The following is a 240,645-nucleotide window of genomic DNA, read 5'->3' as shown; positions in this document are numbered from 1 at the left end:
TCAAAGAACATGTTTTTGGTTTTTGCCAGTGTGGTAAACTGGTGATTCCAAAAACAAATGAAAACAAAAACATTCATGTTGTAGAACACCCTTAAAATGATTTGTTGCATTCGAATGCCCCTTTTGCCATTACCATTCATTAATTTGTGCTTCAAAAGTAGAAGTGATTCCATTGGTTCCTTGCATGACTGAAATTTCAATTGCACCACAAGAGAAACTTGCAATATAATCTCAGTTCTCATCACCTTTGTGGTCTATTGTGGTTTCAGAAAAATATCAACACAATAAATTGAGTGACTACAGATTCTTTACTTTTCTTAAACCCACAATCTATTGATGGTCCTACTATTTCAACTTCTTCAGCATGCTCACTGTTGAGCCACTACCCATACATGTCCATTTCTACTACCTTTGAAAACTATTATTGGTGATTTATCATTTGCAAGAGCACCCATTTAAGGAGATTGTTGCATGTGTGCAATTTCTGCATTAATAAGCAAGGAGGGAAACATCTTTTATTTCTTCTTGTTTCGGATCATCATGTCTTAGTTCTTCTAAGTTTATCATCACGGCACTTGGTATGATCTTCTTAATCATGAGTTGCTTTAGAAAATATCAATTCGATAGACCATGCAACTCTAATTGCAATTGAAGATTCTTCAAGTTTTCCCAATACAAAATCTATTACACATCTTGCCAATGTAACTTCTTCCACCTCCTCCTTGTTGAACTTTGAAATGGTCAAGTTCATACAATATTCTCCATACAACACCCTCAGCATAAAATCTTGGATTGTTGATGATTTAATCGTAGAAAGAACCGATTTCTAGGGTTTGTTCAGCCTTTCACCAATTCTCACTAGCAAAACTTTTATTTATTTATTTATTTATTACAACATAAAATAGTGGCACTATCACAACTCTCCACGTCGGATAAATCTTTGATGCTAGAAAGACATGGTACTGGAAGAATTTTGACCAATCAAAACCTACCCATAAATTTTGATAAATACCATTTAATTGGTTAACATGATTATGATAACAGTTGATTGGTCAAAAGTTTTTCGGATATGATTTATTTTCAGTATCATAATCGAACCCCTCCACATCTTATTTTGACCTGAGCTGACTTCCAAAAATAAAAACCTTATAGATTGAATAGGCTCACTTTCATTTCTAGATTATTCAAACCTCCTCAATTCAAATTTTGGCTTTCTCCCTGATAGAACATCAACATCCACAATGAACTTTGAATCCATGTTGTTCATACAAGATGCTTCATCAACAACTCATGAAGCACGATCATGGATTGTTGGAGAGTTAGCAACTGGAAGAGCACCTACATGATTAACAATAGGGTAATCTGTTGCAGCCTTTTTAGGGGTTCATTCATTTGTTTGAGTAAGAAAAACATCCATTATTTGTTTGCATTCACAATTGAAGGAGTCCTAATTTTTCGTCTAGTTCCTAATTGTTTCAAGAAATATTGATTGAATCATTCACCCTATCTTTATTCTTCCCTTCGCTACTACATCTTCATTGTCTCTACTCGACCTTCATGTTATCATCATTATATTCCATATGTTTTTTCATTATGTTTTTTATGATTTTTCACCCATCATCCATGTACTTCAGGCTGTGTTTGGTTGCAATGCAAATAAATTTGTATTAATGCAAAATTATGGCAGTACAAATGATATGAATGTAAATTTTGACCTATTTTTGTTTCAAATTTTAGCTTATTTTGTTTGATTGCAGTACAAATGAAGTAAATTAAGACATGGAGCATAATAAAGTAAAAACCAAAATAATGTTAAATGAGAATTTGCATTTTTTTTATTTGCACTCCCATGCATTTGTATTAGTGCAAATAAAATTGCACTGCAACCAAACGCAGCCTCAAGCTCAATTTGGAAGGAGTACAAATACAAATGTCTAGAGTGCAAAACCTTGTTTTTTGTATTATTTTGTGTGTATTTGCACTATACATATTTGTATTTGGTCACATAAAAAAAATAAAAACATGAGATACTCTTGTTGCAATTTTTTTCAAAACACATTTGATTTTATCAAATGACTAAACTTGGTCATTTTCCTGCAAAAAGCCCAACAAGAAAAGGGTAATTTGAGGAATTAAAAATTTTTGAACAGCTGAATTAGAAGTTTTTTTCTTGTAATTAATTGCTGTAATTTTAATGGAGGGGAATATTATCGCAAAGTGAAAGTTTAGGGAGTTTTTGTTGCAAATGAAAGTTTAAGGGGTAATTATCACTAACCCTATAGTAAAGGGATTATTATCACAAATAAAAGTCATAGGACGGGGGCACTTTGTAATTTATCATATTTAAAAAAATAATAATAAATAAAGACAAACACAATTGAAGAAAATATAAATACAAACGACGAGAGTGGAGAGACGAAACCAGCGAGCGATGAGATACTGCCATGCACTATTATAGTATTGTAGGATGGACGAGTTTCACATACACCGTGGACCACTGTAGTCCAAACCGTCCGATTGTGTGGATCAATCTCTATGTTGAGTTATGGCCGTAGATAGGGCATGCATGCAATTCTAAGCAATGAAGCAGACATAAATCAGCGATACTCGCTCTTACACGTCCTTTTCCTTTTCTTATCATTCATTTCTTTAAGCCTTTAACGTCTCTTGGTTCTGGTGCTCTGGGGCTATACGTGGGCCGCGTAAATGGTTTTGATTTGCCACGTTTCTTATCATTCATTAAGTGGGGTCCAACACCTGTCACCATCTTGTTTGAACACGTAAGGAGCATTTAAGAAAAGAAGCCTTTCCCAAGGAAAATTGTCGGAAACTAAGAAGAGGGCGCTGTCGTCGAGGAGGCCGTGAGCGCTGCATTATCATTTGTCTGTGTAACGCTAATTGGCTCTGAAGTTTAAACAACCAATGAATGACAACCACATAGAGGGTACAAAATGTGAGCTAGCGCATTCGTTGAATCACTGGGTGTTGACAACACGTGCAGAAAGGAGAGCAAATGCACATCCTTGTCATGAGTGTTGAAAAGGGTGCGATTGGTTCGTGACCGAAATCGGAATCGGAATCGGAATCGGAATCGGAATCGGAATCGGAATCGGAATTAGAATGGTCTATTCCGATATTCTCCCTATCTGTTTGGTTCAGATAGGAATCGGAATCGGAATCGGATTTGATTGGTGCTGTTTGGTTTATGAAGAGGCTGGAATTAAAATCAATCATGATTTTCAATTTTGCTCCTAATAAAAAACATATAAAAAAATAAAAAATCTATAAAATCCTTTGTTCGTTTACTCATTTTGGCTGATGTGGTTTATGAAGGACCTATTAGATTTTTTTTATATGAGGCTATGAGGCTAGATGTGGTTACTTCTTGTCATATCTACCTGAATAATATGAGTACTTGTCTCATAAATCCTTTCACTAGAGAAATGCCATTAATAACAAATATATCAAATAAATGCGAGACGAATTGAACCAGAAACGGGTGGTGGAGCAGGAAGGCCCTTGCAGAACATAGACGAAAAGAATAACAGTGCACTTTTCATTATAATCCTCGAAACTAGATCAACAAGCTTCGACAGGAAGTTGTGATTCTCCGAAAGCTGGATCGAAAAGAATAACCTCGCCGGTCTATCTTAAGGCATTCGATGTGATTCTCCGAAGTGGCTTATTTCAAAAACTTCCACCTGCTCCTCCTCCGTACCCTCCTGCCGTCATCACCATGAAAGCTCAATTCCAAGCTTGACTCAGAGACATGGAAATAGAAGCAATGCCCACCTTTTTCATTTCCCAGAAGAAGAGTAGGAGAGAGAGAGAAAGAGAGGGAGGGAGGGAGATCGATGATCACTTACCCAGCAAGAGTAGTTCAGGTTGGATTTGGAATTCAGTCACCGAAATGTAGAAGGGTTTGAAGGAGGGAGTGATGAGAGATGAAAAAGAGGGTTGGAAACTTGGAATCGGGGGTTTGAGGGTTTTTTTTGTTATTTTCATTTTTCTTTGTTTAATTGGCTGGAATGGGAATCCGATTCCGAGGGGGTGGACCGGGAATGGCCATTCCCTCAAATGGGGGAATGCCATTCCGCCCAGAGTGGGAATCCAATCCCGATTACACTCAACCAAATAGTTGGACCATTCTGATTCTGATTTTGTGTCTCTATTCCTGCAAACCAAACATACCCTGATAAGTGATTTTGCTTTTAATGGTATGGGTCCTTTCTATAATTGAATAAACGCTCCCATAGGTACTTTTAGAATGACGTTATCGGCCAAGACAACAAGTGTTTATTTTCAGGAATAAGCATTTAAAAATAAGTCCAAAAAGTGCTTATTTTCAGGAATAAACACTTATTTGGGCTTATTTTCCAAGTGCAAATAAACACTTAGTAGTGTGGTTTCGGTCCAAAATAAGTGTTTATTTTTAAGCATTCTCAAACTTAACCTAAACATTTGGTGAAAAGTACTTATTTTAAACAAGGGTAGTATATGTATTTTCAATGACATATGGGCCAAGAATAAGATAGACAAAAAAAGCACACGTTGAATAAACACTTAAAAATAAGCCTAACATAAGCATTTATTTTAGTCTTATTTTCCAAATGCAAATAAGTGCTTATTGATATAGTCCCAACCCAAAATAAATACTTATTCTAATATGCATTTATTTTTAAGTAATCCTAAACTTAAACTTAAATGGTTTTGATATGATTATATAAGAAGAAGACTTTTAAGCAAAAACACCAAGCTTGTATAATTGCCATCTTTGATAAGCTCTCTTTGTGGCAACAAGCAGAGGCGGAGCCAGGGGGACCCAGGGGAGCCATAGCCCTCCCTATGGTTCAGAAAATCTTCATAGTAATACAGTTTTTTATGTAAAATTTTCCCTCCCCACTGTCCACCTCAATGATTGACCCCCCTATGGGTCCATCTATATTTCATTTAGGTTTTAGCCCTCCTTATAAAAATTTCTTGGCTCCGCCTGGCAACAAGCATAGTCAATATATTTGGCTATTACCTTCAAGGTCAACAATCCCCAACGATGGTTTTTCATCAATACCTCTAATCATTTTGCATATGTTATCATTGCACTGGTGATGCTCGTATCAATTTAAGTTTTAGGCACGTGTACAGGGAACACAACAAGTATAGTGTTTAAAAAACCGGACTGGACCTACCAGTTGGACTGATTGAGCCGTGACCCGTGCCTTTGACCGGTTCGGTTGCACCCCAAAACCGCATTTGGTAAAAAATCATCCAAAACCATTGACCATTTTTTTGAATTTTTTTTATCACATAAATGCAAACTATTTCCACTTAATTGTGTAGAAATGCTCAAAGGGTGCACCATACAAGTATTGAGTATGAAGTTGTAGTTATTAAAAAGAGAGAATTTGAGAGATCAAAAGGTGTTTTGCATTTGACTATGTTAACCACTATTTATACAACAGTTGTCGTAGCTACAAGAGCAAATAAAAGAATAAAAGGATAAGAAGTACAACAGAAATAGATAAGAATGTACAAAGGTTGAGATAAACACAATCCCTTTGTATATAGTTAGTGATCCACGTGTATATACACCCCCATCAAGTTGACGGTGGTGAGCCAACATTCAACTTAGACCAAAGCATAGAGAACCTTGGGCCAGGTTGTGGTTTGGTAAATATATCATAGACAGATCAACTATGTTCTTCTACAAAATGGAAGTCTATCTCTATGTATTTCGTATGAGCATCAAAAACAGGGTTGGCATTGAGATAAGTTGCACTTGTGTTGTCGCACCAGAGTGTAGGAGGACCAGACAAGGTTATGTGCAAACAAGTAGAAAGCGAAGTCAAATGAGCTCTAAAGTGGTAATGATAATGTTCTTATACACAAAATTTGTGTTGGAGCGAGAAACAATGGACTGCTTCTTGGATGCCTAGGAGATGAGACTATTAGACAGTGTATGCCCTTAGCTCCAATCAGAATGATGTACCTTATGACATTTAATGTAAATGAACAAAGTGCATATTTGATTCATGTTATTATGGTGTGTTTCTGTGTAATACCCTTAAACTCGACACATATGAGACTCGTGTTAGTTTAGAATCTTCACAACCATTGGATAGATCTGGGGAGATTTATCATGCCAAGCCTGACACTAATGTGCCGCCAAGTTGGTTGGAGTACCTTGTCTCAGCTGCTAGGGTGAGACCTGAGGTACATGCAGTGTGGGTTTTCTTAAAACCCTGAACCAGACCAGAATTCCCGTATTGCCCTAGACATTGGAGATAGATGGGCAAAACTGGAATATTACACCTGACCCCTAGACTCAATTATGATACTGCACTAGGTGTCGGATTAGGCTATCTTTGATATGACAATCAGTGATATCCTTAGAGAGGGTCAAAACCTGAGTATGTTGGGACAGTTTGAGAATTCATCTGAGTGGGTGATCATAGTGACAGGATCAGCCCCTTTGTCGGACAAAGTGAATGATCAGGGATGCACTCTCTCTGATGGAAAGCAAAGCTGCCGACAGCCGATTTCAATCGTTGAAATTTGTTTTTGCAAAATATATATATATATATATATATAATGTTTGCAAAAGATTTTAATTCCCGGGATCCATGTGAGTAGAGAGTGCAACACTGTTCCTTGCAACCGAGGGAGAGGTCATCTCTTGTCGGGCAGTGTTTGATCATTATGGGTTGAGAGGTTAAGTGTAAGACCATTAAGGGTAATACCTGATGGGCTAATCTTGCATCTGCCCACAGTCCTTGGGTTTTTATAAGGTAGCTTGACCTAATGACCATTTAGTGTAAATGTTGGGCCCATTAAGAGCCCATGGTGATGGAATCATGGGTTCACTGTTTCCTATAGTGAATTCGACCAGGCCTTGTAACAGAGGCTGGGCTGAACCCATGTGGCTGATGTGTAGATCAATGTTTGGGTCCCACGCTATACAAGGATACCCAACTGGGCAGCAGTTTGGAGGAGATGTGAGCACGTGGACTTAATGGGCCTAAAGCCCAATTCGAACTGGTTTAATATGATTAATAAAAGATGGGCAGTTCTGGGATTTAGATCAGCAGATAGGATAGGGAGTTATCCCTATCCACTCAAAGAGTCCAGATCCAAATAAAGATTTGGATTAGGAAACTCTTAATAAGATTAGGAGGGCTGATCTTTATCTGTAGATAAGATAAGGGATTATCCTTATCTCTTAAAGAGAGTCCAGATCCAAATACAAGATTTGGATTAGGAAACTCCTAATGGGATTAGGAGAAGCTCTCTTTAAGGCTATAAATAGAGGAGGAGGGTGAACCCCAATCCACCCCAATCAGATTACTGATGCAAGAGAGAAGACATCTACAGTTGGACTAACGCCATCTTCTGCTCTTGCCTTCTCCTATTGCTGCCGCCATTGCCAGTTCGATCTCCACCTGTAGAAGCGATCAAGAAAGGTTCTTGATATCAGTTTTTGGAGAAAAACTGATCTGAAGTCATGCTCACTCGCCCTCCATCAGATTCTTGGTGAAGAATTAGGTTCTTGATGAAGAACCACCCTGCTGATTCTGCTCCACCCTACGCTGTGTCATCTTCAGTGGGAGCAGTCTTTGGTGATCTCCTTGGGCGTGAACACCTTCATTGGGCGTGATCTCCTTTTGGTTTCAGATCTGGTATGGTTTAGGGTTCAAAATTGATCCTTGAAAATGCAATTTTCTAAAATAGGGAATGTGATTCCCACATGGGAGAGAGAGAAATTTTTGAAATTTTGCTCAACCTACTTGCAGGGTTCGGCCATCCATATGAGGGATCTTTCATCTCTTCAAAGATTGGGTCCAAGAAAAATGTAGAAACCACCATGAGACCTCATATATTTGAACACCCAACCCAGATAGCATCTAAGAATGCTAAAAGATGGAATGAGGAAGAAGAGGTGAAAGTAAGACCAAGATCAATTGTACCCTTCAGATATCGAAGTAAGAACTGGCATGACTTATTAGCTACTTTCTCATCAAAAGGGGAATGCATCATAACATTATTCCACGTACCTGCAGAGTTTAATAGGTTGGAAGCTCTCATATCAAATTGCTCTTGATGAACTCCTCTAAATGATGGTATATATGTGGGAACAGAGTCACGGACTATGGATATAGCAGATCCCGAGTGGCTACAACTGTTGGATTTTAATCTCATAAGAGATTAAATCCAATGGGTTTGATTGGTCAATTACATGAGAAATTGCACCTGCACACTTGATTGAAAAATTAGCTTTTCTCTTACAAAACCCAGTAGAGGAGAGTACGGGGGTTTGATACCGCGCAACACGCGTGCGCGAGTGTGCGCAGCACAATGAGGCGCACTTTGCTTGCACCCGCGTGGCTCGTGAAGGGCAGCTTTGGTTTTGGTGCGATGCTGACCGTTGATCATCAACTGATTTGATCGGGTGTGATCAAGAGGCACAATTCAAAGTTAACAGTCATTAACTGTTAACTACTTTTTAAACAGTCACAATGTTTGAAACTGTGACTGTTCAAGGTGCCTTCTCTAAACCAGCACCTACCTTTTCTTCATACCTCTTCATAAACTATTTAAGGAGCATGAATCAGACTTCAAAAACACACATTTTTGAAATCCACTTTCTTTCTCTCTCTCTCTCTCAGTCCGGTCTGCTACAGTCTCACAGGAGGTTTTTTCGAAGATTCTTCAACTTTGCTAGTTGCAGATTCTCGCCCAAGGCTCTGTTGTATCCTGGGAACAGATTTTCCTATAACCCAACAGCAAACTCGGTGAAACTGAGTGGGAGCAAATAACGTTCTAAAGACAGTGTCTTCAGACGCGCCTTAGAGCTTCTCCTTCAAAGTTACAGTGACCCCATTTTCCAACAATTTTAGAACGTTATTCTGCTATGGAGGTGGAATTGCCGATGAGTGTTGGTGTTGCAGAAGTAAAGACTCGACAGAGAAGAAGAAGAAGAAGGTTTCAGAGTTACCTCATGCCAGTGAGCCGGTGAAGAGGAAGAACTAAACTGGCGAACTGTCTGTACTTTGTAACTGTAAGTGCCGAAATCCCGAGTCTAAACTACAGAACTACCGATTGTCGAAGGCCCGAAGTGGCGAAGCCGATGGACTCTGTGTCACTGTGTGGACCGAGATCGACTGTGGATGTCAGGAGAGACTGGAGAGTAGGAGACTGAGTCACTGAGAGAGTGAGGAAGAAGACGAAGAATCCTGATTTGTTTTGCACTATTTTCGTGAGTAATAAGAAAGTATGAGTCTTTCACGTTATTGCTTAATAAGGAATAGTTGTCTCGGATCTTCGAATTCGAAATTCGATGTATACTTATATTTATTATTTATTAATTTATTAAATATAAATATAAAATAATACATTATAATATAAATAATATATAATTATAAAACTAATTCGGTTAACCGATTTAGCAAACATGATAACCGAAACAAAAAATATAAAAACTGAATAAAAAATCAAACCCGACCGAACAACCAAATAAGCCGAACCGATTCAACCGAAGCCGAAATATCGGTTCGGCTTTTCGGTTTTAACCAAATTGTACTCACCCTTAAAGTAAAGTGAATGTCTGGTGCAAAACACCTCAATTCCAGGAAAATAATGAAGAAAGCTCAAATCCTTGATAGGGAAAACACAACCTAAAAAGGAGGCGAAAGCAGAGACAACAACGGAATTGGACCCCATGATGATTAAATCATCAATGTAGACAAGAGCAAGTTTGGTCTCAAGCAAAGAATAACGTACAAATAAAGAGGAATCAACAACAGAGGCAAGAAATCCAAAATCTCAAATGAAGCCACTAAGTTTTTGATACCAGGCCCAAGGTGCCTGTTTGAGCCTATATAGTGCTTTTCGTGATTGACATACAAAGTAGGATGAGCATTGTCAATGAAGCCTAGGGTCTAAGACATGTAGACAGCTTCTTGTACCCACCCTTTTAGAGAGAATAGTATGAAGAACTACGTATAATAATGAGTTTAATAATTGGGCTAAAAGTGTTTGTATAGTCGAGGCCTTCATGTTGGGTGAATCCCCTTGCCACCATATGGGCTTTTGATCGATAAATGGAGCCATCAGGTTTTCGTTTAACACACAACATTGGCATCAGGAAGAGGAGAACAAAGAAACTAGGTGCTATTTTCATGAAGTGCATTTAATTCTTTTAACATAGTCGTACGCCAATGTTGATGAGAGAAAGCTTGGTGGACAATTTTGGGTTCAGTGGTGTCAAGGGACAAGGGGTACTTAGTGGAGAGGTAGAGTCTTGGTTTGAGATTACTTGTAAGGGAACGGGTGAGAAGAGGAGGTGGAGCAGGTGGAGTGGGTGCAAGTGAAGTAGACGATGGTTGTTCATGTTTGGTGATGGTTTAGACGGGAGTGTAATGTCTGGTAGTGGTTCAGTGTTGGATGGTTGTTCATGTGATGTGGGATCTAGTGATGGATGATGGGGGTTAAGAGGGAGAAGGAGATTGGTGTGAAAGAGAATATCATGGATAGTTTGCAAGCGAGGTGGTAGTGAGACAAAGTGATAAGGTGGTGAAGGGTGATGTTGCTCGATCCGAGGTGTTCCGAACTGAGGACACAATCAGATAGTCCGGCCAACTGGATGAGGCCTAGGTGGAAGGACGAAGCCATGAACTGGGAGGAGCAGGTTGAAATAGTGTCGGTCTGGGCTAAAGAGATAGTGCAAAGAGGTATTCAAAGAGTGCAGTCACAAAAAAGGTCATTTACCTCGAGCGGGGAATACCTATTTATATTTGGGTTCTATGTCCCAGATGGATAGGGCTTCTAGAGTTGTCGAGATGAGGGCGTCCGCCGAAGTCTTCAGGAGGTTTCCTCTTCCCCGGCAGAGTCCTCCCCAACAGAGTCCGCTTCCTTGTCTATGCAAGACACTCCTTCTTAGTCGTGCTCTTCCGTTACGTGTGGTGCCGATGTGGCTTAAGAGGGGGGCGGCCATAGAGAGGGCCACGTGGTATCCTTGTCCAGCTCAACCATCACCCGAATACCACTCCTCCAATTCTGAAGTTGAAGAATGTAGTGCTCGGTCATAGCTAGACATGGAAGAGTTATGCAGTCTTTGGCTAAGGAACTTTAGTTTTTTCGAGTTGGCTGAGTTGAAGCGCGACATCGAGGAGATGGACGACACTATCCGCAAGATGAAGGGCTGCGCCCATGATCTCAAAGAGGCACGAGATGTGCTGAGAAGGGAGCTCGATGAGGCCGAGGCGAAGATAGGTTGGGTGGAGGAAGGCGTCTCCGAATATAGAGCTTTAGAGGCTCATCAGAACGAGTTGGATGACTATGCTACTGACTCTTGGTAGGAGGGATTTGCTTTCTATCAGTGGCGGGTGATGTGTCAGTTTCCGAAGGTGGCCGATGTCATACAGGGGTTTGGCCCATTTGATAATGAAGGGCCTAACAATGGAGATGTCGTCGCCGATGTCCAGGAGCGTGTCGAGGACCCCCCCCAATAGGCAGTTGATGTGTTGTATCTCCCTTTTTTTGTGGTACACAGCTCGATATGCTAAGCTTGTAATCATTGCATCAACTTTTTCATTAATGGAAGTTTGGTCTTTTTGCTGTATATGTTTTGTGTTGTAGGGACCATAGGATGTGCTTTTGTACTTGCTCTTAGGCTAGTCAGGGTATCGGTCTCATGTTGGCCAAGGTCCTTAGCCTTCGCTGGCCGAGGTCTTCGGCTTTGCGGCCTTGGTCTTACACTAGCCAAGGTCTTCAGCTTTGTGGCCTCGATCTTACACTGACTAAGGTCTTCAACTCTAGTCCTCATCGGCCGAGGTCTTTGGCTTAGTGACCTCAGTCTTACATTGGCCGAAGTCTTCGACCCTGATTCTCGCCAGCTAAGGCCTTTGGCTTAGTAGCCTCGGTCTTATGCTGGTCGAGATGCTTCCAAGATCTCAACGTTTCCGAGGAGCTCGGTGGCACTTGGTCTTGGAGAGCTTCATGCTCTTTGACTAGGCTAGCTGTGGTCCTTGATTAGCTTTGCTTTGACTGCGAGTCGAGAGGGTACGTGGAGTTCGATGACCGTCCTCTTGCCAATATGTGGTGGGGACGTCGTTAACGCAATGCCCATTGGGGGTTTGTTTTGGCCTTAACCGTATGTGGTCGATCAGGTCTTTCATGAGGTTGTCGTCGTGCTACGACTGTTGGTTAGCATGGAGTTCGGTCGGGCTGTATGCGGGTGTTTGGGTGTTTGTGCTTGAAGAAAATTTTTTACTTACTGAATTTGTATGGCTCGGTCATCGTCAGTGCTCGGTGCTGATCGTCGTTAGTACATCTTAGTCCTGGCACTCAGCTCCTCAAAGTATGTCTTCCTAGGGTTGTCAATGGTCTGGGTCTGGTTCAGGACATGGTGGAATCATTTTGAACCAAATTCAAAAACCGAAAATATCAAAACCAAACTGAAATCGATCAGTTCTATTATTTCATAACCGGTACCGAATCGACAGGCCAATCAGAACAATCGGGTCTAACCCGATTGGACCCGATTAAATAAAAACCCATACTTAAGATGGTAAACTTGTAGTTTTTGATAAACTACTCTATATTAATAAAAATATATATTAATTAATTAATATTACTAATGAATACAACAACAAAAAAGGACTTACTTGATGCTAGTTTGATAAGAAAATAACATTTTGTTCAATAACTTGTTATCGGAATATCAATTGGATATTTGTCAAAAAAAACCTTTTTATACTTATATAGTCTTGCTAAAAATCAATCTGTAAACATCCTACAATCCTATATAATTTCAGTTTAACCTTACTAAAAACAAAATAAAAGCAATTAAATTGAATCTAATGGGAAAAAAACTAAGCAAACCTGCATATATCGAGTGATTTTGAAATCAGATTGCCTCCTTTTTCAAGAATTAAATATCTAGCAATTAAACTAGAGCCCACTTACTAGCCGTCCATTTATCCAGTACTCCCAATCCTAGATTCACATGGGTGGCATTTAAACTGTGATAAGCTTTTTTTCTTCTACCCCATCTTCTCTTTTACTTTGTCTATGGTAGAGGTTGGTGTGTAGGAGACAGTGGTGACTGAGAATTGATGAGGTCTGATAATCGGTGAGACGCAGAGACGGTGATGAGAAACTTTCTCAGAGAAAGAGAAAGTGATCAGTAGAACTTTAGAAGCTAAAGCCTTAAGCGGCAAAAGCAAAACAAAAGGGTAAAGGCCAAAAAGTTTTGAGCTCAAGGGTTTTAGGTGTTAAAAGTAAAATTACAATTTTAGGCATACCTATAACTCTAAAACATGTATATATAATTGGTTCAGGTCTAGTTGGTTTGGAACAGTCAAAACTAGTCCAGAATTGATATTAATTAGGACACATAAAATAAAACTAGAACCAACCCATCAAAATCAATCATAGAACTAGAATCGATAAATACGATTCAGACGTTCAGGTCTATCGAGTAGACCTGGCCCATTGACATCCCTAGGTCTTCTGCGCCTAGTTTCCCCTTTTAAGGGTTGTCCCACTTGAGATGATGGTGATGACCCCGACCAGGGGAGCACGGGATGGGGGATCGTTGGTGCGGTGCAGTTATTTTTTGGGTTTATGCTCTTTGATGTCGACGAATCCGCGTTGGACGAGGTCTTCCAGGTGGTGGCGAAGGTTGTTGCAACTTTCGGCGTCGTGGTCGTGGTCTTGGTGGAAACCACAATACTTGTCTCGATTTCTCTTGTTTCCCTAGGTTTTCATCTTCTTTGGCCACTTGACAAAGCTGCGATCGCGGATTTGCATTAGTATGTAGACTTGCAGAGAATTGAGTGGAGTGAAGTTGTGATATGTCAGCGGTGGGGTCCTCAGTCTACGATCAGGTTGGCGATCCTACCTTCTAGCGTCTTAGTCTGGTTTTCGACCGTCGTGGTCTTGGCTCTTCTGGTCGTACTGGTCTTCATCCTCCCTACGCAACACTTGGGCCTCTTCGGTGTTCATATACTTCTGTGTATGCTTCATGAGTGCAGTTAGGTTGGGCAGAGGGTTCTTTTGCAATGAGAAGTTGAACATTGAGGAGAGCAACCCAGTCATGATGGTGGTCACAACTACTGACTGGTCTACAGTCCGGACTTGAAGGGCCTCGGCGTTGAACCTCGCCAAGTATTCCCTCAGGGTCTCTCCTTCCCTCTGTCATACTTGCATGAGGCTGGTTGACATCTTCCAGTGCCTTTGGCTGGTGGTGAACTATGCCAAGAACTGTGTCTCTAGCTATTCCTAGGAGGATATGGACCATGACGAATGGGAGGCATACCAGGTTCTGGGGACTCTGTGGAGGGTGGCGACAAAGGCCTTGCACATGAGGCCCTCATAGGAGCCGTGCAACATCATTATCACCTTGAACCCTTCAATATGATTGTTTAGGTCCGAGGCCCCATCATACTTCTCGAACTAAGGAGGTCGCCATCTAGCTAGGGGAATTTCGTCGACAATCTCTTGGACGAAGATGAGCACTTTGGCGGACTGCTGATTGTGACGTTGCTTTGTTGGTCGAGCTATTGGGGGGGTTGTGCTTCTATCCACTTGGTTGTGCTCTAGTTCGATCAGCCACTCTCTCAGTTATCTGATCGCAACGTCTCTATCGGCTAGGGCCACGTTTATGAACTTTTCCTCTTTCGGGATCGCAGGCCGATCTCTAATTGAGTTGGATTCTGCTGTCGAGATCGGTGGTTGTTGCTAAGGGTGTCAATGGACTGGTATTGGACTGGACCCCATCCAATCCAAAATCAATTTGAACAGATTGGACAGACCAAAAAGACAGTGGATTGGACCAATCCAATCCAAAATATTTATTAGATTGGACTGGACTAGGTTCGTCCATAATAAATTTTTATTGGATTTGGTTGGGTTAAGCCAATATTCGGTCCATTGATATAAGATAAGAAAATAGGTGCCAATGGACTAAGTTTGAGTTGAAACCAATCTAAATTATTCATTGGATTGGAATAGACTTGGTCCATTTGTAATGGACTCACATTGGATTGGATCGGATTGGACCAAATCTAGTCCAATCGGCACCCCTAGTTGCTGCTGACGTTGGTCAAGTTGTTCTTTAACCGACACTCGAGCGGAGTGATGGGATCTACTGTAGGCGTCGTGCGTGCGAGGCCGGGCTAAGGAGTCAGATATTCTAAATGACTATGGTCGCTCACAGTCAAATTGAGCCTTATGCTTGTCTGCACGGCACCTTTTAGAGTCCTTGATGCGAGGATCGACCGTGGTAGGCGCTTACGCGGTAGGGCGAGTGACTTGGGGGGTATGTGCTAGTTGTCCCAGCATCTTCATCATGGTGATCCAAACCCAAGAGCGTGTTAGGTAGGACCCACACCTACCACATAGAGGATTGAATATTGAGACAAACCCCACCATTCATGGCAATTAGAAAGATCTTCTTAAACTCTCAAATCAATTAGAGAGATTTTCTCTAGTCAATTTTAGTGGGGCCCAATTGATTGGCAACCATGCCTAATTAACAATTTGGTTAAAAGGAAAATTTGATTGGCTGATTCAAGGAGGATTAGCTTAATTCAATTAATGGATTTCCTTTCTTACGTGGGCCCTAATTTCTTAACAAGTGGCACATTTACAAACCTCTTTCAGTCAATCTTATTTATACAAAGATCACCAATCTGTCAATTGGAGATCTCAAATCAGCCAATTTTCCCAAATAATACAAAATTATAATTAAGAGAATCCCTTTCAAATCAATTTGTGGGTTCCATGTCAATTAGCATTGAATTGCAACAATGATTGGTGGATTCAAATCAATTTAAATCTTTTGGACCAGTTCATCGACTAAGGGTGAACCTCTATAAATAGAGGAGAAAACAAGAGGAAGCTCTAGCCCTCCTTCGGCTCTCTCCCTTGGAGCTCCCTTTCGGCTATCCAATTCCTCTCATTTATTTTCGTTGCTTTTGACAAAGAAGAAGAAGAGACGGGCTGCACCAAGATCAAGGGAAGAAGAATCAGAATTTCGGCTCCTCAACCATTGAAGCTTTGAAACCGTTACAGCTCCGTGCAATGTCAGTTAAAGGATTCTAGCCTTTGAGTTGCTGCAATCAAAAGCTTCATCAAATTACTACAACCAATAAAAGAAAAAAAATTCTCCTATCTTGTGTGCATACAATTGATCACTACAAGATTTTTCTACAACTACAAGTTGTCAAGTTTTTCAGATTGTGTCCGTGACAAGCTACACGTACAAGTTTGGGTTGTGTTCATGACAAGAGAATCAGAGGGTTTTCTTTGCCAAAAAAAAAGAGTTTGTATCCCACTTACATTTCTACGAAAAAAAAAAATTTCTTTGAATTTGTCCACATTTTTTTGTGCTCCAAACTTAGCACAAAATTTGTGTTAACAGTTGCCATGCTACTTTAGTAAGGCAATGTTGAACGCCTAGAGTATCAACCCATTTAAGGGGCATTCTTCTTTTGGATTTTGAGTAGGGGGAAAGTTGGAGTTGGTCAATGGGATTTTGGTTCCTATTGACCATGAAACCCATGTTCTTTTTTTCTTTCTTTTTTTTTTCAGATTTATGTGGGGACCAAGGATAAGTGATACCCATCTCTTAGGTGGGTAAATAACTTTCTCACTTGGGGGGAGGAGTTGCCAACACTAGAATGAAACAAAAATGCCCATTTTAATAATGGTTTTTTATGGCTAAAACTGTCATTGCTTTATTTACTTGGGAAATAAAAGAAAATGGGTAAATGCACTTACCCATAGTGCATTTACTCGGATAAGTAACTTACCGAAAAGCGAATGGGGCCTTAAGGTGAAGCCCTTAAAAAACCTATTGCTTTTGGTAATTCGGAGATCCTTTTCATACTAATTAAGCTATCATTTACAAAAAAAATAAGATATTGTTGGGTTAGTCCTATTGATTTTTCTTCATAAATGAATGATTTATGGTATATTCTATGGAAATTGTTGCAATATAACTCAAAGTGTTGTGTCACAATATTACCCTTAATTTTATTAATGATAAATATTGTTTGGGTTATGGTTGAGCTGGCCCCAGGTGCCACATGTCAGTTTTGCAATCGCCTTATCACTTCGGCAATGTCGGCACCACAACATTGGATAAGCGTGACCAAGATAGGAGAGCGTCGTACAAATAAGGAGGATAACTTCACCGGGGATTAGGTCTTAACCTGAAGGCCTCGACGGACAACCTCATCCCAACAACCCCAGAAGCCTCATCCGAATCGGACATAGATCTTCGGTTATAAGTAGGTAATCCCCACTCGAGTAAAGAACTTTGACTTTCTAGCATCCATACTGTTACTTTGCTCGAACTAGCATTGTTCTCTCAATTGCTCGGCCCGATTACCCATTCTTCTCATTGACTTGAGCATCAGAGTGCTACCCGGGGAATAACTCCTCAGGCCTCTAACTCTGTTCTAGGTTTCAGATCTTGTTGCGTGACTTCATACTTCCACCTTGACTCCGTCCAATTGGCAGGATTATCTGATTGTGACCTCGGTTTAGAATACTAGGGCTGTTCACAGGTCGGGTTGCCTGAAAATGAAATCGAAACCGATCCTATGTTAGGCAAAACCGACCTGGTCGGTTTGAGTCGGTTTGGATCGGTTTGAGTGATTGAGTTGAGGGGATAAAGGAGTAAGGGCGGACCAAGTTAGAAGTTACCAAGACAAAAGAAAGTCAAATTGTGTTAGAAAAAGAAGACTGAAATTTGGAATTTTTAAGAAGGCTTCTAATCTAAGTAAAAAACACACCTAATTGTAATTATCTATTTGGTGTAAAGGACCTCAGAGAATAGGATCCTTTCTTTAAACCTTCCAAAAAATGTAAGAAGTTATTAATGGCATTAATGGCAGTCCTTGTCTTGCGATGCTTGCCATTAATGACATTCCTAAAGAGAAGACTAGAAAGTAGAAACTATAAGTAACTAGAAAATAGAAACTATAAGTAACTAGAAAGTAGAAACTAAGTTAGGTACTAACTACTAAGTGCTAACTAGGAACTAAGTCAGTTCAGTTTCGGTTTTCATGTGTGGAAACCGAAACTGAACCGACCCACCGGTTTATGCTTTTTAGTAACCTGAAACAGACCGACTCAAGTTAGGTCGGACCGGGTTGGTTGGTTTAGTTAGTTTGGGTCTTCTTATAAACAGCCCTACAGAACACCTCGGATCGAACATCATCAAATAGATCTTATAAAAGATAAACCAATGATTTTGAAATACGCCATAATTTAACACAATTAATTAAATTTCTGAATGTAATGTACAAATTTCGGAATACACCATAATTTGGAATCATGATTTAATCACCAAAGCAATTGTTGGTCATGAGCCCAGATCAGCTCCATTAAATGCCCTAGTAAATACTCAATCTTAATAAAAAAAAAAGCTTGGGTTGGGGACGAAAGAACCCAAATTGGTATTGGCATTGATATATTTCTTGGCCATTGCCTTTAAACAATTTGTCACATGTAGAAAGAAGTGCAATTTGGGCAGGTTGGGCCGCGTTTAAGGTCAACCTATATCCAAACCCGACTTGGGCATAAGGCTAAGGCCCAAGCCCTTAAATCAGATCTGCCCAACCCAAACCCAGCTCGAACTAAAACTTAACTCTTGTGAGATTCGGGCCGGAAGTGTAGGAATTGTTGCAGGTTGCAGCCCATTTGCGTTTGAAAAAAGCAACTTTCCCAAAAAGAAGCGAGTTAAACGAAATAGCCGTTGTATACGTTCTTTGTAGATGTCTTATGTGACCGTTGAAATTAAAGAAACGTTACCCTTGGTTTCCGTTGTTGTGAGTCTTGTGACTCATGTTTGACATTTCAGCTCGGAGATAGATTATCTGTGTGTGTGTGAGAGAGAGAGAGAGAGCAGATTCCTGAGAAGAACCCTTCTTCTGGTTTCTGAACAAAATGGTGGCGAAAACCCCCACGAAGCAGACAAAAATGGCAGCTCCTCTGAATCCAAAACCCTTGAGAGAAATAGTAAGAAAGGTAAGACGACCCGGGATAAGTTTTTGGTTAGTCGTTCGTAACGGCATTTGATTTCACTCTTCTGTCTCTGATCCTCTAACCATGATTCATTTCTTTGTTGCTCTCTTTCTGAAGGTGGATCAATGCATGGCCCGACTTCAGGAACTCCAATACACGGTTTCAGGCGGAACTAAAGTGATCTCTGGGGTAAGCCTCAGTCCTCGCAGTACAAGGGGGTACCTGAAGACCAGTCTTAGATGCAAGCAAGAGTCTCTGAGGTATGAGAGGAATATTCTGTTTTTGAAAGCTTCTTAGCTAGAGATGAGTTTTACTTCTTAGGTGGGGGAAATTTGCAGATTTTCAGTCCCCCTTCCTCCTCTTGTGCGTCTCCAATCTCTGTTTCTCTAATGGTGATTTTTATTTTCTTCTCCCATTTGCGTCTCTGTGAAGGTTAAAGAACGGTGCTGCTCGAAAATCTCCGGTGGGAAAATTTCAAGGAAGTACTATAGGTACGACCCAGATAAGATCTGCCCGTGTTTTAGCTGATATAGTTGTTGCAGAGAAATCTTTCATTTTCCTGTTCCATTTGTATGCATCTTCTCCTGTTGTACTGACTGCAATAGGGTTCTACTAGAAAGCCTGCATCTTCTATTAGAACATCATTAGACTCGTGTTTGTTTAAAATGATTTCATTAATTTTCTCCTTGCATGGATGTGAGTAGTGTTCCATGGATTTCTGTTCCTCTGGAAAATGGGGTTTTTCTTTATTTCACTGGGACGTTTTCCATTGTTAAATGATTGGAAGCTCTGTAACAGGGGAATGGCGCCGGATGTCATTGCCCGCAATGCTGGTCCAAGAGACAGTCGGGGAGATCCTGCAGGCAAGTCGATTTGCAAGGGAAGTAGTCTCAGCTGTTGCTACTCATAACAAGCAAACTGCCTCTGATGATCCCAAAACTCCTGTAACCGACCGAAGAAACCCCCAGAGATCACATCCTGAAAGCATGGAGCTCCGGACTCGGAGGAAGAAAGAGAAGCAAACCGCTCTACAGTCAATCCGGTCAGAAGTGAATACCCCAGGCCCTCGGAGGGCTCGATCACGTATCAATTTCAAAGTTTCTTCACCTCCAAGCAGAAGAGAAGTGGGGAAAGAAAATTGGCACATTGCCCACCGGCTATCTCCCAAGAACAGACCTTGGGCCAAAAAGACTGTTCTCTTTCCAAACCCACTATTTCTATCTTCTCCGACGTCCAAACAGCGCAAATTCTGCAAAACAAGGTCTCCTGTGATAGCTAGAACCCGGCAAACTCCACATAAATTCTTGATCAAATCTCCTGTCAAGGTAAAGAATATGCCCATTTCTCTGTCTCCTGTAAGATCCACCAGTCTTGGCAAGATGTCATCACCAAAGGTCTCGACGGTGTCTAAGCTGCGAAGGTCATTCTCACCATCGAGGCTGGCCAACAGATTCGTGTCTCCATTGAAGAGCAGGATGTCAGCACAAAAGAATGGTGTACTAATGAGCGGATTAAAACAACGACCACCTTCTACACCAATGAGATTCTGAGTGGAGAATTTGATTGGAACCCCCCGTTAAATCATTCCACATTTGATTGTTAAATGATTTCAAGCAAGATATTTCCTCGATGTCCATATTTGATTTGTTCCATTTTGATGTAAAAGTTTGAGGTATAGCATCATTAATTAATTATTTAATAATTATTACAAGTTTGCCCTTCTAACAATGGAATTAATTAATAATTGGTTTCATTGTATTAAGAGCAAAATGCTCTTTTTAAATTTCTTCTACTTCCAGAGTTCTCTTGTTGCCCTGCTATGGCCAATGTCAGGAACTATTCTTTGGAATTACAGAGATCAATCCAATCCTTGCTCCCCTGTTTACGTACAGTTATTCAACCAAACGTTGTACCATAATCTCTCAGGTAAAATAGCCACAATCTCGAAGAGCTGCTGACTTTCAAATTGGCCTCGTATAATTTTCATGTCCACTTAATGTCAATCTCATTCACAAGTTTTAACTGAGAGTTGGCCTCACATTAACAAGTTCTAATTGATGGATTTTGTGACGTGGATCTCAACCCTCCACAATCGATATGCTAACTGGACCATCCATTGCAAAAGGTTCTACATTACAGGATCAAATTTGACAGTGGCAGTTGGAGGCAGCTGACCATTTTGAATTCAGACTTTTCAGTGATCCACCATTGTGGTTTTCTCAGGTTGGACTGGCCATTCCGACCTGATTGAAACATGTCAAGCCAAGCTGTTTAACCTTTAGGACCATGCTTCTGCAGCCAACATCTTTGTGCTTCACACTGGGCAGCTCTCACTCTAGCGGCAGTGGCTTCCCATCTCACTCTATTTCAGGCTGTTTTAAACTTTAGGACAGTTATACCACCACACTTCCACAGCCGATTTCTCAACTGCCTCACACTGGGCAGTCTCACTTTAGCAGCAGGTAGCCCTCTCCACGACAGTTCACACTCTAGAGGGATGTTTCCCACCTCCCAAATAACCATTTCCTTGATTCATCTTAATATGTGATCTAATGCCAATTCTGCGCAAACCATTTATACTATATGCAACAAATAAAAGAACACTAGATGAACCTCCAAATTCCAACATACGAAGGCAGAATTTAACGAGCAAATAAGGATTTGCTGACTTAATTGAATTGGAGGATAAAGAAAAACACTTCATTAAAAACAGAGACTTTGGTGTTACTAAAAACTATTGCTACTATACTATACACAAATTCACACTGTTGGTGATCCTTTATTTGCTTGGTAGGTACAGTTTTTCTTCAAATGATACAAAAGATTACTTACTCATGTAATTGATACTCAACATTCTCATATTTCCCTTGCATTGCAGATGGAGGGGGGTCTTTTTTTTTGATAATTGATGGGGGGGGGTCTTCTTTGCTGATGCTGCTTGTCAACTAGATGAGATATTATTTCAATTGTGTGTTGACATTCAAAACTCTGGTTGAAGGGATGCATATTGGTACTAGCTCATTATTAAAAACAAGTTTATTTTACTAATTCTTTTGTACAAATTAGAAAAATAGTGGATTTTGTACTGGAAAGAAATTTCCATTTATTTGTTACTGTTGGTCTGACATTTTTTTTATGCAACTTACTAATCAGTTCAATGCCTTTGATCTTTCTGTCTGATAATTCAAGCAACCTCTCATACTTTCAGTTCTTCCAAAATTCCATTAAGTGAGTAATAATTTTCCAGTGCATCTTGCATAAATTTTAGGTAGCATAGCTGTCTTTCCTAAATCAACTTTTAATCATGGTGAGCCTGGAACTAGATCTTAGAAGCTAAAACCGGAACCTTGGCTGTAAAAACATAGTATGCCATAATCATTTTCCATATAACAATCCTATATACAGTTGTAATTTGACTACAGTCATATCCCAAATTATATGCCATATTTTTCAGCCACCAACCTCCTCACAAAATCTCTTCTTCTACCCAAATGCCACATTCATTTCCTTCGTAATGTTTTGTTCATTTACCTTATGGTTCAGAAGCTTTTGGTTTACATATCAATTCCCATTTCACTAAATGAAAATTCTTCTTCTCTCCCCTCCCCCTTCTCACAAAAAAAAAAAAAAGAAGAAAAAAAAACTCATTCTATCATCTCCACCTATTTTTCTGCAATTGCTGGCACTGAACAGAACACTCTTGATAAGTGTATTCCTTCCTCCACAGTCATCTCCTCTCCTTTTTGGCCCATTAAAAGCTCTTGGTCCATTCTTTCTATTGTTGGGTTATTATGTTCTATATATGTGTCTTCCTATGAATGATGTTTAAACTTAGAACACCAATTGGAATTAAAGAGTGGCTACTATCTTCTTGCAACATGCTTTTTAGATAAGATTGCAAATCCACCAATAAGGGTTTAACGCCAACTACTGAAATAGTTAATAGTGTAAAGGAGTATGCATTTGAGATAGAAAGTGAAAGTGTCTTAGAGGAGACAGACGTTATCACTGGTAAGCTGCTAGGTAACAGCAACTTTCATTAAGAAAAACAAATCTGCACAAATATGATACAACTTATACAATGATTAGGCTAGCAACTGATACCAAAATTTCTGTATTTACTCCTTGCAAGTGAGTCAGCTACATTGTTGGCTGCTTTGATAGTCCAGCTCCTATCAACTGTCTACTATTAAATTCAGATTTCATAAATTTTATTTCCATCATTTCCATAGTATTCTCTTACATCTCCTTCACAATATATATTTTCTTTGATAAAGGTAAAGTATAATATTAAAGAAAGAACCACAAGCAACTCTCCCCACCACAGCAAGGAGCTGTGATGCACTATACAATCATGCTGTATATCTTGCCATTGTATACTAATTAAAAAAAAAAAAAAACTCAAAATAAGCACTATGGAAACATCTCCCTACCACAGCAAGGAGCTGTGATGCGTTATACAATCATGCTGTACATCTTGCTATTTTATACTAATTACAAAAACAAAAAAGAAACCATCTCGAGATAAACACTATGTGAAACAACCTAAAAGCCCTGTGCACTGCCACCCATGAATATATTCTGCTCCAATGAACCTATGAACCTTGGCAATAGAATCCTCCACCATGGTGATATTATTGAATACCTGAGCACTTATTTCTGTCCAAATGGTCTACACTGATGCCAATGGTATTGGCCCCCAGACAACTTTCCCTTATCCTCAGAGATATTCTCATTAATATACTCATTTGGTGTATTTGAAATGGATTTTTCGTACATCTGGTTGGTCTGAATTTTTATGTATTAGTTTTGCTTATATATTGTTTTGGAATCTAGGAAACACTTATGGAATATTTGACATGGCTGCACACTTGCACTTGAATAATGCTCACAAAGGTAGGCTATACAAGGAATCTATTTAGAAAATATGGCCTTCATTTGTCTACCCACACAACCAAGCGCAGTTGGAGTCTTGGAGACTTATGAATATATGAAGAAAAGATAGAAAAAAAAAAGATAGGAGTTCAGATTGAAAGTAATAAAGAACTTCAATGCTAGTGCTGCAATAGAGCTTTTTGAGCAAGAAATTTATGAAGTAATAAATAACTTCAATGAAGATGAACAATCAATGTGTAAGTTACTAAAACTGTTAATCAGTTGTAGAATCTATAATTCGCTCTAGAGAGAAAAATTGAATATAACAAATTAACAATTTATGGATCCACATTGATTGTTTTATATCCTAGGATGCTAAAAAATTGGAACCATTGACATTAAGAACAATGTACCTTCCTTCTCGGCATGCAACTATGTGAGACAACTATTTCTGGGAGAAATGTGGATCTAACCAGTTGATTTGATTTTCCTATCAGTTTGAGTTTTTCCCTCCTACCTCCCAATCCATGCCCCAACACTAACCTATATTCTGTCATTTTTGCTTTAAGTAATGGTTGCATAAGTTTTCTTTTCTTTTCTTTCTTTTTTTTTTTTTTTTGAAATATCTAGTTTTGGGAATCTTTGGAGGATTTAGAGAAGTTGGTCTATCTGCTTCCCTTCTAACACCTATGATACCAACCACATTGGAGGAACTTCTTGCTCTAGGTCTTTGTTCTGCTGGTGAGCAGTACATTGTTTATGCCAAATATTTTGTATGTTCTCACTTTACTGAATGTTGTTTCTTGATCAAAGTTTTTGGGTCATAATTTCTACTTCACCTATTTAAAACCGTTATTCTCACTGAAGTCTGGCTTTGTTTACAACTATGAACTCCAGTGGTGAAATAAATTGTATTTAGTTTTTGTAGCCATTCCTCTCCCAATGTTTCTTTTTGAGAGGTGCCTGTGCCAAAAGGTTTGAGGTTCTGTGATTAAGTACATGGAAATGATGAAATGGATATTCACTTAGATCTTAACATTATTACATATTTTAACTTCAAACTGTGATAATTCAGTCTATGTGCTGATAAAAAAATCAACATATTTCTCCATCTTAGGTTACAAGAAAGTAATCAATGCATAATTGCAGTTTTTCTCCCTTGTTGTTTAGCTTTTTTATGACTCATTTTTCTCAATAAAAATTTCCTTTTTTTGCATGCTCTTTCCCCTTTTCTTTAATGATGTTTTTCCATAACTATCAGAAGAAAAGATAGTAAGCATTTTTATTCATACTGCACTGGCTTCATCAGCCTAAGTTTTGTTCCTTGTCTTTTTATTATTGTTCTCCAATTATTATGATTTATGTTTATTCCATAGAGCTCCTACCAGAAATGTGCAACTTATAGATAAATAGTTGGTTATGCATCGTATCATTTATGATTGAGATCATCTACTGTCTACTTCATCTTTTGTGCTTCTTGAGTCTGCTTTATTATCATGGAATAGCCAGTTAAAGATGGGAAAAAAATGCTGCCACATCAGTCACTTCAGATGTTATCTGGACTGGGGGTCTGGATATGAGGAAGTGCAATAGTGACCACATAGTAGTAAATTTTAATAAACATAAGATGCATTTAAACTGGACTGCCTGTTCATCAAAAACAACTAAGCTGGTGTTACAATGATCAAAATCCTTTTATTGTGCACAATTCCACTATAAAGATTGGGTTGTTTGACCTTTTCTGTCACGTGTCTATATTTAGGAGGTCACTCATGAATAACATTATACTAATATTCTTGCTCATATTGATATTAATTAAAGCCTTCTTGGAACATGAACCAAATTTATTCCTCCAAGTTTTTTGTATTTTCTGTCCTGGATAATGGAATAGTATGTTACAATATTAAGTGAATGGGCATGCAAAGCCTAGGTTAATGACTATTTCTTTTGGTTAAGAACTAAGTTTATGAATTATTAGCATGAGAACAATTGAGAGTTGAAAGCATTAGAAGTTTCTATGGTTGTTGGATGTAGAAGACTTAAGATCCTTTGGTTTACATATATCAGCTTTGAGGTGTCTAGATTGCATGATCACAATTTTGAGGACTGATCAAACCTTCCTATGACTCTATTAGCAATTTTAAATTTCTCATTCTGTCAAAAAGGAAATTGCAGATAGGGCAAAAAGGGCACCAGATGTGCTGGGACATGGAGTCAAAGGAACCATGCAGAAGGATCTCTTGAAGATTGAAGATCCTGAGCACTTTGTCAAACTAATCAGCAAAGCCTTACCAAGATGCAGCACAATGTAAGACTACCACCAGAATTACAAACATACAGAAAAAAAACTGCAGAAGTTACAAATTGAAATTCAAAAGCTTTATGTCTCTTGAAATTTCTATGCCATTCATCTCTCTCTCTCTGGTAATAAAAGGAAGTGTTATTTACCTCTCCTTCCTTTGGTAAGCAAGCAGCTCACTGTATCGTAGTTAGAAGTTAAAGGATCACAAATCTATGTCTATGGTAGGATTTATGAATCCCTACGTACTTAGCCATTCTCAAGATCATCTTTTCCTTGATGATATGACCAGAAGAATCCATGTTGATTTCAATTTGCAATTTTGTTTATGCAAAAATGGTATATTAAATGGCATGCTGTGCTTGAGGAGCATGATGATTCTGGGCCCATAATAATTCCCTTGACAAGCTCTGTGTACCTAGACCAATTATGCAAGCATTGCGTAACTAGACCAGTTCTTATGCAAGTGACAAGCTATGTGTATCTAGACCAGTTGCTATGCAATTGATTTATGTGCTTATTAAAATTTAAAAGCTCATTTTATCAGAAACTTAATCAGCACACCTTATTAGTTAATTGCCATGCTTAGATTATTCCTTATCCTTTTCATATATAAATTGATGAATCTTTTTTTTTTTTTATTCCTTAAAGGTCTTAAGATGAAAACTAATATCTGCTGATTTTTCCTTCAGGGTCGAACAGTTACTGGAGCAAGGAAGAGACAGATAGCTCCATGAGAACACAGTAATCATTCTTGCAAGTTGAGATTCCTACCAAAATGCCTACATGCTGTCCTTAAAGTGGAGCTTTTGAGATTGTCTGCCTTGTGTCTGATAAGGCTTTTGATAGGCTCAATGAAGCATTTTGTGTTTATGTTGAGATTAGCAAAGAAACAACCATTAGCTGAGTGCCATGTTTGCATGGTTTACGTAGGCTTTTCGATTTGTTCTTGGACTAAACAAGTATGACGAATGGGAGGAAAAGGTGGCACTAAAAATGGTCAAAAGGTAGGAGAGTGCGCTTGTTTAAACATTCTTGTGTAAGCCATGAAGTTGATTCCCTCAACTTTGTTAATGAGTCTCATCATAAAATAAAGTGAAAGATCAGAGCAAACTTTGAGGCCAGGGGACATGACAAAACAGTGAATCTGATGACTTTTCTTAGTTTAAGAGTCTCCTTTCGGATGGCTAAACTATAACAAACGCAAAGGTGGATTTTGAGAAAAAAAAAAGCACATATTCTCATCATCCTCTCACCAGCAAAGGTGCTTTTGCAGTTAGGAGGAGAGAGGGAGAGCTGGAAAAGCATGTGTTTCTAGGACCACCAAGAGTCACTGAGCTACTCTGTTTTGTTTCATGCCGCATGCTTTAGGACCACAAAATTGAACTTTGAAAGATACCCCTGATTGGGTTTCATGGTAATCAGAGTTCCATCCGGACAAAAGGACGGAAAGGATCAATCAAGTAGTCTCCTAGCTGATATAAGCCATGATAAAGCAGAGGAGGTTTGGGCCCATATTTAAGAGCTTCTCAACAGCTAAGTGGCAGCTGTTAAAACTTGAAATACAGTATTGTGTGCACAGTAATGGAATATTATTTAATGGGAAATGACTCCTTCAATATTGCAAATAACAAGATCTAACAAGATCTAATGGGTATTTAGCACTGTAGCATTTCACAAGCGTCCCGTTTCATGAACTTGCCACATCAGCAAAAAAAGGGAAACACTTAGAAAAAATCATGTATGACACACTGTTTTTTAAAAGAAATATTGCTGCAATAATTAGCTTTGGGATTTGGAAAAGGAGGATTTTCTTTTATTGTCAAAATTTGACGATTCTTAAATCGCCTTTGTGATGTGGCACATTTTCATTTGAAAAAGCTGACACTTTTTTGAAATATCACATACTTGTCATTATAAATATATTATAATAACAAGTCAAAACACTTTAAATACCCAGTCGGCCTACATTTGCACTAAAAATATACTTTCTTTTTGTTCTTTTCAAAAAAAGGTAAAACAAAACGCTTATGAAATGAAACGTTTGTGAAATGTTACGATGCCAAACACCCTCCTACAACCCAAGCTGGACAATCAAAAAGATAAATCTCTTAGGCCTTGTTCACTTTTCGGTAAGTTACTTATCCGGGCAAATGCAATTACTTGGGTAAGTTTTTCTTGGGAAACACTTACCTGGGTAAGTGCATTTACCCATATTCTTTTATTTCTCAGGTAAATAAGGTATTGACAATTTTAGTCATAAAAATCTATTATTAAAAGGGATATTTTTGTCTCATTCAAGTGTTAGCAACTTTTCTCCTAGGTGGGAAAGTTATTTACCCACCTAGGACAGGAAAATAAAGTTTCCCTGTCCCCACATTAATCTTAAAAATGATGGTCAATGGGAACCAAAATCCCATTGACCAACTTTCCCCCTCTCAAAATCCAAAAAAAGAACGCCCCCCTAATCCCATATTCCTCTTTGTAATTATGAGTGAGATCATCACAAAGGAGTATATGTTATTTGTCAATTAAATGCCTATTTGTTTATATATATGTATATATGTATGCACAAGATTAGATCTTCTATCCACAAGATGACACAACCAAACATTGCACAAATGACCCACCAATGACAACATGTAAGTATGAAACATGTTTGAGATGTGCAACTGTAGCACCCTCAAGAAAGGCTAGAAGGGCTAGGGACAGATCAAAAAGGCTATGAATCAAAGCAATAAGAAATGATAACTTAACAACGGGCATGACACTAAACAAAATGAAATGGCGAAACAGGATTGATGCAACCGATCCCGTATAGTTGGGATAAGGCTTAGATGATGACAATGATGATGATACATAGCAACCAGTGTTAAAAACAAACCACCAAAATTCAAAAAGAAAAAAGAAGCATAGCATTCTTTTGGATTGTCAAAAGGGGAAAAATATCTTCCATCCATGTGTGTCATCCCATTAGATGGTTATGATCATTGAATGGGCCCGTGCCTGATTTAAAAGATCTCCTTGCGGATTGGAATCAACCCACTTGACTGTTTTTTTTTTTCTCCTTTTCTTTCTTTGAAAACCATTTTGGTATTATCTATATATTTGGCATATATACTTCAGTCCACCAATGGGGTTTCGGAATGGTTCAAGGGTTTGATGGTTTCAGTTGAATTGGATGGTTGTCTGCTATTTGAATGGCTTAAGATATACAGAAGTTGATGAATATTATATTAAAAGAAGAAACTGGTGCAGGTTTTCTGCAGGTTCATTTCAATGGAGGACAACAAAAACAAGAGAGTTGTTCGTTCAGTGGTCTTGTTTACATCTTGGGCTTCTCTTTCTTTCATTTCTTTACTTAATTTAGTAGGGTTTAGATAGAAAGGAAGCTTCAAATATAGAATCTGGGTTGGAACAGACTAATAACAGCAATCAACCTTGTTAGGGCTGTGAGCATGGGGCCTTTCTTTTTGACATTGTAGGGAAGGACACAAGTTGTGTACTCCACATGGTTTACAGGATGAGGGTTAATTTGTATGAGCATTGTACTAGTGTTTGTCAGCTTAGTAGCTGTGGAGGTTGTCTTCCATGTTCACTCAACCTTTGCCTTTTGAGGAAAATTAACAGTGATCACAAGTGGGCTGTGGACCTATCTCTGCTGCACCTCCTCTTCAGGCTCACTTGGCAACAGAGAATATGTTTCATCACTTGGACACTTAGCTCAACTAGTAAATAATAACCCAAGAGAGAGAGAGAGAGAGGGAGAGGGGTTAAGGGTTGATAGATTGCTAATCTTAAATGCTTATAGAGCGCGTAGCCCTTACAGCACTTCCTAAATTAGACACATGTCCTCTCTGGCCTCAGAACACCTATTCCCTCTTCTGGCGGGTGTCAAGTTTTAATTGGTAGAAGATGGTTTATATTCTCTCCTTTCCATGTGCTGACTGCTGTGTAACGCGTCTCTCTGTCCCTTCTGTTTACGCGTCCTTAACAAAACAGTGTTGTTTTCAAGGGGCCCACGTCATCAGAATAATGAGCTGCAGATCCCACCACAGAATGCAATCATACCTTCAAGATCAACAAGATCTGATTAATTGCTTATCATGTATTTTTCATGCATTCTGCTGGGACGAATAGAAATATTTACTAAAGCTCCGAAATCACCTATCTATATACCTACAAATTGCGCTGACTTTTGCTGCACGGATTTCATTGGTGGGACCTCTTCAATGGAACATGGCAGTGTACATCTCACCGTGCATTGATAACATCTCCTATACTTTGATTCATGGGAGATGCTCTCGTTATACGGTTGAGATGTGTTGTGGGTAAGACATTTATCTGGACAAGTGTTTTCTGGATAAAATCTGTACAGATAAGTAATATTAAGGAGAGGTAGGACGGAGAGAGCGTTATCAGTGCACTGATAAATTGTTTACCCACCTTCTAGGAGAGCTCTCCAGTATTTCGATTTACCGTGAGAGAATGAAAGCGAGGGTTATGATCAATTTACTGATTGTCCAACTTATCACCCACTAAATACCAGCAAAAGAATAGAGTCTTAAAGGGTCTCTACGCCTCCGGCTTATTATAAGGAGGCCCAATAATGCCAGGGCTATTATTCCTTGCCCTTACCAATGAGAATAACCCAATAACATTATCACCATCATCTATCTAAGCCTTGTCCCAACTATATGGAGTTGTTTATATAAATCAAGTTTTATCGTTTGGTTGTGTTAATAATACAAAAAGATAAATTAGGATCTATTACTACGAGAATTTAGCAAAAGTTTTAGTATCCCCAGCCAATCTAATGCAACCCTCCTTTATCTAGATTCTGAACCAGTCAGTGTAAAGCAAACTCACACTAGCTAGTTGAGAACAACTCAATTACATTGATCAAAATTGACCTTTATTTCTGAAATCTTACTGTTGAGAGAGAGAGAAAGAGAGAGACAGAGATGGTGCCTTGAGAAAATAAATAATCAAATCAAAAGAGGGGTTGGCCGGTTTGTCTGAGTAATGTTTTCACTATTTAAAGATGGGTTCTTATCCTTTGGTCGGTAGCACTAGGAGGGGATCGAACTCCATGAAAATAAAATTCACTTAACCATATCTGTTTGACACAAATGACTCTTAACCCCTCCTTTATCATAATAAAGTAGAAAATATAGTACCCAACCTAACCCTTTTACAGTTTTAGTATGTCATCATGCTGCCTTCTGTATTATTTTACAGGTCACCCAGAGTCAGTTAGGGTGCCCATCCTTCACTCTATCTCCCTATCTACCCTATCTGCTGGAACTCTCTTCCCTTTTTCTAATCCCATTGATAAAACAGCTCACATTCAAATTGTCACTTTATATACTTAGAGTCTGGCTATGGCTAGACCTACCCTGACAGCCTGACTCCATGCATCCTAATTCAGTATATATCTTCTTCTATAAATAAGCCGGTTCAAGTGTTCCCTGAACCAACCCAAACCCAAATAGACCTGGGGCTTGATCAACCAAGAGTGAAGAACCAACCCATTTCCATTAACATTTGAATGACATGAGTTAATGGGTGCTTGAGTAATTCGAAGAGAGAGGTTTTCAATGGGTGTTTGATGTCTCTTAATTCCCTTGGAACACAAAAATCAACCAGACTAGACATTCACGGATAAAATGTATGAACGGAAGTTTGCTTTAAGGAAGGAAAAATGTGGAGGGAGAAGCAAAGCAATCGCTTTCAAGAAATATTCGGAGAATCCTTGGTTTTCTGTTGGTTTTGTTGGCTTTCTTTTGGAAGGGAAGGAGAAACAGAATAGAAAAGCTGTTTGTTTTTTGATCAAACTTAAATCCTTCTGCCTCCTCTCTCTCTCTCTCTCTCTAACACCCCAACAAATCCATTTTCTCTTCACATGAGATAATGAGCAGAGAAGAGACTGATGAAAAGTCATTTTAGTTTTTACCAACAAACATCAAAATGGAAAATCAGTTTTTCTTTCTGCTCAACTTTTGTTGATTTTCCTTTTCTTTTTCTCTTTTTAATGTGTGGTAGAGTAGAAGTCGTATATTTCTAGTGGCGTCAAAAGATGCCCCCCCCCCCCCCCCTCCCCTTTCCCCTCTACGTTCTATACCCACCCTATGGGTCACTTTTCTGGACTACAAATTTACATCCACCCCTCGCTTATCTCTCATGTTCTCTCAATTTTCTTTCTCTCCTTCTCCTCCTCTTACTCCTCTCTTCCTCCAAACCTTCTCTTTCTCTCTCTCTTTGTAATTTGTACTCATCTCCTCAAACCACAACCTCTCTTTCTCTCTTCACTCAAAGCCCAACTCCTCTGCTTTTTTTTTTGCTCTGTTTCAACCCACTTTTGTGGGTTTGCTTTCTTGTAAAAATTTTGTATTCTTCTCTCGGCGACCATCCTAGTTATGTCGTCGACCGTGTGCCAAGGGCTGCAGTCATGTCTCGAACACTGGCTCGTCGAGCCACGAGCCAAGGGGCTCAAACTGGCACCACCCAGAGCATACTTCACCCAAGCCGCCCGGACTCGGAGGCCTTCTGTGTCAGCTTTAGACACCGAGGACCATGACGAACAATGTAATAATAAGAAAAGCAACAACGACAACACCAGCATTTACGACGATCAGCGTGACAACAACAGCCACGACAAGGACAACGTCAGCGGCACCCATCCCATCAGCTCAAATTGTGACTTGGGCAACTGGAGCTTCATCCAAGCTCTCGCCCATACCTCTGAAACTACTCTGGAAGCAAAGGAGAAGGAAACCCACTACGTCCATCCTCTCATTAAGCGTTCTTCGTCCACGCTCAGTGAGAAGAGCCTGGAGTTGTGCACTGAGAGTCTGGGTTCCGAGACTGGTACCGACATTACCGAATACAACAGTTTCTTGTCATCCTCATCGGACACTGAAGGTGCTAAGCCCCCGCCGACGGAGGAGCCGAGATCAAGGCAGCTTTTTGAGGTTAGGAAACAGAGTTGCCACAATTTTCCACCACCATTGACGTCCATTAGCGGCACCAATTGTGTTCACTTCAAGCCTCACAGAGAAGGTGGCAGGTTGGTGATCAAAGCCATCACTGTCCCTTCCCCACGCACTTGTTTTCAAGCCGAACGGAGTGATGGCCGCCTCAGGCTCCATTTTGTGAAGAATTGTCGTCCCACTTTTGACGCCAGAGCCGCCGAGGAAGAATTCCAAGGAAACAATGAAGAAGAAGATGCAGAAGAAGAAGAAGAAGAAGAAGAAGAAGAAGAAGAAGAAGTAGATGTTGAAGAAGAAGAAGAAGAAGAAGAGGAAGAAGAAGAAGAAGAAGAAGAATGTGATTTGAATCTGAGTGAGGAGTTATATGGTAATAATGGAAATGTTGGGAGTGAAATGGGAATTGGAAACTTTCAAAGGCCGAGCAGGTGCAAAGAAGGTGGGAGAGGCAACAAACTATTATTGATTCGAGAGGCTTGCTGGGTTGCTACGTCCTAAACCTCTCTCTCTCCTCTCTCCTCTCTCCTCCCTCCTCTCTCTCTCTGTCTCTCTCTCTCAAAATATAAAGATTTACTATATTCTTATTTGTTTTCTTTTATTTTCCTTCCCACTGTTATATTTTGAATCTACCCTATCATGGTCATGTGAAGAATATGCTAATGGTAGTTATTATCGTTATTGGACATTTCCTTCTTTTTCTTCTCCTCCGTGCATGTTAGCATGCTTGCTTGGCTTTTGTCACGATTCCTAAAATGCCCTTCAAGGACAGAAATAAGTACAAATACATACTAATTAAATGGACATACGGACTTTTGTACCTAATAAGAAATCACATGGGAAAATAACAGAAAATCTAAACTCTTTCCACCATTTGTAGCTTTGTTTGGACGATTTGTGAAATGAAATCGTTTCCTTTTGATAATGGAATCATTCATGGCTGTTTATAAGATGTTTGGACTGATATCGTTTCAGGGTTTCAACAAGTAAACTCATTTCCTTTTTTTTTTTTATGTAAAAAAAAAAACTAGGAATCTAAAGTGAAATTGTCCCACTTTTTGTGGTGCCCACGAGAGCTTCAGGAAATGATGAGAAGCTTGGCCTAAGTCACTAGCTCATAGTTGGGAATTCGACCTTGAAAAGATTGAATTAGAAGAAGTTCAGAGAATCAACTAAAGAAAAAAGGTTGAAATAGTAAAATAAACAGTAGTTATAATAGAAATAATAATGATAATGCAAATTCTTTGGTACAGATAAAGCTTTCTTGTTTATAGTTCAAAGATGATGACTTAGACGTGTAACAGTACAAAATGAGCACATGTGTTCTTTTTCTACTTTTTCTTTTCAACATGGCAACCTGAGTCAAGTAGCTCTCTGCCACATCAGAAATGGGCCATTTTGCCTTTACATTGGTTTGAACGAAAAAGGGAGTGATTTGGGCACACCCCATTTTTGATAAATCAGGTACACCCGTAGTTCAAAAAAACAGATAAAAAACCATTGATATTTATGAAAAAAAAGGCAAATTATGAGAGTTGGGTTGTTTATTTTATGTACTTTTCCACACTGAATGATGATGGCAGTTGACAGGTGTGTCCACTTATCAAAATGGGATGTGCCCAAATCAGTTCTAGCTAGCTGAAAAGGAAGAAAGATACCCAGGAAAATCTAAAGCTATCTATCCCCTGTCCGTGAAAACAGAGAGGAATAGACGGGGGATAGAGCTTAGGAAGAAAAGGACATCTAAAATGCGGTTGATTCAGAGGATCCCCCATTGGATGGTTGGGTTTGCAGTTTGGATCTGGAATGTCAGTGCTCCATGTGACAGAAAACCCCTGTCCAACACTTCAGAGCCCACAATGACAGAACCCTTTTTTTTTTTTTTTTGAAGAAATTTTATTCAACTGAATTGTCATTTGTCATGTATGTTAATAAGGCTGCATTTGGCATTTTTTGTTATAAGAACTTATCCTCTTGCAGTTAAAATCTCAGTTTTCATACTGTAAAAAGGAGATAAGTCTTTAAAATCAGAAATACCAAAGGCAGCCTAAGCAATTTTTTTACTATTATTAGGTTAATCGTTTAACGGGCCATTGCTTAGGCCTTGTTATTTTGCCGGGGACAAGAAAAGCATTTTAGTCCCACAACAGTTTAGGTCGTTCCATAGCAAAGTGATTTATTCTCCTCAGAGAAAGGTAATCCATTAATATTATAAAAAACCCCCTAATATTATATACTAGAGAAAGTGGCCCAAAAATTTATCAAAGGAAAAATGCATTTTTAGTGAGCCCTATAATTCTTTGGACGTGGGAAAATTGGTCAACTTCCTTTTTGATCTCCTCTTGCTCTAGACAAAAGAACAAGGCTTTGATGATAAAAACTTAGATTGTCAAGTGTAAGAGACCGGATTCGAAATGTATCAAATTCACTCCCCGACCCCAATCCCTGCCAGAAAAAAAAAAAAGAATGTCCTCCATCCCCGGATTTCCTATGGAGATGTGTTTCCAACGAGGACTTGAATCTCCTGAATATTAATTAACGGTATTTTCTGAAAAATAAATTTACTTAAAATAAAGAAAAACTTTAAAATATAAATAATATAAGTCAAGGCGGGGCATGGATTTCATCCCCATCCCCGACCTTGACTTCATCAGATCGAGGAGGTCGGATACCCAATGGGAATAGAGAAAATTGCCATCCATATCTTTTAGTAGATTAATCAATTAAGGGACACTTAATAATAGCTTAAGTTGCTAAATTGATAAAGTTGTGAGCTCCTTAATGGCTAAATTGATGAAGTTCCATGAATATTTTACCATTTGGTTGTTTTAGGGAAATTTTAGTATCATAAACTTTGGGGGAAGTGTCAAGTCAGTACCAAAACTTAAAAAATGTGTCACTGCATTACCCAAACTTTCGAAAACTGTCAAATTGGTCCAAAATCATTAACTGACGTTAACGAACAAGTGTAATGACACAAATAGCCCTTTGCAGTTCGAAGAAGAGAGATAATCACTGTTCGTGCTTAAACCCTTATATCGAGAATCACACTATTCATTCCAAGCATCTATTCGAAGTTGTAGCATTCGCCGCTGGCGGGTTTGCTTGGGAAATCGATGTCGGAGATGACTTATATGATGATTGAAGTCACCGACGACGATCAGAAAATGATATTTATACCGTGTACATTTAGGGTTTTTGCTTGAGTCCATGTCCTTTCGCGCATCTCCTCATCAGAAAAACCTAGATCTCATGATTCTGATGGCTTTCAAATTTGCACATTCTGGCATCCACCCTGGGGGACACTTGTTTCGCCCATGGACGCTTTTAGCCTTCATTCAATGTTGTATCAACATCTCCCCCTTTTTTTATCATTCAACCCTTCCTTTACTTACTCTTCCTCTGTAATTTCTTCTCCTTCCCTCCTCGTTTACTCTTACCCTTTGTCATCGTCTTTCCAAGTACCCTTTTAGGGGGCATTCTTTTTCTGGATTTTGAGAGGGGGAAAGTTGGTCAATGGGATTTTGATTCCCATTGACCAAGAATCCCATGTTCTTTTTTCAGATTTATGTGGGGAACAGAGAAAGTTTATTTTCCTAGGTATCACTTACTCGTGATACCCATCTCCTAGGTGGATAAATAACTTTCCCACCTGGGGGAAATTGCCAACACTTGAATGAGACAAAAATGTCCCTTTTAATAATGAATTTTTATAGCTAAAGTGGCCATTGCCTTATTTACATGAAAAATAAAAGAACATGGGTAAATACACTTATCCGGATAAATATTTTCTTGAAAACACTTATCTAAGTAAATACATTACCCGAATAAGTAACTTACCAAAAAGCAAATGGGGCCTTAATTGAATTAAGGAAGAATAACTTGTAAGTATATTATTTGAAATTGTTCCAAGCTGAACTTTATTTCTTCTGGGTTTTATTGGCTTATAGGTAAAACCAGAAATGGAATGTGTTGTGTTGGAGCGAGGGTGTTGAAAATCAGTTTATTGCCGCAGATGGCTTTGAAATTGAACCAACAAGTGTCTATGACGAGTGGTATGTTAATGGCACAAATGGTGTTGCATTGTAGACGACCTTTTTGACTTCTCTAATGGGATGGAGCAACAGAAACAATTGAATTCAGAGCTCAATAGCTGGCATAGGAGAGCATAAGAACCCTATAAAAGAAAAAAAAAAAACTATACATCCTATACTTGATCGCTCCATATGCATCTTAGATGACACTAAAAGAATACAACTATATATTAAGAATCAGACCCTATATACTATATAATCAATTAAATATGCTGGTAGAAGGACGAAAGCCTCAAAGACGAATTCAAGAGGGAAAGAAGTTGGTAAGGTTGGCAAGCTCCTCCTTGAACAGATGACGCCCGCGCTAACACAATCTCTCCCTCTCTTGTGTGTATCCTCCTCCCTCCTCTCTGAAATGCCGGATCTGAAAACCGATATAATAATGATCATCGTTAATCTAAAAACGGACATAACACATAAAGGGTAATTTTGACATTTGAAAATTTTTAACCGTCACATATTATCATGTGACGAGATAACGGATATAATATTAATGGCAGGGATCAACTTGACAGTTTTCGAAAATTTAAATTCATAATAATTTAACATTACCCCTAAACTTTAGGGTATTAAATTAAAATTTTCTTATTATTGTATTTATCCAAATTCCAAAATACAAAGCAATAAAGCATTCACTTCAACCGCTTCTGTTAACATAACAAAAAATATCACTTAATTTGGGCTGTTGAAAGTGGATTAAGAATTAATAACGAAGACAAACGAACCGTTGATTGTGATTTTAGGGAAAGAAAAGTTGGCAGTTGGGAAATTTTCAGGATATCTTTTTGGGCGAGCAAAAAGGAACGCAAGTTGGGATGTACCTAGGCGTACGTTTGAGCGGGCAGTAGCTTTCAAGGGTGGGCCCCCCCCCACACACACACTCAACAACAAGCACTGACCCAATCGCAGGCCATCGACCGTGCGCTCCATGTGCGCGCTTTCCACTTGTAGCATATTATCATCAACCCGTCATATTTATGGACAAGCCAGTGCCAGCGCCCATGTTCCCATCCACCCATTTACGCACACTTCTCCCTTTTTTTTTTTCTTGTTTATGAAAGACATCTTCTGTGTTTGCCTTGTAAATTTTCTAATTTTCATACTCTCTCCAAGCATCAAGACAACTTGTCTTATTGATTGCTGTGTTTTGGAAGCCATTTGGTGATTTCAATTAGTAGGAAGAGAATTACAGTTCTTCTGCACTGTGGGGACATTTTTGGCATTACAAGTCTTGAAAGGTTTGGTGGTTCAGTCATGGATGAAGAGGCAGTATTACTTCAAAATAAGGAAGGAGTGTTAATCATGGAGTTAGGGCTTACATTCATTTATACTTTGTTTGGTTTGAAGGAAAATGTAAGGAAAGGAAGGGAAAGGTAAAAAATTCTTTACAAACCTTGTATAGATTTTCCTGTCTTTCCCTTCCTTTCCTTACCTTTTCCTTCAAACCAAATATAGCCCTAGGATTTAGGTGGTGTAAGTGTGTGTGATGGTGGGGGTTCACTTTTGTTACAATAATATCCTGTCTTTCCCACCAAGACATCACTTCATCTAATTTAAGGTTGAATCATGATGATACATCAAAGGTTTTGATTTCTTTGTTTCAATGGGTTAGGGGGTTATTGGCAGCTAAGTGGATTAGATCCCACAGAGAGCCTACAGTTCTGTGAATTCGATCTCATGCCTTTACATTTGGAGGGATGCAAAGTGACCATCTCAGTTATTGGGTCATCCACACCTTTTATAAAACTATAATCCGTTTGATTTGTGAGAAGATTTGGGTGGGATGGGAAAAGATGGGATGGGATGGGATGGGAAAGTGTAAAAATTTACACTTCCATTGTCTGGTTTTATATATGAGAAAACAATGGAAAATCACTGTTCATCATTTCCTACATTTGGACAGTGCCACCAGAGACAGTAGTTCAGACTAACAGGTAACACTGTTCATCATCTCCCTCCATCCTCTTCTCCTTTTGTTAGTCCTCTGTCAAACGTCTTTGTCGGCGGCGAGGGAAGTACATAGAGTACCAGAGCCGTTGGTGAAACAGTGAGAGAGAGGCTTGAACTAGCTGTAGCAATTCGTTAGTCCTCTATCGAACGTCTTTGCCACTACAACTAGCTGTAGCAGTGAGAGAGAGGCTTGAAGTGCGGTCTGGGAAATCCGATCTCACCACCCTCCATTGGACTCTGTGTTTGCTGCTAGGTTGAAGACAATAAGACCTTCCTTTAGCACAATCCCTCTTTCTCTCTCTAACCATCTCTTCTCTCGCCTAAACAGAGAGACCCTAGCCTCTACCTGAGAGTCTCTCTCTGCTCCTAGCACAACCTTTCAAAGGGAAACCACCGGAGCCCTCCCCCTCTTATGCTCTCTCTCTAGACTTTCTCCCTTTCTATCTTAGTCTTTCAATACTCTCTCTCTCTCTCACACACACACACAGATTTTCTCCCTCTTTTTCTCAATTCTCTCTCTCTCCTCAGTTCGTTGGTAACAGTGATTTCTTAAGTTTTTCCACCAGAGTCGCATGGTTTTGGTGTGACCCCAAATCCACAATTTTGGGATCTAACATCCCACATTTTTCTCATCCCATCCCTCTGTTTCCCTCAAACCAAATAAGAGAAAAGGGAATATTTTTGAAATATTTCCTTTTTCTCATCCCCATCCCACAAACCAAATGGAGCCTAAACAGTTATACTCTATACACATGCACATATGCTCTCTCATCCTTTTTCTTTCTTTTGCTTTCCCCCTTATTTCTCTTCCCATTCATCTTTTCCTTTGCAGTCTACATCAATTCATTCCAAAACAAGAGAAATAAATAGGTATTGATATTGTTAAGTTTAGGTAGAACACCACAATGCCACATGAATTGAGTTCAAATCAGCCCCCCACAACGTCCCATAGCACATCCCCGTCGTGTATTAGGAATATGTCCCGATGATGACATCATATCATTTCTGGTATTATCATCGGGAGAGGTTCCCAATACACAGCGGGGATGTGCTGTGGATGTTGTGGGTAGGGGTGAATTCGAGCTGAGTCGAGCCGAATAGTATGAGGCTCGAGCTTGAACTCGGTTCGAGCCAGAACCTTGAGCTCGAGCTCGGCTTGAGTAAAAAATTCATAAGCTCGAGCTCGATTTTGAGAAAAAAATATTTTATAGAAAATTTTATATAAAAATAAAAAATTATATAAAAATATTTTTTATTTGATATTTAAAAATTTAAGAATTATAATAATTAATAATTATAATATTTTTATTATATATATATTAAATATCAAATATATATATATATATATATAATATATTCGAGCTGGCTCACGAGATGAGCTCTAATAGGCTCGAACTCAACTCGTTTAATAATCAAGCCAATGAATTGGGCTCGAGATCAAGCTCAGTTTCAACCGAGCTCGAACAACTCATAAAAAACTCAGGTCATTGCCACCCCTAATTGTGGGGGAATCTTGTGGGTGGCTGATTTGATCTCACATGAACAATGCCAAATTGCCATTCAATTAAGAGTTACTAGTTGGCCAAGTTTGTGTTGACATTATGGTTAATCAGTAGCATTAGGTTATCACCCTCTTTATTCTTCTTAAGGGTCTTTTGTGACCTTGGATATATGTTAGAATCTTTTTCTTTGTTTAATTCTATGTCGAGCGGCCAAGTTACATGCCTTCTTTAGGATTCAACTAATAAAAATGCTTCAAAATAAATAGTAATAATAATAATAATAATAATAATAATAATAATAATAATAATAATAATAATAATAATAATAATAATAATAAAACATTTCTTTCATTACAATGAAAGAAATGTACCAACCGCACATCAGAAACATCTCCCCTACTTATATATCATTATTCATGGGAGATGTTCCTAATAAATGATGGGATGTGGTTGTGTGGGTCGGTGTGAGGAGCAGATTCCAATTCTTTACTTGGTGCAGAGGCAAATGCCTTCATTTTGTTGTAGAGGTTGCAGATTCAAGCAACACAAATGGGGCAAAATGGAATCTGAGACTAAGGGATTGTCCACATGTACAGTCCTCAATATCAATGTTTCCAACCCATAGTTGATCCACCCAGTTGGACCAATTGATCCATCAACGAGCCAGAATTCTGGATCCATACCCACTTTTTGTGCAAAATTTATGTTTGTTTAATGTTTTAATACATTTTTTATGTTTTTATTATATGATTTATGATGTCACAGGATGACCCATTTCACTCAGATGGTTGAACTGCTGACCCTGCCAGGAAAAGCAATTCCATTTTCAAATTGCTTTTTAAAATATGGTTTTTCATTACATTATGATCTTCAGGAGAAAACCAAACCACAATCATTGATGGACTCAGGTAGATGGTTTAATTACCTAATAAATAACTAAGGGGCCAATCCTTTTTTTTTCTCTTCTTTCTTTTTTTTTTTTCCTTTTCTTCGTATAAGAAAAGAATGTAGTACCAATGATGAATGTCAAATGTTTATAAGTTATTGAACATTTAGAGCAGAGTCTAAGGCTCAGTTTAGAAATAGAAAGAGTATAAATACAAATATGTACAGTACAAATAAATGTATACAAAATATAAGGTTTTACACTTCACATATTTAGAAAGACAGCAAATGCAAATATGTTCAGTGCAAAACCTTCTATATGGTATTCAAACTTTGTATTTGCACTTTCTGCATCTACCATTGGCATATAATTCACTCTCTCCACATTTTCTTAATCCCAATCTCTTGTGTGATAGCTTACAAGAATTGAGTCAACATGGTAGGTTAATTTACCTAGTTTTCTAACAATAGAGTTTCTTAATTTTTGAGAGATGCTTCAGGTTCAGTTTGGAAGGAATACAAATACAAATATGTCAGTGCAAATACATATAAAATAATATAAAATACAAGATTTTACATTATACATATTTGTATTTATACTCTTTCCAAACTGAGCCTTTCTAACGACACAGTTTCTTAATTTTTGAGAGATGCTTCAGGTTCAGTTTGGAAGGAATACAAATACAAATATGTCAGTGCAAATACATATAAAATAATACATAATTCAAGGTTTTAAACTCTACATATTTGTATTTATACTCTTTCCAAACTGAGTTGGAAAGAGTATAAATACAAATATATACATTACAAATACATACAAAATAATATAAAATGCAAGGTTTTGTATTTGTACTCCTTCCAAACTGAACCTTAAGAGTAAAGAGTAGTGTTCTATTGTTGGTTCAAGGAGTTTTAGCTTGGTGAATTTTGGTATAATCTTGCCATCAATTCTCTATTGTGGGTTCAATGAGCTTTAACACATTTTTTTCTCTAAAGCTGTGTTTGGTTTGAAAGAAAAGGTAGGGAAAGATAGGGAAACCCATACAAGGTCTGCACAGGTTTCCCTGCCTTTGCTTTCCTTTCCCTACCTTTTCCTTCAAACCAAACATAGCCTAAACAAATTGAGTAGGGAGCTTCCCTACAAGATTTCCCATATCGCCAAGTGGAGGGATGACTAATGAGGTGGCCTATCCAATCTGTTCACCAACTAGAGGACCCCATGGATTGGCCACCTCAATCTTCAACATACCTAAAGAGAAGGCTTTATTCACCAATTAGAGGACCCTATGGATTGGGAGACCGGATCTGCTCCTCAAACCTGGTGCCTCACACACACATCCTATCATACATTAGAGGACCCCAATGCACGGTGGATGTGCATGTGAGGCGCCCATTTGTGAGGAACAGATCCCGACATGGATTGGCAAGGCTTTTGGGGATCAAATTTGCCCCATTAAGAGGGGATAGTGAGATGAACTTCTGGAGCAATTTTGGGTGGTACATGAACATTGCTTAGTGCTTTTTTTTTTTTTTACAATTTTTTTCCATGTGTATGTGTGAGAAGTGGAGAGTATTACATGTTGCACATTGTAGGGCGAATTAAGGGGTGGGGACAGAGTAGGGTGCACGTGAGGTCCATTAACCTTGCCACAGAAAGGGGTTTGATTTCATGACTCCATATTTGAAAGGATGCCATATAACAATCCTCGGTTATGGACTATTGCTTAGTTGTTCATAGGGCTGTCAATGGGTCGCAGGTCTAGGTTCAAACAGTGTGTCCCACTCCCAAACTGATTACTAATAAGGAAAAATCACAGACCAGAACTGTCCCAATTAATAATTAGGATAATCGGGTCTGACCAAATAGACCTGATAATACTAACACATATAATTATTTATATAAATAATTAAATTAAAACTTGTTTTTTCTTAATATCACCTTAATAAAAATGACAGTAAAATAGTATATTATTTATATGTTAATAAATTAAGTGTTTTTAACTAAAATTATCTATCAAGTTTGTCTTTTAAGATATAAAATATAATAAAAGTGATAAGAAAATTAAGAAACCTTTATATATTATTAACAAAATAATCAATTTTGGTCTAAATCAGTTCAAAACAAGGAAGAACTAGAACCAATCCATTTATTAATCAAGTCCCAGAATCAGAACTGACATAATCACTTCAATCAGTTCAATACCATTGGGTAGATGTAACCCATTAACAGCCCTAACATCATCATCATCATCATCATTATTATTATTATTATTATTATTATTATTATTATTATTATTATTATTATTATTATTATTATTATTATTAATCATGATAATATATCTCTTTAAGAAAATTCAGTAAAATGCTCAAATGGACCACATAAATCACTAAATAATAGTGATACTGTTGAAACATATAAAACAAAATGAGGGAAGAGAGCAGAGCTCCACATATTTATTACATTTTTCTTAGAATTTCTGTCCTTTTTGTGTGTTTGTTTGTTTGTTTGAGTGTGTGATGAGTAGGGATGTAGCGTCTCGGAATTGCCATGTATGTTTTTTTGGATCAAGTGACCGAAGGATGATTGGCCCAACCACTGGAGATGGCAGACAACAATAATTATCCTCATGTGTGATAGGATTTCCAAAATTTCAGAGCTCTTTTCTCTCTTTTCTTTTTCGCTTTTCCTGATGGACTCTAAGGCTCATGGATCTCATAGGCCTGGTCATGATTCATGAAGCCCATGATGAGAATTCAACGGTTATCCATCAGATCAGAGTACTCAAGATGCTTCTTGGTACATGACGTCACCAAATTAAGGGTGGGCCCATCAGTCACGGGTCAACTTATCCAAAGCGATGCCACTTGATCTGGAATTCCCTGCATCATATACTCAGAATCCGAGAGTCTTTGAAAGTTCTCAATCCATAGTCCAAACCCTAATATGTGGGGTCATGTGGGTCGAGTTGGAAAAAATCATTCATTAAAAAAAAATAAAAGAGAAAAATCCAACAACTCGTCCACCACAACCAAAAAAATTAAACAAGTAAAAAAAAAAAAAAACGTTGGCAACCTTTATAAATACATTTGGAAAAAAAAAAATCCCAATTCTGAAATGGACAGAATCGTAAAAATCCCTAAAATTTTTATTCATTTTATTATTAATAATTATTAATTTAAATTTCATACTCTTTCCAAATGATTTTCAATTATAATGGATACACTCGAATCCCAAAACCAGAATCCACTCATTTACATTGATTAATTTTGAATACAAATTTTGCTCATGTTTTAAATATAAATGTCATGAAATTCGTAATTACAATCATCTTCAATACATAAATTCATGCTCATTAAATGTCTACAAAACTGAACCAAAGTGCATATATGCATCCAACTGACACTTACACTATAGACTGAAGGGTAATTCAATTGGTATGTTAGCTTATGTGTTCCAAATATACATAGGAAATTGGACCCATTATCATCAACTTTGGGGAAAGGGTTATAAGTATTGTGGACTTGTCACCAAATACAAGAAAAAAAAAAGGCACTTACTATCTTCCAGAAAGGAACAATAATTTCATCGTCAACTATGCTCCAATGACCTAGTAAGTAGACATGTTCATGGGTCAGGCTGAGTTTTGTTTATGTATCAACAGAATACATTAAGGCTCAAGCATGAGTTTGGCCCAACTATCGGATTTAGATCTTGAGTCCGAGCCTGACCCTCATATAAAGCTCGAAACTTAGACCTGAGCCTGAGTCCGAATTCAATCAGAAATTTGAAAAAAAAATTATTTAATAAAAAAATATTTTGTTTATATTAAAAACCTTTAAAATTCAAAAATAATAAAAGATCACTATTACTTGAAAAGGCCTATCGATAAGTGTAACTGGGTCAACTGGTTCCACCACATGGTTCTAAAGGTCTAAGTCATTCATCAGATTATAAAACAAAACTATTGCTGACGGACATGATTTTCCAACTTCCTTGTAAGCACAATGATAACAGACAACTATGGCACTAGTAGTACTAAGTACTAACCACAATTTTTTTTTTTTTGAATATAATATAAAGTGACTTTATCTTGCCGACAAAAAAAGTACTAATGTACTATGACGTGGGATACATAGACACATGCAGGAAAATCTTTGACCAATCAAATTCTCTGGCGAATTTTGATAAATAGCATCTTATGCTTTTTTCATACTAGAAGTAAGGATACACCCGATATAGAATTCTGAATTCCAGCCCCCATCTACTAGTGGTCCTCTTCACGGTTAGGATGCATTCCCCTTGTATTATATAGTTATAAAATTCTCTGTTTTCATTGGTTATAACTTACAAGTTTTTTCATATCATTTTTTTCTTGGTTTAGATTTCGTGGTTGTCATTTTAAATAAAATTTTCACCGGTAAGAGATAAGTTTAGGCTGTGTTTTGTTCTGTGAGCGATTATTAAAAAACGTTGTCACATTAGCGCCACATAAGTGTTAGCGTTTATTGTAGATGAAGTAAAATAAAACAACTGTTTGTTTTCACCGTTTATCAAATAAATAATAGAAAATTGAAACACTTTAAGTTTTGTGCATGGGGCATTTGGGGAAACGTCAAATTCTTATTTCCCCTAATGCCCCAGTGTTTCTTGAAACCAAATGCTGATGTGGCACACTTTAATGGGTATTAATCTGATGTGGAGAATAAAAAATGTTTTGAGTGAAACCAACCAAACAACAAAAACAAGAAATGTTTAAAGTGAAAAATTACAAATAAACGGCCTATCCATAAATGCCCACGGAACCAAATACATACTTAATTAGCCAAAGGAATCAGCATTTCAACATGATGTAAATCAATAATAATGCTTCACACTAGTCATAAAATACATGTGAAAATCACAAACATTTAATTCTACAACTAAGGGGCATTCTACAACTTGAATTGTTTTTCCTGTTATTGATTCCAAAAAGAATCAAAACAATCTTGTTTGAAAACATATGTTTTCTTAAAACAAAAACACAAGAAACATGTTATTGGTTGTATACATTTTTCTTTTGTTTTCAAAACTGAAACAAAAGACATGTTCTTGAATCTGATTTCAAAAACATGTTTTCAACTGATTATTCAACATTAAGCTCTATAAATCAAATAATTTCTATGCTAGAAAATTTGTTTTTGTTTTAAAAATCAATATTTTGTTGGTTTCAAAAACATGTTTTTTTTTAAAACAAATCCAACTTGTTTTTCACTTTAAGCTCAGTTTTAAAGGAATATAAATACAAATATGTACAATACAAATATATACAAAATAATATAAAATACATGATTTTATACTCTATGTTTTTAAAACAAAAATAGAATTCAAAAATATGTTTTTATTTTTTTCTAATGTAACTATCCCAAAAACAAATGAAAGCAAAAATCATAGAAAAAATTTTCATGTTGTAAAACGCCCCCTTAAGCGTTCAGTTAATTCGGATTCAGCAATTGCACATTGTCGGAGCTAGATGATAACAGATCTCTTCTGCGCTTATCGTCTCTTTCATTCCACCCAGGTACAAGCAATAAGGTGGACCATACATGGGCCCCCGAAATACTTAAAACCTGTACCCGATGTTGAACTCACTTATAAGGTAACAACTATTTGTTTCAGAGATTGCGTAACAGTCATGCATGGACCATTTTCTCACGAGCCCGGATCTCCTGCCCACGTTTATTATGGTCATACATGTCAAACATTTCATCATCTGCATAGTATTATACAGGAGGAGATATTCCAAATTCACGGGAGTGGTGTATTGTGGGTAGGTGTGAGCAGGAGATCTGAAGTCTTTTCTCATTACCCTCGCACAATAAAATGACTGTTACAAGGACAGTTACAATGATTCCATCACATTACCCAGTTAGTCGAGCCCGAATCTCCTGCATGCCCACATCTACCCACAGTAACATCGTGTGACGGGATCTGCCCCTCACAGGTACATCTACCATGCATTGGGAACATCTCCCATGAATAATAATCAATAAGTACAGGAGATATTCCCAATGCATGATAGAATGTGCGTGTGAGGCATTTGTAAGGCATCAGGTGTGAGGAGAAGATCTGGTCTCTAATATCGCAGTCACATATGGGGAACATTTCATCCTCTTACATGGTATTCTGGAAGAGGAGATATTCCCAATTCACAGAAGTAGTGTGTTGTGAATAAAAGATCTGGGGTCCAATTAGTCAACCGAGGCCTAACCGTTGGTGAAAATTACCTAGTAAGAGTTGAACGGGGTTCAAGATTTGCAATCCAAAGGGCTACACCTTTTTTACAATGAGTTCAGATTGGCTGGAGACAAAGTTGTGTACAGTAGTAGGTTGGTAATCAATTACTAGAGTTCACATCTCCACCCCACAATGCCCCACAACACATCTTCGCCGTGTATTGAGAGCATCTCCCGATGATGATATCATCGACTCTGGTACATCATAGGAAAATGTTTCCAATACACGGTGAGGATGTGTTGTGGGGCATTGTGGGGCACAGATGTGGTCTCCAATTATTAAGCTCCACATGTATATGGTGTGAGCCCCATATAATCCCATGTATATATAGGGTTTGACTCTAATACCAAAAAGATATGATATTCAAAAAACTTCTGACCAATCAACTGTAATCATAAACATGATAGCCAATTAAGTGCTATTTATCAAAATTTATGGATGAATTTTGATTGGTCAAAACTCTTAAGATACCATATCTTTCTTGTATCATAGATTTTCCCATATATAAAAAACTGATATTTTCATTCATGGTAAATTGCCCAACCCGCATATTTTATCTCCTGTCCATCCTTTACAATAGAGTTGATGAACTAGTAATATGTGAGGCAAGGCTGGAGATTTATTTTTGACTTGTGGATGTAAGTGGCTAAATCATTTGAACGATATAAACAAATTCAATTAAGGATTAAAATTTTGCAACGTATCACAGTATGACCTGTTTCAAGGGTAGATACACCTTATACCGGCTCCCTGAACAGGTCTAGAGAAACAAAAAAAAAAAAACTAAAAAGAAGACAAAGAACCTACTGATACACTCATCAATGTATACCTGGACAGTCCAACTATTTGGCCTGGGAACCATCCAGGCAACCGGGTCCATTTTATCCCAAATCCGGTCCCTAGTTAAAAACCGTTGAATCAATCAAGAACCCGTTGGCTCGGGCGGTTGACCCGTCGATCCATTCAATGGTTTTTGACTGTTTTTTATTCTTAATTTTTTTTTATTTTTTTATTTTTATCAGAACGAACCATTCATTCGAACCATCGACCAAAAAACCGATGGCCAAAACGATTCTATTTCTAAGTTGTTTTTATTAAACTATGGATAATACCATTTTACTTCTTAATTAGAGGTATCTTGATTTAAGCTGTGAAATTTATAAAAATTATATTAATAATAAATTGAAAATTATCCCTTTAAAACGTGTGATACACATTTTTTTCCTGTATATTGAAATTTTGAACCTTGCTCTCATACCAGAGTTTTATCTAAAATAATATGGAGAGAGAAAGAGAGAGAGAGAGATAGGTGAAATTGTTAAAAGTTTGTGTTTGTTGGGGTCTACCCAACTGAAATTATGTCATCACCAACAACAAAAGCAGCTATCTTTGTCATCCAAATCCACCCATATTAAGACCCCACAACCACCCTGTCCACCCAACGTTGGACACAATCCAAAAGGACCATTCATAAGCATTGGCTTGTTTCCTTTATAGATGTGGATGACACATTGTCAGCTAGGTTCAATGGGCCCCCACCTCTTTCCTCTTCAAATCCATCCCTTATAGATAGGGTTGAGCCATCGTGTATGTGGGGACTCATACATGTGGATAGCGTCCCCCCTTCCCCCTGGCAGCTGAACGAATGTCTATGTGTTAAGGAGAAACGCACCCTTGGACCCATGTAATACTTGCAAACGTGTCCATCGTCAGCATCGGTTGTGCCAGCACAGCGAACAAATCTCGCAATTGCTTGCTCTCTACATGTAACTACTTGGCCCTCTTTCAATCCCTTCTTTTCTTGTCAATCCAATCCATGTCATCCACCCAATCACCTGTCTCTTTTCTTGAGTTCCCCTGATATATATCCATGTTTGTTTTTTCTTTTTCTTCCTTCTTTTATATATAACTAGTAAACGTATACGTGCGTTTGCACGTGACATTATCTCTAAAACAAAACTATTTATAATTTATGGTCATTTTTTATAATTCATTTATCCAAAATTTAATTAAGATATTAAGTGGACAATTTCTAAAAAGTTATAATTCATGGTTCCAATACCCAAACAGTTTTTGAACAGTTATAAATAGACATTTTCTGAAGTAAGAGTAAATGACACTCTTTATACTTCGACAACTAATTCAAGCCTTCAAGGAATATCCTTTTTGAATTTATAGATACCAAATCTAAAGAAGAAGAAGATATTGAATTATGAGCCATAAAAAGAGTCCATGGTCCATGGCCACGAGACTTATGTGCTTATCTTTTCAATTTGATGAATGAGTGGGTAGTTGTGATTTGTGGAAGGCATGGAACAAAATTGTTGCAAAATTGTGAAGGATATAGTTGGAAATGGTTTGGTCAATATTGGAGCTTGTGATAGGCCATATTAGATGGTTGAAGAGACAAGGTTGTGGAATAAAAATGGTTGGCCACTCATGAATTCATGTGTATTACATGTATATATATTGAAGAAAAAAAAAACACCCTAATAAACTAAGGAAATGGTGGTTCAACCATTCAAGAGACAGTTGAATAAAAGGGTCGGCCACTTATATTATGGCTATGAATATTAAATGCACATAAAGGCAAAAGATTAAATTAAAAACCCTAATAAACTTTGGATTCAAGAAAAGTTGGAGCAGAAAAAGGAAGTTGACCACTTATGTTCTATTATATTATATTATCATGTGTTTTACATGTAAACGTCAATAAAAGGAAAAAGTTAAGAGAACCCTGAATGAGAACCTAGGACTAAGACTAAGGAATTGGTGAGATATGGATAAAAGAATAGAATAAGTTTTGTTTTGTCTGAATGGCATTTTCGTGAATCTGTTGGATGAAAGTTCTAACATTTCAAGTAGGTAGGTAGGGCTGACTAACTGGGCCTAATCCTGTAAAATGGATGGTGGGGGAGGAATCAGAGGACCCATGTGGGTATCAAAGAGGGACCCACATCCCCAACTCCCCTATCACAAGGAGGATTCTGAAAATCCAGTCTATGGATTGGGGAATCATGAAATTTTTGTCCTGTTGCAATTATTAACATGTATTAGGGATGGTCAAATAGTGTTCTCTGATACAATTTTGTTTCTTTTTGTGCTTGTCTCTCATATCTTGAATATGGCCCATTTCTGGGTTTCATTAGTCTTAATACCAAAGATGACAACACTAAAAGGATGGAGCTGATGGGTTTAAGTAAGGTGCCTTCATTAATACTTGTCGGAAACTTCTGTAGGAAAAGGAAAACAACAACGATCAACACAGACTAAAGTCCCTATTGTGCTTGTCCATCTGTGTTATGTGCACGCTCTGAATTCAAAATTTCTTTCTGGATGTGACATTATTTATTTTGTAGAAAATCTCTCACTCTCTCTAGCCTCCCAACTTGCACCCAAGCTGGGTTGTTTCTTCGTTGCTTCAAGGGTTAATTGCTTGTCTTCTTCATTTAGTTTATGAGAGAGAGAGAGTTTGACTTGATTCTTGAGGAATCAGGAATTCAGGAGGTGCTTGGGAGTGGTGGATCCGTGGGTAGGCTCAGAATCGTCAGGTGAGATTTTTAACATCTTCCTTTTTCCTATCAGTTGATTTGATCTCCGAGAATCCTACCTTTTTTCATATCTACTGTATGCTCCTTTATATATAGTTTATTTAGTGTAAAGGAGAAAGAAAAAAATATATCAGCCATCTGCCACAAAGATCTCCTCTCATGCAGCTCAATCTATCTTCGTCATCACAAATTAAATTCAAAACCTCCCATCAACTGTTTCAGATTATTTGAGCTTTTTTATCACCTCCCCATCTACCTTACTGGGGTTTGTTTTGAAAAGCATTCTGACTTTTAGTGTAGGCCACAACAATAGTTAGGGTTTAATCATGGTTGGCTGGAAAATCTTTGACAGACATGTTCCATCATGCACGTCCATTAGGGGCCCTGTGGAAGGTTCATGCCCCATTGAGCTGCCCTTAAAAGCAACACCCAGACCCAGGTGACTTCAACTTGGGCCCCTGTTCCCTACCTGCCAGGCTCCATAGTCTCCAACCCATCTCGGCATCCTTTGACCTTAGTAGCAACCATGCATGTTTCTGCAGGCTCATCAACCCTCTGAGGCTCTGACCAAGAAATCTTGGACTAGTTCGGCTGGATACACAATGCATATATGCATGCATGATGCATCTGTTCTGTCTATAATATATGTGCGTACATGCTGTTCGACCAAATGCATGCGAGGCTGTCTGGCCGGCCGATTGATCCATGCAGGGCGCCACAGCCACTATCCGAACCTCCCCACAAGGGGAGCAGTTTCTGCAACTAGCTAATAAAGCAATACTGGTTTTGAGTAAGTGGAGTTTTGGCTACTGCCTACTAGCAAAAATAAGAAAGTGGAGAGTCTCACCCCCACAACCCCTCTGAGCATTAGAATTCAGTACTTCTTGTTTTGGAATCACTATCAATATTGGTGTATGGGCATAAGAATGGAAACATTATATTACTTATTTCCAAGCTTCTAACTGATCAAATACTGACATGAAGACATCTTTTCTCACTTTGAATGATTCTACAGAGGCGTCTCTGTGGAGGTTTTTCAAGAGTCTCCAAACTCATTCCACTATATGCTCAAAAAAATACTTTTAACTTTTTTTTTTCAATATTCAGCCCAATTAGCAAGACTTTGGACTTTAATTTGTTTGGTGGGTTAAGTAACCAGCTGCCATTTTTGTTTTCTGATCATTTGGATCAGAAAGAAGTTGGCTATAAATACCTATAAGGCTTAGTTTAGAAAAAGTATAAGTACAAATATGTACAGTACAAATAGGTATAAAATATAAGGTTTTGCACTCTACATATTTGTACTCCTTCTAAACTAGCCATAATAATTAAAAAAAAAAAACTTCATTTTCCAATATTTGTGAAGACACATTATATTTTTTTATTAGCTAGGTAAAGACATGCATGCATTGATCTTTAAATAAAAAATAAATAAATAGTTTTTGTGGTGAAAGTCACATGCCATTAGAAAAACAGCCTCCTTCCAATCTCAGAGAAAAGCTAATTAGTCTGGATTTTCTTTTGTTCAATGAATGAAAAATTAAAAAGAAAATCATTAGAATGAATGACCAATTACAGTCGATATTGATGGCAGGCAGAACAGAACCAGTATATTTGTCCTTCAGATTTTTTATTCATCCTTTTCTCTCCAATTACTCAAACATTTTCTCTTATTAATGGATTCTTGGTCTTTCACCAGTAAGGCAACAAAACCAATACGGGGTTGTGTGAGCCAGATAAAAGAACCAGAACCCAGAAAGGATGGGTAAGACAAGAGGTGGAGTTGGTAAGAACTCAATGTAAAATGGAAAACAAGTGACTCTTCCCTTTATTTTCCTCTTTGTCGACTCTTCTGAATGGGGAATTCGAAATGTATAGAACAGAGAAAGAATGAGCAATGAGCAGTTTATGTTTTGACATGATGTTAATTATAAACCATGGAACAAAGAATCTGGTTTCTCAAAATGCTATTGGATTGTAAGATCTATGAGGCTAGTTCAGTGGTTGATGAGAGAGAGAGAGAGAGGTTTGCTACCAAATGATAGTCTTTATGGAGACAAAATTTCTGGGCTGGGCCATAGGATTGTACATTGGCCGGACTGAACCAGGGCCCGACATCCTCAGTTGGAGGTTATTGCAATTCGTGAAGGGGCTAGCAATTTGGATTCTGTGGAATTGAGAAAGAAACAGAATTGGATTCCATTTTCCACTTTTCGAGTTTTTTTTTTTTTTTATAATTCCCATAAGCATATTCATTCAGACAGCTCGTAGAGTGGAACTACTATTGGAAATAAATAATTTACGAAGAAGGCTAAGCATATGGAACAAATATGTCAATCCAAACATTCTAAGCTATAAAAAGAAAAGGTGAAATATTAGTCCAAGACAAAGAGGAATGAATACATTAAGCCCTCTGATAAAGAGCAGCCCGGTGCATGTGCACTAGGCTCCCACTCCCATCAATGTGGGGTCTGGGGGACAGATTTACTTACATAGCCTTTACCTCCGCACATACAGAGAGTTTATTTTCAAGATTTGAATCCTGTCACCCAGTTTGCAATGGAGTAACCCAACCGTGACGCCAAGGCCCACCGTTACAGTAGGCCCTCTGATATTAATGATGATGCTAGTAAAGAGATCCTATTAGTTTACAGTTACAGAGACTGAGCAGCCATAATCCATGTCCAACGAGGGCTGTCACATGGTCGAGTCAAGGAGGGACACCTAGATTAGACGCAGGGGTAGAGCCAGAGGAGTCATGGCCCCCCTATGGTTCAGAAATCCTTACTTGTGATTGTAAATTCCCCTCTCCCTCTATTCCATACTCCAATAGTTGGTCTCCCTTATGGCCATCCATATTTATTTATCCCCCCCACTCCCAAATCCTTTTTAGGTTTTGCCCCCCTTATGAAAAATCTCTGGCTCCGCCCCTGCTTAGACGAGCTGAAGATCCATGACGTGTTGGCCCATGAGGCCGTTATGTGTGACCAACAAGGCGGTGCCAAAGAAACACTACATGTCTTGCAACAGGTGAGACATGTGGTGGACATCAGCGAGTGCAAGCTAACCACCCAAGTCGGTGCAACAGCTCAGGTTCTCTTCATCCCATCCTTGGTGAATTGTGCATGCCACGTTGACAAACAGTTCAGTCGAGGATTCCCACACTAGCGACATATCTCACAATTCAAGATGGCGATGTATGAGCAATTTATGGCGGATAGAGTGTGGGTGGGAATTACAGTTTGTATATAAAGGCACACCATCCAAGTTAAGACTATACTCTCCTGCTATCTAAGCTCTCTAGCACTCTTCAACTCATCTTACACCCACAAGTACAGCTAGCTCGGCCTGACAGACCCCCTCATTGTTCGTACTAACTTGCGATTCAAATCAGCCCCCCAAAAGGAGGCGCCCCACAACGTTCCACAGCATATTCCAGTCATGTATTGAAAATATATTGATGAAATGATGAGGCATCATCGAAAGAGATGTTCCCAATATATGGCTGAGATGTGCTGTGGGACTTTATAAGATACTCCCTTGTGGGGGCCTGATGTGAACTCACTAATTTGAGTGTTAGAGTATCTTTCCCCGAAGATTTACCTCAGGGCCCTTGACCTTTTGTGATCGCTGGTCGTTGGATCAAGTCATTTCGCCCTTGAACCACCTCAGCTCATCCAGCTCAAGACAACATCAGTGACTATTAGTTATAAGCAATTGCAACCAAAAAAAAAGTTTGATACCCTTCCAAAAGTCTCCATTTACTATAAAAAGAAAAAAGAATCTTCTTTCAATCTCTTTTGATTTCTAATTTCAAGTGCATCAAGTGGGAAATGTTTTTATATGAAGAACATATAAATTGTCTTCCTCAACGAATTTCTTTATTCTTTAATATTTTGGTGGTTATATACTTGATCAAGGTTCTCAAAACTGGACTGGACCAGACGGTCAAACCAAAAAACCCAAAAACCGGTCATCTGACCGGTTTCGATTTTCCCCAAAACCAGATATTTGCCCAAAACTGTTGATTTTGGTCAGTAAACTGCTGACCCGGGTGGTTAACCATTCAAACAGTTTTGACTGTTTTTTTTTTTGCCAAAACAGGCCAACAATTTGGTTCAAATGGTCAGACCGTTCGACCCAGTAACCAGACCCCTGACCGGTTCGGTCTCTGGGTCGTTTTTAAAAACCATGACTGTGATTATAATATTGTGTCATTGAAAATCAATAAGTATGCATCAATCCATAGATTTAAATCATTTCAAAGATCCATTTTTATCATTAGTTGACACATTTTCTTATGAAAAAAAAAAAGGCTTTGTGGTGGGAATGAAAATTTGAAAGTAGGTCTAAGAAGAAGCTTAAACAAAATAATATTTGAGAAGGAAAAAACTGCATTTAGTGTTTATGAGGGTACTTTTATCAATTGTAAAATATATTTTAGAGGCCTACTAACTGACTGTTAAGGACATTTTGCTAAAATACTTAATTTGCCTTAATTCTGTGTCTTTGTTACCAAACCCCTATAGTGTGGTGGTCAAAGGGTGTTTAAGTTATTGGGTAAATCAAATCTTAGAACCATGACAATATCATGTAAGGGAAAGAGATTCTAAGATACATTTTAGATCCACATCTTACCAAAAGCCTACATTATACCTAAAGCCAATTTTAGTTTCCATGGGCCGGGAGGTTGGGCCAGCCCAATCTTATACTAGATAGAATTTTTTAACCCATTTCGAAGGGCATCAGCTTGGATTGAGTGCTTTCACTCAGCTGCTTTTAAGCAACTACCAAGGGGCCATTTGATAATGGTTGAAGTCGCTGAACTGAAAGACTTGTTTATTTGTCTTTTAAATGTTAAAATAACGAAACAATAAAATTTTCAAACATATAGTGATTTAGCCACTTCAATTTTATCCATTATGGAGCCTTAAAATCTTATTCACTGAAAGATAAAGCAATAAGCTTTTCAATTTAGCATCTTTAACTGTTACAAAAACCCCTAAAACAGGCTTAACTAGAAAACTTTTTGCCTTAACGAAGCATATTTAAGCTTTCTGACCATGTGGGGCCCACCTCACAAAACCAGAAACTGCTACCTACGTGAAAGCCCTCACAAATGGACATTTTGGCTCCTGAGAGAGAGAGAGAGAGAGAGAGAGAGAAGTGCATTATTTTCATAATTCCAGGAAATTTTAAGTTTGTAATCCTACATTTTTGTTTCACAGTTATAACATTTCTATTTATGGATAAAAGCAGAGACCCTAATTCTATAAATCTTTGCCTTAAATGGACAAGAGATCTTTAAAAAGGTGATTTAAAAAGCCAAAGGCAATTGTAGATCTGCTACATATTATTGGACTAGTAAATATGTACATGCTTTGCATGTGGCAATCTTTGATGAAGATAATGATAACAAATAATATGTTTCCAAAATTTTTTACCATTTTTTTATATTTCTAAGTCTATAAAAATTATTTTTATTTGTTACAGTTATTTTTGTCTAATATGATGAATATACGATATTAGAGATGTACCCAAATGTTTTCTATAATTTTTTTATATTTTTTATACTTTGTGTGTTTTCACCTTTTAAATTCTTATTATTATTTAATTATGACATTAAGGGTTGACACATTTTGGCCTAAAAGGTAGAATTGTTGACTTACCACTAAACAAGAAAACAACTCCATTTTTTGGTTGGTTTTAAATTTAAATTTGTATTTTATTTTTATCATCAATAAAAACAATTATTCTTTTGTCACACTTTATGGTTAATTAATATAGGATTTAATGAAAGAATATGAGTTAATACCCGAAATATAAGACTTAATGAGAGTGATTTAAAGGAGAAAAGTAGTTATTCAAATTATATTTCTATCCTTACAATTGAAGAGGGACCAAACTCAACAATTAAGGTATTTTAGTCAATTCAAAGTTCTATACTTTCATTCACACTTTTAATAGTAGTATAGATTATGCAGCTTGTATCCAATTAATGATCAGACCAAATCCCATCTGATCTAATTAAAATTATATACAAAATATAGCTATGTATATATAAACATTATGTAAATAATGCAAAAGTTATAAATGTTTAATAATTTACCTTATATAAATTACTCATATATGTATAAGTTGAAATATAAATAATTTTCAAACTATTTATTTTTTCAGCATAACAAGGCAGAACCGGATTAGATCCAAATACAATGAGTCTTACATCGGATTTCAAATTATTGGACTTGGATTTATTGCCTTGGTAATTGGGTTAGGATTGGATGTAGTTGAGCCCAATCTAAATCTGGCCCAATAAGGTTCAACAATATCAGTATCTTGTGTCATATCACTAAGCTTTTATACAAACACTTTAGATACACATGAATACGGTGGAAAGATATGGATACAATTGGATATATGGTACGCTGGGAAAATTCTTACAAATCCCACAAATACATCAATAGCATTAAATCTAGGAAATGCACTCTTTAATAGTTTATATAAATAAATACATCATAATCAATAATAACAAGAGTTTAGAACATGTAAATATCACACAATAATTTTATTAATAAAATATCAAAGAATGTTTTAGCTTTAAATCTACTAAAAATTAATTGCACATTGAATTATTGTGTTGTTTCACTTCTTTGACCAATGAATTTGATAGATTATTGATACATCTTATAGTTCTTCTTTACCAAGCAAATCATTTAGGATATATAAAACAGTTTTTTATTTTTATATTTTCCCTAAAAAACCAACAAAACATTTCAATTTTGACATAAATTACTATTGTTAGATCAATGATTTTAAAAGATCATTGGTAGAACCATCTTTTGGTTCTATCATGCAATGAAAATCACTTAAAGCATATAAATTTTTTCTATAACTTTTAGATTTTTTTCAAATTTTTTTGAAAAAAAAAATACATAGATCTAACAAGTTTGACTACCAATTAGGGGTGGAAATGAATCGAGTTTTTCACAAGCTATTTGAGCTCTGCTCGTGAAAAGCTCGATTCGACTTGGTTTAACCGAACTTCAAGCCAAGTTCAAGCCCAATATATAGGCTCGTTTGCAAATCAAGCTGGGCTCAAGCCCAATAAAGCTCATTTCATCAAGCTCGCAAGCCTAATCGAGAGCAATGCGTGCATACATATATATAATATTTTTATATTTTATATATAATAATAAATAATTTTATATGTATATTTTTATTTTTTATATGTATAATAATAAATACTATATATAATAATTTTATTTTTGTATGTATAATAATAAATAATTTTTGTATGTAAAATAAAAAATCATTTTTATATGTATAATTTTTATTTTTTATAGGAAGCTTGGCTTACAGTCGAGCTCGAGCCAAGCCAAGCTTGAACTTGTAATCTTTTGAGCCGAATCGAATTCAAACTCAAATCTCTAACTCGAATCAAGTTTGAACTCAAAGATTAACACTATTTCGATGAGCCTAACACGAATAGCCAAATATTCGACTCAACTCAAATCCACCCTAATGTAATTAAATTTTCGTCAACAATACAAACTATTAAGACAAACTATGGCAACTGTCAACAAAAATTGGTTAACTATTGAATAACCATTCATTGACCTATATAAATAGTCATCAAAAACTTTTAACAACAACAATAACCGTTATTATAACTCAAAGTGATAAATCATCATACTCGTGTCTATTGACATTGGATCACTAAGCATGGTCACTATTCCACTATTGATTCGATTATGTTGCTCGTTGTACAATAATTCCCATCCCAGAAAAAAAAACTCAAAAAGGCACACTACAAGAACTTTCTCATCATGTTTTATATATCAATCAAGGTTCAAAAGATCATTACGTATCAGTCCATATTGGCCGATACGTATCACTCCAGGACCCTTCTGATACGCCCCTACAGTGGGTGTATCGGGGGTCTGACCTGTTCAGGGGGTGGAGGAGCCTTAAACCGGCCCCCCTAAACTGATTGTGAAAAAATTAAAAAAAAAAACAGCAATAAAAATGAGTATTGATTCGCCCGATATGGGCATACCGGGCGTATCAATATTTTAAACCCTGATATCAACATCTATCAAAAGAAATTAAAAACAATTAAATACGGACAAATTTATTGTTTTGATTTAGATACTACCAAGGTTACAAATATCCATGCTCTCGGTACGCAAAAGTCACCTCCTATCAAAGATTTCATTTGAGTTCAGATCTGCGCCCCACAATGCCCCACAACACATTCCGACCTTGTATAGGGAACATCTTTCAATGACAAGTATGGAAATGATGAGACATCATCGGGAGATGTTCTCAATAGAAGGTTGAGATGTGTTGTGGGGGAACTCATTTTGTTTGATCAAAACACATTTTTTGTTTATTTATTCGATATGTCAATCTGTATGGGGATATCAGATCACCTATTAATAACATTTAGGGTCTGTTTGGCTTATAGCAATAGGCATCATTCCAATTCTAACTGTTCGGTTGGTCGGAACTGTAGGAATGGTCATTCCGGCACCCTGGGAATATGATTCTCACTCCAAACTCCCTATTTTTTTATATTTTTTGATAAAAAAAAAGAGAGAAGTACCAATCAGCCCTGATCAGAGTTTACTAAGCCCAAAGTACAGGGGGAATGCATCATGACCGTGAATTGATGCCAAATTCACGGGCAGGATGTGGTTTATAGGGGGGAGAGGGCTAATTGTAGGGGGGGCTGGAATTCAGAATTCTGCATCGTGTATTTCCGTACTTTTCCCAAAAAATAAAATCCCACTTGTTCTAGTGCCCTACTTGACCTCAAGTCATCAAACCTTCATGGATTCATCCAAGATAGTCGCTGATGACCACCATCTCCAACAAGGTAAAACCAGTCACTTGTCAGTCGTTCTTTCCTGTCTCTTCTTCCTTTTCTCCCTCTTCCTCCCGTCTATCATCGCCGCCACTGATGCTACCGCCAACAATTGGTATTAGCAGACCCGTATTTTTCCTCTCCTCTCTTTTCTTCCTTCTTCCCCTCTTCTTTCTAATCTCTACCTAGTGGAATAGAGCAAATATGTCCTTTTTCTTCCCTTCTTCTTCTTCTTCTTCTTCATTTTTTATTTGAGTACACTAATTCTCTATTTTGCAAATCCACCCCCGCAAGAAGTAAGAACCTGCTATAGCTCAAAAAAAGTATGCTTGACAGCATCCTTACTCTTTTTTTTATTTCATAGCTATTTAGCTATTTAACCAACCGAATATCCAACTACCAATGAATATCAGGAATGATATTCCAATAGTACTTCAAAAAATCATTTTGCTTGTTTCAATAAAATCATTTGTTTGGTACTGGTTTTGCTAAAATCATTTTGTCCTATTGTTTTTTTGTTGGACTAGGATTAGAAAGGTATAGTTAGATATATGGTGGATTATGACTTTCTTTTTTATGGTTTTTGTTTTACTATGTGCTATTCTTTTCATTTTTTTTTTTTTTTATATTTTTACTTGTTAACAAGTTGCCAATGATTTTAGCAAACAACAATTGGAATCCAACTTCTCGTCGAACCAAACAACAATTGGAATCCGATTCTGATTCCAGTCTGAAGCAAGATGGGATCAAGAACAGGCTATTCCAGTTTCAATTCATGGGATTCCGATTCTGATTTTGATCTTGATCGCAAGCCAAACAAACCCTTAAAATAGGTAAAACTCACCAAACTTATTCTTAGAGCATCATAATATCGATAATTTGAACCTTAAATGTTGAATTTGGATTCACTCCTCGCAGAGCGCTCCACACACCACCCTCATAGCACATCCCACCATTTTGGGAATATCTCCCCATGAATAACAACACACAAATATGGGAGATGTCCCCAATGTGCAGACGGGAGCTATTATGATTTTGGTCAATTCAATTATTTTTACCCCTATAAATACCCAAACAGTTAACCATTTTCATCACAACAATCATTCAATTAAATACAATATACCATTCTCATTCTATCCTACTCTCGTGTAGCCATACTCACAATTTTTTTTATTTTTTTAATTTCAACAAAAAGAAGGCTTAATAAAGTGTTTCAAGTTGAAGTTGGCAATTTAAGATACTTAAAAAAAAATTCACATTCAAGTTGAGATATTGAATCAACATATCAGACTTCAATGACCAAAATACAATTATCGGCTTACTTGGATTTTGTATAAATTTTAGATTTTTAATATTTATTAAAATGGTTGTTTCCTCTCAAGACTCCTTTTCATTTAGCTTATTTTGATGAATCTCACTCATAGTACAATAGCACTACCAATGTTGGAACTAGTGCTACCCCTACAGAACAAGCCCAATCCAATGCTAGCCATAATAATTCTAAGGCACAAAAAAGGTAAAAACAGCTGGGTTTAGGAATATTTTATGATCAATGATATAAAGGGAAAAGGCATGAGAATAGTTTGCAGTAAACATAAAAATGATTTTAGTTATCAAAGTAGTGGTGGCACTAATCATTTGAGAAGACATGTATCAAGACAAATTAATAAAATTGAAAATTAACCAACCCAAACCTAAATTGGGATTGGATCTGGTTCATTTTCCTATTTTCATTATTCACAATAAAAAATGAAACAACCATTAACTAGATACAAGTACGTGTTGAACAAGCATTTTTATAAGCTAAAGATACTAAATAGTCTAAATTTGAAAATTTTGTACAAAACAGCACTTAATCCATCGTATAAAAATTTTCTAAAAATACAACTAGATTAGATGTTTTAAAAAATTTTGAAGCATATAAACAAAATTCAATTTCTACGTTGAAAAATCTATTTTTCTAAAATTTCTCTTACTTCAGATGCTTGGTTTTCTAAACGTAGTATTATTTATTTTTGTAAATGTTCATTTTACTAATAAAAATTGGATTTTACATAAAAGAATTATGAGTTCTACAAGATTAGAAAGGTCACATATCGGCCCATGTATTGCAACTAGTATTAAGTACTATACATAATATGGTATAGAAGATAAAATTTTTCATGTACTTTTGATAATGTTATTAATAATGGTTTAGCTATAGGTGTTTTAAAATCTCAACTAAAACCTATTTAAGAAGAAAGGTGATTTCACATTAGATGTCTTTGTCATATTTTAAATTTATGTGTACAAGATAGTAGTATTTAGAACATGTTTCAAAAATTAGAAATTTTGTTTTACATATTAGATCTTCAAGTGCAAGAAAATAAGATTTTAAAAATTTATGCCATCAATATAGGATAAAATATAAAAAATATTTATATTAGATGTCCAACGTAGGTGAAATTCCACTTATATTAGAAGGTAGTATACCATAAAAGAAGTAATATCAAACTTTTATAATCAAAAATTGTCAAAGATTATGATAACTGATTTTGATTCGGAGATGGAAAGTTGTATAAAAAATTTTTACAAATATTTAATGATTCTACAAACGTGTTTTCTAGTATTTATTATCCAACTTCCTCTATTTTACTTAATCAATTATTTATGATTAGTGATTGTTTTTCAAAACATAGAAATAAACAATATTTTGAAAATATTGTTGAGCAAATGAATATTAAATTTAAAAAATATTGTAAATATATCTCTCCTTTATATTGTTTAGCTGCGATATTAGATTCTATGATAAAATTAGAAATTGTAAATATAATACTTAATTTATATAATCAAAATATGCAAACAAATATAGGTAGACAAAAAAGAAATTAAAAAACACTAGTTAATATGTATAATTTATATGAATATAAAAGTATAAATAAATAAATAAAACTGGTTTAGTGCCACCTAGTTAGTACCAGATGAAGCAGTGCTAAAGTGTGGTGCTTAATAAGTAAAGGCATTGTTTCCTCATCTTCCTATATGTCAAATTCATCTTTCAATAAACTTAATTTTTATTTGCAAAATAATTTTTTAAGTTTCCTTACATTTGAGAAATAGAAAATTTGATATTTTATCCTGATGGAAAGCACAAGAAAATAATGATCTTGTGTTTGTCGCTATGGCACATGATCTACTAACCCCACCAATGTCTACAATAACATTCAAATCTTGTTTTAGTGTAAGATATAGGAAGCTAGATAAGAGGAGAAGTTGATTTACAAATGAAATATTGGAGATGTGTATTTGTATGAAAGATTGGTTTTTGCAAAAAATAGATTACAAGATAAAGGAGAGGACATAGCACATCATATAATATATATCACCAAAAGAAAAGGAAAGTGGCACTTGAAGTTGAAGTCTTGAAGAAAATCTTTTAGGTTATCATAAATGTTAATATTTTAAATTTTATTTGTACCTTGTAAGTTATTGTAACTTTTTTCAATCCCATTATAAATATTTACTAGTGGGGACCCGTGCAATGCACGAGATTTGTTAAGTTAAAGATAAACAATAAAAGCATGTAAGAGTATACAATTATTTTGTATAAGAATTAATAATCATCTATATTTTATATAATACATTTAATAATTTTTTTACAATACAAAAAATAACAATAATTAATTTTAGATAGGGTTGTTTATCAAAATTAGAGATGGCAATTTTTCCCATTTCCCCAATACCCGTGGGGATTTGCCCCGAATGGGGCAGGGATGGGAATGATTTCCCCTTGTGGGGATGGAGATGAGGAAACTTTCATCACCACGGTGACAGCATTCCCTACCCCATGTGGACCTTGATCCCCGCTAATATATATATATATATACATATACGTTTATATATGTATATTGGCATACGTCTATATGTCAATATTTTTAAAAATATGGTTGAATCTTTTCTGTTAGGACTCTAAATTTTATTTTATTTTTTAAATAAAATAAAAATCAAAAACATAATGGTTGACATTATAAAGAATCACGGGGAATGGGGATCCCCGTGGAGACAAAGATGGGGATAACTTTGTCCCCATTAGCGGGGATGGGGATGGGGACGTGGATAGAGAGAAGCTCCTTGTCCCTGCCCCACCCCATTGACATTCTGAATCAAACTAATGAAACTAATCAACCCAATTTCTAGTATTTCCATTTAGCTTTGGTTCAACAATTTCTCAACCTAACTTGGTTGGATCAGTTTCGCTTTAGCCATTTGTATAACTAAAATCAAATGACTCAACCATAGATATATATTAATATTTCTTTAATACAGGAAAGTGGGAAAATTCCAATATTTCTTAGGCTAAAATAGTTTATATCATAAATTTATTTTTTAAATAATGTCATTGTAATTTCTCAAAATTTAAACTTAATTTTTAAATTTAATTTTTTAAGTTTAAATTTTGGAACTGGCTGACCAAACTGAAAATTGACCCAAACCGATATAACCTAAGTGACAACCCACCAACCAACCTACAACAAAACCGAACCAACCCGTGAACAATAGTTTAATATCAAATAATTATTAAAAAATTATAGTGAAAATACAATAATTTAAATTTAAAAATCTAAATAATAGTATTTTAAACTCCAATAATTACTGAATATTTTCTATTAAATAATAAAATAAAAATTGATTTATACATAATTATTGAAAATAAATCTATCACAAAAAAAACAAATAATTACTAAAATACAATAAATAATAATTTTAGTATAGATATATATAATAAGTAAAGGCTAGTTTTTTATAATTATTATTAATAAATAGTATTTTTTTGAAAGTTATTTTCTAGAATTATTAATTGGTATAAATGAATTAATTATTTACAATATTATTTATTTATTGAAAAAATATCATTGTTTAAATTTTAAAATAATAATTACTTGTTGAATTTAATAATCCATAAATTATAGTAATATTAATACATAATTTTGTTATTTTAACTATTTAAAAACTAGTTATGTTAAATATTTCATTATTTAATCACTAAATATTAATTTATTTATTATAATCGAAAGTTATTTAGTAACTATTTAAAATATATTATTTAAGTGATTTAAAATATTAATCTTCATATTTTGTTATTTAATATATTTAGTTATTGAAACATTTAAGTAATATTTCATTTTTAACGTTAGATTTTTATTATTTGAATAACATTTAGATTGAATAATCTAGAAAGCCATAATTTATATTGTTTGTAAAAATATATAACTATTAATACTATGAATATTATTAAATCGATTATAATTATTTTTTTTTAAATAAATATTTTAAAATTATTGTATAATTTTGTTAGAATATTTAAATAATTTTTTAATTCAAACTTTCTTTATATAGATGTAGATAAAAAGTGGGGGAGAAGATAAATAAGAATTAGAGATAATTTAGGAGAGAAACTCTCTACTAAATTAGAGATAACTTGGGAGAAAGTTGGGGATAGTGGGGGAGTTTGTTTAGGAGAAATTTTAGGATATTAGATTATTTAGGTTGTTGGAATGTGTGGGGGAAAGAGAGAGATAGATAGATTGTATGAACTGATTATTCACATGTAATAAAATTTTAAAATGAGGTTTTTTTCAAATTGTTGTTGCAGTCACTGATTGTCATTTTTTTCCTTCAATTTTTAACTATTTTTAAAAATTTGAGTTTTTTATTTTTTTGTAATGAAAACAAAAAAATACATAAAGAAAATCCAAAAATGAAATAATAATAGTTGGGCCAAGGCCTATGAGTTCACATCAAGCCCCCACAAGGAGCCCCACAACGTCCCACGATACATTTCAGTGATGTATTGGGAACATATCCCAATGATGGTTCATCGTTTCATGTACTATCATTGGGAGATGTTCCCAATCAAGGTTCAAAGTATCGATATGTATCGGCCGATACGTATCATTCCGGTACCCTTTCAATACGCCCTTACAGTGGGTGTATCGGGGGTCTGACCGGTTCGGGGGATGGAAGGGTCCTAAACCGGCTCCCCTGAACTAGTTTTGAAAAAAATAAAAAATAAAAAAAAGTAAAAAAATAAGTATCGAAATGCCCAATACGCCCCTACCAGTATATCGAGCATATCAATATTTTAAATTTTATTTCCAATACACAGCTGGGATGTGTTGTAGGACGTTGTCGGGTGCCTCCTTGTGGGGGGCTGATGTGAACTCAAGGCCTGCAACGAGCCCAGGCTAATGCTGAGCCCCACATGCACAGGGCGTGCCAACATGGCTCAGTACAATAGTGTTGGATTGGCACGGTTCACATTACACCTCTAATGATGCTCGCACTTGTAACCAATTAACCAATATTATAAATGTGTTTACCAATCATGTGATATTTATTACAATTCACGGGTGGGTTTTGATTAATTAAAGCCCTTTAAATTAAGAAACACATTAAGCTCCATTTGGAAATAATACAAATACAAATATCTGATTCATAAAAACGCAAAGTTGATTTAGTTTTGTAATAATAATTTTGTATTGTTGTCAAATGATTCTTAGTTGTGATAGGAACAAACACAAATCATGAGACCGGAGCCCACCTTTTTTCACATTGAACAATTTGAGTGCAAAAATTTGTATCTGTTTTTTGAATGCAAACTTTTGATCTCATTTAAATGCAAACTTTTGTAATAAAAATTTTACATCCCGTTGACTTTGTTAACAAATAATATTTGATTGCACAAAGAAAAATGTCTGTAGCATGAGTATGAAAAAGGAATTTTAAGAAATACATTGGAATACTCTTTAGTTGTGTGATGTGTTTACAATTAGTCAAAGTATTCTAAGGCTCGGATGACAATGTTGAAATTGTCGGGTACTATAAGAGTATTCAAAGGGGCCCAAATGACGAACTAGGTATAATTAAAGACAAAGAAACATCAATTCTAATAGTTGTATGATGTGTTAGCAGTTGGTAAAAGCAAGGTTCAAAGTATCAACGACGATATGGGCGGGCAAAATGATAGTGTCTCAGGCCTTTTTTTTTTTTTTTTTTTTTTTGCAACCGGTTCTGTTTTAGGTCTTCTCTTCCCCCTGAACCGATCAGACCTCCTATACACCCACTGTAGGGGCATATCAGAGGAGTCCCGGAACAATATGTATCGGCCGATAATGTAGTAACCAATCAGCTGTTACATTACATTATGTATATATTACTACAAAACCAATACAAATAATGTAATAACCAATCAGCTGTTACCTGTTACTTGTCAGAATTTTGGGGGAGGTTTGATTGGTTACATTTCTTCTGGTGTCAATTACCTTTCGGGTATAATAGATATTAGATAATGTCAATTTAAGAGATTAATTTTCTTATTTTACCTTAATTTTTTGTTATCTTTGAAAAGAGTTGACTCATAAGAACATAGTTTTGACTATAATCATGCTTTTTTGCTGGTCAACATAATCATGTTTAAGCTCCACTTGGAGAAAAAAAAAATTAGAGAAGCAACATATGTAGTAAAGACACTTGTTTTCTTTCTGGAATGAGTCGTAGAACCATAGTACCATTGAACCACTTCTGCGAAGTAAACTCATCTATATTCAACAGCATAGTTTATACATATACCGGACCCAGATAATCAAACACGTTACTTCAACTACGACATTTAACGTGTTTGATATCTCAATAACATACTATCCATAAAAAAAAGAGGATATCTGAATAACATACAAGCTTAAAAAAAAAAAAGCATACAAGGGTATTAATTGGCTTCTCAGGCTATTCCACAAGAAACTAAACACAGTGGGGTGTGCGGTTGCCTTCCCTGGTGATATTCATATAGAGAATGGCTCAACTGTCATTTTTATTATTAGACCATATCACCAAAAATAGAACTACATACATTAATTCTCTCGTAGGAAAACAAACTTCTCTGTAACGAAGTCGTAGATACAAATACATACATTTATTTGCTTGGGGAAGCAAACCTCGATCTTTGCCTATGTAGAACTCGATCTTTTGGAGATGATGTCTTCCCACCAACACCTGCTTGGCGCATCATTTCTGCAGAGGCAGTTGTGAGATGGTCAATACTTCCAAAGATGAGACATTGTTGAAGTGGATGACCAATCGTCACATCTTGGTGCAAGAAACATTGGTAATCATGAAAACACAAATTCCATCGATACAACCTTTAGTTGAAACACCGTAAGGCAATTAGTTGGCCCTTGTATCTTGGACATGGCAGGCAGAAAGGCCCTTACATTAGTAAAAAACTTCAGAAAGAGAGAGAGAGAGAGAGAAAGCAATCCACTTCAAGACATACAGGTTTTCTAAGAGTTCAATGCATTCGAATGCTTAAGCTAATACTCTGCCTTATCCAATGTTTTAAAAACCCAACCCGGAACCAGAACCGCTTTGGCCACTCAACCTATCATTCCACTAAAAACCCTTTAACATACCAAGTTCAAAGTTCAGGTCAAGCACAGACTGATCAAGGTGCTGCCATGGTTACACTTCATTTTTGCCACTGCTAGTTCAAGCATTAGATTATCAATCCCTAGGTGATGATTAGTTGACCACAAAAAAAACGTACTAAATTCAAAGATGTACAAGCATCCAATAAAGCATAAAATAAAGGGTACGAACATTGCAAGTGCAAATAAAAATATTTTTTCATGTGCCAATATACTGAAATCTCAGTCAGTTGACAAGCCTATAGGAGTCCTAAATGTCCAATCAGTTGACTGGCCTGCAAGGATCCCAAATGTCTGATCAATGGAGGTCTATCTGGTTGAATAGTCAATGAATAATCAATGCTTTGACTACATCCATCAATGTACCCAAATGACCCATTCCAGTTGCACCTACCCCTTCCCAGATGTGCATTTTCTGTGACATGATTTTTGGTTTGCTTATTTCACATTGTTGTAAATGTACATTCAATTTATGGAATTTGGAATCAAACAAAGATGATATAGAGATTACCCCGTTTTCTTTCAAGCTCTTGGTCTAGCTCTTCTTTCCACTTCCTTTGTCTCTCTGAACAACTGACACTTCAAGGAAGACATTTTTCAGTGTTCCAAAGGGACAAAGCAATTAAGACAGCCTACCTATGCTAAAACAAGTAAAAACGTTTTACAGACCTTATACTTGTTGGTTCTTGCTGAGCATCAAAAATGAGACCTTTCAATTCATTAAGCTGAGGCGATGGAATTTCCCGTAAACTTTGATCCTTCACACCACCAATATTTGAAACACGTCTGCCAGAACTCCCAGGACTTGCAGTATTTGTAGCATCAGCTACTGGGGATTGTGATCCACTTGGAACCCGGCATGGTGACCTAATTTTAGGAGGCAACACTGGATGATTTGGAACATTTTCATCATGTACATTACCAGCACCGAACGGAGGACAAGAGTCATTCCAGGTGTTATGTTCTAACTCTGTTTGCAGCTTCTTCAGATCTAGAGCCTGACAGTAAGAAAAGAGCTTAAGATGATGCAACACATTTCGTGCTAAAATCAGAATATTTATAGTGACTGGCACACGTAAACACAAATTACAAAAAGCAAAAATTGGCCAGCTTATCTTATGGAGAGTCAGAGACAACTATACCTTCTCATCCAAGAATGCTCTAATTTTAGACTCAGTAACTTCATCATCATCTTCATACACTGATGGCCCACATGGAAACGTGAAGTCATTCTCATCCTTTTGAGACGCTCTAGGGCTGCTTGCAGTTCCACTAACTAGATTCCCAGAACCCAGCTTCATTTCACTTTGTTCCGGTTCTGGGCTTTCACCAAACTTGCATGTCCAATTATCAGTTGGCTCGCACATAGGGTTAAAGCTCTAATTACGAAGACAGACCAACCACTATTAGTCACTCAATTTCTGTTTTCCCGTAAAAGGAAATAGAAATAAAAATGAAATGGCTGATACCTTATTAAAGTCATCTGTCACTAAACCTGAATTAAATTTTACTGATCCAGCCATGAGAAAATCATCTCCATCATCTATCTGACACATGTCATCATCACCAGAGCCCATTCCCCAGACAGGTCCACTTTCTGTGAACTTTTCATCTATCTGACACATGTCATCATCCCTCAGACTACTGCAAGTTGTCCTAGGTCTGATAGAAGGGCTAATACTGCGTGATCAAGAACCACTGTCATCAACATTGCCGATGATTTCCAATTCTGAGAAGTACACACACTATCAAACAATAACACTTACGAGTTTTTCAGATTTGATCCACTGGCAGGAGAATTTTCCTGCTATCATAAAATTACAGAAATCAGAAGAAAACTTGTATTGAAAAAGCCTAGCACCCATATATAATAAAAATTTTAGTGGCAAGTACTGACCATTACAGAAGTTCGAAATATTGTATGAGCTTCATGATGTTCACCAGTAACAAATGGATGCTGCGTGTGGGCAGAACATGCACAAGATTAGCCATCTGTAGAACACACTAGCAGTAACCCATGTGATGCACAGGTTTGTGAATCTCTTTTTAAGTGCTTACTCTCTTTTGGTCTACATAGAAGCCTGCTACATGCCATTTGATTTCAAATTAATGACAAGAGTAATTGAATTGCACTCTTGCCATTACCCACTAATATTACCACCAAAATAGAATTTTTTTCTAGAATTTTTTATTTTCCTTTTTAATTTGTTTTTATTTTCTTTTTGCCTTCATTGCTAGGGATTTTTGCATTCTCTCTCTCATACTTATGTATCCATGCATGTATGTATATCATTCACTTTCTCATGTTTGTTTTTTCTAATTAAAAAGAGATACTTAGTAAAAGTAGGTCAATTGAAAGAGTTTGTAGAAGAAAAAAAATAGGCCTCACTTTTTTACTGCATAGCTTAGAGATTGAGAAAAACTAGAATAGTTGAACGGACATGTTCACAGTGGGAGTTTGTAGGGGTGAAATTTTTTATGGACAACATGAAAATTTTTATTAATTGTGATAAAAGAATGAATATACAAATAGAATTTAGAGGTGAGATTTCCCACTGTCATTTCTTCTATTTCTTTTTTTAATTCCAAAATAGATGTAGATGGCCTCAAGTTTGGTTCTAAAATAAGGGGCTTTGTGCTATTTCTAAAATAAGGGGGGAGGAAAATATTCCTTACCTGAAGCAATTCAGATGTAGATGGCCTCAAGTTTGGTTCCCTGCCATCATATTAAGTAGGCTTACATTAATGGGTATATCAGAAAAGAAACAAATACAATCGACTAAAAAAACAACAATAAATCTGTGGTTGACCTCTGCAACTAGAATTAAAAGAGAAATATAAATACGGATGTTCAACAGAAATTCTGAAAGTGTTGGAATTGCAGAAGGTAAAGCTCATAACTGCAAGTCTGCAACCTTGTTGTTTGCAGATTACAAATAAAAATTATCTAAAAATAAATATTATAAAATGAACTCAAGACCATTAGCAGATTCATGCCAAAGCCCAAACCGTCTAATGCAACCATGGAATATTTCTAGGCCAAAAGAAGAAAGAAACAAGAAAAAGGAAATCATGCGCATACTTCTGCAAACATTTCAACAGAAAGTCCTTTGCCTCTGGTGAGAGATGCTCAGGTATGGGTGGATGAGATTTTGTTGTACCAATGTGGAAGAGAGCAGCAACCTGGAAGAAACACTAATTAAGTTAGAATTGAATAGAAGAACCATTGAGAAATTCAAAAGATTCATAGAAAGGGAGAGAGAGCATTGATAACAGAAAGTGGTCATGTACCTCCTGGTACTGCTGGCTCCAAGGAGGTTTTCCAGTTGCCATTTCAATAACAGTGCATCCAACACTCCATATATCAGCCGAGCTAGAATGTTTATTTGGAAAATAATCAGAGCAATTATAAATAGGAGCATGAGACAGCAGATCAGAGAGAGAGAAAAGTAAAAAAAAAATGGAAACTGAGAAATACAGATACATCTGGACGTCAAAGTATAATCACCAAAAATCATTCCTGGTACAAAATATTTCTCTAGCAACAAACATAACCAAGGTTCAAAATATCGCAATGTATTGGTCCGTATCGGCCGATACGTATCGTTCCGGCAAGAATCTGATACGTGGAACATGTATAAATCATTCGTTCTGTTTCTTTTCGTACGTATCGAACGATACAAGCCCGTATCAGGCTGTATTGGATCTATATCGGCTGATACGGGCCCAAAACAGTCCGATACAGCCCGATACGGGCCGCAATAGTCTTATACCGTTCGGATGTGTATCGTTAATCCATATTTAATACCGAATCTGTCATTAAGTTTTAACAATCACAAGTTCGCCAATGAGCCACACATATTTGTTTGCTATGATTATATGTATTTTTAATTTTAAGTAAAGTTTCACTTTTCTTAATGAGTGACAAGTTTTTATTAATAAATGCTAGAATTAATTATTAAAATTTATATACTAATAAATATTAAGATTAATTATATTGGCTTTTTAAAATTGACGTTCACATTTCAGTTTTTTAGTTTTTTTACATTTTAGTTATTCCATCATTTTTTCAATCATTACTAATTGTGTCCCGATATGCCACACTTTAAATAAACCATTACATTGAAATAACTTATTTACAATCATATAAAATTTGTAAATATAATTAGTAATATATTTTTTAATATTTATTTGCACTTTTTACCATATGTATGCATATCTTGATTTTTTGTCCGTATCCACAACGTATCCCAATATGTCTCTTAAAATTGTCTTTCCGATACACCTTGCGTTTCCGATACTTTGAACCTTGACCATAACTAGTAACCTATTAGTCATCTCAAGCATTTGCATTCCAGTAATATTTCTATTTGTTGGTTAATCTAATCAAAAGTACATATGTAAAAATACCATCAAGGAGTTATGTTCCAAGAGTGCCTACTAATTATATATCAATGCATTAATCTTTGGTTGCTGATGAAATTCCATACGCAAAGAACAGTACAATATTTTTATCCAACACACCATTTTGATAGGACGACAATTTGGGGGGATGGCAAACGACCGTAGCCTAATCCATAGCTACCAAGGTTCAAAATGCCAGCATGCACAACAGCAAAAAATTGAGTGCCATGCATGTCAATTGGTCGAAACACATTTTTTTTAATATTTTCAGCATGATAATTGAGACATAGGCTGATGAGGATGAGCCCATCTCTATATCTCATGCATTAATGGCCTTCAAAACCAATATCAGGCATATCGTATCAATACTTTAACCTTGTTAGAAACAATAATATATTGGAGTTGTCATTCCCACCACTGTGATGTGTCGAGTTGAATTTTGATGATGCAGCTTGGGAAACCCAGGTGATTTAGCGATCAGAGTATACAGAAATGATAGGGGAAATTTTGTTGGCCGTATTCTCTGGGCCAATTTGTCATGAGGAATCACAGAATTATCAGCAATGTTGACCTTACAGGGTTTAAGAGTTCGGGAATCTATTAAATACAGAAATGTTGTGGTAAGAGACTCATAAGTGGTGGTGGGTTAAGTAGATGATGGGATGTGCAAGAATACAGAGTATTATGAACAGACAGCCCTTTCTATCACAAAAATTACTCACTTAAAGGCCTTCCACCATACAAAGAGGCACTCTAAATCCCTGATCTATACGAAGACCATCTTTGGTTTCATTTCCCTGGAAGTCCATCTGATATACATGTTCATATCTCCATTTGTTGAGGAAAAGAAATGTTTAAATAGTGTATACCACACTTATTCTTGTCAATCCAATTAGTAATCCTTATTATGACTTTCTAAATTGAACATGGCATTTGAAGAAACCTTGGAGAGGGTTCGAAGACCAAGAAAAGAGTAAAGCCAGAGATGAGAGAGGAGAGAAAGTTCAAGATGGCAGGGAAACGGCATTTGGAGCTGACCATTGAAGCCAAATACTTCCTGTTCGAGCTCAGAAGGACAATGGGGAAGTTTCACCAGAAAATCAGAGAAGGGAGCAAGGCAACGATTCTTCTTCCGGAGGAGGCGTGTTTGTGGTTGAAAGGTTTTGTGGATGGAACTGTTATTTCTTTACGGGAAGAAGGTCAGAGAAACTCGTTGACTTGTGGGAGGAAGAAATTCGAATCAGTGTTAAAGAGGAATGGAAACGGGTGGTTTATAATGGTTACAGAACTTTGGCAGTTTTGTGCAATCCGGAAGGCTAGAAGAGGAGAGAGTGGGCTTCCTTCGCTTTTAACCTTCAGGCTTTTCTATTGCAGGTCAAAGGGAGAGTGGAAGAAGTTCCCGGTAGGAGTTTGAAGAATTGTAATCCGTCCTCTCCCTGTGCTCAGGTGCCTTGCTTTAAGCAAAGAAATGAAGTTGTGGTGGCTATCTCGACTAACTTCGGCGAGTTTCTATTGAAGGGAGAGGGAGCTGGGAGCAGAGGTTGGTTCTATTGGCAGATAGGGCGGAAGATAATTGGACGAAGGTCTCAGAAGTAGTGGCCGAAAGATTGGGCTTAGAAGATGTTGTTTTATTGACCTTTGCTGAAAAGAAAGATCTATTAGATGTAGGCGATAAGAAATTGAATCTCGGCACATTCAGTGTAGAGGGAAGTTTGATACAGGTTCAGAGCTAGACTCCAGTTTGCAACGAAGTCGTACCAAGAGTTGGCAGCTTCTTGATCAAACTTCTTGGTCTTCCTTTCAACCTTTGGAATGAACAAATCCTAAAGAAAATTGTCAAAGCGTTGGGTGGAGATCTGTTGGAGGCTAACTTAAGAAACCTGCGAGCTGTGGAACTTAAGGTTGCAGGGATCTTGCCGGAAAACTTGCCTCGAGCCATCAAAGTTCTCTAAGATGATGCCTGGTATAAGGTCTGGCTAGCCTCAGAAAATGAAGCGTCACTCTAACAAGACGAACAAAGGTTGAAGGAGCTAAAGAGTCTACAGGGTGGTGTACACGTGGCCTTTAGGGGATGGCGGGTAAGCCTAGTGCGTGTGGGCGGGCTAAGGAGGAAGGGGAACAGTTGTAGGGGCGCCCCAATCCTCGAAGCTTTCCTTTCAAGGCTGTTAATTCAATTTTTTTTGAAGGTGGGTTATTTAAAACGGGTGGCCCGTCCTATGCTAACGTGGCTAGAAGGGGTAAGGCCCCGAGCGAGCTCTTTTAAAACCTCTCTGTCTGAGCCGGCCTTAAGGAAGTCTGAGATGACTGGTTCAGCAGGTGAGCCTCTCATTACGGGTAGCCTTTTAGCTTGTCCACGTGACAACTTAAGTCATCACATGGGGCAGGGCAGGCCTAGGGCGATGATAGATGAAAACTATCATCTCTCCCTAAAGTTCAGACAGGTGGATGATGGGTATGAATGGGTACTAACAAACGTGTATGGCCCCAATGACTATAGGCAGAGGGAGAAACTTTGGGAAGAATTGAGTGATATTAGAGGCCTTTGGGAAGGTCCTTGGTGTGTGGGTGGGGATTTTAATGTAGTGAGATTTACAGAGGAAACTAACAACCCCAAACAGAGAGTGACAACAAGTATGAGGAAGTTCAACCAATTTGTGGACTCCTTTGAACTTAAAGAAATTCCTCTCCTAAATAATAACTTCACTTGGTCCAACCTTCAATCTAGGCCAATTTGCTCTACGTTGAACAGATTTTTGTTCTCAACAGATTGGGAGGAACATTGGGGTAATCTAACTTCTAGAGCTCTTCCAAGACCTACTTCATACCACTGGCCTATAGTATTGGTTAAGGAGGAAATGAGAGTAGATGGTCCTACCCCATTCAGGTTTGAAAATATGTGGTTGACTCATCTGGGTTTTACTAAGAAGGTCAGAGAGTGGTGGGAGCAAGCTAATCCAGCTATTGAATGGGAGGAAATGAGGTTCCACAAGAAACTCCAATACTTAAAATCACAATTAAAGGAGTGGAATAGGCTAGAGTTTGGAAGAATAGAAAAGAAAAAACAAGTGTTGATGGAGCAGATTAAGGATTTGGACATGAAGGAAGAGAGAGGCTCCTTTGGAGAGGAAGAAAGGAAGTTGAGAAGGGTGCTGAGGAGGCAGATGGAGGACATCCTGGTTAAGGAGGAAATCAGTTGGAGGCAGAAATCCATGTGTAAGTGTCTCAAGGAGGGAGACAAAAACACTAGGTAATTCCGTTCAGTGGAAAATGAGAAGAGAAACAAGAATTTCATCTCTAATTTGGAAGTTGAAGGAGCAATGTTGTCCAACCAAGTAGAAATTGCAGAGGCTCTAGTTAACCACTTCAAATCTATTTTTAGAAGACCTCTAAATGGGAGAGTGTGGTTGGAGGGATTGGATTGGCCAACTCTAAGTGCGGAAAAGAGAGAGTGGTTAGAAAGAAGTTTTGATCTGGAGGAGATAAAGGAAGCAGTATTCTCAATGGATAGGACAAAAGCTCTGGGTCCAGATGGCTTCACAATGGCCATTTACCAGGATTGTTGGGATATATTGGAGAATGATCTTAGATCAGTTTTTAGGAGTTCCATAGAAGGGGAATAATAAATCTGGGTTTTAACTCAACTTTCATTGCTTTGGTCCCAAAGAAGAAGAAGGCTTCTCAACCAATGGATTTTAGACCTATCAGTTTGGTTACTAGCTTGTACAAAATTATTGCTAAAGTGTTGTCTCTTAGGATAAGGAAAGGTGCTTCCCTCTATTATTGCACCCAACCAAGGTGCTTTTGTGGAGGGAAGGCAGATCACCGATCAAATTCTCATTGCAAATGAGAGCTTGGAGAGTTTTAGGAAGTCAAAGAAGAATGGTGTGGTCTGTAAATTGGACTTGAAGAAGGCATATGACTTGGTTGATTGGTCTTTCTTGTTGGAGGTTTTGAGGAGCTTGGTTTTTGAGGTAGATGGTGTAAGTGGATTTGGGGCTGTGTCGGGACTTGGCATTACTCTATCCTGGTAAACGGCACTGTGGTTGACTTCTTTCCTGCGTTGAGAGGCCTAAGACAAGGAGATCCTCTTTCCCCTTTTCTTTTCACCCTGATTGCTGATGTTTTTGGGAGATTGATCCATAGATCAGACTCGAGGAATCTGATAAGAGGGTGGAGAATAGGAAGGGAGGAGGTTCCTTTAATTGGATCCGGAATCTAAAGTTGGCAATACATCTCTTTGAACAGATTTCTAACCTCAAGGTGAACTTTGATAAGAGCTATGTGGTGGGAGTGAATGTGGATGTAAGGGACCTAAGGGAATATGCAGGTGAAATAGGATGTGCAATCTCGGACTGGCCCTTGACATACTTGGGCCTCCCTTTAGAAGACAATCCTAAGAATGTAAGCTTCTGGAATCTTTCTCTAGGTGGGAGAGTCACTCTTATTAGGTCTACCCTAGCTAACCTACCTATCTACTATTTGTTAGTGTTTAAGATACTCTCAAAGGTTTCCAATCTTTTGGAAAAATTAATACGGAATTTTTTGTGGGAGCCTGGAGAGGAAAAGAGAGATCATAGGGTGAGTTGGGAGGTGGTTACTAGGTGTAAAAAACTAGGAGGTCTTAGGATTGGTAACTTCAAGAAAAGGAATATGGCTCTGTTACGGGGGTGATGTTTAGTTGGGAGGTGGTAACTTCAAGAAAACTAGGAGGTTTTAAAAAATGACAGTGTGGGGCCTTGGTAGTACCAACAGTCAGTGAGTGGGATTGCAGAAGTTATGAGGGTGATGTTTAATTGGCTGCAGAGATCGACAAACAGCCCAGCTAGTGAATTGACTAGATAAGGAGTTCTTACAAAACATCCGTTTTTGGGAAAACTACCCTCCCCTAGATTTTGGCCCAAAAAGGCCAAGTGACACCTTGACATTTTGGCCCAGAAAGGCAAGTGGTAGTGATTATTTTAGGCCTTTAAAGACCCATTCTATATGGAAGAAACTCAAGAAAGCCAATGAGCAAGTCCTGATTTAGCAGACTACAGAAAAATCTTGGGATTTACACTAATTTGGTGATTAAAAGGGAGTTAAAATACAAGAAACAAGAAACAAACAACTAAATCAAACCTATTGTTTTAGGCACATATATGATAGATATGGATTAAAAGTAGGAAAAATTACTTTTTCATATATATATTTAGATTTTTTAGTATATCTATTTTTATTTTCTGACAAGTTTGTAAAAAGAAAAAATAATTTTACAATTCACGATTCAATTCAATTAAACTTTCTCTACAATTACAATTTTCATAATATTGTCCTAGTTTTTAATCCCAATTGCAAGAAGTCTCATCCTTTTGTGCTTTACCATCTCAAAACCCCACCAAGTTCAACCTCCCTATTTAACCTACCAATCTCAAGTTGTTTATTTATTTTTTTGTTTCCCTCTCTAAAATCCATTCATCTTGTACAAATTTCAGCCATAACTTAGCTCTCTAATAAAGACTCTTAGCCCTATAGCCCAAGATAACCCTCATCCACTTTCCATAGACATGTCCTTGCCCCATAAACCCAACCTTAGGCATTAGGCATAAAACCAAAACACCAATCCCGTTTCAGCTTTTCCTTGAAACTACTACTAGCCCAGCCTTGGATCATATCATTTCAACATTAACATGTCAATGCTTGGGCAAAAACTAGGTGATGCCTAGGCTAAAAATAAATAAAAAACATGTATACATATTTTACAATATATAATCATACATACGTACTATGAATTACATGTTAATTATAAACTACGAAACAATAAATTAAATATGTGGAAGATCAAATGACAATCTATACCTGGCTTCCAAAAAATAACAAGAATATGTAATAACCTCCTAGATAAAAACTTCAAAGTAAAATACACAGGCACCAAAATTTAGAGGCCCAAATTTTTTGCTTTACACACACTCTAATGACCCAAAATGGGCCCCTTATTCATGTTAATATATACAGAGGACATTATAACCGGTTTCCTCAACTAAGATGTTTATATCTATACTGCCCACCTTGTTGGATGCCAAGGTGACAGGGCTCCTAAATGCCTAGGTGGTAGACTAGTCAATGTTTAGGCAACATCTTAAATACATTGAACTATGGCTAAAGGTGGAACTTGACAGAACTGTATACTACATTATAAGCCTGCTTTGGCATAATATAATTGTGATATTTGCTTTACATTGGCTGGACTAACTGTATCCCCTCATCATTTCCCTTCCAGTCTTCATATCTTTTTAATAAATCTAATGATTCTAATTACCATTACCAACCCAAAACTAAAAGTTAAGTGCATTTGTCCCTAAAAACCATATTGCTTCAATACCAATACATTCACAGAAAGAACATCCAGTAGAACTGACAACCTAAATACAGTGCACTAAAAGCAAGAAGTGGAACTAACGCACGAGTTCCTGGAAACTGGAGGAAGTGAGACACCACTTTTGAAAAAAAAATCAAAAGATATACTTTACATACCAGAATATGTAAATCTGAATTTACAAAGAAATGAAACATTTCAAAAAGCTTATTAGCTCAATTTGTTAGAGAATCACGTTGTCAATGTGGGGGTTTTCACCTTGTACTTAGAACCTAGGAGTGTAAATTGAAGGGACTAGAAGGGCTGGGAGTAGACCAGAAACAACATGGGTTGAAGTAGTGGGAAATGATCTAAGTGTTCAAAATTTAATAATTGATATGGCACTAAACAGAACGGAATGGTGAAACAGGATTTATGTAGCCAACCCCATATAGTTACGTCAAGGCTCAGATGATGATGGTGATAATCTCCTTGATTTATCTGTGTGAGCTCCTTTCTGTACGTATTCTCATGTACCCTTTTTCTTGTTTAATGAAATCGGTTATCTTTCATCTCAAGAAAAAAAATTCCCCTTGATCTACACCTCATAATTTTGTTTTAGTTATTGTAAATAAACATTTTGAAGGTTTTAATTGTAACTTCAATAACTAAAACATAAATATCCTATTATAGATCAAAATTTATTCAAAAATTGATTTCTCTCAAGTTGTAATCAGATACAGTAACAAAATCCAGTACGTTGAGGGTTGATCTAGAAATTCTCACGAATAAAAAGTTCTACCCCAAAAGATAATACAAAATGCTTGTTTCACGCATTGACTTAAGAATTCTACTACAACTCTTACTTTCTTAATTAACAAGAAAATAAAAAATAAAAAAAAACTATACATAAGAGAATATAGAACAAAAGGAATAGGTTCATACAGTAACATGATAATAGAACAATAAGTACATCATTATCAATTACAAAGACATAATAGCAGGACATACTGTATAACTCCGAATGAATATATGATTTGAAAATATTTACAATTATCCAGGTTAACTGTAAAAACACAAGTTATTTATCTTAGAGTATAAGTTTGAGTAGGATAGTAGTTGACCCTCCCGAGAAATCTGACTCTTTGCAGTTTACGCTGATATAGATTAGCAGTCAACAGAAAAAAACATTGACAAACATTCCAAACAAACACCAGTCAGTTAATATCAATATCTTGCTAAAGCATCTTATCATTTGACAGTAGAAGTGACCCTTGGCAGAATTGAATGGCATGAGAAGATATGTGAAGCAACCCTTAAATATAAAATAGAAAAGACAATGATGACAATGACAACAATGATAGTGATGATGATGTCAAATAAACAAGACAATGTATTTCAACAGGCAAATATTCAAACATGGTAGTTGCATCATACATTTTCTGGAAGTTTGATATAAAGCTTCAACAGCACAATAAACCACAGTCTTGAAGTAAGGATACTTGTTGAAAGTTTCAAAAATCTAGTCACTAATGCCCTAAACCACTCACTCAAAATTACCAATAAGGAAAAAAAAAAAGGAGAAACCTCATCAAGTTCTCAGTTCAGGTCCTTCAGGAAAAAGCAGTTTGTTTTCGAACCATGTTACTTGATAGAAAGTATGCAGAATTATAAGCACAAAAAAAAAACCGAAATAATACAACCATAGGGTGTAATGGTCTTACAAGCTATGCCCAGTCTGAAGAATGACCTCTGGAGCCATCCAATATGGAGTACCCTTCATTGACTTAGCACCTGATATTGTAGCCTATGGCAATCCATACTAATCAATTAGCATGAAGTACTTAAGAGAAGAAATGGTATATATAATGAATCAACAATAAGTAAGATTACAAATAAAAAGAGGGCGTAGTTTTTATACCAGCTCCACAACCTTCTTGGATGCTCCAAAATCAGCAAGCTTAATGCATCCTTTATTATCAACAAGGATATTTGCCCCCTGAAATTGAGTATAACACATTATATTCACTTCTGAAAAAAGTGCATGTGTTTCCAAATAACATATAGAAGACGAGAAACAGGTGCCTTGATGTCTCTATGCATAATTCCATTCTTATGGAGATACTCCAGCCCCAGTAGCAGTTGCTTTGTGTACATTCTAATAACCTGTTCAGTAATGATTACGAGATCAAACATGTGCACAGGGAAAGATCCAAAGACCCAAATGTGAAGTTCAAGTATGAAAAATGACTCACAGACTCAGGAAAAGATCCAAACTTCCCAAGAAGTGATGAGATGGATCCCCCAGGAACAAATTCCAGAAGAATATTTAAGGTGTCCTCCTCCCTAGCAGTTCCCAAATATCTCTGGAACAAAACAAGGAACGCAGTTGGGCAAGACACAATAGGACATCATTTCTTCTATAACAACAGAAGATAATACTCACAACAATGTTTGGATGAGTGAGGTTTTTAAGAAGCTTCACTTCTTCCTCGAGCTCCCGAATATGAGCCTATTTGGCAAATCATAGACTTAGCTCAAATTTAAACAAATGAAATTTGTGAACTGAAAATTAGAAATCAAGTAAAAAATTAAGATAACTGAGTACAATGAATACATCAATATGTTCAAATAACAACAATTAACAGAACCCAAGCCACAGACTTACAAATCCATACAGCAACAAACAAAATGCAAAATAGAGCTTCAAATAATTAAAGAAAATATAATTTTAAAAACCAAACTCTGGAAACTAATTCTCACTTGCGCCTTATCCTTGGTAGCATTGTTCGCAGCGACCAAAACCTGAAACAAGCAGCAAGATCAAAATCCAAGTTCTAGTCAAACCAAAAACCCGTAAATCAAATACAGAAAAAAATTTAAAAAAAAAAAAAAGAGAGAGAAATTTAAACATAACCTGCTTCACCGCGAGAAGCTCTCCAGAATCGAGATTCATTCCCATATACACTCGACCGAATGCCCCACAGCCGATCAATTCTCCTTTCCGCCATCGGATCTGAGGCGCCGTTTCTTTGACGATCGGCGGCAAAGCAGGGGGAGACGGTCTGGGGAGCCCAACCCTAGATTTCCGAATGCAAGAAGCGATCTTCTCACTGAGACTCCCGAGTCCGCCTTCACCATCTGAGTCTCGAAAGAAGAGTGATCGGCGAACTGATCCTAAGAAGTCTTGCATCACTTTTGTACTTTGCTTCGTTGTTCGGAGCAATCTAGGGTCTATCTCTGACTGTGCTTGCTGTTTGTAGTGAGTATTGATCAGAGAAATAAAACCAAAAGTAGGGTTCTTTCTCTGGGTTTCATTTCGAGACGAGACGAGAGAGAGAAAGATTTGAAGGAGGGAAAAGGCAGGGGATCCTTTTTTCAAAAACAAGAGATAAATTACTTGTACCTCCTTAGGGATGGTTTGGTCAAATACCAAGACCACTCGTCCGTTTGCTAGTTGCCACCGATTCAATTTTTCGAGAGATAAAAAAATTGGGTAAATTACAAATACCCCCTTGTAAAAGGAGGTGGCCACGAGCGAACTAACCGTTTTCCGTCTTATGATTAGACCTGTTTATGGGCCGGGCCGGGCCGGGCTTTCACTTGTCATTAAGGGAAATATGTTAGGCCCGAGCCCGAGCCCGGCCCTGATAAAAAGCCCGATCTAATAAAAAAAAAACAATTTTCCCTATTTAAAATAGAATTAAAAATTCAGATAGTTTTTTTTTCCTACTTAAATGAACAATGGGCCTACAATGTGGTTTTTTTCCCCTTTCTTTTATATTTTAAAACATAGTTTTACATTCTTAAATCAAAAAATTTATTCAAATGGACATAATCATATTACTCACTTTAAGTTTAATATTAGGTTGGGCCGGGCCGGGCTATTTTGACAAAACCCGAGCCCGGCTCGAATTTATTGCGGGCCGGGCTTTTTGGCCCAAATTTAAGCCCCCGGCCCATGAACAGGTCTACTTATGATTTTGGAAAAATTCTCAATTAGTAGTATCCTTTATTTTACTTTGGGCTTAATGCCATTTACTTTGGCCTAATGTCACTTTCATCCCCTAACTTTAAAATCTGATAATTCAATACCCAAACTTACGTGGGATTTGTGAATCCAGTATGTGTATGTTGTTAATGGACCATTACTCTGTTAGTTAAGTGCGACTTAACACTTTTAAAAATGTCACAATTACTCTTTAAAATAAAACACTATTCTTCCTCAAGAAGATGAAACAAAGGTGAAAAACAACGAGTCAGGGATCCTAATATGCTTGTGAGCATCAACGGGGCGGGGGTCATATTCTTCATCCCCATTCCCAATTATGAAATTACCCCTGTCCCCATCTCTGATCCCTATCGGGGATAAAATTTGTTCTCCATCCCCGATCCCCGATGGGGATGGATTCCCATGGGGACCCAAATCCCCCGATTTTTTTTTGGATAACAGTATTTATTTGAAAATAAATTTACTTAATCCCCATCCCCGACCCCGATATCGATTGGGGATTCCTATTAATCCCCGTTCCCATCCCGGGCCTGCCAAAACAATCCCCATCCCTGACCCATTGGGTTAGAGAAGTCGAGTCCCCATCAGGGATGGGGAAAATTGCCATGTCTAGCCTTGTGAGCATGAACAAAAAGGGTTCCTCCCCTCAGAGCATTTTTTGGTACTACCATGAAATAGCATATACATACAATATTGGATGATATTAGTTTGGTGGTGGCCTCACCTATGAATAGCATAATTCTTCCCAACTTCCTCTTGAAATTGGTAAAATGGTGATCAGCGTTAAAGAGAAGATCGTCTTTCATTGCCATATTTGGGCACTTGGATGGTTGAAAAAGAAAATTATATGATACCATAAGGGTCAGGTAACGATAAGTACTAGATTGGCATGTTCTGAAAGTTCTGATGCAGAATTATCGCATTTTAAAGTTTGGGGACCAAATTGGTACTAGGCTCAAGGTACAGGGTACTAATTGGGAATTTTCCCTATGATTTAACTTAACAGTCAAGGATATTTGTCATGAAGTGAAAATTTAAAGGGCCTTTATCACAAATTAAAGTATAATTATTTGTCACTAACCCCATATTACAGCCTCTCCTTCCTCTCCCCTTTTTCTTTCCTGCCTACATCTTCTACCCCCTCTCAACCGATCATCTTTAGTAGTCCTCACCAACACTCTCGATACCTCTTAAAGTCTTAATTATTGAATAATGACTTGTTTGCAAGCAACCTCTAATCCATTCACACCATCGTTCCCCAAAGCCAAACCTTCTCATAATATTAATCATGAACTCTCAATCCACCGGATCACATTATTTCTCCAAGTCAAGTTTGATTGTTATTCCCCTTTTACTTAGTCCCTTTTGAGCCTTCATACACTGCGAAGCAATTAGGATTTGGTTAATTATTTGTCTATCTAGAATGAAGGCCACTTCGTGTTGGGAGATAAGAGAAGGGAGCACCTATTAGATTCTTGGGGAGAGTCTCCATATTTCAAATTTCGTTTTCCATCACCATATAGCAATTGCTCTTAACTTAAGAGCAAACATTTAAGGTGGTGTTCAGTTTCATGGAACATCCACGATATATTGAGTTTTGGTCTGCACCACAATTGCTTAGGGCGTTCGGTTGGTTCGTGGTGTGGACCAATCCACACTATCTCATGGATTGGTCCATGCCACGGGCCAATTTATCATCCACGGGTTTATCTCGTGGATTAAACCACACTACTCTATTGTATGGGATGAGGAGTTATCCCATACTTCGCATCTAATATTTATCGTTTCATATATCATGTTATTTGATTTTGCATGAAAAAGTCAAGGTTTTTAAAACCAACCTGAAGAACGAACCGATATGGGTATGGTTCCCTAGTCGAACGGTTCGACCATTTGAACCGAATGATCAACCTGTTCTAATAGAAAAATAATAAAAATAATAAAAAATGGTCAAACCCGTTGAATCGTTGATTTGGTCAGCGGTTTACTGACCAAATCAACGTTTTTTGGCCAAAATCCGATTTTGGTGAAAAACTGAACTAGTCACCTAACCGATTCCCAGTTTTTTCCGGTCCGATTGTTCGACCTGGTCCAGTTTTGAAAACCATGGAAAAAGCACTAACATTTAATTGGATAAGTGTATATTTTATAAGGTTTCTAAAACCAACTCATAGAATGAACCGATCAGAGGTCCAATTCCCAGGTCGAACAGTCGGCCCGTTCTAACAGAAAAAATAAAAAAATAAAAAATGATCAAAACTGTTGAGCAGTTCAAATGATTTGAACAGCTCAACCGACCAGGTCAACGGTTTGTTGACCAAATCAATGTTTTTTTGGCCAAAATCCAGTCTTGGGGAAAAAATGGATATGACTGATTCCCAGTTTTTCCTGTCCAACCGTTTGATCTGGTCCGGTTTTGAAAACCATGGAAAAAGTAATAACATTTAATTGGATAAATGTATATTTTATTATTTATTATTTTACAAGGTTTTTAAAATCGACACAGAGAATGAATCGGTCAGGGTCTAGTTCCCGGGTCGAACGGTCGACCCGTTTTGACAAAAAATAAAAAATTATCAAAACCGTTGAAAGGTTCAAACGGTTCAACCGCCCAGGTCAACAGTTTGTTAACCAAATCAACGTTTATTGGCCAAAATCCAGTTTTAGCAAAAAACGAAACTGATCACCTAACCGGTTCTCGGTTTTTCTGGTCCGACTGTCCGGTCTGGTTTGGTTTTTGAAACCATGTTATTTTACATAATAAATATTAGTAATGTCAAATTGTCAATAACTTCATAAAACAATATTAGTAATATTATTAATAATATTTTTATTAATTAATAAGTTTTGAATATTATTTTTATTAATATTATCAATCATTGTTAATTATTAGTAATTAGTAATAATATTATTAATTATTATCAAATATTATAAATATTACTATTATTATTTTTAATTATTGTTAACATTATTTTATTGATCATTAATTATTAATATTAATAATTTTTTTAATTAGTATTATTACTACTAATTTTAGTTAATATTAATATCATTATTTGTTATTAAATATTATTAATATTATTGTTAGTATTATTAATTATTATTAATACTATTTTTATTAATTGTTATTTTTTTGTAATTTATTAATATTTTTTCTATTATATATATTACTAAAAAAATAAAGTATTGTATTTTAATGATTAACGACATAGATAATCTCACATGTTGTAGTTGAGATGCATGGAATCAAACACAATATGTGAGCAGAAATGTGCCACACCTTGCAGAACGCCCAATAAGGTGTGGTATGGATCGATACACACATTTTTGTTCATGATGCAGAACAACTATCCTAAATCTAACCTTTGATGCTAAATATCATTTCTAAGACTATGTCTTTCCAAACATGTGCATAATTTTTTTAGTGTAATATATATATATATATAGCATTTTTACATATTTTATAAATGTTAATGCTAAGTACATCTAAAGGTATCCATGCAGCATTGGTACAATATTTGATAAGTATGTATCCAACACTGGTACACTAAGCTTGTCTAGTTATGTAGGTATTATAATGAGTGGGATGTAATGTAATGGGGACCTGCTCTATCAAGAAAAAAAAAACAAAAAAAAAAACAAGGGGATATGATTTGGAAAGTGGGATCAGGACGATATGAGTCAAGGGGCTTAGAAATTTTGCTTTATTCCCCTGATGAATGACTTGGAAATTTTGTTTTTTGAGAAAATGTACTTTTCCATTATAATTTTTGATTAATTTTAATTTAGTATGTGAAAAGATAAAATTCGAATGACCTTCATATCATGGAAATAAGAGAAATTAGTGTTTTGAATTTGGATAAATCTGTAATGCTGAAAATATTTGATACCGAAAGAATATTGACCAATCAAAATCCCCATGATGAGTGGCACCCGATTGGTTAACACATTTATGACACCAGTCGATTGGTTATAAGTTGTTTTTAGAATCATAGTTGAACCCTTTGAATTATGAGATTTAGATTTGAAAGCGATAAGTAGAAGAAATATTGCAAATAAGGCTCCATTTGGAAGTAGTACAAAGGGAAAATCTATGATATGGGAAATGTATCATTTTCATATCATATCCGAGACTTCAACCAATCAACATTCGACTTGTCACGTTCGTTGAATGCAGGTTATCCCTAGTATCTGATTTCAAAACAACCATAATATAATCATATTTCAAAAAAGAAATACGTTAAAAGAATAAAAAAAGAAAGATATTAATGTTGTCATTCATTAAAACGTCACTCTCCCCTTTTCTTATTCTCTAAATTCCAAACCCATGCCCCGCATCACTGCGTCATTCTCCCATTTCAAAACCAACAACCCGAAGGTTCATATGTTCCTATTTCGATTCCATATTCCTATTCCCACAAATCAGAACGACTCTACAAATATTAGAGTACAAAAAAGGTTCTTTCTCCCTTGGTTTTCAAAAATGGACCAGACCAGAAAAAACTAGGAACCAATCAAGTAATCGGTTCCATTTTATCCCATAACTGTTATTTCGTCAAAAACCATTGATTAGGCCAGCAAATCGCTGACCTAGGTTGTCAAACCGCCCAAACAGATTGAACCATCCAACAGTTTTGCCCATTTTTTATTTTTTTAATTGTCATAATGAGCCATTCGTTCGGTTCGAACGGTCGGGTCGTTCGAAAAATGAATGATAGGAGTTGAATCGAAAAGTGAATTTATAAATTGGAAATTGATTATTTGCCTTTATCCGCGGGGAAATAATTATTGTTCCTTAAAAAGAGCTATTGTGAGCTTGGTGCAGACTTGGCCTTGATGTATTCTTATCACAAATTCCATGTTTGTTCTCATGATAATTATTAGAGATAGGCTATCTAGGTGTTTTTTTAGTCTTCTAAAGGGCTACACAACAGGGGTATCCCACCCCACAACCCATAACTAACCCCCTAATCTAGGAGACCTTACCAACCAATTGGTTGGCACCTTGTGGCTATCTGGGTGTTGTGCTGTTCTATATGCTTTGATTAATACAAAACACATCCTCTAGAAAAAGTGACTTTAACTTTTAAGATGACAATGGTCATTAACCATCTGATTATCATCTTTTATTTTGGTGGCCACTAAAATAAAATTGATTTTATTTTTTGCTCCCACATCTAGGAATTTTATTTTTCTTTGTGCCATTTGGTGTTCAGCTCCATGTCACTGATTTTCTAAGCTGTTATGCATTTTGGACATGTAGGGTGCCACCATGCAAGGTGTTGGTAGAGACAGGAAATGGTCAGTCAACAAACTCTATCAACCATCTTAGCATGCAACAATCATATGTTGAGTGTGGCATTTACATCCAATCTGCAAGGGTTACAAGCCCAATTTCTAGATGCGACAGGAACTGTTAGGAGATACTAATGTTGAAGTTGAATGTAATAATTTTTACATGGTAGATTTGTACAAAATCTCCACATCAAACTTGAACCATTATTGGCCATGTTTTTCACTGATGGTCAAATAATTAGCTTAATACATATGCTTCATTCATTATTCTGTTTTAACCATCCTGCTTGTAGTTGTTTCGTAACTATGTTACACATATTGATAGTCACCAACATTTCTGGTTCTTTTATAGGTTGAGAATCTTGAGATTTTATATCTTAAAGCATCATTTTAAAGTGAGGTTCTTCGAGGTAGTACCAAATTATCCGATTAAGACATTGTCACTATATACAAATTTCTTTAACTAAACAGTTTGTGTTCTTATAAAGTAACAGTTGCGACCTCATCTTCAGTTCCATAGAGTTAGGCTACTACTTCGTCATCTTCCTTTCTTGGTGTTCTTAATCCTCATTAGATCATCCCATCCAAAGTATATGTATTTTCTCATAGTTTAACCACGGTGATTAGCTTAGTAGCTTAAGTTTTTGTATTTGGACTATGGAAACCATATTAATTTTGTGGTCATTACACACTTTGGATTTTAATCCTGTAGCATTGGTCTGAATTATAATCATTTGTATTCCATTCACCCCAATATGAATATAGGGGTGTTAGCACTTGATTTTTGCTCGATCCTTCTCTAACCCACATCCTACATCCTGGATGCTTGATTAAACCACGCCAATCTCTTTAAAATGTGCCAAAACCTTGAGAAACATTCCAAATACCCTTAAATCCACCGTTAAATCTACATGATCCCCTTCTGATGGTCACGGTTGTGCCACATCACCATACTTCATCCCCAATTAGACTCCATAATGTGAAACAAAATCTATAAACAACCAATCACACTAATTTCAACTCTGAATTCCATGGTTTAACCATTCATCCATCAAAGATTCAATTTCAACGCATCTTACATTACAACATTTATTGAGCCTAAAACATGTGTTCTATATGTTCTTGACACAATCTAGCCCCTCAACAGCCTCGTAATCTCAATCCATGTCATTGTACCAAATTTCAACTAAAAAACCCCCTATTTGACTTATCATCAAGCCATTATTATGTATTAGCAAATCTCGTTGGTCAAGAGTGTACCAATGATGCATCTCTATCATTTAAGCCTTATTTGGCCGATCAGACCCCACCATTGTATTCAGAGACCCAAAAAATCCCTAGCACGTCAAATTCCACGTCATAATTCACTCGTTTGACCATTAAACTCGGAATAAGCCATTTTGATGCGCCAAACTGAATCACCGCATCAAAATCATATTTATAATTTAATCAAATTTATGTTTTTTGCCATTGACATCCCCGAATGAGGTGCTGCAATGTCTGGCACGCCCCAAGCTCTCATTGGACGCATGAAATACATAAAAAACCACCCAAACTCGAGGAAAATTGTTGCATAAAGAATTAATGGTCAATTGAAGGCCCTTTCCTTTCAAAAGCTTACCTATTTTGATGAAAAAACTTTGTTGAATCCTAAGCGTTGTAGATGGATAGGTTTCAAACCCATTCCCCCCCTTTTTTCTCTATAAATAGAGGCCTAGCTCGAGCTTGAGGGGGGAGAGAAAAAGAGCATTTTCCCTAGCTCTATAATATTTTCATTTTACTTGAAAACCGAAAAACTTTGAAGTTCAAGCCTTAAATCCGCCTCCCTTGTTTTCAGATTGAAGATCTCTAATTAGAAACATTCCCCTAGCTCAATCACTCATCCAAGCCTTACATTATGTTATTTGAACTAGAAGTCGTGATCTTGTTTTCTTTTAAGTCTTGAGATCATGGGAAATTTGCATTCCCAGTTTCTTCTAAATTGAGAAAAAATATGTTGAGAGGCGATAATCTTAGGGAAATCAGTACATAAGACCCGATAACATCACCTCAAATCAATTTTGGATGAAGTTGAGAGTGTTTTTGCCAGATTTCATGAGCTCTGAGCAATTATTTTCATTGGTGTTTTGTTAAAATTTGAGCACGAATTATTCCTACATGGAGCTGCTACAACAGCTTGGAGGATGGGGTCCAAATTCTTCTCCCAATCCTTATTATCCAAAACTTTGGTTCAGTGCTTTCCTTGGTGAAGGATGGGGTCACTATTGAAACAATAAAATCAAATTTTCTATGTTGAAAATGAAGGCCCATTTCCTTTGAAAAATGGGTGGCAATTCAATTTCTTTGTATCGGCCATGAACTTCATGGAGCTCACAATGGGTATTCACAGTCCAATTTGAAGATCTCAGACCAAATTAATAAATGACGATTTGAGAAATTTTCAAACCGTTTTGATGTGAAAACCAAACTAGATCAAACCATTTTACTATAATTTAATGGGATGATTCCTAGTACGGTTCACTGCAATTTGGAGATCTTAGATGGAACTAGTAAATAACGATCTGAGAAATTTCTATACCAAATTAAACCGCTTTGGTACAGATACCAAACTAGATCAAACCATTTTGTTTCTAATACCGTTTTGGCCATACTAAGATTCCATTGGGCATTGAACATATTTGTGTTTACACACTTTCCAAATGGAGTCTTGAGTTATAGTTAATTGTAATTCAGATTGGGTGTGTAATTGCACACTTTGATCTCCAAAAGAAATCTGACTTGGAAACAAAATTGTATTAGGGGCCCCGAGCATTAGGAAATTACCGTGAGGTTCCTTCAAATTCTCATAGCAATTTAGTTGAGATTACATTTCTTGTGAGTCTGTGACGAGTGTCGCAGGACAACCCAGGACCCCATTGAATTTTGAACACTCCAATGTATAAAATCACATTTTGTCTTTTTCACTAATCACTAGCATGTTTAAAAATCAATGGGGTCTCGGGGTTGTCTTGTGACACCCGTCGCAGGAAATGTGTTCTCCTCAGGGTTTTTACTGGTGGACCCACAACCCTTCACTACTCTTACCTAAACTATGCATTAAGCAAAAGCCTTATTGGTTAGTAACTCAAACTAAATGAATCGTCACCTTGTTAATTCAAATTTCTCAAGCTTATCTGCATATGGAACAGTGAGAATGATCAAAAAAAAAAAGTGAGAATGATAATGAGATTCACCCATGGTTTTGTTTTGTTTTGTTTATCGTGATAGACCCATATATAGCCCAGCCCCTCGATGAAGTAATTGGCTCAATCAATCACCTTGCTAGCCTTAAAAAAAATCAATCACCTTGTTATACGTTACATAATATGAAATGGGCCCAAAGCCTGGATTCGCTGGTATTAACTAGGGTTCAGGCAGGCTTGGGCCACCTTATAGTTAGGGATGTAAAGCATCGGCTTTTTGATTAGATCTTGCTGCTTCCGGTTTGATCCAAGTACTGGATTCAATTGAATTTGAATTAAATCCAACCGTGTTCTTTTGTCATAAAATAAGGCTGCATTTGGTTGCAGTGCAATTTTATTTGCACTAGTACAAATGCGTGAGAGTGCAAATGAAAATGAATGCAAATTTTGGTTTGACTTTGTTTTGGATTTTACTTTATTCTGCTTCATGTCTTAATTTACTTCATTTATATTGCAATCAAATAAAATAAGCTAAAATTTGAAAGAAAAATATATCAGAATTTATAGAGTCTATTGAATAAAGTATGGATACAATATACCTTGTATTGAAAATATATCATCTATCTATATTAAAGCGGGATGGGTACTCACCGTGGCCTGCTTTTAGTGCAAGAAATGGTATCCACACGTGAATTTCTTCGAGTCGTGTGAATATATGATGAAGGTTTGATTTCATATTCACATGTTTACTTTTTTTCTGTTTCTTTCATTTACCTCTCAATCACGTGTGAAGGTATGATGTTGTCTTTTTTTCATCTTTAACCAGTCATGCGAATATATCACAAAACCACGGTCTGATTTCAGCTTCAATCAGGGCAAGTCTGTGCTTAGTGATAGTAGCAACTTCCTCACTGGAGCATACTTGTCTCGATGAGTACCAACAGATACGAGTACCTACATCAAAACGGCGGATGACGACTGGATCTCATATCTGAGTATTTCTCTTATCTCATATTTGGGTTCTTTACAGATCTGAGAGATACTCAGATTTCGATTCCTTATGGGAGTTGGGCTTGCCAAATCTGAGAGATATTTAGATATGTGTTCATTCTGGGATCTAGGCTTGCCGAGGGAGTAGAGGAGATGTGTGAGTTGCCAAGAGTAGGCTTACGATGCACGACAAAGGTGCGAGATTTTCCCCATGCCAAAACCAATGGAGGACAAAGAAATAATTCCCTCCATAGAGAAATGGTGAGCGGTAGACCTGTTCATGGGCCGGGTGGCCTGACGCCGGACGGGCTTGAATATGTTTATAGGCCCGTGGGCTTAAATTTGGGCCAAAAATCCCAACCCACAATAAATTCGAGCTGGGCTCGGGTTTTGTCAAAATAGCCCGGCCTGGCCCGACCTAAAATTAGACTTAAAATGGATTATGTGATTTTGTTCATTTGAATACATTTTTTGATTTAAGAATGTAAAACTATGTTTTAAAACGTAAAATAAAGGGAAAAAAACCATCTTATAGGCCCATTGTTCATTTAAATAGGAAAAAAAACCATTTGAATTTTTAATTCTAATTTGAATAGGAAAAATTGTAATTTTTTTTATTAGGTCGGGCTTCGGGCTTTTTATCAGGGCCAAGCTCGGGCCCATTGATCGGGCCGGGCTCGGGCCTAACGTATTTCCATTAATGATGAGTAAAAGCCCAACCCGGCCCGACCCATGAATAAATCTAGTGAGCGGTTTACTTGTGGGTTCCAATGCGACCACATAGTAGTCAACATCAGCCGAGTCACCAAGATCAGCATCGACTAGGCTGGGTACACTAGTTCCCTCTCTCCCTCCGCCTGGAAATCCCTGTGGGTTTCGTTGTTGCAAATCATTGTTCTCCCTTGCATCCAAAACCTATAGTCTCGTGTCTCGTCTTGATGGTGTCAAGAGGCATTGTGATCAACATTGAGATGTGGAGTTCCATAGATGTGCTCACCCCCTAAATTGCCACCACTGTCTTCATATTCGATTGGAAGATGCCAACATTTGCTACTCTTCCACACCATGCCGTATATCGACATGAGAGTGAAGTATGTGCAGATGGTGGTGAGACAATTGGCAGTGACTACAATGGGCTAAGGTCATTTCAGCGTGGTGAGACAAACAGCGCCAAAAGGGGAGAGAGAATGAAGGGGCCGGAGGTGGATGGGGCAATCGCCGCCGCTAGTTAAGAACCAACTTAGTTTTGTCACTGTTGAAAGGAAGAAGACGATAAGGGTAAAATTGAATTTACATGTAAACAAATTTTGATAAGGGTAGTAGAGTTAGTCAATTGTCATATACGTTATTCGTTAGATAATATTCAAACAATATATTTATTCAATTAACTAAATCAGGGTAATTTAAGAAATTTATCAAAAAAATTCCTAACAATGTACTTAATGAAAATTTTGGAGGGCAAAATGGTCAAAGTATCAAAACCCTAGTTCTCGTCTCATTCCATCTGCTCGTATTTATTCCACTTCGCGCCGCTCAACTCCCTAATCGGGAGAGAAAAGAGAGACAGTAGTCTCGTCGCCGGATTATTTTCCAGTAGGGAGACAGAGCAGCCATGAAATACAACCCGCGTGTCTCGAGCTCCCGGCGCAAGTGCCGAAAGGCGCACTTCACCGCCCCGTCTAGCGTGCGGCGGGTTCTGATGAGCTCCCCATTATCGGCCGACCTGAGGAACAAGTACAGCGTGCGGTCCGTGCCGGTGAGGAAGGACGACGAAGTGCTGGTGGTTCGCGGAACCTACAAGGGCCGGGAAGGCAAGGTGGTTCAGGTGTACCGTCGCAAATGGGTCATCCACATCGAGCGCATCACGCGAGAGAAGGTTAATGGGTCCACCGTTAACGTTGGCATCAACCCCTCCAAGGTCGTCATCACCAAGCTCAAGCTCGACAAGGATCGGAAGTCCCTACTCGATCGTAAGGCTAAGGGCCGCGCTGCCGATAAAGCTAAGGGCAAGTTCACCGCCGAAGACGTCGCTGCTGCCGCTGCACCATCCCTTCAAGAAATCGACTAGGTTGATCTTGATTAATCTACACCACTTTTGCCTTTTGCCTTCTTTTTGTTTGTTTGATATTACTGGTATTAATTTAGCAAGTAAATTAGTAATTTTTAGCGTTGTCCGTCAATTTAGAGGTAAACTAGTACCTATACATTTTCCTTGTTTGCGCTTTAAATTGGCAAGTTTTGTGTCTTACTCTTTGATCAAGTGGATTACCTAATTACTAAATTTTTCCCATTGAATTTTATATGAATCGATGGAAAATTATAATAGGGTCTTTCTCAAAAAATGCCCATGGTTTGGACTTCGATTTCATTATTTGGATTAACTACTTGAATTGACAAGATTTGTACGTTGAATAGATCAGTAGTGCAGGGTAATCGTAATGTTTGTATTTCTTATTTTTTTTTTTATTGTAGTGAGGTTCTAACTTGAACTGGTTGAAGACTTGGTTTGTGAGTGCATTTTAGACTTTCAAAGCCGAATAGTATGAACAACTATGTATTTAACTATTTTTATAGCTTTTTGCTAGCTTCTTATTCTGGACAAAAAACATTGACTGAAAGTATTGAGAAGATAAAGAAATATGAGATATCACGACTTTATGAATCACAAGGAAAGAGGGGAGAATGAGGAGGAAAGGGAGGGCAGATCAATAAGTCTAGCTAAAGAGGGATTAAATAGGACTGAAGCTTGTTTCAGGAACATTTTCCCACTCTTATAAAGTTCTTGTTACTCGTCCAAGAATGAATACCAGTTAAAATGTCATTTCTGTCGGTATGTTGACATTTACTAGAATGTAGGTCACTTCTTGCATTTAACCAAACATGGGTTGTGTGTAGACATGGTATGTTCTTTGTGCAACTGATACTGGTGATTGAGTGGTTCGGTCAGACAGTATTTGGCACCTGGATATAGTGAGTCTGTATCCCTTACCCACAAGATGCCACCCACATTGTTTTCCGAATCCACGGTACAATCCCATAAACGGCAACATACAAGAATGAAGCGTATTTGAAATATGTGGCTATAGATGTGTTGGAGTCAATGTAGGTAGTGTCTTCTTGGTAGCAAATCCAGTATTGGACATAGGACTATTGCATGATTCTTCTTACACATTAGCCTACTGAGCATTCAAGGTTCAAACTCAGTTCTGCAAGTATTGCATATCCTGCTACTGTTGGTTATTTTTGATTTTCTGAAAACAGTAGTTATCAAATTTACAATGTGTTTTGGCTTGAGATCTGTTTTAATTTCAAACATTTGCAAGTGAGTCTGTGATAATTTTTACTGTGCAGACTCGCACATTTTTTTTTGGGGGGGGTACCCCATTGTGTAGCTCAACAAAGCAAAAAAAATATTAGCAAATGGAAGAAACTAGGAAACTATTAGTTAGGTAATCTTGAAAAACAATTAATAAATAGGATTTTGAAAGATGACTATATGGGGGGTTTCATTGATTAAAATTGAATTTGTATGCCAATTTTGATATTCAAAGCATTTTTTAAGTAAAACAAGTTGTTTCATGTAGTTGAAGAAATTTGACTAATTACTATCAAATTAAAGTGTATAAGAAAGTGGAACTAGTTGAATTGAATAAAAGTAAACAAGAATCAAAATTTTGGAACTAGTCTCAATCAATGGTGTTCCTCTAGTGTTGGGGATTTAATAACTATACCCATATTTAGACCAGTCAGCTAAATTGAGCAGGTACCTTGCTATAGAATAATTCATTTTGTTTTAATTGTCTTTTCAATTATTAGGGAAGAAGGGCATGTGCAAACTGGTTGGTTAGTAAGATCTCCTGCTGGTTGTAAGGGAGACCTGGGATAATTCAACTTGTACCTGGTTTTGGGGGATGGACTACCCTGTTGTGTACTCTCTGTGGATAATGTAGGGTCAAAGTCCTAATACCCTGAGTTTTTATAAATTGACTTAACACACCTTGAGTTTTATAAATGGACTTAAATACACCTTTATCCTTGATTTTATTTCAAATTTTAAAAAAGAAGGGTTTCACTTCAACAGATGACTTGTCTATTTCAAACAGACAATTCAATATTGTCTTTAATGTGCATGCTATGTTCGTTCCAATATTTAAGGTCATTGCCCATGTTAAGAGGCCAGTAACCTGGAATCTTGGGCAGATGACTGGGGATGCAAAGTGGGTATACTCCCTTCAAATACCTGGGTATGCCTTTAGGTGAAAGCTGTAAATCCAAAACCATTTGGGAACCCATAATTGAGAAAGTTAATAGGAAACTGGCCTCTTGAAAACCAAGTACTTGTCGAAAGGGGGGAAGTCACTTTAATTAAGAGTGTTTTATCTTCCCTTCCCTGTTTACTATTTGTCTTTATTTCCAATTCCAGCTAGATGGGTTGCAGCTGGAAAAAAGAGATGAGAGGTTTCCTGTGGAGGCTTTGGAATGAAGAATCTAAGGCTCCGTTTGGTTTGTGGGAAGATTTAGGTGGGATGGGATGGGAAAGTGTAAAAATCTACTCTTCCATTGTTTTGTTTTATACATGAGAAAATAATAAGAAAACATTGTTTCAAGGAGAAGAGAAGAGAAGGTGAGGGAGAAGAAGACACTGTGTCTGCGACTGTATCTACGAACCCAGAAGAAGAAAGAGAAGAAGAGAGAAGAGAGGGAGGAAGGGAGTGTCTGCAAACCCATGGCAGAACTTAGATCTGTGTCTATGAACCCAGATCTGTGTCTGTGACTGTGTCTGAACCCAGAAGAAGAAAGAGAAGAAGAGAGGAGAGAGGGAGGAAGGGGGAGTGTCTCCGATCTGTGTCTGCAAACCCAGATCTGAGTTCTACCATGGCAGAACTTAGATCTGTGTCTGCAAACCCAGAAGAAGAAAGAGACGAAGAGAGGAGAGAGGGAGGAAGGGAGTGGCTGAGAGGGGGTGCTTCCGCCACTGCTCTGTTTCTAGGTTCGAACGGGGAAGGGTGCCGTCGTCACTGGTTTTGCTGAAAGAGAGAATGAACAGTGGTTTCTTACATTTTTCCACTGGGGTCGCACGGTTTTGGTGCGACCCCAAATCCATGATTTTGGGATCTAATATCCCACACTTTTCTCACCCCATCCCCCTCTTTCCCTCAAACCAAATATGAGAAAAGGGAATATTCCCTTTTTCTCATCCCCATCCCACAAACCAAACAGAGCCTAAATGTCCCCTGGTAAACTGGAAGGGAATCTGCTCATCCAGGTCCACGGCAAAGGGAGGTTTAGGCATAAGATCAGTGAAAGATGTCAACTCAGCCCTGCTAGGAAATGGCTATGTATATTCAACGACTGCACTGACAGTTTGTGGAGAAGATTATGGCTCTAGTAGCTGGGAGCGGGGGGCAGAGGAGGTAAGATCCCCCTATGGATGTTCAGTTTGGAAGGTTATCCAAAAATTTCGGCCTCAGTTCTTGAAAGGCATAAAATATGAAGTGGGAAGTGGTCATAGGGTACTTTTTTGGAAGGATTACTGGTGTGGGGATGGCCTCCTAATTACCCTATTCCCTACTCTGTTCGAGATAGCTGTAAATAAGGAAGCTTCAATGGCCGATTATATGGATAGGCAAAACGGTCAAATTACCTGGAACCCTCTGTTCAGGAGGAATTTGAATGGCTGGGAGGAGGAGTCTTTGGTCAACTTGCTGCAGATTTTGTATCTTGCCAAGATTCCGGGAACAAGGGAGGACAAAAGGAAATGGTTGTAAGAGAATTCGGCTCCTTCTCAGTGAAGTCTTTTTTTTAACTTCCTATCAAGGGATACCTCTCACTTTCCGAGTAACAGGATCTGGATCAGGCTTGTACCATCGAAGTTAGCTTTGTTTGTTCTGTAGTGCTGGATAAGATTCTAACTAAGGAGAACTTGGCTAGAAGAGGCATAGAAGGGGCAGATCTGGAATGCACATAATGGAAGTGTAGAGAATATTATGTGACTTCACTTAGGGTTTGGACTAGACTTCTAGAGCTTTTTGGAGTTAATTTATGCTTCCCGGCGGATGTGAAGGGCTTCCCTAGAGGCTTGTTTGTCAGGGGAGGACTCAGCAAGGCTGGAAAAGTAGCTTGGGGTATCCTCCCCGTTGCTGTTTTCTCGGCAGTGTGGGGTGAAAGAAATCATAGAATTTTTTAAGGGAGGCAGAAATCAAAAGAAGAGGTGCTCAACAGGAATATGGAGATGGTGTTTTCGTGGCTGACAAATCATCCACTTTTTAAAGAGTCCGGATCTGCTCCTCATAGCACGCCTCACACTCACCTCACAGTGTCTTGGCTGCACATCGGGATATTCATGGAGAGATGTTCCCAATACAGCGTGGGATGTGGCTGTGAGGTCGGTGTGGCGTGCTCAGTGAGGAGCAGATCCCAATTCCTTTTTAAAAAGACACACTCGTTCTTTTTTTGAACATGATTTCCTTTTTGTAAGGTCAGTGTTTTTTTTGGGATGTTTTGGAGGCTGGCTTTTCTGAGTTTTTTAAGCTCAGTGTACACATATATTTCAACTAAAGGATATGAAAAAAGATAAAAAATTCAAAAATTTTTTCAAGTATAAAAATACATAAAAACACACAAAAATAAGATAAACATCAGAAATTGCAAAAAAATACAAGTAAATTGGAAAAGACAAATATCTCGGAAAAATATAAAATTTGGATGAAAACAGAAACTGCAAAATACATAAAATGATAGAATAATAAAAAATCTATATATTATAGCAAAAAAGTAAAAGAAATGTAGAAAAACAGGAAAATGATAAAAATTCAAAAAATATTTTGTAAAAAATCAGAAACTGCAAAAATTCATATTAGAAAAAATCAAAAGTTTTTTCATTGCATTTTATCATTGGATAATATTCATATTAGATTGTGCCAATGTAAAAAAATCAATTTTTTTTTTTTATGTAAAATGAATATTTTACATTGTTTCCGCTTCGATAGTTGATTTTTTATTATAATACCTTGAAACAATGACAATATCAAGCTGAAACACAATGTATTATTCCAAAAGTTGGGCTCCATTATTTGAACATCTGAGACAGAGAGGGGTGGTGCCTGATGTGGCGTCTACCTTCCATGGATCTGAGGAGTTGGTGTAGTAGCCATCTTTAAGATCTGAGAGAGAGCGAGGCTGCGACGTCCGCCTTCCATAGATTTGAGAAATCGGTGCGGCAATCGGCTTTAATTGAAGATCTGGGCGAATAGATCGGCTTTAATTGAAGATCTGGGCGAGAGAAGTAGAGAAGGGTGGTAAGCGGGGGGAGGGGGAGAGGGAGAGAGAGAGAGAGGACCTTAACCTTTTTTTCCTGACCTTGTGGGTCATTTGACCCATCTTGATCCACTATTCAAATGGGTGGGCCAAGTGGGTTGTGGTCAAAATTGTCAGCCCTAATTGTAAATTAAACGGTTTGAATCCTAGTCACTTTGTTTTAAAAATTAAGTAACTTACCATCTATCCACCATATTTAAGCAGATTAAAAATTGTAAAATATATTATATATAATATTTATATGATGCATAGTATATATATGTGTATGTCATGTCATCAAGGTTCGATTTTGGTCGAACTTATGACTCGTGAACCTCTCCCTTCTTTGGTTCTATGCCCGGTATGGTTCTCTTAACATTGATCTGACTTCATATCATTTCAAAATTTAAACCCAAGTTATTCATCCGAACCAAAAGCTTGTTCGTGGAGATTTCCCTTTGAGCTCTATGTAGACGTGTCCATGAAGGCACCATGACTAAGATCTTCGCTTTCTATATTTGTAGACTTGAAACCACCCTTTTTCCACTTATGCCACACAAGGTTTTAAAAGACAAAAGGTGTAGTCGAGGCATAGTAGCCCCAAAAGATGAGGCGTGAGCCAAATTAGAATGATAAAATAAAAGTTTATAAGCACAAAGTTTCATCAATTAAGCATTAAACAAAATAATAACAAACCAACTAACAATTATAATCACTTTACATTTCATGTTTAAAAATGCAAGGTTCTTAAATAATTCAAATGACCAATTTGAAAAAAAGGAAACAATGAAGAATCATCCATCTTATATGTGTGATCATTTAATAGTTTAGAAGAAAGAAAATAAATTAGTTAATTTGGTCTATGCAAAAAAATCAGTAAAAAGAAAATAAATCCATTAAAAATAGAATTATTATAATAAGAAAAATCACTTGATATATCCAATTGTTTTTTCATTTTTTTAGCTCATAATTGTTGAAGCACTTCTTCCATTTTTTAGTCTTTTTACTGATTTTTTTGCATAGACCAAATTAACTAATTTATTTTCTTTCTTCTAAACTATTAAATGACCACACATATAAGATGGATGATTCTTCATATGTTTCCTTTTTTCCAAATTGGTCATTTGAATTAGTTAATTTGGTCTATGCAAAAAAATCAGTAAAAAGAAAATAAATCCATTAAAAATAGAATTATTATAATAAGAAAAATCACTTGATATATCCAATTGTTTTTTCATTTTTTTAGCTCATAATTGTTGAAGCACTTCTTCCATTTTTAACTAAAAAAATGCATCAAATATGTTTTTTTTTTTGTATTAAATCGCTAAATAATCACAAATACTTGAAGCTTACACCTTTTTATGCCTCAAGCTATGCCTTGCACTGCCTTGAGGCAAAATCTGTGTGCCTAGCCTCAACGAGTAAGCCTCACCCCTCGAAGCAGCCTTTTAAAACAATGGCTGACATGACATATCATATTGGTCCAATGACCTCCAAAGGATTTAGAGTCGCCTAAACCCATCACAATCACGTCACAAGTCCATGGCACATGGCCCAGTTGATATATATCCCTTTCTCTGCGCTGAGGCCAATCACACAACTCAAGCACTCTCGAGTGCTCATAGTACTCGGTAGAAGTAGAACGCGAGAGCTCTGCTCAGTCACCCTCACCCAAAAATTGTCCAGACCCCAGAGCAAAGCAAGGCTCAAAGTATCGATACGGGCCGATACGCCGGTAGGCAGCCAATATCTCGACCCTTTTTTTAACTTTCACTTTTTTTTTTTTTTAGATTTTGGTTCAGAGGGGCCGGTTTAAGTCCCAGCTACCCTCTGAACCAGGCCCTGACCCAATACGGGCCGATAAGTAACGATTTTTTTAACCTTGCTCCAGAGGGATGCCTAGACAAATAGCCCTCTGTAGGTCAAACCACAACACCGACACAAGGCGACAATCTGTCGTAAATGTAAGCAAAAAGCCAAAAACCAATCAGATATGCAAGTATAAAAGTATAAAACCAACCAAATAGCATCAGGCATGAGTTTTAAGTCTCTGACTCGACCCCTGGTTGAAGTTGAATCAGCATTACGACGGCTAGTTCGCCCCGTATTGTCATATCCGTCGAGTAATAACGCATAATTTAGAAATAGGCTCTTTATTTAATAGAGAAAATTGAAAAAGCTTAAAACTTAAAACAGAGGAAGACTAGGGATGAATGGAAAATATTTGAAATATTGATAGGAAAACTACATCTCCTGCCGCAACGAAAACTGCAAGAGCCCTGACCTGTACACAAACTGCCACCCCAAGAGTATCTATTTTCTAACAAGACACAGCTCAGCAGGGAAACGAAAACTAGACAACACCAACCATATCAAGTAGTCGAGCTTGTGCAACGGAAGCAAGCAGCCCACAGGCTCAATTCTTAATTGGAGGCGTTTCTCCTTGCAGCATAAACACGATAGGCAGCCAGTCCAACAATAGCAACTGCAGCCCCAACTGTTTTCATGGAACAGAAAACTGTCAGGAAAAGAGACTGAATAAATGCCGAATAAAACAAAGTTGACAAACATGTTAAGGCAACTGCCACTATCTAACTTAAATTGATCATGCTAGCCAAATATAAATAATCCCATGGAAGAAACCATGTGAAGGCCACGAGATTAATGGGAAAACCAATGGGATAACATCTAAATATCTGATAATAAGTTCCATTATAGGGAAAGTAATAAACAAAAAGCAAAACCAAAAACAAAACAAACACTACAAGGACATTTCGAGTTTAAAACAACTAGGGCCCAAGAACCTAGTACATAAAATGGGTCAAAATAAACGTAAACGGTAAACATAATGGGGGTTATAGTATGTGTTTCAAATGGTTATGGCTCAAAAATGCAATATTAAAATTGAAAAATATATAATCTGGTATTTGGGTGTCAGTGTCACTATGGTATTCCTTGGTTTAACTCCCCAGCAGCAGCATGCTACAAATAAGGCCATTACCCAATGTTGGTCCCAGCCATCTGGGGTCTTGGGAGGAATGGACTGGATACAGACATGACAGTACGTTTCTTTTGCAAAAAGTGGCCACTCCCAGATCATGTTAATAAACAACTTATGAATTACTTCAAAAAGAAAATCTTAATAAACCTTCAAGTTTTATCATTTAAGATTGATACCAAATGTTTTGCACATAACAAGCTCTCTATTCAGAAAATACCTAAAAAGTGATTAATCTTTTTTTATTGGTTTATTCTACTTTATATTCTTAGCTTGACAAGTGTTTAATATTTTTTCTGATTAATGTTTACAAGTGTTTAATCTTCAACAGAGTGAATTTTCATTCTTTTGCTTATACTAAGTTTTAAACATAGTTATCAAGGCACCCTTTGAGGCTCACCTCGCCTAATCGCCATGCAGTTTTGTACTTTCTATTATAGATTACTTTTTATTCTTTATTTTTTTGAGATTATAATTATAAAATAGACATTATTAAACTAAAATATTCATTTTATGTGTTTATATACTAATGTCTTTATTATTTTCTTATTTGTTAGGGTTTAATCAACACAAACATTGCTAAATGCTGTACTTCTTTTTCTTTTCTTTTCTTCTTTTCCTATAACAAAAATAAGGGTTCAGCCCCAATATTTTTTGAATTTTCTTTTCCTTCTTTTTCTTCTCATGAATATGTTGATTTTCCATACTTTAACATGAACTTTATACTTTTCATATGAAAATTATGAATAACTATTAAGGAAATCTGGTTATGGTACCTAGGGGACTACCCTAGGATCTATGCTTTTTACATAAAAAAATCCATGCCTAGGAGACTAAGCGATAAGATGCCCCCCATCATCATAAAAACTCAAATTATTTTGTGGGATGGGGGGTGCAGTAAGGGAGTTCTAGATGGAGCTTTAGTAAGAAATAACAAAGAATAAGCTCTCTTTTCTTCTGTTAATAACAAGGCTTCAAAGAGCCTAAAGCTTCCAATATTGGGTAGACTCAAGTTCATTGCACAAAAGCATTACTGCAAAATCTCTCTCTCTATATATATAATGTTAAAAAAGTTACAAAATACTACAAATCCAAACAAATAATCTACCCTTCCAAAAAGCACCAAGATGATAAAAAGGGAAAAATTATGGCAAGGTGTATGAAACATTGCTGAAGCTCTTCAGAAAATTAGAAAAATGTGGAAATGAAACTATCTTTCTAAAACCCGAAAACAATCCAAATCATTTTGGATACGTTCTAAGATATCCAACTGATAAGATCCCAATGACAAGATTATTATTATTTTTCTTTAAACCATAAACCAACAAACCTGAGACAAACATGAGAGAGCGATTAACAAGCTGATGATAGTGCTTGCGGTTTCTGCCAGCTTCAGTCTCTGGAATGCTCAAATGTGGGTGCTCCGCCGCACTAATAATCCTGCGGAATATACTATTAAAATCTCCTAACTTCATGCTAACTGGGATGGGCGCTTCTATTCCCAAGTCTTGGCTAACCTATAATAACAGAATCACAATCAAAGAAAATTATTAGAGATTCTAGGTAACTATATCTTCCAAAACTAATTGTCATAGCAATGCGGCTTCGGCAATACCGATTTAATAAGCAAGGTAAATATTATAGATACAGAGACTTAATATTCAGTTCAAAACGAAGAGAACCAAAAAAGATGGAAAAGCAAAGGTAAAACCAAAAACAAATGACAAGGCATCAGAGGCTGGGAAACAAAGGGGATATAAAAATAATTAAATGAAAGAAAATCCAAAAATCAGTAATCTATCCTTATGACCACCTGCAACACCTGCATGAATGTATGCCAACAAGCTGGTGTAACTATTATTTGTTCTATAATGCTAAGATCTTGAAAATCAGGGTTCTTAACAAACTTGATAACCTTTTATCATATGGATGATAAAAGAATAACTATGGGAAAACATGATTTTTTTTTTTGCAAAGAACAATACATAGTCAAAATGTAAGCATGCTGAATAGGGGATCTCATTTTCTCATCATTACAGATCTGAATTCGGAAGAACAAAGACATCCATGACAAATTAAATACCCTTGTAGAATCTTGTATAGCCATTGGATATGGATCAAGGTCGTCTTTAGCTGCAACAATAAGGCAAGGCACCTCAAAGCCACTATCCTCTCCATGGCTAGCAACATCCACAAGTAATTCTGTAGCTCTCCTCCAAGAAGCTTCATCAGAACTAAAATTGCAGACAACATTGTAGGTTATTACTAACAAAATAAGAGGAAAATGTGATTAGAGGAAAAGAAACCGTTATCACCAAGGGAAATTAAAATAAAGGAAGCAAAATAAAGTTTGTCATCGAAACTAAGTCCAATTACACTATTGAGAAATATATCATTGGTGCAAATGTCTCAACTCTCAAGTGTCTTGTCAAGTCAGAAGAAGGATGCAAGCACGCAAAAAGGGTGGCACACACACATACACATACATATAATTAGCTTGCTTTAGCCACTCAATTTAGTAATTATTATTGAGGTGGCGTTTGATAAATCTGAAAAGTTAAAAAGATATTATTCAGGTCTGAAAACTGAAAAGAAGAAATGATTTTCAGATTTTCAGAGGTTCTGAAAAGATAAGATCATTTGAGTTGGAGCAATTCTCCAACATCTGAAATTGTGAAGTTTACTATTTTACCCTTAGAAATCGACTGGTTGATAATATTCTAAATAATAAAAAGAATACTAAATAAAAATAGTATTCTATTAATAAACAAATATTACATTTTTTGAAATAAATATTTATTTATTATTTAACTAAATAATATTTATTTATTATAACTAATAATAAATAAAAAATATTTAAATTATTACTACTACTACTACTACTATTATTATTATTATTGTTGTTGTTAAATAGATGACAATAATGAGGGCTATAATGTCATTTTATCACATCTGAAATGTGTCTGATTTTGGTAAGACATGAAACCAGGTCCTCTAATCAGACCTCTAATCGGACCTTAACCCAAATGCCACTGGCATCTGAAAAGCAAAATTTTCAGACTTCATACGTCTGAAAAGTGTAATCAAACACCGAGTCTCATCAATTTGCCCTTTAAGAAAACAGTACATTAAATTCCACATTATTTATTAGTAAAATAATTGATTCTTCATTTTTCTCAGCAATACAATTACACCTAACCTTTTCCTCCCAAAAAAGATTATTCTCATAATTTAACACTGCATATGGCATAAAACAGAACAGAATAGCGAAACAGGATTCATGCAGATGACTCCATATAGTTGGAACATGAGTCACATATTACAGTCAGCAGTAAAGAACAAATAAATCCAATAACCAGACCAGATAAGAGTCACCTATCATGGACAAATAATGCTATGTCACAAGCTGCCAACGACTCCTTTTTAGACAGCAAACCTTTTACTTCATCTTCTGGAATCTCCCGCAATACCAAGGTTTTTTTTACTCCCTTCAAAGGCAGGAACATATCCACCATGTTAGCCAAATGACTTCTGTAATATATATATGAGATAGATAACAGGAAATGTTTCATTAATGGAAAACACATGATTTTAGTAACATATAACAAGCCAACATAGAGAAAAAAAGGTGGAAACACTTAATTTGAATACAGAAATGAAAATGAAAAAAACAAAACTGACTTTCCATATCCTGCATAATTATGGACTATGGATTTAAAGAAAAAAACTTATGACTGCAATGACAGCTTCAACCATAAATAGTTCTTTCCATGTTTTGAATGTTACATAAATAGTTCTTTCCATAAAAAAAGCATCAGTCCGGCTCTCCAAAACCAGTAAAACCAATCAAATATTCAAATCTTCAAAATGGTATGGCACTAAATATGTTGCTATTACTCAGCAAAAAATAAATTTCCAATATAAAAAAAGAAAGAAAAATAGAAAACTGAGCCAATGATTTTAAGAACCAAAGTTCCATTTATTTGATCCCTAGAACCAACACAGCATAGGGGTGAAATTTCAGCATTGCAGGGGAAAAACAAATCATTTTTTTCTTTGAAATATGAAAAGTACTGTTAAAGACTTAATATATCAGAGCCCAAATATCTTTTTCTTTTGGCAAGAAAATAGGAAATACTTTTTTTAAATGGTAAATGTTAAGTTTATCAGATTGTGAAAAAATAATGATAAAATGTACAATACTGTATTTAGCAATGGACTAATCAACTTTCAAGCCTTGAATGAGGGCTGTGAGTGGAGCAGGCAACGAAGGTGGAGAAGTAAACTTCGTGACATCCTCAAGTTGGAGAAAATCTCTGAAAGTGGAGGCTAAGGACTTTCTGCTTGAGGAGATGAGAGTCAAGGGGAGCCTCAGTTTGAAGGTAAGAGAGATGAAGTTGGCAACAGTTTTGATAGAAGGTCCAGAGATGGTGGAATGGCTCAAGGACTTTATGGTCGAGGCTGCAGCAAAGGGAAAGAGACCAAGCTGGAAAGAAAATCTCACTTTGACAGCAGGAAGGTATGTACTGGAGTGCAAGAGAAATACAAGAGGATCCTTCATTGCCCTTTCTGAGTTTTTTGCCAAAGGGACAAAACAAATGGTGTGCTTTCCTGAAGGTAAAAAGAGTCAAGGATGGCAAAGGGTAGCACCAGAGTTGAATGCTATTCTTAACCACTGGAAGATAGGAAATCAGGAGGTTAAAGAAGTTGAAGCAGCAGACACCCCTCTGATTTTCTGGGCCTTATACAGGACATCCCAGCCATGGTGCACAGAACAACCAACCCTACTGTCACTATTATCAGGAGGAAAGATTATTGGGAAAGCATGCTAGTTGTTGAAGCCAAGAGACCAGTCTCCGATTGGAAGGAAGTTGCTAATCTTGTGCAGTGTAAGTTAAAACTTAGAAACACTTTCATACTAACCCCCTTTGATAGCATTAAAGCAGTGCTCGACCCTCTTAACAATGTGGTAGAAAGTACAACTCCGAGTTTTCAAGTGGACTCCATCCTCAAACTCTAAAATTTTTTCAGTTGAAGATGGGATGGTAGTTAGGGTAATTGGGCTGTCTTTCCATCTTTGGACCCATGAGGTTGCAGCCTCCATTGCAGTCTTATGTGGAGCTTGTCTTGATGGGGAATTTTGGGGGGACCTTTGATAAGGAGCACTTCTCTTGAGTGGACTTAAACCAGAAGAGATCCCCAGGAAGGTAACTTTCTATGTGGATGAATTGTTTATCTCAGTGTGGTTGGTTTCCTCCATTGAAGTGGCATTGTGGAAGGAGGGGAGAAAGGAAGAAGATGAGAGGGTGGAAATTTGGGATTAGAGAATCAGTGGTTGGACAGAGATTACACAAAAATGGATAAACAAGCCTTATAGGCTATTCGAAAGTTAATGGAAATATGGCAAATGAAAGACGTGTGGCTGAAGAAACTAGACTGGCACCTAGAAGGACCTATGCTCAAGTGACTATGGATGGTGCCAAAAGAGGGGTTTTGAATGGTTTAAACAGCTCAATGGTAAAAGAAGGGAGAAGGAAGAATAAAACGGATGGGTTGGTATTGAAAAGGAGTGAACCACGGGGTCAAACCAAAGGAGGGGTTAACTCAAGGATCACGTGCCGGCCCAAGATGAGACCTCTGGGTCTAATGTACTGCCGAGACCCATTGCTCCTGAGATTGGAGCTGGACCATTTAAAAAGATTTCTGGGTTGATTAATGGGCTGGGGGTAGAAGGCCCATCTGCACCGAAGGCACATGATATCTTAAAGCCTTACGTGAGGGAGAGACAGTCTTTACCAGATGGTATCAGCCATCCATCATCGTCCTCAAAAGTGCAAAGCCTCGATCGAGAGCCTTCTTAGAACGGCAGTTCTCTCCAGTGGATTCCAACCAAAAAACTCAAAGGACTCTCGGCAGATCGATGTAACCCACGCAGTATTAAGTGCAGTGAGTTTGAAAAGATTGAGCCGGATTTCTCAACGGAGGAAGAAGTAATATCTGACTCTGAAACTGAGAATACTGTTAGTCTGGGAAGTGTGGATTTGCAGCAGTCGAAGGATTTCTATGAAGAGGATAGTCTAAGCACAGAGCTGTTGTTCTTAGAGGATGCTGTGTGTGATCCCTTAGCAGAGGTTCAGGGGAACTTTTCTCAAGTTCATATGTCACCAAGAGATGCAGTGAAATTAGCAGAAGTTACAGAGGATTTGCAGGGAACACCCAACCCAACAACAAGTGATCCCTATCCAGAAGTGCAGACCTTTTGCACCAATGAATTAGAGGAACAGGATCACTCCGACTTTTGAACACAGTCAGCGGATAGGGGAAAACACTCTAAGGTGGACTCGGATGCCATGTTTAACACAGTATTAATAGATCCTGGTTCACTTCAACAGCTCCCTCAGGTAAAAGGATTGGGCCTAGACCCAATTCCAATCTCTGGAACCTCAGTTCCCCTATCCTTTCAGTCTTCACCCTTTGGGCCAGGTATGTTTATCAATTCAATTTTGGGTACACAACCACTGGAGGAATCTCTAAGATAGTGGGAAGTGGTTGTGTAGGGGGAGGGGGAGTTTTACCATTGGAAAAGAGGCAGGAGGAATTAGAGAGAATCTGGGGTCAAATCTACGATTTTCTTGAGGAGTATGAGAAGCAAGAGGAATTAATGGTGGAAAACTCTGAACCAATGTTTTAAAACGTGGAGGCGTCACGTAAGGCGTTCCACTACCTAGAGGCGTGAGGCGTACTTCAGAACGCAAGAGGCGTAAGCCTCCCCAACACAAGGAGGTGTAAGCCTCCCCAACACAAGGAGGTGTAAGCCTCCTTGAGAGGAGGAGGATGAAGAGGAAGGGGGGATCTCATTTTTTCTTTATTTTTAATAAAAATCTTTTATATTAAGAAGAATAAGAATGCATAACAATAGTTGAAAGGGGGGGGGGGGTTCTTGTCGAAGTAGAGGCGAGCGAGCGAAGGGGCAAACCACTTTCTTTCCCCTTATCTTTTCTTCTCTTCCCTTTTCTTTTCTTTCCTCTTCTCTTTTTTCTTCTCTTTCTTTTTCTTTCCCTTTCCTTTCCTTTCCTTTCTTTTTTTTTTTCTTTTTTTTCCTATCTTTTTATACAAGATGTGCATGAGGCACATGAGGTTTACGCCTCTAGCATGCCTCATGAAAAAAGCGCATGAGGCGTATGCTTCTTGCACCTGAAGGAAGGGGAAAGAGACAGTATGGTTAAAGGTTGTGAAAAGGAAGAGGACTTATCTTGCAAAAAGGAGAAAGAGGAGTAATTAGAGAGGATATGGGAACTAATATGTGCTCTCCTCGAGGAGTACAAGAAGAAAGAAGTTTCCTTGGAGGAAAATGCAAAAAAGGTCGGGAAAATAAAAGTGCCTAGGGGAGCATCAAGGAAAGCTTGGGGTAGAAAACAGCCAGAGGAAAAAGAAAAGAACTGAAGTGGAAAGATTGATCTCAGACATTGAAGAGAACATCGAGTTCAGTGGGAGAGGGGAGAGAAGGAAGATTTCCAAGTAATGGGTTGAAACTCTAGGTGGGCTCTCAAACAATTGCTCTTATGAAAACTATTAGCTGGAATTTGAGGGGTTTAGGCAGCGCAAGGAAGAGAAGGCTAATTAAGGACCTCTTTAGAAGAGAGAGGCCTGATATTGTGATGATACAAGAGACCAAATTAGCTGAAATTGATAGAAGGTGGGTGAGAAATGTTTGGAAGAGTAGAGGAGTAAGATGGGTTTCCACACCTTCTTGGGGGGCTTTAGGGGGTATAGTCACTTTTTGGAGAGAAGATTTTGTGGAGGCCGTGGAGTTAATAGGTACTTTTTCGGTGTCTTCGAAGTTTAGGATGGTGGAAGATGGTTTCACATGGGCGTTAACCAATATGTACAGGTCAAACAGCTATAGAGAGAGAAATGAGTTTTGGGGGGATTTCAATGTATTTCGATTTACTGATGAATCAAATAACTCACAACAGTCCATCACTACCAGCATGAGGAAGTTCAATGATCTCATTAATAGTTGTGAGTTGAAGGAGATTCCCCTTTTACAAGCTCAGTTCACTTGGTCCAACTTCCAGAATGTTCCAATTTGCTCAAAATTGGATAGATTTCTCTTTAATGAGAGTTGGGAAAGTCACTGGCAAGGTTTGTTGGTCAAAGCTTTGCCCAGAGTCACCTTCGATCATTGCCCTATTGAGATAGGGCAGGAACCTTTAAGTCATGGACCGAGACCTTTTAGATTTGAAAATATGTGGTCAACGCATCCAGATTTTGTGAACAAGGTTGAGTGGTGGAGAGAAGAGAGGGGGGGGGGGGGGTGAGATGGAAAGGGGTGAAATTCCACAAGAAGTTGAAAAGACTGAGAGCAAAATTAAAATAATGGAATAGGGATCAATTTGGGAAGGAAGTAAAAGCTAATATAGTGACCCAAATTGAGGAACTAGATTTAAAGGAATATCAAAATACCTTGAATGAACTAGTGTTTTAAAAGCGCAAGGTGAGGCGCACGCCTTTTTAAGCAAGACGTAAAAAATAAAAAAAAAGCTAAAAAATCAAAATATTATTAAACATAATCTTAATAAAAATATAAACTTAAGTTTTAAAATAAATGTTTTAAAAAACCTATTATCTAAAATTAAAATACATAAATATAACATGTAAAGCATATTCAAATGAGAATTTAAAAATAAAATCAAATATATAGAACATTATTTTTGATAGTTGAATGAAATTTATTAATCAGCAAAGGAGAATAGTACAATGTCCCAAGGAGAGGCACGAGATGCAACCTCTCCAGGTTGGTTAAGTACAACTTTCCAATATATTATAACAACTTACAAAGTAGAACAAAAAAGGACCTCCCTAGAAACCCCCTATTTAGCCAGAGAATCAGTTATAGTATTAGCTGACCTACTTACCCATTTTACCTCAAATCTAATATTCCTAGTTAACCACTTTACTTTTTTGATGAGGTCTTTGTAGCCCCGAATGGTAGCATCCGGGTTTAGAAGCCACCTTGTTACCACCTGAGAGTCCCCTTCAACTAGGAGATGCTCCACCCCAAGCTGGTTAGCGATCTGAATTCCTTGTACTGCAGCTAGTATTTCTGCCCTTGTAGAGTCCCGCACTCCCACCGGTCCTGAAAATAAGGAGATGATGTTGCTGTCCTTATTCCTCAAGACATCCCCTATACCTAACGGCCCAGGGTTACCTCAGCTACTTCCATCAAAATTTAACTTGATGACACCTTCTGACGGCGGATCCCATTCTGATAAACGTTTATTCTTCTTTGTAGAAGTATTAGCTATTACTAACCAATTCCTCCACAAGGCATCAAAAGAAAAATCATCAAATATCTCCAAGGTTTTCAGCCAATGTATTGCTCTTGTTAGGATGTAGTCCTTTTCAAGCATATAAAACCCACAATCTCTTTTCTTTTTTTTTTTCTTTCTAAATTGCATTACTTCAAGTAGCTAATGTGATGTAAAACATATTACTTCAAGTAGCTAATGAATGGACGACACACCCCTCGAGGCAAGCCCAACACCCCCTATTTGGGAGTGTTGTTCATTCATTCATCCTAATAAAATATCTTCTTAAAAAGCAAGTAAAACTATAAAATCATTATTTTCTATGTGAGAACTAAGGATTTAAGACCTAATGTGGACTTGTTTGGGCTTGCCTCAAGGGGCATGGCATGGGGGTCCGAGGGCTGAGCCCCCAACCTAGCTGCTAGACACAAAAAGCAAAAGATCGTCAAATTTTCAAAAGGCGCATGCTTTGGCTAAGGTGCAAGACACACCAAGCGCACACCTAGGTGCACCAAGCGTGTGCCTTTTGAAAGGGCTGCGCCTAGGACCTGGGCAAGGCACCTACCCTAAAATGTGCCTCGCTTGTGTGCCTAGGCGCGCCTTTTAAATCACTGAATGAACAGGAAAGGGGGTCAAGAAAAAGATTAAAGCAGGAACTAGAAGAGGTCCTATTGCGGGAAGAAATCTCTTGGAGGCAAAAATCCAGGGTCAAATGGATCAACGAAGCTGATGGGAACACTAAATTTTCCATGAAGTGGTTAACGGGAGGAGAAAAAACATGGTAAGCTAGAAGTGGATGGTGTGGAAGTTGAATCTCACGATTAGATAGCTAGATGTTTTGTAGATCACTTTAAATCCATCCTAAGGAGGCCAATAGGCCACTAGGAAGTAGAGAGGAGTTGGAAGGGTTGGATTGGCCAGGACTTTCTAAAATGAACAAGAGATAGTTGGAAAGGAATTTTGAGGAGGAAATTAAGAATGTGGTGTTTTCAATGGATAGATCTAAGTCACCAGTGCCAGATGGCTTTACTATGGCTTTTTATCAAGATTGTTGGATTATTGTGAAAAAGGATTTGCTTGAGGTTTTTAATGAATTCGAGGATAACTGTGTCACTAGCCCTGAAGTTAACGCTACTTTTATTGTTCTAATTCCAAAGAAGAAAGAGTCTACACACCCTAAAGACTTTAGACCAATTAGCCTGGTGACTAGCATCTACAAGATTTTGGCTAAACTAGTCTTTGAGGATTAAAAAGGTCCTCCCCTCCCATATCAGTTCAAGCTCAAGGTGCCTTTGTGCAAGGCCAACAAATAACTAATCAAATTCTAATAGCAAATGAATGTGTAGAAGAGATGAGAAGATCAGGCAATCAAGACTTTGTCTGCAAGCTGGACTCGGAGAAGGCTTATGATTTAATGGACTGGAGTTTCTTGTTAGAGTGTAATTGGATTATTGGTTGCCTTACTTCTTGTCATTACTTAATTTTGGTAAATGGAGTAGTAAATGACTTCTTCCCGACTTGCAGGGGCCTAAGACAAGGTGACCCACTCTGCCCTTTCTTGTTCACACTAGTTGTTGATGTCCTGAGTCGACTTTTATCGGAGGCAGATAAGACTGGGTCAATAAAGGGGAGGAGAATGGGAAGAGATCAAGTCCCAGTCACCCATCTCCAGTTTGTGGATGATACAATAATCTTTTGTGAGGGGAGTGACCTGACAAGAGTGAGGCATCTGAAGAGTCTTTTAACCCATTTCGGGAATGCCTCTAACCTGAAGATTAATTTTGAGAAGAGTTGTGTGGTGGGATTAAATTTGGAAGGTAGGGAGTTTGAAGCTATTGTGGAGTGCTTAGTGTTGAGTTGGGCCGATTTCTAGTTATTGGGCCCAGTTATTTAGCTCTTATATTTTTAAGTTGTTAAGTTAGGAAGTTGTTGGGCTTTAGGCCCATTAGCTTATGTTTTTAAGTTGTGACTATTTAGCTACTTTAGTAGCCACCCTACTAAGGGCATTCTTGTAATCTCTTATTCTTTTAAGTATAAAATATAATGAGGGGTTGGTGGCCAGAACTAATTCAATTCTGGTTGACATCCTACTCTTTCTTTCTTCTCTATTGCTGAAACTCTTCATCTTCTTCTTCTTCTTCTTCTTCTTCTTTTTCTTCACAAAGAATTCATCTAGATTTCCAAACAGTGATTTCTACTTGGTATCAGAGCAGGCCGAAGGTTCCTTGAGCTATTTTCTCATGCAGCCCTAGATCGGCCGACTGCATGGTGATTTAAGAGGCTGATCAAAGATCTCAGGTAAGCCCAGTTTTTTGATTTTTTGGTGGATCTGTTTTGCCCTGTAGCTGGTCTAGCATTTCCCATCAAATTAGGGAAAACTGGAGAAAGGGGGAGAGTCCTGTTTCTGTTGGACTCTTTAGTTTTGACTTAGGAAGTGGCGCCCTAATTTTTTAGGGTTCCTTGGAGTTTTCTATAGGGGGCGGTTCAAGTCCTGCCTGATTTGGAGGTCTCTGGAGAGAGCGACTGCCTCTTCTCTCTCTTTTCCCGTTCCGTAGAAAAGGGATCTTTTGTGGGCGAACCATCTAGGGCACCAGAAGGGTGTCATTGGTACCAAAAGTGATTTATTTGATATTCTTGCATATTACAGTAATCTTCTATCCCCTTTTTGAGAAGTATGGAGGGTAACGGAGTTGAAAACAAGCCCGGGAGTGAAATGGGACTAGCGGAAGGAGATGCTGGAGACCTTTTTAGGGCTGAGACCATTACTACAGTTAAGTTGGATGGTTCGAATTACTTAGAATGGTCACAATTTGCAAAAATGGCCATTGGTGCTCATGGGAAGTTTGGATAAATCACTGGTGAAGAAGTGAAACCCGAAACTAACAGCTCCCGGTGGGTGCAGGAGAACTATATGGTGATGACTTGGCTGTGTAATTCCATGCTGCCCCATTTAAGTAAAAATTTTTTGTGGGCAAATACAGCCAAAGAAATATGGGATGGGGTTGCAAAAACCTATTCACAGAGGGAGAATGTTGCTAGGACTTATCAATTGAGAAATCAGATTATTGCTACAAGGCAAGGAGATAGACCTATTGCTGTTTACTTTTTAGCCCTTAAAACCCTGTGGCAGGAGATTGACCATTTGGAGACAGTTGTTTGGGAAACCACTAAGGATGCAACTGCCTACCAGAAGCTCCTAGAGAAGTATAGGGTGTTCGAATTTCTTGCTGGCTTTAATCCCGAATATGATATTGCAAGACAACACATTCTTTCCAGGGACAGTGTTACTCTCTCCTAGACATATGCCTTTGTGTCAGGGGAAGAGAGCAGGAGAAATGTGATGATGAAGAATTCTGGGTTTGATCAATCAGCCATGGTTAGCACTGTGAGACCTAAACAAGGTGAAGACTGGGGTGGCAATGAAATCAAGAAGGAAGACAAAAATGATTTGATCTGTGACTACTGTAAGAAGCCTAAACACACAAGAAATACTTGTTGGAAGCTTCATCCCCATCTTGTGCCGAATAAACTCAAAAGTAAGAAGGGAAATGCTCACACGACGGTCACTGGTGATATTCCGGCCCCTCCTACTACAGCTACTCTGGAGTCTGTTGCAACATACTTGTTGGAAGCTTCATCCCCATCTTGTGCCGAATAGACTCAAAACTAAGAAGGGTAATGCTCACATGGCAGTCACTGGTGATATTTCGACCCCTCCTACTACAGTTACTCTGGAGTCTGTTGCAGCTGCTGCAGTAAGGGCCAAAGTTGAGAGGTATGGGCAGTTTCTGAACCAGCGGGATACAACCAGTTCTAATTCAGCAACAAGTGGACAGCCAGGTATAGGTGGTTCTGGTGGAGCACACTCTACTTCCTTTTCTCACACAGGTAGTTCACATGCCACTGCAAATTATGTTTCTCCTTGGGTTATAGATTCTGGAGCCTCAGAGCACATGACCCACAGCTGATGGATCTCATGTTCCCATTGCCAGAAAGGGGTCTGTCAAGATTAGTGATTCCATTTGCCTTCCCTCTATCCTTCATGTTCCCAGATTGAGTACTAATCTGTTATCTGTTAGTAGTTTTATTAAGAACCTGAATTGTTCAATAATTTTTCCTCCTGGTCATTGTATCTTGCAGGATCTAGATTCAAAGAGGACGATTGGGAGTGGTTGTGAAGTGAATGGAACCTACCTCCTGGATGTGCTTCCTCCTCATCAACCATCATGTCAGCAGGGGTAGTGAGTCAGGGTCTGTGAGTGAGATTATGCTTTGGCATAATTGTTTAGGTCATTTGCCTTTTTCTTCTTTGAGCCTTTTGTTTCCAAAGCTATTTGAGTCTGTTAGTTTTCAAGTCTGGAGTGTGGGGATCTTATCATGTTCCTTCTATGAGTGGTTATCGATATTTTCTCTTATTTGTGGATGATTTATCTCGATATTCTTGGATTTACTTGATGAGATCCCGAGATGAGGTACCATCCTTGGTAAGGCAATTTCATCAAATGGTGCTAACACAATTTGGAACACGAATAAAGGTGTTCAGATCAAACAATGCCAGGGAATATTTTGAAAAACACCTTGCTCCATATCTGTTAGAATATGGTGTTGTCCATCAGTGCAGTTGTTCCTACAGTCCAGTTCGGTTTTGGGGTGATGCAGTTCTCACAACAGTATTTTTGATTAACAAGGTGCCCTCATGTATACTTGGATTCAACACCCCATTCAGCCTCCTTTTTCCTGAGGGGGAGATGTTCCATATTCATCTCAGAGTGTTTGGGTGCGTTTGCTTTGCACATATTCTTGGTCCTCACCGTTCGAACCTTGACCCAAAGGAAAAGAAGTGTGTCTTCCTTGGATATGTAGAAAATCAGAAAGGGTACTGTTGCTATGATCCAGTCTCTGGGAGTCGGTATGTTACCATGGATGTCACTTTTTTTGAGTCCACATACTTCTTCTCAAAGAATCCTTCTCAGGGGTAGTGTTTTAGGGAAGTGAGTGAGCAGCCTATCCCTCTTCCAGTTCCAGTTCCTGTGTCCACTCCTGTGCCTGATCCTCCTATGTCACCTACCTTACCACCTCCCTTGCGTCCTGCTTCTCAGCGTTACTCACGACAGAGACTTCACAGGGTGTTTGATTCCACTGCAGCAGAACTCACATCACTTCCTATCAGTTCCTTGGAGACTCCAGATTCAGCTGATACGAATTCAGGTATTCCTCTTGATCCCTCTACTGTTTCAGTTCCCATTGATTCTACTAACCCCATTACAGAAAACCTGGACCTTCCTATTGTTCTTAGAAAAGGGAAGAGAAACTGTACTGCTCATTGTATTTCACAGTACCTATCATACAGTGGACTTTCTCCTTCCTACCGAGCTTTTCTTTCCTCTCTTGACTCCGTTTCTATACCCAAGGGTATCAGTGAAGCTCTCTCCAAACCTAAGTGGAAGACAACTATGCAGGAAGAGATGGAAGCTTTAATTAAGAATTAGACATGGGAGATTGTGGACCTACCAGAGGGCAAGGAGACTGTTGGATGTAGATGGGTTTACGCAATCAAATATAAGGCAGATGGAAGTATAGAAAGGTATAAGGCCAGACTTGTTGCAAAAGGGTATACACAGACCTATGGCATTGATTACTTAGAGACCTTTGCACCAGTTGCAAAGATGACCTCTGTTCAGATACTTCTTTCTCTTGCCGCCACATACTCTTGGCCTCTGTTTCAACTTGATATGAAGAATGCTTTCCTAAATGGAGATCTACAAGAAGTGTATATGGATCTTCCTACTGGTTTCTACAGTGATGCTGAAAAGGGAAAGGTATGCAGACTTAAGAAGTCACTTTATGGCTTAAAGCAGTCTCCTAAAGCATGGTTTGACAGGTTCAAGAAAGCCTTGGTTGCTTTTGGCTACACTCAGAATCAATCTGACCATACCTTGTTTGTGAAGCGGAGGGGATCCTTGGTGTCAATCCTAACTGTTTATGTGGATGATAATGTTGTCACAGGGAATGACCTAAGTGAAAGAAGAATCTACACAGAGAATTTGAAATTAAGGATCTTGGAGAACTCAAATATTTCTTAGGCATTGAAGTTGCAAGATCAAAACATAGAATTTTTATCTCTCAGAGGAAGTATGTCTTGGATCTTGTACAAGAAACAGGGAAGCTTGGAACAAAGGCAATCAGTACTCCTATTGATCAGAATCACAGAATTAATGCATCAGAAGGTGAGGCAGTAAAGGACATTGGGAGATATCAGAGACTTGTGGGGCGGCTGCTATACTTGTGTATGACAAGACCAGACATTTCCTATGCTCCACGAGTCCAGCATTGGGAGGCTGTTGACAGGATTCTTGCTTATCTGAAGGGACAACCGGGCAGAGGCATATTGTTTGTTGATCATGGACAGTTGAAACTAGAGGCTTATACAGATGCAAATTGGGCATGATGCGTTGATGACAGGAGATCTACTTTAGGAGTATGCCCTTGTTGGGAGTAACCTTGTCTCGTGGAAGAGTAAGAAATAGACAGTGGTAGCAAGATCAAGTGTCGAAGCTGAATACAGGGCCATGGCACATGGAGTTTCAGAACTTCACTAGATCCGTTCCCTGTTAGGAGAGATTGGTGTACAGGCAGAAGAACCTATGATGTTGTACTGTGATAACTAGGCAGCAATCAACATTGCCCATAACCCAGTTCAGCATGACTGGACAAAGCACATTGAAGTGGATAGACATTTCATCAGAGAAAGGGTGACTTCTGGGGAAGTTTGTCTCCCATACATTGCTTCTGATCTGTAGCTTGCTGATGTTGTCACAAAAGGTGTTGCAAGGAATAAGCTGGAGCATGATCTACGCAAGTTGGGAATGTGTGACATTTACTCCCAACTTGAGGGGGGAGTGTTGAGTTGGGCTAATTTCTAGTTATTGGGCCTAGTTATTTAGCTCTTATATTTTTAAGTTGTTGGGCTTTAGGCCCATTAGCTTATGTTTTTAAGTTGTGACTGTTCAGCTACTTTAGTAGCCGCCCTACTAAGGGCATTCTTGTAATCGCTTATTCTTTTAAGTATAAAATATAATGTGGGGTTGGCGGCCAGAACTAATTCAATTCTGGTTGACATCCTACTCTTTCTTTCTTCTCTTTTCTTCTCTACTGCTGAAACTCTTCATCTTCTTCTTTTTCTTCACAAAGAATTCATCTAGATTTCCAAAAAGTGATTTCTACTCTTAGAATGTCCTATCTCAGAGTAGCCCTTGACCTATTTAGGTATTCCCTAGGTGCTAACCCAAAGGAGAGTCGTTTTTGGAACCTTGTTGTAGAAAAGTTTGAAAAAAAATTGGCAACTTGGAAAAGAATTATGTTTCTCTAGGGGGTAGATTAACTTTAATTAGGACTACGCTTGCCAATCTATTGATTTATTTCTTCACTGTCATTAGGATTCCTTCTAGGGAAGCTAAGAAGATAGAAAAACTGACGAGGGATTTCCTGTGGGAGTCAGGGGAGGAGAAAAAGGATCACCTAATCAGGTGGGAGGTGGTTAGCTTAAGTAAGGATTAAGGAGGGGGACTAGGGTTGGGGAACCTAGCTTTATAAGAATGAAGCTCTACTAGGCAAATGGTTATGGAGATGGCCTTTAGAAAGAAAGATTGTGGCATGAGGTGGTGGCTAGTATCCATGGTTGTTCTGAAAGTGATTGGGACACTGGGGTATCTCGACGGGCTACTCTTACAACACCCAACAAGGCAATCTCTAGCATTCTCCCAAAGTTCCTCAGGTTTGTAATGTATGATGTTTGCTCTGGTAATTCTGTTCTTTTTTTGGGAAAATACTTGGTTGGGTAACCAACCTCTCAAAGACCAATTTTTTTTTTTTTTTTTTTATCAATAACAGAAATTTTATAAAAAGAGATATAGAAATTACAACCAGGAGGGAGGGGTAAAAAGACTTAACCCTCTCAAAGACCTATTTCCCTCCCCTTATTTCATATCCCTCTTTAAAAAGGAGCTGGTTTCCAGGTTCTTATCCTCCCCATCCCTCTCGTTGTCCTTAAACTGGGATTTTGGCTTCCGTAGAGGGTTGAGGGAAGAGGAGTCTGCTTGCATAGCTGAGATGCTACTTCTACTTGACTCTATTTGTTTAGACCCTCTTAATCCTGGTAGAAGAATTTGGACCTTAACTTCTCTAGTACCTCTTTCTTCAAGTCCCTCAGCTTCTCCCTAAAATAGTGGTTTTCTACTGGGAAGTTTACCATGGAAAGATGAATACTTTGGACAACTTGCAAAAAAAGAAACCTTTTATGTGCTTGTCCCCAAACTATTACCATCTAATGATATCTTGCTCCTTTGTTGCAGCTATTTGGAATTTGGATTTTCTTGTTGTTTGGGTGCAGGTGGAACTTGCCATCCGATGTGAACTCGCTCTTTGATCTATCTACCTTTGGTTGGCCCACGAAGAGGGGGAAATTAATGTGGAAATGTGCTAGAGCAGCTCTGTTATGGACTATTTGGGAGGAAAGAAATGCCAAAATATTTCAAGGAAAGCAAAGGAGTATTACTAAAGTAAAAGAGTGTATCTTGACAAGGGAAACCTTTTGGCTGAAAACTACAGCACTTCTTGAGAATTACTCCCATGATAATCTCAGGAGAAACTGGGCAGCAGTGGCTTTGACATCTTCTCAAAAGATTAGAATACAAGCTAGCTGGCTACCAGAGGGCGCTGTGAAATTGAACTTTGATGGATGGGAGTAATCAAGGGAACCCAGGACTGTCGGGCATAAGGATAGCAACATTCTTTCCTTATACAAAGGACCAGTGGGAGTTGGAGACTCTACAAGGGCTGAGATATTAGCAGCAATACAAGGAATACAGCTTGCCAACCGACTTGGAGTGGAGAATTTGGTAATTGAGGGAGATTCCAAGGTGGTTGTGGGTTTGTTGGTGAACCCAAATACTGTTAATTGGGATTATAGGCATCTCCTAAGAAGAGTCAATTGGCTTACAAGAAACATGTCAGTTAATTTTCAGTGGGTTAGCAGATCAGCAATGCTTTGGCTGATTCTCTTGCTAAACAAGGGGTCTCAAGGGTTTCTTTGTACTGGGCAACTTTGTAAACTGATTTCTGTCTAGTGTGAGTATTGTGCTTTCATCTTTAAAGAAGAGGTCGCATCTCGTGCCTCTTCTTAGGCTGTTTGTCTGCTCACTATTCCACTCTTAATATCAACTTCTTTCATTTATCAAAAAAAAAAATGCACAATACTGTATGTCTCCGGCAACCCATTATAAGTAGAGAGGGCAGCCCCAGGTGCCCACCTTGATTACATTAATATATCCCTGATGGAATGTTAACCCAAAACAAATGATCCCTTTGCACCCCTTGCCTAACTAATGCATCAGCTAGATTATTAGCTAATATCTGAAACCATGAGAAAGACCTAAGAAAGAGCAATTTTCTTTCTAAATTCTAAGTACTTTCCTCCTAGATCTTATGACTAAATATAGAGGCCTTTTTGCCATTATATATGACAATTATCTTCTTGGTTGGCAAAAACAATTACAATATTTGATTGCATTAGGTTTCCAAATACCTGGCATACAGCTTGGTACCTACTAAATATGGTTGTATTTAAAAATTTAATTACATTTTGCCTCTTAAACATTCAAATATTACACAATTAAATAATGAAACAACAAAGCAAGAAGAGTTCTAGTTTTACTATATTAGGCTTCTATACATGCATGAATAATTTGCTAATTTGCTTAAACTACAAAGTAATTAACATTGACTTACCAAATATTGAACAAATATCAAGTCTCCCCCTATGCATTTTATGTGTAAAGCAAGTTGTGAAACTACTTTCCATCTAATAATCTCATGATCATTTGTATCTAGTATATATTATTTCTTCTCTCTCTTTTTTTTTTATGAATATTTCTTCTCATTTTTTTTTTAGTTTGATTGGAATCCTCCTAGGGATGCATATAAACTATAAAGGCAGATATGGTTTGGAGTTTGGACTGTCTGGGAGGAAAGAAACGCCATATCTTCAAGGATAAGGTCCAAACCAGAGAAGCTGTGACAGAAAATATTACAGTGAAGATGGTAGACTAGGTTAAATCCATGAAGATTTTTCACCCTTTCCATATCTTCTTAATGCAGATATGGAAGCAAGGAAAAAATCCATGGGGAAAGAAATTAGTTTTCCGATTTCTACACCATTTGCAGAATTTTTGGATGATAGCATATAGTACAGTTTAAGTTTTCTTCAATTAATTCTCTACTTGCAACCATCTCAAGGATAGTCTTTTAGTTTCTCAGAAGTTCACTGTTGTTTCGAAACTACTACTTTTGGTAACATCAGGACTTACTATTTATAGTAATTCCAGTAATTACTATTTGTATAGTAAAATTGTTATATGCTATTTTGGCAATTTCCAGTGGCTTTACATTAAGTTAGTTTTAGTAGGATAAGTAATGAGTTATTTTGGGAGTTAAAAGAGTCCTAATTTGCTTGTCCGAATGGATTACTTACAGATTTGTCTTAGTTCCAAAGCAAATAAAAGTTAATTATGGACCGTTATATCTGATCAGCGCATGCATGTTACTTTCCATGTGTGTGTCCATGAGTGTAGGCATGTTCGTAAGAGAGTAAAGGCATATTGCATGCTTACCCCTGGCTGATCAACAATATTCACCGCAAAACGCTCACTAGTGGTTGGAGAATAATTTTCAGAGAATGGCCTGCATTATGAAAACAATTTGAGATGTCATTGAGTCAAGTCATAATAATCATTTGAGAGAAGCTCTCTGATGAAGTGCGTAGGGCTGAGATGATGTACATAAGGAAGCAGATAGACAAAAAGGCCATATGAGGTCTACACTAGCAGAGACCTATCACTATACAAGACATCCAATAGAGGACCATATTTAGCTAGACCAGCTGCTACATAATTTATTTCCCTTGGAATCCAGTACAGATTTGCATTCATTACACTCACAGTATCTTGGAAACAGCCTCTCTGTGTATCTGCGGTGGTAAGGCTGCATATATCTGTCTCTCCCCAGACCCCACATTGGCGGGGCCCTCATGCACTGGGCTACCCTTTTTTACACTCAGAATATCTCCAGCCTCAGCCAGGTAGTGATTAGTCTCCAAATACCACCCTCCTCTTCTACAAACCACTTAATAGTATTTGCAGAGTTTCCTTAAATGATTAGATTCCAAATGCCCAGGTCTCTACTGATACCGATACCAATAAGAGTGGCCAGGACATCTGACTTAGTGGAGTCAGCATACCCAATTGGTCCATTATAAGCCCAACAGATGTTACTGTTCCTCTAGTTATCATCCCTTCCTTTCTTGCACCTGGACCTCAAGGGATGGTAGGAAGCCTAGGGGAGGAGAACAAAAGATTAACCACACTATTGGGCTCACTAACAAAATACCTTTAGGCTAGACTTGTTCATGGGCCGGGTGGCCCGACGGGCCGGCCCGACTCCCGGACGGGCTTGAACAGGATTTTTGGCCCGCGGGCTTAACCTCGGGCTAAAAAGCCCGGCCCGCATAAAATTCGAGCCGGGCTCGGGCTTTGCTAAAATAGCCCGGCCCGAGCCCGGCCCGGCCCGACTTATAGTTAAACTTAAGTAAATCCGGCCCGACCTATAGTTAAACCTAAGTAAAAACCCTATGTGATGTCTATTTGAATAAATTTTTTGATTTGAGGTCATTGATTCACTTGTAGATCCATTGTTCATTTAAATAGGGGAAAAAACATTTAAATTAAAATAGAAAATGTCAAAAAATTTTAAATTTCTTTTATTAGATCGGGCTTCGGGCTCGGGCTCGGGCTTCGAGCTTTTCATCAGGGCCGGGCTCGGGCCCAAATTGTAGGCCCGTTGGTCGGGCCGGGCTCGGGCTCGGGCCTAACAGTTTTCTGTTAATAAAGAGTCAAAGCCCGGCCCGGCCCGGCCCGGCCCGGCCCGGCCCATGAACAGGTCTACTTTAGGCCTTGTTAACTTTTCAAAGGGTCACTTAACCGGGTAAGCACTTACCCAGGTAAATGTTTCCTGGGAAAGTTAGAATGGGCAAACTTGTCCCATTATGTTTTGTAAACTTTTCCCCAGGTGGGAAAGTTATTTGCCCACCTAGGAAACTGACTTTACCGTAGGGCCCAGAGCTTTCCAGAAAAAGAACACTGTAAAGTTGGTCAATGGGCGTCATTTTCCTATTCCAACTTCCCCCCTCCTATTTCCCGAAAAACGAACAGGGCCTCAAATAGATGCTATCGTTCCTCTCTTTAATCAGTCCTTCAATCCCTGCCATTCCCAGTCTTCTTGAAGCACTACCATCAGAATTAAAGTCCTCACCCCTTCCTTTCTTGCACCTGGGCCTTGAGGGATGGTTAGAGGCCTAGGGGAGGACAACAAAAATGTTAATCACGTTCCTATTGGGATCACTGACAGAAATACCTTTAAAGAACTCGGAACTAGTGACCCACAAGTTGCAAATTGCAATTGTGAGTAATGTGAGAGATTTAAGTCTTCCTAAGATCTGGTCTTGTTGTCAAATATGTGATTATTCATCTCTTCCTAAACACCCCACATCACCGCATGGATAACTATTTGCCAGTAGACCTTACTTCTCTGACTAAGACCTCTACCATTCCACTGTCAAAGGAAATCCAAAATACCCTCCAGAGCAACCGGGCAGTATCCCATAGTGTTGAGAAAATAGTGCCAAATATTTCTAGTTTCCTGGCAATTGAAGAGAAGATTATTAGCAGATTCCCCACCACAGATGCATAAAATGCAAGTACGAAGGGAGAGACATATTCAATCAATATTCTTCCATTGGAAATCACAAGTGTTTACTCTCTTCACACAGGCTTCCCGAACAAAAAAGCAAACTCTGGGAGGAATGTGAAGGGACCGGATCTTCTTGCAAAGAAAGGAAGTGTTCTGCTCACCTGCAATCAAGGCCTTGATGAAAGAGTTCGAAGATGATATCATTTTATTTGTGGAGGCTACCTTGAAGAATACTTCTTTTTTTTATCAGTAACAGGAACATTTCATTAATACAGAAAAAAAGGACATACAATGAAACACGACAGAGAGAGGAAAACTCTCTTAACTCTTTCTGAGATGACAGCTGATTACACTAATTACAACAGAGCCTTTAAAATTGATCCCTTCCCACCCCTTGCTTCAATGATCAGCCTCCTTATGTTCAGCTCCTTCACCTGTTGAATTCCTTCCAATCACAGCCGTGATTTCAGACCTCAATGAACCACCCATACCTATTGGGCCTAAGTAGAAAGCAATAATTCTTCTCTCCTCATTCCAGTACTACATCAAAGTTCAGCTTGATAAACCCGCAAGTAGAAAGGGACCAGGTTGGCCTGATGACAACTTTAGAGAAAGAGGAGTCAGCCACTTCCTTCCACTATCTAAGCAAGTCATTGGTAGAAATTCCTTTAAAACTGCTCAAAGATTTTACCCATTCGACCACTCTGATGGTAATGGTTTTCTCAATGAGTGCTTCTCCACTCCTCTCGTTATCTGAAAAAACTCTTTGGTTTCTTTCCTCCTAGACTGGTCCAGCAAATAGCCACTCTTGTGCACCTCCACAGAATTCTCCCCCTTCTCTTTTGCCAGTTGACAAAGGTAGAATCAAACAAGCTTTGTACATTCAGCAGGAGGTTCCACCTGCACCCAAACAAAGACAAACCAGCCCCAAATAATAGAAACAAAAGTAGGAGGTTAAAAAGTGGTAGAAAGTCTCATCATTAGCCTTACAAAGGATACACCAATTAGGGGAAAGGCACCTATTTTGTCTCTTTCTTTGAAGGAGATCACAAATATTGATTTTTTCTAGGTAAACTTCCCAACAAAAACCACTAACCCTAGGAGGAATAGGCTTGTTCCAAACCTCCTTAACAAGAAAAGGCACCACAGAACTGTTAGGGGGTTGGATGAAGGTTGACAAGGAGGCACAGGAGAAAGAACTAGAGTATGCAAGATATAAAATCCAACTGTCTGAGCTAGAAGGCATTAAGAAAGAAAAAACAAGCTCATCCCTAAGGTCAGACAAATTAACAGAGATGGAAATTGTTCCTTCAGTGGGGAGTAAACCTGTTCATGAGCTGGCTCGGGCTTGGCTTTTGCCAAAACTTGAATGGGCCTGGCCCGAAGCCCAAGTCTGAGACAGTGTGTAAAGTTTGGCCCGAAACCCGGCCAGGTCTGGTGGCGAATCACCCAACCACACATGTTCCCAAAATTTAACAAGTTTTCAGAGGACATGTTATATCTGATTATTGATGGATTTCTAGCATGAAGCTCTCATTGCCCTAGCCCAAAGTCCAGCATCCCACCCGTCAACTGCAAGCCCATGGATGCTTATAATAATCACATTTATCCTTTTCTGCTGGCAATCTCCATAACCACTTACCCAAAAGAGTCGTATTCCTTTTATGGATATTCCCTACACCTAAACCACTGAATTTCTTACTTCTACTCACCACCTCCCAACGAACTCTATAATCCCTCTTCTTCTCCCTTGGTTCCCATAAAAATCCCTAATCAATTTTTCCAATATTCTACTCACCCCTTCTAGAATTTTAAACACTAATAAATAGTAGACAAGCAGATTGGTCAAGATTGACTTAATCAATGACCTACCCCCCAAAGACATATAGCTTCTCTTCCATGAAGCCAACCTTTTAATCGATCACAAAAAAGAGGCCAACCTTTTAGTGAACCTCTCAACCACTGGGCTCCAAAATCTAGCATTCCTTGAATCATTCCCCATAGCCCTAAATAGGACTTCAACACTTTTTGAGATCTCTCTATTCCTTTTTTTTTTTGAGAAAAGGTAACTATTATATTCAAAAGGAGTAGGGGGGATGCACAATTGTACATGAGAGGATGTACAAATAACACAAACAGAACAAAGCAACTAAGAACCACCCAACTTAAGGGGGCAATACAACTCTTATCAAGATTGGCCTTTAAATATGACATTTTCTCAAAAAGTTGGACAACCAATTTCAAATTTTTGATCCACCTAATTCATTCCTTCATAGAAAACAATAGTATCATTTGCAAATTGTAAATGTGTTATTGGGACACCCTCCCAACAAACTCTCCAGTCTCCACCCCCTCACCAAATTCCTAGAATTTGCCCTAGAAATTAATCTTCGAAGAACGTCCGCAGTTAGAGTAAAGAGGAACGGGAAAGTGGGCCTCCTTGTCTAATTCCTCTAAGGGCAAGAAAATGATCCACAAGAGTCTCATTCGCCAAGATAAAGTAGTGACAAGTCCTAATACACCCCTTGATCTAATTGCACCATCTACCTTCAAAGCCAAAAGTTCTCATTACCTCCATTAAAAGTCCTAATCCACCATATCATAAGACTTTTTTTTAAGCAAAGGTAACTTCACCATATCATAACTTTTCCAAATCCAACTTGCAAACAAAACCCGGACTCTATAGTGTGGTGTTTTAAGAATGAAATTAAAAAATTCAACTGCCTGAGTAGGAGCTTGACAGTGAGAATACAATGGGTGGGGAGATCAACAAACCCTATGGCTGATGGTCTTGCAAAGCAAGGGGTAAATAGGGAAAGTTTGTATTAGGCTCAATTGTAGACTGAATCTGTTTTCTACTTGTCTTTCTTCCTGCTGTTAGGAGAGGACACAGCTCGTGCCTCTCCTTGGGAAGCTTGTAACTGCATTAGTTTTCTATTAATGAAACTTATCTTTTTATTTATCAAAAAAAAAAAATCACCAAAACAAAGAACATTACTTGATTGCTGACCAGAACTTGACTTCTCTTTCTTCCCTCCACTGCAGTGATTCCCTAGATCAGACCTTTCAACATGACTTCCACATTGATCTATCTCCTCAAGGTTCTTATGAACAATCCATTTCCACAGATTTTCACACAGAAACGCGTGCCCAGCTGTTTGACTCTGCTTGAACTTTCTCTCTTTCAAAACCCCTAACTTGAAGCAAGGTGTCTTCGAAGTGGGTAATGGGAATAGGATAACATTATAGACTGAACTTTCTCTCTTTCAAAACCCCTAACTTGAAGCAAGGTGTCTTCGAAGTGGGTAATGGGAATAGGATAACATTCTAGACTGACCTTTAATGTGATGATTCTGCTTTGGCTCTCTTTTCCCAGGATTTTATCCTTTCCCTGAACAAAGATGCAACAATCTCCTCTTGCTTTCCTGCTTTCCCTACAGAAAACAGTTAGAACCTGAACCTTAGAAGATCCCCAAGGGATGTGGAAGTCAATGCAGTTGCTGACCTCCATACCCTTAGGGAGGTCTACATTTCCCTTCCCCCACAGGCCCCACATGATAAATATTCTATGGACTCAGTTTCCTATAGAGTTTGTGGTCATTGTCCAGATGTTTTACTTGACTATCAAGTTAGGAGATCTTTTTTTTAGATATCTTCTGAAGGGCTACACAATGGGGGGTAGCCCATCCCCCAACCCAGGTGCAGGTGGGATTCGATCCCAAGTCTCCGCTATGACCAGCAGGAGACCTTACCAACCAGCTGGTTGGCACCTTGCTATCAAGTTGGGTTAGGATATCTTAGGAGACCTTTAGAAGAAAATATTTGGTTTCACTTTTGGTTTAGAAGTCAATATTATTTTAATAAGTAAATATTTCACCCTATGAATCTATAAGTAGAGTGAAAACCTATATAAGACATAGTTGATGAATATATTAATAGACTTGTAGGGTGAAATGAAATACATTTTATGAGCAGATTTGATTCTTTTGTCCAACATCAATCCTGTAGTAGAGTGATACAGAAAATAAAAAACTGGACCTTAAAAGGTAAAATTAGAAAACTTAAGTCAACCAAAGAAACAATCCCGAGCCTTAGCTGGACCTAACTTAAACTATCAGTAGTTCACCAGGAAGCTGGTTCAGAAGGCTCACCTTCCAAGAAATGAATTTAGCAATGCAGATTTTCCAGCATTTTTAGGCCCAAATACAAAGCATTGGTACACATTTCTTTCTGATTGCAGCTTTTTACGGTCCAATCGTCTTCGCCTGGTTATACGAAGTGCTGAAGCAGGATCACCAACATATCCAATATATATCAAATTAGATAGAGTTCGAGCTGGGTCAAGTAGTGTCATGAGGGCCCACTGCAGCCAACAAAAATCCTCAGCAAGTGTACTTGAAAAAGACAATGAACATGACTCATGGTTTAAAATCTAGAAAACAACAAACCAATTGGAGGTCAATGAGATTAATATGAAACCAAAACAAAAAAATACCAATATTCATTGATTAGAAGTTAAATGGGAAGGCATAACAGTGCATAACAACAAAGCACCTATGAGGCATGTCACTATGCTTTATATACTAGGTGTCTTATTGATTTAATAATTGAGACCTTAAGTGTTGACAATCAACAACCCGTCAGAAATCAATATTCAAAATATGCAGCCACAACAAAAGTTCACCAGAAGTCCTCCATGGAATAGAAGAACTGGAGCAAACATATCATTCCCCTAACCACTACCAAAAGAAAACAAAAAAGAAATAACTGTTTGCAACTTACTCATAGCTACACTTAATAAAAAGGTAATGGTTGCAAAAGAATAACTTCAAGCTGTTAATTACTTTTCCCGTCATAAAATGACCACATGAAAACAAAACACCCATGTGAATTAGTTGCACAGTTCTCATCAATCCTACATGCAGGGAAAGAAAGCAAGCATCAATGGTGCCAAAATTTCTGAAACAATGCTTACCAACATCAATTTACAACAAACATAATAGAAAGAAGGTAGAAATTTTGATCTAAATTGTAACCAGATGAAATAAAAAAAGAAAAGAAAAAAAATTGTATGGAGATACGCACCTGGGACAGAAATCCATCAAATGATAACCCATCTAGTGCGGTCTTCCCTGCAGCATCCTTATATGGAGCTTCATTCCAAGGACTGAATTTCAAATTTTGAAAAAAAAAACAATATAATAAATAAGAAAACATATAAAAGGAAAACTCTAGTTTAATAGAATTTTGACAGAGTGGTTTCAACCAATTACATGAAAATCATATAGCTACATAGATTAAATTGATGGTATACTAACAAAGATATATGCATCTCAAGCATGAGTACTATCAACATAATTTCACTATTGGTACAACAGTTGATATTGAAAACTCAGAATCTAGGCTTAAACCTATATGTAGGAATACACACAATATCAAATAAAACACCCAGAAAGATCCTAGATTTTGAGGTGATCAGAGTGACAGAATGCTTCTACAAACCAAAATCAACCCAAGCAATTGATAAAATTCTTCCTATTCCATTTATCAAAACAAAATCTTCCTATTCCAAAAAAAAAAAAAGGTGACAATGAAACAGTACAATATCCAAAATGAACTAATGCAGGAAAATAATTTTGAAGAAATTATTGGCAGACATAGAAACATAAAGGAACAATCATAGATGCAACACAAAATGCATGTCTGCAATGCACCCACCTAGATGTCTAGATACATGTATGCATTTTTTTGTACAAGAAGAAATTTAAACACTCTCGTCAAAATGTTAGAACTATCTATCTATATAATTTCACTGTCCTTTCTGATTTCATAATGAAATGTTTTTTTCCTAATACAATAATAGATCATAGATGTCAAAGTATAACACCCATTCTAGAGTTTGACATCACAATACAACCAGGACACCATTGTGGAACCAGACTGCCAGAGCATGGAGCAGAATAAACTCATCGCATGAAAATTTTGAAAAGCTTCAATTTGTTATAACATTGCTTCAGATGCGTATGCATAAGGATAGTTAATTTTTCTTTTTTTGGCAGGAAAACATGTGGGAACTTTTTTTTGCTTAAATTTATTTATTTATTTTTGTAATCAGTTGTTTTTTATACATGAAAGATAATTTTATTAAAATCAAGAGAATCAACCATTACAAGCAGCCCATGGAAAGGTGTGAGCTGTGAGCTCTTCCAAACAGGAAAACAAACAAACTGGAAATACAAATCACAACAGAGCCCAGTACAGCTTATCCCTATTTTCCCCTTGCTTGGCTAAGTAATCAGCCATAGTATTAGCTGATCTTCCCACCCATTGTAATCTAAAATTCATGTTTCTTGTTTAACCACTTGAATTTCTTGATTTCATCCCTGTAGCACCAAGAGATAGACTACAGATCCTCCAATCATCCCACCACCGCCTAAGAATCACTTTGAATCATCAAATTCTCCACTCTTAGCTCATTTGCAATCTGGAATCGAAGGGGTTCTTAGAGATAAGGATGGTGTTGTTATGGAGGGGTTCTTTGCAAATTGGAATTTTGTAATCAGCTGTTTGTAACATAGAGAATACATAATAAATGTTATGTTGTTATTAAGAGAGACGGTGTAAATAACAGTAATTCAATGGTGACAAAATTAAAAGCGGAAAATTTGTATGGCAGGTGGATGGTCATGGTACTATCATTAGCATAACTACTTATGATATGCAAAGAAATTTGGGGGAAATCCTTTTCTCTTCACCTAGACCTTCTTGCAGATCAAATACTATTCCTATAAGTTTTTTTTTATAGGAAACGGTAACTTTCATTAGAGAATTGAAAGGATTACAGACTTACCACCAACAAAATGGATGGAAAAAAACAAAAACTTACAAACAAGCCCAAAACAAAGCCTCCCTAGTAACTCCTTGCTTAGCTAAAGTGTCAGCCATTCCATTTGCTGACCTTCTTACCCATTTAAAGTGCACCCCAATCTCCCTTGTTAAGCTAATAATCTCTCTTAGAGGCTGTCTAAGAGACCAAACTCCCAAGTTTCCAGATTGCATCCACCCTATTACCAGCTTGGAGTCTCCTTCCACTTCTAATTGTTGCCATTCCCCATTGTTTCGCCAGTCTCAAACCTTGAAGTAAGGCCACTACTTCTGCCCTTAATGAATCTCCCACCCCAATTGGGCCCGAGTAAAGGGCCAAGCCTTTTTCTTCCTCATTTCTGAACACACCCCCAACTCCCGACTGACCTGGATTACCCAAGGAGCTTCCATCAAAGTTTAGTAGCTTCACCCTGAGCTGAGGCGGTGGTATCCAACTTTCTTGTACCACAAGGGAGGAAGGAGAGGATACAGCTATAGCACTCCAATTTCTAATTAGGTCATCTAAGGAGAAGTCCTTGAAGAGATGATGTACTTTCAGCCAATGCATAACCTTGATGGTAACAACCTCAACAAGTGCTTCCTTGGATTTCTCTTGCCCTAGGAAGATCCTATTGTTTCTTTCTTCCCAAATTGACCAAAGGATGGCTGCTCTTGTTATTCTCCACATTACCCTGCCTCTTTTCCTTGGTTGTCGGAAGAAGCTAGAGTCAAAAAGGTTCGGCACACCCGAGGGAGGATTCCATCTGCAACCAAACAAAGAAGAGAACCAATCCCACAAATAAGAAGTAAAAGGAGAAGAAATCAAAAGATGAGTCGTCGTCGTCTCACCATTTCTTAAGCAAAGGTAATAGACATGTGGGGAAAGGCACCAGTCTGACCTTTTTCTTTGAAGTACATCCATAGTATTGATCTTTTGAAGAGCCACTTCCTAGCAAAAAAGCCCTAACCTTTGGCGGCACAGGAGAATGCCAAACTTCTTTAGCAGGAAAAGAGACAAACGCAATAGAAGAAGACTCTTTCCAAATTCTATTGTCTGGGCAAGATAGATCTAGGAAAACCGAACTCAACACAGTGAACAACTCATCTGCAGAAGCCAATTCTGAATCCCTCAACCCTCTTCTCAAACCCAAATAACAAGTCCCCTCAAACACATGAAGTGATGAGATGGTTTTGAATTTTTTTAGGGAAAGAAAATATATTACCAAGAATCAATCCTTAAGGGGGGTGTTCACAAGCCAAAGGTCCTCCTAAAATAGAATTTTATTACCTGAGCACACATCAAATCTGATGAAAGGCTGAAAGGAAGGCAAGACTCTAGTAATTGCTTTCTAAGGGGAGAAATGAGAAGCCCTAGGGTCGACACCAACATCCCATCCATTGGCTGCCATCCCGTGAATACTTTCCACCACCAAGTGCCACAAACTGTCCTGCTCCAAAGGAAATATCCACAACCATTTTCCTAATAAAGCTACATTTCTTAATCTGATATTGCCAATGCCTAGACCCCCCACTTCCTTTTTCCTAGAAACTACTTCTCACTTCACTAAATGGTCCTTTTTTGAGTCACCTGGTTCCCAATAAAATGTCTCTCACGAGATTTTCTAACTTATTGGCAACCTTGGCAGCAAGCTTAAAGGTAGACAAAAATACACCAGAAGTTTGGCCAGTGGACTTGATTAAAGTGATTCTACCCTCTAGTGAGATATAATTTCTCTTCCACCCTGCTAGCTTCTTAGTGAATCTTTCCAAAACTGGGTACCAAAAGCTTTTTGTTCTAGGATTTGCCCCCAGGGGCAGACCTAAATAAAATAGAGGCCAACCATTTACCTCGCACCCTAAAGCCCTAGCCACCAAATGCACCTCATCTTCCCGTAAATTCACCCCCGCTACACAACTCTTGTTCCAATTGATTTTCATATTGGAGACTCTCTCAAAATGCATCACCACCAATCTCAAATTATCCATCTCCTCAATTTCCCCTTCACAAAAGAGAATGATATCATCCGCAAATTGTAGGTGAATGACAATCATTTGTTGCCTCCCAATTCTCCAACCTTTTAGTAGATTTCTTGAATCAACCCTAGAAATCAAGACACATAGAACGTCCATACTAAGGTGAAGAGGAAAGGTGACAAAGGGTCTCCTTGTCTAAGGCCCCTCTTTGCAGGAAAGAAGTCCCTAGCTACTCCATTCACTAAGATTGAAAAGTGACAAGAGGTAATACAACCCTTCATCCACTTGCACCATCTCTCCCCAAAGCCTCTATTCATCAACACTTCTAGCAAGAAATCCCAATCCACCAAATCATAAGCCTTTTCTAGGTCAAGTTTACAGATCAGACCCTTTTCTCCTTTTATCTTTTTTTGTAATCCACACATCCATTGACTATTAAAATCTGATCGATAATTTGTCTCCCTTTCACAAAGGCCCCTTTATTCGGTGAGATTAAGGAAGAGAGGACTTTCTTAAGTCTTAGTGCAAGAACTTTAGAAATGATCTTTATACAAACTCTCAATCAGACTAATAGGTCAAAAGTCCTCGGGCTGAACTGCAGGCACCTTCTTAGGGATCAAAGCTATGAATGTAGCATTTGCACCCATGTTTATTTTTCCTCTTTCAAAGAATTCCAAGAAAACCTCCACTAGTCATCACCTTAGATATCCCAACAGTCTTGATAAAAAGCCATAGTGAATCCATCCAGCCACGGGGCTTTTGATCTTTCCATAGAGAAAACTACTTCCTTTATTTCTTGAACCTCAAACGGTCTTTCCAGGGGCTCCAACAATTCCCTTTCGCCAACATGCCACTCAAAGTCAGTTAGAGTCTCTCTTACTCTACTGGGGCTGTCATAAATGGATTTAAAATGCTCCACAAAAGCTTTTGCAATCTCTTCCTCTCTTGTTAGCAGTGCCTCATTCCATTCCAAACATTCAACTATGTTCTTCCTCTTTCTTCCACTTGCCAAACTATGGAAAAATCTTGTATTACCATCTCCTTCCATCAACCACTTGCATCTTGATTTTTGTCTCCAGCTTATCTCTTCTTTTCTAAGAATTTCTTCCAAATCTTGTTTCAACTTCCATCTCTCCTCCCTTTCTTCAAGCCCCAATCCTCTCTCTACCTCAATAGCATCAAGTTCTTGAATCCTTTTAATAATAGCCTCCTTTCTGTCTTCAATTCTACCAAACTCTTCTTTGTTCCAAACTTCGATCTTGGCTTTTAGCTTTTGTAACTTCTTATAAAATCTATATCCCTTCCATCTAAACACCACCTGATCCTCTTACCATCATTCTTTCACTTTCTTTTGAAAGTCTGGATGTAACAGCCACATGCTTTCAAATCTGAAAAGGCAAGGTCCTCCTCCTAGTCTTTCTTGAGATAGTCTAACTGGACAATGATCCAACATAGGTCTAGGTAGTGCCCCCATCACCAAACCACCCCATACTTCCAACCAATTTGAAGAGAATAAAAATCTGTCTAGTTTACAACAAAGTGGTTCTTCCTAAAAATTAGACCAGGTAAAATCAGCTTTCACCAACAGCAGCTCCCTTAATTCAAAAGAATCCACAAAATAGTTGAACTTCCTCATACTTGAGGTGATCCTATGGTTGGGGTTATTTGTTTCTGTTAAGATGTGCTGAATAGGGGTAGTTTAGTCTTCTTCTGTTTATTAAGTAACTTGCTTATGTGGCAGTGGTATGCTGTGAAGTAGTTTGAAGGAACCGTTCATACTCATCATGCGGAACACTCACCATCTCCCTCCCAGAAGTAGATGTAGATGTGGGAGGTGTTCGGTCTGCCAGTTTACTGTCACTAATAGCAACCTCGCCTGCTATAGCATGATTAGCCCATTTAGAGGGAGGGCCATGTAGGTCATAACAAAAATTCACTGTGTGTCCATCCCTACCACAATGAGTACACTTCCTTGTAGAGTTGTTTTTTCCTCTGCCACGACCTCCCCCTGAGTCACGACCACCCCGACCAATCATGGAATTGCCACGGCCCCCTCTGGAATGACCTCCCCCTCTTGTACTATGTCCACCACCTCTAGCTGTCACAAGTGCTGATCTATCATACTGTGTGGGGTTCTCTGTCTGACCCAAAGAAATTCTACGAAGTTTTGAGAATACTTCCTCAAGTGTAGGAAGAGTAGAGCCCCCCAATATTTGAGCTCTAACTGGTTCATATTCCGACTTCAGCCCCACTAAAAATCTTGTAACATCTAGTTGCTCCCTTTGCTGTTGCTGAACTTGAATATCTAGAGTAAGGGGATGATAGACATTGAGTTCATTCCTTATATTCTTCATGCAGGCATAGTACTCTTCTAGTGTTTTGGTTCCTTGTTGTAAATCAAAGTACTCTTGATACAGCTGATATACTCTTGTTGTGTTATCTTGTCCAGAATATAGCTTCTTAGCATGCTCCCATATATCCTTAGCTGTATCAAGGAACATGAAGTTGGCACTGATTTTGGGTTCCATACTATTCCACAGCCAAGTCATGATTTGAGCATCTTCTTGTTCCCAATCATCAAACCCTGGAGAATCAACCGGTGGCTTTTCATCTCTTACATGCTTTACTTTCTTCTTTGCCTTGAGAAAAACTTCCACTGATTTAGCCCATGGAACATAGTTCTCCCCATTTAGCTTAATTGAGGTCATTTGTACCCCTAGGTAGTCGGAGGAAATTACTACACTAGGTTTTTGATCATTGTAGCCATCTCCTATTGCTGCCATTGTACTCTTTCACAGTTGTCTCTAACTTTACTTCTCAGCTACAAGCTGATTGATGTTGTTCACAGTTTGATATTTCAGCACCTATTGCAGCATCAAAACACCATAGTGGAAGCACACACTTGTTCTTATTCACACTACTGCTGACTTCACACACTTACGTCCCACATAAGCATCAGTTTACCATTCACTAATCACAAGTAGAGGCCCTCTTACAACCACTCAAGCACCACAACACAGCCAAATCTGCTGCACCCAGTTCAGACTCGTTTAACACACTTAAGACGGCATTACACAACCACAAGGAGTTCGGCAAGGTCACTGCATTCTACCTTACACCACTCGGCCACTTACAGCAGCCCTAACACCATTCAACAACTTACAGCAGCCCTACACCATTCGGCTACTGCACACACAACCCTTCCTAGGGCAACAATGAACCTAGTTCTCTAGGTTCTACTCAATACTAACAGCTTCTTGTAGGGTTTCTACCCAGAAATATAAGTAACACTAGAAGAAGAGAGAACCGACCTTCCTTTGAGAATATCAATCAACCATTCACTACTGAAGTCACTTTCCTTGTTGATGAAGGTTATGCGCAGTAGAGAGACAAGCTGTAATGTTTTTGACCTAGGGCAAACCAGTTCTCTCCATCGACTGACCAGAAACGAAGGTGAAGAGTCACGAACAATGCTGAGGTGCTTTACCAACTGACGTAGGTCAGGAGCATGGCTCTGATACCATGTTTCGACTGCTGCTACAGTAGTCCGAACAGGAAGAGGAGAAGAAGAAGAAGAAGAAGAAGAAGAAGAAGAAGAAGAAGAAGAAGAAGAAGAAGAAGAAAAAGAAGAAGGGTCAGTCGAAAATCTGATGGTTAACCCATCCAGTCGACCCCCTTAATCTATATTAGATTCTAATAATGTTTACAAAGACAAAAATGCCCTTACTTAAGTGTGAGGCAGTGTAACTCTAATAACACTGCCACATAAGCAAGTTACTTAATAAACAGAAGAAGACTAAACTACCCCTACTCGGCACATCTTAACAGCATACCACTGCCACATATGCCCAATCAGGTATTGCTTGCATGTCATCTAAAACTCCTTCTTGGATTGTTGACTCTGGAGCCTCAGATCATATGACCGGGACTCCAGGTGTGTTCTCTTCTCTTTCTGAAACCTCCACATCACAAACTGTTACACTTGCCAATGGGTCCTCATCTCCCATTTGTGGTGTTGGTAATGTTGACTTGGCTACTGTCCCCTTATCATCTGTTTTGTATGTACCTAAGTTTCCATTCAATCTTATGTCTGTTAGTAAAATAACCAAAGCTCTTAACTGTTCTGTTACCTTCTTTCCTTCCACTTGTGTTTTTCAGGATCTCAAGACGGGGAAGAAGATTGGTGGGGGGCATGAAGCTGGTGGATTGTATTACCTTGACGGCGGTGGATCTTCAATTGCACTTCAGACTTCCCTTACTCCTCTACAATGGCATTGCCGACTGGGACATCCATCTCTCAAGGTTCTCAAATTGTTGGTTCCATCATTGAGTCAATTGTCAGTTTTACAATGTGAGTCATGTCAGTTTGGTAAACACCGTCGTGTGTCCTTCAGTCCAAGAGTTGAGAGTCGTATGTTGAGTCCTTTTTCTTTGGTTCATTCAGATGTTTGGGATCCAATCAAAATAGAGTCTTATAATGGATACAAGTATTTTGTCTCATTTATTGATGATTGTTCAAGAATGATATGGATTTACTTAATGAAAGAAAGAAGTGAATTATTTTCCATTTTTCAAAAATTCCAGGCTGAAATACGCACACAATTTGGTGTTCCAATCAAAGTTCTCCGTTCAAATAATAGTCGTGAATACTTTCTTACTGCATTTCAACAGTATTTAGAACAACATGGCATTATTCATCAGACCTCGTGTGCTTTCACCCCTCAACAAAATGGGGTGGCTGAACGGAAGAATCGTCATCTTCTTGAAATTGCTCGGTCTATGCTTCACCACATGAATGTTCCTAAACGGTTTTGGAGTGATGTTGTACTCACTGCATGTTTTCTCATTAATCGGATGCCCTCTTTTATTCTTCATGGTCGGTCCCCCTTCTCCATCTTGTTTCCCACTTTATCTCCGTTTCCATTAACTCCTCGTGTCATTGGTTGTGTGTGCTTTGTTCATAATCTGAGTCCTGGAATAGACAAGCTAGATGCACGCTCAATTAAATGTGTCTTCCTTGGCTACTCTCGGACTCAAAAAGGGTACAAGTGTTATAATCCCATTGCCCGAAAGTGCTATGTCTGCCCTGATGTCACCTTTTTTGAGTCTGTCCCATTCTTCTCCAGTCATGAAGCACCCTTGTCCTCACCCTTACCTCATCTTCCTCTTCTTGTCAGTGATTCAGTTCCAGAGGCTGTTGTTGGAGTAGACTCATCTCCTCATCCAGTGCAGGTCACCACTGAACGACCACCGATCCGACAAGTGTATACACGTCGAACGACACCGGCCCCTCCTCCTGCTTCTACCTTATCTGCGGATCCTCTCATGGCTCCTATTGCTGAACCTTTAGATCTTGACCTACCCATTGCCTTATAGAAAGGTAAACGTAGTTCTACACTCCATCCCATTTCCAATTTTGTTTCATTATCTCGTCTTTCTACCTCACATCGCCAGTTTGTTTCACTTTTGTCTTCTATTTCCATACCTAACAATGTTCAAGAAGCTCTTAGTTCACCTGGATGGCGGCGGGCAATGGAGGAGGAACTTTCTGCTCTTGAACATACTCAAACGTGGGAACTTACTACTCTCCCACCTGGTAAGCATGCTGTGGGCTGTAAATGGGTGTATACTGTGAAATACTTGTCAGATGGTAGTGTGAAGCGTCTAAAGGCCAGACTTGTTGCTAAAGGTTACTCACAATTGTATGGTGTGGACTACATGGAGACATTCTCTCCGGTGGCTAAAATTGGTTCCTTTCGTGTCCTAATTTCCTTGGCAGTTATGTATGATTGGCCTCTCCTTCAACTTGACATAAAGAATGCCTTCATGGTGATCTAGTGGAGGAGGTATATATGGAGCAACCACCTGGGTTTGTTGCTCAGGGGGAGGGTGGTAAGGTGTGCAAGTTGAAGAAAGCAATTTATGGGTTGAAGCAATCTCCACGTGCTTGGTTTGGGAAGTGCAGCGAAGTGGTGAAGAGTTTGGATGAAGCAATGCCAGGTTGATCACTCAGTGTTCAGCTATGACTCAGAAGCTGGGAAGATTTTATTAGTGGTCTATGTGGATGATATTGTCATCACTGGTAGTGATAAATTGGGGATTGGCAAACTAAAGGTATTTCTGCAAAATCATTTTCAAACAAAGGACCTTGGAACATTAAAGTATTTCTTGGGAATAGAGGTTGCCAGGTCAAAACAAGGTGTGAATCTGTGCCAAAGGAAATATGTCCTTGATCTTTTGGAAGAAACAGGACTGTTAGGTGCAAAATCGACTGAGACCCCTATGCAACCAAATGTTAAGTTGAGCAGTGATACAGGAGAAGTATATGAAGATCCTAGAAGGTATACACGACTAGTGGAAAAGCTGAACTATCTGACTATCACGAGACCCGACATCTCCTTTGCAGTCAGTGTGGTGAGCCAATTCATGCAGAACCCACGTATACCTCATTGGGATGCAGTCCTTAGAATTGTGAGGTATATGAAAGGAGCTCCAGGCCGTGGGCTATTGTATAAACCAGGAGGAAAACTTGAAGTAGTTGGGCATACAGATGCAGACTGGGCAGGCTCAGTGAGTGACAGAAGATCTACTACAGGCTATTGCACATTTCTTGGAGGAAATCTTGTGACATGGAAGAGTAAAAAGCAGACGGTTGTAGCCAGAAGTAGTGCTGAAGCCGAATATAGGGCCATGGCTCACACTACCTGTGAATTAGTGTGGCTGAGGAATCTCCTACAAGAAATTGGGTTTCACATGGATAAACCTATGAAATTGTACTGTGACAACCAAGCTGCACTCCATATCTCATCCAATCCTGTCTTTCATGAGAGAACAAAGCACATAGAGGTTGATTGCCACTTTGTGAGAGAGAAGGTTCTTGCCGGAGAGATAAATACAGAACATGTGGGCTTCAATGACCAGTGGGCAGATTTGTTTACAAAAGCTCTAAGCTCAGGGAAAGTGAACTATCTATGTAACAAGCTGGGATTATATGACATATATTCTCCAGCTTGAGGGGGAGTGTTAAGATGTGCCGAATAGGGGTAGTTTAGTTTTCTTCTGTTTATTAAGTAACTTGCTTATGTGGCAGTGTTATTAGAGTGACTCTGCCCCACACTTAAGTAAGGGCATTTCGGTCTTTGTAAACATTATTAGAATCTAATATAGATTAAGGGGGTCGACTGGATGGGTTTACCATCAGATTTTCGACTGACCCTTCTTCTTCTTCTTCTTCTTCTTCTTCTCCTCTTCCTGTTCGGACTACTGTAGCAGCAGTCCAAACAGTTTCAATGATAAAATTGGCCCATAAACATTTGTTAAAGCCCATTCCAGTCCATCAACTCATCTTCTGAATTTCACTATAATCGTATAGTTACCAATTAATTCTTCTGTAGAGTCCAAATCCTCATTTTTCCAAATTGTCAAAATACCCCCTGAGGCCCCCCAAGACTGTGCAATAGACCAACTCAATCCTCTAGTACACCAAATACTTTTCACCCATCTCCTATCCACCTTTGATAGTTTTGATTCCTGAATCAACACAACATCTAGCTATTCTTTTATGAGCATTTCCCTTATCACTCTTCTTTTCCTGGAACTCCCCAATCCCCATACATTCCAACTAATAATCTTCATTGAGAAACAACTTATGAGCAACCCTAGACACCACCTTTTGCTAACCTGACTACCTTCCTTTTCTCCCAGAACACCTCTTATCATAGTCCACTTCACATCTCAATCCCTCCACTTGATTCAATTTCTTCTCCCTCCTTTTAGGTGTCCCTCCTTCAAGCTTTTTCTTAGATTTATCTTGTTCTTCCGCTCTTTTCTTTTTTTGACTTCTGTTCCTATTTCTCCTCTTTGTTGTTTTTTCACCCGTTATCACCCTTTCTCCCTCCCTCCCCCTTACCTGGGAACTAGGAACTATAGTGTCACCCTCCTGTTCCTTTTCAAAATTCTCCCCTAATTCCACCTCTACCAAGAGTCTAAAGATCTGCAAGATTAATCCCCAAATCCTTTCCCCTTCATCCACAATATCATTCAGAGCCTCTACATCCTCTAAAGCCTCTGTTACTTCAATTGAATCACTAGGACAGGCAGCTTTGGGAAGAGTGTCACTAGGATAGGCAGCTTTTGGATGAGTGCCAGCTTCACTTGCGGGCTGAGACAAAAAAAAAAAAAAAAAAAACAACTGGGAAGGGGGCAGATTGGTATCAAAAACTCGGGGAATACAAGAATCAAGACAAAATATACTAGAAACACCAAAACCTGAAACGTCACCAATTCTGCCTAGGTTCTGAGGGAGTTTGCTGGGAGAAGTCTCCTCAGGATCAACCTGTGTAGCACTAACAGAGGAACAGGGAGTGCCGGTTTCTTGGCCATTTGAATTAGAATCAGGGCTCACTCTAAATTTCAATGGCAGTGCCTTGGGCAGCCCTGGAGCTGTGGGGATTGGTGGAGTTTTTAGAGGAAGGGATGAAGCATTAAGTGGGCTTTTAGTGGCCTAATCGGGGTTGCTGATTCTTCAAAAGCAGAAATCATGGCTGTGCTCACAGGTCTTCAAATTGCTAAAGAAAAGGGCTGTCTGTTCTAACTATAAAAGGAGACTCTGCAAATACAATAAGATAGTTAGGGGAGGAGGGAGGCCCTTGGAGACTAGCTAATTACCTGTCTAAGGCCAGAGACATTTTGGACACCATGGCCATAAATCTAATCTGGATTCCCAGGGAACTAAATACTACAGCTGATGGTTTGGCTAAATCGGGTACCTTTAAGGAAAATCTGTATAGTAAAAGAATTCTGCCTTTGTAATTTCTTTTGCTGTTTTTCTTGTAGTCTGTACATATTCTCATGCACCTTCTCTTTTCTTAATGCAACCAGTTATCTTTTCTCAAAAAATATTTCTATGATTTTAAAAGTTACAGGTTGGGAAAATAGATTAGTGACAATTAATTTATTTATGAAAACAAGTCAAATATTACAAAAGTAAAGACACTTCCTCAGAGAAGCAATTCTATTGAGCACCTTAGCTAGAAACCCCCTATCCCCACTTCTTCACCACATAAATATATTCATATTGGGGCCCACCAATGTTTTCTGGAAAGAACAGCATGTTTAATCATGCATTTTTTTTTTTTAAGAATAAAGAAATATAGGTAGTCAGATAAAAGAATAAGCTTATTTATAACACAAAATACACATGAAAAGAGGGTTTTTTTCAGCATCACATTAAAAGAGGATTACAGGCAATCAGACCCTAATTAGAAGCAAAATTATGCAATGGAATCATCTATGAAGATGGAGTTTAATATCACACCACCCACCATACTGCTTTTCTTATTTAAAAATAATGATTACATTTATGCTATACCTTAGCAAAAAAGAGGATGTTCCAAAGGATTTACCCTCTGCTATTCAACCAGGCAGCAGACCAATAAGGCCAATATTCCACAAAATTACCTATGGCAATCCAAACTTTTAATGAAATCCCACCATACTGTGATCACGAATGAGAAACAGAAGATGTAAGGAATTGATCTTTGCCATTCAGCCCATTCCCCACATACAGAACGTTTGTTCTGATGAGGAATTCTCAAGCTTTATCTATAACAAAATGATTTCATTAACCACTTAAAAGTACATGCATAAAAATCTAGGTAGAAAAATAAAGCCAGCAAAATGGGCCAAGCCTAGTCTTCCATAAAACCGTCCCCATGGCCCATGCTAAAAATCTAAAATGTCTCTAGGGTCTTGGATTCCATTATTTCCAGAGCTGGGAATACATAAAAAACAAGGATTATATTAGTATTTCACAATCTACTGGGTAGCTTTTTATGTGATTCAGATTTTCGAATGTTGTATCATATTCCAAATATTGTAGTTGAACCCATGTCGACAGTTCCAAATGCTAAGGTCTATCCAGTACAAGTAATCCCTATTTACCCCTTGCTTAGCTAAAGCATCCAACATCATATTAGCCAATCTCCTAACCCAATGTATCCTCAAATTAATATTTCTAGTAAGCCGTTTCAAGCCCCTTAATCTCCTAAAAAGGAAATATTGTCACAGCTGACAGTAACAGGTCAACATCCATTTGTGATTTGCTCCACAGAGACGGATATTATGCATGCATAACAAGGACACACAAGCACAGCAAGAAGGGAATTTGTAAAAAGCCGCCAGCAAATCAAACAGCAATACCACATTTGTACTCGTAACAAGGAGACAATCCTCAGAAGTCAGAAGCCTCCCCCTCCCCCACCCACATTTGTACTCTTCTGATGTGGATGTGTCATAAGAGCTCCTGTGTTAGGCAGACCCTAACAACATGGCTGGATATGGTAGAGGATATGAAATTTACACTAAAAATTGAAGTATGCAACACAATAAAGCGCACTTGTACAGGTATCCAGGTATCATAATAGTATTCAACTATACATGTATGCAGAGCAAGACAACAAGATGATATCCTGCACAGGAATTGGACACAAGTTGCCTCAAGGTGTTCCATTCATAAATTAAAGGGAAAATTATCAACCCTAATAATGACAAATACTTGCAGCGAGTAGAAGGAGACATTTAAGTGAGACATATTTAAACAGAAGCACAATTTATTGATTAAAAAATTAAATAGGATTAATTATAAAAAAAAATTAAATAGGAGTCAGTTTCCCTGAGTTCCTTAAATCATGAGGCTACACCCCACTTTCTTCAAATCTATAACCAAGGCAAAAGTTTAAAAAACTAAAAAAAAAAAAACATAAACACAGAAAAGCAGAGAGAGAGAGAAAGAGACAGAACCAATGTAGACAAAAGATATCACTGTTGCACACCAATTTAAGAAACACTGGGAAGAGGAAGATCTATGAGCATTGAGAATGATATGTTGCTAATCCAAATAGTTTAAACTACCCAAGAAATATCAGAATCAGATATAATTAGATTATTAGAAGCAAATAATAATGTGTTATCATATCTTGCAATCCATAGAGTTACCAATAATTGTAACGTATCTTGCATTGACATCAAGGAAACAGACTACAACATATGGCTCAAGAAACAAATTCACCTTTCTGGTGCAGTTGAAAAGAGATCATCAAGCTCCACGGGTCGCAAGGCCCCATCCTAATAAATACAAGGTCCAGAGTGTCAAAGCTTCAAAATCCTTGTGGTTAAGGAATATAAGACTTGCTAGCTTTAAAAGCAAACCAATAATTGTTAAGGCCTCTTACAACACTATATGGCAAGCTGAATCTACCATCCCATAGTAAATGCAAGTTGTAGTCTAGGGAATCCACTGTATAATTCTATTTGGGTGTAGACAGCTTGACAATACACTTCTTCCTTGCACTTACAGCAGTGTTTTAAAAGCACAAGGTGCAAGAAAGCACAAATGGCTTTTTGCAGCCAATGCACAAGGCGCAACGCGAGGATCGCACCTTTTTGAAGCAAAGCGCAAATTCTTTAAAAATTTCAAAAAAAAAATGCAAAAAGAGACAACATGGTAAAGGAACAAAGAGGAGAGCAATGCATACACCATCAATGTCAAACAAGGTGAAGATACCCTTCAGAAAATCCACAGCTTCATTTGTCAGCTCCACACTCTACAAGATTGAGATTAGGAAATAAATATTTCAAACATTTTCTTTCTTATAGGTAACATAATTTTTTTCAGAATAAGATAATGTTAAAGTGAGCCGAATAAGGGTAGTTTAGTCATCTTATCTTTGTTAAGTTGTATGCTTATGTGGCAGTTTTATTAGAGACACTCTACCCCACACTTAAGTAAGGGCAGTTTAGTCTTTGTAGAAATTATTAGAGACTAATTACTATTAAGGGGTCGACTGATAGGGTTGACCCATCAGATTCGACAGTCCCTTCTTTTCCTTCTTCTTCTTCTCTTCTTCTTCCTCTTGCTGGTTCGGGTTACTGTAGCAGCAGTCGAAACATGGTATCAGAGCCATGTTCCTAACCTACTTCGGTTCGTGAAACATCTCAGCAGTGTTCGTGACCTCTCTTTCTTCGTTCCTCTATTAAAGTGTAATGCAGTCACCTAGCCGAGTTCCTTGTGGTCGTGTAGTGCCCTCTTAAAGGTGTTAAACAGGTCTGTACCGGGTGTAACAGATATGACTATGTGGTGGTGCTTGTGATACACAATTTTTATTGAGTGGTTGTAAGAGGACTTGCATGTGATTAGTAAGTGTTGAATTGATGTTTATGTGGTTCGTGGTGTTGTGAAATCAGTAGTAGTGTGAACAAGAATAAGGCTTGTGTACCTATTATTGTGTTTAGGGGCGGCTATAGGTGCTGGAACATCAAACTCCTAATAACAGCACTCAGTTTGTAGCTGAGAATTCAGGTTAGAGGCAACGGTGAAAGAGTACCATGGCAGCAATTGGAGATGGATATAATGACCAGAAACCTAGTGTGGTGGTTCCCTCTGACTACCTAGGTGTACAGATGACCTCAATTAAACTGAATGGGGAGAACTATGTTCAATGGGCCAACCGACTGACTCTCCAGGGTTTAATGATTGGGAACAAGAGGATGCTCAAATCATGACCTGGCTATAGAATAGTATGGAACCCAAAATTAGTGCCAACTTCATGTTCCTAGATACGGCTAAGGATATATGGGAACATGCTAAGAAGTTGTATTCTGGACAAGATAATACTACAAGGGTATATCAACTTTATCAGGAATACTTTGATTTGCAACAATGAAACAAAACCCTAGAAGAGTACTATGCTTGCATGAAGAATATAAGGAATGAACTCAATGTCTATCATCCCCTCACTCCAGAATATAAGAAACAACTAGATGTTACAAGATTCTTAGTGGGGTTGAAATCGGAGTATGGCTACAGGCTCATCCTTTTTAATCAGTTCTTCAGCTCTTTGCAACATATTGCTGAGCTCTTGTAAGCTGACATTCAGCTTGTTCATGTTATAGTTCATGATGAACGGATTAAAGGAAGGAGGCAAAGAGTTAAGGATAGCATCTATCTGGGTTGCAAGGTCCAGCCCGGATCCAAGAGCCTCCAGTTCGTTGATGTATCCCATCTCCGAAGACAATGGTCGTGAACTTGTTAACCCTTGGACATTTGTGTGGTCATGAATTGTTTCAAGACCTTTTGTTGAGTAGAACGATTCTGCTCTTCATACATTGTCCTGAGACTATCCAATATGTCTTTGGCAAGTTCGATCTGATCGAACTGCCTCTGTATCGGATTGTCCAAGGAGGCAATGATGTAACACCGAGCAAGGGAGTTTTTCTCCTCCCATTCTTGATAGTCTCTCCTTCGGGCCTCAGAAGCCCTATCTCCTGGACGCTCCGGGACAGGATTCTTTGCCACTTTGTCAAGTTTTTCAGAAGCAAGGACCAGCATAAGGTTCCTATACCAGTCAGCATAGTTTGGGCCCTTCAACTTGTTGTCATCAAGTAACTTTGCAAATGATCCGTTTGCCATTTTCTGATAAAAGAGCAAACATCAGTCCACAACCTAATTTTATTCATGTTCATTTCATAGATATGGATTTTAATCTACGATCCATTTCCATTTATTCATCTCTGAGATTTCCCTCCTTTCTCAGTGACGGAGACTACGGGTTGTCTCTGGAAATGTGGGAAATCACATAGGGTGCATGAGGCCAACTATTTCAGCTGCATAACCCCACCACCTTTCTGTGAAGGATCATATCCACTCATCATATGAGTTTTCCCTTTGGCCTCTGTCAGACAAGGTTCAGAGCCGTTTTCAGGTAAACCTTTCTGTCCAGTGAGTGCTTACCCATCATATTCGTGAACGCCAAGGTACCGTGAGAGAGTTCCCATTTTCTGGTGAAGCCCCTCCCACATCGGTCTATGATGCCCCTATCATCTTATGAAACACTTAGACAATCCCAACAGCAAATGGATAGCCCATTTTCTGGTGCGTTTCCTCATTACTGAAGGACCCATCCTTGTGCTAATGATGGAAGGCCTTTAGAGAGTTCATCATATGAATCTCCCTATCACATGCACTCATATTGTCTGGAGGGAACAGAAAAATACGCCCTAGTTCTAACTTTAGGTCAAACCAAAGTGGCTCCCACTGACTTTCATAAAGCCAGATTTTGGTGGGCCTAAATCGGCTAGGGTTCCGCACGAGACCTCATGATGAGGTGTGGGGCCCACCATTGAGGGAGGTCATCCAATGACCAAAAGGGACACCATGGCAATGATGTGCATTCAGCCATGGTGTGCGAAAGAGCCACTGTCAATTGAGCATGGGCCAAGTACTTATGGCCCATGTACGTAGCACACCACACATCCATACATCACATGCAGGGATAAATTGATCCAATCAATTAATTATTTGTAAAGCCCATTTGAAGCCCATTCTAAATCCATAATATTAACCATTAATATTATCTAGGTATAAGGGTCGAATGGTTCAGCCCATATAACTTTAAGGGTTAAGTGGGCTTTTAGCAATTTTAACTGTTTAAAACTGGGCCTTTACAGGTTGGGCCGAATTAACCATTTAATTAAATATCAATCCTTAGGCCCATTAGTGGGAAAATTAGGGCTGACTTTCAGCCTTGATTAAACCCTAGATTCGGTCCAAACAGTTTGAACCAATCTTGGTTCGAATGGGTCTAGGGTTTGATTTTTAATTAAATCTTTAATTCAAGAAAATAATCTGAAATTAATTACTGATAAAAGAAAAACAACAATCAGTAAATCAAGGCTGTTCGCACAATCCATCCTGCAAGACAGAGGTTAGATTACAGAATGCAGTTTCACAAACTGCAAATCGCAGATAGCGATTCTCCCATCTGCGAAATCTCCCTTTCTGCGCCGCCATCTTCGATCCAAAATTAAAATAAATAGAAATCCTATTTCTATTAAAATTACATCAGATCGAATACCTATACATTGAGTCTAGAAAATAAAAAAAAAATTATTTACAAACCAAATGTAATAAATAAATCAAGAAACTGCAAATCTTGCAGGTTCCCTGCGCAAACCAAGATTTCGATCTCCTCTTGTACGAACAGCCCATAAATCAAGAAAATTATAAAGAACAATTCTAAATAATAATTAGATTTATATAAAATTAATTTCAGATTATTCGCCCATTAATTTTGGGAACAAATTTCCCAAAACCCATATCTGCACAAATTGGGTAGAACACCTTCTGCCCATTTGCGCAGGTTCAGATCTGAAACAAACTGGTTCAAGATTTGAACCATGGCTCTGATACCACTGAAGGGATGAGAGATCCATCCTATGGACGCCCAAAGATTGCGGAATAAGGGGCAAATTTCAAAAAAAATTTATCTCTCCCTGCAACTGGGAATCATATTCCCTATTTAGAAAATCATATTTTCAAGGATCAATCTTGAACCATAAACTGAACCAGATCTGAACCAAAAGGAGTGGGAGAGAATTATACCTGATACGGAGAAATGCTATCTCCCAATGGAGGTGTTCACGCCCAAGGAAGGATCCAAAATCTGCTCCCACTGAAGATGGCGTAGTGAAGGATGGAGCAGAATCAACAACGTTCTTCAAAAGAACTTGACCCTTCGCAAGAATCAACTGGACAGCTTGTGAGTACAGCTCCAACCAATCTTTTCCCAAAAGATTGAAATCAAGATCAAATCTTGATTGCTCCCAAGAACTGGAGATCGAACTGAAGGAATGGCAATGGCAGGAAGGTGGCGGCAGGAGAGAATTCACAGTATGCAGGAAATCTCTCAATCTCTCTTTCTTTAAGAGAAGAATGCTGTTGATGATCATCAAAGGCTGCCGCCCCCTTCCCCTTTTTATAATCTCAAAGGGATCAGCTCCTAATCAGATTAGGAGTTGCTAATCCAAATCATATTTGGGTTAGAAGTCCCTTAGTGATAAGGGATAATCTTTATCTCATCTGCAGATCAGATCAGCTATCTCCTAATATAATTAGGAGGTTTCTAGATCTAAATCTCATTTTGATCTTGGACTCTCTGAGTGGATAGGGTCTAAGCCCAATCCTTTTAGCTGACCCACTTCAGAATTCGCCCCATTTAAATGACTGATCAAATCAGCCCAGTTCGAAATGGGCTTAAGGCCCATTTAAGGTTATGTACTCAAAAAGCCTTCCAAACTGCTACCCAGTTGGGCTTCCTTGTATGGCGTGGGACCCAAGCATTGATCTACACATCAGCCACATGGGTTCAGCCCAGCCTTTGTTACAAGGCTTGGCCGAATGCACTGCTGAAGACAGTGTACCCCTTGAAACCCATCAAATGGGCTCTATGGGCCCAACACTTACACTAAGTGGTCCCTGGGCCAAGCCACCTTGTAACACCCAGGAACTGTGGGCAGATGCAAGATTAGCCCATCAGGTGTTATCCTCAATGGTCTTACACTTAACCTCTCAGCCCATAATGATCATACACTGCCCGACAAGAGAGGACCTCTCCCTCGGCTGCAAGGAACAGTGTTGCACTCTCCACTTATATGGATCCCGGGAATTAAAACCTTTTGCAAACCTTTTAGAAACCATAATATATATACTTTTATATCTCATATAAAATATACTTTGCAAAAAACAAATCTCAACGATTGAAATCGGCTGCCGGCAGTCTTGGCTTCCATCAGTGAGAGTGCATCCCTGATCATTACCTTTGTCCGACAAAGGGGCTGATCCTGTCACTATGATCACCCACTCAGATGAATTTTCGGACTGTCCCAACATACCCAGGTTTTGACCCCCGCTAAGGATCTCACTGATTGGTACATCAAAGATAGCCCAATTCGACACCTAGTGCAGTATCATAATCGAGTCTAGGGGTCGGGTGTAACTTTCCAGTTTTGCCCATCAATCTCCAAGGTCCAGAGCAATACTGGAAATCTGGTCCAGTTCAAAGATTCAATTAATCCTACACTGTATGTGCCTAGGGTCTCACCCTGGCAGCTGAGACAGGCCACCCCAACCGACTTGGTGGCACCACAGTGTTAGCCTTGTCAGGATAGGTCTCCCCAGACCGACCCACTGGATGTGAACATTCTAAACTAACACGAGTCTCATTAAGTGTCCAGTTTAAGGGTATTACACAGAAACATACCAAGGGAACATGAATCAAATATGTATCTTTATTCATTTACAATAAACTCATAAAGTACATCATTCCGATTGAAGCTAAGGGCATACAAAACTGTCTAACAGGACATCCTTCTCTCAAGGCACTCAAAATATTAATTCCGTCTTTGAGTCATTTGTCAGTTTTATAGTGTGAGTCATGTCAGTTTGGGAAACATCGTCGTGTTTCCTTCAGTCCTAGAATTGAAAGTCGTATGTTGAGTCCTTTTTCTTTGGTTCATTCTGATGTTTGGAGCCCGATCAAAATAGAGTCTTATAATGGGTACAAGTATTTTGTCTCTTTTATTGATGATTGTTCAAGGATGACATGGATTTACTTAATGAAAGAAAGAAGTGAATTATTTTCCATTTTTCAAAAATTTCATTCTGAAATACGTACACAATTTGGTGTTCCAATCAAAGTCCTTCGTTCAGATAATGGTCGTGAATACTTTCTTACTTCATTTCAACAGTATTTAGAACAGCATGGCGTTATTCATCAAACCTCGTGCATCCACACCTCAACAAAATGGGGTGGTTGAACGAAAGAACCGCCAGCTCCTTGAAACTGCTCGGTCTATTCTTCATCATATGAATGTTCCTAAACGGTTTTGGAGTGATGCTATACTCACTCCTCGTGTCTTTGGTTGTGTGTGCTTTGTCCACAATCTGAGTCCTGGAATAGACAAGCTAGATGCACGCTCCATTAAATGTGTCTCTTTGGCTACTCTCGGACTCAAAAAGGGTACAAGTGTTATAATCCCATTACTCGAAAGTGCTATGTTTGTCCTGATGTCACCTTTTTTGAGTTTGTACCCTTCTTCTCAGGACCTGAAGCACCTTCGTCTCCACCCTTACTTCCTCTTCCTCTTCCTGACAGTGATCCAGTTCCGGATGTTCCTGCTGGAATAGACTCATCACCTCATCTAGTGCAGATCACTACTGAACGACCACCGATCCGGCAAGTGTATACACGTCGAACGACATCGGCCCCTCCTCCAGCTTCTACCTTATCTGCAGATCCTGTCATGGCTCCTGTTGCTGAACCCTCAGAACTTGACCTACCCATTGCCTTACGGAAAGGTAAATGCATTTCTACTCTCCATCCCATTTCTAATTTTGTTTCATTATCTCGCCTTTCCGCCTCACATCGTCAGTTTGTTTCACTTTTGTCATCTATTTCCATACCTAACAATGTCCAAGAAGCTCTTAGTTCACCTGGGTGGCAGCAGGCAATGGAGGAGGAACTCCCTGCTCTTCAACATACTCAAACGTGGGAGCTCACTACTCTCCCACCTGGTAAGCATGTTGTGGGCTGTAAATGGGTGTATATAGTTAAATACTTGCCAGATGGTAGTGTGGAGCATCTGAAGGCCAGACTTGTTGCTAAAGGCTACTCATAATTGTATGGAGTGGACTACATGGAGACATTCTCTCCGGTGGCTAAGATTGGCTCTGTTCGTGTGTTAATCTCCCTGGCAGTTATGTATGATTGGCCTCTGTTTCAGCTTGACATAAAAAATGCTTTCCTTCATGGTGACCTTGTGGAGGAGGTATATATGGAGCAACCACCTGGGTTTGTTGCTCAGGGGGAAGATGGTAAGGTGTGCAGACTGAAGAAGGCAATTTATGGGTTGAAACAATCGCCGCGTGCTTGGTTCGGGAAGTTTAGTGAAGTGGTGAAGAGTTTTGGAATGAAACAATGACAGGTTGATCACTTAGTGTTCAGCTATGACTCAAAGGCTGGAAAGATTTTATTAGTGGTCTATGTGGATGATATTGTTATTACTGGCAGTGACAAATTGGGGATTGACAAGCTAAAGGTATTTCTGCAAAATCATTTTCAAACAAAAGACCTTGGGACATTGAAGTATTTCTTGGGCATAGAAGTTGCCAGGTCAAAACAAGGTGTAAATCTGTGCCAAAGAAAATATGTTCTTGATCTACTGGAAGAAACAAGACTGTTAGGTGCAAAACCGGCTGAGAACCCTATGGAACCAAATGTTAAGTTGAGCAGTGATACAGGGGAAGTATTTGAAGATCCTGGAAGGTATAGATGACTAGTGGGGAAGCTGAACTATCTGACTATCACGAGACCCGACATCTCCTTTGCGGTCAGTGTGGTGAGCCAATTCATGCAGAACCCTCGTATACCTCACTGGGATGCAGTTCTTAGAATTGTAAGATATCTGAAGGGAGCTCCAGGCTGTGGACTATTGTATAAACCAGGAGGAAAACTTTAAGTAGTTGGGTACACAGATGCAGACTAGGCAGGCTCAGTGAATGACAGAAGATCTACTACAGACTATTACACATTTCTTGGAGGAAATCTTGTGACGTGGAAAAGTAAAAAGCAGACGGTTGTGGCTAAAAGCAGTGCTGAAGCCGAGCATAGGGCCATGGCACACACTACCTGTGAATTAGTGTGGTTGAGGAATCTCCTACAAGAAAATGGGTTCCACATGGATAAACCTACGAAATTGTACTGTGACAATCAAGTTGCACTCCATATCTCATCCAAACCTGTTTTTCATGAGAGAACGAACCACATAGAGGTTGATTGCCACTTTGTGAGGGAGAAAATTCTTGCTGAAGAAATAAGCACAGAACATGTGGGCTCGAATGATCAGTGAGCAGATTTGTTTATAAAAGCTCTAAGCTCAGGGAAAGTAAACTATCTATGTAACAAGCTGGGATTATATGACATATATTCTCCAAATTATATAACATATATTCTCCAGTTTCAGAGGCAAGTAGTCAATGTAGTAGCATATTTCTAATTAGAGGCCAGGAAGTTAAAATAGCATATGGAATCTCATGAAGCAGAGAAGTCAAATGCAACACAGTTACACAGACGCCCCACATTCCACCTTCCACCATGGAATCATCTACATCACATGTCATGGATATGATGAAGGCTAGGAATCAATTAGCAGGGTGGCTCTTTAATTGGCAAAAGATATTCCAGAGTAGCAGATTAAGACACCTTAATCTTCTGACCACTGATTAAGAAGTCATTCCCAATCAAGATATCTTTTCAAAGAGTGTGAATGGCTGAATATCAAAAATGTGCAACAATTTAATCCAAACATAGATGCAAACATAAAAGAAGTCTTGGATTTTGAAAACACATAAAGGCATCGTTGTCACTTTTGAGCAGAAATAACAATGCAAAGATCTTTCCAAAATCTACAGTAAGTGCAGGTGATTCTTCTCAAAAAAAAAAATCTTTTTGAAAAAAAAAATTGCTATTCAGAACAATTTCTTTCATTAACCTTTAAAAAAAATATCTCGCAGTTTAGCATTTTGTGCCTCAAAACCAGCATTGCATGTAAATAGATGAATTTTCTGTTCCAGACGCTCCATCAGATTCTAACACTCCATAAATTCTTGAGAGATAGGTCTACATAAAATTTCCTTTCTCTTCTTGCTTATTTGACATAAATGAACAATTCGTGTACAAAATGAATGTCATGTTTCCTATAATACATTATCAAGTAACAAAGATAAAATAGTAGACCTTTTTCCTGTAGGTGTATAATGTTAGAATTCTAAAACAATGGAATACTTTATAATTTTTATGACGTATCCATGAGTCCTTGTTTTCTCAGATTTCTGGGTCAAACACCAGCTACATATTGGATTCTGATACCTGTGTCAGCATCGATGCAACACTACTCAAAAGAGGCAGTGTTTGGTAATGTGGTGTTGTGTTCCCATTTTGACTTCTCGTAAGCACCACATAGCTAATTTGACTTTAACATTCCAAAAAAATGTATTTGATTGACCAGATTTAACTTGAAACAGGAACACGACATTTTGCATCAGATTTTGTGCATGAGGAACACTTCATCTTGTGTCTAGGGGACATTCATACTTAATTTGTCCTAATGTGGCACCTAATGGCACCTATGTATTTGAATTTATAGTAAAATATTCTGCAGTATATTTCATCCCTAAATGTCCTTCTTTCTCTATTTCCAATGTGTTTGTAATGCCATAACGTAAGCTTAGATGTTTCACCCTGTAAACACACGGTGCCAAAGATCTGATCTTGCATTAGTTTAACACCCAGTAGAATACAGATCCACATCAATATAGAATTAACCATGCAGTTTGGCATGTGCTCTAAGGGTACTTTAATAATATAAAAAAAAAAAACATATATGATTAAAAATTATATCGTATATGCTAGGGGTGCAACTTGGGCGGGCCCAACCCGAGCCCGAACCGGCCCAACCCAGAATTTTACACAGGCTGGTCTTGGATTTTCGGTCCTCGGGCCCAAGAAGTTGGGCTTTTTATTTTTTGGGTCGGGCTCGGGCCTAGCCCTTAGGTAGCCCGAGCCTGGTCCAATTATATACATTTATACATGTATATGTGTATATATGTAAATGTTGCATACATATATATGTGTATATATGTAAATGTTGCATACATATATATATACATACATATTTGTATATATAACATTTGTATACATATTTAGATACATAAATAAATATATGTATATATATTTGCATAAATACATTTATATATGTATAATTTTAGAGTGAGTTTATTGACCAACCAGAGCCCGACCTGGGCCCGAGCCCAACCCGAGTGCATCAAATTACAGGGCAGGCTGGGCTCGGGTTGGGAAAATCATGTTTGACCTCGGACTCGGGCCTTAAGCCCAAATTTTAGGGTCGGGCCTGGGTTGACCATAAACCCGGCCCAACCCGCTTGACTTGCACCCCTAGTATATGCAATGATATAGCAGTGAACAGAGTGGGATGGCAGAACAGGATTCATGTAGCATAGCAGTTCAGACAAGGCTTAGTTGAGTCAAATATTAGATAAATGAACTTATGCAAAGAGTATAGTTTTATTTGTTTTGTACTCTAAAAAAGTTTTCTATACATGTGAATGGTCCAATGACCTCTAGTGTTCACCCATCACTTTTAGCATTGCTATGGAATAATTTTTTTTCTATACATGTGAATGGTTTGGTGACTCAGGTTACTTACAGAAGGGTAACTTCTGTGATGTTTAGCATTGCTATGGATAATTATTTTCTATACATGTGAATGGTCTAGTGACTCAGGTTGGCTTCCAGAAGGATGACTTTTGTGATGTGTTGCTCCTCATGGATTTGTTCCCTTATCCCTAGGGGTGGCCACGAGCCGAGCTCTTCACGAGCTACTCGAGCTCATCTCGTGAACTGAGCTCGTATATATATATATAGAAAATAATATATATAATAAAATTATTATAATTCTTATTTTTTAAATATTAAATAAAAAATATTTTTTTATATATAATTTTTATTTTTATAAATTTTTTTTTCAAATCGAGCTCGAGCTCAAACCAAGCTCGAGCCTTGTAATACATTGGTGAGCCAAGCTCGAGCCTCGTACTATTTGGCTCGGCTCGGCTCGAATCCACCCCTAAGTTCTCCCTATTGGCCTATGGCTGATAGGGAGGCTCTTGTCAAAGACCTTCCCAGTGTTAGTATTGTGGTGTGGAATCCTAGTACCCTACAATGAGAAGAAACCCCAACTGTTGGGAAATCAAGCTCTTGTCAGTCCGACCTGGACAGTTGGACCGTTCACCCATTCAACCCGGTGATCGAGTCACGAGTTGCACACTAAATGTGTATGCAAACTTCAGGAGGCCATAACTTTGCACTCCAATGTCCAATTGGGGTTTTTTTATTTTGGGTAGCTTTTCGAGAACTATGCGTCCCAAGGGGTCGTAGGCACCTTGCCCCGTTATTTTCGCCAAAAAGAAAAAACTTTTTGGCCTCTAATTGCAATTTTTAATATTTTTTACAAATAAAAATTTAAAACTGAATTAAAAACATAAATTAAATATAAAATAATATATATTACATGTAGAACATAATTATACATTATTTATTGATAAAATACATGTTTATACATACCAATATATATATATATATATGTATGCATATATACATATATATGTATGAATTTACATATTGCTAATGTGGCACAATCTGACCCATTCAACCCAGATGGTCGAACCGGTAACGCACAACCGAAAGGCAAAAATGGTTCGGCCTTCCGGTCAGTTTTTAAAACATTGATTATAAGGGTATGGTTCCCTAATAGCAAGCTACACACCAAGGACACAGCATGTAAATCATAGTTAGATGAGTCAAAAAGAAGAATACTAAAACTAAATTTTGATTTACTCTATTTTATGAATATAGCACTTTTTTTGTACCCATGCATACAGGATAGAAAATGTACAGAAAGGATATGGGCCCTAGCACTGTGTCTTGTTATGCAGGGTGCTGTATATGCTCTCATAGCTTCCTCAAGGTTTTGGAAGGACCTGTTGGTGGAAGGTGATTGTCAAGTAGAGATTGACTGGTTGACTACTAAAAGGGATGATCCTGGCCTCTTAGATTTCTGTTAAGAGAAACAAAATTTCTAGTAGCCAATCTGAACTGTTCATTCAGATGAACCCATAGCACAGAAAATGATAGAATCTATCAGTAGATGCACTAGAAGAAGTAAAGTTCATAGGGAAAGGGAGGAAATGTTGGGCTTCAAGAGGACCTGGACCTGATTTCAAACAGTGGGTGATTTTATGGGTTTCTATTTGCCAGCTTGCGGCTGTTATTTTATCTGTATTCAGCTTGTATTATCTGCCATTCCAACAACTTGAAATGTTGGTATTAGTTTTTCTTTCCACAAAATTAATAAAATGTGAATCTTGTTACTAATCAAAAAATATACTATTAAACTACAAATTAAATCATGACAAAAACAACTATGATACACCTGATTTTCTGAAATTAGGACCAAGTATTTCTGGATAAAGCTATTCAGTCAGGTTCTGACTTCCATCCCACCAAAAATCAGGGCATTGGTCAGGAGGTGATACATAAGAAAATTAACATTTGCAGTATGCTTCAATGCAGGAACCCAATTGAGCCCTCTCAACCCATATTTGTTGTCTTTGTGATTTCTACAGCAAGGCCACTCACCATTTATTAATCTCCTGTGCCTATACTTTAGGAATTTGGGAACATTTTTTGCATTATTTGGAGTTGGAAGGTTCCCAACCACAAGACATTCCAGTATTGTTTGACTTGGCTTGGTTATCTCCCCCACATTTGAGGGGAAAGATTACATGCATGTGTTCAAGAGAAGCAGTCTTTTGGACAATGTAAGAGGTAAGGATTGCTAGGATTTTCTCTAATAAGAAACAAGGAGTAAGATCAACCAGCCTCATGATTATTGGAATAGCATACTAGTTACATAATATAGAGGAGTTACATGCATTCTCCACTACATACTGAGGGGATGGTATGCAGTGGCTTCTCTATCAGCAGCAATAGACATACCTGTCCAGCACTGGGTGCCCCCTTCATCTGAATTCATCAAGTTGAATTTTGATGGATGTTTTTGGGGAATCGATGTCCTGGTCTTGGAAGAGTACTTGGGCCATGGTGTGAGGTATTGCATGGATAATCAAGTTCAGTTGTTCGAATGACTATCAGCACTGAGCTTCTATCTCTTCTCAAAAAGCTATTCCTTGCACATTCCCTTGGATGTGTGAGAGTAGAGGTTGAGAGTGATATGCAGATTGTTATGGGATAGATGAGGGATGGAAATGATGGTCCATTCCTCCTTGGGTCTATGAATCTATCAGCTTAATAGGGAGGCTAGATCATTAGTGGCCAAAGGAAAGATATGGTTCTGCACTTCTGCTGGATTAAAAGGGACTAATGATTTGGCTATTTTTTTATTAGTGATTTGGCTGATTCGTTGGATCAGATGGCATTCGCTTTTTTCTTTTTTTTTTTTTCTTGTGAAGGACTTGCAGTGGGTCATATCTTATCAAACTAGGTTCTACAGGTTTTATCTTTTTTAAATTTTTCTGCTTCCTGTAGCTATCATGTGCCTCTTAACTTTTTGTAAAAATAATACTCACATTTTTCCTATGAAAATAAATTAAAAAGAAAAACAACCGCCCCAATTCCACCATGAAGAGGAGTATGAAAATAAACAGAATTGATGATCTAAAGACTCGACAGACATACTGATACACAAAAAGGGGCATAACTGGGGCTAAAATGGTTATATATGATGTTGGAGTACCTCCACAGAGGAGTCGCACCATGTTGGACACTTCATTTTTTACTGTCAATTCCTTGTCCACCACATGTGACATGTCCAGCCAAAAATGTGTATCATTCTTATTTCACACCTATTTTCACATACTTCACATCTTCAATTTACTCTAGAAATCAGACATTTATTACAAATATGGAAAATTTATATTGAATGCTTTACATAAATGAATCTATAAGACCTGAAGACCCTAGAACCAAATACTTGAGCAAGTTCAGCTTTCCCTTTAATCAGAGAACTAGAAAATCAGATCAAGTTATAACAAAGCATTCAATAAATTCAAAGAAATATGAAGCCATAAAGATATGGCATCAATTGAAGAATAGAAATACCTGATCAGGAGCCCGTTTCTGTGGAACTGGAAGTAGATCATCCCTGAGTTTGATATCATTATCATAACCGAATTTCCTCAGGACAGTCCATGTGGTCTCAAGTCGCCCTTTCTCTATGAAAAGTGCGTGGAGGAAAAGGAACCCTGTCAAGGTAAGACCACGGCTATTTACCCCTTCTGGCAACTTCTCTTGAACAACTCTCTTAACACCCATTATTTCAGAGGGCTGGAGAGGAGCATTAAAACATTTCACCTGTTTACAAGCATTACAAGTCCATTCAAAATGTTATACATTTAAGATGAATATAATGCATCAATTTACCACTAGAACCACTTAATAAAGGTAAAAGATAGTGTAGATTTTAGATGATAAAAAGTTACCTGAAAATCATTCAATTCTGCATCACTAAGAGCACCATCCCTGTCGTGATCACACAAAATAAATATGCGTTTCAAGGCTCTGACACACCGGGGCTTCAAGGTCTCTGTTTCTTGATCAAATAATGGAGCAGTGGGATGAAGCACTGCTTTCTGAGCATAATAAAAAACCTCAGGGACCTGCAAAGGAAGAGATTCAACTCGCATTGACCTAACAACAGAAAAGCCAAGACAGATTAAATCGTGAAGCCAACAGTTATTGGGATTCACCAAGCTACAATCCTGGAGTCCTAGATTGTCTTCTAAAACCTTCTAAAATTTTGCAACCTTAACCCATTATTGCTCTTACACTCCTTGAAGTGACAAGCCAAATAAAAAATATATTTCAGCAAGGAGAGGGGAAAATCATTGAAATTAAAGTAACTGGTACAGCAGAAATATTGCTCAATGATGCCAATAGGATCATGTCCAATAAACAAAATTGGTTGAATGTATTCCCAAGTAAGGGCAAAATTAAAAAATAATAATAATAAAAAGCACACACACACACAAGATTAAGCAGGAAGCACTGACATAAGGAGGGGAAACTTAAAATACCTGAATTTGATTAACCGCAGAACATTCTATACAAGTCTCAATTTCCCGAAACTGTTGCATGATGGGTGACATTACTTGCTCCAGGCTCACCTGTTGATTATCGTCCCGCAAATCTAGCTTGCAACCAACCACAATCAAAGGCACCTTCACCTGAAATTTGAAAAGGTACTATATCAACACAAGTAATAAACATTAAAAGAATGTATGGCAAAAGCGACCAACAACCAGCTATTCAATCAGCAGTAGGAGAAACAAAAAGACGTATCATAAAATGTATAAAACCTCAAGACGACGAAGTTCTGGGAGCCAGAAGGTGCTCAATCGATCGAGCGTTTCAGGCTGATCGCATGCATAAGTCAATACCACAGCATCAGCATGCTTCAATTCCTCGGCAAGAGTATTCCTGCTGTCGAATCTACCAGAATATGGAAAATTAACAAATAAACCACTAAGACATTTAAACAAATAACTCCAGTTGCCATGAATAAGACATTGTAAATGAACTTAACAATAATATGAAACCTTGATGAAGTATCGATGATTGTAAGTGGAACTCGATCACCACTAAGACATTTAAACAAATAACTCCAGTTGCCATGAATAAGACATTGTAAATGAACTTAACAATAATATGAAACCTTGATGAAGTATCGATGATTGTAAGTGGAACTCGATCAGGATAGAAATCTGCCGGCAACCGCGTTGGCGGCAATACTGGTGGAACATTGCTGGGAAACGCCTCAGCTGCAGCTGTCACAATCAAGCTCGACTTCCCAGTTCCAGAGTCTCCTGCAACGACGACACGAACGTTGCTTCGACCGCCCGAGCTTGCGTTCCCAGCAGACCCCGCCATTAAAATTTAAAGCAGATAAAATCTATGGAATGGAGAAGAACCCTGATGAGCTTAAAATATCAAAAGCAGAAGAAGAAGCCCTAACTATCGAACGAAGAAGGAGATTCAGCTAACCATATAAACCTCAAAAACCTCTAGACTTCAATGGATTTCTCGGCGGTTGAATGAACCGTCGACACCCTTAACTCGAGCGCTGAAACTGAAATAGCCAAATGCTTGGGAAGGAAGCTACAAAATAGACTGAGAATTGAAAAATAAAATTCAAGAATTTGGGTATATATATTATTTTGTTTTTGTTTAAATTAATTCTATTTGTCTATTTCTATGACTGTTTCTTGCCAACTTCAGTTGACACTGAAATATTCATATGCGAGACGTGAGAACCCTAGAGGCTCCAAGTTCGGCCTGGTAGTAGACAATAGAGTAATACGGGTTGGAGAGAGACCGGCAACAGTTTTGGGCCCATATGAAATGTTTTTGGTAGACTGGGCCCATATGACTTCGCATTCACGTTTGGCGTGCAGATCTGAGCATATGAAATGGGCCCACAATAATTGGATTTTGGATCAAGGGTTCCTTTACTTGGGCCTGCGGATGAAGTGGTGTGAAGGGCTATCACCTGTCAATGGATGTCAGGCTATGGTCGATCCGACCCGACCCGATATAAAACACATGTGGTTCCAAGTTCCCACCAGAACCCACTAATTATTAATAAGGTTTATGTGCTCTGACCCAGTGAAGATGGGTAATCAAAGACACAAACTCACAAATTAGGGTTTCAACTTGGGAGGGCCCAAGTAGAGCGCCTGGACGAACGCAGCCCAATATTTTCATATGGATTGGGCTTGGATCCTTGGTTGCTTTGAGATCAAAATCTCTGTCAAGAGGGGTGCCAGAGTCCAACCCAATTTTGACCCGACTAGAGCCCTCTCCAATTATGTTACATATATACGCAATACATACATGCAGAAAATATATTATATTCTTATTTCATGGATTAAATTGTTATTTTAAAATAGAATTAAGACCATTTTTTAATCAATTGGACCTAATGGGCACCCCTGACCAACCAGATTCTGGCTCAGGCCCAAACCAGATGGCAGTGTATCAGGGCTGCCGTGCATAGATATCTCACTATTAACAGCCCTGATGGTATGGACTATTAACAGCCATAATAGTATGGACTTAATATTAGATTTATTGATTTCTGCTTCTGGTTATGTTGAAGATGTTCATATCAGCATTTTCAAACTCAACCCTGAAGTCTCTTTTTTTTTGGGGGGTAGGGGGGAAGGGGGACCATCCATAACATAAGTGGAGACTGTGGGCATATGGAGGACCATGGCCCCCCTAGGTCCCCCAAGCTCCGCACCTGGTTGAACCATTTTTTATAGTGGTTCAATCATCCATGTCAATAGAGCCAATTCATGATGCCATCATTATAAACAAAATTAAAATAAACATAATATAAAATCGATGACCTATTAACTGGTGAATTGGGTAAATGAGTCAATGGTTCAACCGTCCAAAATTGATGGGTCATTAAATCAACTTTTGTAATATGGTGGGTTAAAGGTGGACTTGATCCAGGTTGTGAACAAGCCACCAATTCTATCATCCAGATAAACACTGTGTTGAAAAGCACTGATTCTTATCTGAACTGAATCCTATTTGGTTTGAGCTTTGCCTACATGCCCATTAGCACGTCTCTGACATGAATGTGCAAACAATTTTTGCTTTCACGAACACAATTGAATCAAACCTTTAATAATATGTTAATTTTTAAAGAAAACAAGTCGGATCGGATCAGATCCAAATATCTGACTTATCGATATGATTCGAATTCAAATCGAGTCATATCAGATCCAATCAGATCTGACATAATCAGTGTTGGGTCGGATTTGAATCTTATCCGATCCATTTGCATTCCTATACAAGCCTACATGATTTTTTTCCCCTAATTTTCTATCTTCTAACTCCACAACCTTAAATCTTAGGATTTTCTTTTCATGTTGATTTTGTTTTTTCTTCTTCTTCTTATTTTAAATGGGAAGAAGAATACAATTGAAATTTGTATCTTCTATCTTCTATCTTCTAACTCCACCTTATAACCCATAACAAACTCCAACTCAAATTAATGACTTTTGGATTTTCAAAATATGTAATAAAGAATACAATTGAAAGGTTGCATGTCCGGTTGGGCTTGATAATTATATAACACTTATCAGGTTGGTGTTGGGACATTAGAGGATTAAGTTAGGGTTGAGGCAAATCCATACCAAATTTAATCCGTTGTCATCCCTACACAATATTCTTTGGATATGCATGGATACAACAGGAAATTTGATATATGCATTGATACACTAGGGAACTTGAGTAAACCAAAAAATATATATTAATGACAGCAAATGTAACTTTTAGATGACTATAGATATGTTATTTGTACATCAAAAACATACTTTAATGGTTTATATAAAGTGTGAGATATCAAGAAAAAGTTGGTAATCACTGTTAAATTATGGAAAGACAAAAACGTGTGTATATATGCCTTAATTCTCATAACTTGTTTTGATATTTATGCACATATAATTTTTAATAATCAGATTTAGCATTTATTGACAAACATCCACCAATAATAAAAAAAAAGATGTTAAGAATTAGAATGCATACAGTTATGACAAGCAATTAGAGTATGACATAGTGTTTTATTGAAAAATGGAGTATGGCATAGTGGTAGGGGTGAGCATTATTCGGTTAAAACTGAAAAATCAAATTGAGAATTTCGGTATCATTTTTTGTTTGTTTTTTATTTTTGGTTAATTCAGTTTTTGAATATTTCAATTTTCGTTTTTAGAAATAGAAGTTCAGTTAAGCGAATAAACCAAACTTTATTATATATTATTAAATTTTGGTTTCAACCAAAATAATCAAAAATCGAACCGACAACCAGTTTCATTTTACCTCAAACACGGTCCCTAGCAAAAAAAGTCGTTGAATCGGCCAATAGCCTGTTGACCCAGATGGTCAAACCACTCAATTCATTCAATGGTTTTTTGTCGTTTTTAATTTGAATTATTATTTTAATTTTTTGTCTAAACAGGCCATCCATTTGGACCGTACGGTCGAACAATCAACCCATAAACGGGTGGTCATAATGGTTCCGAATAGTCGTTTTTTAAAACATTACATTTTAGATTGCTAGCCAATTGGAACATCAAATCCACAATCAACAAGTTTCCATTGGTTGACGTTCGTTTCAATTGTTAAAACATTAATGAATTCGGATCACCCTTCACATATTCATGATTGTATTATGTAATAGCCCATTCTACACGCTTTGTTTGTAGCAAATTTGGATGCCTCCTAAACGGGACATTTTGCCATGCTGATGGGCGATGACTTCCCTCTTTAAAGCCCTATGCTGCATTTATTTTCGGTGTAAATATAGATCCGTCTAAAACTCCACTTTCGATATATATTTGTCGACATCTGTTTTGAAAGTAATTTTACATCGATGTAAAGACAATATTGGCAAAATCAATGTATTATTTGCACTGATAATCATTCCTTTTCACTATAATGGTTCACTCATTTAAATGATCGGTGTTGAAGTCTAATGATGTATTATTACATCGACAAAATATTTATACTGAAAACAAACACAACCCTAATAAATTGTTCGAAAAGTATTTGAAAATTTGGACCAAGTGCCACGACAAATTGATCCCCATGGACAGTCGGTTTGGGGATGGGTCCTTCCAATCCGATTGAATGTTGGGACCTCTTATGCACGGGGACAAGTCCATTCCAATACTAGATGTCCACTCCACAAAAAACTTGGATAACTTTTGTTGTTGTGGCCAACAGCCTATGTTCTTGTGAGCGTTTTGGGGTTGGAGATGTAGAGGTGTAAAACCGGCTCGTGCAAAGTGTGTGATGTGCCATGCCACCTTCCTTGGGGATAATTTGGGGGGTTGGTCCAGCATGGCCCATGGCCTAAGCTCATGTGGGGCTCATGCCGTGCCACGGGCCTAAGCCATGCCACAGGCTGAGACTTGGGGATGGGCCAAATCGGGCCAAACTTTTTTTTTTTTTTTTTATTTCTTTGCCAAGTAAAACTAAAATGTTTAACATTCTTTTAGAAACTATTTGAAAAAAATAAGAAATCTAACAAATAAATGGAAAAAAATACTTAACCAAATAAAAAGTCAAAGAGACAAAGACTCAAAGTGAATAACAAATTTGAAGAAAAATAAGAATTTTATTTCATTTAAATTTGAATTATACAAAGCATACAATGGTTGGGTGAATGAAAAATGAAAATTGACTAAATTAATAAAATATAAAAAATACAATACAATTACAAATTAAAAATACAAAATTACATTATTATAAAATATCAAATAAATTAAATGAAATTAAAACAAAATTTACAATAATTTGAAAAAAATGATATACAATTATTGAGTATACAAAAAATATTGACTTCATCATTTTCTCCTATTGTTCTTGACTTCGATCATCTGCTTCAAGTGAAACATAAGGTGTAGTGTCATGCCATCCTTTGTTTGTAATCTATCTTCAGCATCTAGTCAATATTCAAAGCAGATGCACATCTTTAGACTTTCATCATTCATACAACTTTTTTTGTAGTGCAACACCCTAATACTTGCATTAAAACAAGACTAAAATTGAGCTATAGACATCGAAGGGGTTAGTACATCACATGCAATGGCAACAAGAACTAAATAATTTTTTGCATGTTCACTCTAACATGCTAAAATATCAAATTATTTGCTCCGATGTGAACGAAGAATCACCTAAAGTAGAAAAAATTACTTGTAAATAAAAATTAAGTTCAATAAATGACTTGTTATCGAGACAGTGGATTTCTACCACTTACTTATTAAATAATTTTTTTTCCACTACTGGACTAAAGTTCAAAAGTGGAAGATGCAACTGTATAAGTTGTAGAATTTTTATTATTCCCTGTTACTTCAGATATATATGAAATATACATTTCAAATAATAAACTATTAGGCCCTATTCAATGCCTCTGATCACTTAACGCTGAAGTGGTTTCGTACCAATTTCAATGCTAAAAAGGTGTTCGGTGGCTCTTAACACTGAAGTCTAATTATAGCTAAAGTACAAATGGCTCAAGCCATTATTTTAATAGATTATACCCATATTGCCCCTCTAATGCTCAATTAACTTATAACATCTCGTATGAAGACCAATCGTACCCCACCACCAATATTTTATTTTCCCTATAATATTACTATAATGTAATATTATAATATACCATAATATTCATATTATATTATTATCATAATAATAGTTCATTAACAATATTACTCATTATCGACTTATAGTGTTATTAATAATATATTAATTATTATAACTAATTATTTAGAATATTATTTACCAATTACAATATTATAATGAAACAAATAATTATTTATATTAAATAGTATTAACGATTATGAATAGTAATAATATAATATTAATAATATAATCATATAATATTACTAACATTACAAATTAATGATTAATATTACAATATTCATTATAATATGTTATAGTAATATTCTAATATAAATTAATTAATTACAATATTAATTATCACCATACAATTCCATTAATTAATAATTACTAATTAAATATTAATTATTAATATTATTTTATTTAATTATTGATAATAGTTATTAATTAATCGTAATAATAATTAATTATTTTTACTTATTAATAATTAATTAATTATTATTCATAAAAATATTAATTATTAAAAACATGTATTATTTAATCATAAGAATAAATAATTGATGATTAATTAATAATTAGTGATGAGTAATTATTGAATTAATTAATAATTGATTATGAATTATTAATTATTAATATTAAGTATTAATTACTAATTAATTGTTAATTAGTAATAATATTTCATTAATTAATTAATTAATAATAACAATTCATAATTAAGTAATAATCAATTACTATTACTTATTATTAATTAATTATTAGTAATAAATATTAATTATTAATAATAAGTATTAATTAATCATAAATAATTAATTATTAATTAATGAATTAATCATTGATTTGTTATTAATTAATTACTATTAATAATTAATATTGGGTAATATTTATTATAATAATTTTTAATATTGTTTTTTATTGAATTATATAAATAAATAAAAATTCTCTTATATGGGGTAAAATTGGACATTTGACATTTTTTCAGAATTTAGAACAATATTCTCTACATTAAGAGTTCAGAAAAAGAAAAGTTCACCAATGCCAATATACCTCTTAATGTAATTATTGCAGTTTTGGAGGTTAGACGTCAGAGCAAACGAACAAACCCTTAATTTCTTCTTTTTATTTTTAATTTCAATATTCATATTTTCACAATATGTTTCAAGTAAAATATCTAAACTATCTTTCATAATCCTATGATCTAATATTGTATCTAAGCATTAACGAGTATAAATGCTCTCACAATATTTTTTAAATTTATTTTCTATTATTTCAACAATACTTTTAAATTGTGGATTCTTTCTATATTTTGCAAAACAATCACTAATCATCATTAATTGATAAGCTAAATTATAATTAGTTGGATAATAAATACCCGATAATTCATTAGTTGCATTATAAAAATATTTTGAAAAATCTATTATACAAATTGTTATTTCCCAATCCTCCTCAAATATAATATCACTAGGCATATTTTGCATCATAAAATCATTAAGAATTTGTTCGTGAGAAATACAACTTTCTAATATAGCATAGGAAGAATTCCATCTGTGTGTAACATTTAAAGCATCCTAAATACATAAATTTAAGAAATGACATAAACATTTAATATAAAATAATTACCATTTAAACATGGTTTTAATTAAGATCTTAAAATATTTATTGCTGAATCATTATTACTAGCATTATCAAAACTAATATAAAATAATTTATTGTCAATTTCATAAGCATGTAAAGTATTTAAAGCACTTGCAGCAATAGATGGGCCAATGTGTGGCCATTCAAGCCTATTAAAATTTATATTTAAAAGCCATTTTTATCAATAAAATGACGGATAACACAAATATAACTTATGTTAAATTTAGAAGTCCAGATTTAGAAATAATTGCAACTTTATATTTGATAAAATATAAATTAAATTTTGTTTATATGAATAAAAAAATTTTAAAGCATTTGATCTAATAGTATTCATATAAACTTTTTTAAATTGTGGATTTACAAAATTATGTAACCATTTTTCAAGTTTAATATCTTCAACTAACAAAAATGGTTGTTCAGCATGTATAATGTATTTTGGTATTATTGTCTCATTTTTTTTTTCTTGAGAATGTTTAAGTGCCATAGCTAAAGCCTTTTCTTTCTACATTTTTGGCAAATAGTTATTTTTCCCTTCCCCTGAACCTCCTATACTTTAAATATTTTCCAAATTGGGCTAATCAACTTAATGACAATTTTTTTATTTTCCCTAGTATTAGTATTGTGGGTGGATGTTCTGTGAATATCAATAGCATCCATATCGGTGCTAATACTATTATGTTGTGACTGAATATCGTTGGCATTGAACATGTTGGGGAATTGGTTTTGGAAGGAGCCAACCCCTTTTTTTTTAATTCAAAAAACGATAAAAATTAATTTATTTACACTTACCCGGATTGCCGGTTCAGAATCCCAACTTGATTTCAACAATTGAAGCATTTCAACTCTAAGAGTCAAAGCCTCACAAATTGCTAACTTGAGATACTTGAACTGTTAAGCCAACATTTTTCTTGTTGAAACTTCAATAAAGTTGAGAATTGGAGAATTATAGAATGCATAAGATATTTAGAAGATTATGGTTCAGTGAAAGATGTCAACTCAGCCTTGCTAGGAAATGGCTATGTATATTCAACGACTGCACTGACAGTTTGTGGAGAAGATTATGGTTCTAGTAGCTGGGAGCGTGGGGCAGAGGATGTAAGATCCCCCTATGGATGTTCAGTTTGGAAGGCTATCCAAAAATTTCGGCCTCAGTTCTTCAAAGGCATAAAATATGAAGTGGGAAGTGGTCATAGAGTACTTTTTTGGAAGGATTACTGGTGTGGGGATGGCCTCCTAATTACCCTATTCCCTACTCTGTTCGAGATAGCTGTAAATAAGGAAGCTTCAATGGCCGATTATATGGATAGGCAAAATGGTCATATTACCTGGAACTCTCTGTTCAGGAGAAATTTGAATGGCTGGGAGGAGGGTCTTTGGTCAACTTGCTGCAGATTTTGTATGTTGCCAAGATTCCGGGAACAAGGGAGGACAAAAGGAAATGGTTGTAAGAGAATTTCGGCTCCTTCTCAGTGAAGTCAGTTTTTAACTTCCTATCAAGGGATACCTCTCACTTTCCGAGTAACAGGATCTAGATCAGGCATGTACCATCGAAGTTAGCTTTGTTTGATCTGTAGTGCTGGATAAGATTCTAACTAAGAACTTAGCTAGAAGAGAAATAGAAGGGGCAGATCTGGAATGCACATAATGGAAGTGTAGAGAATATTATGTGACTTCACTTAGGGTTTGGACTAGACTTCTAGAGCTTTTTGGAGTTAATTTATGCTTCCCGGCCGATGTGAAGTAGCTTGGGGTATCCTCCCCGTTGCTGTTTTCTCGGCAGTGTGGGGTGAAAGAAATAATAGGATTTTTGAAGGGAGGCATAAATCAGAAGAAGAGGTGCTCAACAGGAATATGGAGATGGTGTTTTCATGGCTGACAAATCATCCACTTTTTAAAGAGTTCGGATCTGCTCCTCACAGCACGCCTCACACTCACCTCACAGTCTGTCTTGGCTGCACATCGGGATATTCATGGAGAGATATTCCCAATACAGCGTGGGATGTGGCTGTGAACCAGAAATTGCAAAAACACACACACACAAAAAGAAAAACATCAGAAATTGCAGAAAAAAAATACAAGTAAATTGGAAAAGACAAAACTCAGAAAAATATAAAATTTGGATGAAAACAGAAACTGAAAAATACATAAAATGATAGAATAATAAAAAATCTATATATTATAGCAAAAAAGTAAAAGAAATGTAGGAAAACAAGAAAATGATAAAATTTCAAAAAATATTTTGAAAAAAATCAGAAACTGCAAAAATTCATATTAGATTGTGCCAATGTAAAAAAAATCATTTTTTTATGTAAAATGAATATTTTACATTGTTTCCACTTCGATAATTGATTTTTTTTATCATAATACCTTGAAACAATGACAATATCAAGCTGAAACACAATGTATTTTACATTGTTTCCTGACCCACTATTCAAATGAGTGGGCCAAGTGGGTTGGGGTTAAAATTGCCAGACCAAAATGTAAATTAAAAGGTTTGAACCCTAGTCACTGTTTTAAAAATTAAGTAACTTACCGTCTATCTACCATTATTTAAGCATATTAAAAATTGCAAAATACATTATATAGTATTTATATGATCCATAGTATATATATGTATATGTCATGTCATCAAGGTTCGACTTTGGTCGAACTTATGACTCATGAACCTCTCCCTTCTTCGGTTCAATGCCCGGTCTGGTTCTCTTAACATTGATCTGACTTCATATCATTTCAAAATTCAAACCCAAGTTATTCATCCTAACCAAAAGCTTGTCCGTGGAGACGTGTCCATGAAGGCACCATGACTAAGATCTTCGCTTTCTATATTTGTAGACTTGAATACTTAGATCTTTGCTTTCTATATTTGTAGACTTGAATACTTGGTGTATTGTTTGAATCAATCAGATATTGTCCTTGCATACACTAATAGTCAATTGTTTTTGCATCAAATAACATTATAAATATTACATATCAAGTGTACATCACACATTAAAGAAAATTTTGGATTTTCTATTAAAAAAGTGAATTCGCCCGTAGCTTGTACGATTTTAGAAATTCGATATATGATGTTAGATTGGAGTGGTGTAAACTCCGTTATTGTTCCCACTTGATTACAGACGGGCAGCTCTGTTGGCATCCCTGCAATTGGTTTCTGCACGAAGCCCACATAATTTAAACTGCTCTCTCTCATTTCAATGAAGATTTCCTATAGCTGTAATGGTGGTGACCACTTGAGCCAAAACAATGATACAACATGCCGACGAAGAAATCGTCTGTCATAGCAGCAGCAACAACAATGGTAGGTTTCATGCGGGAGAGAGAAAAAGGAGAAAGAGATCGGTGAGAGAGGGGAGAGGAAGAAAACTGCTGAGAGAGAGAGAGGTCTTCAACCTTGAAGTTGATGCTGGAGGCAATGAAGTGGGGGGCCTCCACCCAGAGAGTGGCAGACTTGACGTTGTCGGTGGAGCTTTGATAACAAACGATGGACGCCCTTCCGGCCTAGCTATGAAAATTACCGTTTGATCGATCAAGTATGGTAGTCGAAAAAATACCTGTACTCTCCTTTCCGAACATGGATGATGATCCACTGGGAGTTCCCTTCCGGAACAAAATTGATAGCAGCTTGCACGGATTGAAAATTGCCGTTGCCATTGATATGAACCTTTATCATTCAATTGGTGCTTATCTTCACCGTTAAGGGAGGAGAATCAATGACCTTGTGTGCAGAAAAACCATAAAGAAGGTCATTGATTCTCGTGGATGGGAACCTAAATTGCTTGAACAACAAGAGATGAAATGGGCAACATCTTGGCTAAATTAGAATAATAAAATAAAAATTTATAAGCAATAAGTTTCTTCAATTAAGCATTAAACAAAATAATAATAAACCAACTAACAATTATAATCACTTTACATTTCATGTTTAAAAATGCAAGGTTCTTAAATAATTCAAATGACCAATTTGGAGAAAAGGAAACATATGAAGAATCATCCATCTTATAAGTGTGGTCATTTAATAGTTTAGAAGAAAGAAAATAAATTAGTTAATTTGGTCTATGCAAAAAAATCAGTAAGAAGAAAATAAATCCATTAAAAATAAAATTATTATAATAAGAAAATTCACTTGATATATCCAATTGTTTTTTCATTTTTTTAGCTCATAATTGTTGAAGCACTTCTTCCATTTTTAACTAAAAAAAATGCATCAAAAATATGTTTTTTTTTATTAAATCGCTAAATAATAGCCTCAACGAGTAAGCCTCACCCCTCAAAGCAGCCTTGTGCAACGGAAGCAAGCAGCCCACAGGCTCAATTCTTAATTGGAGGCGTTTCTCCTTGCAGCATAAACACGATAGGCAGCCAGTCCAACAATAGCAACTGCAGCCCCAACTGTTTTCATGGAACAGAAAACTGTCAGGAAAAGAGACGGAACAAATGCCGAATAAAACAAAGTTGACAAACATGTTAAGGCAACTGCCACTATCTAACTTAAATTGATCATGCTAGCCAAATATAAATAATCCCATTGAAGAAACCATGTGAAGGCCACGAGATTAATGGGAAAACCAATGGGATAACATCTAAATATCTGATAATAAGTTCCATTATAGGGAACTTATAATGAACCTAGTACATAAAACAACTTGGACCCAAGAACCTAGTACATAAAATGGGTCAAAATAAACGTAAACGGTAAACATAATGGGGGTTATAGTATGTGTTTCAAATGGTTATGGCTCAAAAGTGGAATATTAAAATTGAAAAATATATAATCTGGTATTTGGGTGTCAGTGTCACTATGGTATTCCTTGGTTTAACTCCCCAGCCACCACCCTGCGGAAGCAAGGACCTTGAAGAGATTGCAGCAGCAGAATGCTACAAATAAGGCCATTACCCAATGTTGGTCCCAGCCAACATGCTACAAATAATTTATATACTAATGTCTTTTTATTATTTTCTTATTTGTTAGGGTTTAATCAACACAAACATTGCTAAATGCTGTACTTCTTTTTCTTTTCTTTTCTTCTTTTCCTATAACAAAAATAAGGGTTCAGCCCCAATATTTTTTGAATTTTCTTTTCCTTCTTTTTCTTCTCATGAATATGTTGATTTTTCATACTTTAACATGATCTTTATACTTTTCATATGAAAATTTATGAATAACTATTAAGGAAATATGGTTATGGTACCTAGGGAACTACCCTAGGATCTATGTTTTTTACATAAAAAAAAAATCCTTGCTTAGGAGACTAAGCGATAAGATGCCACCCGTCATCATAAAAACTCAAATTATTTTGTGGGATGGGGGGTCCAGTAAGGGAGTTCTAGATGGAGCTTTAGTAAGAAATAACAAAGAATAAGCTCTCTTTTCTTCTGTTAATAACAAGGCTTCAAAGAGCCTAAAGCTTCCGATATTGGGTACACTCAAGTTCATTGCACAAAAGCATTACTGCAAAATCTCTCTCTCTCTCTCTCTCTCTCTTTATATATATGTATATATATATATAATACTAAAAAAGTTACAAAATACTACAAATCCAAACAAATAATCTACCCTTCCAAAAAGCACCAAGATGATAAAGAGGGAAAAATTATGGCAAGGTGTATGAAACATTGCAGAAGCTCTTCAGAAAATTAGAAAAATGTGGAAATGAAACTATCTTTATAAAACCCGAAAACAATCCAAATCTTATTGGAGGATACATTCTAAGGTATCCAACTGAGAAGAACCCAATCACAAGATTTTTTTTTTCTTTAAACCATAAACCAACAAACCTGAGACAAACATGAGAGAGCGATTAACAAGCTGATGATAGTGCTTGCGGTTTCTGCCAGCTTCAGTCTCTGGAATACTCAAATGTGGGTGCTCTGCCACACTAATAATATCGTGGAATATACTATTAAAATCTAATAACTTCATGCTAACTGGGATGGGCGTTTCTATTCCCAAGTCTTGGCTAACCTATAATAACAGAATCATAATCAAAGATAATTATTAGAAATTCTAGGTAACTATATCTTCCAAAACTAATTGTCATAGCAATGCGGTTTCAGGCAATAACGATTTAATAAGCAAAGGTAAATATTATAGCTACAGAGACTTAATAGTCAGTTCAAAACGAAGAGAACCAAAAAAGATGCAAAAGCAAAGGTAAAACCAAAAGCAAATGACAAGGCATCAGAGGCTGGGAAACAAAGGGGATAGAAAAATAATTAAATGAAAAAAATCCAAAAATCAGTAATCTATCCATATGACCACCCGCAACACCTGCATGAATGTATGCCAACAAGCTGGTGTAACTATTATTTGTTCTATAATGCTAAGATCTTGAAAATCAGGGTTCTTAACAAACCTGATAACCTTTTATCATATGGATGATAAAAGAATAACCATGGGAAAACATGAATTTTTTTTTTGCAAAGAACAATACATAGTCAAAATGTAAGCATGCTGAATAGGGGATCTCATTTTCTCATCATTCGGAAGAACAAAGACATCCATGACAAATTAAATACCCTTATAATATCTTCTATAGCTGTTGGATATGGATCAAGGTCGTCTTTAGCTACAACACTAAGGCAAGGCACTTCAAAGCCACTATCCTCTCCATGGCTAGCAACATCCACAAGTAATTCTTTAGCTCTCCTCCAAGAAGCTTCATCAGAACTAAAATTGCAGACAACATTGTAGGTTATTACTAACAAAATAAGAGGAAAATGTGATTATAGGAAAAGAAACCGTTATCACTAAGGGAAATTAAAATAAAGGAAGCAAAATAAAGTTTGTCATCGAAACTAAGTCCAATTACACTATTGAGAAATACATCATTGGTGCAAATGTCTCAACTCTCAAGTGTCTTGTCAAGTCAGAAGAAGGATGCATGCATGCAAAAATGGGTGGCACACACACATACACATACATATAATTAGCTTGCTTTACCCACTCAATTTAGTAATTATTATTGAGGTGGCGTTTGATAAATCTGAAAAGTTAAAAAGATATTGTTCAGGTCTGAAAACTGAAAAGTAGAAATGATTTTCAGATTTTCAGAGGTTCTCAAAAGATAAGATCATTTGAGTTGGAGCAATTCTCCAAAATCTGAAATTGTGAAGTTTACTATTTTACCCTTAGAAATCGACTGGTTGATAATATTATAAATAATAAAAAGAATACTAAATAAAAATAGTATTCTATTAACAAACAAATATTATATTTTTTGAAATAAATAATTATTTATTATTTGACTAAATAATATTTATTTATTATTAACTAATAATAAATAAAAAATATTTAAATTATTACTAATAAACATATTATGAAATATTCTTATTACTATATAAGTATTAATACTAAATATTATTATTTATTTAAATAGAGAAATAATATTTACTAAATATTAATAAAAATATTGATTTATTAAAAGTAGTAAACAATATTAAATAAATTATTATTATTATCATCACTAATAATAATAATAATTATTATTATTATTATTAGTAGTAAACATATTGTTTACTACTACTACTAAAAATAATAGTAGTAGTAGTAAACAATATTAAATAAATTATTATTACTATTCTACTACTACTACTATTATTATTATTGTTGTTGTTGTTGTTAAATAGATGACAATAATGAGGGCTATAAAGTCATTTTATCACATCTGAAATGTGTCTGATGATTTTGGTAAGACATGAAACCAGGTCCTCTAATTGGACCCGAACCCAAATGCCACGGGCATCTGAAAAGCAAAATTTTCAGACTTCATATGTCTGAAAAGTGTAGTAATCAAACACCGAGTCTCATCAATTTGCCCTTTAAGAAAACAGTACATTAAATTCCACATTATTTATTAGTAAAATAATTGATTCTTCATTTTTCTCAGCAATACAATTACACCTAACCTTTTCCTCCCAAAAAAGATTATTCTCATAATTTAATACTGCATTTGGCATAAAACAGAACAGAATAGTGAAACAGGATTCATGCAGATGACTCCATATAGTTGGAACATGGGTCACATATTACAGTCAGCAGTAAAGAACAAATAAATCCAATAACCAGACCAGATAAGAGTCACCTATCATGGACAAATAATGCTATGTCACAAGCTGCCAACGACTCCTTTTTAGACAGCAAACCTTTTACTTCATCTTCTGGAATCTCCCGCAATACCAAGGTTTTTTTTACTCCCTTCAAAGGCTGGAACATATCCACCATGTTAGCCAAATGACTTCTGTAATATATATATATATATATATATATATATATATATATATATATATATATATATATATATATATGAGATAGATAACAGGAAATGTTTCATTAATGGAAAACACATGATTTTAGTAACATATAACAAGCCAAAAAAGAGAAAAAAAGGTGGAAACACTTAATTTGCATACAGAAATGAAAATGAAAAAAACAAAACCAACTTTCCATATCCTGCATAATCATGGACTATGGATTTAAAAAAAAAAAAAAACTTATGAATGCAATGACAGCTTCAACCATAAATAGTTCTTTCCATGTTTTGAATGTTACATAAATAGTTCTTTCCATCAAAAAAGCATCAGTCCGGCTCTCCAAAACCAGTAAAACCAATCAAAAATTCAAATCTTCAAAATGGTATGGCACCAAACATGTTGCCATTACTCAGCAAAAAATAAATTTCCAATATAAAAAAAGAAAGAAAAAAAGAAAACTGAGCCAATGATTTTAAGAACCAAAGTTCCATTTATTTGATCCCTATAACCAACACAGCAAAGGGGTGAAATTTCAGCATTGCAGGGGAAAAACAAATCATTTTTTTCTTTGAAATATGAAAAATACTGTTAAAGACTTAATATATCAGAGCCCAAATATCTTTTTCTTTTGGCAAGAAAATAGGAAATACTTTTTTTAAATGGTAAATGTTAAGTTTATCAGATTGTGAAAAAATAATGATAAAATGTATAATACTGTATTTAGCAATGGACTAATCAACTTTCAAGCCTTGAATGAGGGCTGTGAGTGGAGCAGGCAACGAAGGTGGAGAAGTAAACTTTGTGACATTCTCAAGTTGGAGAAAATCTCTGAAAGTGGAGGCTAAGGACTTTCTGCTTGAGGAGATGAGAGTCAAGGGGAGCCTCAGTTTGAAGGTAAGGGAAATGAAGTTGGCAGCAGTTTTGATAGAAGGTTCAGAGATGGTGGAATGGCTCAAGGACTTTATGGTTGAGGCTGCAGTAAAGGAAAAGAGACCAAGCCGGAAAGAAAATCTCACTTTGACAGCAAGAAGGTATGTACTGGAGTGCAAGAGAAATACAAGAGGATCCTTCATTGCCCTTTCTGAGTTTTTTGCCAAAGGGACGAAACAAATGGTGTGCTTTCCTGAAGGTAAAAAGAGTCAAGGATGGCAAAGGGTAGCAGCAGAGTTGAATGCTATTCTTAACCACTGGAAGATAGGAAATCAGGAGGTTAAAGAAATCGAAGCAGCAGACACCCCTCTGATTTTCTGGGCCTTATACAGGACATCCCATCCATGGCGCACAGAACAACCAACCCCACTGTCACTATTATCAGGAGGAAAGATTATTGGGAAAGCATGTAGTTGTTGAAGCCAAGAGACCAGTCTCCTATTGGAAGGAAGTTGCTAATCTTGTGCAGTTTAAGTTAAAACTTAGAAACACTTTCATACTAACCCCCTTTAATAGCATTAAAGCAGTGCTCGACCCTCTTAACAATGTGGTAGAAAGTACAACTCCGAGTTTTCAAGTGGATTCCATCCTCAAACTCTAAAATTTTTACAGTTGAAGATGGGATGGTAGTTAGGGTAATTGGGCTGTCTTTCCATCTTTGGACCCATGAGGTTGCAGCCTCCTTTGCAGTCTTATGTGGAGCTCGTCTTGATGGGGAATTTTGGGGGGACCTTTGATAAGGAGCACTTCTCTTGAGTGGACTTAAACCAGAAAAGATCCCCAGGAAGGTGACTTTCTATGTAGATGAATTATTTATCTCAGTGTGGTTGGCTTCCTCCATTGAAGTGGCATTGTGGAAGGAGGGGAGAAAGGAAGAAGATGAGAGGGTGGAAACACAGATGTTACATGGAAATTTGGGATTAGAGAATCAGTGGTTGGACAGAGATAACACAAAATGGATAAACAAGCCTTGGGCTATTCGAAAGTTTATGGAAATATGGCAAATGAAAGACGTGTGGCTGAAGAAACTAGACTGGCACCTACAAAGACCTATGCTCAAGGGACTATGGATGGTGCCAAAAGAGGGGTTTTGAATGGTTTAAACAGCTCAATGGTAAAAGAAGAGAGCAGGAACTAGATTTAAAGGAATATCAAAATACCTTGAATGGACTAGTGTTTTAAAAGCGCAAGGTGAAGCGCGCGCCTTTTTAAGCAAGGCATAAAAAATAAAAAGAAGCTAAAAAATCAAAATATTATTAAACAAAATCTTAATAAAAATATAAACTTAAATTTTAAAATAAATGTTTTAAAAAACCTATTATCTAAAATTAAAATACATAAATATAACATGTAAAGCATATTCAAATGAGAATTTAAAAATAAAATCAAATATATAGAACATTTTTTCGAAATTTATGAATCAGCAAAGGAGAATAGTACAATGTCCCAAGGAGAAGCACGAGATGCAACCTCTCCAGGTTAGTTAAGTACAACTTTCCAATATATCATAACAACTTACAAAGTAGCACAAAAAAGGACCTCCCTAGAAACCCCCTATTTAGCCAGAGAATCAGTCATAGTATTAGCTGACCTACTTACCCATTTTACCTCAAAACTAATATTCCTAGTTAACCACTTTACTTTTTGATGAGGTCTTTGTAGCCCCAAATGGTAGCATCCGGGTTTAGAAGCCACCTTGTTACCACCTGAGAGTCCCCTTCAACTAGGAGATGCTCCACCCCAAGCTGGTTAGCGATCTGAATTCCTTGTACTGCAGCTTGTATTTCTGCCTTCGTAGAGACCTGCACTCCCACCGGTCCTGAAAACAAGGAGATGATGTTGCTGTCCTTATTCATCAGGACACCCTCTATACCTGACGGCCCAGGGTTACCTCGGCTACTTCCATCAAAACTTAACTTGATGACACCTTCTGACGGCGAATCCCATTCTGATAAACATTTATTCTTCTTTGTAGAAGTATTAGCTATTACTAACCAATTCCTCCACAAGTCATCAAAAGAAAAATAATCAAATATCTCCAAGGTTTTCAGCCAATATATTGCTCTTGTTAGGATGCAGTCCTTTTCAAGCATATAAAACCCACAATCTCTTTTTTTTCTAAATTGCATTACTTCAAGTAGCTAATGTGATGTAAAACATATTACTTCAAGTAGCTAATGAATGGACGACACACCCCTCGAGGCAAGCCCAACACCCCCTATTTGGGAGTGTTGTTCATTCATTCATCCTAATAAAATATCTTCTTAAAAAGCAAGTAAAACTATAAAATCATTATTTTTTGTGTGAGAACTAAGGATTTAAGACCTAATGTGGATTTGTTTGGGCTTGCCTCGAGGGGCGTGGCATGGGGGTCCGAGGGCTGAGCCCCCAGCCCAGCCGCTAGACACACAAAAAGCAAAAAAGCATCAAATTTTCAAAAGGCACACGCTTGGGCTAAGGCGCAAGACACACCAAGTGCACACCTAGGTGCACCAAGCATGCGCCTTATGAAAGGGCTGCGCCTAGGACCTAGGTGAGGCACCTACCCTAAAATGTGCCTTGTTTGTGTGGCTAGGCGCGCCTCAGGCGGGCCTTTTAAATCACAGAATGAACAAGAAAGGGGGTCAAGAAAAAGATTAAAGCAGGAACTAGAAGAGGTCCTATTGCGGGAAGAAATCTCTTGGAGGCAAAAATCCAGGGTCAAATGAATCAACGAAGGTGATGGGAACACTAAATTTTTCCATGAAGTGGCTAACGGGAGGAGAAAAAACATGGTAAGCTAGAAGTGGATGGTGTGGAAGTTGAATCTCATGATTAGATAGCTAGATGTTTTGTAGATCACTTTAAATCCATCCTAAGGAGGCCAGTAGACCACTAGGAAGTAGAGAGGAGTTGGAAGGGTTGGATTGGCCAGGACTTTCTAAAATGAATAAGAGATAGTTGGAAAGGAATTTTGAGGAGGAAATTAAGAATGTGGTGTTTTCAATGGATAGATCTAAGTCACCAGTGCCAAATGGCTTTACTATGGTTTTTTATCAAGATTGTTGGATTATTGTGAAAAAAGATTTGCTTGAGCTTTTTAACGAATTCGAGGATAACTGTGTCACTAGCCCTGGAGTTGACGCTACTTTTCTTGTTCTAATTCCAAAGAAGAAAGAGGCTACACACCCTAAAGACTTTAGACCAATTATCCTGGTGACTAGCATCTACAAGATTTTAGCTAAAGTATTGTCTTTGAGGAATAAAAAGGTCCTCCCCTCCCATATCAGTTAAAGCTCAAGGCGCCTTTGTGCAAGGCCAACAAATAATTGATCAAATTCTAATAACAAATGAATGTGTAGAAGAGATGAGAAAATCAGGCAATCAAGACTTTGTCTGCAAGCTAGACTTGGAGAAGGCTTATGATTTAATGGACTGGAGTTTCTTGTTGGAGTGTAATTGGATTATTGGTTGCCTTACTTCTTGTCATTACTCAATTTTGGTAAATGGAGTAGTAAATGACTTCTTCCCGGCTTGCAGGGGCCTAAGACAAGGTGACCCACTTTGCCCTTTCTTGTTCACACTAGTTGTTGATGTCTTGAGTCGACTTTTATCGGAGGCAGATAAGACTGGGTCAATAAAGGGGTGGAGAATGGGAAGAGATCAAGTCCCAGTCACCCATCTCCAGTTTGTGGATGATACAATAATCTTTTGTGAGGGGAGTGACCTGACAAGAGTGAGGCATCTGAAGAGTCTTTTAGCCCTTTTCGGGAATGCCTCTAACCTGAAGATTAATTTTGAGAAGAATTGTGTGGTGGGATTAAATTTGGAAGGTAGGGAGTTGGAACCTATTGTGGAGTGCTTAGTGTTGAGTTGGGCCGATTTCTAGTTATTGGGCCCAATTATTTAACTCTTATATGTTTAAGTTGTTAAGTTAGGAAGTTGTTGGGCTTTAGGCCCATTAGCTTATTTTTCTAAGTTGTGACTATTTAGCTACTTTAGAAGCCACCCTACTAAGGGCATTCTTGTAATCTCTTATTCTTTTAAGTATAAAATATAATGAGGTGTTGGTGGCCATAACTAATTCAATTCTGGTTGACATCCTACTCTTTCTTTCTTCTCTTTTCTTCTCTATTGCTGAAACTCATCTTCTTCTTCTTCTTTTTTTTCACAAAGTATTCATCTAGATTTCCAAACAGTGATTTCTACTTGGTATCAGAGCAGGCCGAAGGTTCCTTCAGCTATTTTCTCATACAGCCCTAGATCGGCCAACTGCATGGTGATTTAAGAGGCTGATCAAAGATCTCAGGTAAACCAAGTGTTTGGATTTTTTGGTGGATCTGTTTTGCCTTGTAGCTAATCTAGCGTTTCCCATGAAAATCAGGGAAAACTGGAGAAAGGGGGAGAGTCTTGTTTCTGTTGGACTCTTTAGTTTTGACCTAGGAAGTGGCGCCCTAATTTTTTAGGGTTCCTTGGAGTTTTCTATAGAGGGCGATTCAAGTCCTGCCTGATTTGGAGGTCTCTAGAGAGAGCGGCTGCCTCTTCTCTCTCTTCTCCTGTTTGTGGGCAGACCATCTAGGGCACCAGAAGGGTACCATTGGTACCAAAAGTGATTTATTTGATATTCTTGCATATTACAGTAATCTTTTATCCCATTTTTGAGATGTATGGAAGGTAACAGAGTTGAAAACAAGCCCGGGAGTGAAATAGGACCAGCGGGAGGAGATGCTAGAGACCTTTTCAGGGTTGGGACCATTACTCCAGTTAAGTTGGATGGTTCGAATTACTTAGAATGGTCACAATCTACAAAGATGGCCATTGGTGCTCATGGGAAGTTAGGATATATCACTGGTGAAGAAGTGAAACCCAAAACTAACAGCTCTCGGTGGGTACAGGAGAATTATATGGTGATGACTTGGCTGTGTAATTCCATGTTGCTCCATATAAGTAAAAACTTTTTGTGGGCAAATACAGCCAAGGAAATATGGGATGGGGTTGCAGAAACCTATTCACAGAGGGAGAATGTTGATAGGACTTATCAGTTGAGAAATCAGATTATTGCTACAAGGCAGGGAGATAGACCTATTGTTGTTACTTTTCAGCCCTTAAAACCCTGTGGCAGGAGATTGACCATTTGGAGACAATTGTTTGGGAAACCACTAAGGACGCAACTGCCTAATAGAAGCTCCTAGAGAAGTATAGGGTGTTCAGATTTCTTGCTAGCCTTAATCCCGAATATGATATTGCAAGACAACACATTCTTTCCAGGGACAGTGTTACTCTCTCCCAGGCATATGCCTTTGTGTCAGGGGAAGAGAGTAGGAGAAATGTGATGATGAAGGATTCTGCATTTGATCAATCAGCCATGGTTAGCACTATGAGACCTAAACAAGGTGGAGACTGGAATGACAATGAAATCAAGAAGGAAGACAAAAAGGATTTGATCTATGACTACTGTAAGAAGCCTAAACACACAAGAAATACTTGATAGGAAGTTTCATCCCCGTCTTGTGCTGAATAGACTCAAAAATAAGAAGGAAAATGCTCACATGGTAGTCACTGGCGATATTCCGGCCCCTCCTACTACAACTACTCTGTAGTCTGCTGCAGCATACTTGTTGAAAGTTTCATCCCCATCTTGTGCCGAATAGACTCAAAAATAAGAAGGGAAATGCTCACATGGCAGTCACTGGTGATATTTCGACCCCTCCTACAACTACTACTCTGGAGTCTGTTGCAGCTGCTGCAGTAAGGGCCAAGGTTGGAAGGTATGGGCAGTTTCTGAACTAGCGAGATACAGCCAGTTCTAGTTCAGCAACAGGTGGACAGCCAGGTATAGGTGGTTCTGGTGGAGCACACTCTACTTCCTTTGCACACACAGGTAGTTCACATGCCACTGCAAATTATGTTTCTACTTCAGGTAAGGAGGGACCTCCTTGGATTATAGATTCTGGAGCCTCAGAGCACATGACCCACAGCTGATGGATCTCATGTTCCCATTGTTGGGAAGGGGTCTATCAAGATTAGTGACTACATTTACCTTCCCTCTATACTTCATGTTCCCAAATTTAGTACTAATCTGTTATCTGTTAGTAGTTTGATTAAGAACTTGAACTGTTCAGTAATTTTTCCTCCTGGTCATTGTATCTTGCAGAATCTGGATTCAAAGAGGACGATTGGGAGTGGTCATGAAGTGAATGGAATCTACCTCATGGATGTGCTTCCTCCTCATAAGCCATCATGTCAGCAGGGGTAGAGAGTCAGGGTCTGTGAGTTAGATTATGCTTTGCATTAATCGCTTAGGTCTTTTGCCTTTTTCTTCTTTGAGCCTTTTGTTCCAAAGCAATTTTAGTCTGTTAGTTTGTCAAGTCTGGAGTGTTAAGGTTGTCAACTTGGAAAGCATTATAGACATTCCTTTAAAGCCAGTAATAAAAGATGTTCATCTCCGTTTGATATTATTCATTCTGATGTGTGGGGACCCTATCATGTTCCTTCTATGAGTGGTTATCAATATTTTCTCTCATTTGTGGATGATTTCTCTCGATATTCTTGTATTTACTTGATGAGATCCCGAGATGAGGCACCATCCTTGATAAGGCAATTTCATCAGATGGTGTTAACACAATTTGGAACACGAATAAAGGTGTTCAGATTAGACAATGCCAGGGAATATTTTGAAAAACACCTTGTTTCATATCTGTTAGAATATGGTGTTGTCCATCAGAGCAGTTGTCCCTATAGTCCACAGTAGAATAGTGTGGAAGAAAGGAAGAACAGACACATTGTTGAGATTGCAAGAAGCATGATGATCACATCCACAATTCTAGTTCGGTTTTGGGGTGATGCAGTTCCCATACCAGTATTTTTGATTAATAGGGTGCCCTGCCTTATACTTGGATTCAGCACCCCATTCAAGCTCCTTTTTTCTTGAGGGGGAGATGTTCGATATTTCTGTCAAAGTGTTTGGGTGTGTGTGTTTTGCACATATTCTTGGTCCTCACCGTTCGAAGCGGCAAAGAAGTGTGTCTTCCTTGGATATGCAGAAAATCAGAAAGGGTACTGTTGCTATGATCAAGCTGTAAATTACTTTTCCCTTCATAAAATGACCACATGAAAACAAAACACCCATGTGAATTAGTTGCACAGTTCTCATCAATCCTACATGCAGGGAAAGAAAGCAAGCATCAATGGTGCCAAAATTTCTGAAACAATGCTTACCAACATTAATTTACAACAAACATAATAGAAAGAAGGTGGAAATTTTGATCTAAATTGTAACCAGATGAAATAAAAAAAGAAAAGAAAAGAAATTGTATGGAGATATGCACCTGGGACAGAAATCCATCAAATGATAACCCATCTAGTGCGGTCTTCCCTGCAGCATCCTTATATGGAGCTTCATTCCAAGGACTGAATTTCAAATTTTGAAAAAAAAAAACAATATAATAAATAAAAAAACATACCAGAGGAAAACTCTAGTTTAAAAGAGTTTTGACAGAGTGGTTTCAACCAATTACATGAAAATCATATAGCTACTTAGATTAAATTGATGGTATACTAACAAACATATATGCATCTCAAGCATGAGTACTATCAACTTGGGACAACAGTTGATATTGAAAACTCAGAATCTAGGCTTAAACCTATACGTAGGAATACACACAATATCAAATAAAACACCCAGAAAGATCCTAGATTTTGAGGTGATCAGAGTGACAGAATGCTTCTACAAACCAAAATCAACCCAAGCAATTGATAAAATTCTTCTTATTCTATTTGTCAAAACAAAATCTTCCTATTCCAAAAAAATAAGGTGACAATGAAACAGTACAATATCCAAAATGAACTAATGCAGGAAAATAATTCTGAAGAAATTATTGGCAGACATAGAAACATAAAGGAACAATCATAGATTCAACACAAAATGCATGTCTGCAATGCACCCACCTAGATGTCTAGATACATATATGCATTTTTTTGTACAAGAAGAGGTTTAAACACTCTCGTCAAAATGTTAGAACTATCTATCTATATAATTTCACTGTCCTTTCTGATTTCATAATGAAACGCTTTTTTCCGAATACAAAAATAGATCATAGATGTCAAAGTATAACACCCATTCTAGAGTTTGACATCACAATACAACCAGGTCACATTGTGGGACCAGACTGCCAGAGCATGGAGCAGAATAAACTCATCGCATGAAAATTTTAAAAAGCTTCAATTTGTTAGAACATTGCTGAAGGTGCGCATCCATAAGGATTGTTAATTTTTCTTTTTTTGGCAGGAAAACATGTGGGAACATTTTTTTGCTTAAATTTATTTATTTATTTTTGTAATCAGTTGTTTTTTATACATGAAAGACAATTTTATTAAAATCAAGAGAATCAACCATTACAAGCAGCCCTTGGAAAGGTGTGAGCTGTGAGCTCTTCCAAACAGGAAAATAAAAAAACTGGAAATACAAATCACAACTGAGCCCAGTATAGCTGATCCCTATTTTCCCCTTGCTTGGCTAAGTAATCAGCCATAGTATTAGCTGATCTTCCCACCCATTGTAAACTAAAATTCATGTTTCTTGTTTAACCACTTGAATTTCTTGTTTTCATCCCTGTAGCACCAAGAGATAGACTGAGATCCTCCAATCATCCCACCACCGCCTAAGATTCACTTTGAATCATCAAATTCTCCACTCTTAGCTCATTTGCAATCTGGTATTGAAGGGGTGCTTAGAGATAAGGATGGTCTTGTTATGGAGGGGTTCTTTGCAAATTGGAATTTTGCAATCAGCTGCTTGTAACATAGAGAATACATAATAAATGTTACGTTGTTAATAAGAAAGACGGTGTAAGTAACAGTAATTCAATGGTGACAAAATTAAAAGAGGAAAATTTGTATGGCTGGTGGATGGTCATGGTACAATCATTAGCATAACTACTTATGATATGCAAAGAAATTTGGGGGAAATCCTTTTCTCTTCACCTAGACCTTCTTGCAGATCAAATACTATTCCTATAAGTTTTTTTATAGGAAACAGTAACTTTCATTAGAGAATTGAAAGGATTACAGACTTACCACCAACAAAATGGATGGAAAAAAACAAAAACTTACAAACAAGCCCAAAACAAAGCCTCCCTAGTAACTCCTTGCTTAGCTAAAGTGTCAGCCATTCCATTTGCTGACCTTCTTACCCATTTAAAGTGCACCCCAATCTCCCTTACTAGGCTAATAATCTCTCTTAGAGGCTGTCTAAGAGACCAAACTCCCAAGTTTCCAGATTGCATCCACCCTATTACCAGCTTGGAGTCTCCTTCCACTTCTAATTGTTGCCATTCCCCATTGTTTCGCCAGTCTCAAACCTTGACGTAAGGCCACTACTTCTGCCCTTAATGAATCTCCCACCCCAATCGGGCCCGGGTAAAGGGCCAAGCCTTTTCCTTCCTCATTTCTGAACACACCCCCAACTTCCGACTGACCTAGATTACCCAAGGAGCTTCCATCAAAGTTTAGTAGCTTCACCCTAAGCTGAGGCGGTGGTATCCAACTTTCTTGTACCACAGGGGAGGAAGAAGAGGATACAGCTATAGCACTCCAACTTCTTATTAAGTCAGCTAAGGAGAAGTCCTTGAAGAGATGATGTACTTTCAGCCAATGCATAACCTTGATGGTGACAACCTCAACAAGTGCTTCCTTGGATTTCTCTTGCCCTAGGAAGATCCTATTGTTTATTTCTTCCCAAATTGACCAAAGGATGGCTGCTCTTGTTATTCTCTACATTACCCTGCCTCTTTTCCTTGGTTGTCGGAAGAAACTAGAGTCAAAAAGGTTGAAACACCTGAGGGGGGATTCCATCTGCAACCAAGCAAAGAATAGAACCAATCCCACAAATAAGAAGTAAAACGACAAGAAATCAAAAGATGAGTCATCGCCGTCTCACCATTTCTTAAGCAAAGGTAATAGACATGTGGGAAAAGGCACCAGTCTGGTCTTTTTCTTTGAAGTACATCCATAGTATTGGTCTTTTGAAGATCCACTTCCTAGCAAAAAAGCCCTAACCTTTGGCGGCACAGGAGAATGCCAAACTTCTTTAGCAGGAAAGGAGACAGATGCAATAGAAGAAGACTCTTTCCAAACTCTACTGTCTGAGCAAGAAAGATCTAGAAAAACTGAACTCAACACAGTGAACAACTCATCTGTAGAAGCCAATTCCGAATTCTTCAACCCTCTTCTCAAAGCCAAATAACAAGTCCCCTCAAACACATGAAGTGAGGAGATGGTTTTGAATTTATTTAGGGAAAGAAAATATATTACCGGGAACCAATCCTTAAGGGGGGTGTTTCCAAGCCAAAGGTCCTACTAAAATAGAATTTTATTACCTGAGCACACATCAAATCTGATGAAAGGCTGAAAGGAAGGCAAGACTCCAAATAATTGCTTTCTAAGGGGAGAAATGAGAAGCCCTAGGGTCGACGCCAACATCCCATCCATTGGCTGCCATCCCGTGAATACTTTCCACCACCAAGTGCCACAAACTGTCCTGCTCCAAAGGAAATATCCACAACCATTTTCCTAATAAAGCAACATTTCTTAATTTGATATTGCCAATGCCTAGACCCCCCGATTCCATTTTCCAAGAAACTATTTCTCACTTCACTAAATGGTACTTTTTTGAGTCACCCGGTTTCCAATAAAAAGTCTCTCACGAGCTTTTCTAACTTATTGGCAACCTTGGCAGGAAGTTTGAAGGTAGACAAAAATACACCGGAAGGTTGGCCAGAGTGGACTTGATTAAAGTGATTCTACCCCCTAGTGAGATATAATTTCTCTTCCACCCTGCTAGCTTCTTAGTGAATCTTTCCAAAAATGGGTACCAAAAGCTTTTTGCTCTAGGATTTGCCCCCAGGGGCAGACCTAAATATACTAGAGGCCAACCATTTACCTCGCACCATAAAGCCCTAGCACCAAATGCACCTCATCTTCCCGTAAATTCACCCCCGCTACACAAGTCTTGTTCCAATTGATTTTCATATTGGAGACTCCCTCAAAATGCATCACCACCAATCTCCAATTATGCATCTCCTCAATTTCCCCTTCACAAAAGAGAATGATATCATCCGCAAATTGTAGGTGAATGACAATCATTTGTTGCCTCCCAATTCTCCAACCTTTTAGTAGATTTCTTGAATCAACCCTAGAAATCAATACACTTAGGACATCCATACTAAGGTGAAGAGGACAGGTGACAAAGGGTCTCCTTGTCTAAGGCCCCTCTTTGCAGGAAAGAAGTCCCTAGCTACTCCATTCACTAAGATTGAGAAGTGACATGAGGTAATACAACCCTTCATCCACTTGCACCATCTCTCCCCAAAGCCTCTATTCATCAACACTTCTAACAAGAAATCCCAATCCACCAAATCATAAGCCTTTTCTAGGTCAATTTACAGATCAGACCATTTTCTCCTTTTCTTTTTTTGTAATCCACACATCCATTGACTATTAAAATCTGATCGATAATTTGTCTCCCCTTCACAAAGGCCCCTTGATTCGGTGAGATTAAGGAAGGGAGGACTTTCTTGAGTCTTAGTGCAAGAACTTTAGAAATGATCTTTATACAAACTCCCAATCAGACTAATAGGTCAAAAGTTCTCAGGCTGAACTACAGGCACCTTCTTAGGGATCAAAACTATGAATGTAGCATTTGCACCCACGTTTATTTTTCCTCTTTCAAGGAATTCCAAGAAAACCTCCACTAGATAATCACCTTAGATATCCCAAAAGTCTTGATAAAAAGCCATAGTGAATCCATCCGGGCACGGAGCTTTTGATCTTTCCATAGAGAAAACTACTTCCTTTATTTCTTGAACCTCAAACGGTCTTTCCAGGGGCTCCAACAATTCCCTTTCGCCAACATGCCACTCAAAGTCGGTTAGAGTCTCTCTTACTCTACTAGGGCTGTCATAAATGGATTTAAAATGCTCCACAAAAGCTTTTGCAATCTCTTCCTCTCTTGTCAACAGTGCCTCATTCCATTCCAAACTTTCTACTATGTTCTTCCTCTTTCTTCCACTTGCCAAACTATGGAAAAATCTTGTATTACCATCTCCTTCCTTCAACCACTTGTATCTTGATTTTTGTCTCCAGCTTATCTCTTCTTTTCTAAGAATTTCCTCCAAATCTTGTTTCAACTTCCATCTCTCTTCCCTTTCTTCAAGCCCCAATCCTCTCTCTACCTTAGTAGCATCAAGTTCTTGAATCCATCTAATAATAGCCTCCTTTTTGTCTTCAATTCTATCAAACTCTTCTTTGTTCCAAGCTTCGATGTTGGCTTTTAGCTTTTGTAACTTCTTATAAAATCTATATCCCTTCCATCTAAACACCATCTGATCCTCTTACCATCATTCTTTCACTTTCTTTTGAAAGTCTGGATGTAACAGCCACATGTTTTCAAATATGAAAAGGCAAGGTCCTCCTCCTAGTCTTTCTTGAGATAGTCTAACTGGACAATGATCCGACATAGGTCTAGGTAGTGCCCCCATCACCAAACCACCCCATACTTCCTCCCAATTTGAAGAGAATAAAAATCTGTCTAGTTTACAACAAAGTGGTTCTTCCTAAAAATTAAACCAAGTAAAATCAGCTTTCACCAACAACAACTCCCTTAATTCAAAAGAATCCACAAAATAGTTGAACTTCCTCATACTTGAGGTGATCCTATGGTTGGGTTATTTGTTTCAATGACAAAATTAGCCCATAAACATTTGTTAAAGCCCATTCCAGTCCATCAACTCTTCTTTTGAATTTCACTATAATCGTATAGTTACCAATTAATTCTTTTGTAGAGTCCAAATCCTCAGTTTTCCAAATTGTCAAAATACCCTCTGAGGCCCCCCAAGACTGTGCAAAAGCCCAACTCAATCCTCTAGCTGACCAAATACTTCTCATCATCTCCCATCCACCTTTGATAGTTATGGAGTTAGACAGTTGTATGCCCTTAGCTCCAATTAGAATGATGTACATTATGAAATTATTGTAAATGAATAAAGTACATATTTGATTCATGTTCCTGTGGTGTGTTTCTGTGTAATACCCTTAAACTGGACACTTATGAGACTCATGTTAGTTTAGAATGTTCACAGTCTTTGGATAAGTCTGGGGAGATTTATCCTACCAAGGCTGACACTGGTGTGCTGCCAAATGTTGGGGTGGCCTGTCTCTGCCGCTAGGGTGAGACCCAAGGCACATGCAATGTAGGATTAATTGAATCTTTGAACCGGACCAGATTTCCAGTATTGCCCTGGACCTTGGAGATTGATGGGCAAAACTGAAAAGTTACACCTAACCCCTAAACTCGATTATGATACTGCACTAGGTGTCGGATTGGGCTGTCTTTGATATGCCAATCAGTGAGATCCTTAGCGGGGGTCAAAACCTGGGTATGTTGGGACAGTCCGAGAATTCATCTGAGTGGGTGATCATAGTGACAAGATCAGCCCCTTTGTCGGACAAAGGTAATGATCGGGGATGCACTCTCTCTGATGGAAACCAAGACTGCTGGCAGCCGATTTCAATCGTTGAAATTTTGTTTTGCAAAATATATTTATATGCTGATATACTGATATATGTTACGGTTTCTAAAACGTTTGCAAAAGGTTTTAATTCCCGGAATCCATGTGAGCAAAGAGTGAAGAATTGTTCCTTGCAACCAAGGGAGAGGTCCTCTCTTGTCGGGCAGTGTTTGATCATTATGGGCCGAGAGGTTAAGTGTAAGACCATTGAGGGTAATACCTGATGGGCTAATCTTGCATCTGCCCACAGTCCCTGGGTGTTACAAGGTGGCTTGGCCCAGGGACCACTTAGGGTAAGTGTTGGGCCCATTAGGAGCCCATGTGATGGGCTTCAAGGGGTGCACTGTCCATAACAGTGTATTCGGCCAGGCCTTGTAACAAAGGCTGGGCTGAACCCATGTGGCTGATGTGTAGATCAAAGTTTGGGTCCCACGCCATACAACGAAGCCCAACTGGGCAGCAGTTTGGAAGGCTAAGTGAGCACATGTCCTTAATGGGCCTAAAGCCCATTTCGAACTGGGCTTATTCGATCAGTTAAAAGAGGGGGGCGAATTCTGAGATTAGGTTGGCTGACTTTTCCTAATGGGATTAGGAAAAAGGCTTATCTAATCTGCAGATAAGATAAGGTTTTACCCTTATCACTTAGAGGGACTTCTGATCCAAATATGATTTGGATCAGCAACTCCTAATGGGATTAGGAGCTTATCCCTTTAAGTCTATAAAAGGAGGAGGGGGTGGCAGCCTTAAGACACAACATCACAACCTGTCTTCAGAGCTGAAATCACAGAAGAGAGAATTCAGCACACCTGCAAAAATTCTCTCTTGTCGCCTCCTTCCTGCCGCCGCCACACCTGCTAGTTCGATCTCCAGTTCAGTGGGAGAAATCAAGATTGGATCTTCATATCAATTTCTTGTGAAGGGACTGATAAGAAACAGTGCTCACGTGTCATCCTGCTAATTCTTGCGAAGGATTAGGTTCTTGGGAAGAACACTATTGATTTTGTTCCATCCTGCACTACGCCATCTTCAGTAGAGTAATCTTTGGATCCTTCCTTGGGCGTGAACACCATCGTTGGGAGATAATATTTCTCCGTATCAGGTATAACCCTCTCCTACAGCTTTCCGTTCAGATTTGGTTCGATTCTTGGTTCAAGATAGATCCTTGAAAAATATGATTTTTCTAAAATAGGGAATTCGATTCCCAGTAGAGATGGGAGAAATTTTTGAAATTCACCCAGCCTGTTCCGCAAGATTCGGGCGTCCATAGGATGGATCTCCCATCCCTTCATATGATTCCTGAATCAACACAACATCTAGCTTTTCTTTTATGAGCATTTCCCTTATCACTCTTCTCTTCCTGGAACTCCCCAATCCCCATACATTCCAACTAATAATCTTCATTAAGAAACAACTTATGAGCAACCCTAGACACCATCTTTTGCTAACCTGACTAGCTTCCTTTTCTCCCATAACACCCGTTATCATAGTCCACTTCACATCTCAATTCCTCCACTTGATTCAACTTCTTCCTCCTTTTAGGTGTCCCTCCTTCAAGCTTTTTCTTAGATTTATCTTGTTCTTCCGCTGTTTTCTTTTTTTGACTTCTGTTCCTACTTCTCCTCTTTGTTGTTCTTTCGCCCGTTTTTACCCTTTCTCCCTCCCTCCCCCTTACCTAGGAACTAGGAACTATAGTGTCACCCTCCTGTTCCTTTTCAAAATTCTCCCCTAATTCCACCTCTACCAAGAGTCTAAAGGTCTGCAAGATTAATCCCCAAATCCTTTCCCCTTCATCCACAATATCATTCGGAGCCTCTACATCCTCTAAAGCCTCTGTTACTTCAATTGAATCACTAGGACAGGCAGCTTTTGGAAGTGTCGCTAGGATAGGCAGCTTTTGGATGAGTGCCAACTTCACTTGCAGGCTGAGACAAAAAAAAACAACTGGGGAAGGGGGCAGATTAGTATCAAAAATTCGGGGAATACAAGAATCAAGACAAAATATACTAGAAACACCAAAACCTGAAATGTCACCAATTCTGCCTAGGTTCCGAGGGAGTTTGCTGGGAGAATTCTCCTCAGGATCAACCTGTGTTGCACTAACAGAGGAACAGGGAGTGCCTGTTTCTTTGCCATTTGAATTAGAATCAGAGCTCACTCTAAATTTCGATGGCAGTGCCTTGGGCAACCCTGGAGCTGTGGGGATTGGTGGAGTTTTTAGAGGAAGGGATGAAGCATTAAGTGGGCTTTTAGAGGTCTAATCGGGGTTGCTGATTCTTCAAAAGCAGAAATCATGGCTGTACTCACAGGTCTTCAAATTGCTAAAGAAAAGGGCTGGTCTGTTCTAACTATAAAAGGAGACTCTGCAAATACAATAAGATGGTTAGGGGAGGAGGGAGGCCCTTGGAGACTAGCTAATTACCTGTCTAAGGCCAGAGACATTTTGGACACCATGGCCATAAATCTAATCTGGATTCCCAGGGAACTAAATGCTACAGCTGATGGTTTGGCTAAATCAGGTACCTTTAAGGAAAATCTGTATAGTAAAAGAATTCTGCCTTTGTAATTTCTTTTGCTGTTTTTCTTGTAGTCTGTACATATTCTCATGCACCTTCTCTTTTCTTAATGCAACCAGTTATCTTTTCTCAAAAAATATTTCTATGATTTTAAAAGTTACAGGTTGGGAAAATAGATCAGTGACAATTAATTTATTTATGAAAACATGTCAAATATTACAAAAGTAAAGACACTTCCTCAGAGAAGCAATTCTAATGAGCACCTTAGCTAGAAACCCCCTATCCCCACTTCTTCACAACATAAATATATTCATATTGGGGCCAACCAATGTTTTCTGGAAAGAACAGCATGTTTAATCATGCAATTTTTTTTGAAGAATAAAGAAACATAGGTAGTCAGATAAAAGAATAAGCTTAATTATAACACAAAATACACATGAAAAGAGGGTTTTTTTCAGCATCACATTAAAAGAGGATTACAGGCAATTAGACCCTAATTAGAAGCAAAATTATGCAATGGAATCATCTAAAGTCTATGAAGATGGAATTTAATATCACACCACCCACCATACTGCTTTTCTTATTTAAAAATAATGATTACATTTATGCTATATCTTAGCAAAAAAGAGGATGTTCCAAAGGATTTACCCTCTGCTATTCAACCAGGCAGCTGACCAATAAGGTCAATATTCCACAAAATTACCTATGGCGATCCAAACTTTTAATGAAATCCCACCACACTTTGATCACGAATGAGAAACAGAAGACGTAAGGAATTTATCTTTGCCCATCAGCCCATTCCCCACATACATAACGTTTGTTCTGATGAGGAATTCTCAAGCTTTATCTATAACAAAATGATTTCATTAACCACTTAAAAGTACATGCATAAAAATCTGAGGAGAAAAATAAAGCCAGCATAATGGGCCTAGCCTAGTCTTCATAAAACCGTCCCCATGGCCCATGCTAAAAATCTAAAATGTCTCTAGGGTCTTGGATTCCATTATTTCCAGAGCTGGGAATACATAAAAAACAAGGATTATATTAGTATTTCACAATCTACTGGGTAGCTTTTTATGTGATTCAGATTTTCGAATGTTGTATCATATTCCAAATATTGTAGTTGAACCCATGTCAACAGTTCCAAATGCTAATGTCTATACAGTACAAGTAATCCCTATTTACCCCTTGCTTAGCTAAAGCATCCAACATCATATTAGCCAATCTCCTAACCCAATGCATCCTCAAATTAATATTTTTAGTAAGACGTTTCAAGCCCCTTAATCTCCTAAAAAGAAAATAATGTCACAGCTGACAGTATCAGGTCAACATCCATTTGTGATTTGCTCCACAGAGACGGATATTATGCATGCATAACAAGGACACACAAGCACAGCAAGAAAGAAATTTGTAAAAAGCCGCCAGCAAATCAAACAGCAATACCACATTTGTACTCATAACAAGGAGACAACCCTCAGAAGTCAGAAGCCTCCCCCTCCTCCACCCACATCTGTACTCTTCTGATGTGGATGTGTCGTAAGAGCTCCTGTGTTAGGCAGACCCTAACAACATGGCTGGATATGGTAGAGGATATGAAATTTACACTAAAAGTTGAAGTATGCAGCACAATAAAGCGCACTTGTACAGGTATCCAGGTATCATAATAGTATTCAACTATACATGTATGCAGAGCAAGACAACAAGATGATATCCTGCACAGGAATTGGACACAAGTTGCCTCAAGGTATTCCATTAATAAATTAAAGGGAAAATTGTCAACCCTAATAATGACAAATACTTGCAGCGAGTAGAAGGAGACATTTAAGTGAGACATATTTAAACAGAAGCACAATTTATTGATTAAAAAATTAAATAGGAGTCAGTTTCCCTGAGTTCCTTAAATCATGAGGCTAGACCCCACTTTCTTCAAATCTATAACCAAGGCAAAAGTTTTAAAAACTAAAAAAAACATAAACACAAAAGCAGAGAGAGAGAGAGAGAGAGAGAACCAATGTAGTTCACAAAAGATATCACTGTTGCACACCAATTTATGAAACACGGGGAAGAGGAAGATCTATGAGCATTGAGAATGATATGTTGCTAATCCAAATAGTTTAAACTACCCAAGAAATATCAGAATCAAATATAATTAGATTATTAGAAGCAAATAATAATGTGTTATCATATCTTGCAATCCATAGAGTTACCAATAATTGTAACATATCTTGCATTGGCATCAAGGAAACAGACTACAACATATGGCTCAAGAAACAACTTCACCTTTCTGGTGCAGTTGAAAAGAGATCATCAAGCTCCACGGGTTGCAAGGCCCCATCCTAATAAATACAAGGTCCAGAGTGTCAAAGCTTCAAAATCCTTGTGGTTATGGAATATAAGACTTGCTAGCTTTAAAAGTAAACCAATAATTGTTAAGGCCTCTTACAACACTATATGGCAAGCTGAATCTACCATCCCATAGTAAATGCAAGTTGTAGTCTAGGGAATCCACTGTAAAATTCTATTTGGGTGTAGACAGATTGACAATACACTTCTTCCTTGCACTTACAGCAGTGTTTTAAAAGCAGAAGGTGCAAGAAAGCACAAATGGCTTTTTGCAGCCAATGCACAAGGCGCAACGCGAAGACCGCACCTCTTTGAAGCAAAGCGCAAATTATTTAAAATTTAAAAAAAAAATGCAAAAAGAGACAACATGGTAAAGGAACAAGGAGGAGAGCAATGCATACACCATCAATGTCAAACAAGGTGAAGATACCCTTCAGAAAATCCACAGCTTCATTTGTCAGCTCCACACTCTACAAGATTGAGATTAGGAAATAAATATTTCACACATTTTCTTTCTTACAGGTAACATAACTTTTTTCAGAATAAGATAACATAAAATTTAAGAGGGAAAAAAGGATATAAGGGAAGCCCATGCCCAGCTCCCAGAAAGAAGGAACAAAATAAGCTCTAGCATAGGCAGCTTTAGACCTCAATATATCACTTCCCTTGGTGTTCATAGGAGACTTGTACCCCTACCCTACACAACTGTCATTCACTAGTTTGCTAGCATGCTCAACAATACATAGAGGGAAGATAAACCAAATTATTCAACTACAGTAAAAAGATTGTAAGAGAGAATAGGTTTCAGATGCAAGTAGTCAAGTAGTAGCATATTTCTAATTAGAGGCCAGGAAGTGAAAACAGCATATGGAATCTCATGAAGCAGAGAAGTCAAATGCAACACAGTTACACAGACGCCCCACATTCCACCTTCCACCATGGAATCATCTACATCACATGTCATGGATATGATGAAAGCTAGGAATCAATTAGCAGGGTGGCTCTTTAATTGGTAAAAGATATTCCAGAGTAGCAGATTAAGACACCTTAATCTTCTGACCACTGATTAAGAAGTCTTTCCCAATCAGGATCTCTTTTCAAAGAGTGTGAATGGCTGAATATCGAAAATGTGCAGCAATTTAATCCAAACATAAACGAGGTCTTGGATTTTGAAAACACATAAATGCATGGCTGTCACTTTTGAGCAGAAATAACAATGCAAGATCTTTCTAGAATCTACAGCAATTGCAGGTGATTCTTCTCAAAAAAAACATTCTTTTTGAAAAAAGAATTGCTATTCAGAACAATTTCTTTCATTAGTCTTTAAAAAAAAATATCTCGCAGTTTAGCATATTGTGCCTCAAAACCAGCATTGCATGTAAATAGAAGAATTTTTTGTTCCAGACGCTCCATCAGATTCTAACACTCCATAGATTCTTGAGAGATAGCTCTACATAAAATTTCCTTTCTCTTCTTGCTTATTTGACATAAATGAACAATTCATGTACAAAATGAATGTCGTGTTTCCTATAATACATTATCAAGTAACAAAGATAAAATAGTAGACCTTTTTCCTGTAGGTGTATAATGTTAAAATTCTAAAACAATGGAATACTTTATATTTTTTAGGATGTATCCATGAGTCCTTGTTTTCTCAGTTTTCTGGGTCAGACACCAGCTACATGTTGGATTCCGATACCGGTGTCAGCATCCATGCAACACTACTCAAAAGAGGCAGTGTTTGGTAATGTGGTGTTGTGTTCCCATTTTGACTTCTCGCAAGCACCACATAGCTAATTTGACTTTAACATTCAAAAAAAATGTATTTGATTGACCAGATTTAACTTGAAACAGGAACACCACATTTTGCATCAGATTTTGTGCATGAGGAACACTTCATCTTGTGTCTAGGGGACATTCATACATAATTTGTCCTAATGTGACACCTAATGGCACCTATATATTTGAATTTATAGTAATAAAATACTCTGCAGTATATTTCATCCCTAAATGTCTTTCTTTCTCTATTTCCAATGTGTTTGTAATGCCATAACCTAAGCTTAAATGTTCCACCCTGTAATCACACAGTGCTAAAGATCTGATCTTGCATTAGTTTAACCCCCAATAGAATACAGATCCACATCAATATAGAATTAATCATGCAGTTTGGCATGTGCTCTAAGGGTACTTTAACAATATAAAAAAAAAACATATATGATTAAAAATTATATCGTATATGCTAGGGGTGCAACTTGGGCGGCTCCAACCCGAGCCCGAACCGGCCCAACCTAGAATTTTACACAAGTTGGGCTTGGATTTTCAGTCCTCGGGCCCAAGAAGTTGGGCTTTTTATTTTTTGGGCCGGGCTTGGGCCTAGCCCTTAGGTAGCCCGAACCCGACCCAAGCCCAGTCCAATTATATACATTTATACATGTAAATGTTGCATGCATACATACATACATACATATATATATACATACATATTTGTATATATAACATTTGTATACATATTTACATACATAAATAAATATATGTATTGTTGGAAGATTTCTGTAATTATGTATTATATTTGATTATGTGCTATTTTAGGTAATTGAGAGATTTGTGAAATGTACAAATATTTTTAGGAATCAGTTTTATTTTTCCTTTAATTAGGGAGATTTGTTACCTAGTTTGTATCCTAGAGAGAACTATAAATTTTGATGTACAGAAGCATAAAATAATATCCCATTCTTCATATCTTTCTGTCTCTTCTTTATGGTATCAGAGCAGAAAAGACCTAGGGTTTGTTTCTGCGTTTCTGTCCCTAAAAAATGTCCGAAGTCACGTCCAGTTCTCAGCCTCCTCAGCCTTCTCAGCCTGAGCCCCAGATTATCCGGAATATGCCTGAAAATCACCCTATTCAAATCACTACAATCCGACTAAATGGTGACAACTTTCTCCGGTGGTCACAATCTATTCGCATGTATCTCGGAGGGAGAGGGAAAATTGGCTATATCACAGGAGATGCGAAGAAGCCTGATGTGAAGGATCCAGCCTATGTTGTTTGGGATGCTGAAAATTCCATGGTGATTACGTGGTTGGTTAACTCCATGACTGAAGAGATAGGGGCAAATTATCTCTGCTATTCTACAGCCAAGGAATTATGGGACAATGTCTCACAGATGTACTCTAGTTTAGGGAATCAATCCCAAGTGTACGAATTAACTCTACAACTCGGAGATATTCGCCAAGGTGAGAACTCTGTGACCAAGTATTTTAATTCTCTTAAGAGAATTTGGCAGGACCTGGACTTATTCAACGATTACGAGTGGAAGTCACCCGATGACTGCAATTATTACAAGAAGATGGTGAATGTTGGCTGAGTCTTCAAGTTTCTTGCAGGTTTAAACGTTGAATTTGATGAGGTTTGTGGCCGAATTATTGGAAGAAACCCTCTGCCCCCAATCGGTGAGGTATTTGCAGAAGTACGTAGAGAAGAAAGCTGAAGACAAGTGATGCTTGGAAAGAAGGCTGCAGGTACAACCGGACCTGTGGAAGGGTCACCCTGATTAATTCCGAGGCCCAAGTCAGTCGAAAGTCATCCCAAAATCAGCGGGTTGGAGACAAGAATAACCTGCGCTATGACTACTGTGGGAAACCTCGCCATACCCGAGAGAATTGCTACAAACTGCACGGGAGACCATCCAATGGCAGGGCGAACAAACCTGGTGAACAGAATATACCTACAGCAAACGAGGCTGAATCATCTCCATTCAATAAAGAGCAAATAGATCATCTTCTTAAACTTATAAAATCCTATTCGTTGGCACTCTCAATTCTAGGAAAATCCGGTCCTTGGATCATAGATTCAGGGGCCTCCGATCATATGACAAGCTTCTCTAATCTATTTAGTTCTTATTATCCTTGTTCTGGTATTGAAAAAGTGAGAATAGATGATGGTAGTCTTTCATCTATTGCAGGCAAAGGAAACATTAAAATTTCAGAAAAAAGTACTCTGAAATTTGTTTTACATGTTCCAAAACTTGCCTGCAATCTTCTTTTTGTCAGCAGATTGTCTAAAGATACTAACTGCTCCATTCTGTTTCTTCCTTCCACTTGTGTTTTTCAGGACCAGAACTCGGGGAAGTCGATTGGAACTGCTAGAGAGATAAATGGACTCTACTACTTTGATGAAACCGCTATTGGTAATAAAAAAGTTCATGGTTTAAGTAGTACGAGTTCAATCTCTGTCTGTGATCAAGTTATATTATGGCATAGAAGATTAGGGCATCCTAGTTTTCCATATCTCAAACATTTGTTTCCTAAATTGTTTAAAGGAATTGATTGGTCAAAACTTCATTGTGAGGCTTGTCATTTGACTAAAGATCATTGTGTTTTATTTCCAATAAAACCGTATTTTGGTTCAAAACCATTTTATTTGTTACATAGTGATGTTTGGGGCCCATCTAAGGTTAACACACTTTCTGGAAAAAAATGGTTTGTGACTTTTATTGATGACCATACAAGGGTATGTTGGGTTTACTTGTTGGAAAGGAAATCAGAGGTTGAACAAAGATTTAAAGAATTTTTCCTAACGATTGAAAATCAATTTCAAACCAAAATTGGTATTCTAAGATCAGATAATGGGACTAAATACTTTAACAAATACTTAGGAGCATTTCTGACCGAAAAAGGTATTATCCATCAATCAACTTGTCGTGACACACCACAACAGAATGGAATTGTTGAAAGAAAAAATGGGCACCTTCTTGAGGTAGCCAGAGCCATCATGTTTTCAATGAATGTACCTAAATATCTCTAGGGAAATGCTCTCCTAACTGCATGTTACCTGATAAATAGAATGCCATCTCGAGTTTTAAAATATGAAACTCCTTTACAGAATCTGAAAAATTGTTTTCCCACATCTCGAATAACTACGGATCTTCCTTTAAAAGTGTTTGGTTGTGTCTGTTATGTGTATATACCAAATGTTTTTCGATCAAAACTGGATCCAAAAGCTGAAAAATGTGTGTTTCTTGGTTATGCATCTAATAAAAAGGAGTACAAATGCTTTAATCCAGTTACAAAGAAATTTTTTGAGAGTACGGATGTACACTTTGTTGAGGACCAACCTTTCTTTCAAAAAAATTCTCTTCAGGGGGAGAACATAAGTAAGGAAGATAATTTTTGGGAAACTTTACCTATTCTAGAAGAATTTATACCTTTGATTAATTCTAATAAGCAAGTTTCGGAAACAATTGTTGAAAGAATGGAACCTAGTGATAGTACTCTTAATCTAAATTTGCCAGATACTACGTTATCAGAGACAGGGGGAGAAGTACTTCAAACAGATCACAATCCTCATCCTGAGCTTTAGTTTTGTACTAGGAAGAGGTTTCACAAATGTACTACTGTTCCAGTTGTTCCTACAGCAGAAGTCCAATCCAATTTACCGAGTGAAGGTCCTACAACTCAGAGTAATCCTTCTTCTACTCCTATTCCGTCTTTATCTAATGATTTGCCTAATCTGTCCTCTTCAGATCTTGACATTCCAATTGCATTAAGAAAAGGTACCCGAGCTTGCACAAAACATCCTATTGCAAAATACTTGTCATATGAGAAATTACACATACTCATAAAGCATTTGTGTCTAGGATTTCTAATCTGTATGTGCCAAGAACTGTTCAGGAAGCATTAGATGATCCGAAGTAGAGGTTAGCTGTGATGGAAGAGATGAATGCTCTTAGGAAAAGTAATACGTGGAGTATTACTGATCTACCCCATGACAAGAAGACAGTCGGGTGCAAATGGGTGTTTACAGTGAAGTGCAAGGCTGACAGAAGTGTGGAGAGATACAAAGCAAGACTCGTAGCAAAAGGATTTACCCAAACTCATGGTATAGACTACCAAGAGACTTTTGCTCCCGTTGCTAAAATTAACTCTATCATAATACTTCTTTCTCTTGCAGTTAATTTTAACTGGCCACTTCATCAGTTCGATGTCAAGAATGCCTTCTTGAATGGAGACCTAAAAGAAGAAGTATATATGAACCTACCACCAGGATTTGAAGAAAGTCTTGGAAGAAGCAAAGTTTGCAGGTTAAAAAAATCCCTATATGGGCTAAAGCAATCACCAAGAGCTTGGTTTGAACGATTTGGGGATGTAATAAGGCGGCACTTCTCACAAAGTCAAGCTGATCATACTTTATTTTTCAAGCACTCCACCGAAGGTAAGATAGCTATTTTGATAATGTATGTAGACGATATTATCATAACTGGGGATGATTTATTTGAAATCAACAAGTTGAAGAATAATCTTGAGGCTGAATTTGACATTAAAGACCTGGGAAAACTTAAATATTTTCTCGGAATGGAGTTTGCAAGGTCCAAGGAGGGAATCTTTATCAACCAACGCAAATATATTCTTGATTTGCTCAAGGAGACAGGGATGATAGGTTGTAAAGCCGCAGAAACTCCAATGGACCCAAATATGAAGTTAAAAGCAGCAACAGCAAATGAGGTGGTTGATCGAGAACGCTATCAAAGATTAGTTGGAAGACTAATCTATTTGTCGCACACAAGACCTGACATAGCCTTTGCAGTAAGTGTAGTAAGTCAGTTTATGCATTCACCTGACCTACTCACTTTGAAGCTGTGTTCAGGATTTTGAGATACCTGAAACGAACTCCGGGGAAAGGACTCTTGTTCAAAGATAGGGGCCATCTCCAAGTCGAAGCCTACACAGATGCAGATTGGGTAGGTGATATAAATGATAGAAGATCTACTTCAGGTTACTGCACTTTGGTAGGAGGGAATTTGGTCACCTGGAGGAGCAAAAAACAGAGTGTTGTAGCAAGGAGTAGTGCAGAGGCAGAATTCCGCTCTGTTGCACATGGCTTTTGTGAAGTGTTATGGATCAAAAGGCTCCTAGAAGAGTTGAAGGTTCCTACACCAACACCTATTAAAGTCTATTGTGATAACAAGGCAACTATTTCCATAGCTCATAATCCAGTTCTACACGACAGAACAAAGCATGTAGAAGTGGATAAACATTTCATCAAGGAGAAGATAGATAGTGGTGTGATATGCATGTCCTACATACCCACCACGAGCCAAGTAGCAGACATTCTCACCAAAGGGCTTCCTAGGGCGCAGTATGAGAACTTAGTTAGCAAGCTTGCCATGAGTAATATATTCATGCCAGCTTGAGGGGGAGTGTTGGAAGATTTCTGTAATTATGTATTATATTTGATTATGTGCTATTTTAGGTAGTTGAGAGATTTGTGAGCTGTACAAATATTTTTAGGAATCAGTTTTATTTTTCCTTTAATTAGGGAGATTTGTTACCTAGTTTGTATCCTAGAGAGAGCTATAAATTTTGATGTACAAAAGCATAAAATAATAACCCATTCTTCATATCTTTCTGTCTCTTCTTTATGTATATATATTTGCATAAATACATTTATATATGTCTAATTTTAGAGTGAGTTCATTGACCAACCAGAGCCCGGCCTAGGCACGAGCCAAACCCGAGTGCATCAAATTATAGGGCAAGCTGGGCTTGGGTTGGGAAAATCAGGTTTGACCTCGGGCTCGGGCCTTAAGCCCAAATTTTAGGGTCGGGCCTAGGTTGACCATAAACCCAGCCCAACCTGCTTGTCTTGCACCCCTAGTATATGCAATGATATAGCAATGAACAGAGTGGGATGGCAGAACAGGATTCATGTAGCATAGCAGTTCAGACAAGGCTTAGTTGAGTCAAACATTAGATAAATGAACTTATGCAAAGAGTATAGTTTTATTTGTTTTATACTCTAAAAAAGTTTTCTATACATGTCAATGGTCCAATGACCTCTAGTGTTCACCCATCACTTTTAGCACTGCTATGGAATAATTTTTTTCTATACATGTGAATGGTCTAGTGACTCAGGTTAGCTTACAAAAGGGTAACTTCTGTGATGTTTAGCATTGCTATGGAATAATTTTTTTCTATACATGTGAATGGTCTAGTGACTCAAGTTGGCTTCCAGAAGAATGACTTTGTGAAGTGTTGCTCCTCATGGATTTGTTCCCTTCTCCCTAGGGGTGGCCACGAGCCGAGCTCTTCACAAGCTACTCGAGCTCGGCTTGTGAACCGAGCTCGAATATATATATAGAGAGAGAGAGAGAGAAAATAATATATAATAAAATTATTATAATTCTTATTTTGTAAATATTAAATAAAAATAATATATATTACATGTAGAACATAATTATACATTATTTATGGATAAAATACATGTTTATACATACCAATATATATACATGTATATGCATATATACATATATATGTATGGATTTACATATTGCTAATGTGGCACGGTCTCACCCATTCAATCCAGATGGTCGAACCGGTAACGCACAACCCAAAGGCAAAAATGGTTCGGCCTTCGGGTCAGTTTTTAAAACATTGATTATAACGGTATGGTTCTCTAATAGCAAGCTACAAACCAAGGACACAGCATGTAAATCATAGTTAGATGAGTCAAAAAGAAGAATACTAAAACTAAATTTTGATTTACTCTATTTTATGAATATAGCACTTTTTTGTACCCATGCATACAGGATAGAAAATATACAGAAAGGATATGGGCCCTAGCACTGTGTCTTGTTATGCAGGGTGCTGTATATGCTCTCATAGCTTCCTCAAGGTTTTGGAAGGACCTGTTGGTGGAAGGTGATTGTCAAGTAGAGATTGACTGGTTGACTACTAAAAGGGATGATCCTGGCCTCTTAGATTTCTGTTAAGAGAAACAAAATTTCTAGTAGCCAATCTGAACTGTTCATTCAGATGAACCCATAGCACAGAAAATGATAAAATCTATCAGTAGATGCACTAGAAGAAGTAAAGTTCATAGGGAAAGAGAGAAAATGTTGGGCTTCAAGAGGACCTGGACCTGATTTCAAACAGTGGGTGATTTTATGGGTTTCTATTTGCCAGCTTGCGGCTGTTATTTTATCTGTATTCAGCTTGTATTATCTGCCATTCCAACAACTTGAAATGTTGGTATTAGTTTTTCTTTCCACAAAATTAATAAAATGTGAATCTTGTTACTAATCAAAAAATATACTATTAAACTACAAACTAAATCATGACAAAAACAACTATGATACACCTGATTTTCTGAAATTAGGACCAAGTATTTCTGGATAAAGCTATTCAGTCAGGTTCTGACTTCCATCCCACCAAAAATCAGGGCATTGGTTGGGAGGTGATACATAAGAAAATTAACATTTGCAGTATGCTTCAATGCAGGAACCCAATTGATCCCTCTCAACCCATATTTGTTGTCTTTGTGATTTCTACAGCAAGGCCACTCCCCATTTATTAATCTCCTGTGCCTATACTTCAGGAATTTGGGAACATTTGTTGCATTATTTCGAGTTGGAAGGTTCCCAACCACAAGACATTCCAGTATTGTTTGACTTGGCTTGGTTATCCACCCCACATTTGAGGGGAAAGATTACATGCATGTGTTCAAGAGAAGCAGTCTTTTGGACAATGTAAGAGGTAAGGATTGCTAGGATTTTCTCTAATAAGAAACAAGGAGTAAGATCAACCAGCCTCATGATTATTGGAATAGCATACTAGTTACATAATATAGATGAGTTCCATGCATTCTCCACTACATACTGAGGGGATGGTATGCAGTGGCTTCTCTATCAGCAGCAATAGACATACCTGTCCAGCACTGGGTAACCCCTTCATCTGAATTCATCAAGTTGAATTTTGATGGATGTTTTTGGGGAATCAATGTCCTGGTCTTGGAAGAGTACTTGGGCCATGGTGTGAGGTATTGCATGGATAATCAAGTTCAGTTGTTCGAATGACTATCAGCATGAACTTATATCTCTTCTAAAAAAGCTATTCCTTGCACATTCCCTTGGATGTGTGAGAGTAGAGGTTGAGAGTGATATGCAGATTGTATGGGATAGATGAGGGATGGAAATGATGGTCCATTCCTCCTTGGGTCCATGAATCTATCAGCTTAATAGGGAGGCTAGATCATTAGTGGCCAAAGAAAGATATGGTTCTGCACTTCTGCTGGATTAAAAGGGACTAATGATTTGGCTATTTTTTTATTAGTGATTTGGCTGATTCGCTGGATCAGATAGCATTCGTTTTTTTTCTTTTTTTTTCTTGTGAAGGACTTGCAGTGGGTCGTATCTTATCAAACTAGGTTCTACAGGTTTTATCTTTTTTAAATTTTTCTGCTTCCTGTAGCTATCATGTGCCTCATAACTTTTTGTAAAAATAATACTCACATTTTTCCTATGAAAATAAATTTAAAAAAAAAAACAACCACCCCAATTCCACCATGAAGAGGAGTATGAAAATAAACAGAATTGATGATCTAAAGACTCGACAGACATACTGATACACAAAAAGGGGCATGACTGGGGCTAAAATGGTAATATATGATGTTGGAGTACCTCCACAGAGGAGTCACACCATATTGGACACTTCATTTTTTACTGTCAATTCCTTGTCCACCACATGTGACATGTCCAGCCAAAAATGTGTATCATTCTTATTTCACACCTATTTTCACATACTTCACATGTTCAATTTACTCTAGAAATCAGACATTTATTACAAATATGGAAAATTTATATTGAATGCTTTACATAAATGAATCTATAAGACCTGAAGACCCTAGAACCAAATACTTGAGCAAGTTCAGCTTTCCCTTCAATCAGAGAACTAGAAAATCAGACCAAGTTATAACAAAGCATTCAATAAATTCAAAGAAATATGAAGCCATAAAGATATGGCATCAATTGAATAATAGAAATACCTGATCAGGAGCCCGTTTATGTGGAACTGGAAGTAGATCATCCCTGAGTTTGATATCATTATCGTAACCGAATTTCCTCAGGACAGTCCATGTGGTCTCAAGTCGCCCTTTCTCTATGAAAAGTGTGTGGAGGAAAAGAAACCCTGTCAAGGTAAGACCATGGCTATTTACCCCTTCTGGCAACTTCTCTTGAACAACTCTCTTAACACCCATTATTTCAGAGGGCTGGAGAGGAGCATTAAAACATTTCACCTGTTTACAAGCATTACAAGTCCATTCAAAATGTTATACATTTAAGATGAATATAATGCATCAATTTACCACTAGAACCACTTAATAAAGGTAAAAGATAGTGTAGATTTTAGATGATAAAAACTTACCTGAAAATCATTCAGTTCTGCATCACTAAGAGCACCATCCCTGTCGTGATCACACAAAATAAATATGTGTTTCAAGGCTCTGACACACCGGGGCTTTAAGGTCTGTGTTTCTTGATCAAATAATGGAGCAGTGGGATGAAGCACTGCTTTCTGAGCATAATAAAAAACCTCAGGAACCTGCAAAGGAAGAAATTTAACTCGCATTGACCTAACAACAGAAAAGCCAAGACAGATTAAATCGTGAAGCCAACAGTTGTTGGGATTCACCAAGCTACAATCCTGGAGTCCTAGATTGTCTTCTAAAACCTTCTAAAATTTTGCAACCTTAAACCATTATTGCTCTTACACTCCTTGAAGTGACAAGCCAAATAAAAAATATATTTCAGCAAGGAGAGGGGAAAATCATTGAAATTAAAGTAACTGGTACAGCAGAAATATTGCTCAATGATGCCAATAGGGTCATGTCCAATAAACAAAATTGGTTGAATGTATACCCAAGTAAGGGCAAAATTAAAAAATAATAATAATAAAAAGCACACACACACACAAGAAAGATTAAGCAGGAAGCACTGACATAAGGAGGGGAAACTTAAAATACCTGAATTTGATTAACCGCAGAACATTCTATACAAGTCTCAATTTCCCGAAACTGTTGCATGATGGGTGACATTACTTGCTCCAGGCTCACCTGTTGATTATCGTCCCGCAAATCTAGCTTGCAACCAACCACAACCACAGGCACCTTCACCTGAAATTTAAAAGGGTACTATATCAACACAAGTAATAAACATTAAAAGAATGTATGGCAAAAGCGACCAACAACCAGCTATTCAATCAGCAGTAGGAGAAACTAAAAGACGTATCATAAAATGTATAAAACCTCAAGACGACGAAGTTCTGGGAGCCAGAAGGTGCTCAATCGATCGAGCGTTTCAGGCTGATCGCATGCATAAGTCAATACCACAGCATCAGCATGCTTCAATTCCTCGGCAAGAGTATTCCTGCTGTCGAAGCTACCAGAATATGGAAAATTAACAATTAAACCACTAAGACATTTAAACAAATAACTCCAGTTGCCATGAATAAGACATTGTAAATGAACTTAACAATAATATGAAACCTTGATGAAGTATCGATGATTGTAAGTGGAACTCGATCAGGATAGAAATCTGCCGGCAACCGCGTTGGCGGCAATACTGGTGGAACATTGCTGGGAAACGCCTCAGCTGCAGCTGTCACAATCAAACTCGACTTCCCAGTTCCAGAGTCTCCTGCAACGACGACACGAACGTTGCTTCGACCGCCCGAGCTTGCGTTCCCAGAAGACCCCGCCATTAAAATTTAAAGCAGATAAAATCTATGGAATGGAGAAGAACCCAGATGAGCTTAAAATATCAAAAGCAGAAGAAGAAGCCCTAACTATCGAACGAAGAAGGAGATTCAGCTAACGATATAAACCTCAAAAACCTCTAGACTTCAATGGATTTCTCGGCGGTTGAATGAACCGTCGACACCCTTAACTCGAGCGCTGAAACTGAAATAACCAAATGCTTGGGAAGGAAGCTACAAAATAGACTGAGAATTGAGAAATAAAATTCAAGAACTTGGGTATATATATTATTTTGTTTTTGTTTAAATTAATTCTATTTGTCTATTTCTATGACTGCTTCTTGCCAACTTCAGCTGACACTGAAATATTCAGATGCGAGACGCGAGAACCCTTGAGGCTCCGAGTTCGGCCTGGTAGTAGACAATAGAGTAATACGGGTTGGAGAGAAACCGGCAACAGTTTTGGGCCCATATGACTTCGCATTCACGTTAGGCGTGCAGATCTGAGCTTATGAAATGGGCCCACAATAATTGGATTTTGGATCAAAGGTTCCTTTACTTGGGCCTGCGGATGAAATGGTGTAAAGGGCTGTCACCTGTCAATGGGTGTCAGGCTATGGTCGATTCGATCCGACCCGACCCGATATAAAACACATGTGGTTCCTAGTTCCCACCAGAATCCAGACTGTGTAGGTAGGTCGTTAGAAACCCAGAACCCACTAATTATTAATAAGGTTTATGTGCTCTGACCCAGTGAAGATGGGTATTCAAAGACACAAACTCACAAATTAGGGTTTCAACTTGGGAGGGCCCAAGTAGAGCGCCTGGACGAACGCAGCTCAATATTTTCATATGGATTGGGCTTGGATCCTTGGTTGCTTTGAGATCAAAATCTCTGTCAAGAGGGGTGCCAGAGTCCAACCCAATTTTGACCCGACTAGAGCCTAGTCCAATTATGTTACATATATACGCAATACATACATGCAGAAAATATATCATATTCTTATTTCATGGATTAAATTGTTATTTTTAAATAGAATTAAGACAATTTTTTAATCAATTGGACCTAATGGGCACCCCTGACCAACCAGATTCTGGCTCAGGCCCAAACCAGATGGCAGTGTATCAGGGCTGCCGTGCATAGATATTATTCATTATCGGCTTATAGTTGCATTATAAAAATGTTTTAAAAAATCTATTATACAATTTGTTATTTTCCAATCTTCCTCAAATATAATATCACTATGCATTTTTTACATAATAAAAATCATTAAGAATTTGTTCGTGAGAAATACAACTTTCTAATATAGCATAGGAAGAATTCCATATATGTTTAACATTTAAAGCATCTTAAAGACATAAATTTAAGATATGACATACACATCTAATATAAAATAATTACCATTTAAATATGGTTTTAATTGAGATTTTAAAATTTTTATTATTGAATCATTATTACTGGCATTATCAAAACTAATATAAAATAATTTATTGTCAGCTTTATAAGCATGTAAAGTATTTAAAGTACTTGCAGGTGATGTAACCATTTCTCGTCACGTATCGATTTTTTTGGCTAAGTACCTTATCATTTGGTCTGCTCCCAAGTGGCCTGTGACTCAGAGGCTGAAGTGGAACTCCCTGGTGGCGAACTGCATTGTGGTGAGCTACCTTGATGAGTTGCTTAGTGGTGAGCTACCTGGTGGCGAACTGCCTTGTGGTAAGCTACCTTGATGAGCTGCTTGGTGGTGAGTTACCTGGTGGCGAACTGCCTTGTGGTAAGCTACTTTGATGAGCTGCTTGGTGGTGAGTTACCTGGTGGCGAACTGCCTTGTGGTGAGCTACCTTGATGAGCTGTTTGGTGGTGAAACCCGACTGCTCCCTGCATGAGATGATCAACTCATCTTTGTAGACGGCGGGAGCTAAGGGACCCATCATCCTTGCAAGAGATGATCTGCTCATCCATGTAGACGGCGGGAGCTGAGGGACATGCGAGAACTGAATCAAAGAACCCGGGGGTGTTTACCCGGCGAGGTCACTCCGATGGCTAAGTCAGCACTTAGTAGCGAACTGATAATGATATTAGAGAATGAGAGAGCTAGAGAGCAAGGGTTATCGTCCTCCTTTCGCCCCTGGGGGGTGAGGTCTTTATATACTGGAGTCCTTGTGGGTTAAGTGGAGCAGTTCCTGGATTCCCGCTGTGATGGGACCTGCTTTCATGTTAGATGGGGATAAAGCCACCAACTGGTAAGGTTGCCCATTTCCGCCAAACTCGTGGAGTGGGTGAGCTAATATAGCCGCTAAAAGTCATAATCTCGTAAAATGCGAGGTACGGTGGTGAGCTCCTCGGGGTTGTCAGGTTGGCGCCTGTGTCAGGCCGCTAGGTTGGTGCCTGGGCCAGGCCGCCAGGTCGCGCCTGGGCCAAGCCGCTAGCTCGTGCCAGGGCTAGGTCACGCCTGGGCCTGGCTGCCAACTCGTGCCAGGGCCAGGTTGCCAGCTCGTGCCAGGGCCAGGTCGTGCCAAGGCCAGGCTGCCAGCTTATGCCAGTGCCAAGTAGCGCCAGGGCCAGGTTGCCAGCTCGTGCCAGGGCTAGGCCACCATGTCGCGCTTGTGTCGGGCCGCGCCTATGCCAGGCCGCGCCTGTGCCAGGCTCGCCTGGTGCGACACCATCAACTTTGCAAAGGCAAGTTGTTGCCAAAGTGGTCCCGGGTGTCACCTAGTTGTTCTGAGGTGCCAGGTGCCATAATGTCATTGGAGGGCCAAATCCGCCCTCATCATTTGCCCCCCACTCCCGAGCTGAAAGTAACTCGGTGAAGGGAGTAGATTTCTCCTTTTGGCCCGTAATTTGACGAGCTCGTAAGCGCTGATTCAGTTTTCTAGGCTTTGGGAATGACTTGTAGTCCACTCTCCTTGGCTTTGCCCATGCCGACGAGGCAACTGCGTCTTGTGCAGTATTGTAGCCTTTAGGCTTTGGGAGTGACTCGTAGTCCACTCCTGTTGACTTTTTCCATGCCGAATAGGTGACTGGGTCTTAAGCAATATTGTAGCCCGTAGGCTTTGGGAGCGACTTGTAGTCCACTCCTATACTTTGCCCATGCCGAATAGGCGAATGGGTCTTAAACAGTATTGTAGCCCGTAGGCTTTGGGAGCGACTTGTAGTCCACTCTTCTTGATTTTGCCCATGATGAAGAGGCGATTGGGTCTTAAGTAGTATTGTAGCCCGTAGGCTTTGGGAGAGACTTGTAGTCCACTCTTATTGATTTTGGCCGTGCCGAAGAAGCGACTAGGTCTTAAGCTGTATTGTAGCCTTTAGGCTTTGGGAGCGACTCGTAGTCCACTCCTGTTGACTTTGCCCATGCCAGATCGCGACAGGTCGGCGCATGTGCCAGGCCGCGTCAGGTGGGCGCCTTAGAGCTACTTAGTTTGTTAGCTCCCTGCATAGTCTTTGAGTTCATAAAAAAAAGGGAACTGTAAAGCGAGAGCTTCAGTTTCTAAAAAGTGAGGACTTAGCTTTTTGTAGGATGAGAACTTAGCTTTTTGTAGCGTTTCCACAGACGACGCCAATTGATGTAACCATTTCTGGTCACGTATTGATTTTTTTGGCTAAGTACCTTGTCGTTTGGTCTGCTCCCAAGTGGCCTGTGACTCAGAGGCTGAAGTGGAGCTCCTTGGTGGTGAACTGCCTTGTGGTGAGCTACCTTGATGAGCTGCTTGGTGGTGAAACCCAACTGCTCCCTGTAGGAGATGATCAGCTCATCTTTGTAGACGGCGGGGGCTGAGGGACCCCTCCTCCCTGTAGGAGATGATCTGCTCATCCATGTAGACGGCGGGAGCTGAGGGACCTGCGAGAACTGAATCAGAAAACCCGAGGGTGTTTACCTGGTGAGGTCACTCCGATGGCTAAGTCAGCACTTAGTAGCGAGCTAAGAATGATATTAGAGAATGAGAGAGCTAGAGAACAGGGGTTACCATCCTCCTTTTGCCCTTGGGGGGGTGAGGTCTTTATATATTGGAGTCCTCGTGGGTTAGGTGGAGCAGTTCTTGGATACCCGCTGTGATGGGACCTGCTTTCGTGTTAGGTGGGGATAAAACCACCAACTGGTAAGGTTGCCCATTTCTGTCTGACTCGCGGAGTGGGTGAATTAATATAGCCATTACAAGTCACAATCCCATAAAATGCGGGGTACGGTGGTGAGCTCCTCGGGATTGTCAGGTTGGCGCTTGTGTCAGGTCGCTAGGTCGGTGCCTGGGCCAGGCTGCGCCTGTGCCAGGCTACGCCTAGTGGGACACCATCAACTTAGCAAAGGCAAGTTGTTGCCAAAGTGGTCCTGGGTGTCACCTATTTGTTCTGAGGTGCCAGGTGCCATAATGTCATTGGAGGGCTAAATCCGCCCTCATCAACAACAATAGATGGGCCAATGTGTGGCCATTCAAGCTAGTAAAACTTATATTTAAAAGCCATTTTTTATCAATAAAATGACGGATAACACAACTATAACTTATGTTAAATTTAGAAGTCCATATTTAAAAATAATTGCAACTTTAGATTTGATAAAATATAAATTAAATTTTGTTTATATGGATAAAAAAATTAAAGCATTTAACCTAATAGTATTCACATAAACTTTTTTAAATTGTTACATAACCATTTTTCAAGTTTAATATCTTCATCTAACAAAAATGGTTGTTCAGCATGTATAATGCATTTTGGTATTATTGTCTCATATTTTTTTTTTCTTGAGAATGTTTAAAAGTGTCATAGCTAAAGCTTTTTTTTTTCTACATTTTTGGCAAATAGTTATTTTTCCCTTCCCCTAAACCTCCTATACTTTAATTTTTTTTCCAAATTGGGCTAGGCTAATCAACTTAGTGACATTCATTTTATTTTCCTTAGTATCAGTATTGTGGGTGAAAGTTCTGTGAATATCAACAACATCCATATCGATGCTAATACTATCATGTTGTGACTGAATATCGTTGACATTGAACACGTTGGGGAATTGGTTTTGGGAGGAGCCATCATTTTTTTTTAATTCAAAAAACAATAAAAATTAATTTAATTGCACTTATCCGGATTGTCGGTTCAAAATCCCAACTTGATTTCAACAATTGAAACATTTAAACTCTAAGAGTCCAAGCCTCCCAATTTGCTAACTTGAGATATTTGAACTGTTAAGCAAGCATTTTTTCTTGAAGAAACTTCAATAAAGTTGAGAATTGGAGAATTATAGAATGCATAAGAGATTGAGACTTGAGAGAGTACGAGAGCTAGAGAAGATATCAGGAGAATTGTTGAATTTGCGTGATCATAATGGTCGAGGATAAGGCTATTTATAGGAATTGAAAATAATTCAATTGCCTAAAATATTATAAAAACTAGTTATTTTTAGTTATATAGAGGATTATTTTGATCATTGTAAAGTTATTTATCACTTTACCCAAAATGCCCCCAAAGTAGCTATTATATAGTTGTTGGGTGGCATATGTGTCATTCTTTCTCTCATAAAACAAAAATACATAAATACCCCCTATATAGTTGTTTATGGCTATTAATGGGTAATTCTTTATAAAACCCTCCAAAAAGTTTAAACTAGCCATTCGGGATCAAGCACGGGCCAAACTCTGTTGATTACGGGCCTGCGGGCCATGCCGCAAGTGGCATGTTGGACTTGGCACAACCCACGTGCTGTCATGCCATGTTGTGTTGCGCCATGGGCGGCATGATCCGATTTACACCCTTAGACACGTTAACCCATTTATGCCCATGTCTATATTTTGGTCAAAAGGAAATAGGGGCAATTACTATTTTACCCTTTTCATCCGAAAAAACGCTCTATGCATATACCCTGAAATCATAGAATCAAGTCGGTACCATCGTTTTTTTTTTTAAACCATGAACCAAAATCAAACTGAAATCAATTGGTTAACGGTTGATCGGTTTGATTTTCGATCCATTCGGTTCTTCAACTTTTTTTTGGATTTCTTTGTTTATAAAGTATTTTATAAATATATATTTCTTTATAATATATAGATAATATAAAATATTTAACTGCCGTTTTTTCATATTACTGATATCTTCCATTTTTCAAAAATAGCAAACCGAAATTACTGTTCGGTTAACCGGATTTTTTGAATCGGTTTCGTCGGTCGTTCGGTTTTTCGGTTTTTGAATGAACACTCCGCCCTCGTATGTCGTATCGAGAAGAAGAGATGGCGATAGACGATAGATGCACCCATCCAACGTGTCTAAGGTAACCGGATTACCGGAAGGTACTGGGTCAATCTCAGTCCATCACGCGTATTACGAGTGTTACTGTGGCATCAACTAAGAGAGAGTAAAATTGCTTCATTGACGCTTGCTTTTCGCCTATCAGTAAGGTCTCTGAGAAGAAAGAAGCAGAAGAGGGATTTGATTTCCCGCGATTTGCTGTAGGAGGGAAAAGATGATGTCCGGCGGCTATACCAGTCTCGACAAGGACAACGAGAAAATTTCTGGATCAGTACTTGTAATTCATCCTCCATTTTAGCCACGCAATTCTCTACTCGGTTCTTCTTTAGCCTTCCACGTGTTGTTCCTAAAAAATCTTCAGATCTCGCTTACCGATTTTCTTCTATTTGCAGGCGGCTTCAGATCCTGCTCATGTGACCGTCAAATTCGCAGGTTAGGGTTACGGTCTCGCAATCTTCTTTCTCTTTTCCTTGAATTTGTCTACGCGAAATTTTCTCCGTTATCTGTAATTATTTTTTATTATATATTTATAGTTATGATACGTGGATGCAGAGTCGAATCTTCAGACGTTTCCACCTTCCCAAGCACAGGGGAAGATCACCGGTGGATTTCAGCCGCCTCGCGATGCTGATGGTGCGCATTTCACTTCTTCGATGAATATAAAAGTCCTTACTTGTTTTTCTTTAGCTGAACTCTTTACTCTTTGGAGAGATTATGTGTAATTCTTGTTCATTGATCCTCATGAAGACCAGAATCCAAAATTACAAAAGAGATCCAATTCTTCATTTAATTATCTAAATAAACGTTTGATGATTCCTTGATTCATTTGCGGGTTCTCTAGTTGTATCCGGATGTGTAGATCTATAGGAATAGTTGGTTTGACCCTCTAGGATGACGCACGCACTTTGTTTCTCATTCAAATTCAATCAGCTGCGTTGTAATATGGGTGGTTTTGAGCTTCGGTCGTGCGTATTCGCAGCAATACCCCCCTCCCCCCCACAAAAAAAAAAAAAAAACTCGAAATAAGGAACTCCGAACTTGGATAATAAGATGCTTAGATGCTTTATTGGTTACTCGCCGTTCAATTAACCTTTAAAAATTTCAAAACTTTTATGTATACATGTAACTCCACAATCTAGTGGTTAGTCGTTGAACTCTGCACATTGCACAAGATCCTGGGTGGGCAGATCTACCTAAATTGGTTCGTCAAGGTGGTTGTCTAAATTGGTCATGAACGTGCTAAGATAAGGGCTTTGGATTGGTTATGCAAGAACCGTGGATCACTTTGATAAGTCTCTTTTATTTTTTGGTTTCTTGAACTGCTGTTATGTGTCAAACATGAGAATGCTGACTTGTAACTAATGCTTTGCAGTTGTACATATTTAGCATTGTCCTCTCATAGACAACTACCACAATTCCACTATTTTTTAGCACTCGGAACTATTCTGTACCTCATCCTAATTTGTGTTGGTGTCAGATAGTCCAACAGTTTCTTCAAAATAACTCATATTATATTATAAGGATATGAATTTGTTTCTAAATACTCTGGGCTGAAACTACTGCTTTCTCCCTCTATGTGCTTTGCTTCACCTTTACTTGTGTAGTTTAAACTTTATGGAAAATGCACCTGGTATAAGGGGTTATGTCTTGCAATTAAGAAATGCCAATGTTGCTGAGAGTGGTTATAAAGTTACATGTGTCTAGCTTAAACTTACATTTTCTTACAAGGAATTTTATGGATATCTTCATCTTCCTATCAATTTGGAAAAACTTCAGTATAGCAGATCAATGGCCATTTTTCAGATCTTGTTGGATCCTAAGTCACTCTTCAAAATCAAGAGAAGATCTGCCACAGCTAGTCCATTTTTAAATTGAGAAGATATTTTCTTTTCTATTTTATTTTATTATAATGTAAGTTGGGCTTTTTAATCTTTATCTGTCAAGAGGGCATTGTGTTTCTACAAATAGTTATATTCTTATTTCCCAAGCCAGTGAATTAATGCTGCTTTTGGTGGACAAATTGCATTAAAACTTGGGTTAGGTATTATGTCTTCCTTTCCTTTTTTGGTTATTCTTTTTTTATCTATGTAATTTTCATTATCACCATGTCGTTGGTCATATCTAGGAATTGCAGCTGCTTGGTTGGTGATTGATAAGGGAGGCCAAGGGATAGGGCTTGTTGAAAGAGAATTGGGAAAAAAGCTTGAAGAAGAAAGAGGGTTCGGAATGGAAGAAAGGATTGAGTGGTTTGGGTAGTGATGACAATGACCTTGGCTTCTTTCTTCTCTTGATTTCTTCTTCAGAAAGGAAAAAAAATTCCAAAAGAAAATTTCGAGGCCATTTTCGCTATGCTTCTTTTCCACATTAACTGTCTTGACAAGCAAAAATGTACAAATTGTGTGTTCATCTAACTTTATCTCCTGCTGTAGTTTCTATGCCACAGAATGCAATCATAAAATTTTGTGCAACCACCTACCCTATCAAATTATCACTTGCATTCAATCTTCTGAAAAGAATCAGAAGATCTTCTAGAATGATTTGACAAGTTAGATAATGGAATCACTGTTCTTCTGTGCATAGCTGGAAAGAGTATAGGATTAATAGGGATTGAATTATAAAGTGATGGTTTAGCATTATATTTAGCACTTTTGGGGGGATTTGAGTTGAGATCTATGGGGGTTGGCAGTTGGTTACAGAGGGTGATTATGGATTCTTATTGTGATATAGGCATGTTGGGGGAAGAGTAGTGTGGTCAGTCATTAGCTAGTTAAAGACTAAATGGGGTTGTTGTAGATGAAACAATCCAGGTCCAGCTGGGATATGAAAAATTATTCTCAAGGCAGACAGATGCATATTTTTGGTTTTTAGTAGCCCCATTGACAATGCAGATTCTAAAGAAGCAGAAGTTAGGCCTCATATAATGGGGATCACATTATCAATCAAGCAAGCCTCATTGTTTGCCATTGAAATTGACTCTTCAATGCCACAGTGGTATCAAGAAGTGGGGCTCAAGCACACATACTTAAAGGAAGTCTGGAAACTGGAAAGCTTGGAAAGTTTGAGTGCTCAGGCTAGATGAATTCATAGGGAGATAACTCCAAAGCTGATGTGTGTGTGTGCTGGTAGCTTTCTGTTGTAGGGGAGTTGCTTGTTTCTAGTTCATGTAGTAGTGCACATTTTTCTCATGTACAATATACATATATATATATATTATATATATAATTAATAACTGGAATTCATTAGATTAAAAGAATTACAGCACTCCAAAGATAAAAGTTACAGAACAGCCCTCTCATTAGCATATTTCCAAAGTTCACTACCTTCTTGTAATCAACATAAGACCAGCTTTGAGTCCCCTTCAATGACTAACTTTTGTATATTCAGTTCCTTAGACTTCCTTATACCCTCCAGTACTGCATAGACATCAGCTTTGAGAGAGTCTCCAAACCCAATGGAACCTGAATACAAAGCGAGTACCTTCCCATCCTCATCTCTGAAACCCCCTCCTACACCTGATGGACCTGGATTTCCCTCAGTACTTCCATCAAAGTTTAGCTTTATAAGTCCACTTCCTGGTGGCGACCACACAGGACGGCAGAATTTTCTCATGTACGATATTGGCCTACTGCTTTTGAATATGTAAGAGAAAAGAGTCCTTCAAGCAAGCTCTAACAGCAGTGCAAATAAAACTGGACTTTAGTCAAGTAAATATTCCTCTTTTGATCAGTAGTGGATCAATTTATCTTTCTCTATTAGAATTTCCTACTTATATAAACTAATACAAAGCCAAGTGAATCCCAATAAGGCACTCTAATTCCATGACAAACATCTAAGGCTTTATAAGACTAAACTAGATTTATTTTCACCAGAATTGAGAATGCATTGCCTACCTTTAACTCCTTGTTACTTCATGTCGTGGATATAATCCCCCTAGCTTAGTGATTAAAAAAGATATAATCCCCCATGACTTCTTTTGGTATGGGTCTCATTTGTTTTTGGGGTTTGCTTGTTTTTGTTTTTGTGTTGTGTGCTCTCCTTATATGTCCTAAGAAGTGATAATTTTAGGGTTTGCTTGTTTTTGTTTTGTGTTGTGGCAAGAAATAGACTACAAGGGCTCAAGGACTTGAAGAGGTTAAAGGGGAAGATAAAATGTTGGAACAAAGATCTTTTTGGAAAAGTGGAGGAGTCTCAGGAAAGAATTACCTCAAGGATAGAAGAATTGGATAAGAAGGAAACACTTGGGATTTTTAGTGGGGAGGAAAGGTGGAGTCTGAAGTGTGAGTTGGAAGAAGTTCCAAGGAAGGATGAAATTTCTTGGAGACAAAAATCTAGGTGTAAATGGCTCTTGGAAGGGAATGGTAATACAAAATTCTTTCATTCTTTAGCCAATAGTAGAAGGAAATAAAACCAAATTGCTAGATTAGAAGTGGATCGACAAATGTTAACTAGGGAGGAGATAAGGTGTTCGTAGACCATTTTAAGGGTATTTTTTGAGCTTAGGGGAGAGGAGCTTTGCCTTTCTAGATCTTGAGTGGGATAAAGTGCCTACAGCCTGGCAGAAGCCTTGAAGAATGCCTTTATCTTTGAAAAAATTAGAGAGGTTTTTTTGATGGAAAGGTCAAAAGCTCCAGGACCAGATGGTTTCTCCATGGCCTTTTATCAAGAGTTTTGGGACTTTATCAAGGGAGATTTGTTGGAAGTCTTCAATGAGTTCTATTTTGAAGGGGAAATCTCCCAATGGATGAACTCAACATTTATTGTCCTAATCCCTAAGGAGGCAAAAATACCAAAGGATTTCTAACCAATAAGCCTAATGGGAAGTCTCTATAAAATTATAGTAGAAGTTTTAGTTGGGAGGGTGAAGAAGGTACTACCTTTGGCAAGCTCACAATATCAAGGAGCCTTTGCTGAAGGGAGACAGATTATTGATCAAATTTTGGTGGCAAATGAATGTGTATTAGAGAATAGGAAAATGAGGGGTTGGGGGCTAGTGTGTAAGTTGGATCTAGAGAAAGCCTATGATTTTGTTGATTGGCAGTTCCCCCTTAAAATACTAGAGAGAGTTGGTTTCGAAAAGAGATGGAGGATGTAGATAAAAGGTTGCTTAAGCTTAGTGCATTATTCAATCCTAATAAACGGGGTGGCAAGAGATTTATTTCTAGCAAAGAGAAGGTTGAGATAGGGGAATCCTTTATTTCCTTTCCTTTTCACCTTAATTGCAGAATTTCTTAATAGGATGATTTTGAAGGCTGATCATATGAATTTGCTTAGAGGTTGGAGGGTCGAGAGGCTAGAGGTGGTAGACACACATTTGTAGTTTGTGGATGCCATCGTTTTCTTTTGTGAGGGAGGCAAGGCAACCAAGAAATCATAAGAAATCTAAGAGAGCTCATACATTCCTTCAAATATGTTTCTAAGTTGAAGGTGAATTGTGGAAAGAGTTGTATAGCAGGGATTAAAGTGGAAGAAGAAGAGCTAAGAGTGCTGACTAGGATTCTAGGGTGTGAGGTAAAACAATGGCCATTGGAATATCTAGGACTACCTCTGGGGGGGACCCACGATCATATTTTTTTGGAAATCGGTGGTAGAAACTAGAAAGGTTCACTAAGAAGCTGGCTTTACAGAAAAGGAACTACTTATCTTTAGGTGGGAGAATAACTTTAATTAGAGCAAACCTAGTAAACCTATCAGTCTATTTCCTTTCAACCTTCAAGATTCCAACTACGACCATAGGATAACTAGAGAAATCTATGAGGGACTTTCTTTGGGAACCTGGGGACGGACAAAGGGACCTCTAGTAAAGTGGGAACAAGTTACCAAAGCAAAAGAGAAGGGGGAGACTAGAAATTGGGAATCTAATTCATAGAAAAAATTCTTTGCTAGGAAAGTCCAAATAGGAACTGAGTCTTTTCCTATAGGACCCAAACCTTTTAGATTCGAAAATATGTGGCTTACCCATCCAGATTTTGTGAAAAAAGTGAAGGAGTGGTGGGGTGAGGAGGAGAGGGGGGATTCCAAAGTGGTGGTGGGTTGGTTGAAAAATTCTGAAGAGGCTATGTGGCGATACAAGAATGAAATGAAGAAATTTAGTTGGTTGACAAGGAATATGTTGGTCACTGTACAGTGGGTGGGGAGATCAGCAAATACCTTGTCAGATGTGTTAGCTAAGCAAGGGGTAAATAGGGAAGAATTATTTTGGGCTCAGTTGTGATTCTTGTTTTTCTTTCCTAGTTTACTTGTAAGTTTCAAGGAGGGGCTGCAGCTCGCGCCTCTCACTGGGATGATGTATGAACTCACTCTAAGTTGCTTCTGAATCAATAAACTTATTATTATTCATCAAAAAAAAAAGTGGCTTTGGAGGTTTCCATTGGAGAGAGACCAACTGTAGGTCATTGAGAGCATTCATGGGCTGATGAATAATGGCAGGGATGCAACAGTTGCCCCTTCTTCAACTTCAACCTCCCTCGGAAAGCAATACGAGAGGTATATCCATCCTTTATTAGATATGATGTGGGTTGTGGTTCTAGGGTTCTATTTTGGGAAGACCTTTGGTTGGCGGATACTCCCTTCAGCTTTCTTTTCCCCGACCTCTATTCAATGTCTGACTATATAGGTTTCGACCCATTTCAAGGTTTGTTACCTTTTCTCCTTCTGGTTTGAGTTGGGAATTTGGTTTTAGAAGAGGGTTGAGGTTGAGGGATAATGAGTGTGAGGCCCTTATGCACTTGTTAGACAAGCTTAAGACATCTATCTTAGTTCAAACTGTGGAGGACACTAGAATTTGGTCCACCTCTTCTGATGGTTTTTACACTTGTGCCTCTTTCTACAATAGGCTTGTGCAATCTCTTGTAGGGGGGAGAACTTTCCAGTGAAAGAGATTTGGAGCAAGCCCATTCCACCCTAAGTCCAGGCACTGTTGGGAGGTTTTTCACTTTTTCTTGGGAAAGTGAACACTTGTGATATGCTTCAAAAGAGGAGGCCATATAAATGCCTCTCCCCTCATGTGTGCTTTCTTCATTTTGCAAATGGAGGATCCCTACCCTATTTATTGATCTCTTGTCCTATTGTTGTCTTTGTGTGTGAAATCTATTTGTTCTCTCTTTGGGTGTAGGTGGACTACTACTCAGGATGTAGTGAGTCTTTTCAACCCAGATTTTCTAAGGCAGCCAAAGAAGAGAGGAAGAATTATGTGGAAGACAGTGAGGGTGGCAGTGGTGTGGACTGTTTGGGAAGAAAGGAATGCAAGAAGAGTAGCACACTTGATCTCTTACTTACAGTAATTGATATACTAAGGGCTTGGAATGAAGTAGCTCACTCATCCAAAGTGATAGAAAGGAAGGTGATGGATTGGAAGCCTCTAGCAAGCAATAAAATCAAACTAAACTTTGATAGAAGCTCTATAGGGAACCTAGGATTGGCAGGTATTGGTGGTGTGTTCAGAGATTCCTCAAGCAAAGTGTTGGCTACTTGGCTATGTATTTGGGACCTTTGGGAGTAGGTGATTCACTAAGGCTATTTTTGGTTTGAAGAAAAACATAGGGAAAGGAAGGGAAATGTAGGGAAACCTATACAAGATTTGTAAAGGTTTCCCTACATTTCCCTTCTTTTCCCTACTTTTTCCTTCAAACCAAACACAGACTAAAGGTTGAGCTGCTGGCGCTACTACAAGGTTTAAAGCTTGCTAAGCAAGCAAATTTCAAAAACTTGGAGGTTGAGGGGGATTCAAAACTGGTTGTCTCTTGGACTAGTACTAGGTGTAATGTTCCTTGGATGTTTAGACATACCTTGAGGGAAATTGAAAGCTTGGCAAGGGAACTTAATGCCACCTTAACTTGGATTAGAAGGACTGCAAATGGGATAGCTGGCACTTTATCCAAGCAGGGGGTCCATAGGCAGCAACTGTTTTGGGCTTGTTTCCAGCTGTTTATTGTAATTTGTAACTTATATAACATGTTTCTCACTTATTAATAAATTCGGTTCCTTCTTGCTGATAAAAAATTGGTTTTATATTTCCAAAGCTTATCTTGTTGCCTATTAAAGACAGCTAGAAATAACTCTTAAGAAGCATAAAAGTCAACTTAAACGTAGAAATCACAAAATCATTAAGTTAACTTGCTTTTTACAGTGTCCAAGCCAGAATGCTTGTTTTCAAAAACTTGCGAGTTTCTTTTTCTCCATACTGTCCAGGTGACGGCTGCTGGAAATATTCCCCAAAGTACCTTTCCTCTTCTGCTTGAACCTTGCATTCTGCAACCTTCAAACAGAGCCAACACTGAGGCTGGGAAACAGAACTGCACCCCTAAATGCTGCAAAGCTAGGTTTCAGAGTCTGAGAGAAACTGCAATGGGTGAACATATGGTTTGAGGATTTTACACTTACACTGCAAAAGGAGCACAGATCATCATCCAACAACATTCTTCTCCTTGCCAGCTGATCTATTGTTAAACACCTTCTAACTGATAAAGTCCAAACCAAGAAAGCCACCTTTGATGGAATGTGATGATTCGAAATTGTAGACCTCGGGTAAGGATCTGCTTGTTGAGCTCCCAGACCACTGTAAAACGATTTGACAGTAAAATGGCTTCCTCTCATCTCCACACCCTCTCATAAGCTTCTCTTGGTTGGGTTTGATGTTTTGCACCAGACCAATCAACTCCACCAACTGGTCTGTTTTCCAATAATTTAAGTTCCTTATGAAAGTTGGTCCTGACACCATCTCATTATTGATCTGATAAAAGCAGTTTCCTACTAGAGCATTTCGATTCAGAGATATTTCATAAATATTCGGGAAAAACACTTCTAGATGAAAGTCTCAACACCACCTGTTGGACGAAAACTTCACTTTTCTATCATTGCGAATTTTATATCTAATTCTGTTTGGGAAGTCAGGTAACATTTTTTGGATAGCCCCCCAGACAGCACACTCCCTAGGGGTGGGGTACCTCCATCCCAACCATCATTGCTGAGACCATATTTGCTGACAATAGTCCTCCAAAGGCTTAACCCTCCTTGTTGAATCCCCATAACCATTTTCCAAGCAAAGCTCTATTCGTAGTCCTTAAATTTCTGACTCCCAGACCACAAAATTTCCATGCCATACACGCTTTTTGCCAGTTAACCAAGTGTAATTTTGATTTATCCTTCCAACCTGCCCAAAGAAAGTTTCTTGTTTTCTTTTCAATCCATTTTTGCACTGAACCAGGAACTTGAAACAGAGAAAGATAATAAACTGGGAGTGAAGAGAACACACTCTTTAGGAGTGTGAGTTTTCCCCCTTTTGAAGGATTTTGACTTTCACATGGCTAGTTTCTTTTCCACTCTCTTCAGCACAACATCCCAAATCTTCTTAGAGTTACTTTGGCACTCTTGACAGTGTAGCCGACCAGAACTAAGAGGAAGAGGAGAGAAGAGAAGAGGAGAAGAAGGGAAGAGAAGAGAGGAAGGAAGAAAGAAGGGTTTTGCAACGTAACAGTGCTGGCGGTGCCAGCCTTTATTTTAATATATATAGGGCGGCAGAAATAACAAGGGAAAAGACCCTTGTGCCCTTGAGTACAATAACAGACATAACAGGAAAAAACGAAATAAATAAACACTTTAGTTAGCCAAACAGGCCCTAACATCAGCAACTAAATTATTTTAACATTATTTTAACACTCCCCCTCAAGTTGGAGCATAGATGTCAATCATGCCCAACTTGTCACACAAATCTTTGTGCCGCACATGTTGGAGACCTTTGGTGAAGATATCTACAAGTTGTTCTTCTGAGCTGACATATGGTGTACACACTTCTCCACTTTCAAGTTTCTCTCTAATAAAATGCTTGTCCACTTCAATGTGTTTCGTCCTATCATGCAGAACTGGATTAGCAACAATATTGATGGCAGCCTTATTGTCGCAGTAGAGTGACATAGGATTGTTTACTGTGAAACCCAGTTCACCTAACAGATTTCTTATCCACATGATTTCCGCAACCCCATGAGCCATTGCTCTATACTCTGCTTCAGCACTGGAACTAGCCCCACACTTTGTTTTTTGCTTCTCCATGTGACAAGGTTTCCTCCTTCAAAGGCACAATACCCACTGGTAGACTTTCGGTCATTGACTGCTCCTGCCCAATCTGCATCAGTATATACCTCCACTTTTAAGTGACTGTGTTTCTGGAATAACAAACCAGCTCCAGGAAACTTCTTGAGATATCTCAAGATCCTTTCTGCAGCCTCAAAGTGAGTTGTCTTAGGGCTGTGCATGAATTGACTAAGGACACCCACTGCATAGGCAATATCTGGCCTGGTCATAGACAAATACAAAAGTCTCCCCACGAGTCTCTGGAACATCTTTACATCTTTCAAAAACTCTCCTTGACTGTCTCCCAGATGGTGATTAGGTTCAATAGGTGAATCAGATGGTTTTACCCCCAACTTGCCTGTATCTTGTAGTAGATCTAGTACATACTTCCGTTGGGAAATAAAGATGCCCTTGTGAGAGTGGGCAACTTCAATTCCAAGGAAGTATTGTAAGGGGCCTAGATCCTTCACCTAAAATTTAGTGGCTAAGAATTTTTTCAGTATCCGGATTTCAACCTCCCAATCTCCTGTGATCACTATGTCATCCACATACACAATAAGGGTTGCAATTTTACCTTCACCTCTTTTCACAAATAGAGTATGATCTAACTGGCATTGTTTGAACCCCATCTGTTGAACTGCTAAATGAAACTTACTGAACCAAGCCCGAGGTGATTGTTTCAACCCATATAGAGATTTTTTCAACCTGTACACCTTTTGTTCACTGCCTTTGGCACAGAACCCTGGGGGTTGGGTCATGTATACTTCCTCTTCCAAGTCACCATTCAAGAAAGCATTTTTGATGTCCAATTGGTGAAGATCCCAGTCAAGATTTGCTGCCAAGGAAAGAAGAATCCTGATAGAGTTCATCTTGGCTATTGGAGCAAACGTCTTTGCATAGTCCACTCCATATACCTGTGTGAAGCCTCTTGCTACCAGTCTAGCCTTGTACCTTTCAACAGTTCCATCAGCATTGTGTTTCACTGTGAACACCCACTTGTACCCCACTGGTTCCTTCCCTTCAGGAAGATCTACCAACTCCCAAGTGCCATTTTTGTGTAAAGTATCAATTTCTTTCTGCATTGCATCTGTCCATTCAGGTTTTGACAAAGCTTCTGCCACAGTCTTAGGAACATGGACACTATCCATAGAAGAGAGAAATGCATGGTATGAAGGCGAAACATGCTCATAGGACACAAAATTAGAGATAGGATGATTAGTGGTACAATACCTAACACCCTTCCTCTTAGCAATAGGAATATCTAGATCATTGGTGACAGGTGAATCAACATTTAAAGGAGCAGATATATCAATGGGAGCAAGTGTATCTGGCTGATGAGACGGATCTGCCTCGGGTGAATCCGATGATGTTGGTTGCATAGTGTCAGGCTCCACGGCTCTTGAACTCTGCTGGTTCTTATGGCGACGGTGAAAGACCCGGAATGGAGGAGGATCGGGTACAGGAGGTAGTTGAATTTGAGTTGTCGCCTGTTTCTCCTCACCCCTACTCTCCCCCTGAGGAGAAACCGTGAAAAAAGGTTGATTCTCAAAGAATGAGACATCAATGGAAACATAGTACTTGCGAGCAGCGGGGTCATAGCAACGATACCCCTTTTGAGATAAAGGGTAACCAAGAAAGACACAAGGAATAGCCCGAGGATCAAGCTTACCACGAGTAGGGGACATGTTATAGACAAAATGACACCCAAAAACACGCATCGGAATTGTGGACAGCGGGGTTGTAGGGAACAATAGCTGATGTGGGGCCTTATACTCTAGTAGCTGAGAGGGCATGCGATTGATGATATATGTCGCACACAAGACTGCATCCATCCAGAACTGTTTTGGTACATTCATATGAATCAACAAGCCACGAGCGACTTCGAGAAGGTGACAGTTCTTCCGTTCAGCCACACCATTTTGTTGGGGTGTCCTGGCACAAGAGCTTCGCTGAAGTGACCCACTCGAAGCAAAAAACTTCGTGAGATCACTATGGAAATATTCCTTCCCATTGTCCGACTGGAAGATATGGATTTCCGTTTGGAACTGAGTGAACACCATGCGTTGAAAATCTTTCACAATTTGTGGCACTTCATCTTGAGATCACATAGGGTAAACCCAAGTGTATCGAGAATAATCATCAATCAAGGTAATGAAGTACTTATAGCCAGCCGCAGTAGGTAGAGTAACAGGGCCCCAAACATCAGAATAAACAATATGAAATGGAAATTCAGATCTTTTATTTCGTAAAGGTAAAGAACTTCTACAATGCTTACTCAATTGACAAGTTTGACACTATAACTGACTCGCTGACAAGGACTCAAACAACTTTGGAAACATAACTTTTAACGACTCAAAAGAAAGATGACCTAAACGACTATGCCATAAATAGGCTTGACTCTCACTGGATGAACTCGTGGACTCTGTCGCTATTAGACCAACATTATTCTCCAACACGTAGAGGCCATCCACCATGCTTCCTCTACCAATCGTCTTCCCTGAGGTCAAATCCTGAAACACACATGAAGACGGAAAAAAAGTGACTGAGCAGTTCAAGGAGCGAGTCAGACTACTAATAGACAATAAATTAATCGGTAATTTTAGAACGTGCAGTACATTAGGAAGAGTAAGACCAAGTGGGAGAGGTATGGTGCCCCAACCAGCTATGGTAGAAAAAGAACCATCAACCAGTCTTACCTTATCTCTCCCAGAGAGAAGGTTATATGTCTGAAACAAATTTGACTTACCGGTCATGTGATTTGAGGCTCCGGAGTCAATAATCCAAGGAGAGTCAGTAGTATGAGATGACACATGGAAGGTTGTGGCATTACCTGATGTAGACGCAAATGGGGTAGAGGGAGTAGGCCCAGAATCCATCTAGCAGAGAGTCCTACCATACAATTTCAAATGTTCACGGAAGGAGTTGATAATATCTTCCTTAGGGTCAGAACTGGGATGTCTCTCCTGAGTTACCGAAGGACTAGTCTCTGTCGATGCCATATTAGCTGAGTTATACCTTCTTTGATTCTGCTGGCTCGGTTTCCTGCCCTGATCAGGTGCTGACTTCTTACCCAAATCCTGTGCCCACTTAGGTTTTCCATGGAGATCCCAACATGTATCTTTCGTGTGTCGTGTCTTCTGGCAGTGAGTACACCAAAGCTTGTTCTTATCATCTGATTTTTTCTGAGTGTCACCCTTTTTTAAACCACCTCCGACATTTGTATCTGAATTTCCCCGGACAGCTAGGGCAACTGACTCCCCTTCTACACCATTCATCACACTTCTTCTGCTTTCTTCTGACTGCACCAAGGCATACACCTCCAGAACTGATGGCAAGTCTTTACTACCCAAGATCTGCTCCCTGATGGACTCATACGATGGATTCAGCCCTAGGAGAAAGGCAAACACTCGTTGCTGAGATACAAGTGACTTATAGGCCTTTGCATCTTCATCACACTTCCAATTCACATTCTGATAGTGATCAAGTTCTTTCCATATTGATGTCAAATCAGAATAGTACATCGAGAGACTCCTCTCCCCCTGCTTGCAAGTAGAGGATTTAGCTTGCAGTTGATGTATCTTGGCATAGTGTCTCTGCTTTGAATAGGTGGACTTTGCTTGTTCCCATATCTCACAAGCAGTTTCAGCCCACATAAAAGTTGTTATGGGCCCGTGCGTAGGATCTCGTCACGGGTCGGTCCCCTAGGAGAGACTCCTGTCTTCCCTTGCCCTTGCCCTTGAGTACAGACCCTATGGTGGCAATTGCGTGGGTGATTTGTCCAAGAGATCACCCGAACTCTCCTCACTCTCTTTCTTGACTGCGAAAACTGAATGCCTTTATTTCAATTCGTAGCTCATTAAATAGGAGATTACAGAAGGGAATTCCTAATTAAACTCAAACTCCAACTTGAACTCAAACTCCTAATTACCTACTCCTAATGGTAACACACTCTTAAGATAAGATAAGGATAAGAAAAGATAAGGATAAGGGATGAGGATAAGGTAAGCTGGCGGTGAGTTGGCTTGACGTGTCCAGATAAGGGTGGGCCCACCCCTATGAGCTGTCGTGTGGGCCCCGCTCTGCTGCTGCCGCCGTGCGGTGCGTGTGCGTGGCTCATGGTGCCGCTGCCGGGCGTGTGCGCGGTGCGTGCTGCGCGCTGCCGGGCGGTGCGTGTTGCCGGGCGGTGCGTGCTGCTGTGCGCGCTGCCGGGCGGTGCGTGCTGCCAGGCGGTGCGCGCTGCGCGCTGCGCGTTGCCGGGCGGTGCGTGCTGCTGTGCGCGCTGCCGGGCGGTGCGTGCTGCGCGCTGCCAGGCGGTGCGTGCGGTGCGTTGCCGGGCTTCTGTGCGACGCTGCCGGGCGGTGCATGCGGCTGGGGCGGCCCGCTGTGCGTGCTGCTGCCTATGACTGCGCCGCAGTGTGCTGCTGGTTGGTGTGTCCATAACAAAAGTCTTCCTTACTTGTGGCAGCATTGAAACCAAGAGCCAAGACATCACCATGCTGTTCTCTTGGTTCCACCTATCATGCTCAGCACTTCCATACTTCGGTTCCTTCACTCTCCCATTGATGTATCATATTTTTCCACTAGCAGTAATGTAGAGTTTTATTCCCCTAGACCACTCAAGGTAATTCAGACCATCAAAGGGAATAACAACCATGGGAAAGCTCATGTCCATTCCCCCACTCACTCCATTGTGGCTCCCTGAAATCTCTGAAGTAGCAGAATTCTCAGTCGACATGGTCAAGCAGTTAATCAGCCCCAAACACCGGACTTAGGACCCCTCCTTACTCCACAAAACAATGCTCCACTCAGTTCACACCCACACACTTGGGTTTAACAACCAGGTTGAGCACAAACAGTACCAAATTCCGGACAGAACAGAGATAATACTCGGCAGATTTCAGACCTGTATAGCTTCAACAGTCCCAACCTACCAGAATTCCAGAATGTCTAACAGCCGCTAATCAGCAGGAGAGATCCTTCTTACTTATAGTCAACTCAAACCATTGAGGAGACAGGTCATCCTTGACCTACAGTTGTCTTAACACATGAACAGGATCACACGATCTAACAAAACAGGGGTTACACAGGTTCGGCAGCATTCAGCCGCCCAGACTCATAGGGTTTTCACTTGGCACGTGACCAAGGAGGGTAAAGAAGAGAAAAACAGAGAGAACTCTACCAGTTTCAGCTACTTTTCCAGTCCAGAATCAGATTTCTATTGCGCCCAGGTTCTGCTAGTCTGTTCGATCTATTCTCTGGGTTGATCGATCTGCTCTCTTTAATCAGAATTCCTGCTCTGATACCATCTTGACAGTGTAGCCGACCAGAACTAAGAGGAAGAGAAGGGAAGAGAAGAGAGGAAGGAAGAAAGAAGGGTTTTGCAATGTAACAGTGCTGGCGGCGCCAGCCTTTATTTTAATATATATAGGGCGGCAGAAATAACAAGGGAAAAGACCCTTGTGCCCCTGAGTACAATAACAGACATAACAGGAAAAACGAAATAAATAAACACTTTAATTAGCCAAACAGGCCCTAACATCAGCAACTAAATTATTTTAACAGGCACCAAGTGGCAACCCCAAATAAGAAGGGGGAAGCTTTCCTGCTTTGCATCCCATAACATCAGCCCAAAACTTAGCCCTGCTCTCCTGTCCAACTACCATTAACTCACTTTTGCAAAGATTAACTCTCAGTCCTGTTAAAGCCTCAAACCATCTCAGGATAAAATTCAAATGGGTTACATTCTCAAGAGTTGCATTGCAGAAAAAAGTAGAGGGTCATCTGCAAACTGGAGAAGTATCTTCTACATCAAGTAGTTGAAACAATTTTTGAATCTAACCAAATTCTTTTCACTGTTTGATATTGTAGAATTATTTTGCATGGTTGTGAGACAGTTAACTAATTCCAGTATTTTATCCTGATTGGTGCTAACATAATTTGATATCTGTAATATCTTTTCTGTTATATTGTTCTGACTGTATTTTGAATTGTTGTAGATACATTCTTAAAACCAGCTTCTGGTTCTGATGAATCTCAACCAAGTGGTTGGTTTCGAGCATTGACAGTCACAGCTTATAAGCCATACTTTGATGTGGATACTTCGGATGTATTAGAGAGGATTAAGGATTCACTCTTTCCATTTAAAGCCAGTTTTTCTGAAAAGACTGCTAACAACCCAGACCTGTAAGTTGTCTCACTGTAATTTATCTGTAGATTTCATGGCATATTTATTAATTTAATTAATATGGTAAAACTGTATAAATCTTAGAAAGTATGAGCCTGGAGTACGTACAACTCCTCTGACGTAAAAATGAAGCACCAGGGGCAGCTTATGCCCTAGTGAAGGGCTCCCTTTTGCAACATAGACAAAAGATATCCTGTCTGGAAGAAAAAAAGTCTGCTAAACTGGATCACTGTTCCGGCTGTGACCAATAAATTGACTTAAGGGATTATTGGAGTTTAGCCAGTAGTTCAACAACCTCTTCTACTTATTTTATGGTTTAGCCTCCAGAGACCAATTGGTATGCCCTTCACCCAATCTTTAACTATAACAGAATCACAATGATACCCAAAGAAACTGCTAATATAATCCCTGGAGAAGTAATAGCATCTTGGGTCTCACTGAATCCCTGCCCAATATAGTAGAATGATGTTGACCTTACTGTTCCTGAAAGATTTGCCTATTCCTGATGGATCAGTATTATCCATAATGCATTTGCGAAAAAAAACCAAAAACGGTATTGGGGCTTTATTTTTGAAGTAACCAATAAGTTGGGATTAGATGGTTATCTTTGATGGAAAATTGACGGACCAATCTCTCAACCTCTAAGAGCCTGACTTGTGATGCTGTCACCTACATATGAACCATCATTTTCATTTCCAAGTTTCTGCTTGTAACTTAAAGTAATTTTCCACTGTAAGGGGGTCCAATTTTATGGTTACCCTGATTCTGAAGTTGATTGATTTCATATACGACAAAAAAGGTAACAGAGTTGGACTGAGTTTAGTTTGGGGGCATTTTTTTCAGTCTTTGGGAGTTGGGTAGTTTGGGGTAATAAATAATACGTCAAAAGAACAAAAAATAGAATATTTAATCTGTTAAGTTTCTCTAGCTTTATGTTGATCTCTTTTCAATCTCTGCCACTCTTCTTAATAAATTCCCACTGCTCAGAGTTTTTAAAACTTGAAAATTTTTAGAAATGTTCTCTTTGTTTCTCATTTTCCTTTTGTTATGTGTCTTATGGTAGTGGTGTGCATTATAATCTTTACTATAAATATCGAACAGGTATGGACCATTTTGGATATGCACCACCTTAATTTTTGTAGCGGCATCTATTGCTACATTTGTCACGTATCTAGCACACAAGCTGCAGAAGAAAGAGTGGAACTATGATATCAACCTTGTGACGTGGTCTGCTGGTTTGTTTTACGGCTATGCCACCATTGTTCCTCTTATCCTGTATATCATCTTAAAATACTTCTCAGCACCATCTGGCCTTGTTCAGCTATTTTGTCTATATGGATACTCCCTCTTTGTCTTCATTCCTGCCTTGGTAAGTTCTACTGTGCCATTTTGCACCATCCATCATTGCTTTAATGAACATTATTTGTATAGAAATCACAATTGAACGGCAGACTTCTGTCAAAAACATCAGGAGAGTATTGTTGCTACCCTGCTCAATGATAAATTTAGCAGTAAGAGTATTCTCGTGGGGGTATGTGTCAGAAAGTATTAAGTGCTTAAAAATAAGCACCCAAGAAGGTGCTTATTTGTAACAGGCTTATTTCCATGAATAAGCACTTATTTACCAAACGCCAATAAGTGCTTATTTGTGTGGTCCTGGCCTCAAATAAGTGGTTATTCCAATAAGCACACTCCCAAATGGGGCTTGGTGGGTTGTTGGGTGCCAAATGATACCTACCCAGTCATTAGCGAGTTCAGATCTGCGCCCCACAATGTCCCACAACACATCCCTGTCATGTATTGGGAACATTTGATGATAGTATCAGAAATGATGATGTCATCATCAGGAGATGTTCTCAATACACGGCGAGAATGTGCTGTGGGACGTTGTGGGGGCGTAGATGTGAAGTCGTCATTAGCAAGTGGCAACTGCCTATAATTCTAGCAGGGTGGAGGTTTTTGTGTAATCTTTTCATAAGCCAATTTATCATTAAATTGTATCTAGTCTCATGATACACCCGGGCTTTGACAAAAACTTGTTTCATTTTGGCTGCAGTGTCTGTCTGTGATACCTATTGAAGTGTTTAGGTGGGCGATTGTGGGTGTCGCGGGGTTCATGTCGGCAACCTTTGTTGCCCTCAATCTCCGGAATCACATCAGGTCAGCAGGTGAAAGGTGGTTTTTAATTGTGGCTGGGATCTTTTTATTGCAGGTGGCTCTGGCTGTCGTACTTAAGTTCTATTTGTTCACTGTTACAGTATGAGCATACATAGAGAACTCAAATAGGATACTTATCATTGGAGCGAGATTTTTGAGCATTGGCTCGATGTTGTATTTTCCCATGTTAATGGAATATAGTCTTTAGAGGTGGAATTTATGACTTGTATTCTTTCATTTTTGGCCATATAAATTCAATGAACGAATCTCTAGCCCAAGAGCCCAAGACCTTTTTTTTTTTTTTGAATTTTGTGTTCGTTCTACGAAGTACGAACTTAACAGTAACAATTTTCTCCCCCATCCGTTCCCATGGTTTATAACTTTTTTAATATGCAAAATAAGTATGGTTTTGGTTCTTAGTGTTTATTAAAAAATGCCACTACATCAGTGCTATTTAGGTGTTGGCGTTTATTGCATATGAAGTAAAATGAAATTACTGTTTGGTTTCACCGTTTATCAAACAAATGGTTGAAAACTGAAGTGTTTTGATTTTTGTGCCTGGGGTATTTGGGGAATGTCAAGTTCTTGTTTTCTCCAATGCCTCAAAGTTTCTTGAAACCAAATGTTGATATGGTACACTTTAATGGGTATTAATCTGAAGTGGATAGTAAAGCGTTTAAAGTAAAACCCAACCAAACAACAAAAACATGAAACATTTAAAGTAAAACCCAACCAAACAACAAAAACATGAAACATTTAAGGTAAAAAAGTATAAATAAATGTTTAAAGTAAAGTACAAATAAACTATCACCCATAAATATAAGTGAAACCAAACACCTTCTAAGTCGTATCTACTGCCAAAGCTTTGTTTTAATAACCTTTAAGCCTCTTTCATGAGTAAATAAGCACAGTCTTGATGGGAAATTTTTAGGCTTGTCATGAATCAGATGATTATGAAAGAGTATAACAGTCACAGCAAGGTACCAACTAGCTAGTTGCTTTTGCTGTGAGTGTGAGCGGGTTTATTCCCTCTCAGTGTATATCTTTTTATTCAATAGAGTTCTTTTTGCAGCCAAAAAAAGAAAAAAAAAGAAGCAAGATGTCAACTGGCTAGTTGGTAAGGTCTCAAGTTGCTTGTTACGTTGATTTGGGATCAAATCTTGATTGAACCAGGGTTTAGGGTTATCCTATTAATCCCCATCCCTGTCGGGTACCCGAGTCGATGGGGTTGGGATGGGGACAGAGAAGGGCATCAATAGGGATCTCCAACTGGGGTTGGGGTTGGGATGGGGAATGAAGTCTTCGCCTTGCCTTCATTTATATCAAGTAAAATCTTGCACATGTATATCTCTTCTAACTAGGTTTTGTCTTGTAAGGGTTTTATCCAGCAAGAACTTCTCCATCGAAGGCAACTCAGCAAACAATTGAAAGAATCCAGTGACGAGGGAAGTATGGGAGAGGAGAGGAAGTACAAGATGGCGGGGAAACAGAGACTGGAGTTGATCATTGAAGCCAAATCTTTCCTGTTTGAGCAGGGAAGGACAAAGGGGAAGGCTCTCTTGAAAATCAGAGAAGGGAGTAGGGCGTCGATTCTCCTACCAGAGGAGGCCTGTGTGTGGTTGAAAGGTTTTGTAGATGAAACTGTAAATTCCTTACGGAAAGAAGGTTGGAGAAACTCGTTGACTTGTGAGAACAAGAGGTTCAAATCTGTGCTAAAAAGGAATGGAAAAGGGTGGTTCATAATGGTTACCGAACTCTTTGGTAATAACAAAAGGCAAGTGTTGTGTATTCCAGAAGGCATGAAGCGGAGAGGGTGGGCTTCTTTCACTTTTAATCTTCAGGCTTTTCTCTTGGAGGTTGAAGGGAGAGTAGAAGAAGCCCTTGGTTCGAAGGATTGTCTTCATTCTGTCATGTGTAATCAGGTGCCCTGCTCTAAGCATTACCTTGAAGTTTTGGTGTCTAGCTCAACTGTCCTCCGACGAGTAGCTTTGGAAGAAGGGAGTGGGAGTTGGGAGAAGAGGGTGGTCCTAGTGCCAGAAAGGGTGATAGAAGATTGGACGAAAGTTTTAGAAGTAATTGCAGAGAGGTTGGGATTAGATGAAGATGTAATGTTGCTGCCTTTTGCTGAAAAGAAAGCTTTATTAGATATTGGAGATAAGAAACTGATCTTCAGTACTTTCCTTGTAGAAGGAAGTTTGATTTAGGTCCAGAATTGGGCTCTAGATTGCAACGAAGTTGAACCTAGTGCCGGCTGCTTTTTGATTAAACTTCTCGGTCTTCCCTTCAACCTTTGGAATGATCAAATACTGAGGAAAATTATTAGAGCGTTGGGTGGAGTTCTGTTGGAGGTTATCTTAAGAAACTTGAGAGCGGTGGAACTTAAGGTTGCTGGGATCAAACCGGAGAACTTGCCGCGGGCCTTCAAAGTTCTCTCAGAAGGTGCTTGGTACAAGGTCTGGTTAGCTTCAGAAGATGAAGCCTTGCTTTGGGAAAGACGACTAGAGGTTGAAGGAACTGACGAGCTTGCAGGTTGGTGTACACGTGGCCTTCAGGGATTGGCGGGAAAGCCTGGTGCGTGTGGGCGAACTACAGAGGAAGGGGAACAGTCACAAGGGTGCCCCAAGTCTCGAAGCTTTCCTTTTAAGGCTTCTAATTCAATTTTTTTTGAAGAGGGGTTGTTTGAAGAGGGTGGCCTGTCCTATGCTGACGTGGATAAAATGGGAAAGAGTCGTTTGTGCTCTAAGTCTTTCTCTGAACCGGCTTTAAGAAAGGTTGGGCTGGTCGGGTCAGTGGGTGAGCCTTCACTTGGTTTTAAAAGCCCACGTGACAACTTAAGTCATCACGTGAGGTGGGGCAGGCTTGGGGCGATGATAGATGGCAACATTCATCTATCATCGTCTAAGTCTCGCCCTCTCGACTGTGGAGGGGTGAAGTTAGCGAGCAAGGTAGAAGGACGCCGGCCTCTGTGCTGGGTCCGACGGGCAGTCGGCGACGCGCAAAAACTCAGCATTCTTGATCGCCCGAACCCACGCTATTCGAGAGGCAGACCAGAAGAGAAGGAAGAGGCTGATCAAGGTTGGATAAGCTACGGTTTAGATTCTGAATATGATGAAAGTTCAGAAGCCTGTGGGAGTTTAGGCAGTGCGACAGATGAAGCTCTTTCTAAACATCAGAACAGGGATACTTTTAGCCTAGATTGTTTGTTCTTACGGGATTCGGTGGGGGAAGGAAAGGAGGAGGGGGAGGAGCGGGTGAATGATTTTCACCCAAATCTGGCTGAGCCCCCTTAGTTCTAGTGCTTTGCAAGAGGCCGAAAAGGAGGTAGCTCGGGTCTTCTCAGAGTTGAACAAGGGTACCTCATAGAGAGGTACATACTTGGGTACAGAAAGGGGTCATTGTGTTGATACAACGACAGGAATTTTCTTCCCCCAACTCTGGGAGACAGAGTGCTCTAATTTCTCAAAAAAGAAAGTGACTACCACTCCTTCGCCTTTGCTCTCTCCTCACTTCTCTACCTCAGGTAAATCCCTCAACTCTATTAATACAGTTTTGGATACTGATGAGCGCTCTGTGTCTCTTGTTCCAGATTCTCTTCCCAACCAAGAGTCGGAAGCCCTTGGTCTGAAAGCCACAGTGAGTCTACAAGGGGGGGGGGGGGGGGGAAGTGGGTGAGGAAACTTGCAGAGAGACAACAATATGGGAAATCTTAAAAAGCCTCTTGGGTGAAGTGGAAATGAAGGATTTGCAGAGAGGGAGCCTAGAGGGGACAGAAAGGGCTGTAGTTGGAGGTAATGTGAGAAGGAACAAGAAGTTTCCTAGGAGTGAGGAGAGTGCTGAAGGGATGAGAGATCCATCATATGGATGCCCAAAGATTGCGGAATAAGGGGCGAATTTCAAAAATTTATCTCTCCCTTCAACTAGGAATCGTATTCCCTATTTAGAAAATCATATTTTCAAGGATCAATCTTGAACCATAAACTGAACCAGATCTGAACCAAAAGGAGTGAGAGAGGATTATACCTGATACGGAGAAATACTATCTCCCAATGGAGGTGTTCACGCCCAAGGAAGGATCCAAAATCTGCTCCCACTGAATATGGCGCAGTGAATGATGAAGCAAAATCAACAATGTTCTTCAAAAGAACTTGACCTTTCGCAAGAATCAACTGGACGGCTTGTGAGTACAGCTCCAACCAATCTTTTCCCAAAAGATTGAGATCAAGATCAAATCTTGATTGCTCCCAAGAACTGGAGATCGAACTGAAGGAATGGCAATGGCAGGAAGGTGGCGGCAGGAGAGAATTCGCAGTATGCAGGAAATCTCTCAATCTCTCTTTCTTCAAAGAGAAGAATGCTGTTGATTATGTAAAAGGCTGCCGCCCCCTTCCCCTTTTATAATCTCAACGGGATCAGGTCCTAATCAGATTAGGAGTTGCTAATCCAAATCATATTTGGGTTAGAAGTCCCTTAGTGATAAGGGATAATCCTTATCTTATCTGCAGATCAGATCAGCTATCTCCTAATCTAATTAGGAGGTTTCTAGATCTAAATCTCATTTAGATCTTGGACTCTCTGAGTGGATAGGGTCTAAGCCCAATCCTTTTAGCTGACCCACTTCAGAATTCGCCCCCTTTAAATGACTGATCAAATCAGCCCAGTTTGAAATGGGCTTAAGGCCCATTTAAGGTTATGTACTCAAAAAGCCTTCCAAACTGCTGCCCAGTTAGGCTTCCTTGTATGGCGTGGGACCCAAGCATTGATCTACACATCAGCCACATGGGTTCAGTCCAGCCTTTGTTACAAGGCCTGGCCGAATGCACTGCTGAAGACAATGTACCCTCTGAAAACCCATCAAATGGGCTCTATGGGCCCAACACTTACACTAAGTGGTCCCTGGGCCAAGCCACCTTGTAACACCCAGGGACTGTGGGCAGATGCAAGATTAGCCCATCAGGTGTTATCCTCAACGGTCTTACACTTAACCTCTCAGCCCATAATGATCATACACTGCCCGACAAGAGAGGACCTCTCCCTCGGCTGCAAGGAACAGTGTTGCACTCTCCACTTATATGGATCCCGGGAATTAAAACCTTCTTGCAAACATTTTAGAAACCATAATATATATATACTTTTATATCTTATATAAAATATATTTTGCAAAACAAATATCAACGGTTGAAATCGGCTGCCGGCAGTCTTGGTTTCCATCAGTGAGAGTGCATCCCCGATCATTACCTTTGTCCGACAAAGGGGCTGATCCTGTCACTATGATCACCCACTTAGATGAATTCTCGGACTGTCCCAACATACCCAGGTTTTGACCCCCGCTAAGGATCTCACTGATTGGTACATCAAAGATAGCCCAATCAGACACCTAGTGCAGTATCATAATCGAGTCTAGGGGTCGGGTGTAACTTTCCAGTTTTGCCCATCAATCTCCAAGGTCCAGGGCAATACTGGAAATCTGGTCCAGTTCAAAGATTCAATTAATCCTACACTGTATGTGCCTAGGATCTCACCCTGGCAGCTGAGACAGGCCACTCCAACCGACTTGGTGGCACCACAATGTCAGCCTTGTCAGGATAGGTCTCCCCAGACCGACCCACTGGCTGTGAACATTCTAAACTAACATGAGTCTCATTAAGTGTCCAGTTTAAGGGTATTACATAGAAACATACCAAGGGAACATGAATCAAATATGTATCTTTATTCATTTACAATAAACTCATAAAGTACATCATTCTGATTGAAGCTAAGTGCATACAAAACTGTCTAACAGCTCCCACTTGCACTTAGGTCCAATCAGGTAGTAGCCGGAGTCCCATGCTTTCCACATGTTTCTCAAACACTTTCTGTGATAGTGGCTTTGTCAATGGGTTTGCTACATTTTCCGCTGATGCTACCTTTTGAATCAGGACGTCCCCTCTACCAACAATCTCCCGCAGTACGTGGTACTTCCTCTCGATGTGCTTCAACTTCGAGTGGGCTCATGGCTCCTTAGCCTGAGCAATGGCTCCATTGTTGTCACACAACAATGGGATGGGTGATGTGCTGGACGGAACAACTCCCAACTCGTGAACGAACTTCTTCATCCACACAACTTCTTTGGCAGCCTCATTTGCGGCAATGTATTCGGCCTCGGTCGTGGAGTCTGCAGTGGACCCCTGTTTGCTGCTTTTCCAGCAAACAGCACACGATCCTATCGTGAAAACATATCCAGATGTAGACTTTCTATCATCTGGGTCTGACTGGAAATCGACATCTGTAAACCCTTGGATCTGTAGTGAGCTACCGTCGAACACCAGACAAAACTCTTTTGTCCTTCGAAGGTACTTAAGTATGTTTTTCACGGCAGTCCAATGCTCATGCCCTGGGTTGGCCTGAAATCTGCTTACTACACTCACTGCTTGAGCAATGTCAGGACGAGTGCACAGCATGGCATACATGATGCTCCCTACGACAGAGGCATAGGGAACGTCTTTCATGCCATCAATCTCCTCAGAAGTCTTGGGAGACATCTTCTTGGAGAGAGTGACTCCATGCCTGAAAGGAACATTTCTTTTCTTGGAGTTTTCCATGCTGTATCTTTTGACTATTTTGTCAATATAAGCAGATTGGGATAATCCAATTATCCGCTTCGATCTATCTCTATAGAGTCGAAGACCCAGTATATAGGAGTTTCTCCAAGATCTTTCATGGAGAATTGCTGCGAAAGCCATACTTTCACTGTAGTTAACATTCCTACATCATTCCCAATGAGTAGAATGTCATCTACATATAGAACCAAGAAGGTAACCTTATCTCCACTGAACTTCCTGTAGACACAAGGTTCATTCGGATTCTGCTCGAAGTCAAACGATTTGACAGCAGAGTCAAAACGGATGTTCCAACTTCTAGAAGCTTGATTAAGTCCATAAATGGATCTATTAAGTTTACATACCATGTTTTCCTGACCTGCAGCAATGAAGCCTTGTGGCTGCTGCATATAGATATCTTCAATAAGATCTCCATTCAAGAATGCAGTTTTGACATCCATCTGCCAAATCTCATAATCATGGTATGCTGCTACAGCTAGCAGGATCCTAATGGATTTAAGCATGGCCACAGGCGAAAATGTTTCCTCATAGTCGATGCCCTCTTTCTGAGTGTACCCTTTCGCCACTAGACGAGCTTTGAAGGTTTCAACCCTACCATCGGGGCCCTTCTTCCTCTTGTAAATCCATTTGCAACCGATTGCTTTTACCCCGGAGGGCGGATCTACCAGAGTGTAGACTCCATTGGTCTCCATTGAAACCATCTCTGCTCTCATGGCCTCCACCCACTTCTGGGAATCTATGTCCAACATAGCTTCCGCGTAA

General features: G+C 38.3%; 6 protein-coding genes, 1 long non-coding RNA gene and 1 pseudogene across 29 annotated transcripts; 5 read left to right on the top strand and 3 right to left on the bottom strand.

Moving 5' to 3' along the window:
* Positions 1–18,798: 18,798 nt before the first annotated feature.
* On the top strand, positions 18,799–20,822 carry ATN (cyclin family). 2 transcript variants are annotated; one of them, XM_010279630.3, is made up of 4 exons: positions 18,799–19,035; positions 19,150–19,292; positions 19,465–19,523; positions 19,831–20,822. In XM_010279630.3, the coding sequence occupies exons 1-4, from the start codon at positions 18,955–18,957 to the stop codon at positions 20,580–20,582; spliced, it is 1,035 nt and encodes a 344-aa protein (XP_010277932.1). In that variant the 5' UTR covers positions 18,799–18,954; the 3' UTR covers positions 20,583–20,822. The 2 variants fall into 2 exon arrangements, with proteins under 2 accessions (XP_010277932.1, XP_088760538.1); XM_088904412.1 differs by lacking the exon at positions 18,799–19,035 and having other exon boundaries at positions 19,257–19,292; positions 19,820–20,822.
* An 11,451-nt stretch (positions 20,823–32,273) lies between these two features.
* Positions 32,274–33,878, top strand: LOC104612276 (protein FANTASTIC FOUR 3). Its single transcript, XM_010279644.2, has one exon. It carries the CDS (start codon positions 32,626–32,628, stop codon positions 33,691–33,693), a length of 1,068 nt encoding a protein of 355 aa, XP_010277946.1. The 5' UTR covers positions 32,274–32,625; the 3' UTR covers positions 33,694–33,878.
* A 17,175-nt stretch (positions 33,879–51,053) lies between these two features.
* Positions 51,054–52,445, top strand: LOC148800821 (uncharacterized). Its single transcript, XR_016068603.1, has 2 exons — positions 51,054–51,448; positions 51,991–52,445. It is a non-coding gene; the product is annotated as an uncharacterized LOC148800821 (long non-coding RNA).
* A 15,427-nt stretch (positions 52,446–67,872) lies between these two features.
* On the bottom strand, positions 67,873–82,899 carry NP3 (NPK1-related protein kinase 3). 8 transcript variants are annotated; one of them, XM_010279656.3, is made up of 17 exons: positions 82,426–82,899; positions 82,272–82,313; positions 81,955–82,020; positions 81,764–81,874; positions 81,594–81,674; positions 81,430–81,507; positions 81,233–81,315; positions 72,065–72,146; positions 71,856–71,956; positions 71,450–71,489; positions 70,671–70,730; positions 70,540–70,580; positions 70,243–70,453; positions 69,916–70,152; positions 69,443–69,771; positions 69,285–69,352; positions 67,873–68,360 (listed from the first exon to the last, which is right to left on the bottom strand). In XM_010279656.3, exons 1-17 carry the CDS (start codon positions 82,699–82,701, stop codon positions 68,263–68,265), a joined length of 2,004 nt encoding a protein of 667 aa, XP_010277958.1. In that variant the 5' UTR covers positions 82,702–82,899; the 3' UTR covers positions 67,873–68,262. The 8 variants fall into 8 exon arrangements, with proteins under 8 accessions (XP_010277958.1, XP_010277972.1, XP_010277967.1 ...); XM_010279670.3 differs by having other exon boundaries at positions 69,285–69,346; positions 82,426–82,875; XM_010279665.3 differs by having other exon boundaries at positions 70,540–70,577; positions 82,426–82,875.
* An 11,619-nt stretch (positions 82,900–94,518) lies between these two features.
* LOC104612302 (large ribosomal subunit protein uL24z pseudogene) lies at positions 94,519–95,287 on the top strand (annotated as a pseudogene).
* A 7,133-nt stretch (positions 95,288–102,420) lies between these two features.
* On the bottom strand, positions 102,421–162,075 carry LOC104586729 (mitochondrial Rho GTPase 1-like). Of its 5 annotated transcripts, none has more exons than XM_088903000.1 (15): positions 161,774–162,075; positions 161,436–161,672; positions 161,080–161,212; positions 160,798–160,947; positions 160,204–160,380; positions 159,824–160,075; positions 145,766–145,834; positions 145,300–145,355; positions 130,479–130,560; positions 129,545–129,756; positions 123,260–123,329; positions 106,657–106,769; positions 105,365–105,515; positions 104,612–104,798; positions 102,421–102,780 (listed from the first exon to the last, which is right to left on the bottom strand). In XM_088903000.1, exons 2-15 carry the CDS (start codon positions 161,648–161,650, stop codon positions 102,707–102,709), a joined length of 1,941 nt encoding a protein of 646 aa, XP_088759126.1. In that variant the 5' UTR covers positions 161,651–161,672; positions 161,774–162,075; the 3' UTR covers positions 102,421–102,706. The 5 variants fall into 5 exon arrangements, with proteins under 5 accessions (XP_088759126.1, XP_088759124.1, XP_088759123.1 ...); XM_088902998.1 differs by having other exon boundaries at positions 106,657–106,779; positions 123,261–123,329; positions 161,765–162,056; XM_088902997.1 differs by having other exon boundaries at positions 106,657–106,794; positions 123,261–123,329; positions 161,774–162,056.
* A 9,385-nt stretch (positions 162,076–171,460) lies between these two features.
* LOC104612310 (mitochondrial Rho GTPase 1-like) lies at positions 171,461–209,064 on the bottom strand. 11 transcript variants are annotated; one of them, XR_016085697.1, is made up of 15 exons: positions 208,785–209,061; positions 208,447–208,683; positions 208,207–208,339; positions 207,925–208,074; positions 207,327–207,503; positions 206,947–207,198; positions 196,529–196,597; positions 196,065–196,120; positions 185,035–185,116; positions 176,629–176,750; positions 175,064–175,214; positions 174,323–174,509; positions 172,812–172,936; positions 171,938–172,314; positions 171,461–171,819 (listed from the first exon to the last, which is right to left on the bottom strand). XR_016085697.1 is itself a non-coding variant. In XM_088903881.1 (13 exons), the coding sequence occupies exons 2-12, from the start codon at positions 208,659–208,661 to the stop codon at positions 172,856–172,858; spliced, it is 1,488 nt and encodes a 495-aa protein (XP_088760007.1). In that variant the 5' UTR covers positions 208,662–208,683; positions 208,785–209,064; the 3' UTR covers positions 171,461–172,322; positions 172,812–172,855. The 11 variants fall into 11 exon arrangements, 6 of the variants coding, with proteins under 6 accessions (XP_088760007.1, XP_088760008.1, XP_088760009.1 ...); XR_016085698.1 differs by having other exon boundaries at positions 171,938–172,262; positions 208,785–209,060; XR_016085694.1 differs by having other exon boundaries at positions 171,461–172,322.
* Positions 209,065–214,972: 5,908 nt separating this feature from the next.
* LOC104612320 (uncharacterized) lies at positions 214,973–233,503 on the top strand. The gene is made up of 6 exons (XM_010279708.3): positions 214,973–215,158; positions 215,274–215,313; positions 215,434–215,514; positions 230,943–231,129; positions 232,232–232,499; positions 233,187–233,503. The coding sequence occupies exons 1-6, from the start codon at positions 215,096–215,098 to the stop codon at positions 233,391–233,393; spliced, it is 846 nt and encodes a 281-aa protein (XP_010278010.1). The 5' UTR covers positions 214,973–215,095; the 3' UTR covers positions 233,394–233,503.
* The last annotated feature ends 7,142 nt before the right edge of the window (positions 233,504–240,645 follow it).

The sequence above is a fragment of the Nelumbo nucifera genome, chromosome 4, assembly GCF_055504915.1.
Source record: "Nelumbo nucifera cultivar China Antique chromosome 4, China Antique-T2T, whole genome shotgun sequence".
Lineage (NCBI taxonomy): Eukaryota > Viridiplantae > Streptophyta > Magnoliopsida > Proteales > Nelumbonaceae > Nelumbo > Nelumbo nucifera.
Note: the sequence above shows the minus strand (reverse complement) of the source record. Positions and strands in the feature narration are given on the sequence as shown.

Coding starts and splice junctions, on each gene's coding strand:
- ATN (XM_010279630.3), top strand. CDS start 18,955: ATGGTGGCGAAAACCCCCACGAAGCAGACAAAAATGGCAGCTCCTCTG. Junction 19,036..19,149: donor TGAGAGAAATAGTAAGAAAG/GTAAGACGACCC, acceptor CTCTTTCTGAAG/GTGGATCAATGCATGGCCCG. Junction 19,293..19,464: donor TGCAAGCAAGAGTCTCTGAG/GTATGAGAGGAA, acceptor GTCTCTGTGAAG/GTTAAAGAACGGTGCTGCTC.
- LOC104612276 (XM_010279644.2), top strand. CDS start 32,626: ATGTCGTCGACCGTGTGCCAAGGGCTGCAGTCATGTCTCGAACACTGG.
- NP3 (XM_010279656.3), bottom strand. CDS start 82,701: ATGCAAGACTTCTTAGGATCAGTTCGCCGATCACTCTTCTTTCGAGAC. Junction 72,147..81,232: donor CTTCAGACTGGGCATAGCTT/GTAAGACCATTA, acceptor TAAACATTCTAG/CTCGGCTGATATATGGAGTG. Junction 70,454..70,539: donor GGATCAAATCTGAAAAACTC/GTAAGTGTTATT, acceptor TTGATCACGCAG/TATTAGCCCTTCTATCAGAC.
- LOC104586729 (XM_088902997.1), bottom strand. CDS start 161,650: ATGGCGGGGTCTGCTGGGAACGCAAGCTCGGGCGGTCGAAGCAACGTT. Junction 105,516..106,656: donor GCATTATTTGTCCATGATAG/GTGACTCTTATC, acceptor CTGCAATTTTAG/TTCTGATGAAGCTTCTTGGA. Junction 102,781..104,611: donor CTCTCTCATGTTTGTCTCAG/GTTTGTTGGTTT, acceptor CCATGAAAACAG/TTGGGGCTGCAGTTGCTATT.
- LOC104612310 (XM_088903878.1), bottom strand. CDS start 208,661: ATGGCGGGGTCTTCTGGGAACGCAAGCTCGGGCGGTCGAAGCAACGTT. Junction 208,340..208,446: donor ATCATCGATACTTCATCAAG/GTTTCATATTAT, acceptor ATATTCTGGTAG/CTTCGACAGCAGGAATACTC. Junction 174,510..175,063: donor CTATAGAAGATATTATAAGG/GTATTTAATTTG, acceptor CTGTTATTATAG/GTTAGCCAAGACTTGGGAAT.
- LOC104612320 (XM_010279708.3), top strand. CDS start 215,096: ATGATGTCCGGCGGCTATACCAGTCTCGACAAGGACAACGAGAAAATT. Junction 215,159..215,273: donor AAATTTCTGGATCAGTACTT/GTAATTCATCCT, acceptor TTCTATTTGCAG/GCGGCTTCAGATCCTGCTCA. Junction 215,314..215,433: donor TGTGACCGTCAAATTCGCAG/GTTAGGGTTACG, acceptor ACGTGGATGCAG/AGTCGAATCTTCAGACGTTT.